The sequence below is a fragment of the Hypomesus nipponensis genome, chromosome 19, assembly GCF_054491055.1.
Source record: "Hypomesus nipponensis isolate SF chromosome 19, ASM5449105v1, whole genome shotgun sequence".
In the NCBI taxonomy this organism is placed as follows: Eukaryota; Metazoa; Chordata; class Actinopteri; order Osmeriformes; family Osmeridae; genus Hypomesus; species Hypomesus nipponensis.
Genome location: NC_140379.1, coordinates 7,984,944 through 8,266,865, shown reverse-complemented (window position 1 = coordinate 8,266,865; position 281,922 = coordinate 7,984,944). Strand labels below are relative to the sequence as shown.

The 281,922-nt window shown below is 45.6% G+C and overlaps 12 protein-coding genes and 2 pseudogenes across 24 annotated transcripts; 10 read left to right on the top strand and 4 right to left on the bottom strand.

The window, feature by feature from the left end:
• Positions 1–44,710: 44,710 nt before the first annotated feature.
• akap13a (A-kinase anchoring protein 13a) lies at positions 44,711–101,404 on the bottom strand. Of its 5 annotated transcripts, XM_084681895.1 has the most exons (39): positions 101,364–101,404; positions 101,177–101,231; positions 93,482–93,525; positions 90,194–90,347; positions 87,958–88,257; positions 84,506–84,689; positions 82,856–83,060; positions 80,428–82,582; positions 79,438–79,493; positions 70,906–70,999; positions 68,189–68,307; positions 66,363–66,715; positions 65,195–65,242; positions 64,804–64,866; positions 63,514–63,697; positions 63,223–63,325; positions 61,987–62,029; positions 61,757–61,868; positions 59,375–59,540; positions 58,147–58,214; positions 57,860–57,926; positions 57,484–57,634; positions 57,151–57,263; positions 56,577–56,723; positions 56,065–56,321; positions 55,572–55,697; positions 55,256–55,373; positions 53,939–54,190; positions 53,223–53,299; positions 51,840–52,021; positions 51,160–51,242; positions 50,843–51,028; positions 50,299–50,472; positions 50,118–50,188; positions 48,900–48,944; positions 48,736–48,786; positions 48,148–48,606; positions 47,260–47,566; positions 44,711–47,081 (listed from the first exon to the last, which is right to left on the bottom strand). In XM_084681895.1, exons 3-39 carry the CDS (start codon positions 93,512–93,514, stop codon positions 47,026–47,028), a joined length of 7,362 nt encoding a protein of 2,453 aa, XP_084538021.1. In that variant the 5' UTR covers positions 93,515–93,525; positions 101,177–101,231; positions 101,364–101,404; the 3' UTR covers positions 44,711–47,025. The 5 variants fall into 5 exon arrangements, with proteins under 5 accessions (XP_084538021.1, XP_084538019.1, XP_084538020.1 ...); XM_084681893.1 differs by lacking the exons at positions 101,177–101,231; positions 101,364–101,404 and adding an exon at positions 94,773–94,838; XM_084681894.1 differs by lacking the exons at positions 101,177–101,231; positions 101,364–101,404 and adding an exon at positions 94,773–94,838 and having other exon boundaries at positions 48,736–48,783.
• A 7,510-nt stretch (positions 101,405–108,914) lies between these two features.
• Positions 108,915–115,910, top strand: sv2ba (synaptic vesicle glycoprotein 2Ba). Of its 2 annotated transcripts, none has more exons than XM_084682178.1 (12): positions 108,915–109,410; positions 111,029–111,209; positions 111,922–112,073; positions 112,390–112,523; positions 112,914–113,003; positions 113,149–113,262; positions 113,400–113,488; positions 113,665–113,829; positions 113,938–114,071; positions 114,183–114,383; positions 114,579–114,738; positions 114,895–115,910. In XM_084682178.1, exons 1-12 carry the CDS (start codon positions 108,915–108,917, stop codon positions 115,076–115,078), a joined length of 2,100 nt encoding a protein of 699 aa, XP_084538304.1. In that variant the 3' UTR covers positions 115,079–115,910. The 2 variants fall into 2 exon arrangements, with proteins under 2 accessions (XP_084538304.1, XP_084538303.1); XM_084682177.1 differs by having other exon boundaries at positions 112,914–113,007; positions 113,153–113,262.
• Positions 115,911–119,178: 3,268 nt separating this feature from the next.
• LOC146246781 (mesogenin-1-like) lies at positions 119,179–121,461 on the top strand. Its single transcript, XM_084682819.1, has 2 exons — positions 119,179–119,715; positions 121,396–121,461. The coding sequence occupies exons 1-2, from the start codon at positions 119,179–119,181 to the stop codon at positions 121,459–121,461; spliced, it is 603 nt and encodes a 200-aa protein (XP_084538945.1).
• Positions 121,462–124,060: 2,599 nt separating this feature from the next.
• Positions 124,061–125,088, top strand: LOC146246780 (uncharacterized). Its single transcript, XM_084682818.1, has 2 exons — positions 124,061–124,807; positions 124,993–125,088. The coding sequence occupies exons 1-2, from the start codon at positions 124,061–124,063 to the stop codon at positions 125,086–125,088; spliced, it is 843 nt and encodes a 280-aa protein (XP_084538944.1).
• Positions 125,089–127,402: 2,314 nt separating this feature from the next.
• On the top strand, positions 127,403–128,887 carry LOC146246779 (UDP-glucuronosyltransferase 2A3 pseudogene; annotated as a pseudogene).
• A 2,091-nt stretch (positions 128,888–130,978) lies between these two features.
• On the top strand, positions 130,979–132,952 carry LOC146246778 (UDP-glucuronosyltransferase 2B13 pseudogene; annotated as a pseudogene). The gene is made up of 2 exons (XR_014732220.1): positions 130,979–131,026; positions 131,276–132,952. The product of XR_014732220.1 is annotated as a UDP-glucuronosyltransferase 2B13 pseudogene (transcript).
• Positions 132,953–133,975: 1,023 nt separating this feature from the next.
• Positions 133,976–134,917, bottom strand: LOC146246777 (calcium homeostasis modulator protein 6). The gene is made up of 2 exons (XM_084681824.1): positions 134,453–134,917; positions 133,976–134,125 (listed from the first exon to the last, which is right to left on the bottom strand). The coding sequence occupies exons 1-2, from the start codon at positions 134,915–134,917 to the stop codon at positions 133,976–133,978; spliced, it is 615 nt and encodes a 204-aa protein (XP_084537950.1).
• A 2,810-nt stretch (positions 134,918–137,727) lies between these two features.
• Positions 137,728–159,187, top strand: nptnb (neuroplastin b). Of its 3 annotated transcripts, XM_084681788.1 has the most exons (9): positions 137,728–138,102; positions 146,048–146,395; positions 150,456–150,648; positions 151,357–151,451; positions 154,280–154,413; positions 154,540–154,813; positions 157,779–157,800; positions 157,936–158,012; positions 158,120–159,187. In XM_084681788.1, the coding sequence occupies exons 1-8, from the start codon at positions 138,027–138,029 to the stop codon at positions 157,994–157,996; spliced, it is 1,203 nt and encodes a 400-aa protein (XP_084537914.1). In that variant the 5' UTR covers positions 137,728–138,026; the 3' UTR covers positions 157,997–158,012; positions 158,120–159,187. The 3 variants fall into 3 exon arrangements, with proteins under 3 accessions (XP_084537914.1, XP_084537913.1, XP_084537915.1); XM_084681787.1 differs by having other exon boundaries at positions 157,936–159,187; XM_084681789.1 differs by lacking the exon at positions 146,048–146,395 and having other exon boundaries at positions 157,936–159,187.
• On the bottom strand, positions 158,953–164,073 carry rec114 (REC114 meiotic recombination protein). Of its 2 annotated transcripts, XM_084681791.1 has the most exons (6): positions 163,844–164,073; positions 163,513–163,602; positions 161,529–161,612; positions 160,515–160,706; positions 159,708–159,782; positions 158,954–159,586 (listed from the first exon to the last, which is right to left on the bottom strand). In XM_084681791.1, the coding sequence occupies exons 1-6, from the start codon at positions 163,931–163,933 to the stop codon at positions 159,422–159,424; spliced, it is 696 nt and encodes a 231-aa protein (XP_084537917.1). In that variant the 5' UTR covers positions 163,934–164,073; the 3' UTR covers positions 158,954–159,421. The 2 variants fall into 2 exon arrangements, with proteins under 2 accessions (XP_084537918.1, XP_084537917.1); XM_084681792.1 differs by lacking the exon at positions 163,513–163,602 and having other exon boundaries at positions 158,953–159,586.
• Positions 164,074–164,090: 17 nt separating this feature from the next.
• On the top strand, positions 164,091–222,432 carry hcn4 (hyperpolarization activated cyclic nucleotide-gated potassium channel 4). Its single transcript, XM_084681786.1, has 10 exons — positions 164,091–164,230; positions 165,234–166,348; positions 184,486–184,909; positions 195,432–195,593; positions 198,023–198,241; positions 209,065–209,211; positions 209,641–209,881; positions 216,457–216,621; positions 220,109–221,480; positions 221,727–222,432. The coding sequence occupies exons 2-10, from the start codon at positions 165,675–165,677 to the stop codon at positions 222,430–222,432; spliced, it is 4,110 nt and encodes a 1,369-aa protein (XP_084537912.1). The 5' UTR covers positions 164,091–164,230; positions 165,234–165,674.
• A 19,562-nt stretch (positions 222,433–241,994) lies between these two features.
• On the top strand, positions 241,995–245,097 carry LOC146246773 (trans-1,2-dihydrobenzene-1,2-diol dehydrogenase-like). Its single transcript, XM_084682445.1, has 7 exons — positions 241,995–242,084; positions 242,261–242,372; positions 242,646–242,809; positions 243,027–243,279; positions 243,614–243,738; positions 243,958–244,108; positions 244,672–245,097. Exons 1-7 carry the CDS (start codon positions 241,995–241,997, stop codon positions 244,779–244,781), a joined length of 1,005 nt encoding a protein of 334 aa, XP_084538571.1. The 3' UTR covers positions 244,782–245,097.
• Positions 245,098–245,540: 443 nt separating this feature from the next.
• On the top strand, positions 245,541–250,019 carry dhdh.2 (dihydrodiol dehydrogenase, tandem duplicate 2). The gene is made up of 7 exons (XM_084683089.1): positions 245,541–245,770; positions 246,203–246,314; positions 246,426–246,589; positions 246,969–247,221; positions 248,464–248,588; positions 248,709–248,859; positions 249,828–250,019. The coding sequence occupies exons 1-7, from the start codon at positions 245,681–245,683 to the stop codon at positions 249,935–249,937; spliced, it is 1,005 nt and encodes a 334-aa protein (XP_084539215.1). The 5' UTR covers positions 245,541–245,680; the 3' UTR covers positions 249,938–250,019.
• A 1,141-nt stretch (positions 250,020–251,160) lies between these two features.
• Positions 251,161–263,165, bottom strand: pkma (pyruvate kinase M1/2a). 4 transcript variants are annotated; one of them, XM_084683086.1, is made up of 12 exons: positions 263,090–263,107; positions 260,445–260,537; positions 257,933–258,117; positions 257,674–257,765; positions 256,091–256,222; positions 255,708–255,894; positions 255,266–255,536; positions 255,016–255,166; positions 254,773–254,925; positions 252,416–252,582; positions 251,648–251,829; positions 251,161–251,537 (listed from the first exon to the last, which is right to left on the bottom strand). In XM_084683086.1, the coding sequence occupies exons 3-12, from the start codon at positions 258,087–258,089 to the stop codon at positions 251,431–251,433; spliced, it is 1,599 nt and encodes a 532-aa protein (XP_084539212.1). In that variant the 5' UTR covers positions 258,090–258,117; positions 260,445–260,537; positions 263,090–263,107; the 3' UTR covers positions 251,161–251,430. The 4 variants fall into 4 exon arrangements, with proteins under 4 accessions (XP_084539212.1, XP_084539211.1, XP_084539213.1 ...); XM_084683085.1 differs by lacking the exon at positions 260,445–260,537 and having other exon boundaries at positions 263,090–263,165; XM_084683087.1 differs by lacking the exons at positions 252,416–252,582; positions 263,090–263,107 and adding an exon at positions 253,022–253,188 and having other exon boundaries at positions 251,365–251,537; positions 260,445–260,869.
• A 4,565-nt stretch (positions 263,166–267,730) lies between these two features.
• parp6a (poly (ADP-ribose) polymerase family, member 6a) lies at positions 267,731–278,700 on the top strand. Its single transcript, XM_084682815.1, has 22 exons — positions 267,731–267,745; positions 268,760–268,837; positions 269,393–269,487; positions 269,643–269,703; positions 269,849–269,939; positions 270,070–270,136; positions 270,522–270,671; positions 270,808–270,958; positions 271,521–271,652; positions 272,023–272,118; positions 272,334–272,426; positions 272,578–272,703; positions 272,849–272,914; positions 273,054–273,121; positions 273,342–273,390; positions 273,554–273,666; positions 274,538–274,610; positions 275,936–276,005; positions 276,599–276,678; positions 276,815–276,878; positions 277,087–277,171; positions 277,290–278,700. Exons 1-22 carry the CDS (start codon positions 267,731–267,733, stop codon positions 277,390–277,392), a joined length of 1,926 nt encoding a protein of 641 aa, XP_084538941.1. The 3' UTR covers positions 277,393–278,700.
• The last annotated feature ends 3,222 nt before the right edge of the window (positions 278,701–281,922 follow it).

The window sequence follows — 281,922 nt, the reverse complement described above, 5'->3', positions numbered from 1 at the left end:
TCTGGATCTAGCTAGCAGGATATCAGATCTACAGTAACATCTGTTGGGGAAAAATTGCCTCAGTTTTCTTGTATGGTGGATATGTGATGGAAAGACTTCACAGAGTCATCAAAGGGGACAGGCTGGCTCAGATGGTTCTAAGCAGAAGAGCCACTGCAACATGTACATAGTGAAATACTTTATCCTGCTTATTAGAAAGAGAAAAGTATACAACCACTGTGGTAACCAACAGCTGAGAAATCTTCCCTTGTCTTTTGCTCAATTACCTGGTGGCCATATTTTTGCCCTTCTCCTCAAACACCCTAGCACATACTATGTCTATACTCTCAGTAGAACTCCCAGGCATTAATACTTTCCTGGTCTGATGATAATATTTAATTACATAGTAGGGCAAGGTGTTGGGGGAGATAGAATAAACAGATACAAATCAATGTTGGCCTTAAAGCACTTTGATAATGCAAGCATGTTAGTTAAGCATGAATTAGGATATTACCTATTGATAGAAAGATTGTAAGCTCCTGTATATGGATCCAGGAATCCTCAAATAAAGTTTTAGCTTTTAAGGTTTCCCATTATCTTCTCCCATTCGCTTTCAAGAAGAGATAGTTTTGTTGAGATTTGTTACGTTTTCTTATCCCCATGATCCTGATACTAATCCCTGTATGATAAGCACACATATCTCATCATTTAAGGGCTCCGTTGATGATGTCATGGGTGGCTGTAAAAAAGCTATAGATGCAAATCCATTCATTGCCATTGAGACATAGATGGTGGTCAAAAGGATCTTGCGGTTTCCCAGAATAGCATGGATGTGTGCAACTGCACACAATCCTCTGCCTCCAATGACAACAGATGTTAGGTGGCCATGAAAAGTGTTTTCAAATCTGCAGAATACAAAAACACCTCACCTCTCCTTCACAGCAGCACAGGAAGACTTCAGTCATGATAAACCCAAATGCAGGGAGAGAGATGAAAGGTAGGAGTGAATTGTCTGAGAAAACAATGATATCTAAGGTCCTCAGTGCAGATTTTTAAGCCGGGGACCCCCAGCTGAGAGTGAAAAGTGGAGCGGAGATGAAGACAGGTAAGCAGGTAAGCTTAGACAGGTTCTGTCGAATGACGGAGAAGAGGCAAGGATTGCGTAAAATAGGGCATAGAGTTCATACAGTGGGATCTTCACCTCAGTGAACTCAGAGTTCTCGCTGCTTTTACACTGGGTACTCTTGTATTTGCATTTTTTTTACATGTATAATGTGGACTTGCTGTTTGTGCTCTATATCCTGCTTGTGAATCCTTCAAAGAGCCTGGATGCAGATACAGTATGGGCTTATGGTAATCCACCACATGTTTGTCTGACATGTAAGCGGCCTCCCAGGTTCTCCTCACCACAGAAAATGTGGTTGTTGTATACAAACACTTTCTACTGTACCTACATAGCAGGGTGAAACAATATATGTGAAATGAAGTATAGAACCAGTTAGCAGAAAGCTAATGTGTATAACTGTGTTAAAATTGCAGTTTGTGAGGAAATACAGTAAGTGAGGAAAGTGACGCACATCCATTGAAGCCATAAATCTACAAAAACAGCTGTCTATACATGTCTGATATGAATCCAAAGCAGTCCTTACAACCCATATCCTCCCAGCACACATGTGGTGTTTATTTACAGAGGGCCTAACATCCTGCTACTTCAGATTTGAGAGAAAATTGCAGATTTGGAGAATTTATATAACAGAACAGTGAGCTTTGACGTAAATTGAATGACAAGAGTTTGATGAAGTATTCTTGGTTACAGGAAATGCAATTTTAAAGTCAGGGAAATACATGGTCCAATCACTAAATCAAATAATGTAAAACCATTCCCATCCCTGTCTGACTTTAAGGGTTCATATGTTGAATGATAAACATCAGATAGAAACCTTATTATAGTTGGAGAGAGGGTCTCATTGAATCAAGTGTTCCTTGAAGCTACAATAAGACAGCCTGTGCTTTATCTGACCAGTTTTTTTCTCTTTTTTGATGGCCTGCAGTTTCTAAAGACCAACCTACACCATAACAACCACATCATTGCAGTTTGGTAATAGGACATACAGATAAATAAAGACAATTCCTTGAGTCTCTATGTTTATAAAACAAAGGCATTTGGGTGAAACGAAGCAATGACATATATGCAATGACACATTGATGTATTTAAATGAGCAAGAATATGCAGACATACCATATCATCAATAAACTGTTCTCATTGCATGATGAATGGCATGTGTTCATATGAACATGCCTGGCACACACAGAACAGCTGATGGATAACTTCTTCTCATCTCAATGCATCTAATCGAACAGTTGACCTTTATAAATACTGCAAGTCAATACTCATTGCCTCAGTATACTGAGCTCTGAAGAATTTGATGGGTTTGTTGAATTGACAGCTCATGTTAAATTACTTGTCAACATTGAGACAGAACCCTAGCAATGCAAAAGGCCCTATACTCAAATCATTGTATTCATCTTGATCAAAATCCAAAAAATAGTGGGTACTCGTATAATTGGTTGCTTTGATCCTTGAACACTGCAGGGGGTTGCTAGAGAGCCAATCCATCTTTCAGATTCCCCCCAGGGGTCGTGATAAGAAGCCCCCCCCTCCTGGCAGCCTGTGGACCAAACCTTGGAGAAACACTCACCACAGGCCTCAGATTTTACACCAAACACCATATCACATACTCCCTGCAAGGCACAACACAACACACACAGCAATGGTGTTGAGGCGTTTTTGACCTGTCAGTACTTGGGGATTTTGTCCCACAAAAATTAAATTTTGCGGTAAAAGCACCTCTGTTAGGACAAGTCCTCAGGGACAAACCACCACTCAATTCAAAAATGTTCTGACCTTTGCATTGCACCATACCCCATCACCCCCAGCCAGCCAGGCATGTCCTCATTGACTTTATGAGAGACGACTTCTCCTTGTACTGTTGGAGCTGAGGTGGTGGAAGTAGATAAAAGATCAGACACACACGGCACGGAAACGTATTCACCCTGGTGCCAGTTAATTAGGATATCCCTTCCCAGGCAATCTGTTCTTGACATTTCATCTGTCTTTCTCCTGGAGAAGCACTAACATCCCCCCCCCCCCCACTCACACCTTCCATGAGGATGTTGAAGGAGAGTATCTTCACCTTGAAAAGGTGTTTTTATTCTTCTTATTATTATTATTATGATCATACTCCATTCATTGTTGACACAAAACTAGAAGAGTGTCAATACCAATGGTGAGTCAGCATGCTGTTTATAAAGCCTTTGACCTTTTCACATATCTGCATAGTTTTTTTCTTCTGGCTATATAACTTACATGACTTTATTGAGGATACACTATTGCAAAGTACACAGTAGCCTTGAAATTGTGACACTTCTACATCTTACTAAATGTATTTACTGGCAGCTCAAATTCTAGCAGTAATGCTAAGTCTCAATAAAGTATGTTGAAAGTACACACATCCTTAACTCAAGTAATAATTAAAGTAAAGAAGCATGGGTTCTGACATATACTTAAGTAAAACGTCATCATTACTACTACCTGTTTGTGTTTTACTAAAAAGTTGTAAGAAAAATTGTGAAGTACTGATACCAGAAAGATTATCTTACAGTAACAAAGTCTTTGTACTTTGTTACTTCCTACCTCTGAGAAAATTATAGTTTGCTCCAAAACACCATTCAGGTTTGTCTGACACTTAAAAGCCAGCAAGAACGTGTGTTAAAAGGGGAGAGAGGAGATTGTATAGAAACAGGCCCTGTCAGCTCCAGGGAGTGATCGTCCTCAGTGATAGATCTATTTAATGCACATTTTACAGCCAGCAATCCCCTGCTGAGGATTTCCTAGCAATCTGACAGGCAGGTTATGGGTAACCTGCTCGCAGAGAAAGGGAAAAATTACTGCTTCGAAATGGACTTCCACCCCAAAGCTCAAAGCAAAGCGGCACCATGTCTCACAGTCATGCATTTTTGGTGGTATGAAATATTGAACTTTTCCAACTTTTGAAAAGGTTCATGATATTTGATAAAATATGTATGAGGATTCTTTTGAAGGCACATTTCCAGAGTAAGGTCATTTTCACTGGTTACGTAACTCATGGTTATAATCTCAAATATATTTCGCCATATTTAGAAATAAGAGATGGATTATATGATTAAATGTTTACAAATGATATTATAATTACAATTCTTATTTTTAGTTTTCATTAGATTGGATAGTGTCATTGTTTAGCAATAATTAATTTAGAAATGACACCTTCTCAAACCTGCATGACTTTTTAATAGTCATATGACCCTGGCCTGGAAAGGTCATCCAATCAGTCTTTGGGTCCTTCCAGTCGATGCAGTCACACTGCATTAACCAGAAATTCATTACAAATGAACAACTGTACAGAGTGTGAATGCAGGTCAAGATGAGGCCTGACAAGTGACAATTAGATAAATGACCTTGACCAACAAGCAACTCAGGTAAGACAAGTATATGGTACAGTACAATGCACTTTCTATAAATTATTTTGAAAGAACTTAATTTAATTTTACAGTACTGTCCATGAGTGATTCCTCACTATCACTTAAGATACATGCGCATATTTGTGCATGCATCTGTATCTGTATGTGTGTTTGTTTCTGTGTATGTGTGTTTTTGTGTGTGTGTGTGTGAGCATGTACGTGTGCACACTTGTGTGGGGGTTGTGCAATCACTAATCTTGGGCATTTTCCATTAGCGTATTCCATTCTTGGCAACAACTCTGGGAATTCAAAAAATAAATGCATGAAGAATTTCAAAATCGGTGACAATATACTGTAGTAATGATTCAAATCCTAGTTTAACTTTTCCAACTAGTGTATCTCATCTCATTTGTTTCTCAGACATGGAGCAGAATTGATTTCCCTCCTCATACACTGAAATTGTACCTAAGAAAAACAAATTGTGAAGATCCTCTTAAGAGGATTTTAGCATCTGCGCTCATCTGATTTGGGATGCACAACACGTGTTTCTGCATTTATGAACATTGAGGATTTATAAATCACATTATTTTGATGATGCTTTCTTACCATTTATTTCAATGTGTTATTTTGTCTTTCATAGCCTCGTACAGATAAGCTTCATCAATAATGCAAAATCTTGATAAGTATTCAAAAAAGGGTCCATACAGACCTCAAATAACTTCAAAGAGGGCACCAAAATCTGTCTGGCTGGAATTAAGTATTAAGGTGTTCAAATAGACAAGTCACTATTTAGTAGAGATTTACCCCATACCAGTATCAGGAGAAATATACATACAAACAAGCATACAATACTTTTTTTGTACATCAGAAAGCATGCTATCCTATTCTGTAGCCTAAATAAATCAAAGTAAAACAATCTACACCACCTATATTTGGATTTTTTTTTAATAATGATGCACAAATGGGGGTTGCATAATATTACTGTACAATTGTGTAAATAACATAAAACTATAATAATAATAATAATGATCTTGCACACTCCAATCTGTGCTGTGTTGTGTAATCTAGTGCAGCAGTCCAAAATTGGAGCATGGAGGCGGAGTGGATATGGCTACGAAATAAAGACTCAGACTAATAAATATATATCAAAAACATTTTATTAGAGACATTGGGAAATAAAAGCCTGCTTCTCAGTGGGTAGACTAGCCCTCGGAACCACAGAGCCTTAGATGCTAATTTAATTTCATGTTTCGTTGGCAGTTTGAGCTTCCAATAGGAAACAGACGGAGACTTCCTACTTTGGAGCTCCTGTTCTGGGGAGCTCACGCTCCCCTGGCGTGGCGTGCATGGGACCAACTCCCAGCCCGCTCCTCTCCACTCCCAGAGAGTCCAGGGAAGTGCCACTCCATGTGGTGCTACTCTCCTGTGTGTTTTCCTTGCTGGCTGAAGGACACAGGCCCCCAAATGACTAATACCCTGAACAAGCACAGCACGGTCTGACCTAGAACTATGGGCTTTGCCAGATAGTGGGACAACTGAGCAATGCTTCAGGATGTCAGAAAGACTTTATCATGGCAGAATGAGGATGTGAGATGGCATGGCACATGTCTTCGTCGTTTTCTCTCCACATGGGGGCATTGTGAGTTGTCGTTGTGTGTCTGTTCACATTCAAATCAAGGAACTTCCTCATCATAGCATTAGAGGCTTCTGCTTCTTACATTGACAAGCTGTTATTTTTTTTTCTCCAAATGCAATGCAATGTTGATTTGCTAGCACATCCGTGACAGAGCTATTTGTTGAAACTGTCTAATGGTTTTAGCCTTAATGGATCCCCTGAGACAAATGTGAGGGGTGAGAGGCAAGAAACTATTGATGAATGTTGGTTATTATTGCTGATGAAAGCCTGTCAGGGACCGAATGTGAATTGAACAAATCCCCTGTTACATTCCATTAATATCGGTCACATGAGGACAGATGAGCTTTATTGGATTCGCATAATGGAATTCCTTCACAACTTCTTTAAATTTTTAAGACTGATCGGGACAATGTACATACTTTTCAATTACCCTTTCTGGCTTGTAACCACCAAACTAAAGGTTACTGTGAATGAAAGTGAAGTTCTGTGTAAAAAAAAGCCACCATAAAGGAGTCTGCACCTATTTTGAAATGTGTTGGCTGTTCCACATTTCAGTGATGAGTACTACCTGTATGCATTAGCAAAAGTGAGTCTCCACTGCTTTGACAGATAACTGTGACCAGTACTGAGGAAAAAAACAGCAGATGTGAAGTCCAAGAAGGTATGGATATTTTATTCATTACGATGCATAGTGTAAACCTGTGTACTGGATTTCCTTTTCAGTACATTCATTTTTAGCCAATACTGGTTTAATGTTTAATTGGATGAACCAACAATTTTATCTTAATAGGAATTTTATACATCTGAAACAGTAAGACTTCATAGTGTGAAATGAATAAAGCATAATGGTAGCTGAAAATAGGGACGGATACAAGCTTTTGGTGTAATGGGTTGGCTTAAGATATTAATAAAGACATAAATGTGCAATAAAAGTTTTTGAAACTTTAAGTGGTCCTGTGTAAGTACTTCAACATCAGTAATATTCATCCTGGATTGCAGTCCTGTTGAGTTGCCTATAGATGGTCGCTTAGTTACATAAATAGATTTTACAATTACAGAACATTACAACTTGTTAGAATATCCTTACGTCCAGTATAATATAGTCATTGTCGTACCTCATACAAGTACATGCTACCTATACAGCATGAGTGCCAAAACTGCATAATGAATATGCATTATGTACGGTCAACTAGTGAAAAAGAAAAGTTGTTAAGCAATTATCGCAGGGCCAACTAAGTGAGGTTCTTTGTGTGGTTCCAGACTGGCTGGCTTGGCTGGTAATAGCACAGTGATCTGATCCTTTAGAGAGTGGAAGCACAGTGATTCGAGTGAGACACTAATTAAGAAATGCAATGATGTGTGAACCGCTTCATGCCTGTAGCATTCAAATGAAGCCGATGCAACCTGTTTGGGACATCGACTTTCCCCAATATTTCACTCATCTCCCAAATGGGAGAATTTGATTATAATTGTAATGCAATTCATTTGTTTTGCAAGAGTACGTGTAGAACACTTTGCAACATTACACAACGTCAGCGCAACAACAGAGAATACTGATGTGGTGAAATGAGATTAAGGCTTCTTTTCTCTTTTAAAAATGATATTTAACAGTAGGGATAAGATATTCAGTGCGAAATTAAATGCAAGAATGATAACTGTGCAAAATTAGAGGACTGTTGAATGAACATTGTCTTTTGTACAGTTTTCAAGGACCTCTTGTTCTGTTAAGAATGGCTATCCCTATGGTGTGCCTACAGTCTTAGACATCACACATTATTATGCTTAGCGTGCATTCAGCAATACTAACAGCATCCTCAATGAAGCTCTGTCTGTGTTTGCAGGGTCCTTTATTGATTTGTGATGTAATTGTGGAAAGGTAGAAACCAAACGGACATGTTAGTACATGAAGGTTGTTTGACTATTTGATATATGTGTCTAGAATCACAGCCTGTGTTTTCAGGACTTCTTACAGAATGTAGCAATGGCCAGATTTTTTTTGCATGTATTATGAAGACTCCTGTGAGGCTAATTTAGTCATATACATTACCCATAATTAAATAGATGATGACACTTCTCAACTCTAACGGCATTTAAAAATAAGGATTTTGTTAATCACATTTTTCAACCTAATTAAAACATAATCACTCATCTCTTCTTTGTAAATATTCTGAGAGGACATTGAGATTATAACCAAGTTAGCCAGAGAAAATAACCTTAAAACTGCTACTCAAGAAATATGCCTTCAAAATAATTCCCATATATATTTAATCAAATATCATGAACCTGGCCAAAAGTTGAGATCTTCCATATTTCAACACACCAAAAATGCCTAGGTTATAGCCCAGCACACTCAAGGTATCCATTCACCCGAGTCTAACTCTAGGAGCATGTGTGTTTCCAAACATTTTAGAATAAAATTTTAGCAGAGGACGTGTTTATTATTAGGCATGTCAGTGCCTATAGCATTGTATCCTCCTCTGCTTTCCAAGGCTATGAGTCAGAAGATTCCCCGACCTTCCTCCACCTTCCTTCATTTTCTTTAATGCAATCAGAAAGCTAGAAAATTGATTAACTATTTCCTTTCTGTCAATAGGTACCCAGCTGGGCATCTACACAGATTGCCTACCAGCTGCTCAGGATCTAGTTACCTTCACATTTCAACAAATCTTCTAAACATGTAAAAACATGTTCCTGACATGGTACAATACACTATTATGAGAGTGGTGAGATTATGAAAGCTACAGTATTCTTCAGTGGTGGTCAGGACGGTAGTACAGTTTGAGACGGTAGCAGTGGACAGCAGACTAAGCCAGGCTGAGCTGCTAGCTATCAGTGAGGTCTTTCCTGGAGGAGCTGCTAAATGAGAATCCATTTCATCCTGTTGTTTACGCTGCCTTGGTCTGCAGAGAGGAGACTGAACAGGGATTTGAAGAGATATTTCTGTGTAATGTGGTGACCTGACTCTCTCTCTCTCTCTTCTCTCTTTTTCTCTCTCTGTTTCACTCTGTCTTCTTTTTATCTCTCTCCCTCTCTGTCTTTGTCTCTCTATCTGTCTCTTTCCTACAGTACAGCTGTCTTCTGTGCTGGCCCTCTGCCAGCAGAGCTGCAGTCCACACCACTGTCAAGCCAAAAGCTTGTTGCATGTGTGCATAAACATTGTGTTCCTCCTGGTTTCATTATGAAACAAGATGGCCTTGGGAGTTGAGGAGGGCTGTTTACACCACTTGAACTGTGACAGTAAATAAAGTCCTCAAAAAAAGTTAATAAACGTTATTTCGGTCGATTATTCCTCCACTTCAATAATACCAATTGGTATTGTATTTTATATTGTTGGAAAGCCTGAGTCACCTTTACAACGAGGTACAACTTGTAAGATTTGTGTATTCGTGCATTCATGGAATGAGCATTCGTGCATTCGTGGAACGAGCAACTCTCGTTTTCAGTTGCTTGGTGGATTGGAGGATTGCACTCTCCCACAGTAATAAGGAAAAAACACATAATGGCCATTTTTAAACTTAATTCATTTTACACTGTCAGGGACCTCAGTAGAGTGTGGAAGGTCCATACGCAGCCACAACAGCTTGGCACCTCCTCCTCATGCTGGTCACCAACCTGGTCACACACTGCTGTGGGATGGCATCCCATTCCTCAACCAGGATTTGTTGCAAGTCAGCCAACATGTTTGCTTTGGTCACTCTGGCTTGTACAGCACGCCCAAGCTGATCCCACTTGAAGCTCAAAACAAGAATGAATACCAACAGAAGAATATTGCAGGGGATTTTGGCACATTGTTTTGGGCCACTACCCACAAGGTTAGCTGTGTTGCTCATTCCATGAATTCACGATCCTTACAAGTTGTACCTCTTTGTAAAAGTGACTAATCAGGCTTTCCAACTATATAAAATACAATACCAATTGGTATTACTGAAGGGGAGGAGTAATCGACCGAAATAACGTTTCCGAACTTTTTTTGAGGAGTTTATAATCCCTGGGATGTTTCCTGTACAGTTTGTCATATTTATGTCATTCATTTTCCACACAGCTACCTGTGTTATTTTCTTGTCATAATTTTAGTAAAAATAAAATAACATATTATAATAATAATGTATTTAACCTCAATACGCTGTATCCAACTGGTCAATATGTCTGTCAATCAATGATTTAACTAATCAATTAGTCTATCTATCAATCAGCCACAGTATAGAGTGGACAGAAACATTAAGTTTCATTATGTTCAGTTAATGCACAGCAATACCCAGTGAATTATTCCCTGACAAATGCCAATTGCAGCTACATCACCTGGCCTGAAGCATAGGTCTGTAACTGAAAGAAATGACACATAACAGTGTCTTAGTGTTGCCAATGCATAAGTAAACTCCATAGGGTTTTCTGTTGGGGGACTTGTCAGGGGGGTGTGAGTTACAGGGTGAGGGGCAGGCTAAGCTGTAATTTAATAGCAACAGGAGTTGTGTTTACGCTTGTCAATCTGCTAGCTAGACCTCTGAAGAAGGATTTGACCTTCAGGCAGCCTGCTCTTGATTGACAGTCAACACAAAGCCCTGCCCAACTAATTAGATTAAAAAACATGGATCCGGAGGGATGAGGATGTGACCTGCACGTTGATCACTAGATGCCTCTCTCTCTCTCTCTCTCTCTCTCTCTCTCTCTCTCTCGCTCTCTCTCTCTCTCTCTCTCTCTCTATTACTAACCCTCTCTCTCTTCTTTTCATTCTCTCTCTCGCCCCTATCAGGGCTTCTTCAAATTCTTTCACATTCTCCCCATGAGTGTTTGTGTATATATAAGGGGGAGAGACATTTTCTTGTGTCAACTTAGAACTTAAAATGGTTCAGTTTGCCGTTCAACACTGTTCTTGCCAATGCATGATGGAGATGTCTTATAGGGATGTCAACAGGATATGACATCATGAAAGGGTGGGCATTGGAAAGGGCAAAAGCATCAATAACCTGAGTGGAGAGACCACTGACTGGGCAATCTGCGTAGCCAGTGTTGATGAAATGGATTACCATTTGACTCCCTCTCCTGCTCCTGTTCTAATTAAGCCATCTCTCAGTCCTCATTTGTTTGGCGAACTTAGCCAAAAGGACACCATGAGTCTCTTTCAGACAGATAATCATTAGCCCTTCAGACACACATAAGGTATCAAAGAAAAATATCAAATTAGCTTGTCACACATGTTCACTGGCATATAACAGATCTTTTAGGAGAATACATACAGAAACACGACTGGTTAATTCTATTCTTGCCTGTAGACTTAGTAATTTAAAGACATATATACATAAAAGTAAAGGCAACATTACAGTTGCATTAACTGCAGTACTGTGTAACTACATAGTGAGACCTATAGTAATAACATTGTACGAATATGAGCATTAAATGGTCTTAAGTCTTAGCAGTACAGGTTGTTTCGAAAATGTAAGAAGGCACAGTATGAGGCAGGGTGTAAGAAGTGAGTGGACGTTGAAAATGTACAGTTGAAGGTTGTGCTACCTCCTACATATCAAGTTTCACTTGATAATTACGTAATTACTATGGTGTTATTATTGGTATTGTTACTTAGTCAATAATGCAACCTTAATGTAAAGCGTTGCCAGTAAGTATCTCATATATGTTCTTTTGAAGTACAAAAAAATGCTAAAAGCAACCACAATGTGTGACGAATACCCACTGCCCATGCAAGAAACAGGAATAGCCCGAGTACTGTACAGACATATCTCACCTGTTAACCCTGGAGAGTATGTTGTGAAGCAGCCATCCTGGCAGACAGGCAGCGCGAGCAGAGAGAGGCACTCATCTGCCTGATTAACAACTTCAATCATTGTCTAGTTTAATTACAACAAACTCTATGGCTCCATTACTTTCCCCTATCTGTCCTCCATCCCGTCTCTCTCTCTAGGGGACACTGACATTGGAACAAAGCAGTGTGTTGTTTAGTCTCATCTGTAGGCCATTGGGTGGATCTATTTCCCAGAGGAATTTAATCAGCATTTGGTGGAAGAGGAGAGATACTGAGAGATCCAACAAAATAATACAAGTGTTTTATGTCGATGGCTTCCTTTGTAATTAACATTCCCCCTGGCAAAAGAACTTTGTCGTCTTCTGACATGAGAGTTTCTCTGTCTGGGATTGATCTGGTCCTACTTCATATCTCCAACAGGTGGTGAGAGTTTCTTTTAATCCGTTTTGACGTCATCCCTCCAACAAGAGGTGAATGTTTGGAAAATGACTCCTTATTATCCAATAAGGAGTAATTTTTCAAACAACAAATATATATATATATATATTTGACCTCAGACCTTGTTGTTAACACTTATTTAGCTGATAAAGTATCCTGTAATAACACTAACACCAGCCATGGCTGATAATTAATGTGAGTAAAATTATGGTTGTAGCAAATTACATTTGTAATATACAGATTAGACAGAGTCTCAAAGAAAATCATGACAGTGTTATGGCTCATAATGAAGTGCCCCAAGGTTTAACACCATGCTGTATGCCATTCTCATAATGGCAGAATGATAGCTGACAGCAAAGGGATGGCTGTCATTTATATTGGCAGAGCCCCAGCAGACCAATAGCTCTGAATATACAATACTGAATTCAGTGAACCAGTTATTCTCGCGAGTGCTCACTTTCTAACTTCCTAGCACTTTCACATCTTACTTTTCAAAGACCTACTTTTACATTGCTTCACTGTGGCAGTAATACTACAATCCTCACAGTCCCGCTTGGGGAATGTGCTTCACAGCTGAAAGTTCATGATACAGTCCAGCACCTAACTGTAGATTTAATACATTTATAATAAGGTATACATCAAAACACTGAGCTCTTTACAGGTCAGATTATTTATTGTTAGAGCAGCATAACCCACTCCTCAAGAGTGGGACAGCATGCTCAATAGGAATATGATTAATATTGTAAAACCAAAGTAATATCACGATTCATTAATAATTAGTAATATCATTACATCAAGTGTGTAACTATTTATATATAACAAAATATGGGACACTGATAGCAAAATGTGTGACAATTGTGTTATAAGGGTGATTTTTCGTACCTGACTAACACAATAAACAAAGTGCTTTGAACATGCCTAGAGATTGATCTGCACATTTGCATTCTTATTTTCAACCTGATGACTCCGATTATTACATTTGCTCATTTCTTTGCCAACTTAAATTTGATTTGGAAACAGGAGGAGAAAACTGGCTAAGAGCAGTTGCAAAGGCTAAACCAAATTAGAAATTGAGAATGTGATACAACTGCCTTTGGCAAAGCAACAATTAATGAACTCTGCAGAGTGAGTGTGTAGAGGCTGTTTCTCCCTCTGATCCCCAGCAATCTTCAGGGAGGAAACAAAATGGAGGCCTTTGCCATATTAAAGTGAAGACCAAGTAAAATGTCCTTGTCTGTCTCCATATGCTCCTATTTGTACCCAACGCTGTTAAAACATATTTTTTTGAGGATTTTAATATTCTTTACTATAGGATCATGTCACACATGGCCCCTTCTGAGTCCACCTGTCCTGGTCTCTCACTAAGTAATATGGGGGCATCGTCACTAAATGGTTTACTTTTTACTTAAAAAAATGTTGAAGCGCTGCTACAGTTTGCTCAAAACTTTTTAAGCTGCAGGTGTGCCATCGAAGATTCCTCTTCTCATTCACACAGAAGGCAGTTCTCAATGCAAAAGCTTGATTCAGCACCTGTGAAAGTAATGCAAGAATAAATAGGAAAGGAGGGGAAAGCCTGACACCAGACACACACTGAAATGGCTGGCGTAACATTTGAATACCTGAATTTCATACGGTCAGATCTCCTGACTCAGCTCTCAGGTCATTCTTTATCTGTCTCAAAAGCAGCGAATGTGGAGACAGCTGCGTCAGGGAGCGAGGCGCCGCACACAGTGCTCCACAGCAACACAAAAGGTTGAATACGCACCTCTTGCTCTGCTGCTTCCTCTCTAATGCACTCACTGGTCTTTTTGGCTTTCACGTTTCAAACGAGGACTGACAACTAAGAGTGGTCTGATTATTTGTGGTCCGTCTGCATTGATTTGGGGTTTAGAATGCATTGGATTGGCAACACAACATTGTGCATATTAAATGAAAGGGGATCTATCATGGACGCTTCCTTTAGCACCAAACAGGTATTTTGACAACTGCAGATGATCAACAGGGCCACCAGCTGGCCGCTTTGAGGCAATCAGAATCAAGGCCGAGGCTGTCTGGTAAACATGAGGTAAGGCACTCACCATGTTGATCTGTAGTGTTTAGTCCTTCGAGATTGACTGTAAATATTAATGGGAAAAAATGAAAATGTACAGCATTGCATCCACCTTTGCAATCACAGCTCAAAATTACCTCAATCTCTCTCGACAGCCAGCACCTTACGCGCTGGGAAAATTTCAATTGCAAAAATAACCTTTCTATACCACTGAATATTAGCTTGGAGAGGAAATGTGCTCATCAGAGCTTGAATGGCTCAGGACCATAGGGTATTTACTTTAGTCTAAATGCACTACCCAACCTCAAACAAGAAATTAAAATCAAGCCTGACAGCCTTCTTTTTACATTCTCACCATATTCCACTGGGTTTAAAGAACCCAGTTATTACAACTGAAGGGTGATGATTTAGTATTTCCCTCAGTATTAGCAGTTGTTTATGTCTCATTCTGTAATGTCACATCAGCTTCTAAAAACATTATATCTACATGGGATGAATGTCATGCGCTGTGCAGTATCAGTTGTGAAATGAGAATAGCAATATTTTTCTTCATGCATTTCCTTAAAGAAGAGGTCATGAACAAAGGGGTAAAGACGTCACTAAGACATGGCAATGTCTTGATATTCCAAATCAGTAGGTCTGCAGGAGACAAACTATCTTGTTTTTCAGCAACATTAGCTATGAAGAATGTATTCAGACTTCCAGATCCTAAGAACTGTACTGGTAGACACACAAAACCCAAACATAAAATGAGACTTCTTATTCTTATCATAATCTGTAAACTAACATAACTAAGACTGTATAATTTCTGCCAATGTATACTCATATAAGATTTATTAAGGCGGGGCTGTTTGATGTTGAATATGTGTTATTCTAGAAAACAGTCGAAGAAATCTGTTCTGATTGAAACGGTACATAGAAACAGAGCCTATGTTCTCAGTCTGGGGGATTAAAACACAATTCTTTCAGACTAAGACTCGGTGTGTATAAACTACATAGCCCTGAGGAGTACAACCCACGACACGATGTTCCCTGGAGAAACGTTTTTGTTCATGGGCTCATATTTGACATTCCCTACACTAAGAACTTTATGTCATGTCTTTTCATCAGTTATTAGGCCTTGATGAATATTGTATGAAAAGTAACCTCAGTGGCAAAGGATTGACCTTCACAGTGGCTCTGTTATACCGTTTGAAGTCCATCCTAGTCCCATGGGTTAGAGCCATGAGCGTAATGTGGTGGAAAACACTGGAGGGAACACTCAAAAAATATTGAACTGATGCTGTCTTCCTTTGAAACAGCCTGACTAAGAAAAACTGTGCAATCATGCCCTTTACTCCTGTAGTGTTCTCTCCCAGTCACCGTGGCTTTGTTCTTATTCTTAAAGGTACATCTGTTCAAAGAACTGTTCTGGAATACCATGGACAATGCCCATTTATAAACAAAAACATGAGAATACCAAGTCTCTGCTGCATTTTGAACAAGAATCACCTCCTAATAAGTAAATCAGCAGTAAATCCTGTTAAGTGTAAATTGGACAGTGTTAGGAAGCATGTTAAAGACCACATGTAATTTATTTTAATTTACTGTGCACACTGATCATTGTCCAGGCTTCTTCGATATCTAGAATGGAACGTATACTAACTTTTTAATCAAAGAAATGTAGCTTATTGCTCAATACACCTTAACCTTAACACACATGAGCCAAACATCTGTGTGGACCACCTGTCCTTGACTAACTTAATCTGTTTCTTAATGTTCTTAGAATAAGTTGGCAAACCTCCTGCCCTGGCCGTATGGCCATACAAGAGGCTGGAGACTACTGCCAATGTGGGCAGAAATAAGAGAGAAAACTGACATGTCACAGGAAATCTTTCAAATATGTGATATTAAATAGGGCCAAAGACAAGAGAAATATTGTATAATTGTCTTTGTGTCTGGATATACAGTATATTTTAGGCCCATTGCTGTTTCAATATAAGTGAAAGTGTGATTAGCATAAAAGTATAATTCAAATGGTGTGCCTGTCTTTTATGAAGGAAGAAAACATCTCATTAAGGACATATCAAAGCAGCCAAGTGTAAAATGAGAAGTTCAATACTATATGTGTTCAAACTTTTAGATTTTAGAAGTCTTACCCACCTTGTAATCACCATGTAAATTCATGGCCAAAAGGAATTTAGCGTTTCATTTACATAATGTATTAATTGAAAAGCTGAAATTTGTGTTAAAGTACATGTTTGATTGAGATCTTTAAACCACTCAATGGAATCCAGTGAGGAATCCAGAGTGACAGTATTAATCCAAATTAAATTTTAAAGAGGGAGATAAATATTTTTCACTGTCATCCAGTTGAGAGTCGAGTGTTAGGCAACACTACTGTATCACACTTGACAAGATATTGCATGGGCTGTCTCTAACACTCTTCTGACAGCTTGGACCAGGAGTTCCATAGGAGCCCCAACATGCTGGCAACATATCTGCTGTTTATGACTCAGGACCAAGGCAGTCTGTTTCATTGCTAATCAGAAACATTCTTAAACATGTCCGTCAGAGAATGTGTCTGTATAAATCCTTGAGAATAGCATTTGTCTGCCTCTATATAGACAAAACCAAACTACAATACCATTTTCAATTGCATGTATTAGGAAGGATTTCAGATTTGAAGTGAAAAGGGATATGTTTGCTTTTATTACCATGGTAATGAGCGAAGAGCAACAGAATCACAGACCATTGGACCTCTTAATGTCGATTAACAACTTTACAACATTCGAGGCTGGCAGTACGATCCAATAAAAGCCATATTTAATTCCATGTCAAGCATGACTAAATAGCTATTTCATTTCCCAACTCCAAAGCCCCATAAAGAAGAAAACATGTTGAACCTCAAGGCAGACTAGATTGGATTGGACTGTGGGGAAGCACGGTTCACGTTGGCCAAGGTCCTGGATCAAAAACGGAGCTGCGCGGCGTCTGTGAAGGCTTCTGGCCAAACACAGCCCAATCAGGCTCTGGTCCATCCACCCGGAAACTCAGGCACAAGCTGTTGAGCTCAAGAAAGCCCTGGCACATGGCTGGGCAGGATGGACCCACACTGCTCAGACTGGAGACTCAATCTGGGCGAGTGAAGATGAAATGATGTGAAATGTGTGAGAACAACCACTGGCCCTACTAGTGTGTTTATGTGCTGGTTTATGATTGTGACAGTGGGTTATGATGAGGCTATTTCCAGCGCATTTCTGAGTGGTTACCCATTGTCCATTACAGAAAGCCTTGCAGCTGATTAATTCATTGAACTAATGGTCGGGTTAGGGGTAGGGTTAGGTTTAGGGTTCATTTGTTTGATCTGTATGTTTCTTAAAGTTGACAACTAAAGAGTTGACAGAAGCATCATATATTGACCACAACTCATATCTCAGTCTCTGAAAGAAAACATACAGTATGCGCTTCACACAGCATAACACTTCTGTGACTCCTGTAACACAATGACTCTTCTATGACACTACAACATGTTTTTATCTAAAGCGTAAATTCTCCAGAGATCAAGCTCTGAAAGAGAATATTTTTCCAATGATCCTCAAAGCACAGCCTTTGATTACATCCTTCTAGAGCTAATGTTGCTCAATGCCATGCAATAAATCTCCTGATCTTTGAGAATCTGCTTTAGAGTGATTTTGAGTCACTATCAGAAGGTGGGCAATCAATAATGTGAGTGGCCCGATTGTCTCAAGGGAAGGGAGCCTGCGGGATTGCAGTACAGTGGCAGTTTTTAATTCAATCAGCCTCACAGCTCCAGGTACCTCCTATATAAAGGACTATCTCTTTGTCTTTCTATCACACCTTGCCCAGAGCCATGTTTGATGTGACCCTGCTTCTCTTAATAAAAAGAGACAGTTCGCATGACGTTTTGGCCATCTTAAAAAATGAAATATTTTTCGAAGAAAGAAAATCACATTGAACAGGGCAAGAGTTGGCACAGGTGGGACAACAGTGTTAGATGCAGGTTGCTGGATGCACACTGCACAGTGCCTGTGTGAGCACAGCTTGTTTTATTTTGGTCTAATTAAGTTGTGCACCAGGATATGGGTGTCATTGTGCAGGATGGTAATGATGTGTCACCTCCGCTGAGAGCAACGTGTGGAACTGATTGGCTCTGACACTTTACTCAGAATATAACCTTCAAGGCGGTATAGCGAGAGGGAAAATGTGGCCAGGTCCACTGAACTACAGTAAGCACATAAACATGGCATGCCTGACGAAACAAACATCACAGAAAACCTGAAATCTAGAAATAATTGACACTATGATTTTGATTATGCTACTTTTTTCTTTTTTTTACAGATAAACCAAAAAAAAAAGGTTTTATTTCTCATAATTCATCTGCCTTTTTATCGTTGTACTAAATAAAAGACGCACACCTTTTTAGTCAGAAACTAAGCAGCACCTAACAGCAATGAGCTGTCCATCTCCGCCCCTAAAATCCATCAAAAATAAAAGTACACGCCAGCCCTAGTGACACCCCAAAATGGAGGTAATGTTCTATCTGCACCTCCCTTGAAAAGCCTCCACTCCAGATTACAGGTGATTTGTCATCGTTGGCAGTCTCTTTGTACGTCATTCAGCATCCCTTTAGAGCCCTGTCTCGTTCCCTTGCTGACCCCCCAACCCATGCTCTGCTCCACTGAGCTGGAGTCATTTGCAGCTTCTCTGTGTGCCAGGTGCCCTCTCTCGCCCTACTCTATTTGCCTACACTTTCTCTGCACAGTTGGTCTCAAAGCAAAGCAGACAGAAAGCCACAGTGTACCTGGGACCAAGCATGTGTGAGTAGTGTAGCTAAGTCTGCAGCTAGCCCCTGGCTGTGTCGGTGCAGAGATATGTGAGAGCACGGTGACTTAAGGGAGCACCGCCTGACTGAGCATAAGAACAATTAGCTGGCATTGAGGAGGAAGGGAGTATCTCCGCCTGAATATGCATGTACATATTTAAAGCTCCCCGTTGAGTGGGATGTTCGCAACACAAAAAACTCTTGACTTTGTTTGCAACTCAGCGAACAATGAAGATAAGAAATATTACGATGGAGTAGCAAACTGTTAACATGTCCTAAAACCTGTTGTACATTCAGAGTGCAGTACAACACAAGGCCAAACATCTCCCTGCCATTCCTTAGTGCCTCTTGAGGTGCACAGTGATGTATTGGGAATGACACATACTTTCTCTATTTTCCTGGATTAAAGGGGGTTTCTTCATCCCTGTGCTGATGGTGCAGAACTTTTCACTGGTTCTCAGTTACAAAGGTCTCACTTACCCTTATCAGTGATCTCCACTCAGATAAGACCAGCTGCTGCTTGCTGGAGACAATGCAACGTAGGGTCAAAAAGGCAGCCTCGTCATATACCCTGGGGCACACACAGAGACATGCTCAGACAAGGCCTGGTGGTGACTGGACAACCCATCGTCTCCAACTGTCACTCAGGCTCAGAGAAGAGTGAAGCGACGCTCCCCTGCTCATCTGCCAGATTCTGTATGATCACTGCCAAGGGGTCCTCTGGACCTGTTTCTATGTTGGGAAATGAAACCATAGAAGAACACAATGAAGTAATTAGCATCGTGATATCCTGTCTCCTCTTGTTAATCAGAATGTTTTGATTGTGATCTGCCGGATAGAAGGCGGTTTCTACAAAGATTAAGGCTAATGAATCTTCTGATAACTCCCACATGTTCCAACTGCATACCATATTTTTCTTATTGTACTCCAAATACTGTCATTTACCAGTGTCATTCATAAAAATGATTGCGCACTGGCATAACGTGACTGACTATTGATTACGACACTGTAGAAGTAAAAAAGTTTGTGAACATTTTAGATTTAAGGATTGGGGTTTTGATCAATACAATTTTTATGTCAGTCATCAAATAGGACCCGGAATTAATTTTGAATGATCTCTTATATCTCACGTTACTCCTGGTTTGTCTGTTGTTTCTATTTATTGTTGTTTGCCTCATTAGATAATTTTGTACAGCACTTTGGTCGGAGTTGGCTGTTTTTAAATGTGCTTTATAAATAAACTGACTTGACTTGGATATCAAAGTACAGTTAAGTAAAACTCGTTGCAGAACAGTTGTCTCCTTTCGGTCCATCTGCTACTTTTTCACATTCGTTGTGAAACATCATTGCAGGCAAGAAGTAGACTCACTCTGTGTTGTCCCCGCCATATGTATTCCTCTAAGGAAAAGTGAGAAAGGACTATTAGAAGAATGTTTATTGATCATGCAATGTGACAAAAATGTGCAGGGACATACATGCATGAGTGTCTACAGATGAAAATTCCTTCTGTGCTCTCCCTTCCTGCAGTCCTTCCTCCAAGGGCAGCCTGGAACAGTGATCAGCCATGTCAAGGCCACCAGGAACAAAGTCCAAGTGCTAACTAGGGACATGGGCAGAAGAGAAACCTGTTGGTCGGGGGAAAACATGCAAACTCCACACAGTAAGGCCTTGGAGATAGACCATCTGAACACCGAACAGTAATATTACTTGGTATTCTAGAACCAGCCTTGTAACTCTATAACTGACAGAATCTCCAGCTTATATAATGCTGTGATATTCCTGCGCCTACTTCCTGCTCATATCAGTCCTTCCTTTTAACTTTTGTCAGGAGGGGTGAATTAATTATTTGAAGACATCCGGCCTGTCATTAATTTGAAGGAGACTGAAATGAGGAAAAGTCAGCTTTGCCCTCTATGCCCTGAATCTTGTGTGTCTAATTATGATGTCTACCTTTTTGGGTCATACCTGGTGTCACTGAACTGCACTTCAGCAATGCTAAGTGGTGCATTTAATGAGTTTTCTGCCACAGGTTCAAGTAAAAAATATGTATTGCCAGAGGCCGCTTGATATTATACATCAGAACTATCTGAAAAGGGGGTACTTTGGAAGCAGAGAAAGAGAAAGGAGACTCAAAGCACAGGAGAAAAATATGAGACATGTTTTGGTCGGCTGACATTTAAGACTTTTCATCTCAATGCCCACAAAGGGAGTAATTTCATTATTCAAATTTCAATTATCCTAACAAAAGCTGATGTTTATCACATCACTGACTCAAACTGTGAATAAAGACATCTCTTTGGCTCAGTTGCTTTATATTAAAATTGACTTCCTAGTTTTTGACCCAGAAATTGCTTTTAAATGGTTGCATGTACATCACGAGCGCACACAAGCGCACACACATACTCACACAAACACAAATAATCAAGTCTTGGGAGAAGAAAATTAGGTGGTTTCTATTCCTCTCTGGTTTAACTAAGACACATAAGACACTGAATTACTAATGTACATATTTGACCTATCAAGGCCTGCAGACTTCTCTAGGACCTCAGATGTTTAATTGGCATATGTCCTTCCTGCTGTGTCTGTACCACTGACTTCATCACCGAGAGTGGAAAAGCTACACAGGGGACATCTCAAAGCAGAGGAACGAGCTGCAGCACCATATCATCTGTAGATACAAACAGAAGGGTCAAATAAACACGGCTCCGTTCAGTTCTCCTTGGAGCTCTGAGTTTGAAAAGGGAATTTCAGAGCGTTTCACGGAGATGGGGTTGCAGTTAGCAGATAGACGTGGAGATAGAGTGGAAAACCCCGACGGCGGTGAAACATGGCGGGCTTGTCAAGCAATGTTTGTTGTGGCGGTTGGATTGGATTGCAGCCGAACGTGTCTTCATGAGACCTGATGACGCGCTATCTGTGGAAGAGAACACAGTGACAGGGATCCTCTACATATCCAAGGTGAACAAACACAAAGATCCTAAATACGTGGCTTTTGTTTATTTACTTGTCATAGTGGGATGCTGCTCAAATCTGATACTATAATATATTTATTAGAAGTGTAGCGTGAACACCAAGTAATTCAACGAGACAGTGCCAAGCCATCCAGTGAAACACCGACAGAGTCTGTGAGGTGTGACCGTAGCATGATCATTACATGACTAATGTCTCATTAGATACGTACGTTTCATGTACATGTACCACAAACATGTCAGTGCTACTTGGTTACCCATGCAGTGTACAGGCAAGTGGGAAAAAGGTAGCAGTGAAACATGCATGCCAAACAGATAAAATGTATGAACCATTATAGTAAGTGGAGGTAGAAAACAATTCTGATATGCAAGACATGAACTTTACTTGGTGGTACTGCTGAGTATATCAATAACAAGTGAGGTGCATCAGTACCCCTGGAGCCAAGTCAGCTGAGATTTGCCTAGCATTTAATTACTCATATGAAATCTGTAATTAGGACTGCGTTGAGAAATCACTTATTAAAAAGCAGAGAGAGAGGGATTGAGAGAAGGAGAGAAAGACACAGAGTCTCCTAGTTCACTGACAGAGATTGGCTTTATGATACAATGAATTCTCGACCCATCTAAATGCGGGGTGGTGTCTCTGAGGCGGCAGCATGGGCAGGTTGAGGCATACAAGAAAATGAACGTGTTTGTCTACGTGTAAGTGTGTATACATGACTACATCTGCCAATGTCTCCATATGTGTGTGTGTGTGTTGGAATGCGTGTGTGTGTGTGTGAGAGAGAGAATATACGTGTGGCACAGGGGGCTTGGTGCTCATCAGCACAGCTGCAGCAGCATGGCTGATAAGGGGCCATGGGAGAAGACACGCCACATGACTACAGGCAGACAGGCAGTGTGTTGTGCGTGTGTGGGCGTATTTGTGTGTGTGTGTCATAGAGAGAGAGGGATAGAAAGAGAGACAATGGGAGAGAGAGAGAGAGAGAGAGAGAGAGAGAGAGAGAGAGAGAGAGCGAGAGAGAGAGAGAGAGAGAGAGAGAGAGAGAGAGAGAGAGAGAGAGAGAGAGAGAGAGAAAATAGAGAACAGAGAGAAAAGAGAGAAAAGAAAGAAAGAGACCACATGTGTAAGCATAAGCACACACACTGTGTGCACGTTTTTTATGTGTTCACACATACTGTATGCGTTTGTAAGGGAAGGAGTGACAGTGAGAGAGAGAAAGAGAGACATAGATACAGAGAGAGAAAATAGGAAAATACATTTGACAGAAAGACAGAGAGAAAGATAGAGCGAGGGGTAGACAGATAGATGGAGGCACAGACACAGAAAGAGGAACAGAGTGAGAGAGAAACAGAGAGAGAGAGAAAGCGAGAGAGAGAGAGAGAGAGAGAGAGAGAGAGAGAGAGAGAGAGAGAGAGAGAGAGAGAGAGAAAGAGAAACAGGAACAGAAAGGGAGGTAGGGGGTGCATCGTTTCTGCTGTACTCCAACAAATGGGTAAGCAGCATTATGCTGCGCCTCTGCTGGAATGTGAGAGAACAGACAGGCTGACAGATAGGACTGTGAGCTGATCACTGGCCATAACCCCACATGGGATTTCCTGGGATATAACTTAATACCCTGGAACTCTCTGCTCCATCCCATGTTGGGCTGCTATGATTACCCAGCATTGATAGGGAAAAATAGCCCCTGTAGGCACAACATATTATAGACTTGATATTTTCAAGGACTGTTTACATTGAGACTGTACAGTAGGTCGCTCAGGAAATAAGTGTATTGTCTGGGATTTACATTCTGTACAGGGCTTTTTATTCTACAGTACAGTGTATTCTGCCCAAGGAAAACTGATTTACAGATAACAACATTGAGAATATAAGGGAAAACATTAGAAATGAATGGATTTTGCAGATAACAATCCCCATTCTGCTGCTTTCTGCCATCAATAATCATCACAACTGCAAAACATTACTGAATGTATGGAAGAAAACCAAAACACCTAGGCCTTTTGACCTTGAGGAACTCTGCTCTCTGTAAAACAGATCCACACTCATGGCATCCGGCTGAGAGGAACGAAAGTACATTTCAAATCTGTGCTCCATTAGGCCTGTACACTTATTTGTCAGTGTTTAACAATATTATGATCATTATAGAACAGCTTTCTATCAACAAATCCCAATTCCAACATTTAGTTAGGGACAAATTTGGTAACATCATTATAATAACATAAATGACTCCATGTGTGACCATTTGATAATGAACTTTTACCTCAGTATATGGCTCAGAAATACTGGTTGTGATCAATTGTGTGATACACTCTGAAGAGTGCTGGCTGGGGTGAAGGTTAGAGGTAATAAAGGTAAGCTGTTAATCGCTCCCACTTCTTCATCTGGGTAAGCTGTGCCGCCTGGGTCTTTAAAGGAGGCAGTCACCTGTGCCAGTGCCAGCCAATGGCCCGGCAGGGGGGGTTGGCAGCGGGCACTGCCAGACCAGCACGGATGATAAATAACAGCTGTTGTCCGACACACTAGGCCGTTTGTCATCTAAGTGTCCATTCTGATGCCAACAGGGAGTGCCACGACATGTCAATGTTGCATACAAGATGGTAGAGAATGGAACAGAATGTTTTTCCATATAGTTACTGTGAGCTCACCCTACTTCATACATCATTGCCCTTGCCCTTTTGTACGTTGTTCCTTCCGATCAATAGCAAGAAAGTTGCTTCTTTTCATAGCATTGTGAATGCTTCAGAAGATTAACTTGCCCGAGATTTAATGTATTTTTCTTTAATAATACTTTGCAAACCAGTTGATAAAAAGCTGAACGACTGACAGCTTATGATCGGGCCAGAAAAAACTATGCCCACGCTCGTCTCAAGGTATACTGTAAATCACTCTCGAATTTGTTGCCTTATTCTCTTCTTGACCATTTTTATATTTTATGAGCTCAATGATCCCTTTCATGACAGTAAAATAGAACACGGCCACTCAAGCACTTAAAGATAAGTCATGAACATTAATCTGAGCATTGCAATCATAAAATGCATCTGCACTAAAACGAACAAATTGCCGTGTTTTTTTCACGATTCCAGCATGCCTTAATTGTGAAGCTAGGTTGCCTTGGAACTTAGCAGTGAAAGCCAGCTTGTCCATTTAGGCTATACTCAACTGGCCCGTTGTCTTACGACATTTCTATGTACCGTACTCGTAGCCATCATTTATTGGTGGTATAGAAATGTCAACATTAATGGCACAATATAAACTGCAAAGAGAAAACATCTATTAGTTTACCTTTTTTTTCTGGAAGGCTACAATGCTCTTGTTTTTTTCTAAGCTTGAAGATGCTTGTTATACTTTACTCAGTGCACAGAGGTAAGATTATACCTCTCTTTGAGTTCCACCCATTGAATGTCACGATGACTTTTGGACTTGATGTTCAACACCTGCACTGGTTCTTTAGCCTTCAGTAAGAATGTGATTTTATGACAACGTGTTCTTAGATTGTGTTAAGCAGACAAAAAGGAGTGATGGCTGCCAGCTGATGATTTCCAGCTGAATGGTGGGCACTTTCACTTACACTGACTGATGGAGAGTTTAAAAAAGGAGTCAACAAGATATAAAGCCAGAAGACAGAAACAGCCCCAGACACCGTCTCCCTGTTGTCCCTATGGCCATCCAATCAGCAAGACTTCTCTTTACTGTTTTACTTCAATAAAGTGCCTTCAATGAATTTCATCAGCTACACAACTAACTAAACAACAAACCTATCATCCCCCCATCCCTTCCAAAAACACACACACACACACAAATGAAGGGCATTATTACTCTCTGACAACGGCCCATAGAATATTAATAGAATTCAATTTCGTACGAGATTGGACACAGTGATCCAGCACATTGACTCACTGCTGCGACACAGCGTGTGTTTATTAAGAGGCCAAGATGGCGGACGGACTGGCGTTCTAATCCCTACACTCAGAAGCAAGGGCAAAGGAAACTAGTCTGTGCCCACCAGGTTGTTAAGTACATGATCGTGGCAGAAACACTCAGTACTGTAGGTCTCTTGGGTTTAAGGAGCAAAAGTTCTGTAGAAACTAACGGAAGCTACATTACTTTCAGTTTGTCATGGAAACTCCGACTGTGTTTTTGGACCACGTAATGAAAGCACTGTTTCTGAGTGACCACCGTGCCACTACTCATACAGATACAGGACATCTCTTGGGTGTTTTCTTGGGTGAGTTTGTATTTTATTTTTTAGAAACACCTTGTGGAGCTGCTCAGATTCAGGAGTATTCTGACCAGCCCTGTTACCACAACATCAGTTGTACCACAACATCAGTTGTACCACAGCACCTGGGAGGCAGATGGGTGGAGGGTTTGTGAATTCAGACCAGCAGACTAGCAGAGTGTCCTAGGGTCAAGAGTCCGGGCACAGTGGGAGACACAGTACTGACTGGTTAGGCCAGAACACACCTTCTGGAACTGACTGGATCATTATGTTTATCTCAGGGAGTACAGATCACAGAGCAGGTTTTACTGGTTGTGGCTTGCTGAGATAAAAGGTAGCTTGTGATAGTGACATTAGAAGGTAGCATGCGATGTTAGAAGGTAGCTTGTGAAAGTGATATTAGAAGCTAGTGTTCCCTTGCAAGTGTTCCCTTGCAAACAGATGAATACAAATATAAAGGTACAACCTCTGGTGTGAAGTTCTTGGAATCAATAATTGTTAGGTCAAACGTAATACAGAGAATTGTGCTTTGCCATTCAGTTGTCCAGACATGTAAACTCACTGTCACCCTGAGTGATCACTAAGGATACTGTAAGGACAATCCTCTTGAACTTCAAATATCTCTTGGATCCAGAATACGATTGGATTGACTTGAGTTAAATTTACATTCACGCAAATGACTGGATCACATAAAAGGAAGTGCAAACATTTGTTTCATACTTTCATACATTTGCTCTTGGATTGCGTATCCTTTTACAATTTAATTAAAAGGGTATGTCTTTACATATTATTTTCATTTACCTTTTTGAGGCCTTTTTAACACCAACAGGTTTCTGAAGTTAACATGTTAGAATTATTTTTTAACAAATTGTTACAGTGGTACTTAATAATTAGGGGTTAGGGGAAAGTGGGAGAACCTTAAGTTCTGACATTACATGCAAGTTCATTGTGAGAACCTTCTTTGATTCCATCAAATATAATTTAACTAACAATTTCCACTGAAGCAATACTAACCAAAATGTTTTTATCAGATTAGTTTTAAGACCCTTTAAACCCCTTAGCTTGTAAGCTAAACATGAATGTATTGATACGTTATGCATTCTAACAGTATCAAACAAACCGTCATACTTTAAATAAACTATTTATTTAATACAGATAATATATATATATATATATATATATATATATATATATATATATATATATATATATATATATATATATATATATATATATATATATATATATATATATATATATGACAGCTGTAACTAGGGATGGGCGATATGGCCTAAAATCGATATTGCGATATACATTGCAGCCTTTTGCCATAACAATATATCACGATATATAAATTATAACAGAACCATTTCAGAACAGGTTACATAGACCCCAGTGTTTACCACACGGAAAATTTGTCATTCGTCATAATTTTAACAAGCAGCGTATTCGTTCAGCAGCATTTCCTTCTCTCACATACACACGCACAGTCAGAACGTCAGCACACGCTAGCAAAAACGATATGCAACGTCAGCGAGCGTTCAGCATTTGTAGGCTACCGCTACAAGTCTAGGAAAGTTGGTGACTTTTCGCTAGGTACCTACGAACATGTCTTTATCTGCTAAACAAGCTGGTTCCCCATCGTTCTTTTGGTGAGCAGCCTCACGAGCCCTACTTACCCGGCGTCATGGAGCCAACCAAATACTTTTTTTTGGTTAAAAAAGTTACGTTTAACGTTCTGTGTAACGACCCCCCCCCCCCCCCCTCCCGTAGTTTGCTGCTGCTCGTCGGACGGCTTAAATCCGAATCAAGTCCAAATAATGAATGTTGCATCGGTGGTTTTCACCAGCTTTCGCTTTCTGCCATAGCTACTCAAGATGATTAATACGATGATGCGTTGCAGCTCATGGCTCTAAATTTCACTGGTAGATTGCATCCTAAATGCGTTATCGCGACAGTGCGAAATAATTTAAATCTCAATCGTAGGCCAATTTTGTATCGTTTATATTGCATTTATATCGCCCATTCCTAGCTGTAACCTATGTACTGTAGAACAGGTGATGCAGGTGATGCCTGAGGAGAGCTGCCCCTGAGGAGTCATGCATCACTTAGGGTGTCATTGATTACCAGCCCAGCACTGCTCTGGTCTTCTGACAGCCCAATTGTCAGACGAGATCAGAGGGCTGTGGAAAGTGCGCCCGGTGCTGAATCCAACTATCACTCCTGAGTCACAGGCTACCGCAGTTTCTCCCTGACACAACCGGAGGCTGTCGATACAGCTCATTATTGACAGAAGGCTTGGAAGAGGAAGAGGGAGAAATAGGTTTTTGGTTCTCCGTCGAGACTTGTCTGTATTGACGGGTGGTAGTTATCTCCTCTCAAAATAAACAATCAGTCTCTCCTGGATTGAGACTGACTCTGTTTCCAAGCCACTAGACCGTTCCCCCTCCACTTGACTTGTACTGAAGAGACAAAGAGAGCAGCAGAGTCTATGGAGGCCTGACTCCATGCTTTCCTTTGGCACTGTACAATCACACACAAAGGATGGGCAGATGAGAGTGGGGCAGTCAGCTATTGATTAGCTTTAGCCATGAGCAGAGTGCAAGTAGAACAGGGTAGGTCTCAGAAGAACCAGGATCATGGGAGCAGTCTACACGCTTTGAACCAGAGCCATGTTGTGTCACAAGCGAATGAAGAGTTACGGTTGGTCTGTGTACCGCAGTATGAAAATTATGTCTTTGCGTACATGTTCCGTATAGGCTTTCAGCACTGTAAAGAAAAAAAAAGATGTGTGAAACTGTGGTTATCCCTTTTGGTCCCAAAGTGCATTTATCAAATTATAACCTCTGCCTTGAAATAAGATGGGAAGTATATGTGCCAGGGTACATATGGAGCAATTGACTGAAGGAGAAAGTGACTGATGGAAAAGGTGCAGAAGAGAGGAGCAGATAAAATGGAAGAGATAAATATCACATCTGCCCCAGGCATGGGATTTAATTTTCCTCTACGAGTATTTCTACTTGAGCTTGGAAAATTGATCATTTATATTCCAATCACAGGTGGAAAAGTGAAGATGGTAGTGTGTGCTCGTGTGTGTGTGTGTGTTTGTGTGTGTGTATGTGAGCACAGGAGACAGAGGGAAACCATGAGAGCGTATCTAAAGACACTATGCACAGCACCACAATCCATGCTGTGGACACAGTTGTTACACGGTGAAATGATTTACACTGACATGCCAAATAAGGAAACAAAACAAATATCACAGTAGCAGTGTAGTTCCTGTTTACGAGTGCATAGCAAAGAAAGACTGTCATCAAGACAAAAACTCTGCGATATGATGTGCAGCTTTGATGAGACACATGATTATTGGGATCCCTGATGAATGACAACCCTGTATTCCACATGTCACACTACCTTCACACAGCACTTCATCATGTCAGTCTTTGTCTGTCTGGGAGTGACAATCCCAAAATAATTGATTGATTAAAAGCTGAACAATTTTGAAATCTTTACAGAAACTTGTTCAAAGGAAAGGTGTTCAAACTATGATCGTCAGACAACTACTATTGCCTTTGTCCATTCTGTTTGTGCCAAGCTAGTTTATCTAGTCACACTTCAAGCAAGAAACTGGAGGTCTAACAACCCAATAAATAATACCATGGCCCTCTGGGTTTAAATCAAGGGTTGCTGGTTGTTTCTGAAACACCACAGACAAAGTCAGAAGTAGAATTCTGAATGTCAAAATAGTGTCATAGTCTTCACAGGTATGCAAAACATTGAGTCAAGTTGTATTATGTTGTATTACAGTATTTTGTGTTGTGCTACTGTGTGCAATGCTATGCCATGTAATGTTATGCTACTGTGTGCTATCACTATCTTCTGATAATGTCTTTGCATACAGGGCCTGATTATGCGGTAGCAGGGACTACAGCATTTATGAAACTGGTGCAAGCATGCAAGATTACGAAAACATCTTTGAGCTTCTCCTCGTAAGAGGAAAGGACTCTGCATAGTCTGATTAGAATTCAAGCAATGCCCTGGGCCTCAGACCCCAAGGGACGCTACTCCCGGGGAGCTCAGCTAATCAGAAGGCTTCATTCTAAATTGGACCTCCAGGGACAAACCTGCCCAAACAAACTGAAACATTAAGTGTGTTTCTCCCAACAAGGAACAACTCCGAAAAATACCCCCTCAAGTGCCATTGTGATTAGACTAGCTACCTTGGACTGATTTTATCCTCTCTCATCCTCATTTTCCATATATTTCTTCCCCCCTCCCCCTGTTTTTCTGCTCAGATCAAATGCCCTATCTTGTCAGAAAAAAGCAGACGAAACGGGAGAGTCTACAACAGTTTAACAAGCACAGTGTCCCTGATCAAATGCATATCATTACACTGATCCAAACAGGAATGTCTGCTTCCCCCAAAGCAGAGACCAGAGGACAAAAGAAGCTTCTGGCACAGTTGCCATAACCCTTCCCAGTAATGCAAAAAAAAAAAACAGTTTAATTAGCAACCAACGGGGAGGATGCCATCTCTAATTATAGAGGAATTTTGTGCCCCGCGAAAGCTCATAAAACTTTTGGATCATTAATTAATTTACAATGTCCGAAGGCAAGTTTGTGACTGTGGAGAATCTGGTGCGATATTGCAAGGAACAAATGAGATCAGGTGGAGAATACCACTGGGGGTAGGCTGTCTGGTCTTCTGCTTGTAAACTTGGTAAATAAACAGTTTTATTTGGTAATTAATTACTAATTCACGAAAAATAATCCTTTAAAATTTCACACACACACCCTCCTTTTTCCCCCTCCATAAACTTTTCATAAACATCGTCTACCTCAACAATTTGACTGAATTATCGGATATATCAATGCACTTATTTTTTAATAATGTCCGTTAAAACAGGTTACTAGAACATCATAGATCAGTTAGAAAAGACAAACATAATGATAAAATATATTCCCCAACTGTATGTCATGCTGAGACAGTATCTGGATCCGAACCCTGGACAGAGATAAAAGGCTCTGTAAGACATAATGGTGGTTGTGAAAACCTCTGTATTCTCAAAGCTAAGCGTGGGTGTCGGAGACCTCCGGAGCCCTTGATCATCAAAATGTGCCCTTTTTTGGGGAGTGTTGGGTGCAGTGTTTGTTCCCCAGAGTGTTAAAGGGGGAACCAGGTTTGATATGATAATTCCAGGGCTCCGCTCCCCCTGTACACCATATGCCTGGACTCTCTTGTGGGAGAGTGGGGCAGCTGGCTCCCCTCAGTATTAATCAGCCTGATGAAGAGGAGGGGAGCTAGGTGCTATGGCCTACCACCCCCCCCCCCCCCCCACACACACACCCCACACACTTACCCTCTCAACACCACACACACACACAACCGTGCCCAGGAACAGCTTGGTCAGCGTGCCCCTCCTCTCCCCCACTCCCCAGGCCTCTCACATCCATCATCATGGGCCTTTAGACAACAGCGCCTGGGACCATCCACACACTCACAGACACACTCACACACATTCTGGGGATACAGGAGACACAGTAGCAGCTGCCTGCTCCACAGTAGCAGTACAGGGTCCGCAGGGTCCTCCTCCTTTCATTTTAACCTGGTTCCAGTCTTCTACCAAAAAACATGCCAGAGCAAGACATGCTGCAACAACCCTCCCCATAGTTAGTTTATTTTTAGTGACCTATTGGTCATTAAAGTTTCTGAAAGTTAATGTGCCATGTCATGTTCACTGTGAACATGATGCTTGAGAAGAAACTAGGATCGTGTCTGTAAAAATGTCGAATGTTAGAATTCAGAGTTTGACTGACCATTAATTACCACACTTCTGGTAACCACAGGCCTTTGTGGTTTGGAGTACTGTGTAACAAGTAATTTGTCTGAAGTTTCAGTAGCTTGACTTCTAAAACATATTTCTGTAGATCAGTGTAAGCTGGTTCTCACTAACATCAATACCAAACCATTATCAGGTATGGCAGGTATACAGAAGCCAATATCACCTGTGTTTAAACTTCTGACAAGCCCGACTGTATGAGGAGGGTGAGTGACAGATCATGATGTGTGCACTTTAGGTGGGCATAGGACATTCCTTCAAAGGCCGACATTCCCCTGAGATGTCCCACCAGGGATGTCTCAGCCCCCCCCCCCCGTCTTACAGCTGAAACCAGGCACGTATAATCAATGCCACATAACAACATGATGAATGCAGCGACCCAGCGAGTCTCATGACAAAGCAAATAGTGAGACAGACAGGAGGAGTAAAACATTATTGGATTCTCATCCCCACCTCCTCTCACCCCACCCCCTTCCCAAACCCCCCTCCCCTCCTCCTCCCCACTGATAGGCTTCATAAACCTTCACTTCGATGTATTTTACTCAAAGCGGTTTTGAGTTTAATGGGAGCAATTTTACAATGTGGGGACACAAAGCCTGCAGCCATTGTGATAAAAGGATGAAGGGTTTCTGATATTAGTGTGATCTGTGTGGGGTTTTAGATTTGGGTAAAAAGTATTGTAATTGGATATGATCACTTTACTTTAAAGTAAATGACTGCTGGAACCTATGTACTGTAGCACTGCAGCGGACTTACAGATAGGGAAATTACACGTTTTCACTCATTGGTATTGAACGGTGATGCACAGGGATGTAGAGATGCCCATATTGGCTAGAATTTAATACTAAATATATAGCTCCAACCAGTAGAATCTCAGGGCTTCAAGCTATTTGACATATAATTAAAATGTGTCTTTGAATGACATGGCAGTAGGTTTTTGTTGTTTTTTTTAACACCAAAAATAAATGTCTTCAAATCTTGTGGCGAAAACATTCTCAGAGTCAGCCATGTTCGTGTGTGTTCAGGATTCCTATCAGGGACTGGACATGAAATATTAACCTTGTTTTTCCTCCTAATTGGCTCAGTGTCTTAGAGGCTGGAAGGTGAGGGCAAGAGGGCACTTTGAACAACAATAAAAAGTAAATGGTTTACAACAGTCCACATGAACTGGAAGTGTGGCATTCGAAAAGTTTTGGGGTTCAATGAAGTAAGAGGTTATGGTATCAATTACTAGAGAACACTCTCCATTACTTATATTAAAGAACCACCAGAGCTTTAAGGTAAGTAAATAATGTGAAGCATGCAATTGAAAGTTAAAATAACAATACTTTTTACTGACTACTTCTGTAAACTTTATTAATGTTGTTAATGTTAAGTCAACTCTCTTTTAGAGCCTTGTTATGGTCTAGGGTTAATACATGCAAACGAAGCCAAATTATATGTACATTCAAACACCTTGAATTTTAGAATGTTTTTCTATGAAGAAATGCACAAACCATACTAAGTTTGATGACCAGAAGCTCAGCCAGACACTGCCTGTCGCCCATCTTGAATTATTGTAGCAGGATAAGAGTGGGTCCTTTAATTAATGAGGGAGCTAAAATGTCTCAATGCCAACCATTTGTCTTACAAGTGATTACGTAGACTACAGGAGGAAGACAGTCTTGTAATATGTGCCTGCAAGGCATTTACAGGAAGTGCTGTTAGTCTGACGGTGTCAAGGCTAGTAAATAGCAGGATTCAGCAATATTGTATGTGTAGAATGGATCTCCAGACCGTGTTTCCTGCTTACCTATATATTACATTTTCCTGATACTTTTTGGAGTAACAGATCTCTCATTGGTTTCCTCTTTCTCTTTTTCTACAGCACTATTATTATGATACACAAGATGTATTAGATTTGATGGCTAGCAGCATTGTCTAGTAACAATAACAGAGACAAAAGGTGGGTCAGGTCAGGTGATGTATATCATTACCATCATATTCAATAAGGACACCCTAGAAGTCCAGAGACTACCAATCTATCTCTCTCTACAACAAAAATAAAAATAAGTAGTTGACAGTGTCAAAATAAAAGGAAATGTTCCTGCAATTTGAAAGTCCTTCACAAACAAAGCTGTAATACAGCTGACTGTAACCCTGGGAAATGGGAAATGTAGCACACAATTTTATGAGGTGGGAGGTTCGGTACTCAGTGACATAACATATTGTGTTTCCAATATACTCTGCTAAAATGAGAAAACCAAAAACAACTTGGCTAGCTCAACACAAACAGCTACTTTAGATTCTAACAAAACATTTACCGTATTTTCCGCACTATAAGGTGCTCCGGATTATAAGGCCCACTGTCAATGTGAATGGTCTATTTTCAAACATAACAGTCAGATAAGTCAGCCAGTCAAACTTAATTAAACGTGTTCACAATAACTCTCAACATTGTTCAAACGTTAATGAGCATATTTACAATAACTCCCGACCTTGTTCAGTTGTAACACGTAAAATACAACACAACACTCACTTTGTCAGTTCATTTCTCGTCCACAAATCCCTCAAATCCCTGTCTCTTGACAGGTGCCATTTTGGGGTCCTTTTACACACACACTGTAATATTATGGTGAAGCACAGTATGTATTACTCCGCGACGCTCCTGACTACGGTAGCCGTAATGCTGCAAGCGGTGTGGTTTGAGTTAAGTAAGCACAACCAGAATTAATCCATATATAAAGCACTCCGGATTATAAGGCCACTGTCTTTTTTTTAGAAAATTAAAGGTTTTTAAGTGCGCCTTATAGTCCGGAAATTACGGTAATATGGTGATTCTTTAGCAGGAGGTCACTTTATATTTGACCACCTTCTGTTTGTGATGGAGACATTCTGTTGACATGTTGCTCTCTCTACAGCAGAAACAGTGTTGAGTTGAGCACTGGCCACAAGTTGATGCTGATCCTTGTTGCAAGCAAACTGACCCAGATGTAACCCCTCCCCCTTTCACGCCCCGCTCTGTGATCTGATGCGGAACATTCCAGCATCTAGCGCCCTTCAGAGTAAATAACCTGCTAAGCCGTGGAACCCTGTGAACACATTCACCCCTGTGTCACAGTACTTTGAGCTGGCCTCGCTTGTTTTTCTGGGGGTTTTTCCAGGAGACCTTGCAGGTGGTGTGTGAGTCAGGTGAGTGACATAACTGTAGGTGTGTGTGTGTGACAGCACCTGGAATAGGGCCGCTGGTTAACCATCCAGGAGGCCTGGACGCAGTTTGCATGGTGCAGAACAAGGCTGCCACTTCTCCCCCTCCTTGAAGCCGGCGGATGGGAAATAGGAGCTGCCTGACTGCGACCGTCTGGCTTCCTCCCACCTCCCACCTCCTTCCAATCAGCAAGAAGTCAGAATGTCCCTGTTATTGATGCACACCAATGCACAGCCCCTGACGGGCTTCGACAGCATGAAAAGAGAAGCGACAGAAATAAATACATATGTAATGAGGAAAAAAGTGCTGCCAAATGGCTTGCCAATTTGTGTTTGTCAGGGGGTGAGCTGTGGCTGCATTGACTTATAGATCTTTAATAGGGCTGTTCTTAAGTAATGTTGAGCAGTTCACACAAAGCATGCACCTTCTGCCTACATAGACAGGCCCCCTCTAAAGGCAGTAGATTAGCAAATTGTGGCTCAATTTTATTCATTATCGAAAATAGTTTTTGTCAAAGAGAGACTTATCGTCAAGACACGTTTGCCGTCTTTACAGAGAAAATTACCAACCACTTAAGCATTCCAGCTTGTCAGGGTAAAATATAATCACTCTAAACTGACATGTTCCCCATTTGAGGATAGAACAAGGTCTAACTCACCAAGGTATGTGAGTCCCCATATGGAGAGTTGAACTCTGTTCCTGTGCTATTTTCCTATTGACATCCTTAACCTGAAAGTTATGAATCTACCTGTGGTGCACTTCAGATATGACGAATCGTAATGGAATTTCTATGTAATTACGTTACCTATTAACACCTCGCACCTCCAGCAACAATGCTGTCATAGGGTGATACCCCATGGATAAAACCAAGGTTTTCAACCACTCACTTATTAGACCATAAAGGTGCAAACACATTTTATTCAATTAGAGTACTCCAGCATTAGAACCACTTCAAGCTTCAAGTCTTTGGAGCTTCCTGCTCCCAGCCTAGGGGCTCTCTTTTCCAACAGGAAGGTCACTGTCCAGGAGTGTGGCGTATAACTCTCTGGCTTGTTTCAGCACTCTGCCTGTGGATACAGGGCTCAGGCAAGCCAGGCTTGTAAGCTAGTCAGGTGAGCTCTGGGGCAAGGTGAAGGTCGCCCATTAAAAATAGAACAAGTGTAAAATGTAAATATTGGTGCAGCAGCCCAGCAGCATTATCTACAAACCACCCCCAACAACAACTTCTCCTCTCCAAAGTAAATTATACATGTATGTACATAGTGCCATGATATATGTAACATGTAGAATTCTTAAAGTACGTGAATATATATTATATATATATATATTTTCCACTGTAAGGGGAGAAATACTGTACATCTCAGCTGCTTTAATTAAAACACAGTTAGAAGCTCACTCTTTGAACAACAAATCCTAGCCCGATCATCCAATTAAGTGCAAACCTAACTTTAATTCAATGTTTGTGGACTGAAATGACATGACACAGTCATCAAATTGTATGAAATATGCAGTAGCAGAACAAGTTTATCAGCTTCTTCCCATTGCAGTATGTTATGTCCCAAAGTCGGCATCTCTGTAATACTTTTGCAGTAATTGGCCTCACTGTCGCCAGTGTCTAAGACCACAGGAACTATTGGAAGACAAGGGAACAGGAAGTTCTGAAGCACTTGAACCTATTTCAGTCCAAGCCGTTAATATTCACAGTTGACAGAAGGTGCCACACAGAAACCACCAATGAGGGGTCGCCGGTGGGTTGCCAGGGTAACTGGGAGTGCAATCTCTGATTGACTCAACACATAGTCACTATGCAAACATTAGAAATATGTCAGAGCTCTATGTCCCTACAAATGATTAATGTTCACTAATCTGTCTACAGTCATTCAGACTTCAAAGTGTTTATATTCATCTGCGGGGGTGTTTGGGAGCAAACAGGCTTTTTTTCCCAGAGTAAATAGAGAGAGAAAAACACCATGTATTTGTAGGCTGCAGATAATTCCACACGCACATATACAGTATGTATGCATTATTCAAACACATTTGCACTTTCAACACTGCATAGCCTCCTCTCTGTCCTGAACTGGGACAGAGGCCTGGTGAACAACTGCATCAGCCAGGCCATTTTTGTTCCAGTGGAAAGAACCTCTTTTGTATCACGTTTAATCATGCACGCCCAGACACATACACACACACAGACACACAGCTTAAGAATTGATAATAATGTACTCCGTAAGTCATGCAGAACTGGGCACCCTGGCTTTCTGCCTACTACTTAAGAGGAAAAGGAGAATTATCAGATGTAGTCTGGTCCTCATCTACTGAAAGCTTTTGGTTTTCTAAATGCCTCCCCTATTATAAAAGGTTCTACAGTATGCAGTCACACCTGACTGACTGGCACAACATATTCAGAGCAGGCACCTCATACCAATGCAAGCATACAGTAATCTCTCCGTGGCAAACACCCATTATGTGTGTCCCCTAACCAACATGGTGCTCTCTATCCCAGTGATGCCAAACAGTGTTCTGTGTACGCAGTAGCGTACATGCTCTATGTATTGGCTGTAGCTCATGAGGATCTGAAACAGTGGACCAAGCTGTCTTCATTCATTTTTCCTTGCTGTCGCTGCTGGCAGCTGGCAGGGGCATCCTGGACACAGGGTGGACTCCCAAGCTGCCTCCCTCCATTCCTCTCTCGCAGCATGGCTCGGCCAAAAGAGGGAGCCAATGCCAGCCAGGCAGGAAGATGGGCGGCCTGGAAGGCAGACAAGCAGACAGACAGATAGATAGACAGACAGACAGACAGACAGACAGACAGACAGACAGACAGACAGACAAGCAAGTAGATAAACAGGCTAGTAAACAGACAAACAAAAAGACCTAAAGACAGAAGCACAGAAATACTAGCAAGCAGGCAGGCAAGACAGACACACAGGGCTTAGCACTGAGGGCTCTGCATGCCAGATCCATGCCATTGAAAAATTAATGGCTGCACAGGATTTTATCTGGCATTGGAATAGGACCTCATCTACAACCCAGGCCCCACGGCTAAATGGAGAAATGCATTAAGCTTAAAAGGAGAGAAGAAAGAAAGAAGGAAATAAAATAGAATTTGTTCCATCAGAAAGGGAAAAAGAAAAAAAGGGTTATTTTTCCAGCCTTGTTTTGTACGCCACCCTTAATATCAAAATTAACAAGGGACTTGTCTTGTGTTCTGGTCAGTGAGAAGCATAGAAAGCTCATCAAACTAACTCTGTTGATGAACAAGCGCACACAGCAGAATCAACTCAGCCGAAGACACTGCAATATGTCAGAAGTTCCATTCAAATTTAGACGTGCCGGGCTAAAATGATTGGCTCTTTAATTAATTGCATTATCATCAGCAAACACAATGATTTTTTCAGGCCAGTGAAAGCTCCTGAGAGAAGACAGATATGATGTGGCTGGGCCACTCCACTCAGCCACTGCAGTAAATCAACAGGCACACACACACACACACACTCACAAATGCACACGGACAACACACACACTCCCCATCTGTTACAAAGTCACAGTGCCCCCCACTGGCAAAGGTATGAATGCCACAGTGACAGAGCATTATCCAGCAGTGTCAGACAGGTGCAAAACCATGTGACAACTGGAGATAGTGTGTGTGAGTGTGTGTATATGGTGTGTGTGTGTGTGTGACAGAGAGAGAGAGAGAGAGAGAGAGAGAGAGAGAGAGAGATAGAGAGAGAGAGAGAGAGAGAGAGAGTAGAATGCTTACACAGATCTGTTACTTCCTTGTTCATAATGCGGTCTTTTTCTGTAGCTGCACTTATAGCTGCACTATCCCTCTTATTAAGCTCCTTGTGTATGCATGTTTAAAATGAGCTGACGGATGAGATACATAAATGACTATGGAATTTACACATGGAACAAATCGAACCATGCAAAGCATGTCTCAGTCGAAGAGACAGTAATACCTTAAGCCACAGCTGTAAAGTAAGCATAGATGATGACTGACTGTATAGTAAAGGCTGCAAAACACAGGCCAACAGTACTGTACATGTCAGACAAACAGGGACCAAGGGGACAATGTATCCCTGAAAGGCTATTGCTGCAGCTTCATACTTATTCTAGATGTTTCTGATGCAACTTGCTATGCATTGATTGCCCCCCACTGAAATTCCACCCCCCTGTGCACATGCACACACACGCATAGAAACACCACATCAATGTGATGGCTGCTGACATTTCACAATTCAGTACCCTCACTTCAAATGCGATTGTCATACTGATAGCTCCAGCATCCGATTGACAGAGGCAGTGTGTGTGTGGTTGAGTGTGTCTGCGGCCCTCTGATGAACACTCTGACAGTTGAAGGAGCATGGGACCCCGTGGCTTGTGCTGATGACTGCGCCGCTCCACATGTTGGCTCCTGTGTTGGCTCTTGCCCAGCACTGGAAAGAAAAACACACTGCTTCAATGATTACCAGCCAGTAACTTATCACTTACCGTGTCACAATGTATAAGCTCTCATATATCTCAAGTGGCCCAGAGTCCCAGCAATAGGTAAGACATTATGTATCACTATGGAGACAGTGGTTATGTTCACCCTCCTAGGACTGAGCTGGACAGGAGAGGAATGAGGAATATAGTCTTTTCTTTAATAGATTAATGCATTTTCAAAATGTCTCTAATGTTTGGCTATCTACAGCAAACGTAACATTTCCATTTCAATTTGACAGTCCATAGACAGGTGTTTTAATCTAATAGCCAAGTAGAACAAATATAATCACAATACGTTTTTAGTTTACATTCAATATCATCAACCATGTCCTCTGTTAGCTTTTAAAATGAACATTTTAACCTAATCATCATCCACTAACTAAGGTTAGCTGCAGTTCTTTTATCTTTATTTTCAGTTTTTTGAAAGGTGTTTTTAATGAAATGTTTGACCGAGACTTTAGATGTGCTACAATGAATACAGGTAAGCCAAGGCTAAGTCAAAATAAAATTCCCTACGTGAAATCAAAACATGCTGCAGCTGTGGAAGTGATCCTCAGAGTCGAATAGATAGAAGGAAAAGAAAGAGAGAGAAATTACCTTGACAAATGACTGGCAGCTGTACCATGCTCTTTGACAGCCTTTGTATTGATTACTGCGGAGGACTGAATCATAACTCCATTCTGATTGTTTGTCACCCCGACTTCAAGGAGTTTCTGCACCTGAGTTCCTTGTCTTCTTAAATCAGCGGAAATTTGTAGATAACAAATGACTTGCTGGTGTGGGAACATGGCAGTCCCAGCTGGGAGGAATAGCTTCTGTGATTAGACTCTCTCTGTATGTGTTTGTTGCTATCAGCAGGTTAGTATGGCCGCCATCCAGCTTCCCAGCAGTCAAGAGGGGAACAGAAGGTCTCACAGTCATCTGTTGCCATTTGTACAACCGGGCAATTAACTTCACCCGTTGACAAAACAAAGATTTCTTCAATGCAAACCTAAATAGAACTGATTTCTTTTTTAATAACCCCTCTGTCATGGTTTAAAGGACATTTGATTGATATTTAATTGGAGTTCAATGGGTCTCAGAGGCAATGGAAATCAAATAAAACACCCCCAGAAGCTTTAAAAAAAACAATGCTGCAGTGCAATAAAAATGACTCAGGGATCCATAATCTAGCATTGGCAGCCCATTATGTGTGAGTAAGGCTGAGCTCAACATGGCTGAATATGCTAGGCTAAGCTAGACTCTTTTCAAAGGTTGTGAGGCCTGATTGTGGTTCTAATTCTCACAAAAGTAGTCTAAAGACAGGGTTGTGGGTGAGGGGATGTGGGTGAAAACACCTGGATGGATAGGTCTTAAATGGCAATCCGTAAGGAATCCAGTAGAATATTTAGAGAGTGTACTTGTATGTTAATTGTAGGCAGCTTGCACCTTCACACACCTGACACAGTGTTGATATCCTTATTTACATGACAGGGGTTATGTCTGTCGTAGAATCTAAGCTAGATCAACATGCATGCTCAAGAGGAGCTCAGGTAAATTAGTGGAGTGCACGAGGATGTTCCACTGCTTTGTACCCCCCACTGTTACTGAACTCAATTAAACTCTACTGACCCATTTCCCTGGCAATGAGCTCCGGGAAGTTCTGATAAATGCAAGTTCATGCGTGCATTTGCCCAGAGGACTCTGGCTTGGAGCAACACTCTTAAATCAAAACTCTGAGGTAAGCACAATTTATGCAAATTCATTGATGCAAAATAAGTGGAGAGAGAGAAAGTGAGAGAGATCTATGTGTGCAGTGCTACTTCTTTGAAGAATTATAGTACAACATTTACACAGTATGTCACTATCAACTCCATGCAAAATGACACACTAAATCAATTGCTCTGTTCCACAAAACATGTTCTAGTTACAAACCCAATTAAGACAATAAGATGGAAGTCATAAGAGTGGAAAATATGTATGAATTTAAGACTTGCTGTTGTACTTCAAAGAGAATATCTTAGCGGATGGAGTTTAGCGCTACAGATCTGAGGACATGCACTGAGTCCATTAGAAGTCATTTTCTTAAACAGTGGGAGAGGCCCTGGGGACGATGGAGTCCAGAGCTTCCTGTAATCCGAGGAGACCAGACAACAAGAGGCACCGCTGAGGCAGAACCAGGAGAGTATTATCAGCGCTCCTTAACTGTTATAAACTGACACCAATTGCGGTGCATCGTCATCCCAGCGGACCTTGTTAGCTTCGTTTTAAAGGAGAAATGAGACCACTTCTGAGTCCTGCACTCTCCTTCTAGCCTGAAGTGGTGGCTTTATGTGACAGTGTGGTGGATTCAAAGATGTCTGCTAATTACAGGGGGGACACAGCTGATGGCTGGATAAAACGTACACGTGTAAAACCAAAAGAGCACATGGCACTCGCTTGTCTGGTGGGGGTGAAGCCCAGTCCTCCCATCACAGAAGCCCCAGCTGTTGTAAAAGATTCATGCAGATCTTGACAGCCTTAAAGCATCAGTCCAGTCTGAAAACTCAAAACTCTTATTACTAAAACCCTGGGATCCTTATGTTATGTAAACACAGTTGTGGACTGCTCAACTTTTACTTTGGGTGGCAGTATCCATGTATCCACTAATCAGACCCATGAAGAGACCATGTGGCATGTGATGTTTGACACAAGCAGATATCACACACATGCAACACCATTTATGTAGATCACATGTGGTGGAAAGCTAGCGTTCCAATGTAACTTGATCATTTCTGCAGCAATGCAGGTTGGTGCATGTGAATCAAACAACTACCTGAAAGGATGTTTTTCATCTGGGTGCATCTGGGTTCATCGGTTTAATTCATATTCTATCAGTCCACTACATGTGAATGAAACCAAAGAGACGTATTCCTCTTTATTGAGACGATTCAACGCCCAAATAAGATATTAAACATGCTGGTGAATGAGCTGTGCGCTGCCGAGACCTACGCTTGGTGTTTACCACACCTCAATAAGTGCCTGTGAGGTCATAAAGTGCTACTTACATGAGATCTGTCTTTCCCATCCAGATTGACCGTTTCCTTAGCAACAGGTTGCAGTGCTAGGCAACTGGCATCGGTGATCTCAAGACACCGAATAAACAGAGAGAAGAGAGACAGAGAGAGACAAGCCTCTTTGTAGAAGCGTGTGCGTTTGATTGCGTGTGTGTGTGTGTGCGTAGAAGTCCAGTCAACCATCATTGTTGTGGCCAGTAATAGAACAGCACCTGTAAATAGGGAGTGGGTTCTCTCACATGCATCTATTCCTGTGTGCATTCAGAGGCAGAACTAACTGTTTGATAAAAAACTGTTTTATCACTTGTCCTTATCAAGGAAGCTTTAGCTTACCATTGCATGTGAGGAGTTACTGCATTGTGGATGCACAGGTTGTTGTACTGTAAAGCATATGCAGTCAATAGAGATCAACCATCTGGGCAATAAAAAGAGAGAAATACCATGAAATTCCTTGAATCAATAGGAGTCTTCTGGTGCTGTCTGGTCTTGTGGTGCCTCTGCACTAGAACTACGGAGACAGGACATGAAGCAGATGGAGTTGACTCAGACTGTTGTGACAGTCCTGCAGGTCCTCGTCACTTCCGTGCACCTCCAAAGATCCCCTTTAATCATCATTAGTTTGTCTTTCTCTGTCCTTCTTCGTTCACCCCCCCCCCTTTCCTCTGTTCTCCCTAGCCTCTGTCCTTCCATCCCCTCCTTAAGTCTCCCACCCATCACTCCTCACCTGTCTTGTACTTCCCTCCCTCCCTCCCTCCCTCCCTCCCTCCCTCCCTCCCTCCCTCCCTCCCTCCCTCCCTCCCTCCCTCCCTCCCTCCCTCCCTCCCTCCCTCCCTCCCTCCCTCCCTCCCTCCCTCCCTCCCTCCCTCCCTCCCTCCCTCCCTCCCTCCCTCCCTCCCTCCCTCCCTCCCTCCCTCCCTCCCTCCCTCCCTCCCTTTGTCTTCTCTTTCCATACTCCCTCCTTTCTCTCAACCACCCCATCCTTCCTTCCACTGCCATGCATTCTCAATAGAGAATCTCTAAGAGCTATGCATCAAGTTCAACACAAATGTACCGAAGGCCTTGCACGCTCCACAGAGCATAATAACACTGTAGAGGAATAGTTGTTAGATGTACTGACCATGGCTTATTACCTCCATCTTGTGGATGTCTCCCTCTTCTTTTTCTTTCTCTATTTCTCCCTCCCTTTCTCGTTCCCTCTCGACACTAAATTGTCATTTTCAATCTCGTTTCCTCTTTCTCCCCACGCTGTTGTAGTTGTCGTCCAGCCCTGTGATGCTAGGGTTGGTGCGTCACTGTCATAGGCGAAGCCCCACTACGTTCACTCAGTGACAGGTTCAAACATCAAGAAGGGGCCCTGAGACAGACAAAACCACAGGTTTCTCCATGGTCAAGATACCGCTGACAAATAGGGAAGGAATCCAAAATCACATGTTTATGAAATTAGAATAAATCAATTGGAATGAAGGCGGCTTTGAGAACAGACAGCGTAAGATATCCCCTGGTTAGGCAAGGCAGGATCGATCGAAGATGATAAGTGGAAATGAAGAGGTGTCAGCCTGAATGGAGACAAAACGATACAGTATGGCCAGGCCCGTTAAAGGCAGACATAGTCATCTTCACATCAAGATCTGGAGCAGCTTGTTGCTCACAACCATGCTGAGGTGCACCAGTGCCTCAAGCCTCTCAGTTGACACGGATAATTGCTGCTTGTACAATCAAAATAGGTCCTGAGTGTCATTGTTATAGCATGAGTGCTTAAGAATTTGACCAGATATTGAAGATGACACTTAAGACATTATAGTTTTTTAATATGACAGAAATATGACTTTACATTGAACATCACCAAAAAGGCGGGGATCAAAGATAAATAAAGCCTCCTTACAAAATGCTGCAATAAATCACAAATCAAACATATAATTAATACTCTTACATTTGAATTTTCTTTACATAAGTAATATTTACATATTTGTTTTTGCCCTTTTTTTTACATTATTCCAAACGAAAACAAATCTGTACCTTTTCGTACAAACAATTCTTCATACTTCCAAAGCAGAGGTACAAAACCTATTCCATATCCTCCTGAGAAGATGCTGGGCCATGTTCTAGTGCATTTCATCATTATATTTAAGGCTACACAAGGTTCGTGGAAAGGGTTATCAAATATATATTCCTATCACTCTTGGGAAATGTATATGCTTGGCTTTAATCTCTTGATTGTCCCTTGTAGAGAGCGAGAGAGCTTGCTCTAATGAATGTGTTCTGCTTTGCCAGGCGGGCTTTCCTGTTTAAGCCATTAAGGATTGGTTTCATTTAATAACCAATTATGACTTCTGACAACATATCTGTTTCCTTTGCCAATTATAAACACCATAGGGACCACTGTAACTTTTTGATAGAAGGTGCGTGTCTCCATGCTTTTAACACTATCTACAAATGGCAATGACCCTGCATAAAAAATCCAAGAGAAACTGTCAATTTTGTACAGCATGAATCATTTGACAGCTACGGTACTCCATCCTTCTTCATGTTGGCTTGATGGTTCAGACTGAGACACAGCTCCAGTGCCTCCTAGTGGCCATGATGTGCCACAGCCTCAATTGACTGAAAAGGCCCAAAATGCGATTTGTTCATGTGTATTAGACAGGATTACACACCAGAAATGAACAAATAGTAAAGAAATGACATGAAGCAGCTCATTGACTCGCCCATACGCTTCTGGACTCAAATGGTATAATGACAGTCTGTAGTCCAAAAGAAGGATTCCAAACGTCAAATCTGGAGTTATTTCTTTCCCAAAAGCACTATAACTGAGTCAATACATATCGCAGTTAAATGATGCATTTGTGAAAGCATCATATCCGGGTTGGGTTATCATTTTAAAATTTTTTCCAGTAGACACCTGTCCAGCAGGTAGGAAATTCAAGCAGAACTGAAAGTAAAGTCCAATGGGGGTTTGGAGTCACGACTCAGCTTTTCTGATGAACTGTACAGTAACATGTACATTTGACCAACATCCAAATGAATGAGAGATTTGATATCTAGGATTTTCAACGGAAATCATCAAAATGATATGGAACCTTTGAGAAGACAATACGCTGAATTTCAACAAGTCTTATTTTTGTTATTTAAAAATACAAGTGAAGTACAACAAATCAATGGAGTGCTCAATAGCATTAAATGTACACAGAAATAATGTGCTGAAGTCCTACCCTAAATCCCTTGAAAACCAAAACATCTATGAATCTACATCATTAGCTGGCTTCAGTCATGCTTTTAAATGGTCTGAGTGAACCATTTCTATCCAATTTTTTCTGTCTACTCTACAGCCATGTGTTTTGTCAAAACACATACATTTAAAAGGACGTCCATTGGAGAACAGGAGTATGCTACATGTGAGGTTATATGCAGTTCAAACACAGGAGAGGGAGAGAGGATGTTTGCTAGTATTGTTCTTCTCACCCAGGGTAACAGATGACCACACCCAAGTCTGCTCAGGGACGATTGCCTTTCCCGCAAGTCTTCATCCTCATTGGCAGAATAATGCACTGAAACATTTCTAATGGACATGAGTAACCGGTCACCGCTCACAGGTGCCACCCATTGGCTGATATCTCCGACGGTACAGGGGGCATTGAATTAACTTGTTCATTTGGGGCATACGCTTCTTTTCAGTTCTGTGTGGAGGCCTCTCACTAGACCATCCTACCAGGCATCACGTTCGCGGCCTCTGATGTGATAGTGGTATCCATTAGGTTGAGGTTTTTTTCCATCAGGTAACAGTCAGGAAGGGCGAGGCGACAAGTTAAGGTAATTGCACATGGAGCTCATGATTCATTTTAGACATTCACATCCTTTTCCTGTTCTCCACAGGCATGTGAGTGGCGTCTGGGGATGTGTGTGTGTGTGTGTGTATGTGTTTGTGTGTAATTACTCAGAAGGGGTACATGTGTCTTTTGAGTGTGTGTGTGTGTGTTTATGTGTGAGGAGGTTGGGGCGTTGTATGGGCTGGGCACTTTGGCATCTTGGCCTTACATTCAGCTGGTGCAGTAGGTTGGAGAGTGTGTCATTGCATTGCTGTTGGGAAGCTGAGCACCAGAGGAGCCGTGTCAGCAGTAGAAGATGTCTCCCTCCAGGGCAGGCTCAGGCAGATGCTGGGAGGAGTCTGTGGAGAGAAGGGCCGTCGTGTTTATTGTCAGCTTTTCAACATTCTTCAAACCCCCTGACCCTGTGCTGTCTTGAGGAACTGTCGATGGCCACAGCGCAAAGGCTGATCCTTCATATCTTCACAAACTTTGCAAGCGTGTCTTCTTTCATGTATTCTGTGGGGGATCTGACCGTACCTGGAGCCTGAGCACTTGAACCCTTGCCTTTCTTCTTCTTCTTCTCTTTCTTATCCTTGGGTCTGGTCAGCTGCAGGAGCAGGTTGGGGATCTGGTTCTCCCCGGTCTGGCCCCCACCGCCCCTGACGGAGAACGGGTTGAGGGTCTTGGACTTGGGCTTGGCCTCCGGCTTGGAGAGAGAGTCCTTCCTGAGGGAGGAGGAGTACTCCAGCTCCCCGGACTCCCCCTGCTCCAGGGACAAACTGCTGCCCCCGGGGAACCAGAGGGAGTCCTCAGACGTGCTGGAGGGAGTCCGCTGCATGCGCCTCTGGTAGAGGAGGAGAGGGGGGGAAGTGGGAAGAGGAGAGGGCAGAGGGGGGGAACATGAGATGAGCGGGAGGACAGGAGTGAAGAAGCAGGCGGTGAGGTGGGGGAGAGGAGGAGAGCAGGGGGAAAAAAGATAAAAGGAGAGGGGAGGAGGAGAATGGAAGTAGAAGGGCCGGGTGAGAGGAGAGGATAGGAGGACAGGGCAGCAGGGGGTTAGCTTACAGGGAATGGTTAAAAGGTTCTGCCAGAAGTCTTTGTGGCCTTTGGTCACATTAAGAAGTGATTGGACTGGGGATTTCAATGAATCTGAATATAAGATGAGGTCTACATGTTTCATGGGGCTGTTTCAAGTAGATCTATAAGAGCCTGTGTACAGCATTAGTTTGTCAAAGTAATTCCAAACTCTGGTCAGTTCTATACTGCACTGAAGGATGTCACTCTCCTGACGAGTTGCAGAGAAGGTATAGATATCAAGGACGATCCATGTTGCATCGTTCTCCTTGACGCAGTGGACAGAGACCCTTCGGTGAAGTCCCTTAAATCCTTTGCCACATGGAGACCTTAGGAGGCATGCGGTCTCACCTCGGCCAGCCTGAGCTGCTCCATCCTCTCCATCTCTCTCTGGACCTGCTCCCTCTCTCGGTCCAGCTTCCTCTGGGCGTCCCTCAGCCTCTCCAGGTCCTTCTGGTACTCCTCCTTCCTCCCCAGCAGGTCCTGGCGCTCCTCGTCCAGCTCCCTGCGCCTCCTGCCCGTCTCCTCCTCCTGCACGTGGAGCAGCACCTCGCGGTCGGTCAGCTGCTGCTCCCGCTGCTCCCACTCCCTCTCGCGCCGCCTCTTCTCCTCGGCGTGGGCGGCCTGCTGCCGCTGCAGGGACGCCATCTCCTGCCGGTGCTTCTCCAGGCTGCGCTGCTTCTCCTGCTCGATCAGGGAGTTGGGCCGCGACGACGGCCGCGACGAGGACGAGGAGGCGGAGGAGGGGGGGCGGTCGGTGAGGGCCTGCCGCTGGTCCTCGATGAAGGTGTCTTGCTGAACCACGACCGCCTGAGGGGGGGGGGGGGGTGAACGGGCACGACCACACACAAGGTAAGGGTGAAGGCTTGACCGTACGTCCGACCAGTGCAGAAGTCTACGGGACTGGGTGTGGTTGGTGTGTGGAGCGCGGACGCATACCTGCAGCGTGTTCAGAAGGTCGTGGAGGTGCGTGACGCTCAGGAGGACCTGCTACAGGAGGACAGCACAGCGGTTGGCCAAGTGCATTCAAGTGTGAACGACAGTTTGAACCGTGGTAGCTTTGTGATGCTACCGTAAAGGGCTGGACAGAAAGAACACCTCACCTCACTGTTCTTCTTCAGGAGCAACAGCAGGTTAGCATTTCCTCCCTGTAGAGAGATCATACACACGCAAAGATGAGGCATTTGTTCAGGACAAGAGAGGGCTCTCGTAAAACGAGAGGGCACTGTATGTGTGTGAGTACGTCAGACAGTTTACAGTAGGTGTGTGTGTGTGTGAAAGCAAGGGTCTTCTGACGACCGGGACTGGGAATGCACAGCTCAGTCATTACGTGCATTTAGTGTCTCTCTCATTCCAGAGAGAGCGCCACCGTTCCTGTCTCTTAATGGAGCTCCTTTCATTTTCATCCTCTAACACAACTAATGGCCACCATTAGCTATGGGAGCTCGCAGGAAGAATCAAGCAGCTAATTCATTGGTGAGGGAGGATGAATTCATCTTAATGGCAGGGTTTCTGTACAGGGCTGCCAGTACTGCAGCCCCTACCTGTCTGACTCAGGGCAGACTGGATCAAACCTGAGTGTTCTTGTGTTATGGTGTCACCGTGTGTTTCAGTGCTTCAGTGTTTGAGTGTGTTTCAGTGCTTCAGTGTTTGAGTGTGTTTCAGTGCTTCAGTGTTTGAGTGTGTTTCAGTGCTTCAGTGTTTGAGTGTGTTTCAGTGCTTCAGTGTTTGAGTGTGTTTCAGTGCTTCAGTGTTTGAGTGTGTTTCAGTGCTTCAGTGTTTGAATGTGTTTCAGTGCTTCAGTGTTTGAGTGTGTTTCAGTGCTTCAGTGTTTGAGTGTGTTTCAGTGTTTCAGTGTTTGAGTGTGTTTCAGTGCTTCAGTGTTTGAGTGTGTTTCAGTGCTTCAGTGTTTGAGTGTGTTTCAGTGCTTCAGTGTTTGAGTGTGTTTCAGTGCTTCAGTGTTTGAGTGTGTTTCAGTGCTTCAGTGTTTGAGTGTGTTTCAGTGCTTCAGTGTTTGAGTGTGTTTCAGTGCTTCAGTGTTTGAGTGTGTTTCAGTGCTTCAGTGTTTGAGTGTGTTTCAGTGCTTCAGTGTTTGAGTGTGTTTCAGTGCTTCAGTGTTTGAGTGTGTTTCAGTGCTTCAGTGTTTGAGTGTGTTTCAGTGCTTCAGTGTTTGAGTGTGTTTCAGTGCTTCAGTGTTGTCCGGAGTGTTGCGGTATTTCAGTGGGCTGAAAAACGTTCCGGTGTGTTTCAGCAGTTTAGTGTGCTCCAGCGTGTCGCGGGAAAGGTCGAGACGTTTCTACGGTCACCACTAGGTGGCGTACCTTCTTCAAGACGCTGTCTGATTCAGTCCTGCGAAGGTCAGCGGTGTCCACTTCCTCTTCCTTGTCTCCGTCTGTCAGAGGAGAGACGCTCGTGAGAGGAGCTTTGAGACAGCAACACCCAGCACTGAGTTGACCCTGGTGGCTTTAGATGAGCTAAGGGTGGTGGTTTGGTGTGTCTTACTCTTGGAGATGTTCATCTGGTGGCTGTCGAAGCCACCGAAGGTTTCGGCCCGCCGGGGCAGACACACGGGGCCCACCCCCCCTGCTCCTGCAGCCTCTGGGCTCGCGGCCGCCTGCTGACCCACCGCCACGGCCCCCCCCAGGCTGCCGTTAACTAGCACCTGCAACGTCTCCACTGTCACACACACACACACACAGATAGACCAACACACCGAGATACAGACAGACACACACAGGCAAACAGGAAGGAACATACAGAAAAAAGAAAAAAAAGAGAGCCAGACAGCATGTCAGTAATCCAATCATCCTAACAATGTTACAGACAGTGTCCAGGACACAAACACCACAAGCGTATGAGCCACAGTTAAAGCAGTATCTCAGGCTGGTTATACGCGAAGGGGTTCTCATACTGGGGAAAAAAAAGCCTGGTACATTTCATTTCTACGATCAAATTAAATGTCATCAGAGTAAATGAAGAGTGTCCTGTTTCTCGGTGAAATCCATCTACAGTTAGTCTCCTATAGAGCCCTGGTGTGACCCCTCACCTTCGTGCAGAGCGTCCTTCATGATGGGCTCTCCCCTGGGCACGTCCTCGCTGCTGGCCCTGAACAGCACCCTGCCCCTGGAGCTCTGCTCCTCCACGGGGCTCCCGCACTCGCACATGTCCCTGAACACCTTCATCTTCTCCTCCAGCAGAGCCACGATCTGCTCATCCTTCTTCCTCAGCATGTCTGAAGGGGGGGGTGCGAGGGGGGTGGGGGGTGGGGGGGCATAGGAGGGTCATCGATCACTTATGGAACATTTGCTGTCGAGTACACAAGACAAGAAGACACAGAGCGACAGACACAGCATTGCTCCTCACCTCTCATCTCCTTGGCCTTGGTCTCCAGCTGCCTCTTGTCCTCCTCTGTCTCACTGGGGATGCCCTCGTCGTCATCCTTGTCCCTGAGGATCAGACCCAGCGGCGTTACACGTCTGTCACCTCAGCGCACACACACACACACGTCATGTTGTCACCCGCACTGCGGTCCCCCTCCAACCCTCCACACACGATACACAGCCGCTTCTCCATCACATCCTCTCAAAGCACACACTGTCGAAAGCCACCTTGTTCATCACAACATGACTCACAACCCATGGGCACTCCACAAACACACTGGTCCTCCTGGCGACACACAGACACCCCTGCACGTTCTCCCCAGTGTGCAGCTAAGACGGCCCTGCCCCCAGTGTCAGCCTGGCTGAGGAAGCTGGCAGTCCAGCACAGAACAGGATGTCTGAGGATGAAGTCAGGATGAGAGCAGTAAACACTTGACTGTCTCTTCCTGCTTGTTGCTCAGGGCCCAAAGTATAATCCTCTGTCTGAGCGGCCAGCTCCCTAAGCAGATAGAGCATTAGAGTATCCGCTAGAGAACATCCTCAGGTAGGCTAGTCTTAATCCTTCGACTGACGCCAGGGTCTGGGGATCAGGCTCTAAGGTGGGGGTGGATGGGTCCCGGCTTGGTGTAACTGCTGGGGGGGGAAAGAGAGGGGGAAACTCACATGGAGTGCATGGCGTCCTGGATGAGCTGCATCCAGGTGTTGCGCTCGTCCTTGGTGCTGGCCAGGACCTCCACCATCTCGGGCTTCTGGATGCCCGCCGTGATCAGGAAGAGACCTCGCTCCTCGTTGGCCACCTCGCGCACGATCAGCTTCTGGAGCGAGATGACGGTGGAGCGCTGATCCTGGAGGGAGAGGGAAGGAGGAAGGGAAGGAGGGGTTATGGAGGACGGAGAGGAGGGGAAAGAGGTGGGGCAGGGAAAGAGGGAGGAGATGGAGGTAGACAAAGGGAGGGTGTGAGGTTAGCATGAGAGGGAGAGTGGGAGAGGATTTATAGATGAGAGCGAAAAATGGATAATGTTATGATATATTTTTACAGCACTGTCCATCATTAAGCCAGTCACCCTCCTCCCCATGAACTCTACTTACATTGTTATGTACTGTATTATGTACAGTTTGTTTATGTAATGATGGAATCAATAGATGACGTCATACCGAAAATGCCCGCCTCAAATTGAAATGACGCAATCACATAATTTTTCCATAATCTTAGATCATTGGTCTAAATATAGCCTGCCCCCCAAAATGGGCCAATCCGTATCGACCACAGCTGACATGTTTCCGTGACAAAGCTGCTTATTACGCACCTCTGTTTCCATCCATGCTGTGTCTGCAGGAGAACCTAACCAACCCAGCCCAGAACCAAGCCATGAAAATGTAATTGGCGCAAGCATGGAAAAACCAGTGAAAACCTTGTATAACTGCAGGGTAGGATGCCAGTAGGCTGCCAAGAAGCCTGCGTAGCGGTGTCTTTTACAGCTTTATTGTAATCAGCTAGCCGCCGTCCGCGGCGGACTAGCCTTACGCAAGACCTTACTGCGCTAACCTAGCATACTGCTAGCCCATAGCATGTGTTCAGCTGCAACAGTTGGATAGGAAAATCTGACAGCCTCCACTCCCACTCTGCCACTGAATGGAGCCTTTATTACAGGGGAGAGGCGAAAGGTGGGAGGAGGGCGGCAGAGAGAGAGAAAGAGATAGTGAGGAAGCAAGAGACCGGCGGGGCAGAGGGAAGAGAAGGGAGGTAGAGAGAGAGAGAGAGAGAGAGAGAGAGAGAGAGAGAGAGAGAGAGAGAGAGAGAGAGAGAGAGAGAGAGAGAGAGAGAGAGAGAGAGAGAGAGAGAGAGAGAGAGAGAGAGAGAGAGAGAGAGAGAGAGAGAGAGAGAGAGAGAGAGAGAGAGAGAGAGAGAGAGAGAGAGAGAGAGAGAGAGAGAGAGGAGAGAGAGAGAGAGAGAGAGAGAGGGAGGGAGAGAGAAAGAGAGAGAGGGAAAGAAGGGATGTGGAGTCGACGAGGCAGAGATTGTAGGAGGGCAAATCAATAACATACGAGGGAGGCGAAGACGTATTTCTGGTCTTTCTCCTGGAGGAAGAGGAAGACGTCTGAGAGCAGCATGGCCTGGACATCTGGAGGGAGATAATGAAGCAGGAAGCAGGAGGTTAGAGGCTGGGGCCAAGGGAGGTGGAGGCTGGCTAAACACAACCAGACAGAGCTACAACACCACCTGAACATGACAGAGGCACAGGGAAAACAAATGCATGTCCATATTTAAGGCTTGACTTGTTCTTCTCATCTTGAATTTGGAATGATTTTGGCTTTCTATGATATGGCAACCTGGTCTCATGCTGTTTCGTACGCATAGGCACTAAAAGTAATGTACAATTAACGTATAAATAATGTATCCCTAACCCATGGGTAAATACGTTGTTTTGCTTTTTTTCTCAACAATTGTTCTCTTAAAAAGCATGGTTTAAAAAAAAATATTCAGTGTAGCACAGAAAGTGGGACAATCGTGCTCTGGGATACAATTCAAAAAATATATAATTCAAGTGCCTATGAGCACAAAACAGCTTGATACCGGGTTGTAAATGGTGCGCACACTCCAGTGTCTTGTTAAACACTAGAAAGACTAGAGAATGAATCAGAGTAAATATGAATGGGAGAGATGTTGAGTGAATATGAGCAAACAAGGATTTGAAAGGTTTTTAGAAGAAGGGAGAGAGATGTGTGTGTGCGTGTGTGTGCCCGACTGTGTGCGTCCTCACCCTTCAGTCGGCCCTGGGCGTTCTTCAGCTGCAGGGGCCCATCGTGGATCAGTCTCCGCCCCCTGACCAGATCCTCCCTGGCGAACATCTGGCCGCTCTTCATCCTCATGATGGACTTGCTGTCCGTGCGGCTGTACACCTCCTTGAGGCGCCGCTTCTTGTCGTGCTCGTTGACCTTGCTGTCCACCGCTGCCAACACCTCCTTCACCAGACGCAGGGCCTCCGTCAGGTCCTCGTGGTCCTGCTCTGCCTCTGGACGGGGGTGGTGAGAGGGCAGGTTAGCTGATGTACACTACTCTCTCTCTCTCTCTCTCTCTCTCTCTCTCTCTCTCTCTCTCTCTCTCTCACACACACACACACACACACATGTTTGTATTGCTGCTCCTGTGGGGACGATTCAGTCCCCTTCAGAAATCTTATTTTCCATAATCGTAACCCAAAAAACCTAACCTGAAACCTTACCCAAGCCCTTGAAACTATCCATAACTCCTAACCCCTAACCGATAATGCAATTCTAAAACATGATCCTAACATTAGACTTCTTGTGTGCCACCTAGAAACAGCGGCACACAAGAAAATGTCCTCCTAAGTGTTCCTTATTTGATTATTGTTGATGGGACTTCTGGTGACGAGCCCACACGCACGCACAGAAACAGGCCAGCAGCTGCACAGCTCAGGTAAAGAGGCTACATTACATTTTCCAAACCATGTAAATATATCCGACAGGGCATGAAAGAGACCTCAAAAATCACCTCTGGTGTAATCACAGCCCCCCCCCACCCCCCACCTCTCCATACACACACCCTGTGAAATCTGATTGCTGTTAATGTAAACACAAATGAGCCACTTCATGTGGCCAGCAGAGGTCTATCCATGGGACCGGTCTATTTACTGAAAAGCTGACTCCCTCCTTCCCTCCCCTCCTCCATCTCTCTCCATTTCCCCCCTTGTTCAAACAAAGAGGGCTGGTTCAGCCATGAGGTAGTGTAAGCCTCAGTAGTCAGCCTGCCGGGCCGGTTCTGGATACAAGCCCAGCTTTCCACCACAGATGGCAGCCAGTCGTGTGAGATTTCACATTAGAGTCATGTTGACTAGACTGGGGGGAGAGGGGGAATGATAGAAATAGGGAAAAGAGAAAGAGAGAAAACTTTTGAGCGAGTAAAAGGAGAGAGGAAGCAGGAGTGAATAAGAAGAAGAGGGAAAGAAGTAGACAGGGCTCAGAGGTCAGAGGTCAGGGAGGCTAACCCTAAAGCTAAACTAAAAGGTAAGACGCCGCGCTGCATGTGTGTGAAAGGTAAATGCTAAGGCTAGGCTAACCGTTTGTGTGCTGTAGTATCCTCTGCATCAGCACTGGGTACTTTGTTATCCTCTGGGTCACAAGCAAGATGCATTCTGGGATGCCTAACCGTCGCACAATGCTGCTGCTCATCTTTTTCTGAAAGACAAACAAACAAAGTCAGTTCCTAATCTTGGCAAATCTGCAACTTTTATACATTTGTACAAGCAGGACAGTCAACAGAGTTCTGGCAAAAACTGGACATTCTCCCTAGAAAAGTTAGGCTGTAGTAGAAGAAGTAGTGGTGTAACAGTATTAATCTAATATCTGTTCACACTGACACAACAAACAGCTAACCTTGATAAAGGCCTGGAAGCGTTTGTCTTTGGTTAGAAGCTCCTTGTAGAAGTTGACCGCCTCATTGTGGCGGCTGCAGAAACGTCCGTACACTCTCTTCATGCACTCGGCGTTGGACCCTGAGAACTGGACCGCACGGGAGACAAGTTCACTCCAAGCAGCCTTTGTCATACAGACAGACCACTAGAGCTATGAAAAGGATGGAAGACATGTCCTCTATCCTGTGGATGGACTCATTTATGACTCTTTTGTATGTTAATACTCCCTGTTTAAGGCTTACAGTAAATGCGTGGGTTTGAACCATGGCCAAAAGATTGAGCGTTAATTTGCTTTCAAATTTAAATGTGAAAGAAAGAGGGGAGCAGAACACAGGCTTAACATAGTCATACAGCAGGGAAGTGTCAATGGGTTTTGAAACACCATGCGTTTCATTTTTTTATTTTTTACATTTCCGTCCAAGCAGATGAACCGTCCAGCCGGCCCCTCGACTGACCTGGTTGACAAGGACGTCCCCTATCCTGTGGATGACAAAGCCCCCGGCGGTGGCCACGTCCTCCTGCTGGCTGTCCCTCTTCCTCTCCAGCAGGCGGCTGAAGAGCTGCGTGTGCAGGTCCAGCAGCTCGTCCAGCACGGGCAGCACCCTGTCCACCGTCTGGCCCTCCAGCTGCACCTCCTTCTGCAGGCCCTTGCTGTACACCTCCGACATGATGCGCAGGGTCCGCACGTGGTGCATCTCCGTCTGGAGCAGCTCTGGGAGGAGGGAGAGGAGGGCGTGAGATACGGAGGGGAACGGGGGTGTCGGACGGAATGAGATGGGAGGATGGGGAAAGGGAGTGAGTGTGGAGTGGAGTGTGACATGCAGTGAATGGTGTGTTTGAGTGTTTGTTTCACAACCCATCAGTATGTATCAGAACCAGGATGCTCCTCTATGACAGCGTGTCATGGGCTCGTCAGCACCACAGCACACCGACACGGTGGGTCCACGCGTGTGCACTTGGTCAGTACCATAGATGACGTCCTGCCTCTTGATGACGTCCTTCTTCAGCTGCTTCAGGAACTTCTCCTCCACCGTGAAGGTCCATGAGTCAGCCTCCAGCTCTTTCACGTCTGCCTCAAACTCCCCCATCAGTTGGCTGTCCATCATTTCCGTCCCTGACGCAAGCGCGCACGTAAATGCACACACACACGCACAGGCACGCACACACACACACACAAGCACACACACAGCTCAGTTCAGACATTGGGCAAATAATTCAGTTTTTGTGAGTGGATTTAAGCAGAGGCCGACCATGAAGGACACTTCCCCAAAAGACTGCCACTCAGTTCGCTCTCTGTTTTTGTTCTCCTATCAAGGACATGGACTGCCTTCTTATACACAGAGCCTGTCTGAGCACTCAGCTGGGATGCAGCTTCTCAGACAGCAAGGGGGTGGGGGGAGAGGGAAAGAAAGACGGAGAGGGATAGAGAAGAAAGTAAGGGATGTAAGAGAAACAGAGATAGAGGGATTGAGAGGGAGACAGAGAGTGCACAGTTCATTAAGCAACACCTGACAGCAGTGTAGCGGTGGAGCCCTACTGACCTTCATCTGTCAGGGACTCTGTGGACTCATTGACCAGGCTAGTCTTGTGCAGGGAGTCAGTTGACTGGGACAGGTACCGCCGGCCCTTGATAGGAATGTCATCAAACACCGGCCTGGTGTGGGTACAGAGAAGAGGGTGAATCAATATCATGATGTAGATAAATATGTAAGGTACGCATTACATTTGATAGATTATTTACAAAATGGTATATCGACTATATAAACACGAAACAGCCACACCTAACATCGATGTTTAATAACAACTCTTGTTTTCATCTGTGTGTCAGTGAGTAAGTGAGTGAGTGTGGGTGAGAGCTTGCGTGTGTGTGTTACCCAGCAATGTTGCTGATGGAGATGCTCTTGGACAGGTTGGTGCTGTTGAAGGGCATGATGCTGGTGTGCCTGCGTGAAGGGGGCACGACCAGCGTCGAGTTGTCCTCAGGAACCAAGATGGCCGACCGGGGCCGCTCCTTCATCCCAGTAGCTGAGACAGAACACACACGTCAGCCACAATAATCCACCTGGTGTCAAAAAGGAGACGCTCTAACTGACATATTTATAGATATTCTTAGTGTAGTGTCTTTGTTTAGTTTTTTAGTTTTTTGGGGGGCAACATGGCATGACTTTAACTCTAAAAAAGGTTGTTTCTGTCCCTCTCTGTCTTTGTATTGGGTTGAATTGGGTGATGCTTTGTTGAAATGCAGCTTACGTTTTGACCTCAGGATGACTACTGGGAGGGTGTTTGAGTCTGTTACTGCAAACTGCTGTTTGGGGAACTGGAAGAAAGCACAATAAACCACCAAAGTTTAGTTGATCAATTGAATGTAAAAGTATTCTTTCATTCTTTGTCACATAATGTCTATGTACATAAAGTTACCATTCATGGCATCAAGTACTTATACAACAGTTGTTCGAAGCAGCACCTTTCTGTGCAGTGCCTTGCTCCAGTATGGGCTATGCTGGTAAAATAACCCCACACTAGGATCCTTGCCTTACCTTCATTTTCACCTTTGCACAGCTGGGCAAGTTTTCCCTACAGCTCTTATGAACGTGGGTGTTACAGTCTGACGGAAGAAACAAACAACAAAAAGAAAAAAAGTCATGAATAAATAACAAGAAATGGAAAAAGAGAGAAGCCTAACATGTCTTATTGAGAACCATTTCAACAGAATAATAGGCCCCAGGGCCTGTCCTCTAAGATCTCTCTGTCTGCATAATGCAGTGGGAGTACAGATCTGGCCTCGCTCTTCTGAGCCAGCCAGAAAGGCCCCACCAAAGCCCAGGGAGTAACAAGAAGCAGGCCGTCAGCAGGCTGGGCGGGTGAGGGGGAATGCTGGTCTGGGTGATGCAATGCAGGGTAACACTGTTGACATGGAGGGCCATGCCAGGGTTCCATCTACCGCTACGCACACCTGGCTGCACTGTCAGACCAAATCCCGCACAGAAAAACCTGCCAAGTCACGTTGCTTTTGTGAGCTGTCTATTTAAATGACACGTTATAACTTCTTAAGCATCTTTACTCGGAATGAGAAAGTTCCCACATGATAACTTACAGGGGGGGGGGGAATGTTCTTTGACAGTTTGATCGTTTTTTATATCAAGCATTGTGCAGAAAAGTTTTCTGGATTCCCTAGTTTCCCCCATTAGATGAGATGTCTCTCTAAACGTTAGGTTTTCATTTCCATATAGTACATGTTATGACTTCTCTAAACAGCTCAATGACATCAATAAACTAAAAGGAGATCAATCTGTAAAAGCCTGCTTCTTTGACAAAAAACAAACATTTAAAACCAGATGAAAAATTGGACCCAAACATCCAAAATACTGAAAGCACCGCAGAAACGTCTAGATCTTGGCACACGATGTGAAACACATTGGATTTCAGAACAACAAGGGCTATTTTGCAAACGTCTGGCCTGTAGCAGAGTCAAAGCGGTAGTGAGAAGTTCTGGGATTCATTGCAGTAATAGTTTCCTCTTTTCTGTCTGTTTTGGGGGGCAGTTCCAGGACTTGTGCAACTGGCAGCATCCGCTTAGTGTTTCTGAGAAGCCCAGGGTAGGCGCTACAACCCTCCTTGCTGTCTGCTGTGAATGGTCTGAGTTAGCAGTCTGAAGCACTGACCAGACGCCATAGTCCCAAAGCTAGATTGACCACCTATGTTGTGAATGAGCTGCACCAAACTCAGTACAGGGTTAGTGGTTAATATGTTTGCAACTCTTCTTACTTGTGCAGAGGAAGGCTTCCTTGTTGTTAATAGTTTTGTTGCACTGCTGGCAGGGACCTCCCACATGCGCAGAGCTGACAGTGGTGAAGAGATGGCCATTCAACGTTCGTTTGTCTCTGTCTTTTGCCTCCCGCTCTTTATCTCTGCTCTTCTCTCGCTCTTTTTCCTACATGGGGTGGAGGGTGTGGGGACAAGAGTAATTAGAAACGGAGACAAGAACAGAGCCAATGTTGTAATGGAGCTTCAGTGTGTTGGGTAACTTCAGTGTCATTCATTTAAAGGGCGTTCTGGGTTTGTCCATAAAGTCTTGTCCAGGTTGGATTGTGATTGTATTAAGTGACATCACTTGATGTGAGTCCTACAATAAACTTGAAAGTCGCTATTTTAGAAAGCGCAAAAAATCCTGACACAGACAGTACAGTGGGGTGCAGAAAGAAGAAAAGAGTTTAGATTCTCATGGATTTAGATCATACTCCACCCAAACCCATAGGAAATGTCAAAGTGGAGTTTCCACATGTTCTTTTTTTTTTTTTACTGGAAGGCAAACATAGGCCCCTAAACCTAGCATGACCGCAACAGTCATACACATTAGTGCTTATTTATTTAAATGGCTTTACAGACACCATGATGTTGTTGTAACTACACCAAGACCACTAGGAGTTCATGTTCATTATGACGAGTTGGTACTGAACAATGCAACAATGATTTATAAGAACCGCACACACAAATAAACTAAAATGATTTAAACAAACCCTATTTTCAACTTGAACAATTCCTGGACAGGCAAGTTTAAGTATTTCCCAAAAATTACTAAACTCACTAATGGAAAAAACTGTCAACCATGGAAAATCTTCAGCAAGAATCTTGTTTTCATCCACACTTTATGATTCACAATATAATGAAGATGCTGGGGAATTCAGATCACTTACAAAGGCATAAACACAGGATTACAAAGTGGAAGAAGTGTGAAATAGAGAAGACATAAAAGGCAATGTTTCAGTCATACACAGAAGGGCCCACAGCACAGGAATGGACACAACAATCCCACTGGCCATAACTTGGCAAGCTAGTAAACACTTCAATCCTGCTACTTCTTGTCAAGCTAGTACACATATCAGCTTGTCTACCTCAAGTAAGCTAGTAAACACTTCAATCCTGCTACTTCTTGTCAAGCTAATACACATATCTGCTTGTCTACCTCAAGTAAGCTAGTAAACACTTCAATCCTGCTACTTCTTGTCAAGCTAGTACACATATCAGCTTGTCTACCTCAAGTAAGCTAGTAAACACTTCAATCCTGCTACTTCTTGTCAAGCTAGTACACATATCAGCTTGTCTACCTCAAGTAAGCTAGTAAACACTTCAATCCTGCTACTTCTTGTAAAGCTAATACACATATCTGCTTGTCTACCTCAAGTAAGCTAGTAAACACTTCAATCCTGCTACTTCTTGTCAAGCTAGTACACATATCAGCTTGTCTACCTCAAGTAAGCTAGTAAACACTTCAATCCTCCTACCTCTTGGGACTTGTTACCCCTAATCCTCACAGAGAGGCCATGGCTGTCCAGAAACCTCCGATACATCATGGATACATGTTCCAGCCACACACACCAGCACAGACTAGAGGCTGCTGCCACAGCACTGTTGCTCCCATTAGGGGAGGAAGACAGACAGGATGGGGAAGTAGCTGACTGTGTATAGGGGTGGGGGGTTATCATGGACCTCAACTATCCACCATTACACTGCGTACACAATCCCTCTTCAATGAATAACCCATTTTTTTATCTCTTTTTTTTTTTTTTTTTTTTGTGGTGTTGATCTAGGGAAAGGAAGTCATTTGTGTTTTTAAAAAGGCTGTAGAAAGGGAATCTGATTAGTTGGAGAAAAAAAGAGGATATTACTGCTTTCACTCTGAGTATAGACATATTTGATATGAGTGTCATTTTTTTTCTTCCTACATGCTTTTTTAAAATAACTTAATTTGGACAAATTAAGTGGTTGGAGGACATCTTTGCAAAGCTGTTGAGTTGTGTCTGAGTAAGTAAAAAGAGCAATAAATAAAAGCATTAAGTGGCCAGCTATCTTTTAAAGGGTTGTCACTTTAACCTTCTTAGCTAAAGTCATCAGAGAGAAGTCAGAAACCACAGTGTGTCTCATCTTCCTGTTTCTCTGCTTCCTGTAGCGAGTCCCTGCCACCTCACAACTCACACCTCTGCCAACACAGGCAGCTGCTCTTTTGGTGTCACTTCCTCCAACATGTATTCACTGCCTTGCCGCTGGGTGTTTTGAATGATAATGGGTTTTGTGTGCATACATATGTATGTGTGCATATGTATGCATGTGTATGTGAGCTGTAATACGTATGTGAGCGTGTGTACTCACCCTGGTCTTCTTGTACATCTTGCTCTTGAGGTAGCTGAAGGTGCGGCTCACCTTGGTCCCACTCTTCCCCTCTGTGTCACTTCTCAGAGGCCCTGGCTCCTCCTCAGAGATACTGAGACACACACACACACACATAGCTCTTAACAACAACCGTGACCAATGAGAGACACACACACACACACCTGATATACAGTATCGATACTAAGGGACAATAGTATCATTCACTCCACCTGTATGCCAGAGAGCCTGAGGTGCTGGAGAATGACCTCATATCTGGAAGGAAACAGGAGAAAAGACGATTAGCAGTGGCAAGATGAGTTCTTTAGCCGACATTATAATCAAGAAGAAAATATATACTCTTCTCTGGCATTTCTGAGGCCGATTCCATATTTCAGACTGAGAAGACAACTTTCACAGATGCCGCTTTTGGTTTCTCACTAGATCTACAGTACCTTCACGGTTCAAGATAAACACGCTGGAATGGAATAGTAGGAAAAAGACAAATACAGTATATTTCAATATGCCTGAATGATGCACTTTCCAAAAAATCACTAAGTATAATGCGGATCTGTTTGGTATCAACAACACTGAGCATCCACAGTCTTCCAGGAGAAATCTCCATCTCCTCTGCTGTTGAACTCTGCCCCAGTCTTCTGAGTTACACAAAATATGCAAAGGCATCATGCTGCCGCTTTCTCTGAGGTCGCAGATCCAAAAGAGGATAAGGGGACAAGAGTTGGCCCGGGTGTGTTGGTAGCAACACAGTCAAGGAGCCCCAAAACACTCCAGAAAGCATTTGAGTAGAAAGGCTAACCTCCTAGGTCAGATTGGAGAGGATGTGAGATTTTCAACACTGCCAAGTTTTCCGATTGCTGGGATATACAGTTGAGCTTGTGAATAGAGTATTACATGCTTGGTAAATAGCCCCAGCATGATTTATTATTCTCATCGTTCCAAGTCCCCCTGTGTTCTATGGGAAGGGTTCTAAGGTCCGTAGGTTCACCCCCCATCACTACGGAGGGGCTGGTCTACTGGGGAGCATCTGCAGTATACTTACTATAGTCTCCATCCTCCTCGTCCTCACTGGACGAAGAGTCCAGCGAAACAACAGATTTAGATTTGGGGAGGATAGGCGAGAGGTTGAAGGAGAAGGAGATTCTCCTCTTGCGGTGAATTCGGCGCACGGCTAGGGGGAGGTTCCAGAAAGCGGCAGGGAGAGACCAGAACATGCACTTTTCAAACCCACCGACTTTGGCTGAGCCACTTAGTAACCGTGGTTTATATTCCACAGGGAGAGATGGGGTGAAGATACTTTTGGGGAGTTTGGGTGGGAGGGGGGGGGGCGAGGCCACAAAAACTAGAAGGAATTGGCCATCACACAGCTACCAAGCAGTGAAACTTGTTAAGAGACTAAGCAGGGAGTTTATAGGAGAGGAGGAAAGGAGAGGAGGAAAGGAGACACTTACCATCCGTGTCTCTCTGGCTGATGGCTACCATGGAGACTGACTTGGTGAGGGGAAGGGTCATAGGGGGGCAGCTGTGCCTCAAGGGACGATACCTCCTTGTCTTCTGCAACAGAACAACAACCGACAACAACCGTAGAGGTCATTTTGTAGTAAACAAAAAGACAGACGGAAGTACACTGGTAATCCTTGGAACTGAATGGTGGCTTTTGTTGACCCTGCGATCGTTAGCACCAAAACGATTCTGTTTGTCATCACGTGATGGTGAGTTGTTGAGGGTCTGTGTTGAGGTACCTGTCCATCCGTGACAGTGCGCTCAGCCAGGTCAGACTCGTGTTCCTCTGTGAGGGACACCAGCGACCCAGCCCTCTCCTCGCTGTGCTGACGGACCACACCTCGCTGAGGCTCCAGGGTACTGAACTGCTTGGCGGAAGCGCTCCCATCATCCCTTTCTGCACTCAGGCCCTCCAGGCTGTAGCTAGGGGGGGGGGGAGGGAGTAGGTTCAAGGAACTGCAGTGTGATGTTTGTATAAATGAAGCTAACAGTATTATCCCTCCACCTCTCTCAGACAGACAGAGACACATGCATAGTTCCGCCTACAGTATGTTTAACCAGCTGAGAAATCAAAGTTTCTCAGGAGCAAACAAACTCCAACATCGACCTGTTTGCCTGTTTTCAGTATGCAAAACACCAGAGCACTGACTTGCTGGTCAAAGATAATTATATAGATTACACACTGATCAAGCCAGTACACTAAGGAGCACCTGGAGTATGTATGAGACTGGCCTCTCCGCATCCTCTATATTTTGTTCTCTAATCTCAACTCGTTATTTCTGATAGTCAACCAGCAGATTAGTAGAATGAAGTATGCTAAATGACAGTTAGAGATTAAATCTACTGGACAGCAGCTCATCAGGAACAGGGTATGAGGGTATGGTTGGAGAGTGCTGGTATAAAATATCCTCTTTAAAATGACATTTGTTTTTTGTTGGTAGTATTTTATGCAATATTTCTGGTATTATAATTCTACTTTAGTCTTAGCTCTAGTCTTGTATACATCTCAAATGATGGATCACTGATTCAATACATCTCAACAAAGAGAATAGTTGAAGCATATGATTAGCAGCACTTACCTGTCCGGTGGACCACTTATGTATATCACTATGTCAGTCATTTTTAAATGCTTTAGTACATTTAGGTAATTATCCCAAATACTCCTTTATTGTAGTCCACTCTGTTGTGCGTCTCAGAAACTCTCTAAACGCTTCCAGCTTTACCAGTTAATCAGTAAATATCTACAGTATAATTGACCATATCTATCAGTGTCTGATCAAAGCTGACTAGTCAGGCAAGCAAAGCAGAAACATGAACAACAATGAAGAAGCCACTCTCGTTCTTCCTCTCTCACACACACATGCAAACACATACACATGCACACATACAAACACACACACACAAAACTATGCAAATCTGAGAGCATGCAAAGTTTTGTGTCACATTCAAAGGGGTAGGTTCCACCATTACACAGGGCAGGGAACACCCAGACACACACACACACACACACAGACACACACACACAGTACCTTAGGCAACTAACCACATCCAGGCCAGGGCTGAGGGGGGCTTCAGGGGGGCACCAGCTCATACTGACAGGGCAGGGAAGCATGGGGATGGGGGAGATAGAGGGGAGATGGGAGGGGAGAAGGGGGAGAGGGGTGGAGGATGGAGGGGGAAGGATATAGACAAGATGGAGTTATTGGGATGGCTAATAAAATGGACTGAATGCGAAAGATAGCACGAAGCGTCGCTGTCTGTAGCAGTCACTTAGTGAGTATGAGGGACCAGTGTGGCTACACTAAGGTTGATGCCTACTACAGCTGGACACTAATACAACTGCTCGTGTCCTCGGTTTTAGAGAGAAATACATACAATGTTTTATATTATGCATCCAAACAGCAAACTTGGTTTTAATACCTTCTTCTATGAAATGTTGTCTTCCCCTCCCCGTGACTTCGTACAGTGCTGGAATGGAGGGATGAACATATAAAGAGAAGAAGGAGATGAGCGTGAGAAGCTTCACAGGGAGTTGAACACATGACAGGATGAGAGCCAGGATGACGTGATATAGACATTGTTGTCATGATCTCAACTCAAAACGGCTCACAGAATGATGGGATAACTATGAGGACATCTATGATCCAACGACACCTTCATTTAGAGGACATTTAGTGTTTTGTTTTCGAGGGACAAGTATAGACTTGTCATCCCGATATCTATAGGTTCACATGCAACTGGCAGCTTGTTTGATCGTCACAGCCGCATGACCAACATGCCCTACATGGAGCGGGCTGTAGGAAGTAGAGTCAACAAAAAAACAGAAGTTCCAGGGTGACTTTTCGTTTCCCTATCCAGGAGGAGTAGCTAGCAAACAGACAAAAGCTCCCCCCAGGGCCCTCTGCCTCAGCTTGGCTCACGACGAAGCGTCTCCGCCCACACATGACAAATGGAGACACAGCTGCTCACTGTAGGAGGAGAGGAGGAGGAGGAGGAGGAAGAGCCAGACCCCGGGGAGTGCTGGAGCTCTGTGTACACACACCAGCTAACTACCGCAACGGACTCTCTCGAACTCTGTGTTCAAACACAGACGTACGCTTTGAGGCCCTTCTAGAATGACATGGAAATGGTTCCATAAGTGCCTTTCTGAAACACAATTTGTATTCGACCTGTCACATCTTATTTACCAAGAGAAGAAGTTATCAGAAGAGTCTAGTCTCTTATCACAGATGTTGCCTGTGAACCAGGCTTAAGGCTGGATAGGAAATACACTAGTGTGGTCCAAAGGTTAACTCTCTGGGACTGACTCATCAAAACAATACATAAACAATACTTCCGGAGTGCCAGATGTCTATGATGAGAAAAGACTGTAGGCAAAAACTTTGTACAACTTTGTACATAATAACTTAGAGTATTCCCTGAATGGGACTGTCTCTAGACTGTTCAGAATATTCTCTTTGACTTCTCCTAAGTGGATAATATTGTCTGTTTACACATTTTCAGGTGTATCTCCTCAACAATTCACTATACCACTTGGGTAGGTTTTCTACCCTGTGTCCTTAGCTCTGAATGCCAGCCCCAACCTCACCTTCTCTGCTTCATGTCTGTCTCTCCAACTGCGTTCTTCCCTGGCCCCCAACTGTGGCGTCTGAAGGGAGAGAGGGACCGTATGCTGGGCCGCAGGATGCCCGAGCGCCGGGGTACTTCTGTCAACCTGTCCTTAGCCTCCTCCTCTGTCTCTCCTCCACCCCCTGCTCCTTCTCCGGCGTTAGCCCCAGGCTGGCTGCCCTCCTCTGGGCTCCAGCTGCTCCGCAGCCCCTGGCCTTCCACGCAGCTCTCTGGGCTGGAGCTGGTCGGGCCCACGCTGGCAGTGTCGTCTGTGGAGGAGCACGAGACGGACACCTCGCTGGTGCTGTCCCCACCGGTCACAGTGTCATCACCCTTAGGACCAAGGGCAGAGAAGGGTAAGTGCAAGGTCAAGGTCAGGGCTTCTGGTGAACTACTGTACTCCTCTTCCGTCAGAAGTAGTTTCTAGAATCCTCTCTTGGTGTAGAGTTTTAAGCAGTCATAAAACATATGCTCTTATACTGTTTAGAATATTAGGTTATTGTCTTTTTTGTCTACTTATCATACAGTATGTTTTTGTTGGTAACTTCCTGGATACCTTCATGTCGGATGAGTAGTCAATGGTCAGACAGCCAATAGGAACATAGCAAAGGTCAGGTCATGTGACATATGATCACATATCTTTTTTTATTCTTCCTTCTACAGAACTTCCTGCTTCCATAAACCTTTGATTTATACAACCGTACTGTTTTCTTTTATATATATATACATTAAGAACTCACTAGAAGCATTAAGAAATGTTGAAAAAATGTTGAAAACAAGATACATATTCACATTGTCTTTAAGTCTTTAAAGTGTGGTTTGTCATTGAACACACTCTCTCAGTCCACATGCCCACTCCTTCATTGGTTATTACACAAAAAAAAAATCCCCAGAAAAAATGTAATCTGATCTCATTTTAGAGTTGCAGGCAGAAGTGGTCATGTCCTCAGACAGGAAGTGAGGCAATGCTGTGTAAGATGAGGGAACGTCACCTTACTATGCAACTTAAGTGTGTGTGAGTGCTAAGTATTAGTTTTTGTGGTTTGGTATGAGGACAGAGTGTGGGAACCTGTGTGGGAAACAGATACACACACACATGCACATCAAGGCACAGTAAAGGCAATTTGCAGCTAATTTCTAGGTGTGAGGTTTAACCCAGGCCATTGTGCAGGGCAGCTGCTGCGTGTGAGAGAGCTGGAAGGAGCCAGAACAACACAGTGGTCCTCTTGTTTGGGTAGGGGATGAAAGCTCCTCATTCATGTGCTATAGAGATGACTTCCCCTGAGTATGAGTGTGTGTGTGTTTCTTTATGTGTGTGTGTGTGTGCATGTTTATTTCTATGCCTGTGTACGGGCGTATCGTAGGCATACATGTGTGAACGCCCATGCGTGATCATACAGTCTCTGTGTTTGTGCCATTTCTCAGCAGACTGGTGGGGGCTGGAATCAGGCCTGCCTGACTATCATGGTGAAATGTACAATCCCATGACCCCCTATAGGGAACCCCCTTGACACATTCCCCCAGCCCCTAAGCTGCACACTCATTCATTCACTGTTTCAAAACAAACTTCAAAGAGAAGTTGAAGAGGCTCTGCGGTACATACATCACCAACCCATTCACAAATACTAAATTAACCTCAGGCCGAAATCAATGAGTACAAAACAAACACGTTCATGGTCTCCTCCTCTGATAAAACATGAAATCGCTTTTGATACACGAACAACAAAGAATAAATGAATCCGCCGAAAAGAATGGATGGCCATGTTAGACAGATCAGATGTGTGGTTGGCGTCCAGATGACCTCACCTTCCTGAAGACGCAGTCCTCTCCGGCGTCTGTGCTGAGAAAGCTCTCGGTGTCACTGCCAGAGTCTCGGGGGCCGGAGGAGACGCTCACAGGGGGACACACGGGCGCCTGGGGACAGTCTGGGACACACAGGGACAATGAAACACAATCACGGTTAGAACTTAATAACTGGCCTTTTATGTGCATACTTAGTTGATGTTGAATTTCTCAATGCACTATAAATGCATCCACTGGTTACAGTTAAGGTAGGTTGTCCTATGTCGTGTTTTAATGTGCATAACTTTAAAGACTGCAGTGACAACACACCATTTTCACATTCCTGGTTCAAGGCTGACAGCCCACATAGTTCGGCAATGCATTATACAATCATAGTTGTGGTGAATAGTCAAAATACTGTACATGACAATGACATGCATCCTTGAGACTTTCAGTGTCCTTGATTAAACTTAAAGAGGAATAGCTAACTTCTCCACTGACAAATCCTGAACCTGCAGTTAATTTGGATGGGTGATATCACCCTTTAAGTTTGATGTTTTTCTTCGGTTTATTTTTCTTCTCATTTATCTGTTCTTGGAAATAGCAGAAAGCAGAAATGAGTACCCTACCCCTTCTTCCCACCCCCACCCCCACCCCATGTGACCCAGTGTAGATGGTGTGTGGCCGGGCCATGAATCTGTACTCTGGGGACTGTCAGCTGCTCTCTGACACAGCCAAGGGGACAGACAGGCAGGGGACAGACAAACAAGGGACTGTCTGTTCTGTCGGTCTGTCTTTTCCCACTGACTGGGAGGGTAGGTGTCTGATTAGCTACTGGTGTGGCTGGCCTGCTGGCTGAAGGAAGATCCAGCTATCCAACCACAGACACAGTTGGCTAACACACACAGAGGACCTTTTCTCAGGCTCTGCCCAATGACATCTGTGCAGGAAAACTGGCAAGGGAGTGTGAGCTTTGACAGCTGTCACACACAAACACACGCACAAACACACACACACAAACACAAACACACACTAACAGGTGTGAACAACCTCATTTAAATGAGTCTGAGTCATATAGTTAGTTCTCGGGAAAAAAGAGTAATTTATTTTTGAAGTTCTCCTACATCACTCCTAGGTACCTATGATGGTGAACAGGCTACATACACAGACAAATGGCATGTACATTGCTAACCCCCAAACAGCATGTGTTCTGTGACACATAACCTTCTTCCTTCCGCATTCCTACTAACCTTTGTGTGTCAAATTATCAATGTTAACTGCCCATGTTTAAAAGTCCAAGTCTTCTATGACAGTGTGAATGCACTGATGAAGATGGCAGGACTTTCAAAATAAACAGCACACCAGTATAATGGTCTCAGTTGAAGACTTTGCAGCCCTCACCTGCAGCAGCATCACAACATCACGGTTTACACCTGTTCTCCTCTACTCTCTCACACACGGCCGCACAATATGCTCTGTTTAGCTGTTTCAGCAGAGACATGGGGAGAGGGCGGTATTTAATGAGTAGTAGTAAACAGTCAGAGATAGTTAGAGGGAGATAGAAAGACAGATCTAGAGTTCTCTACTTCAGACTAGACAAGATCTCTACTTCAGACTAGACAAGATCTCTACTTCAGACTAGACAAGATCTCTACTTCAGACTAGACAAGATCTCTACTTCAGACTAGACAAGATCTCTACTTCAGACTAGACAAGATCTCTGCTTCAGACTAGACAAGATCTCTGCTTCAGAGAGGATCTAGCAGAGTCTCCCCAGCTGTAGCAGGTGAAGAAGCTTTAGATTGACTCAGACAGGCGGCTGTTGTCTGCCCCAGTCCCAGACCACAGCCCAGGCCCCAGTCCAGGCCCAGGCCCCTGTCCCTGTCCCAGCCCCAGCCCCAGACCACAGCCCCAGACCACAGCCCAGGCCCCTGCCCCAGCCCCCGTCCCAGACCTTAGCCGCAGCACAAACTTATTTTTCTATTACCTTGTTCTTTTGTCTATTGCACTCCCTTTCTCTTCCCCCTCTAACTCTTTTTCTTGTTCTCTCTTTCTTCCTCTCTCGCAAACAAAAAGTCCCATCTCTTTTGTAACTCCATCTCTTATCCCCCTCCCCCCTTCTTCTCTTTCTCTCACCCTCTCTCTCTCATTCTCTGCCTAGTGTTTTGGCAGGAGACTTCACCATGAATCGGGGGGGCTGGAGCGGTAGCCTGTTTCACACTGTTACAATAGCCGTCTTTGTTCTAGAGCCTTCTCTGTCCTTGTTCCATTGATCCATCAATCAACTTTTGATTGAGTCGCTAGAGGCTGAGGATGGAACTGGAAGGGGGAGAAACTGTCTTCCCTTCACTGCTCTTCTCCGGGTGTTGACACAGTAGACGGGCGAGATCGACGTGTGCATGTTCTCTTGATCTATCATTTCAATTTGGAGGAATAACATTGGTGAAGTTTGTACTATTTTTACATTTTATTTTTCACGCTGAGAAAATCCACCGAGTATTTTTTTTTCAAAATATGTCTACTTTTTTCCTCAGCTTTATTTCAAAGTGCCCGACCACCTACTTGACACAGTGCATCAAACAACAAGTCCCCGATCTGCCTCCCAATGCTGTCAATTTCAGTGAGTTTGTATCTACAGCAATCCAAATACATTTCAACATGCATACACTCCCCTTATAAATGAGAAGCCGATGCCTCTCTATACTGAGGTCTTGCTGCCGACAGTACACAGAAGTTCTTACCTGTGGAGAGGGTGCTGCCAGCGCTGACTGAGGCAGAGGCCTGCTCACAGGGACTCAGGGGGAGAGGGTAGGCTGCCTCCTTGTCTCTGTGGATCTGAGGGAGGAAAGAGGAAGAGATGAGCCTCAGACTCTGCCTCCTCCTTCATGTGACCGTCTGGCTCCCTCGGCCCAGAACCAAGAGGTCTGCCATGACGACGCCGCTCTCTAGTGACACGGGAGACCATTACAGTTCAGGCGGGGGGAGTCTGCTGTTAAAGTTACCGCTGATGGGTTTTACCTCTGTTGGTGGATCTGAACGTTTTCGTGAGTGTGTTTCGCACTTCCCTCGGCCCAGGCTACACACGTGACAACTGAACACACGCACACACAAACACGCATACACGCTCAAGCCAATCAAGCGCACACACACACACACACTACTCGCTCATCACAGCACAGAGATGTCTGTGGTAAGACAGGCGGTCGTTGTTCCTCTGATACACACTGACACAGACCGGGCGAAAACGCACACATATACACACTCACTCACACACACACACGGCATGGGGTTTAGCTTCCTCTGTGGTCTGTGTGTCTAAACATGCTGAGGGGCCGGAACAGCTGTGTGTGTTCGCAACAAGAAAGCCACATCGCCCCACCCCCCTCCTCCCCTCCCAGGCTGCATTGAAGCCTCAACAATCTGGTCAACACTGGGCTAAGGGTTTGAGTGACAAGCCTGACTGCTTTAAAGAGCCTGATAGGCCTGTCACAATGACTCTGTGGGGAATAAATGAATGAATGAGGTCCAATGAACTTGATAAACAGACATAGATAAACAGCGGCCAGTGAAGAACTTAAACTTTGAACTTTGTGCCATCCCGAACACAAGGCTCTGTTTAACAGCAGGCCGGCCAGCTACAAAGAGGAGTGTGCCTGAATAGAAACAGGAAGCTCTCGGATATACACACTCTCCACCTCCTTCACCTGAGAACAAGAGGAGAGAAAGATAAAACGACTTTATCGAAAACTTCTGGCATCAAGCGTACGGTGAATAATTACTAGGGAGAATATAAACACTGCCAACTGTCATTTAACCATGTAGCCTCTCGATGTAGTTTTGTAGACATAGGACTCCCAATACACTGAGCTATATGAATCTAAAACGATGTTGACCTGGGCTGGCTGGCTGTATGTTTACACAGACTCCTGTAGCCTATTGGCCAAATAAACTGTCTTTCCTGTTCAGATAGAGGAGAAGGCCAGAGGGAAGGAGAGGACGGGAGTTAATCACACTCTGGGCCTGCTTTGATGCCATTACAACTCTGTTGTGTAGCACGTGACAGGGGTTCCACAACCCCCCCCCCCCCACACAAGTAGCTTGTGTGTGTCCCATCCCCCCCACATCCACCCCACCCCCTGGGGCTGACTGTGTTGGCTGAGGCCCTGCACAGTTTTACACCAATTACTCAAACACTAGACTCTATTGATGGGGGTGGCCTGGCCTAGTCTGGCCTGGCCCGGCCCAGCCTGGATCTGCACTGAGCAGCCACTGTGAGGCCCCCCCAAAGCCGGGCTACACAGAGAACACTGCTCTCAGTTATCCTGCCCTGGCCTGGTTCGGCTTGCCTTGGCCTGGTCTAGCACACCGACCTGACATTCGGGAAACCCACCCACAGAAACACACACACACATGCATACAGACAGAACACACACACACATACACACAGACAGAAACACGTACACACAGACAGAACACACACACACATACAGAAACACATACACACACAGACAGAAACACACACATGCACACAGACAGAAATACACACACCCACACGGACAGAAATACACACAGTGTAAATATTTTATGTATGCAAAGAAGCAAATTTCACAGCATTATCAGGAGTGTTCATGCATACAGTGCAATTGCACTCGTTAATTCCTGACCACATGCAAACCAACCAAACCGACACGCACCAACTGCCCTCCTGTTTCCACAGAAGTGTTCAGATATCAAACTGTCAGAGGGACAGTAAACCCACTGATGACAGATGAGTTGGTCATGCAGGACACACACAAACACACACTACAAGACACATCCACATAACACACGCCAGCGCACAAACAAGAAAACAAGAACTGGAAATTGATCAATCAATAACCTTTGTACCTCACACTAAACTCAAACTGACCAATGTACTACAGAGAGCATAACATAATTCCCATCCCAAAACAATCATATCACTGTAATATACATACGAGATACAGAAAACATCTTTCCCTACTAAGTCGTCTAAGCTACTGTCTGCTGAGAGAGAAGGAGAATGGATGAGTTTGACCACGTTCTCGCACTTAGCCTCCCCGTCTGTCTCAACACTCCTACTGGGATTCCAACAGAGCACTGATGCTCAGCTTAACACACGCCATGTCTCCTTCTGGTTCAGACGGACAGGAGGGTTCTGTAGAGACCAGGCCTTGGACATGCATGTACAGTCAAGAAGAGAAGCTAGGCTGGTTAAAATAGTTTCCCGATCCAGACCTAGACCAAGCTCAAGCCCAGATCCAGGCCCAAACCGAGGACCAGGACCAAGCACATGCCCAGACCAAGCACCAGACCCAGACCCAGCACCAGCACCAGCACCAGACCCAGCACCAGACCCAGACCCAGCACCAGACCCAGACCCAGAACCAGACCCAGCACCAGACCCAGACCAAGCACCAGACCCAGACCCGGCACCAGAGCCATTACCAGGCCCAGCACCAGCCCCAGCACCAGACCCAGCACCAGCCCCAGCACCAGGCCCAGCACCAGCCCCAGCACCAGTCCCAGCCCCAGCACCAGGCCCAGCACCAGCCCCAGCCCCAGGCCCAGCACCAGCCCCAGCACCAGACCCAGCACCAGTCCCAGCACCAGCCCCGGCACCAGACCCAGCACCAGACCCAGCACCAGACCCAGCACCAGTCCCAGCACCAGGCCCAGCACCAGCCCCAGCACCAGGCCCAGATCCAGGCCCAGCACCAGACCCATTACCAGGCCCAGCACCAGGCCCAGCACCAGACCCAGCACCAGACCCAGCACCAGTCCCAGCACCAGACCCAGCACCAGGCCCAGACCCAGCCAGCAAGCAGCCTTTCCCTCTTCCCTGTGCACCCCTGAGGTTCCTGTGCATATTTGTAGAGCCCGGGGATCCACTGAAAAGGGAAGGAATGCCAGCGGGTTTGGTCGGAAGCAGAACATTCGAAAATGTTCCCAATAAAAACACATATGGTTTAAAAATAAAGAGGCCTGAGAGTTGTTTCTTGATAGCCGACCAGGATGACTCATGGCAAGGAGGGAGGGGGGGTGAGCAGTCCTTGGAACGTACCAACGGTCTGAGATGGTACAGACGACAAAAGCTTCAACAAAGGCCACTGGTAGATGAGACTGTGGCAACAAGCGACCAGCGAGGTGACTGAAGATTGCTTTAGCACACGTTATGATGGCTATAGGTGCTAGGAGGATGAGAAGGATAGCCACTGAGGTGATGTGCGTCTAACTGGTAGAACTGGTGGAGGAGGAGTAGGGATGGGGCTGTGGTGTGTAAGTGTGAGAATAGGGCTTTGAAAGGCGTGCTGTGTTATGAAGTCACTTGGCCCCTGGCCCATTTCCATCAGACTGGCCAGGCGGAGAGCCAAAGGAAACCGTTAGGAGTGGACAGAGAGAGAAAGAGAGAGAGACATGCTTTTTTCAATCTTCTCCCAGGCGCCACCAAAAACTCCTCCAGTCCTCGCCCTTTCTCTTCCTCCACCCTCGATGTGTCCTCTTCCGTGCATCATTCCTGAACTTTCTTTCTTGCCCCCCTCTCTCTTTGCCTCGCTCACTTTTTAAAACTCTCTCACAGACGGGATCACTCTCATTCTCTCCTCTCTCTCTCTCTCTCTCTCTCTCTCTCTCTCTCTCTCTCTCTCTCTCTCTCTCTCTCGGGTTAAGAGTTGTACAGTATAAAGACACAGCAGGACGAAATGAAGAAAAAGACATTCCGCTCAATTATGAAAAGTGGTGGTTGACTTTCTAGAACGCCCCTCGAGGAATGTCCATCCATTGAAAGCTTCATGGTACAGAACCCACTCACTGGAATCACAGACTCACCCCAGACAGATCAGTGAAAGACCCAAACGTGAGAGCACTCTCTCTCAATCATGCCTCCATTGTTGCTCACACCAAGCGAGTGTACATAGTTCAGAGGAGGGGCTCAGATTTCATCTTAGTCTCGTAGCGAAGCTGACACAAGGAGCAAGTATAGAACAGGGTACAGCATGGAGGTGTTGTCAGGAATTCTGTTTCTGAGGACTGATTCTGTCACACAGGGCTCTCAGGCTAGTCTGTTAGCGGATACAAGACCCAGAACACAACACTTGATATTATTTTTACCTCGCGATGCCTCACATACCCTAACCGCCCTCCGAGGTTCTCACCAATAGGAACAAAAAGGTTTCATGACTCCACTGCCCAAAACGAGGAAGAAGTCAAGAAGTCAAAAGAGAGGTGATCCTTCAGTTAGGCCAACTAACTATGATTTTATGGCCAACCCTTAAATGTAAATATCCATGCGCACACTGCAAGAGCCCAAAGCCCAGGATGTAGATGGGTCCTAGCTTTACGTTTAAGTCCTCAGCACACATCCAGTCACACCTTCCTCTTCCACCCAGAATTGTCCACTGTTCCTGACGAGGTTCCTGACAGTAGCTTGATGTTCTAACTGAAGAATAAAAAATGAATAATACAAAAAGAGTATTTTGCAAGTCTTACAGTCCTTAGAAAATAACACAATTATCGCTAAGAGGACCACCCAAAATGCCTGGAATTCTCAATACGGTTGACAACTGAATCGTTCATGTTTTTTCCATGTATAGAAGAATTCATAGATAACTCAATGACATTATCGGATATTGCGCAGACAAAGCCATATTCATAACTTCTTAATACAGGGCCATTCACAGCGCTTGTTAGTGGTAAATGAACGACATTACTTCTAGTGGTCTGTCTGTTCGTACTGCTAAGACATGAGATCCATACCTTAATCAGAACCACATCCAGGGCTTTCTCGCCCTTGTTACAAAGGCTGTACCTCCTCTTGTTTCGCTCGTACATCCTTACCCCAAGTTTACAGAGGTGGTAGGGCGCAAAAGAAGTGTAAAATCCACCATGTAAAAGTTGTGACAAGTCATAGAGTCCCTAGTGAAGCTGTGGAAAACTGAGAGAGAGACTACTAATCTTTCACATCTGTGTGGTGAACCAGCCCCTCTCACAGGCTCTGCCTTTCTCCCTCCCTCCCTCTTTCCCTCCCTCTCTCCCTCCATCCTCCCTCTCTCTGTCCCTCCTCCCCTGTCCCTTTCCTCTGTCCTCCTGACTGTTTTTCCCCATTTCACAGTTCTCTCTCTATTTCTATCCCTCTTTCCTGTCCCTTCTCTCTTTCTTTCTTTCTTTCTTTCTTTCTTTCTTTCTTTCTTTCTTTCTTTCTTTCTTTCTTTCTTTCTCTCTCTCTCTCTCTCTCTCTCTCTCTCTCTCTCTCTCTCTCTCTCTCTCTCTCTCTGTCTCTCTCTCTCTCTCTCTCTCTCTCTGTCTCTCTCTCTCTCTCTCTCTCTCTCTCTCTCTCTCTCTCTCTCTCTCTCTCTCTCTCTCTCACACTCTCTTTTTTTTCACACACACACACACACACACACACACACCCACACACACACACACACACACGCACACACTCTTTCTCAGTTTGGTGAATCACTACTATGAGCTCAGTTCCTGGCCAGCAGGAAAGTTCATCCACTGGGACTAAATGATAGCGCAGTTCGCCGGGTGACAGGGCTCTTTGTAATGGCTGTCCTTTGACAGCACTAACTCAATTACTGTGTTTCCTCCCGCCTGTCTGTACAGCGACCTGAAGCACGAGATCCATTGAGAGAAACTACACACACCAAAAATATGAAATAACACAAAACACGAAAGGGCTATCTTCATACCTTTAGGAGTTGTGCAAACGCCTGCTTCTCCAGTCGTGAAACTTCCCCCTTGACTGAGACCAACTGAGCTCTCCTGTGGGCTGGCCAGCTGATAAGACAGCAGTACTAGCTGAAGAGTCTCCTCAGCACATTTGCCACCAAAGAAAACAGACCCCCCCCCCCCCACACACACACACACACACACACACACACTTCTCCCCCGGTTCAGTTGGAGACCCTCCACCAGCAAACAGTTGTCTCTGAAGACACACTGCATCAAACTGTGAGGCCAAATGACCTGCAGCAGTCACCCTTCCTCACCAGTCCCAGGGTCAGATTGAACAACAACAAACCGGGAAGGTGAAAGAGTGTGAGGGCACCAGTGGAACAGCAGGTTATCCTGGCTGAGTTCTGACAAAGAAATAAAGCTGCCAGTGATTGGAGTGAAACACAAAGGTAAAACAGTGCTTCAATGAGAGTGTTTCTTAAGTGCTCAGGATTTATGACACGCTGTAGTGTACGAACTCAAGAAGGAGGAGGGTGTGCTTGTTCATATGTGCCACCTTCCCTGATCTCCTGAGGTGAAAGACATTAACCTTTTAACAACTTTCCAGGCAGCATTACTCCTTCTTTCCACATATTAAACACAGGGAAAACTAGAAAAGAGCAGGACCACATGTCCTGGAATTTTGACAAAGTGACAGACTGGCCCCGCTCAGTGTTCCCTTACTTGAATCCCTCCCTCCCCCCGCCCCCCCCCCTCTCTCTCTCTCTCTCTCTCTGTCTATCTCGCTCTCTCTCCCTCGCTCTCTTTCTTCCTCTCTCACGCACATGCACAAAGACTCACCGTTCACTTACAGAGACCCATCAGAAACATATGGTTTACACACACAAGCACATGCACACACACAGCCACATGGTTTCCTGTTTTCAGAGCTCCACCCCACCCCCTATGCCTTGACCTCTCCAAGAGTAAACACTTCCACATTTTCTTCAAGCTCACAAGCTAACGCTAACACTGCTCTCACTACCTACTCGCCATTCACCATATGTTAGCAAGATGCTAACTCATACACTTGATAGGTGCTTTCAGATACCAGACTAATATCATGTATTGTACAAAAAAGGGGAATTTGAGGCATTTGAACAAGACAGCTATCTTTCATCAACTTTAAAACTTGTGGAAGACAATTAAGCAACACTTTAAAGCATGGCAATAATTCATTATGAATGGACATTCACTATGAGCCAGGAATATCCACACTCTTCTCCTACTGGACTGAGAGACACCCATTTAGACTAAGTACTTGCTGAAATGACCTACAGTATTATTCACATTATTGATTGACTGAGAAATACAGACTCCACACTCTAGAGACACTCTCTTAGGTCCACTAAGGAACTATTCAGAGCTCCTCTGACACGTGATTTATGCTGAGTGGAACTCCCCTAACTGTAACCCTAGCCCTTGTATGATGAATTAGTGACACATGACCCCTGAACTCTGACGGCGAGGGTGACCATGGTGAACTGTAACCAGCCTTACCTGTAATCTGCCCTGTATGTAGCGTTGGAATAATACTGTAGAGCTATAAATCATAACCGTGTACCTTGAACCACCTATGATATTTCGTAAAACAAGGTAGGCATGGTTACACTCAACGGATGGAGGCTGCAGTGCAGCCTGAGCAAAGCTAACTGTGTTCTGGTTTCAGGAGTATAGAAGACTTCTGACAGGATTACATGTGCAATGGAACTTCCACAGAGCCATGAAGGACTGCGTCGCCCTCTATTGGTGAGACCTGGGCTTCCCTAAAACGGAGCAAGTCATGCGAGCTCCACATCTGGAATTCAGACGGCCGTCGTCAGGCACGGGCTGAACCACATCCCATTCTGCTGCAGCAGCAGTGGAGGAGGAGGCAGGCCCAGGAATGAGCAAGCCAAGGAGCATCGCCGCCGAGGAATCTGGAAGTCAGCAACTCTGGCGAAGCCCGGAGAGAGAGCCTCCTCCGGACGGGGCTTTGACACGAGGATCGTGCACACGTGTTCCCATGGCGCCCAGCCACAGCCGGCTCATCCCAAGGGCGGGCCGCCGAGGTGGACAAGTCAGTGCTCGGTAGGAACGGATCAGGAAGAATGAAGCCCCACACACAGGAAGGAGGCAGGGCATGATGAGTAGATGCCACCCACACCAACCCCTCGCCCAATCCCCTGTATGGCCTCATTGCGTTGGATTTATCCTGAGGTTCAGTAGGGGTTTCCAGCCCCCTCATTCCCCCCACACATTTGTCAATAGTTCCTACTAGATCATGCCCAGCAAAGCCATTGTGTTTCACATGGAAAGCATTCAGCAGTGGCCTTCGAGCTAACTGAGAGAAGATGTAGATAGGAGCTAATAAAGGAAATGCCAATCTTTGCTGTGAAGGAAAAATACATAGTATGGAAATGTTATGTGTTATGTTATGTGTTGGCAATGTTAAACTGGTTGTCTGTGACAAAGTGATTCCTGTGTAACGTTAAAATTGTTACAACAGGAACTACATTAATGTGTACGTCTTTTTACATTAGTAAAGAACTCACCAAGGAAATGTCTGCTTGTCCATCTACTGTTTCTTCAGTCACTGAAACATGCACACCTGATTTAACACACAAACACACACAGAGATTCAGTATAAATAAATGGATACGCTGTTTTTTCAAAAGAGCAAACCCACCCACATTCTGCTGTATGTTGTGAATAGAGGCAAAATAACTGTAAACTGATTCAACATAACTGTCCTTATGTAAGTGGCCATGTACTTGCAGTGAATGGAAAATCCCTACTAGAACAGTCTTTCAATACCAAGCACAGGAAGAACATTATCAGACAATAATCTATTTCTGTGACATTATGTAACTGCTGAGCATTTTTTTAACAATAGGTATTAAAATGGATGAAGCAGTCTTTTCTCATTAAAAAGAAAATGACAAAAACATGAATGACCTTTAAGAACAAACTCTGTTTTTCTGGACATCTGATGATATCACCTGTTGCTATGATACAGCCTTGGGCATAAACATATTGTGGGGCACATCAACACGCCCTATTCTTCCAATGACGCAGAACGCGGGGATTGACTTGACCTCTCCTTTTTTGCTGTGGCACCAACATAATTATTTCTGATTATGGAGGAATGATGAGAGTCAACGAGGCCAAGAGAACAGACAGAGCTTCTAAATGCTGAGAATGTTGGAGGAAGTGAAGCTTTACATATAAGCAAACTGCTTTCAGTTTGCGCTTACAGTCCTTTCAAAAGGCCCTGTTGTCGACTCATGTGGTTATGACTCCTGGCGTAGGTGTATGTGTCTGACTGTCAATCAGAGGGAGTTGCTGTCAAATTATGCCTGGCTTAAGCTCTCAAAGCACAGAAACTAACTGGATAACATGGAAAGATTTGTAACAGTCCCGGACACCCTGCCTTACACACTTTAATCTTAAAGAAAGGTATTGACAAATCTTTATTCGAATGAAACATTATAATAAAATTTACAAAACATATCCCAATGTTTTAATTGAAATACATTCCTCACCTTTAGGAGACGTTGGGTGAATTGATGCTTCTTCCACGTTCCCCGGTGCTCCATCCGCTCTCTGTGCTGTCATGTCTGGGAGAAAGTCTTCAGCAGAAGGCTCCTCAGGCCCCTGGTTCCCAGGGGGGGCAGGGCCTGCTCCAGGGACACCATCTGAATCTGAAGACACTGAACCAGGACCCAGATCCTGGATGATGTCATCGGAAGGGGAGATGTTGTCTGTAGGTGGCTGCCCCTCTGACGGCCCTGAATCTGCCGTGGTGTCGCAGGGTCCCCCAGCCACCACCATCGCTGAGTTGTCCCCGCCGTGTGGCCTTAGGTCCGGTGAAAGATCCTTCTCCCCGTCCGACGCCACCTCAGAACTGAAGCTGGTCCCTGTGGGTGGGGCCTCGTCGTCGATGGCAGGAGTTTCACAGCCTTCAGGGTCTGGGAGTCCAGAAATGTCCTCTTCCACGACCTTCAACCCCAATGGGATCTGCTCAGGAGGATCTGTGAGTTCCGGGTCGTTGACTTCAGAAAGTGAACACAGGCTCTCATTCACCTCCACTGGTTGGTCGATTGGCGCGGTAACCGAGGCTTCTGATTTCCTTTCTAGCGTGGGCTCTGGTGTCTTCTCAGCGTTCAATGGCTCTGTTATGTTGTGACCAGGGGGAGGTTGGGGTTTGGGTACTGTGCCAGAGAGCGTCACAGGGGCCTTTCCCAAGCCCATCCCCACACTGCTGCTCAGCTCCATAGGGATCCATGAGTCGCGTGTGTCCTCTTCACTTGCTTCCATTTTGGAAACATCAAAGTCTTCCTCCTGACCCTCCTCGCCAGTTATGTTTGAGTCCTCCGTCAGAGTGAAGATCTCCGTCAAAGAGCTGCTGACGGAGCGAAACGTGTCTTCATCGCTGGAGAGGTCGGGGACCGCTCCCAAGTCGGCTTCGGAAGTGGCCATTGTGAAAAGCAAATCACTGGAATTAGACACCTCATTCAGCTCCTCGTCAACAAGATCACAGCCGACGTTGGGTTCTGAGGCTCTTTCCTCAAGGTCAGTGGGTTCATTGGAAGGCAAATAAGAACCGTCAAGATCAGAAGATAGCTCCACCTCTTCATTTCTAAGCGGTCCAGCATAGTCATTAGCATAACCTATCTCATTCTCAGCATACTCCCCAGAATGGCGGTCCGTTCCCGGGCTTGTGTGATTGCTAACATCAGGGCGGTCGCCCCGCAGTTCCTGTGCAGGGTAATCCCCAACAGCTGTTTCCTGACTTTGTTCCAAGCTGTTTGTCTCAGATGGAGGTTCCTCGTCATGGGGGCCCTCTGTCGTGGGACAAGGAGACCCTGCGTCAGACGGAACCTCCTGCATGAGGTCACCAGTGAACACAGAGGGGGAAGGAGGGAGGCCCATAGAGGGGCTGGTAGAGTCTGGTAACCCTTTGTTCTCTGTTTTGTCCTTCTTTAAGTGAGGTTGAGCAGAGAGGTTCTGGTCGATTTCCATCTCCTTGTCTCCATAGCGCTCCCCTTCCTGGGAGCACTCCATATCAGTGTCGGAGCTTTCCGAGTTTTCCAGGGATTGCGTTTGCCCCATGGCTGTGGTTGTGGTGCTTCCACCGGGGGAAGATAAGTCTGAGTGTTTCTCTGCGTCCTTCTCAGCGGTCCTCTCCCCTCCTTCCTGGTTCGTCCCCTCTGCGGCCCCCGGGGTCCCACAGATTACAGTCCCCTCTGTATCGCTTTCCTCATGATGTTTTCCACAGGATGGTAATAGTTGGGATCCCACGGCAAGGCTCTCTCCCTCAGACTGGCTCTGCACACTGTCACCGCTACAGCTCACCCTCCCAGAGGCTTCTACGCCACCAGCCTCCTCCTCTCCTCCCTCTTTCTTTTCTTCCTCCTCTGCTTTGTCGTAATCTCGCGGGCTGTTAGGACCCAGACACACCCTGTCTCCACAGAGGCACTGGCCATCGTCAGGGGGGCACTCTGAGGTCGGAGTGGCGAGAGACGGACCCCTGTCGTTCCCCTCGCCGTTGTTTTCTTTCTCACACCCCTGGGCTCGTGTATCTGGGGAGGCTGGTTGCCGAGGTTGCTCCAAACAAGCTACCTCGGTCTCTAAGCCCTCACAGCATTCCTGGGCGGTGTGAAGTGACTCAGTCTGCAGCTGAAGAGAAGAAACTCCCTACATAGAACAAGAGAAAGGCACGAGACACATTAGTCAGCCTCCTGGCAGGAGGAGGTTGTTTGACTGTTATCACACGTTAACTCGGTTACGTAACGCGCCTGCCACGCTCCAAGGCTCACAAACGACGCTGGAGGTCAAAACACGAGGGCATCCGTCGCAAAGCAAACACACCGACTCCCATCGGCGTCAGTGCAGGCTAACACGTACCCTCCAAAGCAACGTGAGGAAAGTGGAGATAGCGTGCCAAGGGGCCAGGAGGGCAGGGCTCACCTTGGCGTGTAGCTGACATATGAGGTGCCGCAAAGGCTCCACGTCGATTTGGAGGTCTGTGGGGTGGAACCACGGGGCTGTGGCCACGGTCAGGGTGTGCGTGTCCAGGCTCGGGATGTTCCACACCACCTTGGTGTCCGTCCTTGTCGCTGGGCCCGGTGTGAAAGAGTCCGTCCCTCCGTCCGTCTCAGCTTTCGTTTCTGCCCTGTCCAAAAAACGAAATCACCTTGCTTACGGTAAGGACATGGAATCATTCACACGCAGGGTTTGTCACATGACCTCTCTTATCAATTGTGTTGGCCCGTTGTCATGACAACACTATAACTTTTATACTACTACAACAAAGTGACATCGCAACTCACCCTCGTCTGTTTCTGTCTGCCACAGTATTATAGAATCACTTTGAAAACACAAACCTCTATCAATTGTGAACACTTCATGTGTATGTTTAGTGATGACTACCGCATATAGCATGGAGAGCTGAAAGAAGTAGTGTGTGTTGTTTGCTTAACAGACAGTTCTAGAAGAGTGAGAACCTCCACAGCCGGATCCTGTTGTGTAATACTGGGCGGGGTGGCTGAGCAGGGAGAGCTGAGGTCACCAGCAACAAGAATGAGTTCACTTTTCATGAGTCAAGCCAAGAAGATGTACATAAATGGAGGAAAACAATATGAGCTGACTGGAGGGGAAATGGCCTTCACTGTGTTTACTAGAGAGAACACAGCAGCCAGGAGACATGGGGCTTTACAGGAGTGTCCTATCCCAGCAGAAAAAGGCCCACACCATCTCTGAACTGATGTCATGTTTCAGCTCATTTACTAACCAACGGATGGCTTGAATTTCACAGCTTAATGTTTAACTGCTTAAGAACAAGAGGAATGTGTTTTGTCTCTCCTGAGTCAAACAGATTGCCTTTTTTAGGGAGAAGCATCTGCATCATTTGTTTCTCCTAAAGCCTCACCTTCTATATGTCATGTTCAGTTTCTACTTTTGAAGAAGAGGCCTTAATAGAACTGATCAGAGAGAAGCATATTAGGTTTTGCTAGCAGTCAGTAGACTCTAAACAAGGCCTAGAGCATCTCTAAATGCTCGTTAAACACCCTTAAAACCAATTTAAGCTTAAAAGCTCCCATATCGGCCCCACAACTATGTGGACCACATCTAGAACTGAAACTGTATGCCATGCTGTGGCCTCGGGTTATGTTCTCAGAATATATCTATTGTCCCATGCCCGTCCCACAGCTTAAGAGCGCTGACAAACAAAAGTGGCACTGGTGTTATCCTCCGACACCACACTTGCTCTCTGCTGTATTGACATTTGTTGTTTGTTCAAGGAGAGCCATGTTTACAGAAAAGATGTGCGTCTGTGCTCTTCATCTGTTGAACAAAGTCAAAAATAATTTCAACAGGTCTGTGACAGGGGGATATACACCAGAGGCTTGACGTTGGAATCTTATTTTTCCAACATCACGACTCACAATTTGGACATGTTTACTATTCATTTCAAACCGACACAGGAAGTCCTCCTCAATGGCAAGCAAAGTAACCAAAACAACACACTGCAAATATCCCAAATAGTTTGGACTAAGGAACATACTTTGGTCTATCTTTGCAGCCCAGTCTCCTGTCAGCGAGGGTCTCTGTACTCACTGTGTGAGGAGCTCCTGCAGCTGGCTGTAGCCTCGCTGCTGGGCGATGCAGGCCGCCGTCAGCCCCTGCTTGTTGGTCAGGCCAAGGGCGTCCCGAGCTCCAGGCTGCAGCAGCAGGAATCCAGCCACCCTTCGGAGACCGCGGCGGGCTGCAAAGTGGAGAAGGGTCTCCTGGGGCTCTTGCTCTATCCCCGGGGAGGCAGGGGTGAGTGGAAGGGAGAGGAGGACGGGAAAGAGGGAGTGGAAGGGTGGGGGGTGAGGGAAAGAACAGAGAAAAACAAGAAACACGTGTCTGTCAGCTTCAAGTCACTTCAAAGGTCCTTCTCACACATCCGTGCGACCGTATAGCCTTGTCTTCCGATAGCAGGCATGCCACGGGCCCCTCCGGTGGAGCAATGCCATTGGGCTTATCCCTCACCTCTACAGTAGCCTCCGTAGCACACTGTAAATCAGGCCAGAGAGCTTTTACGATCCCTGCTGTTGTAAGAACAGCCTTAGTACATCTGAACAAGTTCAGCAGGTGGGCTCAGTGTGTGAGAGATCAGGCACCCTGAGTGACAGGCCACAGTGTTAGGTCATTCATCTCCTCCCCCTTTACACGCACAGTCGCACACCAGCATGCAAATGTGTAGATCTACAACACAGTAACACCCATGGCCATGCCCACAGGGACACAAACAAGCAGTCACACACACACACACACACACACACTATTGCATACACTATTGTATACAGAAGTCCAAACCTCATGCTGCCTCAAAACCCCTGCTAGTGTACTCAACATAACTGCAGCACAACAGGAGAGGTAAGATACTGGGCTCTGACCCAAGGCTGTATTTAGCCACCTCAAAGCCACAACCTCATTAACACTGATTAAATCTTTAAGAGCCTCCACCCCCCACCCCCCTTCCCAGTACTTTCTCTGGGACAGATTACCAGTAATTCTGGGGACTTTAAAGAGTTACACAGGCCTCTGACCTAGTCCTCTGTGGCCGTTCATAACACAACAAAACTGGAGGAAACTGTTATGTCCTGATATGAACCACGGTCTGATAGATTCTAAGGGTGGTGAGGAAGTTAATCTGGGGAAGTCAATCTGAAGCAAAAAGCAGTCTTGAGACACATTAAAAAGGCTGCTGAATGTTCCTTCTTTTTCTTTTGCACAAAGAAAGCGAAAGGTACATTGCCTACACTTCCCAGCAAACTCAACAAAGGCAAGAAGTGGCCGAGGACTTTTGAGGAGGATTAACAAATCACTCAGTAGATTGAGATCATTCATCACTCGCAGTCCATTTTGATTCAAACGTTTCACACTGTTGTTGCTTGTTGTGTTTCTGTGTGCCAGCAAAGCAGTTTCACTCCATTTACGACTGGCTAGTCAGTGCCTTCCTGGACCCTGGCAGTGGGGATGGGGCGATATCTAATTGCTCCAATTAAACGCTCCAGTTATCCATGTAGCCAACTGCTGGCTTTAGGGTCTGACCTCACTACCCGCCACCAGCTGTAGAAAATTCCAGACTACGGGTTTTCCATAACCAGCCATCGCTCACAAGCAAGAAATGAAAAGAATGTAATCTCTCTCACCAGAGAGGCCATGTGAAAAATACAGCTATTTCATAGAGTCACATAGCTGTCAATAGCTTCTAAGATGAAGCTGAAGCATCGCGCTGTATAAACATACTGACGAAGACAGGCTTCGGGCCCAACAGTGCTTTATTTGTGATGTGAAGGACAATTAAAATGAAATCACCTTCAAAAACTCTTCTCTTTAGATGTCAATCAATTCTGACATGTTTGACAGAGGTTTGCTGTGATCAAGCGCTTTCCAATCTCCAGCAGCAAAGCATGAAGTATTTCTGGGGCACAGCTGTAGCGTAACCTATCACAGTAAGGCCAGCTACACCATACAGTAGTTGACAAGTGATCCCAGGGCTACTGTGTGCATGACAGGGTCTGAGGGCTGTAAGGGTGTATGGTTGCCATCGCTGATCCTATTAGGCTATTGTTTTGGGCTATTGCCTGGGCTCAGTGCCACACATGGCCAATGTAATGCCCACAGATCAAAGCCCTATGCCACTTTCACTGAGCCGTTGCTACAAGCAAAACAAATCATTTTTTATCCCCTGAAATTGTTTGACTTAAATAGCTTTTTTCCAGGATTACCTCTTTACATTAAACACGTTATATTTGAAAGTAATTTCATTATTGTTTTTTTTACTATAGCAAGACACAAACATGAAAATAACATTGATTAATGTAAAAGACAGCCTTCCCTCAGCCCATTGCAGCTTCAATTATTGAGCTGATGGCTAGCTGTAATTATGTAGTGGAAGTCAGTGCAAGAGCAATTATATTTACATTAGCCACAGGGAGAGCAGCTCTCAACTCAACAAGCAAAATTACCAATGTGTTTATCATCAAAATCAAGTCCTTTAGCTCACATTGCGTGATAAAAGCCACTGAGTCAATGTGAAATTGGACCTGTACTTTCACCACTCGTTTCCTCTTTGTGTTGTATTTCTCACAGCACCCCACGTTTCCCTTATGGAACCTAAGGTACTGGTTTCACTCTCAGTCATGGTAAAGGCTGCAGTCACAAACACAATGGAGCGTCTCTGAATACACCTGTTTACACTTACCTCAGCCACACAAGGTCCTCAATCCCACCACCACATGATAGCTGGCAAGTTAGCTAACCCTAGCCTGCATGCTAATACAAGACATTTTTTATACAAGTCAAATATCTTAACTATAAAAAGTCGTTTAAAAAGTAGTTTTAAAAATAAGTTCAAAAGTAGTAGACTTCAGAGGCTAGTAGTGTGGACCTGAATGTCTTCTCCCACCCTGTCTGGTGAGAGGAAAACAGAACTATCAGTCGAGCTGAGAGCATGCCCTCACATTTATCAGTACCCACTACTTAGGTTCCACTCACCCCTCGATTACAGTCTAAAGTGCAAGAAAAGAGACAGTTAATTGGGCACAAATGTGTGTTTAAGAACGGCTGACATTGCGTTCCTGACTTCTACATGGCAACCGAATTGGAAAATCGTTAAGGAGGAAGGAGAAGAGGGAATGAGTGAAAGGAGGACAGCCAAGATCAACAGTACTGTGTCTGTAGCTCCATGCCTGGGGTCCTGGGTCTGGGGAGAAATCTGCAGCTTGCCTGACTGTTCCCCCCAGATAGTGTACTAGCCTTTGTATTATGCTTATTAACTTAATTGCTCAAGTCCAACTGAAACATGTTGCAGATGGTTGAACATGACATTGACCTGAAGCAGATTTACAGATAAATGGCTTTCTGATTAGGGAAACGGTATGCATTCACTGAGGAATATTCTTTAGATTAAAATGTTCATTGGGAACACAGACACACACAGGCACAGACACACACACATAGACATACACACACGCACAGACACACACACACACACACACACACACACACACACTCACCAGTGCTGCTGTTGAGTTTGTGTCCCAGTAAGCTCCACCCATGGGGCAGGGTGAGGTGATTCAGAGCCAATGCCAGGCTCTGGTCCAGCCTCTCACACTCTTGCAGTGGGATCAGACACTCGTCCAGCATCAGAGCCCCCTCCAGGCCATCTTGCCTCCCTGCTGTGCTCACCAGGAACTGGGCCATGTCAAAGGCCAGGTCCTGGAGGAAGCTGAAGGGGTGATGGGCCACCGTGATTGGGGACCCTCCGGGTCCGGCTGAGCACAGGGTGACCCGCACTGCCTCACAACAGTCATGGGCTGGGGGAGAGGCGGGGGGGAGGAGACATCCGCCAAGAGGTAGCAAATAAAACATTAGAATCAAAACACAGAAATCGTTACTATGGAAGACGTTCTTCCGGACATTTCTCCCTTTTTAAGTCTAAGGATATCAAGTTGGATGGAGAGAACACGCTGCTGCTGACAGTGTATGGTACAGAAATAATTGGCAGGCTTTGTCACGTTGTAGCCGTAAATAGGATGTCCTTTCCCTGTGAAAAAAAGGCTGTGTGGCTGAGCACATAATGTACAATGTATACTTTGGGTGCTCCTATTACCAGCAGCAGGACATAGCTTAGAGGGCAGACAGCCAGAGTTGCAGAACATGCTGAAGATATTGAATGCCACTCTGATGTGATGTCAGTAAAACATTTGCTAAACTAATACATCTGAAATAAAACTAGAAAAAAAGTAGGCAATTTACAAACTTTTTACACACTGTGCTCACGTCATACCCTGAAAATATGTTGTGGTCAAAGGAAAATAATGTTTTTGCAACCCCTATCCATAATACCACTAAGGGAAAGGCATAGGCATGGTTTAAGTCTCATTATGTACAATACACGGTTAGTGCTATTTGAGGCGATATCTCTCAGACTCTGTGGTCAAAGTAATGTGTGCATGCGCGAGCACAAACACACACTAACGACTCTGTGGTTACAAAGCATGTAGCCAGTAAAAGTGACAGCCAGTGTTCATTCCCCATAGCGGTTAGCTTCATAGCGGTTAGCTTAAATAGGGAGCTCTGGTCCAACCACGTCAGAGATGCCCTCTAGTAGAAAAAAAAACGTCATTCTAAACTGCTTGTTTGAGAGTAACCAAAGAGAAATTATAAGAATGACAACAATGTCACTTTTAGTGTTCCCTTCAGTTCCGCGACTGCATAGTGCCATGATAAATACAGAGGCACACTAGACAAAAGTACTCGTTTACATGAATGGACATGTAGGCTAACAATCCAGATCCCACAGTCTTAATCAGGTAAGGCCTCTGAAGTAACAGATCATGACTGCACAGAACAATGCCTTACAGATTAATAGCCTAGTGGAAGGGATAGGTCAATCAGGAAGCATGATTCAATCTCACCCTTCCTGTAAATCTTTAAAACCCCACACCAGTACGCTTTTAATGCCAACTATTGCAGAACTAACCTTGCATAACCAGGCCTAGCCTAGCTTACATACCTTAGGCCACAAGTTTAGCCTAACTAAGGCTACAGGTTCTGCCCTAACCCTAAAGTAAATCATTGATGCTAACAGCTAAGTGTTGGGGCTTGTTTAGTAGCATTCTCCGGAGACTGAGGGCGGATGGGGAACATTAACAAAGCATTGAAGCAGAGATAATCTGTCACCAGGAGGACAGACCCCCTGAGCGGCCTCCCTGCCTCACCTCTTCTTCCTGCTGTGACGGCTCCTAGCCAGCTGAGCCCTTAATAAGATAAGCAGGTAAACATGTTTTCAGACAACCAAGTGCTGCCATCTCTCTGCCTCTGGTGGGAACGGACCTGTTTCGGTGGCTAAATGTGATTTAATGTAGACCTATAATACACTTTAAGAAGAAAGATGAGGAATCAGGTTTCCAACACAAGGGAAATCGAATACATAGACAGGAGGGCCACCTTCTTCTTCCAGCAGGTGAGCACACAGACAAGTTTTGGCTCCAAAACGCTCATTCACAGTTGCGGTACAGTTGAACATTGACTGCAGGGGTTCCAGGGAGTACACCGACATCTTACAAACCTAATGGGGTCACCTAAAAAAAGCTTTGAATGGACAGAAAGTGACACTAACACCAGTCACAGTCACCTGGTGAGAATACAGGAGAGCCAGGAGAGGAACTCAGGCACTGCAGGTGGAGCTGTCACCCTGAATGCAACACAGCTAACAGACGGCTGCAAAGCATTGTGGGTCTGCCTTACCGGGACACAGTGCCTGCAGGGTGTCATGGCCGCTCCGCAGCGTGCTGGTTATGTGGCTCTGGGTGGTGCCAGCAAACAGCAGGTAGAACTCCACCCCCTCCACATCCCCTCGCTGCTCCTCCTCACATAACTGCACGGTAATCAGACACTTGCCCTGCGAGGATGGAGAGAAGAAGGAGGTGGGTAGAAAGAGTGAGCGGACAAGGGTGCGTGAGAAGAAAGAAAGAAAATAATGAGAAAGCATATAATGCCATGGTATGAGAAACAATGGCAAATAATTAAACTGCTGTTTTACTAGGAGATATCTTTAAAATGTGATTGAACCAATAAATTCCCTTTAAGGGTCAAGACACTGTGCTCAAGACATGATTGACTGGACCAATCAAACATTGCTGGGCCTGCAGGGAAACAGATAAGATAGGAAGGTACCCACTACATTTCCTGACCTAACCACCTTATTTATAGGCTGCGTGTTCATTGGTTAGATTGACAGCCCTCCGATAACAACTTTGGTTTAGCAGCCCTGCAACCATGTTATGGAGTACGGTAAGTTTACAACCTCCATCCGACGCATACTGCAGCAGGATATAAATACATTGTGTATCTTTCCTCTTCCTGTTGTTCTGTCTTTACATCTTTGGAAGATGAAAACCTGACGGCAGGAATTCAGAATGCTAAGAGCTGTCAAACAAAGTGATGCAACATCCCCCAACGAAAGGTGTGAATGGCGGGATAATGAGCAGGGCTAACAATGCCTTGTCATTCAACCTTCCATGTATCTCAGCTGAGCTTGGTTACGTCTATGCAGTTTGACATTGTCTTATACCAGGCATGTCAAGGTTTAATAATGCCACTCGCAGGTGGATTGAGCCACAGTGGCTGAAACAAGCCATCGTAAAATCAGCAACGTCATTTCCATTTAACTGAGTAGGACTGTGAGACAGTGAGGAGAAGCATCAACGCATAAATATATTTGCTGTGTTTGCTGCTTAGGAGCAAGCTGCGCAAAGCCTGAGGAAGTGTTAAATGGAGTTAATAGTGAGGGTCAAAGGTCATTCTTGGAGGATGGGGGCAGCCTTTTTCTTCCTCCTCTTGTAGTGCTGTCGCCTCAGGCCTCCTTCACACAGAGAGGGGATTACTGGCATGACAGCAGGGCCAGAGAGGGAAACTGACAGGCTTTGGACTTGGCTGCACTTGTTGTGCAAGCTGCTGCTGTCAAGGGACATGTGAGGGAGATGTTCGAACAACGCACTACTCCGAATCCCATGGGAGAAGAAAGGAACTCTGGATAAGTTTTGACGCATGGAACCTTTCTGGAGACCAGATTTGGGTTCTGAAGACTAAAACGACCCTGTTCCTAGAGAGCCACCTTCTTGTAGGCTGGAGCTGGTTAACCAGCTGAATCGGGCTAGTTACAAGTGGGGTCGTAACTAAGTGAAAGCCTGCAGGATGATAGCTGCAGGAGAACCCTGCGGTAAATGTGTGACTAGGATTAGAAGCATGCGGAGGACACTTGAGTCTGAGACTTCACTCACACTCCTGCAGTGATCAGGAAACATACAGCTTCTGCATCAAAATTGGATTCATTTCCACGTCACTAGTGAAGCAGTGGATGAGTGAGCAGATGATCACAGCTAGCTAATGGTACTGCAGGTACCATTTGGGAGTAATGTTGGCAAATCTGACACCTCCCTCACAGCATTAACATATTGTTCATGAATTAAACCTTCCAGAAGGTTGAGTTTCCTTATAATAGAATGACCTTTCTCAAAAGTACAAAAGACCTTTCTCAAAAGTACTTTAAGCCATTAAGATGATTCTGGAGGACTTTCTTCTGCAAAGTTTGTTTTATATTCAATGTTAGAACTCCTGAGAGTCAGAGGGGATTTCAGCTTGCAGTTTGGGTGTGCAGAGGAAAAGGAGAGATGTGAAACATCTGCTGGAGACAGGAAACGGCACACACACAACACAGCAGGCTGCAGGCTGTACCACACATCCCTGTTGCACAAAGTGCACACACACACACTCTCACTTAAACACGCGCAAACAAGTGCACAAACACACACAAACAAGCGCGCGCTCGCACATACAGAGACTATTCTGTAGCTGTGTGTTGATGAGTGGGCGAGCTCCATCACTCATCAGAGCTAATAGATGAGTGCTGGGACATGACCTTGGATCAGTTATACAATGAAAACAAAAAATACATTGTTTTGTCTTGAATATCTAAAATAGGAGCTTAAGGCACAAACACAGCAACAAATTATTGCAATGTTGTATTAATGTGTGCACTTAGCATATGAGAAGTATTCAAGGAAGCAATGCTAAAGGACTTCCATAATGCAAAAGAATTGCTATGATATTCATGTAGGCTCAGTCAGACTCATCACAGTGCCTTGTGCCTTGTTTAAAGATCTGAGTGAACTGTGCTGACCTGCTAATCATGGTGTGTTAACAGGGAAATAGGTGTCTTTGAAGCCACATCAAAGGAGCTCCTGGGTGGGGGCGTTCCCTGAGTTCTGCTCCTTGCTCAAGGATGGGCTTGTGGGTCTGCACTGAACTCCAAGCCTGTGTGCATGTGTGTGTGTGTGTGTGTTTGTGTGTGTGTGTGTGTGCGTCTGTGTGTGTGTGTCTACATGTGTAAGTGTGTGTGCCTGTGTGCGTGTGCTGCTTCTCCTCTCCTGACAAAGGGGTGTAACCAAGTCCAGTCATACATCACTCTCCTTCCCTTCCTCCTCTTCCGCCGTACGAAGGGTGCTGACAGCCTCACTAACTCAGCAGGGTCTAGGGAGATGCTCCACGCCCCCTGCAAAGAACCTTCCTTACAACTCCACCCCGCTCCCCTCCCCGCCCCCTCCCCGCCCCCTTCGCCTCCCACACACTGAACTGAACAGATTTGCATGATGAATCAGAGCACACATGTCCATGTCACCCAGAGGAGCCTGTGTTGCTGTACGTTTTGTAAATGCTGTATCAAATGCATGGGTGTACTTAATTGGTCGTATGCACTACAACAACAAAAAAACAATGGTTGTTTTTGAGAAACAATGAAGAATGTTTGAAATATTGCCCCCCCCCCCCACTTACCTCCTTCAAAGTTCTAGTTCTTGTGAGTATAATATCATAGTTATGTTCCTCAATATTATTGAATCACTCAATTCCTTCCTGTTCTTACTTTTTCCTTTGGTTCAAATACATGTGTTTGTCTTGTTACTATGTCTTACTACGTTCGTACATTACTATGTTCAAATGGATAGTTACTAATCAACAATTTGTATTAATACTTACATATAACGGAGCTTGTTGTGGAATAAGTTTCATGTCACTGGGCACTGGAAAGAAGGGAAAAAAAACTAATTAGTACAAATGAAATGGAATACAATTGTTTGCAATCTGTAGCAAAACAGTGCTATACATATCAGCTACATTGCTTAATCAAAGCTTCAGAAAGGTAGCCAAAACAACTATTGTGATCCTAGTTGTGTTGGGGACAACCAAGGACATCAGCTTGTTGACACCAGCAGGGGCAGTCCTACCTCTGGGCTAGCATGTGACAGCGCCACCAAGCCTCAGCAGGAGGTTAAGAGGCTATCAGCCCCATATCACGGACACACACTGGCCTCTGTCCTCTCTTCACACACACCACACACGTGTCCTCTGATGCTTTGACTACAGCAGCTTGGTAAAAAGCCAACTTCATAATGAACTTACAAGGCTTGCAGCTAAGGGCCACATACTAATATGACCCCACAAATAAAACTCCTCAGCCAGTCTTGGATACCAGGCCAACAATAGGGGTGTAAAACAAAAAGCTGTACCTTGGTGACCAGTAAACCTCTCACAATCTTGGCCTCACTTTAGTATATGAACTAGCGAGAGGCTGGGGTGTTTCAAGATGGTGCCTCCCCATTTGCAGATACAATTTTCTTTTGTCCGTTTTTTCCCCTGGCAGTTGGAAGTCCTTTTGGTAATCCCCAATAGTCATCAGCCCATTAATCATGAAAGCCACATTGCAAGGGTTAGCCTGGCTCCATGAGATCAGTAAATGTAACAAGGTCACTCGGAAGCCTCAACATGGGAAGTAACATGAATCCCTTAATTTGGACAATATTCTTTTACTTTTCTCCCAATAAATGGGCTAATGTTGGAATTAAGAGGATCAGTTAAGGGATAACCAGCTGGCTCTAATAATACCTGAAGATGTAATCCTCTTGCCTTAAAGCACTGCAGTCATTTCCTGAGTCTCAGTGATAACTGTCAGACATTATACTATAGTCTTACCAACCAGCCCTCATCTCCAGTGCCTCCCTACAGGTAGAAGCTTAACGTCCCAATGCCAACCACTTCACAGAGAAGGTTACCTTAGCATAGGGCGGATTAAAGTTGCATTGGGGAAGAAACTAATGCTGTTGTTTTTCATTTATTTTGCAAACCAGCAGCGGATGTTAGTTTTAGACATGGAAGGAAGTTAATTATTGTGACATCACCGGATGTAAATGTTACTCCATGAATTGTGTTAAACAGAAACATCTCTAAAATTACAACATCCTTCCAAAGCTTCCTCTTCAACGTGACTTACACATAAGACGGTTTGAACCGAGAAGGGCATCAAATATAGACTTCTTCCTAACTAAGACAGATGGTGTGTAGTCCTCAGAGACCTGACAACAATGGATCTGTTGTTAGCTTGGCACAAACTACATTGTCCAAATGAGTCCAGTACAAATCTAATGACGGAAATAAAAACACACATTGATTTGTTGTTTGCTATACATCTTTTGCCAACATTACTCCCAAATGCCAGATGTTGACACTACAACAGTTTGTGTCTCACCCCAAACTCCTCAACATTTCTCCCTTCTGTGAGGTCATAGCAGGTGAAACCCCACACTCTTTTTCTTTCTATAATCTCTCTCTACCAATCTGGCCATTACAACCTCACATCCTCTTTATTCGACCACTGGTCCAGAAACTCGAGAAATCACATCCTCTTAGCACAAGCCCACTGCCAGCAGACACCTGTTGACAGAGATTACACAAACCATTAACTCAGTCTCCAACACAGGGTCCCAGAAGCAGCCGTCCTTCTTTCTCCCTTTAGTCTCCATTACTGAGCAAATTGACTTTGAACTGCTTTTAAACTGTCCTTTCCGATCTGTAGCTTCACAGCAGGGTGGTGTGTGTGTGTATGTGTGTGTGTGTGTGTGTGTGTGGGGGGGGGGGGGGGGGTCCACGTTCAAGAGCACAAGCGTTACAAATGGAGCTGTAAATCAAGAGAAAAAAAGCTCTCTCAACACCCAAAACGTTACAGTAACAGGCCGAGACGGGGATCTGAACAGACCAGTGGTGGCCCTCATTGGTCCCACGGCTCTCCACATAGATAAACACTGCTGCTCATAAACCGGGCTATGTTCTAACCTAGCTTGCAAATAATGTATGTTTCCTATAGATCCTTGCATGATGAAAACATAGGTCTACAGTGTTTTCCCATTGACATCTCAATAACATCAAGGCGATAGGCTTTTAAGGTTTGAAAATCGAAATAAAACAGCTTCATTACACCATTGTAACATTGGAAGTCAACATCAATACCATATATAAGATTCAGGTTCCTGTAACATCACGCTTTGCTGAGAAGAAAAACAACGTTCTGCAGGGAGCAGCTACTAAGCTGAATGTCCATTCTACAGCAGGTTCTGACCTAGGCATCTGGACTGGAGAGCCCAGCAGCTCTGGGTGGACCCTGGGTCACTAAGGACAACCTGATGGCATTAACAGGACATAGCCTATCGGCCACTTCCTCAAGGAAAATCTCACTCAGAGCTAAGAGCTCAATCCTCTACCCATTAATAATTGACCATGGCTGTAGTTTTCCCGAAAAAAACACTTAACCAGGCCCTCTGAAAAACAATGTCTGTGTCCTTAGAATTTCCTATTTATCTGGTTAGTTTAATCACGTTAAATGTTATGTTGTACTAAAAAAGTGGACTGCAATACTCCACAGTCGTATACAGTCTATCAAAGTAGGACAAGAGAAGAGGTTGAGGGTTTGATTGGGTTAGGGTTAATTTCAAGGCCACATGCACCACCACTTCAAGGTCATGCATCAGGAACAAACATTGGTCATTAACTGACCTAAAGAATATGTCATTCTACATTCTTGTTTCGAGGACAATAATCCCTCGTCAGTCAGCACCAAAGCTTCATGCTGTGTGTTTCTGTGAGCCGATGAGTCACACTCAAGAGCACACAGGGACGCCCGATATAGAACTCAAGTGCTATCCTATACAAGGCACCCATAGTGACACCTGAGACAGAACAAAAGTCTCAGGGATGGGCAGTGTTTGCTTTTGCTTCACCTACAGAAGTGCACCTTTTCACCGTTGCCAGATTGCAATAAGACCCTGCAGTAATTGCTGTTGCTGCTTCTTGTCTTGGTAACTAAATATCTCTTTTGAGCACTCGCTGCCTTGTAGCCTCTGATCCGGCGCTTTTAGACAGGGTACATCCCTTCCTGGATTCCGACCAATCGGCTGCCACCATGATCTCTTTTTGCTCTGATCTCCATGCCAACCATACACAAAAACAACTCAGGGATATCTCTATCTTGAGATTGCCCTGGCATTCCGTGCTGAGGCCTTCTAATTGGAAAACAAGCCAGTTAAGAACACTCTGATGCTGGCCAGATAGGAGGCGGAATTAGAAGAAGTCTCGACTGTAATCACTAGTGAGAGCAGACTAGCAGGGCCATTTGAGAGCTTAATGACAAGTCACCCTGGGGTTTGGGGTTCAGCTGGACCGTGTCATGCCAGCAGTTCCCGGAAAGATAAAACCACCAACTGATTGATCACATAACTAAATGTACAAGTAGTAGGTGGCACAAAGGCATAAAAGTCCATTGCTCGGTCACAGCAATCTTATCTTATCAATCTGCTTCATGGGACATGTTCATTCTAGCACACAATCAGTACTCCGTTAGCAGTGCACTGACAAAGTCAAAGGATGGTGAATGAAAGAAGACAAAAAGCTTCAGCAAAGGGTTAAATCTGAGTGCAGGGGGTCTCTTGGGAGCCATGTTAGTCATGGGTGAGTGGTTGTACGGGGGTTGTGAAGGGGGGGGGGGGGGTGAAGGGCAGGGGCAGGGTGGAGGGGAGGGGCCTGACAGGGTTTGATGTTTAACTAGGGTTCATTTAACCTCCCTTGCTGTCCCTTATGGTTATCCACTGCCTACTGACCTTCCTCTGCCTTGTAGACCCAGTGACCACAACAGACCCAGTGACCACAACAGTGGGGTTCTACGATGCTAGCTTTTATCCTCTCATCTGTCTTTTACATTTATTTTAGACATGTTTGCCTGTATGTTTTTTCCATGTTCTTGATAAACATTGGGCTGAACAGTGGTGTAAATCTCCCGTCTTGGACAACAGTGTCACAGTTACTTTAACACCCTACGTCGAGGGCTATTTGGATAGTCATGGCTACTTGACTTAATAAAACAAGGCCACTGTCTGGGAGGACAGATATTAGACTATCGCGCCGAGGCAACCACACCACACCATACAAAAGTGGCCTCTGTACTGAAATACACACACAAACGTAGGTTGACAAGAAGGGGCAGGGGGATGAAAGGTCTCCTTAGTGCTGGGTGACAGTTATTACCCCCTACACTGAAACCCTATACCTGTGGGGCCAGATAGCACATTATGAGCTGTGCTGAGGGACAGCCTGTAATCAGCCCTGGGCCTTGATTGTCTCTTTGCTTTATGTCTCGCACTGTGGAACTCCCCAGTCCTCCATGTCAGGAAACCTTGACAGCTGCCTGTAAAATGTCTGAGGGACACAAAATAATCCTTGCTTCGGACCTTGGCACAAGGTTTGGTTTCTAGAGGGAAACATGTTCCTGGATAGCTGAAACTGGCTAATTCGGTTGAAGTAAGGTGATATCATTGTGGCTACCGACAACAGCTTAAGAATGGTGGATACTGTCGCAGTGATTGAGCAAACATAAGTGAGTTATGTAGACTGTAGCAAAAAAAGCTGTGGCTTTTTGACCTTTGCCCTTCTCTTCTGACAGCTCTGACTGTCTGACTTTTTGACACTGGACAAATCTGAACTCGGGGCAAAGTTTGGAACAGGAATCAATACGCAAAGCCTGCGATACTAAGTATTTTCTGTACTTTACTCAGAAAACAAGTTAGCTAATAGCCTGGTAGAAACGTAAAGACAAAATAGCAATGCAATTTAAGCGAGTTAAAATGCCAACCAAACAAAGAGAACCAAGGGAGCCCCCATTGTTTTAGCAGGGAAAGTGCTTGTTAGGCCCATATTGAGACTAAGCAGGGCTTTGCTTGAGAAGGACTCCTTAAGCTGTGAGAATCCTGAGAAGCCCAAACCTCAGTCCTACAGGAGGGCCAAATCAATCATGGACAACAGTTCTGTGTATACTAGCACTGTTTGTCTTTGGTAAATATGCACTCTGATGCCTATTTAAAAAAGGGAGAAGAAAACACTAGTAATTAAATGATACATATTATGGACAACAGGTATAAAGCCAACTCAACCCTTACTGAAAGAAACATCTTAACTAATACATTAAACTACTGTTAGCTCGTAAGTCGTCACCCCCAACAGTGTGGTCAACAAGCATGCCTAGTTCTGTAAATAAAGGGCATGTTTTGGTGGAAAGAGACAACTATCACAAACAACCCGTTAATTGTAAAAACTAAGCTATCAAGAGTTATATGTAATGGATGTGGGTAAGCCTAGCACTCTTAGATCAATAAAAGCATTGAGGTGGAACTTTGACCAAAGCCGTTCCTAAACAAGGAACAAAATCATTACAGCCTTTACATTCTATTTAGTTGAACATACCACAGACGTATCTTCACTGAAGTATAAATAGCACAACACAAAATTATCTTATTAACAACCTATTGATGTTGCTTGCTTGCTTGCTTGTGCAAACTGCTTGTTTGTTTTCTTCAGTAAATGGAGCATTTAAACCTTACCTTAAAGTTGACCTAGGAACTACTATTACTCCAACTATCCTTTGAAGGGGGTCCACATCAGTTAAAAACGGTAAAGTCCATGGATGGCACAGGTGTGTTCATACAGGTATCCTCGGTGCACAGCATGTTAGCTCTCACCACACTGATTACCTTCAGCTAATATGGCTTTGTGCTAGCACAAACCAAGAGCAGATAAAAGCCATGATGTCACTGAGGGTGGGGGGAGGGGGGAGGAGCAGGCCCTGGGTCAGGTGTCTGCAGTGAATGTCTGCTCCACCTTGCCACCTTCATTGTTCAACCTCCATTGAGGTGAATCTGGCTTTGTAGGGCTCCAATAACAACAGACACCTTTGACTTTTAATATCTACGAAGATAGTCTACAAAAAACAAGTGATGGAAAATAATATTTCACTCTGGTAAAGGCCTGTAGAAGCAGGGAATAGCAATCCTAGTACAGCCTATTAATTTTCTCAAACATGCCAGCTCATGCAGAAATGCAGTAGGGTGGTGCATAGCATTTGACTATACTTCTTGCAGACAACCTTATGGGACAGCTGGTATTTTGGAATGATGAGTATTGCCGCTGGGCTCATCATGGGGACTCCTGTGACTCTAATCTTAACAACAACAAATTCAAGGCTATTATTCACGTGGGAATAAAAAGGTTTATCAAAACGCGCGATGTGAGGATTCTTCACTGCAAACTGAAGCGTTAGGAGTCTACCTAATGGTCCTTTTCTACTGTAAATACACAGTAATTACAAGGCTCACGCACTGCTCATCCCCTGTACCGTTATTAAATGAGGGGTTAGGCATGATGAATTGACTCTTGTCAAGTTTGGGGCTGGGAGGCTCATGGTAATTTATGGTGCGTCACTGTAGCTCCCTTATTGTTAACTTACTAGTTACAGTAGATTACTCTCCTGAAGTAAATATAGATTAATTTCGAATGGTGATCTTAAAATTCACTATGGTGGGGGAAATAATCATAATTACATACACACACGCGCACACACACACACACCACAGGCCCTGATGATATTCCTGTTCACACAAGCAACTTTCTGGTGTCTGGCAACTTTTAAGAAAGTACAACGGTAGTACAGCGGTACTTAAGAAAGATTTGCTGGATCAGATGTTAGTTTATTTCCTGCAGGAATACATTTGTTTAACTTTATGCTCTTCTGGTTCTACCCATTGGCACTTATTTGTTTTTCACAATGTATGCTTCGTGTTTTGTCTACCCGCAATGTTTTTGGGGGTTCTTGTTCATTGACCTATGCACTTTTTGTAAACGCTCTTTCTTGTAAGTCGCTTTGGATAAAAGCATCTGCTAAATGAATACATGTAAATGTAACTTTTAAGAAATAGCCTAGGCCTAGTATTCATGGAAGATAAGCCTGGTAGCTTATATTGTTGTTGAAAGGCTCTTGTATCATGTAATGTGATTTTGATATACTCTGGGGCCACATACACCTGTTATTCTACTCTGGACTTGAAGATCCTCAGTTACCCTGGCCTACATTCCCTGGCAAATAAGTGCCTTGGAGATGGGGCATGTAACATTGTGAGATCAAGTGGAATTGAATGCAACTCTATGGTAGCCTAGTAGGCTACGTCTGTTCTCTCGCACACTTCAGTCTTACTGCGCACCGTGTTGTAACCGAGCCAGCATGCAGTCAAATAAAATGTATCGCTATGGCTTACACGAGAAGACAGGCACTTATGTATGCAACGCCACACTTTGAACTGTATCACCTTGGAAAACAGTTAGCAAAAACTCTAGGCTACAGTAGATTCGTTTCTTGCTGCAGATGCCGTGGCCACCGGCGAAACTTAAGCACAGCAGTGAGGAAAGGCGTTTTATGGATGTAAAATACAAATATAAAAGGATAAATGTAAATTAAAGTGATTAACTAAACTCAAAAGCTTAAGGACGACAAACATACAGGCTAACTAGGTATTTTACTCTTACCTCCAACTTCAGAACGTTAATGCGTGGACATCGTTTTTAGAAGCATTTTCTGTTTCTGACCGCAAGTCAAAATGGACTATTGTAAAAATTTACAAAAGAAATGTAGTCTATATACGTAGAAGGGGAAAAGTCTCACTTTGCGATAAACTCTACTCCAACTCCCTAAATGAATGAGCACAAGAGCTACCTTTATCTGAGTAGTCTGAGACGAAAAATCCACTTGTTGAAAGTTGTTACGCGTTTCCATGGACAACTAAAAGCGATGGGCGGGTCTTGAGAGATAAGTGTGTGCACTGAAGTGGAAAGGTGTTCAAATAGCTCCTATTCCATTGGCCCACTGAATACATATTAGTGCATGTTATCTATTCTTAAAATATAGAGTAGGCAATATTTACCCCAAACGAGGGGTAGAGACAGTTCAGGAGTGAGCCTAAACGTAGTGCACTTCAACCAAAACGTGAGTTTGGAATTTGGCTTCGCATCAAACAAATGGTGAAAGGAAGGGATTCAGCTGTGATATGATAGTGTATGTTATGTTATACCTTGTAGCCTACCTATATCAAAGCCTACCTTACTTTAACCTCAGCCACATCAGTCAATCTTGTGTGGTGTGTACGGGCCTCTAGTGGTAGACCTAAAGCAGCGCAACGAATGGGTTCGTGTCAATACGAATAATGACAAAGTTTGGCAACAGGATGGACGCTTGATGCTCCATTAAACATGCACGGAGTCAAATCTGTGGATCGTGAATGTATTTCAGGCAACTTGATTCTGTTTACTTTGTTGATGTAAATACATCACTCTGTTTTAGGCGATATAAACTGTTTTCTAAAGTGTAGAATTAGAGGCTCTAATTCATATGACTCTTAAGAGTCATACCCATGTAATGAGATTCACACCCCTAGCCCATTACTGTATAGATAGATGTTCGACCTATTGAATTATTAAACCATTTTAATTCTTATGGTTCAAAGACAAACAGTTTTGTGACTTTTCATCCGGCCTAAATTCGTCACTTAGTAATGACTCTGTATGTGAGGGAAATTCGATCTCCCCTATCTCCCCTTACAACACAAACCATTACTGAGGAGTTTAGGGTGGCATGATATGGGTGATTAACTGTTAAACCATTTGGGAGTGGAGCTGGATTCAAGCCTTACTGGCTCAGTAGAACCATTCAGCCATTTTAGCTACGCTTGCATGTGAGTCCACAGTGCCAGACAATAAATTACTGTTAATAATATGGGACTGGCCCTCGGGGGATGGTGCTAGCTGTGTTTGGAGGCAGCTGTGTTTCAGTCTGTAGCTGGCTGCCCTGCATCAGGCCACCATCCAAGTGAAGGCACTCTGTGTTTGCAGGACTTAGATTTTAACAAAGAAAATGTAGGTTGTAGAATCAGTTTTAGCCATTTTAAGCAAGATAAACAACCTACAATACAGTAGGGGTTTTATGGTTGACATTGCTCAATATTCTTCCTGAAAAGCTTCATCTTGGTTGGTTTGAAGGAAATATCAACGTAATGAAAGACAGCAGTGCATACTGACACACTCAGACACAACTGCTGCATGTGTGGTCCTTTACTTTACAGTGTATTCATATGCTCCTTAGCTCACAGTGTTACACAGAGTACTCGATACAGCATTAACAGAAACAATATTGTCACCAGACAAAGTGTTATTTGTAGTCAATTTACCTTAAAACCCAAGGAAAACCATATAGTGTTTGAAAAAGATCTGCTTTTGGGGGCAGGGAGGCATCACAATTCCCTTTTATTCTTCCAGGAAACAATTGAACTCTCTTTTTCCAACTTTGCAACCAATTCTCGGGTTAGATAAATAGGAAAGGGTACAGAAAAGAATCTCCACTCTATGGCATGCTGAGCTGCACTTAAACACATTTGTGATAGTCAGAGGAGGGGAAAACGTGGTGGGAATCTTAAGCCGTTCTCTGTATTCTAGCCCTGCTGTGGCCCTGCCAAGGAGACAGGGAAACAAGCATTACACAAAGAAGTACATTGCAGGCTTTGTCGCTCAACAAAAGAGGTTTTGTAAGTTGAAGGACCTGCTGGAGGAAGACAACAAGGGTGGGATAAACAAAGAGCGGACAGCCAAAAAACAAGCTGGGAAGGAAATATAGAGTGAAATAGAGAGGGGGAGAGGGTTTAGGGAGAAAAAGATTTGAGAGAGGTAGGGAGAGAGACAGAGTGAGAAGTAAGGAAATAGAGAAGGGAGGACAATAATTTAGCTCTGCTAAAACCGTAAGCTCCTGGCATTTGAAAAAGTTAATGTCCCAAAACACATACACACTCCAGTTGTACTGAGTTTCTATTAAACTCCTCACATAGCCCTACCACAAACAGCAATACAGTCACACAGGAATCATTAAAGACATGCCTTGGTAAATATTAGCTAAACAGGTACAGTATGATCTATGCTCCATTGATGTAGGATGCCATTTATACCAGTATAATTTCATGGTAGGCTGCTTTTGGTTACATATTACTGTACAGTGCTTGCGGGTGTTCCATTTCAATGCTTCAGCTTTTGTTTGCAGTAGTTCTGCAACAAATGTACTCACTAGATGGCGCTGTATTTACTGCTGCAAGTCAGGCAATGAATGATCCCATCATCATGGTTGGACACATATTCAACATTTACATTTTAGAGGTTACTATTGTAATGGTACTATCTCTTGAAATGTGCAATCATGTGTGCTGTGTTTCCTGTTCGATAGCCAGCCGAGACATTTTAAATGAATGGTTGTAGTTATCACATACACAAAAGATTGACATTTCAAAGTTGCTCCAAGGTGAACACTTTCAGAGGAATCTCCCAGTGTGTTTGTGTGTCTATCTGTGTGTCCAGCCAGAACAGTTTGTACGGCAAATCATTGCGTGTTTTTCCTACACTCTACGGATACTGCTGCACGCCAGTGGACAAGGCAGTCAGGTGACTTAAGCCTGGAGCGCATCACCAATCTGTTGAGAGGGATTTGAAAAGGTCGAAACAGCACTACCCCTCCCTTAACTCTGCATCCCACCTCCCTTTACTAAATCCCTGGGATTACTTCTCCAGATCTTTTCCTCTTTAATTAGGAGTAGACACTGGAGACGAGGCTCGCCGCAGTGGCAGCACATTAAAAATGTCCAATATGCACAAATCCGCAATTTACCCGTCTATAATCTATCTATAAAGTACCTACCTACCTGCCTACCTACCTCAATATGTCCAGTGTGCTACTGAACTAAATGGGAGAATAATGTTAAAAAAAGTATCCCTTTTTTTCCGTTCACCCAGAGCCTGCTGTTTCACAAATTTAAATTTTTGTACATCGTAGCAGACATCCCTAACCAGATCTGTTACTATTTTCTATGACTATCCTCACTAAGCTAACAAGCTGTTTTTGCAGACCCATCCCTGTGTACTCCCTCCCCCACGCCCCCCCTCCCCACAAACACACACACACATACACTTCTCTCAACCTGACTCGTGCAACTGGGCCACATGGAACAATAATCCTAAACATTTAAACTAGAGGATAAAGCCTAGCTGAGGGAAAAATTAAAGGAGAACTACACCCAAAACACCAACACATCTACTATGAACAGTGCTGGTCTTCTGACTATGTGTTAAGAAAGTGTTCAGATAGTACAGTAAGGTCAAGTTGTAGACGTCCAGAAGATATAATAAATCTCAGACTATCATAGGCCTCTATGTGATAAATAATTTGACCAGAGTCTGTGCAGAATAGGCTGACCCAGGAGCATCACATTCGCGTCTGGGATAACCGCGCGTGTGATTGAAGCATTCAAACCACATGACATGACGATTGGAGAAAGTAAAGGGCGGAGTTGGGGGAGGGGTAAATGGAGAGTGGTGAAGACAGAGACCGTGTAGGTCTAAATTTAGCCAATGGCTCGGCTAGGGTGGAGCTAATCCTCTTTGCACTCGAATTATCAGGCCTTTGGATTAGGGAGCTTTGCCTCTATGCAAGACATCTACTATCCACAATGATGTCCCGTAGCAGGGCAAACCAAGTCTCTCGGCTTGGAGTGGGGGTCTGGATTTCTGGAGTCTGGATTGACTTCCTTGAAATGACCACCACTGCCACCAACCTCCCCAATACATTCATTTGGTTGTTGATCACCCCAGCTCTCCAGCAATGGCTATGACACTTGAACAGATCAGACAATGCTTTGCTGGACCCTCAAAGGTGCCATAAAATACACAGTTATTTTTAGTTTACAGACAAATGGCAGACAAAACCGTAGACAAAGTGGTGTCCGGAAATGATGATGTAAAAGGTGCATCATATAATCTGTATATTGTAGTTCTCCAGACTGTTCCTTTGTGATGCTGTACCTTGTGGATTTTGCTATGACATCATCATTCCACCTTTATTTCCCTCCCTCCTGAGTTTTGTCTTTCATGCCAAAGCTGTGATCCTGGCTACAGTCAGTTACACTGAGCTGGTTTAAACCCCTGAGGGTCTTTCCACCCACACCCCACAATTGTTGATACTCCAACTCATTGTTAATCTCTGCAATTGAAACAAACACATCTGCCACACACCCAAATTAATGGTTGGTATTCTCTTTGGCCCTGCTTTATAAGCCTAAAGGATCGTACCATTTTGTCCAGTGGGGGTCAACCGGAAGCTTCTGGGGGATGAGCCAGGGGGGGATAGTGAGTTTGCAGCCTAATCCCCCACTCCCCACCCTCCCGCCCCAGTCTGCAGTGCGGCCGAATGCTAAAGTGACATGTAAGGGTTGCCATCGCTAAAGTCTCTGTATCTTTTTCAAACCTCTTTGGAATTTATTTTCTGACGTTCAAAACAGAAATTCCTAACACTGCGATGTCAAGTCTGGTAAGAATGTTGAATTTGAAATTGTAAATTTTAATTTAAAGAAAACATTCACATTTTAAAATCAAGTCAAATACTGTATGGGATTGTATTTAATTTAAATTAAATTAAATTACCTGAACGTTTAGATCCTGTAAAATTTTTGAATGTAGAAGATTGGAAAAAGAGTAGCTACAGTACTGATTCAGTAGTTTAACTTTCCATCTTAAAACTGTTTATCTCAACTTTGGAAAGGGTTCAATTGTACTTTTGTAAACCTGTTGGAATGGTCATTCCCGTAGAAATTAAGAAATTAAGAAATACTTTCCTGCAACTGTTCACAGAAAATAACTTGATTATAAAATGTGTTATTGAGGAAATCGTTACAATTGAAATTTAAACCCAATGGACTAAACACTTTTTGCTATATAATAATGGGATGTGTTTCTAAACTATTGCACCATTCAACAGAGAGAGCTGATTTCATTTATATTTCCTTAAAAAAATATGAATACTTCAGTAACTGAATAATCCGGTGGATAACACTTGAGTGGGTAATGTGGTCTGTTACCTGTAACAGTCAGTAGTTACCACAGCTGTGTTGGTTACAATGGTGTGATGGGTTGTCTGGGGCTCCCGGTTCCTCAGTGCAGATGTCATGAAACGTTTGTGCGGGTACATTATGCGAAGGATTCCCCTTTGACCTCTCTAGGCCATCACGAGCCTGAGCTGACAGCCAATCATTTTAAAGTTGATGTTTAGGCATATGATATGACCATTGTAGTAATTGAAACTGTCTGGTTCTTTCAAACCTGCGGCAATTTTATTTTGGCAAATTCACATTCGTAAAGCCTTTTCAGTGTTTAACGTCAGATGTGTTGGTGTGGAAGTGATTCCGACCCAAAGACTCAAGTGTGTTGGGCTCCCTTCTGTTGCTAGCTTTTCCATTTTGAAAGTCCAACTTCAGTATTTGCTCGGTATAGAAAGAGGCAAACATGCCCTTCATGTGTGCCCTCAATTTGTCTCACTGTGATGATGTCACACTGCCCTCTTCTTATCCACCTTCAGTTTAAAAACATCAAAAGCAATATTCTATACATTGTTTAATTGTTCCATGTACCAACTTAAGCTTTACCGCTTGTTGTCTTGTTTGCCATTTCAGCTTTTTCTACTTTTTGAAGGTCTTACAGCCCCAATTGCATATTCACCTCTAATTCACTTCCTAGTTCATCCCCTGTTCATAAAACAACCAGATCCACAAGGGATCAAAAACAGTGGATGATGTGACTGATAAAGATAGAGAGAGAGAGAGCGGTAGAGACGTTAGTTATGTAAAGACCAGCTGGCCAACCATCAGGCAGTGAGGCCTGCAGCAGGACACTGAAGGTGAACACTAATGCGGCCATAGAAAGTCCCTCCAAGCCTAAAGTACCTCTCTACTCATTTAATTTAGTTGTGGGGATTTTCAGTCCATCACCAACCATTCATTCTGCAAAAATAACTGACTTGAACACACAGGAATGCAAACACTGGGCGTCCTGCTAACATTTAAGGACCTCAGTTCACTGTATAATATTTTTTTAATACGGTGAATTAAATTGACTTGAATACATCTCAGATAAGTAGAACAGCAGAATCCAACATTTCTGCTAGAGCTCAACCTGATCTGGTTAACATCTCTCTGTCACCTCTGCTGATTTCATTGGGAGAGAATCACCCAAAGCTTGCAGAAGTAGACACAGGGCACAATTACATTTCTGCAGTCTTAAGCTGGATTAAATTGCAGCTCTCATCTGTCATGACAACAGAGAATTGTAACTGGTATAAAGGATCCTCACAGGAAGTCTACTGTGGTCTGTTCCAGTCCGGCCTCACCACTCTCCATCCATGAAATTTAAATGAGAATTAAACAAATAATAGACCAGGCAGTGAAAAACATAGAGAAAGAAAGAGAACATGCAATCAGTACGTTACACTCAACAAGGACATTACCATGGCAACAACTACATATGAAACAGGTGAAGCAACCACTTAACCCTATACTGTGGCCACAGCATTCACAGTAATGTACATTAGCACATTAGGTGGCCAAAGACTAGCATAATCTCCGTCAGGATTACAGATTGTACTCAGCGTTTGTGTGCACTACCGGGATACAGAAAGTGTACAACAGGTCTTCAGGAAGTATAAACCTGTGGTTGGAACTTTGCATAAAAAATACACTTTTTTAGCTACATAGGTAAGTTTCTAAAACTGACAGTACTGTGTCCAGCGCCGGTATTCTGGTTAAGGTTGGTTCCCGTATGAAGTTTTTTCAGTTCCCTTATAAGGAAGCTGACTTGGGTCCATGTGTGTCACTATTTTGAGGATCAAAATGGCATCAAAGTCCCAGGAAGAAGAAGATCTGCATAGGGCAGTTAGTACTTCTGAGAGTTAAGGATAATCCTTTTCTGAGGGAGTCGCCCTGCAAACACGGAACACATACAACAACCCTACAATAGCTATATTTGGTGTCACATCGATTCCCAGTTTTGATTAAATATTTTGACATTTTAACACACCAAACAGATACTGTATGATGTTGATATATCAGTTGGGGATCTTGTCAAAGTGTCTGAAACTTTTGTGTTCTTCCTTTCAGGTTCAGCATGTGGCCTTGTGCAGACATACACCAGAGGAGGTAGAACTGTTTCAACACAGTTGTTAAGGCCTTACATAGCATCAGAACTTGACAGCATAACGTCATTGTTCAAAGGCGCAACCACGTACCCCCTAACTGGAATACTCCAATTATTACCGCTGAGTTGACTGCCAAGGATTATGCCAATCTAGCCAACAGGAAGTCCACCAGCATACAACGGTGACAGTGCTAACACTCTCCCTCCATCTGCAACCATGGACGACCCGTATCAGAACAATGTCAACCAGCAGGGGACTGACATCGGCAGTGAGAACCAGTACCCCACATACGGCGAGGGGGGAGGGCAGGAGGGCAGTGGCTACCCCTACCAGACAGACTACCCTCCACAGGAGGAGGACGCTGCCAGCGATGCCACCGAGGGCCACGATGAGGGCCAAGACGAGCCGATGTACGAAGGAGAGTACCAGGGAATCCCTCACCCGGATGAGATCAAGGAAGCCCGGCGGGCAGCGAGGGCCGAGGCCAGGAAGAAGGCCCGCATGGCGGCTGAGGGCGACGATGAGGAGGACCTCCCGGAGCAGTATGAGAATATCATGGAGGACTGTGGGCACGGCCGGTTCCAGTGGACCCTGTTTGCCGTGCTGGGCATGGCGCTGATGGCTGATGGCGTGGATGGCTTTGTGGTGGGCTTTGTCCTGCCCAGTGCAGAGAAGGACATGTGCATAACGAACGCCAACAAGGGCATGCTGGGTAAGATGAGAAGTGGGGCCAATGCAAATGTAAATACTTACTCAGGAATTAAGCCATTCTGACTGGTATTAAGTACAGTGTATACATTAAGTTGTGTGGCTCTTTAAGGAGTGATTCATCAAAAGATTCAACAGAAAAAAATTCCCAATTGATAAGCTGGTGTACAGAAAATATTTACAAAAATACACAGAATATCCAGTTATTTTCCTTCACTGAAAATTATGTGATGCATGGAAATTGTAGAATGAGAAACCCCAGAGCTCCATCTCACCTTAAAGTTCATGTGAAGATGATGTGGCAGCTTTTTAACATTCATCCAATCTCCCTCATTTCCCTAACTGCCTTCCAGGGGTGATCATTGACACTGATTGATGGTGAACCTGCAGGTGAACTCCCAGAGACATTGCTAAAGCTCTGATATTAACCTGCTACAACTGTTCAAAGACGGGGTGCTTTGCATCGTGGGCCGTGTAGCTGTCAGTTAGCCAGTAGGGGGGCCTTCTGCCTCATCAGACCCTGAGGACGCCTCAGGGCTGTCTAAAATTGAATTTACTTTATCTGCTGGCATAAATGGGATGGGTTGTGCAGTGGGTGGCCTGAAGTTTACAATGTTCTGCCACGCACTTTTGTATGGTTTCCTTTGCTGCTATTGATGTGTCAGTCCCCATCTTCATAGGCAACTAGCCCTTAAAAGTATGGCGAGCTCAAAAGAGGATGAGTCGAATGTCTTAAAATCAAAAATGACCCATGCGCACGAAATAAATTGACCTCCCATTTTATTGATAACCATTATGCAGCAACCAGAATTAGAGGTGACACCTCCAGCTGTGCCATTCACAGAGCCTCAGCTGGGGTGCCATTGGCCCCTGGACGTAGCATCAGCTGCTACTGTGCTTTACAAGGACAGGGGGTTGGGAGTAATCCTGCAGAAAGGTGCACACTATCTCCACACGTGTCCCATAAGCTGCTTACCCCCTCCGTAATTAGGCGTGTGTAGTAAAAACACAATCTAGGCTGAGAGGGCTGTAGAGACCACAGAAGAGCTGAGCTATCACTGATGGTCGTGAAACTGATGAGCTCTGATAACATGCAGTATATGGGCCATGTCGTATGAATTCTCATTATACTATAAGAGGCATCACAGCCCATCCTTTCAATTGACTACAATATTCCATGGTTAAAGTCAAATTATGTAACTTTGGCTTTGTTCAGCTTCTCTCAGTCTCTCTCTCTCTCTCTCTCTCTCTCTCTCTCTCTCTCTCTCTCTCTCATCCTTCTCTTATGGGAAACAACGGTGGGATTTCTTCCTCATGCAAACTTGACCCTTTGTCTGACCGTTTAATGAACAATTGGACAAACTGAGCCCCCTTGTGGAAAAGATTGCACCTACTAGCTGCTTGGTTTATCTTGAACGTCAGTACCAATACAGACCTAGTTAACCATCAGGATTCACTCAAAACAGGCCCAGAATTGTACAATGAATTATACTTAAAAGAAAAAAAATGTGTCTTTGTTCTTTTATGAGGGCTTTGATTTGAACTGAAAGGGGTTACATGTTCACAATATAAAAAAACTAAAAAAACTAAACTCCCCTCATGTGTTTTTGTTTGTCTGGCAGGTTTGCTTGTGTACGTAGGGATGATGGTGGGGGCCTTTGTGTGGGGTGGCCTGTCGGACAAGATGGGACGCAGAAAGTGTCTGATCTACGTCCTGACGATAGATGTGGTCTTCTCCTTCCTGTCCTGCTTTGCCCAAGGCTACGGTTCCTTCCTCTTCTTCAGGTTCTGGTCTGGCTTCGGGTGAGTCACACTTCAAGTGAAGTTTCAGAAAACATATTGTTTTCCAAATGTCATCCTGAAAATCAATTTGCATTCACAAGAGCAAGACACACAATAGAAGAGACACAGCTTGGTCTTGAAAGGGGCCAGATTCCCCTGTGCTCCAGTAACACCAGGACAGTGGTAAACACTTATCAAGGTCACCAATGCAACAAGACGGAAAGAAAAAAAAAGAGGTGGAAAACTATGACAGACAAAAAGAAAACCTAGGTCTTCGGGAACTGTAGAGGAAATTTCCTGTCACCGGCTGAAAGGAAGTCACACGTGTTCTCACGTACTGTGGGTCAGCCATGTTACATTCTCACCTCGTTAACAAACTCAGGCCAAAACCCACTTCTTTTTCAGGATTATTGCAGGCCTGAGCTGTTCAGTGCATGCTTGTGGCCAAGACCACTTAAGTCTTAACACCAGCCAAGCCCTGAAACTTCAATTCCCGGTTCCTGAATTAGAACATTCAGCCTTTGTGTGTTAAGAACATTGATGAGTCCCACGTCAGTAATAAAAGCACATCTGCAGACAAGCTGTTCTCATTTGAGTTGCACCGAACCTCCCAGAACCGCAAGGTCAAAGAGAAATCACACCCTGTTTCTTTGTGCACATGTTCTATTCACATCAGGCAATGTTGAATAGGTTTTCAGAATTCCAGAGTTCAGATGTTGTTTTTCTCCTGCAGGATTGGAGGCTCCATCCCCATCGTGTACACCTACTACTCTGAGTTCCTGCAGATGGACAAGCGTGGGGAGCACCTGAGCTGGCTCTGCATGTTCTGGATGCTGGGGGGGCTGTACGCCTCCTTCACAGCCTGGGGCATCATCCCCCACTATGGTAGGAGTCCCTAAAATAGGGGGATGAGGAGGAGAAGGATGAGATTGATGATTACAATTGTGAAGATGATGAAAGTGATTATGAAAAGGGTGACCAATTTCAAGAGTGACCAACTCTAAACCAGCCGGTAATTTTTGTTGTTGTGTGTTTCCCTTCAACAATCCTTCAAAACAACAATCCACATGAACCAAGACTAGATTTGAATGCCATTTCCTTGTTGATGAAGCTCTTGGACATTTTGATGGGGTTACCGGTAGTGTGGACCAGAGGGCTTAGGGGAAATGAAGACCCTGTGTTGTGTTGTGCTGCACTGCAGGCTGGGGCTTCAGCATGGGGAGTGAGTTCCAGGTCCACACCTGGCGGGTGTTTATCCTGGTGTGCATATTCCCTGCCCTGGCGGCGCTCGTCGGGCTCATTTTCATGCCAGAGAGCCCTCGCTTCCTCCTTGAGGTGAGCGCACTGGAGACCAGGGTCTTGATGAAGCTGTTTATTGTGCTTAAAAGGCATAATGCAATGTCTGAGCATGTGTTTGTTGGAGCACGTGTTTGTTAGTGTACTGTATGTTTTCTGCTTTGTGTGTGTGTGTGTGTGTATGTACAGTGTATATAATTCTGAAGGCATCAGGTGCCTACTGTTGAAAACTGATGAGTCATCATCAGTCACTGGGCCTGTTCCTTCTGTAAATAACACCAGAATCACACAGGCATGCTATCTGACAAGGGCTTGTAAACCTGGGACATAAACACTCCACACAACCAATACATGGTCCTGTATATCACAGCCCAGCGTGGCTGGATGCAGTACTGCGATGCTGACAGCTTGCACCTGTGTTTCTGGCAGAGCGCCAGACACGATGAGGCCTGGATGATCCTCAGGCAGGTCCACGACACCAACTGGAAGGCCAAGGGAGAGCCTGAGAGGGTGTTTACAGTGAGTTAACACTCACACTGTACACAACAACAGCTTGTAAAATAGATTACTTTGAACATGATAAACTTGTGTCTGAAATTGTTTTTTCCTATTTCCCTCAGACCTGTAGTTGAATCTCAGCCTAATGTTGCCGACATGTTTACAGGTAGCCAGTATTAAGACTCCTCAGACCCAGGAGGACGAGTTCATAGAGATCCAAAGTGACACCGGCACTGCCTTCCAGCGCTGGACTGTCCGGCACACGACCATGCTCAAACAGGTGGGCCAATCACAGCATGCCAGGAAGTAAAATGGAGACGTGTTGGGTATCATTGTATGCCATGGATGTGTGATCCTTCATGAGGATACATTTGCAGTCAGGATGAATGCGTCATGCTTTTGTGTTTCCAATCGCAGGTCATGCAGAATGTGACGTCACTCGCAGCACCAGAACTGAGACTGCAGGGACTGTTCTTGGCCATTGTCTGGTTCACCCTGGCCTTCAGGTGAGGATTACCACAGATGTGGCACAGAAGATACACAGGACATCTGGATGTCTGGATGAATGATTAAATGCATGAATTAACCCTCACTAACACAGTAGATCAATCAGCCCCCGCCTAAATGACCTGGGAATGGTAATCTGCTGTGAGGCTAACAGTGGTTCTGCTATTTGTCTCAGCTACCATGGCCTGTCTGTGTGGTTCCCCGACATGATCAAGTACATGCAGTACGAAGAATATGAGTCCAAGGTCAAGCTCTTCCACAGAGAACGAGTGGAACGATTTCACTTCAACTTTTCGCTGGTCAACCAGATCCACAAAGAAGGAGAATACATCCATGACAGGTAAGTCAGGGTTACATACAATTCTTTTCAACATATTTCTTAAGATATTTCTACAATAAGATTTCAGACCATTCACTTACGGTAAACTGCTGTGATGTTTCATTTTAGGTTCATGAACATAGAAATCAAGTCTGTGAAATTTGAAGATTCCCTATTTGAGAATTGCATCTTTGAAGACATCAAGTCAACTAATACTTTTTTTGAGAACTGCACCATAAAGAATACCATGTTCTACAACACAGGTACAGGATTTTGTGTAGAAGGATTCTGTAAATCTGCAATATTTATGACTGTCCACCTGAGATCATATTTTTTGGGGTTGATTGTTGTCTTTTTTCCTGTGCAATGTGCAGATCTTTGGCAAGAGAAGTTTAAAGACTGTCGACTGGAAAACACAACATTCCTTCATCCGAAGAAGGGCTGCCATCTGAACTTTCAGGAGGAGAACGATATTGTCGTCTACATGGTCAGCTTCCTGGGCAGCCTGGCAGTGTTGCCTGGCAACATCATATCTGCCCTCTTCATGGACAAGATAGGAAGGATCAAAATTATAGGTGAGCAAGGAAGAAAATTTAAGAAGTTTTGAGACAAAAGGTCTGTCGGAACTGGAGAGGTGCTCAAGAATTTCGGGAGATTATGTTGTTAGGATACGGTTTTGTCTCAATCTCTTCAGTGTATCATTACCCCTCTTTTTCAATATCTGTCACTCTCTTTGTCACTTTCTCTCTCTTTCTTCCCTCTCTTCACAGGGTTCTCTATGCTAGCGTCCTCTGGATGCTCATTCCTTTTGTTGTTAAGCTTCAGCCCGGGGGCAGTTATATGTTGGCAGTGCCTCTTCTATGGAACCAGTGTGGCAGCTTGGAATGGCCTGGAGGTCATCTCAGTTGAGCTCTACCCCTCGGCTAAAAGGTAACTCTCAACAAAACCAATCTTCTGTTGTAGAATCATAATGAGCATAAAACTCTTCCTCGTAACTGTAAAAGATTTGGTGTAGAGTTTTCATGAACTTGTGAAAGGAGCATTGTCTGACCATAATTGTCTGTCTGTTTGTCTGTCTGTCTGCAGAGGGACAGCATTCGGTGTCCTAAATGCTCTATGCAAATTTGCCGCCATTATTGGCAGTTTCATCTTTGCCTCCTTCATTGGCATCACCAAGATCATCCCCATCTTCCTGGCTTTCGCTGCCCTAGTCTGCGGTGGCCTCCTTGCTCTCAAGCTACCCGAGACTCGGGAGAAAATTCTTTCTTGAAAAGCCAAAACTTCCAAAGCCTACTGAGCCAAAACAAGCGCTTTGTAAATATAGTTTAACTGTGATCAATTTGGGAGAAAGACATAATCCTTGTAAAAGAGGATGTATATTGCATGGAATTTCTGTTTGGTACATCTTCCCACCCCATACCCCCAAAAGGTCCTTTCACCTGTGGGTTCATACATTTTTTGTTCAGCCTAAAACCTTGTCCAACAACATGGAGAACATGTTCACCCTTTATTTGGTATGTCCTATGCATGTGGAATTAAATTTAAGGAATATAAGGTGACATGATCTTTATCATACTTGAAGAGTATTAGAGACAGTTTTACCATGTTGTGCTTTGATTAAAACTGCATTATTTTCTGAAGACTGTTTGAAGGATCTGGAAATGACAAAGGTTTCAATGTTTTACAACTTTATAGCATTCTGAACCAATTTTCATGGTATCTGTTTTTCCATTGAATCAACGTTTGTTTGGTAGTTTAATTACAGTAAGACGTTTCTGTGCTATGTTCTGTCATCTAGTTAGGTGTTTGAATTTCCACATTAATTCTATTTTTCTAGAGACCAATTGTCTGTTCTCAGCTTGTCATGTCACTGAAAGTCACTTCTGCTCATCAGTATCAGCTCAACACTTTTTATGTTCTATTTAATACATTTTGAACATTGATAGCGCAAATAAAATGTCAATGTAAGTCATAGGCTTGATACATCTGTTGATGTATCAATATCTGTTGTCTTGTTTTGATTCTATGCCATAGAATCAGTTCTGTAACTGTAAAGCTGTGTATTAGATGTTGATTTGTTTAATCAGTCTTTTCTGTCAAACCTTGCCATGATAAGGAATTGTATTGTTTTTTCTAAAATAATTTCAAACTGTGATTTTAGACATTTTGATATCATGCGCTATTTTTGAAGCTTCTTTAACTGAAATGCTGCATTTACAACAACGTAAACAACATGTATCAAGATTTCTAAGGAACACATGACTTGATTGAGCTGTGTGTGTGTGTGAGTGGTTAAGATCCCACAGAAAGGTTTTATTTACTATATATTTTAGTTTTACTACCAAAGTTGTAATCGTTGTTGTACATAGACCCGTGTATATTAGTTAACATGCTGCAACATCCTCTTGTGTGTATAATATTGTACATGTCAAAGGCACACTTTTCACAGCAATCTTTATTTCTTTATTTCTATAGCTAACAGTTGGCACCTAATGTGGACCTTTTATGTGGCTGTATTCTTGGGAGTTAGCCTTACCCCTGACATAACCCTGACAAGGAAGACATAACCTCTAAGCACCACTCATCTGTAAACACAATCTGATTTAAAGGAAACACAAATGAAGGGTCAGCGTTTAGATTTTAGTGGACCTAGAGTTATGGAGTCAGAAGGCTTGTTTGTTATCTTCATTTCACAAATGAAATTGTGATACAAGAATGGACCTTTACTTTTTTTGTTTTGTTCTGTGATGGATAAAAAATAAAGAAAATGTGATTACATGACAACTGTGATTTCTTTTATTTCATGTTATTGTAGAAAACGCACAGAAACATTCACACTCGTTTTTGTTGAAGTAACCCTGATCGATCTCCTCTTGAACTCGACATCTAAATGATCTCACAGCACAAAATCACAATCAATCTTTTACAAAATCAGCATGGTCAATATCTTTTGACATAAGATACTTTATTGATATACCGGTTTCTCATATTAGAGCGGTGAAAATTTGTTTGACTCTCTTCAATGTGCTCTGTTCCCATGAGTTGGGAAGATGAATTTGAGGGGGCACTTGTAAAAACATGGCAGCACACAAGTGTGAGCGAGTGACACTAGTAGGAGGATTGTGTTGACTCTAGCGAGGGTGTGAAAGAGAGCCCGCTAATCCGTTTACCAGTAGTACTTGCCTGGGAGCACGTGTGAAATAGTAGAATGAAGTGAGAATGGGATGCTACTCTTTCTCATGAACTCCATGCCTTAGAGTAGAAAGTGGCACTACATTTAGATAGTTAGGACAGTCAAAATGTACATTTTAAATGACTTTTGGGAATGCAATATACCAAGTTTTTTGATTGGTTTAATCATATCTGGTCGTCAACAACAAAGAATTCTAGGAGTGATTTTTGGGGAAGCACCTTCTTGATTCATTTAACTTTTAAATAATTTAAACAGTAACTTCCTTAACAATGTAATCTTCAAGTAAAACATGTCCTCAAAAATACCGTAAAGAATGATCAGAATCACAATGGTTTTTTTCACCATGAAAGTTCACACAGACAAGGAATTTACTGTGGCAGGAAGGTGCATACATGATGTCAGTCTTTCAACAATGAGACACAATTTACATCATGCCTGTATTTTACCCTGCTCTCTACCATGTCCTCCAGTCTATCATCAAGCAGCTTGTTATGTTTCACACCCAGGGTGGAGAATGTTTCACTCCCCACACCTCGTGGTTCTCACAGGAATCCACTGGGCAAGCATTTCAGCTCCAGACAATACCAAGGTAACAGACCCTCACAACAACAGGTGACTATTTGAAAACAGCAGTTATAAATTTGAAACAAACAAACAAAAAATGGTACATTGTGTGAACACGTCATGACAGTCAGGTGTGATTGTAGGCAAATTAATCGTATCCATCATTGATGCCATTTATAGATGAGGGGAGGATGGGGATTTGAGTAGGAGATGGAGACAAGGAGATGGGTGCCAGACCCAGACCCTCCCGGGTTGTGGTTAGCTGAAGGTGCCAAACTCCCGCACAGTCTCTCACAGTTCATGTGGCATGCAGGGTGGGCGCCAGTTTACTCAGGGTCATCTCTGTACCACAGGGTCACACAGAGGTTCCACACTCAATCCTAAATACTTGTGCTTGTAAGGTGTATTGTTCTTGTTTTAAATACTACACAAACTATAAATGCTCTTAAAAAATGTACCATACAAGCTAAGGAATTCAAAGATACATTTTCATTCAGGTTTGTTATTGTGAAAGCAAACCACTCCTAAAAATGAAGTGATCTATATTTTAAATAATTTAATGTGTAAAATATATCATGAGATATTACGCAACAAAGAAAAATCAGCTTTGTGTTCTGGTTGTTTGGACTATATGTACACAGTTTAGTTATAAGAACTGATGCAATTGAAAAATTGAATCACTGATACCCTGTTGTTTCTCTGATCCGGCACTTGGGTGAGGTGAAGGGGTCACAACACAACATGGTGGTCAGAGGTCTATTCCTACATGAGAGTGGGAGACAGAAAGTAGGAGGCAGAGAGAAAAGAGAGAGATGGAGTGGAGGTGACATTGTTTTCAGAACCACTCTTCTTCTCCTGTCTCACAGCCCATGTGTGAAGTCACACCTCTGACTGGTGGCTTTAAACCCACTGTGCCCAAGCCACTGTGTTCCCCCCAGTGGCAAATCATAATGGCATCTAGCACCTCAAGTGTAATTGGGTAATAGAGGTTATTATACTTCATTAAGCATCATTAGGACTCCCTGTACTTAGGCCTTGAAATACTGCTGCAGCCTCACCAGGTCTCCTTGACAGGTTGCCTGGTAACAGGGTCATATTTTGTGGCTTTGATTTTAAACTGGGACAAAAACTTCCATATTGTTTGCATCTATTCAGATGAGATGTGCCTGTTTGATCAAATACAAATACAAAAACTGCTTGAAATATGAGACAAGACCACATCCTTGGGCATCTGACTATATCTCTGAGCAACAGTGGATCAAAGCCGGTCACAAATTCCCCCAAAATGTGCAAAGTAGATTAAGACAGCAGCAGAAATGAAGTAAAGAAGCAAAACTGTTTATTGTTTTGGGCAGGGGTCAGAACTCACACTTCCACTGCTGCGAGAGAGGCAAAGAGAGAGAGAGGAGGGGGGGGGGAGGGGAGAGGGGAGCCAGTCAGCACAGTGGGGCAGCTTTTGACAGGGAGAGACAGTGATGGCTTGGGAGAGGCTGCAGAGGTGTCACTTCACACGTCCGAGTCCCAGCCTCGCTCGGACATATAAACCAGAGAGGACTGAGCAGCACAGCACTCACCAGAGCCACACAGACCACGTCTCCACTCTCGCTGACAACATGGACACCTCCTCTGTGCCTCTACACAACTACAGCCTCCAGCAGTACCAGTGGAGCTGCCCCAGCTCTGACTCTGACATCTACAGCATCTCATCCCCAGAGACCGCGTCCCCTGTGCCCTCCATGGACTACAGCCTTTCCCCTGGCTACTACCAGCCCTCTCACCCCTCCACTGCCCCTAGGGCCAAGACTGGAGTCTCAGAGAAGCCCCAGTCCTCATCATGCTCTCCCACAGGACCTGGGAGGAAGACGGCTAGATCCAAGACCCGTGTGAGGAGCAAGCAGAGGGAGAGTGCCAGTGAGAAGGAGAAGCTGAGAATGAGGGATCTGACCAAAGCCCTCCACCATCTCAGGAGCTACCTGCCCGCCTCAGTGGTCCCAGCAGGACAGACCCTGACCAAGATTGAGACCCTGCGGCTCACCATCCGCTACATCTCCTTCCTATCCGACCAACTGGGCCTCAGTGAGGATGTGGGGGACAGCTCTGCATGTGAGACCACCCCAAAGATCCTGGGATACTTCCAGTGCAACTCTATGGTGGGGAAGTGGACACAGGGACAGAGCCAGAAGCAATACCATGCTCAGTGTTCCACACAGAGCCAGCCTGGGTCACAGGAGCATTCTGGGGAGTGTAGTTCTGGAACAGACCTGGATCAATTCAGTGGACAGTACACAGGGATTATGCAAGGGGATCTCTTCAACTCAAGTATAGAGTCTTTTCTGCAGTCTCCACAGACAACACAGACCACACCACCTTCATGCCAGGTATGTATTTGTGTGGATAATTGTAAAATACTTTCATTCAACTTACAATTTTAACAAATAAAACACTGATTGTCACTTTCATGACATGTGTTCTATGCATAGTAATTTATTAATCTTCTCCCTTTCCACAGATGTATGGTAAACACTTCTGCAGTCAACTGGTCCCTGATGAGTTCTGGGGTTGAAATTCTACAGGCTCATTACCAGTGGATCTAATGAAGTACAACCTTCATGGGATAAAGGACAACAGTGCCTAGTAATACTATAATCATAGTACTGTACCAAAATACTGCCTCATTTGGACTGAAGTAATTTATTTCTCTAATATAATGTTATTTATTCAGTTATATGAAATGTTCCATGTAAATACTGTAATATATATCAATCTTTTTATACTCATATTTATAATTAAAGGAATATTTAAAAAAAAACTTACCTTGTACTGTTTGGATGGAGTTTATTATTGCGTTAAGAATGAAATTATGTTTTATTTTTGCCAACAAGGCAGCCCATATGGACCGCCTAAGTCGTCAGTAAAAAATAAGTTTGGTTCCCTCTACTGGTCATGGAATCCCTGATATGCCGCCTTCACCGTGTGCAATGAGGGTGCCAAGTAGTCAACAATTTTACAGGAAAAACTTCTATCATCAGTTTCAAGTTTCAAGTGTTATTGTCAGGTGCACAGAACAACACAAGGTCAGACTGGGCACTGAAATTATTGGGACAAGACAACGCAAGCAACTTAGCATAACATAACATATAAGTACTAAGAACATAGATTACATATGTGATAAGCTCAAATAAAATAGAATAAAATAATAGTGATAAACATCCTAATATACAAAACAAGTATGCAATATACAATAATAAACATTATGCACTAATACACAAAATGACCTATACAAACGTTATAGACCTATACTAACCTAAAACAAGACCTACAATAGCATAAGACAAGTGAAGTACAAGTTAGTGTAATAGTGGAATATTGAGCTGAACGTGTGTAAAGTGTGTAAAGTGACTAGAGAGAAATGTATCAATGTAACAATGTAAAGTGACCAGTGAGAAATGTATCAATGTCCATATCAATGTCCATTCAGAAGCCTGATGACCCTTGGATAGTAATCTATGATGACATTTCTAGGTTTGCTCAAAGTAAAAGGCAACATATGTTTGAACTGAAACTGTTTGAACTGAAAGTCAACAGACTATGGCTGATAATGACAGTTAGAGGGTGAGAGTTCAGAAGAAGAAGCTGTATCAGCATGACAGTATATGTTACCTGTTACACATACCCTAGTATGAAGATAACAATGTTAAATGATTGAAACAGAACCTTACCGACCTTTGAACACAATGGTAGAATGTTCAATGATACAAACTCAACCAACGCAACATCAGCATGTGGACAGGTCAAGCACGAACTGCTGTGGGACTCTCTCCCCCTCTCAGATCAAAAGGTGCGATCAGATGAAGATCAAGCTGACCTTGAGCATCTTTGTTAATGAACCCACGTAAATAAAGGATGGGTCATTGGCGCCGCTGTGTCTAGACCAAGACAACTTCTCACAGCATTTTCTCCACCCCCACCTCCCGCTAATAGCTCTCTGATAACAGTGGAATGAAGTTTAGCATGCAAACAGAAACTTAGATCTGCATATCAAGAGAATATGGCAGAGTCAAGGTGTTCTCTTTGCCACATAGCTGTAGTACTTTTGAAGTGTTAATAGCCGGATCAATACACAACCTAATCAATTCCCTGAGCCCTTTCATTATGGTAAAACTGCTCTTTGAGGGAAGGACATGTTGATTTGTGTAATGATCACATACAAGCAAACAAAGAGATGGCTAATTTGGTTAGATAAGTGAGGATGAAGAAGCTTAAGTCCCCTCAGAACTTGTGATCAGAAGAAAGAATGTTTAAGACTTGAGCTGGTGAAAGCGTATCGGAAATAATAATAAGAAGTCATTCAAACAAAACAATGCTATTATTGCTGCTACACTCAATCATCTCAGGTTTTTACTAACATGCTCATGTTCTCTTCTTGCTCCAATTTCATTTTAAGTAGCATCAAAACCCACACCACCTGACTCAGTAACATGTGCAATATACATATACATATTATGAATACATACGTATGAGTGCATTGTGTACCTACACTTTGTAGGGCTGTTGGTTTATTTTTAATCGTTTGTTTTGGGGGGGGGGCAGATAAAAAGTATTTTGTTGTATTTTCAATTTATGTGATAAAAAATTTAACTTGAAATAAAAACTGTTTAGACTCAATAACCACACATCTTTGAAGTGGTTACAGATCCAAATCACTTGCCAGTCTTTTTTCCATATGCTGTAAATAGTTATGCTATTTAAATAGTTAATTTATCCCCACATTCTGTTTCGGAACTTACGGTCAAAATAAGTCTATGGTTTTGCTTAACATTATTGAGGCAAAAAAAAAGATAGTAAAAAAAAAAGATAGTTAGTCATACTTACAAAAAGACCAACAATAAATGCACTAGAATGTGACCAAAAATCTTCTGCATATATATGGGTTGTATCGTTAAAAGCCATGCTCCATTAAAAAGGGGGTTATTGTGGGAATTGTTTCTCTCTCTCCAGATGACACCTGTCAAGGCTGCCATCGTGTCACCTCACACGCCACAACCCGAGAGTGAGGGAGGGAGAAAGAAAGAGAGGCCAAATGAATCTATTAAGATTTTTTTTATCCGCAGTGTCCTTTAACATTTTTCCAAATAATGATATTCTACTGTCACATTAAATCGGTCATGATCCATGAATGAGATTTTAAAACATTAAGGTTAAGGTGTTCACATGAGGCCAGCCATGTGTGACTGCTTCACACAGTTGAGCTCTGATCAAGACCAGGAGTCGAATATGACACGGTAGACTGCGGGAATGTTCTCCAGGTACTGGTTCCACCATCCTGCTGCCCCCCACCTCTGACAGCACAGTGGGGGCTCTTATGACAACTATAACATAAAATAATGTGTTCAACAGTAAATGTTGTGGTCAGTCAGTTTCATTCATGCTGTCACAAATAAAGAGCTTTGTATTCTACTAGATTTTTCTCTGTAATTGCAACTAAATTGTTTCAATTTGAGTTTAAAATCTAATTTATTTTGTTTTAAACCAATTGTAAAAATTTCTGTTCTTATCAGAGCACATGCAGCTCATCTAAACATGATTGACATGGCCTTCCTGCATTCTTACTTCCGGTAGTATGAGATGAACATTATCATGACTGATCATCACATTTTTCCTTTGCAAGATTAAGGACTGGGACAGGACTGGTATCATTACCCTGTGGATTAGTGCAACACATCTCTCTAGTCTGCACTCAGATTGACAAGACAGCAGTCAGGATCCGGGCTCCTGTCCAAACAGTGAAGAGGTGTGAACCTCTTACACATTACAGCTGGCACACTTATCTGTTTTGGGGAAGGGGGGCTCAGACAGAACAGGAAATCTGGAGGATCTACTGATGAGAGCTGGATGCTAAATCTCACTTAAATCTAAGGTGATAAATGTCCAGTGATTTGAAATGAGCTCTTATGAATCTAATTCACTGAGATAATGAAAGTAATTCAAGCTTATCCAACTTGATATGCAGGCTTACAAGCTTAACCCACATAATAACACACACTTTGTCAAAGTCCTGAAGGGGAATATCTGGGGCCAGATTTTATTGACCACAGTATCTGTCATTGAAAACAATGTATTGCTATGCAGCACCTAGTTATATAATAATATGCAGGGTTGAGAAGCTTCTCTTGTTTGACAGTTGGGTAGAAGCCACCGGCCTTTAGGGCTGTAGTGTGAATAAGTCTAATTTATTTTCCAAGCTGAAGCTACCAGTCACACCTTGTCCATGAGCTGTGCTCTTTCCCATGGTCCCCCCTCCCTGGGTGTCATCTCTGCCCCAAGATCTTCCCAAGCCCAGAAGTGGCTGGCAGAGGTGCAACTTCGCACCTCGCATCTCATATATGGGGCAGGCTCCCCAGTCCTCCTCACTACCTTCAGTCTGCCTTTACAGAGACACAAAACAGAACAGCTTTATTTCACTTCTCCAGAAAGCCTCCAGCTCCTACAACAGCCATGGACATGTCCACCTCCTGCTCTCCAATGCAGCTCCAGGATGCCAGTTCTCTCTTTTTCGACTGTCAGGACTTGCTGAAGCAGGCCTACGATCCCAGCTCAGATCCGGGCTACTTCAGCTGCTGCAGCAGCCTGTCGCCCACCTCCTCCGTGGACTCCTTCTGCTTCTCTCCCACCTCTCTCTCCTATGGAGCCAACAGACAGGAGCCGCTGAACTGCTTCATCTACAGTAGCCCAGTCTCTGAGGTCAAGGAAAAGCCCCAAACCTCGCCCATCCAGGAAGCTTGCACCAGGAAGCCCCGGTCCAGGTACCCAGGAAAAAAGCGCCAGACGGCTAGTGAGAGAGAGAAGCTGAGAATGAGGGATCTGACCAAAGCCCTCCACCATCTCAGGAGCTACCTGCCCGCCTCAGTGGTCCCAGCAGGACAGACCCTGACCAAGATTGAGACCCTGCGGCTCACCATCCGCTACATCTCCTTCCTATCGGCCCAGCTGGGCCTCAGTGAGGATGGCCTCTGTCAGGGGAACACTGGAGCTGGGACCCAGACCCAGACCCAGACCCAGAACCTGAGCCAGACCCAGAACCTGAGCCAGACCCAGAACCTGAGCCTGGGACAGAGTCATTCTGCCTCTGGTTACATCGCACAGGAACCCTGCTATGATGCTATGGAAGCAGTGGATGAGATCTTCTCCAACCAGCAGAGCTCCACTACTCCTCACTTCTCCACTCTTCCACAATCTTGTCAGGTAAGTTCAGAAACATCCAATCTCCAGTCAAAATACATTTAAACATTCTTTGTTGTTGCCTTAAATATGGGAGATAAATATATACAAATATATATCTATTGTGTACATTGTCATTAGCTTGTATACCACTTGTAGGTAAGATTATGTCAGACAGCTCACCATCCATGTTCTCTATCTTTTCTCAGATTCCCACAAATGTGTACTATTCACAAACCACAGCTCAGGACCACTGGGCAGCACAGCAACAGCAGCAGCAACTCATCTTCTCTGGACACTGCTAAATATCAACAGACTCTCAAACAGCACCAAGCCTCACAGAGGAAAGACACAATTAACTTTTATGCGGAATTTTGTACAGAATTAACTTATTGATGCTTTTGTATTGTTATTATAATTGTAACTTATTGGATTCACTTCATGAAGGGAGAATAAAACAATCCTTATTTTAAAATAATTGCTTGAGTATTGACAAGTTTTATTGGAACTGAAACAGTTTGAAACAATACATTAATCACATTTTACAAAGTTTAGCTTGCGCACTGACAAAGCCTGTTGAAGTAACTGACTCTGTCAGTCTTTACTCCTACCCTAGGCACAGTTGAGAAGGATACAGGGACATAACATAAACATCCAGTCTGCCATGATGACTCTAAAGTGCTTAACAGAACCATCACATCAAGGCTAAAGACCCTGAGGAAAGACCCCCACTGGGTTAGCTGTCAGCTGGGCCGGCCAGAGGGCTAATCGTCACTTAGGGGACTTTTCATGTCTGTGCTCAGTAAACATTGTCTTTGCTTAAAGCACAGCAGGACACCCATACTGATACACATTTGTCCCCACACACAAGTCCCCAATGCAGCAACGTAATCATGTCAAGATGCAGTTTGCTGTCATACTATCTTTATCATGCCAAACTCATTCTTTTGCACCATTCTGGCAGTTTAAGCCTCTTTAAAAACATTAGCTTGACGTGATAGAATGTCAGTCATTGTGAGAGGGCCTGCATTGAGGGAAAGCCTACATTCTGAGATACGTGAACTTCGGCAGTTGTTTCTTGAGGAAGTATCGTTAACTGAGTGTCAGGCTGGGAGAGGAGATCCACAGAAAAGGTGATGTAACAGCTGCCAGATGAGAACAGCATGACCTACTCATACACACGATGACTTCAATTATTTTACAGTAAAACCTCTAAGAGTGCAAGGATCCAAACACGTGACAGTTGACTGACGATGTGTGTTCTGATCTTTAATCCTGGCATGTGAACCAATATACATTTGTGAGTTTCATTTGATTTATCTTTAGGTTTTTTTAATTGTCCGATATTTCAGCTGCTCTCAGAGCCCTAATTCTCAGATAGAGAGGTCTATAACACAAGTGACAAGTAACACACTGTGGTGAATAACACCCACATCCACTTCCATTCCACAGGAAGCAATTAAGTGGTATAGTATGTTGTATGTCACATCATTGCTTCCTGTCTCATTGTAGTGGATAACAGAATGCAACCTTTTTAGTCAAGGTTGCAAATAACTGGAATCTGTGGAAAACAGAAATAACATGTTGGTGCCATCTGTCTCGAAGCGGTGGAACATAATGAAAAAGGACCCCCCCAAAAAAACTAATGAATGGACTTTGCGGGGAGACTAAGAAATAGTGCAATTCTAATTTCAGTTTAGAAACTTGACTCAGGAGTTGATACTATACAATAGGCAAAAGCAACAAAAAAGTCCAAACATGTCTGTGGCCATCCTACTTACAGAGAGTGGGTGTGTATGTTCAAATATTCTGATTAAACGTGATCATATTTTGTGCATTTTGTGTAAGGGTGTATGACCATGAATTGTTGTCTATCTACTTCAAAAATATATGCTGGAAGATGATAGATGCATACATAAACTGGCAAATGAATTAGTCCAGTGAGTTTTCTTGTCCACATACAGTCTCTTACCTTGTTCAGTCTTATCATGTTTACCATGTCACTGTTGCATCCCCTTAACCTTTCGCCTTGTTTTATATTGGTTATGCTATCAGTTATTAGCTTGACAAAGCCAACCCTGTCTGAAAGTCCTTTCTTTGTAAGAAAGAAGCTGTAAAGTTCATTACCAGTCCATAAAAAGGCACAGAAGAACACTTGAACATAAGTAGCCGGAGTAGCCGAACACATTCTGTAAGTAAAACCATATTTAGCTCTCTCAACCAATTCTGAGCAATGACAATATCAGGTTGTATATACAGTAGGAGCAATACAGAGTACAGACTACTCATGTGTTCAAATTCCTTTCCCTGTTCTCTGTATTTATAGTGAAAGTAGTCTTTTAAAACTGAAACCGGTGCAGACACCTCATTGACCATTGTGGAAAGTTGGATTACCAGGTACACAACTCTACCAGCATAACTACCAATTTATAATCAAAATTCCTTGTACCTGTCTTATTTTGAAATCATCAGTGTGCCATTAAAATGAATAACATCTGCATTCACTTTCACTTCTCTCACCAAGACATGCATCGGGTTCAGTCATTCTCCACCATCCTCCTGTTCTTCTCTCTATCTGCTGTCCATGGTGGGAAAGTGCTGGTTTTCCCAGTGGATGGCAGTCACTGGCTGAATATGAAAGTTATCATTGAAGAGCTCCATTCAAGGGGCCACACCGTTTCAGTTGTGCGGCCATCCGACAGCTGGTATATCAAGGAAACCTCTCCTTTTTACACGTCAATTACCCTCGATATAGCAGGGGGATTTGACGAGGACTTTATCAGCACATTTGTCTCTCAGTTGCTGGAGATCCAGAGAGGAGGGAGATCCGGCTGGGCTCGTTTAAAGCTGGAAATGGAAACAATGGAGAAGACTCAGGAGATGCTTGAGAAAACGTCAAACATGGTCTCACACATATTGGAGAACCAAGAGCTAATGCAGTCTCTGAGAGATGCTGAGTACAATCTTTTTCTGACCGACCCAGCCATGGGAGGTGGAGTCTTCCTGGCTCACTCCTTGGGTTTACCGCTGGTGTTCAATGTGAGATGGACTATTAAGGGGGAGGGGCACTGGGCTATAGCTCCCTCTCCCCTCTCATATATCCCCATGACGGGCACAGAGTTGTCAGATAACATGAGTTTCCTCCAGAGGGTTCTTAATGTACTGGCTTATGGCATGTATGAATTACAGGCTGCCGTGTACGTGAAACCAATTTTTTCTGATTTAGCACAGCGCTTCTTTGGTCCTGACGTAGACTACTTTTCACTGTTTCAAGCTGCTGACCTGTGGCTCATGAGAGTTGACTTTGTGTTTGAGTTCCCTCGTCCCACCATGCCGAATGTTATCTACATGGGAGGGTTCCAGTGTAAACCTTCCAAACCCCTTCCTCAAGATCTGGAGGAGTTTGTTCAGAGTTCTGGAGAACATGGAGTCATTGTCATGTCTCTGGGGACTTTAGTTGGAGAGCTCCCTCAAGATTTAGCTGATGAAATAGCAGCTGCTTTTTCTCAGCTGCCCCAGAAGGTGATCTGGAGGTACAAGGGCCGCAGGCCAGCTACCCTGGGCAACAACACCTTAATAGTGGACTGGATGCCACAGAATGACCTACTAGGGAACCCCCAGATAAAGGTATTTGTGGCTCATGGAGGAACCAATGGAGTTCAAGAGGCTCTGTACCACGGGGTTCCAATATTGGGACTCCCACTGATTTTTGATCAGCATGACAATCTGATGAGAATTGAAGCAAGAGGAGCGGGAAAGATTGTTGACATTTACACCATGGACAGAGAAATCTTCCTCCAAGGCCTACAGGAAGTGCTGCATGAGCCTTCCTATAGGCTGAATATGCAGAGACTCTCCAGGCTCCACAGGGACCAGCCAATGAAACCCCTGGATAGCGCCCTCTTCTGGATTGAGTTTGTCATGAGACACAAAGGTGCTTCTCACCTTCGTACAGAGTCCTATAAAATGCCCTGGTATGTCTACCACTCAATAGATGTAATGGCGTTCTTACTCACCATTGGAATCATAAGTATGTTGATTTTTGCTGCAGTATTGAGGTCTTGCTTCAGGATGTGTTTAAAGAGAAAAATAAAACAGGAGTAACTGCGAAAGGTGTGTGTTTTTGATTAATGCAATTGTCATACCAACACAACAAAAATATTTTCATATGATTATTTGAATATTCGGTCAATTAATATGTAGATTTTGCATTATTTGATTTGCATATTATTATTTACATTTACATCTATTCATTTAGCAGACCCTTTTATCCAAAGCGACTTCCAAGAGAGAGCTTTACAAAGTGCATAGGTCACTGATAATAACAACAAGATAGCCCCAAAAACATTGTGAGTAGCCAAAACATGAAGCACATATTGTGAACAACTAAAATAAGTGCCAAAGGGACAAACCATAAGCGCATGTAGTTAAGCAAGTTACAATTAAATAACATGAACCGCTATAAGTGCTAGTGTACCTGTAGAAAAACAAGCAACAATAAAAACAATATATCAATATAACACATACAATATATCACAGCGAGTACAACATTTTTTATCAGTTACCACTAACCACAAGAGCAACAAGTCTCTGAGCAAGAGTCATTGTGATCCTTGAGGAAACTAACATCGGGTCAAGCAAACCATTCCTAAGTACCGTTCTACTCCCGGAACAAGTGCGTCTTGAGCCTTTTCTTGAAGGTGGAGAGACAGTCAGTGTCTCTGATGGAGGTGGGGAGTTGATTCCACCACTGGGGGGCCAGACAGGAGAAAAATAATTTGTATAATATTTTTGTATTTTATTTTAAGGGGCAACATTTTCACATTTGCAATTTTGGTTGTCTCATGATGTCTGCATGACTTGACTCCATCTTCACCTCCGACTGCAAGCCTGTGTATGAATCTAATTCCATCAGCAAGTTTGCGGACGACACTACGGTGATTGGTCTCATCAGCAACAACGATGAGACTGCCTATAGGGAGGAAATCCAGCGCCTGGCCACATGGTGCACCGAAAATGACCTGCTCCTCAACACCACTAAAACAAAGGAGCTCATCGTGGACTTCAGGAAAAAGTCTGGAGGCACGCACAACACCATCCACATCAATGGAATGGCTGTTGAGCGTGTCTCCAGTTACAAGTTCCTGGGGACCCACATCTCAGTGGACATGTCGTGGACGACCAACACCTCCAGCCTGGTCAAGAAGGCTCACCAGCTCCTCTTCTTCCTGAGGACACTGAGGAAGAATCAGCTCTCCTCGGCGATCATGGTGAACTTCTATCGCTGCGCAATAGGAAGCCTCCTGACCAACTGTGTCGCAGTGTGATATGGGAGCTGCTCTGTTGCGGAGCGCAAGGCATTGCAGCGGGTGGTGAAAACTGCCTAGCGCATTATAGGGACTCCACTACCTGCCATCAAGCACATCCAGACGAACGCTGTCTGCATGGAGCTCGTAGCATCCTCCAGGACTCCTCTCACCCAGCCTACACACTGTTTTCTCCACTGCCCTCCGGCAGGCGTTTCAGGTGCCTCCGGACCAGGGCCAGCAGACTAAAGAACAGTTTTTTCCCCAGAGCCGTTTCTTTACTGAACTCGAACCCCTGTTGATCCACTCCCCTCATATACAGCTAACTCTCCTCTTCTACCTCACATCTGCCGTCACTCTGTTATTTGCACTACTGGAATGTCATTTTGCACTACTGTCTGTTTATTACAGTAACAATTGTTTACTTATGAATCTTGCACTACATTACCTTAACTGGATTATGCTCATTTGCACTGCCGACTTTTATTTACAGTACCAACTGTTTACATTTGCATTTTGCACCGTACTTCTAACTGTAATATGCAATCACTTTCCACTGCACTTTTACACTTTTTTAGAATAGCTTCTGTCCATACTTTATTGCACTACACTGTATATCCTGCACTTGCTGCTATTGCACTTCTGGTTAGACCAAAACTACATTTTGTTGCCTTGTAATTGTACTTGTGTAATGACAATAAAGTTGAATCTAATCTAATCTAATGTCTCACCAACTTATTTCAGTAAAGACCTGAACCATTAGATAGAGAATATGAGCCCTGTGTCTTTAAAAGACAGACAAGGTCTGTGTACAAGGTCTGTGTATGAGTACTTTGAACTACACACTGACAAGGCGTGAGTCCTATTCATTTCACAACACAAAGTCAAACGTCAGTTGACAGGAACTTCAAATAAATCGAAGTGGACTCATGAGTAGGTAATGTAATGTACAATTATTATCTAAACTAAATTATATTACCCTGATTGTTACTGGTCTAGAACATGTTGTGCATTCAGATGTTGATCATACTTTCAAAGAAATTCAAAGTTTAGCTATTGTCTCATTGTTTTAAGATTTCAAAATAATCACGTTGGCTCCTACTGTCCTAATATTTTCTAAAATTAATAATAAATGAACAAATCACTAAACCAACTTGCAGTACACTCAATCAACCATACCCTGCAGTATCTCTATTATCCTTTGTAGATAGTTGAAGGATGTCATTCCACCTACGATGTGCAATCGGCTGTGTCACTGTGATCAGCCTCATGGTCTCCTGGTCTGCCTGCCATGGTGGAAAAGTTCTGGTAGTTCCTCTGGAGGGGAGTCACTGGGTCAACATGGACATCTTTATCAAGGCCCTGCACTCTCAGGGCCATAATGTCACAGTGGTTCGGACCTCCAGAAGCTGGTACATCAAAGAGGAATCTGTACACTACAACTCGATTACTGTACCAGTTGAGGATGGATTTGACGAAGATTTTATTAAACCCATCCTTAATAAAATAATCGCTATAGAGAGAGGTCAAAGTTCCATGTTGAATTTCTTAAGCATGCAGTTGGAGGCCTTTAGTTTTATGTCTAAGGTCCCTGCTATGGTGTGTGACATGGTGACCAACATGTTTAACAACGAGGATTTGATGGCCACTCTGAAAGAGACCCAGTATGACCTCGTCCTAACTGACCCAGGGTGGGGAGGAGGTATCCTGCTGGCTCGCTATCTCCAGCTACCCCTGGTCTACAATGTTCGCTGGGTAACCAGTGGAGAAGGTCATTTAGCCATCTCACCTTCCCCCTTATCTTACGTTCCGATAACAGGCAGTGGAAACTCTGACAAAATGACCTTTACTGAAAGAGTAAAAAATTTGCTTTTTTATGTGCTAGTGCAAACTCAACACAAATTCCTAATTCAGCCATATTACCAAGCTGTTTGTGATAAGTATTTAGACGGTGCAGATTACAACGAGCTACTCCGAGGAGCTGACCTGTGGCTCATGAGAGTTGACTTTGTGTTTGAGTTCCCTCGTCCCACCATGCCTAATGTTATCTACATGGGAGGGTTCCAGTGTAAACCTGCCAAGCCCCTTCCTCAAGATCTGGAGGAGTTTGTTCAGAGTTCTGGAGAACATGGAGTCATTATCATGTCTTTAGGGACTTTTGTTGGAGAGCTCCCTCAAGATTTAGCTGATGAAATAGCAGCTGCTTTTTCTCAGCTGCCCCAGAAGGTGATCTGGAGGTACAAGGGCCGCAGGCCAGCTACCCTGGGCAACAACACCTTAATAGTGGACTGGATGCCACAGAATGACCTACTAGGGAACCCCCAGATAAAGGTATTTGTGGCTCATGGAGGAACCAATGGAGTTCAAGAGGCTCTGTACCACGGGGTTCCTGTTGTGGGTCTACCTTTGTTTTTTGACCAATATGACAACCTGCTTCGTCTAAAGGAGAGAGGAGCAGCAAAGCTGTTATCCATGGCCACTGTGGACAAAGACAATAACTTTCTACGGGCCCTACAGGAAGTGCTGCATGAGCCTTCCTACAGGCTGAATATGCAGAGACTCTCCAGGCTCCACAGGGACCAGCCAATGAAACCCCTGGATAGCGCCCTCTTCTGGATTGAGTTTGTCATGAGACACAAAGGTGCTTATCACCTTCGTACAGAGTCCTATAAAATGCCCTGGTATGTCTACCACTCAATAGATGTAATGGCGTTCTTACTCACTATTGGAATCATAAGTATGTTGATTTTTGCTGCAGCATTGAGGTCTTGCTTTAGGATGTGTTTAAAGCAAAAAGTTAAATATGAGTAATTGTAAAAGGGCTTTTGTGTTGTTGTAAAAAAAGAATCTGTTGGATAATAAATGTATAATAAATAAATATATAACATATAACGTATATAAATAAAGTATTATTTGTAACGTCAGATTTCATGTTTTCTTGAAAGTATTCAAGAAGTCAATTGTGCAGTAAATTGCAAGTGTTATGTAAGTCAATTGTTAACATGTTGACACCATTGTACATAATTCTGCACTTTTTAATAAAATAAATAATTTCTTTATTACAAAAAGGCATTACACAAACAAATTATGCTATGTCCATCAAATTCGTTATTCACTATAATTTTTGCCAGCTAAAACCTAAATGCTCACTCTCAAAAACTGAAGAAAAAAATGTTTAAGGTTCCTTCTCTTGCCTCCTGAACATTTGTCAGATCATCTTAATGTAAGCGGCCCGCTCGTCTGGGCTAAGTCTTGGCAGGTGTCAAGAAAAATCTGGGTAGGCGTCTCAATTAGAGGAGAGTGCCAGTCACAAAAGGCTTGCTGCTGAGCCAGGCAAAAAAAGGAGGCCAGTTTAAGAAGCATATGGATATGAAACTATACAGAACCTCTTCTGCAACATGATTCATCGACATGACACCTGGATCTAGATCTGGTACAAATCCACAAATATTTTACAGAAATAATTAGAAATGCATTAAAAAGAGGCTTCAATGGTAAAAGTAAAATACATCAAAGCGTTATAACATTTCTCTCCAGGCAACCCTGTGATTCTTTAACATTTCAAAACAATACAATATATAAAAAGAAACAAAGAAACAGAAAGAATTCAGAGTACACTTATTTACAAGGAGTACTATGTAATTCCTATAGATCGTGTAAAAAGTGTCCACACACCAATAAGACCAGGGACAAGACATGTTCTTGTGTTGATAGCTGGAGCCAAGGCCAAGGCAGGTCTGATGAAGGCTACGTTCGACAGAAACGTCACCATATTTTCTATTTTGAATACATTGTAGCCATTTTGGGCACTGAGATATTGTGAAGTCTCTGAGATACCTTTGTGAGAACCAGAGGCAGGAAGGTGTGGGAGGTGTCTCTCCTTTCACTACGTCCGGGTCCGTAAAGAGCTCACCGTGAGCATCCTGAGCTCCGCTACGTTGCTCTCCTGCTGCTCTGCTTCCTGGTGACAGCTCTCTCTGACCACATACACTACCAGTCCCACACAGATGAATATGAGCAGAAATATACCTATAACCTGGGATGTGTAGGGCAGAGGAGAAACACAGAGCATTAGACGGCGACCGTCGATATGAGACGGAAAAGTTTGTCTAGATCAGTGCAACGCAAGTCAGCTCATTGTTAAACTCATTGTGTGTACAACACACACAAAAAACAATGACATGACCTTCTCTCAAAGAGGGCATTGCAACAGGCACTGTAGTGTGTTTAATCTGCTTCAGTAAGACAAAAGAGGCATCCTTACAGCCCCCGCTCTCATCCCCTAGCTTCCTCCTGCTCTCACAACAAATGGGGGGAAAACACATGACTCAACACAAGACCATGCTGTCGATCTGTAACTCACCTGAGACACGACAAAAAGCTGCTGTGAGCGCAGCATGAGTTCTTGCGGTGGGACGTCTCCCTCGCTAGTTGGCTCGCACCATTTCTGCGGCGCCGCTTTGTCAACGAGGACAAATCTCCCCTTCCAGTCTGTCATTGCACATGCAAAGTACTGGCCGTCTAGGAACAACAAGATCAGCCAAACGATTGCAGGAACAAAGCTGGATAGGGACACCGATTTCCTGCACCAAGTGTCACACCTGCACCCCTGGATGATCAGCATGAGAGTGAAGGCCATGACGGCAGGAATGATGAAGAAGGCTGAGGAAAACACTCCGTTCCATGTAGGATTACAAGGACACTCAAACTCGAGCTCCACCAACTTCTCCAGTCCCATGAGGATAAAGCCGAAAGCCACATTTGACGCCAGTGGGCTGTTGCTAAGTTCATTTTTCAGTCTGGTAAGCCATTGTTGTCTACTTTCCATACTAGTTAAAACAAAAAAGGAGAGAAGAGGTAAAAAGCCCTATGGAGGGAGCACCGTTGTGAACACATTGGCAACAGACAAGTGGTGCGTAATTAACTCATCCTGGGGTAAAGTTTTCGCCCCCGGGCAAAAGGCCACACTTCCTCTCTGATTGGTTTTGAAGGACGGAGGGTGTGTCATTTGCTCTGACCTTTCTCCAACTGATTGGCTGGCGTGTACTTTCAGGTGGGGTTACATTTAAACGTATTCTTCCATGGACAAACTGGAGGGAGGGGAGTAAAGTGGAGGGAAGTCAACTTTGTCCTGCTATTGGGTGAGGTGACAAGTCATTTACAGTAATCATTCAATGCAAAAAATCCCACAGTGCAGTGGATCTTTTGGGCATAGTAGCAGTTACTAAAATACTGTAAAAATCACCCGATGGCAACAATATTGCCAGACATTCAAAACATGGACAGGGCTGAGCTGGAATGAGTTATACTCACTCACAAAACTGATGCAGTTTTTGGGGGATTCTAAGCCTTTGACGTGATTCCACACCCAATATACAGAGAGCAAAAAAATGCTCCCCCCCAAAAATCTATTTTAATAATAATTAATCACATCAACAACAAACTGTTTCCAAAGGCAAACACACAGTCCCAAATGAATAGTAGATATTGACAGCAGTCTAAAGCATGTACTTCAATCCCTGCCAAATAACAAAGAACTTGTCTTAACCCTCGTGTTGTCTTAACATTCTGTACCCCCCCTTGTCCTAAGGGTCAAAAATGACCCACCTTCACCAAACCCCTAAAATAAAGCAGCTTTATTGAATTTTAAACTCCTAATCTATTTTGCATGAAGAAACAACCTGTACTTCATCACAACATTTGTGAATATGCAGGTTTTGCCTCTTCACATTGCAGAAAGACTACATTTAATCAGTGGACAACTATTCGTTTTTATTACAGCAGACCTGTCATAACTGTTTTCATTACTAAAGTAGAGGTGTATTATTACTTAATGCTCCAGGTTGTATTATTCCCCATGTTCTTCTTCAGATACCTCCTCTTCTAAATCATTGTACTCTTGATACCTTCTGGACATCTGAAAATATCAGATCTACAACCTGTAGATCTGAGAGCTGAGACCCTAACCCTGTTGGGCACTGAAATATGCAGTCATGGCTTCAGCAAAGAATACTGGGGGTACTGTCATATGCAGCCTCTGACTGCATTCCCCATTAGTAAACAATGCTTTGAAGACATTTTTATTTAGTCTGATATTTGGTTTAGTTTGTCTGAAATTGTTTTTATTTTGTCTGTGAGCTTGAGTCATGTAGGGAGGGGAGATGCTGCACCTGCACACGGAAGTTTTAGCTTTGTCTGAGTTCAATCAGTAGCACAAATAATGTAATTATCTTATTGTATGTGTGTGAATGTATGTGTGTGTGTGTGTGTATGTGTCAAAAAAAAAAAAAAATTGTGGTGTGTATAATGGTTTTTAACTGGCGGGTCAAAAATGACCCCTAAGACAATCTTTGTACCCTAGTGGTGTACAGCTTTCATGGAAATGTGAACAAAGACAATGTTTCACTTTATCTAATGTTGGGGTCATTCTAGGAAAAGTCATACATTTTCAGGTTCAAAAAAATAACATTTAGGGTGTTTTCTCTGCTGATAAACATAGTGACGGGTCATTTTTGACCCCTAAGACAACACAAGGGTTAAGAATTTCAGTGCCCAGTCTGACCTTGTGTTGTTCTGTGTACCTGACAAATAAAGTACTTGAACTTGACTTGAACTTGAAATAAATAATAGCTGTGGAGTATGTTCAACAAATAAGTGACATTTAAAATGACTTTGAACAAAAGGTATTAAAATGTTGAAATTGGTTAGTCATCAGAAGTGCTGGACGACATAATCAAAATGATAACAAAACGTCCCAGTGTTGAGTATTTTTGGTGCTCACTTCATGCAGTGTTTGTCAGGCTGATGGATTGACCAATACCATTATCAGCCACATGAGGTCCCTAATGTAACATAAAAAGCACAAAGCTCGATAAACACGACATTCCTGGAGGCCATGTTGGGGTCTTTTTAGCGTCTGAAAGAGAATTCTTAGTAAATGCTGCTTGTTTGCTGTGATAGCACCTTTAACAGACAACTGAGCTCCTAAAGCAAGAGCTCTCCCTCTGCTAAATAAAGAAGGATGGACAGGCTCCTGGAATGCGCCATGAGATTTGGGGAAAATAAAGAATGATAATGACTTGTGGAGTTATAGATAAAACGGGGTTGAGGGCATTCTTGATCAGTCGTAATGTTCAGACGCAAACCACTATTTATGTACATTTATTTCATATTATTACAATGTAATAACAGTATTGGTCTTGCCAGCATAATCTACTGACTCAATATTCAATAAAATTTGTGTAATTAGAACAATGGATGGGTATGTTTCGGTTTGTGCAAAATCTTTCATTTTACATGTAAAGAATAGGGGGAACCCCTACAATTTACTTGCATTATCAACTCTGTGCGTTAGTGCGTATGTGCGTGCGTGCCTGCGTGAGAGCACTGACTGTGGTGTAGCCTCCGATACATTTGAGGTGCGACTCTATCTAAAATCATGTTAGAGCTGGCTGTTATTTGCCACGACAGTTGTCTTTTCATACATAATTAGCGGCTGCAGGGGTGCACCTGTCTTCACTTGCTACGTGTTTCTTTTATTTGCGCACATTTATTTTCTACACAGGCCTCGGTTCGCTTAGCGTCAGTGCGCATCGTTCTGCGCATATCTGATCCCTCAGAACTACATCCGTGGACGCTCTTTCTCCCTGACATCGAAAGACCTTTCCTCCGCAATCCAATGAAGGAGTCGTATCAGCCAATGGTCCTACATCGGCATCCCTGAGCCGCTGACTGGACCCGGACCAAACCCGTCGTGTCTTTAGAACGTCTTTTATTTTTAAGGAGGACGTTTTTCGCCTTCATTGACCATTAGAAAGAACTCCGCGCTTCCAATCTGCTATGTATGTTTAGACAATATCTCTGTAAATCCCGCGATCAACATATCTCCTCCCATATTCGTCCTGCCCAAACCTGGGTACTCCCATCGAACCCTAAGAATGCATCCCAACGCAGTCATGCTGGCGGTGGTCCTTTTTGGAAACTTGATGTTGCAATATGTCTCATCTCAGAACGGTAAGAATCAAGATCTGTCCATAATTGTATAAGCGATCGAAGTTAGGAGCACAGTCACTTGTCGTTTCAAGAAAACACTTGACACTCGGAGACATGGCTCGAAAGATAGGAAGATAGGGCGTCTTTGACAATTCACCATATCAGATTGTATGGGGCATGGCGCATTTACGCATCGCAAACAATGTTTTAACAAATCTGTTTATATAACTCGGATCGTCTCAGTATTTTGAGTGTTCATATTTTCCGTGACCATTTTCCAATCCTGGCTTTTAGTGTGGGGGAGTGAAACGTAACTGATTGAGCGCCTCTAAAAACACAATAGTGGTTCCCTATGACGTTTTAACTTATTCTAATGAAACGACACGTTCGGCTTTGTTATTGTCGCAGCTGAGTATTTGGTGGATTCATTGGATTGTATTTGTCTGCACATAATGCTATTTATAGACGTGAGTGCATCCCTTACTATTTAATACTCATACCTCGGTGTCTCCTGTTGTCTCAGGTTGTGCCGTTTACACTATGTTGCTGGGAAAGCAGACAGACTAACTGAGACAGGTAGTTAAAGAAGCTGTCAAACGAGAAACACTACTGGTGTGTGTGTGCATATGTGTGTGTGTGTGCGTGCGCGCGCGCGCGCGCGAGCGAATGCGCGCAGGTGTGTGTGTATGCGATAGAGGCAAACTGCTAATATTTAGGCATTTAAATACAATCTTCCCTACTCCAAAAATACATCGTTCGTTTTCAGGGCCTATTTAGGCTGATCTCTTTAGTTGTCTCAGTGGAGTGAAAATTCTATTACATAACGCAGTCATAGAAAACGCAAGATAAGCTGTAGCTATCACGTCAAGTCATAAAGTGTTGTTATCCAAATGTAATAGGATTCTGAAGTGATTCCACTTTTTACTCAAGTTAATGACACAGGTGTACCATAACTGTGTGTATACCCTCACTTCACACAAAACCTGTTAAAAACTGGCATCCACACACACATCTGAAGAATGATGTGTTAGTGTACATGCGCATTTAGGAATTAATGATGCCTTCTATCTCTGATAGAAGCATAATTGCATGGGAAAATGCATTTAGTCTCCCATCCTAGTGTGTGACAATCACCCTTGCTATCCTGAGACAGTATTTCCCTGTCATCACCTAGTACTCAACACAGCACTCGTTCTACCAGAGCAATCAACATCAATTGACCAATATAGGACACTGGCAACATTGTAAAACATTATCAGTCGAATTGAACTCTACACTCATACTGTAGCACACACTGGTCCCATGGTGGAAGTGATGCCCCTGCATAGGCGGATATGCTTTGAAGGGCTGGAAAGTCAAATGCCAAGGTAAGCTCTTCTCCATTGTTGGCTGGAGCCAAAGTGGGGGGCATCCAGTAGCCTGGCGTGTGCCCCCTCATGTGCCCACTGGCTGGGGGGGGGGGCTCCAAACACACAGGGCTGTGCTGAAGCTCCCTGGAGGTACTGGGAGACAGATTGGTGCCACCCTGCCAGACTTTTTGTCTGGAAAGCCCAGCCTGACAATGGAGAGGATAACAGCAGTAAAAATGGTTCTATCTCTAAAGGGAGAGTCAATGGATTTCAAAAACGGTCAAACCTAGTGATAGGGGGCCAGTAATTGTTTTACTTTTCATTATTAGATATGACATAAATGGCATTGACCGTGATGCAGCCAGATACCTGCTTTATTATAGTGTTGATGTGTTTGACAGGGCTTATCCATATGGCCCACTATCGGTAGTAAACACACTGTACACCTCCTCCCCTCCTCCCCTCCTCCCTCCTCCCCTCCTCCCCCCAGCACATAGCGCTGATTCAGTGTGAATAGCGGCAGCTCTTTTGATTTCATCAGCGATATTTCTGACGAGATGACGAGGAGACAATGGTGCTCAGAGTGTGAGATGTAATCAAGGCGTGTGTGAAGCGGAGGAGCCGTTCTCCTTCCCCTGCGCTGGGGATGGAGGTTAGAGTGTGTGTGTGGGCGGGTAGGAAGGTGAGGAGATGGGGATGGGGGGGGGATGGGACGTGCGGTAGATGGCTGGATTCAGCAACAAATATCTGAAGGACTGTAAATAGCGAGGGTCCGCTGTGGCCGCTCGGCCAGGTTCTATTTATAGCGTGGAGACACGGCGTGCGGCGAACTGTGGCTTTAACGCTCCTTTTGTGAAAGTGAATCCATTAACTCTTAATGGAGAGCATCCTTGGGCCTGGTGGCGCGGCCTCTCTGGAAGCTAGACAACTATTCAGGCTCCCCCCGTGAACGGGCTGGGTTCTTTATGCATGAGAGGTACAGTATGAGGGGGCTTAACCTGGGGAAACTAACCACGGATGTGGGTGGGGGGTGATAGGGGAGGGAGGTGGGGGGGTGCTGCAACGGGCATTATCTCACGCATCCTCCCATCTGAATGAGCCATTTACTGTACCAGCTGATCTGGTAGGAGTTGAACGCTCTCTCTGTCATAATAGCACTTGCTGTTGGAGTGGATTTGCCTCTGAATGTAGATCATTAGAAGGGTGATGATGAGCTCCCGGTTTGCCGGTGGCAACGCAAGCATGACTGGAGCGCCCAAAAACTACAGCTGCCTTTAAAAATCGAAACAATAGATGCTGATTTTATCCGGAAAAATGACCGAGTTGTTCTTTTACAGTAGAGTGTCTCATGGTGGCTGAATTGTTATGAATGCATTCTTCAAGATGAACCACCATCACAGCTGTACTAGGCCAACGTTATCAATAGAGACCTACAGCATAGCATGTAAAAAAACACCACCCTCTCTGAATGAATCTACCGTTCAATCAATACACCGTGACTCCATAATACAGGATGGGGAAACTGCACGGCCATTACTTGTATTACTGTCTGTGTTGTGTGTAAAGGATATATCTGAGAGACCGGAAAAATATGCTGTCGGACTGAAGCCAGCTCCTCCACTGAGTCATGCTAGCCTACTGTGAAACAAGAGACATGCTGCACTGGTGAAGGCAGCATCCCATAGTTAGCACTGGCATACTGGCACGAGCAGGCGGGATGCTGGTACCCACACAGACAACCACTTTCAGTAATACTAGAGTACATCCTTACCCTAAGGATTTGGTTTTTGGATCACCATCTGCAACATACAGCTTCATAGTCATCTTTTGCGTTATGTTATAGGCATACTGCATTTGATTTGGGGTATAGAGTGTAGTGCGAGTGAGATTGTTATTCTCATGGCATAGGAGGATTGTGTGGGTGGTGCTTTATGTGTGGATGTCGTCGGAGCAGGCAGCCGGAGCAGTGGCTTCCCTCATTTGAGAATTGTCATATGCTGTCCTCGTGACGGGGTTGACTGTCAGCCCTGTGGTCCAGTTAAACGCTGCTGCTACTGCACAGACAAAGCCCTAGTGGGGGGACACTGTGACCTCTGACAGGGTTAATCAGGGAGAGATGTGTGCTGGTAGTGTGTGTGTGTGTGTGTGTGTGTGTGTGTTGGAGGGGTAGGATTAGCGTACTACAGCTAGGGATGGTTGAGAGGAGGGGGGTTCAAGGGGGGGGGGGTTTGGGATTTAAATCTCATTAAATAGCTGTGACTCTGACGGTCCATCGTGTTTACACTTGGATGGCAGAGGTCACCTAGTCTCCTCGCTGGAGCTAGCGGTTTTCTGTGCTTGGAGCTAACCACTGGTTTGAGAGTAACATAAAAGGATGTTACATGTAGGAGTCTATACTGTAGGAGTCTATTGTAGGAGTATAGTGTGGGAGTCTACTGTAGGAGTCTACTGTAGGAGTCTACTGTGGGTTTACTGTTGATTTGTTCAAATCCACTCGCACATTTATTGAGATGCACAATCATTCAACCCACACCGATGAATCATTTACTACTGCCTTGGTTTGTGAATTTCTTGGCTCCCAGCCAAGTATTACACCTTTCACAAAGAAAGGATTGGTTCTTCCAGGATGCACACTTACCATATGGATGCATCCCTTACATAACCTTAACTGTGCTGTATATAATTGTCATTTAAATATTATACATATTTGTAAGATTTTTATGTTACAAATATCGGATTTTAGTTGTGGCAGAGGCTGTGAATCCTAAGCCACATGTTCTTTCCCAATGCGAAGCTACTGTAATGAAAAGTGTGTACGCGTGCAAGAGATTCTAGACCAAACAGGAATAAATGCCCAGCAAGTAACTAGTGCAGTGGCCCCTGAGGTTTTTCTTTCAAGCTGTCTGTATGTATGTATGTGTGTGTGTGTGTGTGTGTGTGTGTGTGTGTGTGTGTGTGTGTGTGTGTGTGTGTGTGCGTGTGTTTGTATGTGGGATTGGAGACTTGGAGGCAGGTTGTAGGCGACTGACTCACACACACAAGCACGCGCACACACAGGCTGGCTGTGGCATGGTGCAGGGCTCAGTCCTCAGGGGATTCCTCCCCCACCTCACTCTGTAGGGCGCACATGTGACAGCGTGGAGTCCTCCAGTGTGGCATCATGAAGAACCACAACACATGCTTTAGCAGCGCAGGTGTCATACAACGTATAGTCTGTACAGACACACACACACGCACACACACAATTACAGACTATACGTTGTATGACACCTGAGCTGCTAAAGCATGTGTTGTGGTTCTTCATGATGCCACACTGGAGGACTCCATGCTGTAGGGTTGTAGGTATACCAGGGTGCAAATTACGGGGGGGTTTGGAGGGTCTGACCCCCATAATTAAGACTTGGACCCCCACAAAAGAAGTAAAAACAACAGGTCAATGGTTCGATACACCCCCTGGAGAAGAAGTTGACCGCCCCAATTGTAATTGTATAATTAGCACTCTGAGGTACACTGCCATGTGGTGTGTCATCACATTTTAACAATGCCCCCCTCCAAGAATGTTCCCCATCCAAACCCCTGTGAAAGACTGGGTCTATAAAACAGAGTGGATCTTTCTCAGTCCAGTTCTTTGATCTCTCTGCCGATGCACCAGGAGGTGGCAGATTTAGCCATGTGGGCGGGCAAACTCAGGTTCCCCCTTCTGGGGGGGGGGGGGGGGTTGTGTGGGTGGGTGATGGGGAGCTTGATGGGCCCAGATGTTCCCAGTGAAAGACACAAACACTAATTACTCTGCACATCTCTGGGCTCCAGGCGAGGAGAGAGGAGAAGACTGGTGAAGTGAGGCCTGACATTCTATGAGCCATCTCCTGGCACAAAGACAGGATTGAACCACCCTCTGAAGATAGGATAGTCTGACCCTCACAGAGGAAGTAAAAGAAGGCACTTGCTTTAACATATTTTAAGTAGAATATTATTTTCTAGTAACCTTTAACAGGAATGTTCTTTTAAAAGGGTAATTTCTCGTAAGGATAGCAGGTGTGGATTGAACCAAAACCTTTTATCTGGTTTGAATATTTTTTATTAGCAGCACTTGTCTGTTTTGATCACCACATGTGTATCGTTTTGTAAATGGATGTTTTGCTGGAAGGTGCTAGCAGCTAGCGCATTGGTCTCCAGAGGAGCACATAGTATGCTGTGTTGATGCTGTGTAAACAGTAACCCTCATAACTCAAGAGGATATGAGTGTCTTCTTCAAGCTGGCTTGTTTGAACGGACAGAAAAAAAACAAAATAAAATGACATTAACAGCTTTGTAACACCCAAGTATAAAAGAATCAAGACTGGCTACAGTTTATTTTTCAGACGTTATAGTACACTGAAATGCAAACATCAAAATCATATTTAGATGTTTGCATCATATATATTATTTATAACATCGCTTTAATTGCTACCATCTTGAGTAGCAGGTGTCGTAATTCCTGTAGAACCCCCACCATAATTATCCCACCACAAGAACCAGTACCACCACTACAAGCCTATTTTCTGATGATACATTGCAGGTCAGCAGGTTTGGCAGGTTGGGGGAGGCCAGGCCTGTTGTGGAAATATACACTGAGGTGTCAGAAGAATCCCAAGAAAATTGTATACAATTATTTTGTTTATACCTGCGGGCGGCACACTAAATTCAGATTAATCTGTTCATGTGGGTTTTAATTTAATTAATTGTGTGTGTGTCTTCATTTCTATTTGTCCCATTAAGAAACCATATGAATTCTAGCCTCTCCACTTGCCTTCAGTGTAAGCAGACCAGAGTTGGGATTTCAGGGGCATAGTCTTCCCTGTCCCTGATTCATCCAGGGACACGTGGTGTGGAACAGCAAGGTTGCACAGTACGACCCGTGTTCCGGGTCACCTGGCATTAGCTGAGGTTCATTATGACTATGTGATGGGGGTCTATGGCCATGTGGAGTGGGGGGAGATGACCACTGATGTGGATGGCTAGCATGATTCAGGTAATGAGAGGACGATCACACACAGCCGGGCGCTCAGCCCGATGATGATGATACATTGACCTTTAAGTCTAGCTCAGCCGCGACTGACCTCCTTTCTGAGGATGCCGGAGAGAGAAGACACACAGATGCAGTTTGTCTGTTAGAGTCTTACATTCATGTGTGAGGCTGTTTCTTCTTACCCCCAAATGAGTTTGGACTCTTTTTCTCAGACAGAGATGGCCTTGTTTAGCGCCTTGTTACAGTGAGCGGCGCGTCCCTTATGGTGCATTTCATCTTCAAAGAAGGAGAGTGAGACAGTCAGACAGACAGAGATGGAGAGATAAAGACAGATGAAGAAAGTGTCTCAGCTGCTAATTGCTCACAATATCCTATCCTCTTTCTTCTTTGCATTTACATGTAGTCATTTAGCAGACGCTCTATTCCAGAGAGACTTACAGTAAGTACAGGGACATTCTCCCCAAGGCAAGTAGGGTGGAGTGCCTTACCCAAGGACACAACTTCATTTTGCACGTTTGGGAATCGAACCGGCAACCTTTTGATTACCAGCCCGATTCCCTAACCGCTCAGCCACCTGACTCCCACTCTTTGACACCAAGAACCCAACCCTCGCTCCTCAGCTTGAAGCAAAAGGTCCTGGAGGATCTTGGTACTGCATATTCCAATTTGGTATCTGGCTCGTTCCAGAGATATTAATCTAATAAACAATCTAAAACTCTCTGCGCCAATATTTGTTTTCTGTACTGGAATGTGGCTCAAACTACTAGCTTTTTCATACAATCATTTTTGCTGATTTTTAAGTTTGAAACCAATCCAAAATGGGTAAACTAGCACTGTAAACTGTTGTCTTTTCGGCACAGTATAGTTACATTGTTGGTACATTCTTAATCTGTAAACAGGGAATGTTAGGAATGTATCTATAACGTCCAAAACAGGCTGTGACATTCAGTAGCTCTGTAAGACCTTAGGGAATGTTACAAATGTACATTTCTTGAACTTAATTTTGTTAGCTGGGAATAAGATATTCATTCTTGCAACTTAGGAACCATTATCTATTCCATTTTGAGCTTGAAATTCTGCGAAAACAATGTAGAACTTTCTCAGGAAGAAGAAAACAACATTGCAGTCCTGAAGAAGAACGTTGAATGTAGCTTTGAAAGGTTAGACCTATTGATGGAACAATTATGCTTAAAGTGTGGTGGGATGGCAAAGGTCAGTGGGACTTTCTCTCTGCGTGGTGTCACGGGTTTGGACTAGTGTTTTTTTGACCTCGGCTGAAGGTCATGTGTTCTTAAGTGGGGCCGGGGGACTGATAAAGAGCCAAATTAACAACATTGGGTTTCGAGGGCCATTAACCTGTTTCTCATCTAATCTGTTAACTTTTTTATTCTGCCTTTTCTTAAAGTCAACAATTCTTCCACCCATTTATGCTTTGTCTTTAGCTTCTTCTTGTTTTTCTTTAACCATCCTCTTTTTCTTTTCCTTGTCCCCTGATCCCTTTAATTACGTCTTTTTGCCTTTCCTTGGCCTCTCCATCCTCCCTCCACTCTAACCCCTCTTCTACCCCCTCTCCTTCCCCTTGCCACCCCAAAACACTTTTCCTCTCCAGCTGGGTTTGTGAAATCGCCCATGTCTGAGACAAAGCTCACAGGGGACACCTTTGAGCTGTACTGCGATGTGGTCGGTAACCCCACCCCGGAGATCCAGTGGTGGTATGCCGAGATCAACCGCGTCGACTCCTTCAAGCAGCTGTGGGAAGGCGCTCGCAAGCGTCGCGTGTCCATCAACACAGCCTATGGTGCCAACGGCGTGAGCGTGCTGGGCATCACGCGCCTCACATTGGAGGACTCTGGGACCTACGAGTGCCGGGCCAGCAACGACCCCCGGCGCAACGACCTGCGCCAAAACCCCGCCATCACCTGGATCCGTGCCCAGGCCACCATTACCGTGCTGCAGAGTGAGTGGTCTATGTCCTGTAGTAACTAGATGGTGACACAAACTTACAGTCCCCGCACCCCGACCTCGCTCCGTAAATATCCCTGTCGTGCGTGAACCCAGCTCTACCAAAGCTGTCACTGTGGCCAGACAGAAGTCAAATAAAACACCAACCACTTTCTTGTTAATTGTCCGTTTTCAAGACAGTTTGGTTTACAATGTTCTTTCTGTTGGGAGGAAGTTATACTTTTCTTTCCTCTCACAATCTCATGTGTGATTGCTGCCTTTTTGTGTTTTTTGATTCTATCATTTTGATTTGGATAAGTAGTTCCTCAGTGTTTCTTGTCCTGTCCCCAGCAGAGTTAGAGGATTCTCTGAGTACAGTACGCTGCCTGCCTGTCCAGAACTTCCTCTGAATGCCTTGTTGTACCCTAGATGACTACAAACCCAGAACCACCCCCACCCTAGTCTCTGTCTACCTACCCCCTCTCTCTTTCTACACTACCATTTATAACCGGTTTGATTTGTGATTGATGTTTGTTATCAGTTGTTATGTTTTTCCCCATTTCTGTTGAACTTCTGTCGCGTTGAGTGGGTGGTTTTATTTACTTCAAAGCCTGACATATTACGCCCTGTCTGTGGCTCATAGCCTAGGCCTTGCGGCGCTTTGAAGTCGTGCCGCTTTTTTTGTGCATCTCATTCTGGGGAAGAGAGGGCTGATGGGAAACGTAAGAAGACACAAGGAAGGAGACAACCAGGTATACAGAGTACCCCCTGAGTTAAACTCATGTCAAAGTAAATATCAGTTATGGTCTTCATATTTGTATGGGGTACTCCACTGAAGGATCAGGCCCAGTAATGGTCCTCGGTGTCTTTGTCCTCTTGGAGGTTTCCTTTGTGCAGCAGAGTCTCACTGTCTCTCGGACCTGCGTACTGTAGTACCTTGTGCCTTCTTAGCCAAGTTTTAAGTGTTTGACTGTGAATCAGTAATGACATTATATCCTGGTACTCCCCTCCGTCTTCCTCTGCTGTATGCATCCAAACATTTCGATCACACTGAATGTCAACTGGACTCTGCTCATTTGGGCACGCTTGATCACTCTGCCCATTGGAGCACAGGGATGTGTGGAATGCAGCTCCTCCCAGGCAGCTTCTCTGTAAGGCTTAGGGGAGCCTGCTCCTGCGCATTAGCTACTGATCTGTCTGTCGTACTCCCTTGTTCACCGTGCTTTCCCAAGCACTATCAAATGGCATGTGTTGGCTGTACAATGCTCCACACTGCATAATCTGCGCTTAAGCACATATCACTTCAAGAGCTGCTCAAGCAGTAACTCAAACTCTTCAAGACAAGTCAATGTACACTTCCTGTACCCTACATTTCCCCCCTAATATCAAGCAGTTCAATTAGCATCATGCATTAAAACCACCCACAAAAATGTGTGCTGACCTCTTGTCATATTACATATTCTGTCATTACTGAGCATTATTGTTCTTCTTATATACATGTAATATGTCTGTGTCATTACATGTATATAACAGGCTATACATTCTGCACTGTTAGAAGCGTCTGTGTATAGTTTGTACATGAGGAATGCGATCTAGTATGTGCTATGTCTTGTTTTAGCTTTCTTGCTCGTTTAAGTTTGTGACCGTGAATAGATCTACTCCTGGTTTGATTCACAGGCATTTAATCATGTGCAGGCTGAAGAATTGTTTAATTGCTTTGCAACTGACTGACACTTCCCACATGGTATTTCTAGGAAATCTTCCTTGCCCCCGTAAACCGCAGGCCTAACACCCACCTAGCTACACACAGCCCCAGTGACGGTTTTCTTATGTGCCCTCCCCCACCTCAGTTAAAGAAGCTGTTCACTTTAATGTGAGCTGAAGAATGATTGGCTTAGCGCTTACGCTTCTGTGGCCAAACATCCTCTTTATGCCAGCACGATGGAGCAATTACTGTCTCAGTGCTTAAGAGGGGTTCATGTAGGTCAGTCAGGGATGTACTATAATGTGATGATAGGTGGTTACAGTGTCTGTGATCCGATGACTTTACTATCCCAAATACAGCCGTGGCCAAGTGTGTCACAACTCACAAGTGTGCGCATGACAAAGCTTCATTGATTTTTGTCCTCCTTTAAGCAGGTGTCCTACAAATGACCTTCTGTGGTAAAGCTCCTGGGGACCACTGTGCCTTATTTGTCTGATGCTCTTTTCTACAAATTGTTTCTGTCCATATTCTCGGGATACTCCCAATATGTGGGCCAACTGGTCTGCCTAGTAAAGAGAGAGAGAGGGAGGACAAGAGAGAGGGTGAGAGAGAGATAAAGAGAGGTTAAGAGAGAGAAAGAAAGAGAGAGAGATCCCTTTGGCTATTGGGTATACAGAACTGCAGGAGAAGGTGCCATGAATGCTAATAGAAGCCACTCGCCAAGCCCTAGTGACCCTCCCTCTCTCCCATCCCCCTCCCACTCTCCCTATCCTTTACTACGCTGTAGTAGTGGCAGTAGCAACAGCCAATAGGAAGATGCTTACGCTCCTCCTCCCTGCTCCTCCCCTCTGGGGTTCTATGGTTGCCATGGCTGCCCCGCCCTGGAGGGGGAGGGTTGGAGGAGCTTCCTCTGTACTACTCCAGGCAGTGAGGAGAGGTAAAGCATGGGGAGGAAAGGAGAGAAAGAGAGAGAGAGAGAGAGAGAGAGAGAGAGAGAGAGAGAGAGAGAGAGAGAGAGAGAGAGAGAGAGAGAGAGAGAGAGAGAGAGAGAGAGAGAGAGAGAGAGAGAGAGAGAGAGAGATGGGGGTGAAATATACTTCCTGCCTGTGCTATGGTGACACATCCTGCCTCCCTGAATGTCCTTGAGATGGACCCTCCCTGACAGTGTTAAATAGCACACTAGGTCACACCAGGTTACAAGTGGAGGCAAGCTAGGTGTGAGGTTGGAAAGGTTAGAGTCGAGGCAGCAGTAGATGTGTATATTCTGAAATATTTGGTGTATTCTTTTAACAGTTACTGATATTTTCAAATAATTTTAACAGGTTCAATAATTTTTATAGATTCATCTCCATTATGTTTATACAATCCCAATATGCTTTTCATTAAGGTATAGTCCAGTATTGTACGAGTGCTTGTATTGTACAATATTTTGTTGTGCTTAAATCATAATGATGTTAAACATGTTATTTCTGTCTATATGCCTGAGGTCAAACGTTACAGGCAAATACTACAGTGGTAGCTGTGTGCTTCGTTATAAAACACATATGCTTTGATGTTGTTTATCGCCTTAAACCTCCTTATTGCCATGACTCACATAAGCCTTTCACGCCGATACGATTATCTATCATCTCTGACCTACGCAGATAGCTCTATAACTAGAGCTAGAAATCTCCATTATCCATGGCTTGAATAAAGTGGCACACTTCATGTATGACATATCTCGTTAGCATTTTCAGTCACATCAGATTTTTTTGCTAACCTAAATTAAAGACTAATTTACCCAATGATAAAATAATATTTTGGTTAAGCAAATAGTTTTTCAATTTGAGTGATATATGAGCTGTAGAAATTTTGAGTTTTCGCATGTGTTCTAATGGATTTGATGTCTTCAAATGTTCAGAGACTGAGTGTCCTACAACTAAGCAGCCCTGGGCCTTCCTCCTCTAAAACCTTCTTTCCCCATGTTGAAAATGTGTTCTCCCGTGTGTCACTCCAAAAACGAGAAGGTGGGTATGTAAGTGCATGGGACTGGAGAGAATAAAATCTAACATTATCTACATACTTAATGTATATGATATTTATATCTGCCAGAAAACATGAACAGGGTCAAATCAAGGACATAGTAGTAAATATTGAATGGATAGAAGACTTACAGCATGCTTTGCTATGGAATTCATCCAACTTGTGGGTGTATGCACTGCTCTGTGTGTGTCTCCCTGTGTGTGTGTGTGTGTGTGTGTGTGTATGTTGTCTTCTCCTTATGCCCTCTCCCTCCCACACAGGTCCCCCACAGCTAAGCTCTCTTGGGAAGAGTTTAGCTAAATGTTGAGCCCCAGTTCTGTGATAAGGGGTGGCTGTCTCTCTGTTTCAGAGCCAAAGATAAATTCATCCGACCAGATCGTCTTGACCCCCACGCCTCATGGCACCCCCTCCACCTCCGCCATTCCTGTCACTGTGTTGTGTAACTTGACCAACGCCCACAACACCCACAACGAGAGCTTCTGGATGAAAAACGGTGTTGAGATTGCGGATACGAGGAGCAAGGCGAAAAACACAGAGTACAGGTGAGACAGCAGCTGAGAGAGAACTCCCGAACCAAAGCTGATCATTTGCCCCGAGCGCTACAGTCAACATGACTCAATGGTAAAATTTGCTAAAGTGCTACTGTGTGCATGTCAGTGGACATCAACCTTGAATTGAGACAAACCTTCAACCGGAACCTCACTTCTAACCCAAAGATGGAAATAATAGACATGTTCCCAGGGCCCATGGTAAAAACAGTCCTGGCACACCCAGTACCGACACACACACACACACTCGTTTTAACAGCTCCAGTCCTCACAGGGCCCAGCCATCAGAGCGAGCACCCAGCCAGCATCCGCCACCCCCGTAGACGTCCCTCAGCCTCTCCCCAGCCACATGATGAGACCGCCGGGCAACTTCCTGTCACATTACATCAGCACACCGCTAATGTCTGACCCCAGCGAGTAGCCCCTGCCGCTGCCACTGCGCCCTCGCATCTCAGCCTCAGAACCCTCAGCCTTGTCTCATGAAATACAACTGAGCGCCAAACGTTTGTTTCTGGGCGGTCGGAGGCCTGTTGCACTGACGCACATTGAGACAGACAGGCATTATCGTTGATGCATTCCAGTTATCATTTTTCACTTGTTAATCGACCTTGTCACTCTATGGGACCAATGGTAGTGAATGTATTCTGCAGTGTTTGAAATTCATGAGTTGCAGGGTAACAAAAATCTGGTGATTTGTTGCAGGATCAAAAAACCAAGGGCAGATGATGCCGGGGAGTACATGTGTGTTTATACGTTTGAATTGGCGCCAAACGCCAACGCAACCATTGAAGTGAAAGGTAAGACCCTACCTACATCCAAATTCACTTTGTATTGAAATCACAATCTCGAGACATGGCCATCAAAATGTTACTGTGCATTAAACTTCTCTAAAGAGCTTCAGGTTAAACACTTTCTATATTACCCCGCATGGCACATTTCCCCATAAACCAAGATAAAGCTGCCTTATGAATGATAGAGCAGCTACAATGAACGGTTTGCGTGCAGCGAGCCGTATCTCCGAGCAGGCAACAGTGAGATGTTTATTCAGCCTGTGCTGTGGAGATGACAGGGTGCCAGGGGGCCATCTGTAGGCGGCTGTCACTCTAGGATGCCACACAGAGGAAAGGCCAGACCGCTCAGCCACACACACACACACACACCTCACATACAGTAGTAACCTAGAGGCTAGACCCCACGGTAACAGAAAGCTATTAATAATAATGCCAGTCATAGCCTTGCAACTGAAAGTATTTCGATTTTGTTTCGTCAATTACCAATGACTTTAATAGGGGTTGTGTGTTAAGTACAATTTCCATCATTTTAACTGTACTTGTTCAATACACATCATATGATAGGACAGTAATTAATTATTCTCAGAATATTCAGTCAGCATAATGCAATTACATCCACTTGGCAGATGGAAATATATAAGATAATATAATTGCATATTTAAAAGCACATATTAATATTCATTGATGTGTAAGAAATTGTGGACTAACAGAGAATCCACCACACTGGTTAGATGAGAGTTGACAGTTCAGCCTACGATGGGGAGTTCTCACTTAGAGGACAGACTTGTGAAACCCTGTTAGAGAGGAGCTTGCCTGTGCGTAGTGTTTAAGCCAATTTGTTATGGCAATGCTGCGGTGCATACTGAGTATGCCCCGCCTGTTTTGCCATGTCTGTCTTAAGCGCTGCCTGGTTGCGTAACGTGGGTGATGACCGCGTGTGCTTTGCTTCCGCTAGTCAGGATATAACAGACCTCATCTTCAGTCAAACTGCAGCTTGCTGGCCTTGGGCTGGCAGGGCGGTCGGCTGTGGCTCCTCTAGTCACCATGCATGCCTTCACACAGTAACTGACAAAGGCTGAATATATATAAGATGTTGAGTTACCTTTGGTATGATGGAAATAGGGATCTTTTTTTTAATATCTTGATAGACATCCTATTGCATGGTTTTCTATGTTGTGTGATTTACTATGCTTTCAGTGGTCTACCTCGTAGTCTGTCTGCGCAACGATGCATATTGCACATATTTGAGAAAGTACCCACCCGCCCTTGCCCTGGTTTTTAAAGGTCATTCAGCTCTAGTATGGAGGAGGGGTACCTGGTCCACCACCATGAGGCCTAGTACAGGAGTCCAGGCCAGCCTTGCTCTATGCTCCTGGCAGCAGTGCCCCTAGTACAGGAGTCCAGGCCAGCCTTGCTCTATGCTCCTGGCAGCAGTGCCCTGAGTTCCCTCCAGCTACAGTGTCCTTGGCACACCCATCCCTCCAGCACACGGCTCAGAGGCAACAGATGGAGGCTTGTGTGTTGCTGTGGGATTAAGGCTCAGAATCCGGTCCCTCCATTTCTAATGGCAGGAGTTTATTGTCCATGATGATAAGCTGCCGCCCTGAGAATTTTTTTTGGACCTTCAGATTTGCGTTTTTGCATTTATTCTACATGGGTTAACCCTAGAATATGAATGCAATGAAATGGTTATAGATGCTGGGAGATGGAGATTTGTTAAATTTTTGTCCTCATTTTTAGACCAATATTTTATCATGTACTGTAATTCTTAAATCCATAAAACGTCACATTTTTGTCAAATGCTCAGCAAACCCAGTGACTAAGAATGAGATCAAAATAAAAAAAATGACTGTAATTATTGCATGCAATATGAGCAGTCTCCCCCCTCAAATCTTTCTGACTTTGAGAATGAGATATATTTCCATTTATATATGTTCCATCAGTAGCATAGTGGGATCAGTAATCTCTGACGGTCAGGAGTGTGAAATGGAGGCCTGTGCCTGTTTTGGCGCCACTCAGAGGGCAATCTGTGTGCTGTCAGTCAGAAGCATCGTACTGTGTCGGGGATCAGGCAGAGATAAACGTTGGCCCCTCCCACCTTCAGAGAGCACGTGTGCACCATAATTAGAGTTGAGTGATGTCACAGGGGGCTCAGGCCACTCCTGCCCTATCATCCACGCGCAGCAGAAAACGTTCACTCCAGGCCTCCCTCGGATCCTGCTTAATTGCATGGAAGGAATTACCTTAATTTTCAGGATTAGCGTAAGGCTGTTGCAGTTATCTCTACACTGCAGACGAGTTAAACGGAGGATTTTGTCTGAAACCAGTTGAGTTTCACCTTTTGAGAAAGTGTTGTGATTGCAAACGCTCGCCTTTGAATCCTCCAGCTGGATGACTCGGCGTGACGTGCATTCAGACCTCAGCGTCTGGAACTAAACCCCAACGAAACACAAGCTTTATCTTCATAACAGCTTGGCTATCGAGTAAAACAGCTCAATTTGTCTCCCCTAGTAATCACTAAGATGATTTGCACTCATTCTGGTCCATCTCCAGGGAAGTCAGTGCCCAGCAGCTAAATTACATAACCATCTCCCCAAATCCATAATTATATCAGCACACACTTTCATGTACATCTTAGATATTACTTACCCTATCTAACAAAGGTCCCTTAAGCCTCTTCATGTCATCTAATATGATGTACTGATGTAGTATTTGAGGAAGCTGAGGAGAAATTATGCCTGAGGCCAAAATGCATGCCTTTGCGTTGTATTTATTAGATTCCAAACCATATTTGACCCTGTGAGAATTCCCTGGATTTCACTCTGTTTTTCCAGCTCCGCCAGACATCACAGGCCACAAGAGGAGTGAGAACAAAAATGAAGGGGAGAGTGCTCTGTTGTACTGTAAGTCTGTAGGTTACCCCCACCCAGTCTGGACGTGGCTCAAACTCGATGGAAGCGCTTATGTGGTAAGTGTCCACTTTTTCACACTGTCAACATTTATATCCCCATCTGCATTACATGTGCACACTGTGATTTATGCGTGGAATGCAATAATATTGCTGAACTGATAAATAAAGCTTATCTTTTTCTAGGACCTTGACAACTCATCTGGCAGATTTTTCGTCACTAACAAGGACAACTACACAGAGCTGAATATAATCAACTTGGACATCAGTACGGACCCCGGTGAATACCGGTGCAATGCCACCAATGTCATTGGCACCACGGCCGTGTCCTCCATCGTGCGGGTTCGCAGTCACCTAGCACCACTCTGGCCTTTCCTGGGCGTGCTTGCAGAGATCCTCATCCTGGTGGTGATCATTGTGGTGTATGAGAAACGCAAGAGACCAGATGAAGTTATGGATGGTAAGACAACCTCTCATTAGCTAAGATGAGTGATGCACCAGTACTACTGAAAGCTTTCAATGAATTAGTGGAAAAGGGTTTTAAAGTCTTACTTTTTCAAGTAATTGACATGTACAAAACCTGTATGCCAATGGTATGGACCACATTAGTATCAGCTGGGGCACAAACATGGAATTCAAACAGGGATCAACACCCCTGAAAATACTGTCTCTTGGAAAAAGAGGTCTCCAAATCAGGACTGGAATACCAAGTCAGGTATCTGATTAAGGGCCGGAAAGTAAGGTCAACAGTCATGGAAAATGGATTCAATCACAATGTATCCCGCAGACATTTACACTGTTGCTAGCGAACATGATGTGAATATTCATTAGTTTAACTCTGCTGCGTTGGCAGTGGAGACTTGTGGTGAATCATTGACCTCTATGGTGGGATATACTCCCTCGACATTCGACCAGCGTGGAACGAGGGGGAGGAGACATTGCCACATATTAGATGCATGCTAATATGACCTTTCTAGGATCACGTTAGGAAATCAAGAGGGGGTCCACAGCTAACCTTTCAGGGTTTGCTATTGCTGTGCCACATTAATGACTATGACAAGGGACCATTTTGTCTCCTAGTTCAAAACAATAATGGATTAGTTTGAGATCTTATTTTAGCCAAAAGGCATGTCTGTGCGAGGTGTTTGTTGTAAAAGGCACTTGTCTGTAAATCTGTAGTGAAATATAGTAAATAGTAAAGTAACTGAATATAATTGAATTCACTTCAAAAGTGAATTAACTTTATATGAAAATGTAAAGAGTAGCCATGTACTGTAGTTGTAAAAACAGTGTACAAATCAAGAAGAGTTCACAATATCATAAGGGCTGTTTGCTCCAGTGGATTTAGCACCTAAGCCAGCAAATTGGGCGTAACATATGCATTTTACTTTTCACTATTATTTCTCCCCCCTCCTCTTTCCAATTGGGAACGTTGTCTGTATGGGTGGTAAGTGAGACATTATGTATGCTTTTAGAGAATGTTTCGTATCAGCTTTTATCCGTTCCTACTACAACCCATTCAGACCTCGATGTCAGGACGCGGTCTCTCTGATGCCCAATAGTTTGGCTTCATTTAGTAACTCATGTTAAAAGTGACATTCATCACTCACATTCTTTTCCATGTGAATGGCCTATGCAGTTTTGCACGATTTGCACGAGTATCTGAACTCACGACTCACAAAAACAAAAAAGGCCTGTAAAAACATTGCAATTGTACTGCCCTCAAGATGTCATTACTTTTAGTCTTAGTATCTTTATCAAAAACAAAATAATTCTTTTCCATTGTGATAGAAAATAAAAATGACTATTTAAGCTTAACATGTTAAACATTGTCTGAATTGGATAGCCGGTATAACATGCACGCCACTGCCTAAAACATCACAGTGCATCCCACAAGGGATGTCTAAAATACACACACAGGGAAAGAGGAGAAGGATTAAGGTAGATTACATTTTCACATGTCATTCAAATCAGAAGTGAGGACTCAGTGCACACTCAACCATCCTCACGCTGCCTCTCTGATCCCATCTGGTCTTCTCATGGGTTTGACGTACATTATGAAGTTGATGGAGGAATTGTGGTTGAACGCTCATAAGGATTTTAACTTTAGAGCTCTGGACCAATGTTTTACATTTTGGCCATGAAATACTTTCCTTTTTTACTGTGCATGTGACTATTTGAAAATTGATAGGTGAGGTAGCAACTAATAAAACAACGATTGAATAGTATATTAAATTGCGTCAAACACTGCTCAACACAGAAAGGCAATGGGCTTCAATTTGCAGAAATGATTATTAGGCTGCTGGTTCTCAGTAATCTGTGCACTGCATAAGTGTTTGTTGTGTGTTGTCATGACCCTTAAGCACGGAGTGTGCTCATCATTGTTTTTGCCTGACTAGATAACTGTTCACTCAGGGGGTGGCCGAGATCTCAGGTGGTAGTGCAGGAGTGAAGCGGAGGGCCCGTAACAGGGGGTGCACTGACAGATGTGCCCCTGCTGAACCCAAATTTCTACCAGCCATGCTGTCTTGTCTCCCACTGTGACCTCCATACCTGCTCCATTTAAATGCTGGGGAATGCTGTTGCTCTCAGAGGCCATATACAGGCTGCATGCAATGGAAATTATCATTGTGTGCATACTGACCTGTTTGCTCATTGACATGTATGACAAAAAATGCACGCCACCTTCGCACCTTTTAAACAACAGAATGAGCTAACCAATAGACTTTCAATAGATCAATAGTCTTTGCATAGTCGTCATAACATTCTCTAAAACTGCACGCTGTGTACATTTTACTTTTTTTTTTTACTTGGTTAAATTACTAACTTCTTACTCACTAATTGTACTAAGAATTTTACAAAGCCGTTTGTATTCTGGCATTGTTATACAACAGTTATATGTATTAGGAAAGCACTGCCTGTGCGTAGACTGTAATGTATACTGTCCAGAATAGAAATATTATATAAAAGTATAATAGATGAAGTCTGTAAGTCACTACCCTAAAGCAGAAGACCCAAATGTTGAATTTCAAAAGATGTATGAAACATTTTGAATAATAACTCAGCATAAACTCAGAATACAAAGTGCTACAGTATGATAATATATGATTGCTTTGAGTATGCTTCTAAATCCACCAAATGGTTTGGACAAGATAACTACCATATCCTGCAAACAAAAAAACATGCAATGGAACCTCACTATGCATACCGTAAAAGCTATTCCACAAAATAACTCCTACATAAAACACATTCTTTTCCATGTGATAGCACGTAACAGTTCAACAATCAATGCAAACATTGAATGGTGAAAATGCACAGCTGGATTGTGCTTGATTTGTACTGTATGCTACTTTATATGTTGTAATGTATCTAATGTCATATTTTCCGTTTTAACACTTGTCCCATGTTCTCTCCCTGTACTGTAGATGATGAACCAGCTGGACCAATGTAAGTGTCTGGCAATTAAGTATTTTGTGTAATGGAAATGTACAGTAAAATATAAGAAAAATGTACAGTCATCATAATGCATAAACTGTTTATTTATCCTATAATCACAAAAGAATTGTTTGCTTTTTAAACCAGGAAAACAAATTCAACAAACAACCACAAAGACAAAAATGTTCGCCAGAGGAATTTAAAATAAGATGCTAATTGCTGTGGTGAGTATTGTGATCCAGTTTAGAGATCTAAGACAGTCTACAGAGAGTTATATGACTGTATGTATGTATAATAATACATACACCTTCCTTGTTATTTCCATACACAGATGAGATGACTAACTGCATATCTTGACCATATGAAGGTATCAGAGGAAGGAGCACCTGGCAATTTCTAATGAAGCACATATTTCTCCTCTTGTGACGAGAAACAATAATATCAGCACAACACTGGCAGAAACGAACAAAATGGCTGTCTTAAGCATGCCTTGTTCAGTCTTACAAGAAGATTCCTGGGAGAAGATGACTAAATCCACCATGAAGGTGTACACATTTTTTTAAGTGTGCTGTTGATGTCTTTTATTAATTTTACCATGTCCTCAAAGAGGTGATCCTTTTTGTATTACATATCATGTAAAATGCATGCAAGATTATTACGCAATAGGATGCTCAGAATAGACCTTTCTGTTGTTTTCCCTCATGTTCGTGTGGCTTTTTGCGTCAAGATGAATTATGTTTTTTAATGAAATCGTCCTAAATGAAAAATACTGTTATATTCTTGAAGAACTTTGTACAGACCATCGTCATTTAACTATGTTTGAATTTTTTGTGAGGGGGAGTCCACTCTTAACAGAACTTTTATGATGAAGCAAGGGCTTCGATGACTGGCAGTATTTAGTTGAGAATGATAACAAAATTTACTACTATGTATCAAACTAGTTAAATAAAATGGCAATTAAGTGTTTTCTTTTTTCCAGAGTAAATTAGGTGTCTTGTATATGTTGCGGTATGAGTGTTCAAATGATAGCAAATCTGTAAAAAAAAATATATAATAATATCAATTTTATATTTCCCAAATTATCTAATTCATTTTTATTCATTTATTTTCTGAAATTGTACAGCATGGCTATTATCCTATGCAATATGTATTCATATAGATATATTGAAGGCAGTTTGTTTTTTCTCAGTCAAGCTTTAATATTGTGGGATCACTTGGAAGCTGGTATAGCAAAATGCACTGCTGTAGCTGCATGAATCCTCTCTATCAATACAGTGTATCCATGTGTGTTGCAGTGCAAATGGACCTACATTAGGGTGGGAATGGAGGAGCTACGTATATAGCCACGATTAAACATATGAGACCAATAATTTTTTCAGAATAAAAAAAGCTCCAAAAATCAGTCTTGCTTCTTTTGGTTTTCAAAAAAAAATAAATCCTTATCTTGTTTATTACAATATATCTGAGCAATCCTAAAAGTTCCTCCTACACCTTGGTGATTACTATGTGTGAACATTCACAGAATCACTAGCAAGGAAAACAATACAACCCCCCATTGCCCTCCCACACACATAGAACATGCTACCATGTGTATTGAGCCGAGCGATCTCCCTCTGGCTGTTGTTGGCCTTCTTCAGTCCTGGAGCAATCTCCTGAGCTCTCCCTCCACATCCTCCACAAAGGCAGGGAAGCTGGGGTCAAGCAGGCTGAGGCGCAAGAAAGGCTCAATTTCCCCGTGTGGCAGGACACAGTGGTTGTACAGCGAGGGCAGAGACAGACCGCACTCTCCCAGGAAGTGCTAAGGCATCACAGGTTGTTAACTGTCACCACATCTAAACTGCAATGCAGTCTGCACATAATGAGCTTTATACAAACTGTCTCATTCAATTTCCAGTCAAATACATATCTGCATTTTATACCTGGGTTAGATGCTTGACAGACAGTGACCCCTGGGTGACTTCAGGCCCAAGTCCCATCGTTCCTCCTGCCAGGGTCTGTTGGCACATGGTTTAACTGAAGGCTAGTGACTTTAGAGGGAAATGCTTTTCAGAGGTTAAGAAACTAATCAATAGTACCATTAATAATTAAAAGATTTCCACCATCACAGACCTTTCATCTTCACAGCGAGCCCTTTCAGTGAGTGTGTGGCGTTTACTCAGACTTGTGTTCTTAATGTATTCTTTTATTCATTTAGCGGACACTTTAATCCAAAGTGATGTTAAGTACAGGTGTAATTTGAACTTTCAACCTTTTAATCTCTAACCACTAAGATGTAACCATCCCTCATTTTTCTCATTTATTTGTGCTAAGGTGAAAGATTAATCTCATCCTGTGTATTACTCCACATCTTATTGTAATTAGGCCTAATGTATAATTCATCAAAGGGCCTGTGTGGTTGCAATGCCACCTCTGTACTGATGCGGATGACACGGCTGTATATAGCACCATCTAGTGAAGACCTATAGGACACTCTTCAGTTAAACCATTTTATGTCAAGCTTATATGAGCTAATCTTAGCAAGAATAAAGGTTATAGTATTGTATTGACTCCTGCACTGAGATAATACATTTCATAATTATTTCATTTGTAAACTGATTAAAGTGGGTAAATATGAAATATTGATATTATACACCCAACACAATATTCCTAGAATAAAAGGTTAGGAGCATCAGCTTCAGTTTGATTGAGTCATTTTTCGAGAACTCCTGTGTGGCAGATGGGGCTACCTGTTGATGAAGAGTGGTGGTCTCTGTGGGGGTTTGATTGGGAGCTGGGGAGTAACTGAGTGGAGGTGGAGCCCCCCCTTGTGAACTGACGGGCAGGTACTCCTTCAGTCTGAGCACTGCACTCCTACACTCCTCCAGTGACTCAGCTCTGCAGCTCCCACTAAACTGCATCCTCATCAGACGACTCTCCCCCTGCGTGTCAACACACAGGTGCAGGTACAAACACACACACAAGTGAAGACACACGTGTTCACACACACACACACACACACGCACACACACACAAACGCACACACCTCAGAATGTGCCATAACCCCAAATATATCCCCTTTTCTCTGCAGATGTATGCCTGACCTCCAGACCCCAAAGCATGAAATCCTGCTTACTTTACAACACATCAGAGTAGGTCCTACAACACTTAGTCAGGCCAGGCTATGTATCTCACTTCAGACGGTCCCTTGGCAGGAAACGGGTGGAACATTGTTCACAGCTGGCGATAGGTGCCCAGACTGTTCAGAATTCATGTCAGGCTCCGATCCACTTAATCTAGGCCATTTAATTACCAATTACACTGTTGTCTCAGCACATCCATCCTGCCAAAAAAAGCCACAGAGCCACACTCTTGGCTGTGTGCAATCTTGGGAAACAATACTGCAACACCACAGGGTGTGCTGTTGTGATTAAGTCACTGTTTCTAGCATTTCCTTATCCATGAACAGAAAAGAGAAAAGGTGGAGCTGGAAAAAAGTATACATCTTTTCTAAAAAGGTTACCGTGACCAATACACCTACTTCAATGCTTTTGATGCATTGGTAAACTCCATATTGTTTGTAGCAAAGTCTGTTCATACTGGGTGTGGCACAATACGGGTAATGAACATAACAATAACAAACATATTTAGGTTATTTATAGTAAGGTCCATCACAGAGAGCTTATTATTATTAGTTGAGCATTTTTTTGTTTTACAAAAACATATATGACAAAGAAATGTGTTAAATATTTCACAACTCTCACCTTTACAGTCACACGGAATAACAGTGTGTCAGATTTTTGTTGTACTTTGAGGAAGCTTGGGGAATTAAGTAAAGAGAGTCCCTCCTAAAAGTAAACACAGACAAAGAGGTTATTCTGGCAGCAAGTACTATAAAGCATGAGTAAAATAGACCATTGGGACTCGTGTAAAACGTAGGAGAGAACCAAACTGCCGATTGGAGAGGGTTTCATCTGAAGAAAATAGTCCTGAAATTACATAATGAAGTCTGCAGAGGGCTCTGTTTCCTCAGGAACAAAATTAAACCTTGGCACCAAGCACAACATTAATCAGCACTTCTGCAGAGAGGCAGTGGTCAATCTCAAAAATTTGAATACAGTTCCTTTGCTTAAGATCATTATGTGTGTAGCTATTTTAATGAGGGTGATTTTCCCATGGACTCTTTGTTTTTCATGAAAAAAGTAGACAGGCTCTTGCATGAATCAGCATGTTTGCATTTGAATGGAGTTTTGAACTGTTGTTGGTTCACTAAGTATACAGAACCAATATTTTCACAAATGATGTTCAAGCTATAATGAAGTCATTATAAACATACTCCTCTGTATGTCATTTAATCATTTTTGTGTTTGTTAATTTTGTCATGATAAACAACCAAAAAAGGCAGGAGGAGTTACATAAGGTGCATAAGACCAACAGAAGGATTTCTAGATAATACCTAAACCAGCCAGCAGTAGTTATTTTCACAAGCATCTATTTGGCCTATTGTATTACTACAACAGTGATGTCCTTGACCTTGGTTTTACAGTAACACAAGTGGTGTATGGGATTTTATTGGTAATATTTAAGATACAATATTACAATAACAAATCAATCCAATATGCACATTAAATAAGGTTGCCACTTTAAATGAATCTCAAGCTGCAGATCACTGAATGAAATTACTTTGCACCAACTCTGTTACATAAACATTGCATTTTGTAACGGTGCTTCAAGATTCAGAACAGCTTAGAATATCCCTCATCGCTGAGATATTAGGAGAGGATTAGACAGACAGAACTTTTCATAGAAGCAAATGATCATATCAAGAATTGCATGACATTTGTTTAACAAGTTGGCACACTCTCTCTTGCACGCTGCAAGTCATTTCCTGATGCTTGTTTGGGGTTAGGCTTTCTATAGCCTATTCCTCCTCTTCTATCCAAATTCTCAGAGAATCCCCCCATTATGTCTTCGGAGCAGGAACATGACTGCCCTGCTCTCCACCAGCACCTATACAGCTGCATTTTTATAAGTATGATTTAAATGCGTTAACAGTTCAGGGATATTTCCCCTAAGGAGCGGACGTCCCACCAGCCAACAGCTAGTACAGGGGTAGGCAACCCTGGTCCTAGAGAGCCGCTGTCCTGCATGTATTAGATGTTTCCCTGCTCCAGCACACCTGATTCAAATGAATGGTCATTACCCGGCTTCCACAGAGCTTGATAACGACCCATTCATTTGAATCAGGTGTGCTGGAGCAGGGAAACATCTAAAACATGCAGGACAGCGGCTCTCTCGGACCAGGGTTGACTACCCCTGAGCTAGTAGAAAAGACAGTGCTCAGGAGCATTAATATTGTATGGCGACAATCTATCAGCGGCTGCTATCCTATCAAGTCAAAGCACTTCACACTCTGACTTGATTAAGGTTGTTGTCTGGGCAGGTTCCCTGGCTTTACAGTACAGCTGTGCCCACTCCTCTCGTTCAATGTGGCATGGTAGATGGAACAACAGGTGTGGTCACACATCAGCAACTCATCCTGGCCTTTGTGAGGAGATACCTGACTAACGTTAGCGTCTATTCCACATGCCTAGAACTCAATTCCAACACACAGGGATACTCTGACTCTACTGGCATCTTTCTCACAAGAAACACTTGCATTTACTTGTTAGATTATCAGATAGATTATGGCATAGACCAACCTGTCTAAATGTGCCTTATTGCCATTGTGCTACTGCATTTCCTTACCAAAAGCTCTTGTCCCTGTGAAACCAGCATGTGTCCAGATTCCACAATAGTAAGGATCAACTCATCTGCACCTTCATTTGACTCGAACATCTTTGGAGCATACCAGTTAAAATAATTATTATTTTATGATTTACCTCTTCTTTCACACACTTTAAAAGTTGTTGTTCGCTAATTGACACATAATGAGAGAAGATATACAGGCTAGACTATCTTAGCCACTTAGCACAGTAGCTTTATAGGCCTAATGTACAGAACAGAAGCTAGCTAGCAATTTCAAAAGACTACAGTGGGCTAGCATTAGTGTTGGACTTTGATGTTAACTCAGACTTGCCTTCCAAGGATTTTTACAGATGTCTTTGGATCCGGGCAAAAAACGTCCAAAGCGTTTGAGCTTCCATGTAGATTTCTGAGCCGTAGCCATCAAATAAGCAATCAAAAATTGCGGTGTCACTTGATATTAGCTGTTGATTTACCTTTTTTTTCAAAGCCCGGGAATGAGAGGAAACATTTTGGGGCGCGAGGGCTAGTGATTGGCTAGGCTACTTCATCTCTGCTATAAACCTCATCAGTTAATTGCAAGAAAAACAACCATGGGTTAAGTACGAAATGAGAGGGGCTTTCACTTTTAATTTTTTGCTAGTTACAACATATTTTCCTGATGTTGTCTAACACATCAGTAGGGCTTGATATATAGGCCTTTTTTAAGAGTGAATATCAGGTAGGCTAATCTTAAATTAAACGTCGTTTTTAGATGAAATGTTTGGGGCCCCGGGACCCCAAAAGCCTCTTAGGAAATTTCGAACCCTAGATAGGCTACACTTTTTGATACTGGGTTGTGTTACTAGGCTATGTTGCGACCATGGATGGTCGACCCCATAGCTGATTTAACGAACTGCACTAACTTCTTATGCTGTAGCAAACATCACAGACAAGCTGTTTCAGGCTAGCTGAAATCCAAATTTCAGTTCAGGGACAGGTTTCAGCAACAGTGTTGTCAAATATAATTATTTCCCTCGGTGTTGTTTCTGAAATTAAAGAGGCTAAGATTGAGGGAAAACAGTGAATCACGTTTCATTCATTAGGCCATCCTTTTTGTGTGTAGTAGCAGCGGTCTCATTGATTTAAAAAAACACATTTTTTGATTGCCCATCGGAATCATGCAGTTACAATTGAACACATCTTGTTCTTCCACCTTAACTAGGCTCGTTCCATTTTAATGAAATCCATTCAACGCCACAAACCTGTTTGATTTGTCAAAGTCTCATGATAAATCAGCAGCTGCGTGGTTGTGAATTGGAGCACGGGTGCACAATTACAATTAGCCTATCTCTGTAGCAGATGCCGCACGTAGCCTACCACCTATTATATGCTATCAAATTATATGCTTTGACAAACTGTGAGACATTGCATAAATATCCTGGACACGTGTGCAGCATGGGCTTTAAATACAACAAGACTGTGAGGTTATAGTGCTAACTTGAAAGGCCGCGCACGTTTTAAGAATGGGAAGGAGAGCTTTACCCCTTTAACCAAAGGTGGGCTGAGCTTATTTGCTTTCTCGCTTCTATGGCAACCCAATAGATCAGCATCATGAATATGCACAATGTTGCCAAAATGCACGGGACTATAGATCGGTGATGTCAGCGGTCCTTGGAAATGTGCCCGATGTCTTCTACATAATTTCTTGGTGTTTGTTGTTTGTTTGTTGTTATTATTGGCAGTGTGAATCTGGGAAAAAGAGCATCCCCCTCGACGTTCATGACCTCTTCGTCTCTTTTCGCCGCCCGTCGGCACGTCTCTCACATCATGTCATGCAAAGGTGTCTTCAACCTGTTTTCGCCACTTTTGCGCACAACGTTGGAGCCTAGCAGTGGCTAACAAGAGTGTTATGCTAAAGCGGACTGTCAAAGCTCTGCGAGGGGGCATATGCAAACTGTCAGGTAGGCAAGAGAGGAGCTTCGTCCTGTCTGTGCACCACGGCAAAGGCAGCAGTGTCATGTGCATCTGTGTGAGGCTTCCAGGGTCTCAGATTAGCTCCAGACTCTTCGTTCTCACTTACAGATAGGGAGCTCTAGTGCTTCGTGGCAATCGTTTTTGACTAAAACAAGCCGATTCCGGACGTCTGTTTTATTGAAATTGGTTAATTCAGTCTCAATGTCATAATGGACAGGTTGCACTCCTCCATGCGTAAAAGGCTCTACAGTTTGCCACAGCATATTGGCCAGAGAGCGTCAATCATGGGCGAAGGAGAAGACGGCGACAAGGACACCCGGAGAAAGAGTATAAGGATGAAACCTTTACCATCGCCGACCTCCGGAGGAAGCTGCAAAGGCATCGGGGAGACCAAAAGTGGGGACTCGGTGATCATGGAGACGGACATTGGGAGACCGATAAAGACCAGCTCAAACGGAGATTGTAGGAGATTTCGAGGCAGCCTCTCCTCCATCACCAGTCGGCATGTGCACGACCCAGACTCAGCGGAAGAGAGGCGTCTCATCACCGAGGGAGATGTCACCCCTAGCGAGGAGAGCCCCCCTGGAGCTATTGGCGGCGGGGCGGACCAAGGTGCGCAAGGCACCAGCGTTGGTGGTGCCCAGCATGGTTCCACCGATCAGCAATCAGGATTCATAAAGTTGGATGGCATTGACCAAATTCTGCCGGACGACGAGAGATTGTACCAGGCTGGATTCATACACAGGCAGCTTGGGGCAATGCTGCAGCCGGGGGTCAACAAGTTCTCCCTTAGGATGTTTGGGAGTGAAAAGGCGGTGGAGCGGGAGCAAGAGCGGGTTAAATCCGCTGGATTTTGGATAATTCACCCTTACAGTGATTTCAGGTAATCTACTCACTGCGCGCAAACCGGGCATTAGAGCGTCTGCGCTGATCAAGTGGCATCATACTTTGATACAGGCACTTACCTACATGCCAAAGCTGCTGTTTTTCTTCTTGTCTTGATAGTCTCATTATCTCAGGATCATGCGTAATGCATATCATAATTATACAGAATAATACACACGCCCAATACTATTGTGTTCAATACTTCCAGTAGCCTACATCCATGGTTAAACGCAGTAGCCTTTCATCTTAAACGAACGTTTAAGTGAGTGGGCACATTTTTGGTACTATTGTTAGTATTTAAAAATACTAAATGAAGTATTATTTGTTTTCAACAATTCTTATGTGATATTATAAAACAGTATAAAAAAGTATCAGGTCAACTTAAATAATGATTTATTGAAACAAGACAAACAACAGATAATCAGATGTGACAAGGTTGTATTTTATAGGGCACTCATTATAGTCAGATGATATACTGAAACAGTTCCACTTGTTTCTCATGTTCAGGCCTTTTGGGATGTTTCACCTTATAAAATACATAAATACAAGTGCACTAGTCCTGGCCTTTTTTTCCTTTGACAAGGATTGTGGTCTGGCTGCTAAATGTGATCATGGATCCGCATATACATGTAATAGAAGACGTAATGATGTAACAAGACTTCAGTATTCAATATTTATTTCTGCCAGGGTGTTATTGTTTCAGTTTTGACAATGTGGTGTCTGATACAAATTCTTCCCCATGTCGTCTTGTAAACACTCTCAATGAGTTATGACAGGAAGGAATATTTAGGAACCTTAATGCCATAGCTACTCAGAATCAGAATCAGAAAGGGATTTATTCGCCATGAAAGTTTGCACAGACAAGGAATTTGCTTTGGCTGGAAGGTGTATACAATAAACATATAGGAATCTTAAATTTAGATATATGGTCTAACTATACTAAGGATACAATACTCTTCCACTTTGTCCAAGAATTCTCCTTTCTTTTGACTTTTTGTCCTCCGTTGTTCCCTATGAACTGAATCTGTAGAAGCTATTTGGCAGTCCATTAGCACTCTCTCTCTCTTGGTATCTCTCATAGTCTCTCTTTCTCCATCTCTCTCTGTCTTTTTCCCTGCATGCAGCCTCCTTGCTCTTGTTATTAATTAGGCATTGCCCTTGAATGTGTCATTGGCCATGCCCATCTGATGCATCTATGGCAGGGCTCCAGACTGCGACCAAATGGTCGCATTTTGCGACCAGTTTTTGAGACAGTGCGAGCATTTTTTACAAGCATTCGCGCATGTGCAACCTACACATTTTGAATTCATTGGGTGTGCACAATGCCAGCACACGTGAGCAACAACGAATAGATACAACGTTCTAGTAGTAAGACAGCGATATCAGCTTTCCTTCTGCATTAGTACCGTAGCTAGGAAAGTTTTGGCTATTTTTCGCTAGGTACCTTTAAACCTAGCTAAAAGTATTGGAAAGTTTAGGATATTTTTCGCTTGGTTCCTACGAACATGTCTTAATCTGCCAGACAAGTGGGTGCCCCTTCGTTCTTTTGGTGAGCAGTTTCACGAGCCCTTCTTACCCGGCGTCATGGAGCCGAGCAGCTAAATACTTATTTAGCACTAACGTTGCTACTGTATCCCTGCCTGTGTTTGAGCTGTTGCGCTGTTATACTCGGCAAGTATCGTGTTGTGGTGACGGAGGACTGATCAAAAAGTGCATCATACATTTAAGTCATTTAGCTAAGACTTGCATGTACAGTACGTAATGTCACATTAAATAATGTATTTCAACTCAAACTTATATGGTGCGTTGCAGGGGCGATTCTAGGATCAGACCTTTAGGGGTGCTCAGCCCCCAGGAAGAGATGTGCCATGAATACAGTGCCTTGCAAAACGTGCTAAACGTAAATCCCCTTGCTAATATAAATCCTAATTTCACTGGATAACAATGAATACATTTATGTATTATTATGCAAAATATTGAATGAAAAAACTAAGGATGTCCCTTTCTTCATGAACTACCAGCATCAAATGATAATAAACAATGTATTTAAATTGCCACTGAATTGTACCCTGTCCAGTTACATTAATGCAGGTCAATATAAGGTGTGCCCTTTAATTTTCCTCTTGCGCTCCTAAAATTTTCAGTCAGGGGCTACTGTGCTCCTAGTAAAAAAAGTTAGTCTGGAGCCCTGATCTATGGGTCTGGATTGCTCAGCAGTATGGAGATCCGTGTCCATTATGGATGCTCCCATGAGTGGCTACAGGCCATATGTCTCCCAGAGCCCCTTGCCCCCCCCCCCCTCCCCCAATACAACCACCACATATTCACAGATTTTTACCACTCTTCTCCCAAATATTCCCATCTCCATGAGCTAAACATTGTAATTTTAAAGGAATTCATATTTATTTATTTTGAAGTTGAACTGACTATTCATATAAAGGTTATTAACTGTCTTTTGTTGTGCTCTGAATTGCCATATGATGTCTACTTGGATTCAGGAAAGTAGGCAGCTTTACACCATTATTTTGCATTATTTTGAATGTTCAGCTCACAAAACAAGCAAATTGAAGAATCTATAACATGTACCTATTTTTTATTACATTATTTTATGAAAATACAATATCATAACCGCATAGTTGTATTTTGACACACAATAGCAGAACCCTAATTGCTCAACAGATATTTCCCCTGGCCTTCACATTGAATATAGTCTAATATTTGTCTTTAGATTTCCTACATTGGTAGAATTCAATCATACCTCAGTCGTCAACCGTCATATAAGCAGGGCTCATGGCATAGTGATGCTCAAGAAACAGAAGCAGGTGTGTCAAGCTTAGAAGGACAGGTCTGTCCACTTTGTGCTGGCTAGGCTTGGGCAGACAGAGGGAGGGAGATAAAAAGAGCGAGTGAAGCTGCCTTGAGGACTAGGACTGTGCGGGGATACATCGAGATGGGCTCAGTAAAAAGGCAAAATACTTAAAAACACTCTGTCCTTATATAGCTGTTGTTCTTTTTAGGACTCACACATATGCACATCCTCTTATACACACAAACACACACACGCACACACAGACAAGGCTCCTTTGCATCATACGATGGTGTGTATGTCTTCGTTGTCCACAATAGGTTGCTGTTGCCCGGAAAACCAGTGAGACAACACTGCTTGTGTGTTGCACCATGGGTTAGTCTGTACACATGTGTGTGTGTCTATAATCGCTTGACTGCATCTCTGTATATGTGTTTTTTAAGAGTAAAAAATAGTCATTTTCTAGAAACAGGCCTATTACTTTGTTTAGTTTCAACGCATGTCAAAGAGACACTGCATCCTTCTCCCTCTCTGTTTTCTCGTTGCACCAATATGTTTGATAACAGGAACAGTGATGATAATTTTTTTGGTGAGGATTATTGGTATTCAGCTAGTGCTAGATAACAGATGCTGCAATAAATTATATGTTACCCCTCTCCTACCACAATGACCATCAGCTCCTTTTCCCAATGTCAACTCATACTGCTTGAACCACAATTGGCCCCTTTTGTCCTTCCATCTTTTCCTCCTCTAACACCTTAGTCACTCGTCGGTCTCTTTCACCCGTTCAAGCCTGTTAGCCTCTCACGTTGCATCCTCTCCACTCCTCCCCATGTGGAAGCAAACCCGTTACATGGGGTCGTCATGCTGGACACTTCCATCATGTTTCTCCCCTGCTATCAATCTCTGCTAGGACTTCCCTCCCTCGGGCCTTGCTGAACATGTCCTCTGGTCTGGTTGTCTTGCCAAGTGGCATCTGATTCAGGTCAAGCGCGTACATGCTCTGGGTGTGTGGGAGGGTATTACAATGTAACACTCTTGTAATTATCTTAGTAGAAAAAAAGTTTTGGTGCAAAAAGCATTTGGCTCTCGGTGTTAATGTAGGACACTTCTGTCACTTGAGAAGAGGTAAAACCACCCTGACTTTGGCAGGTTAGTTAGTTCGGTAGTATTGTCTAATCTTCATGTCTGACACCTTGACTTTCAAACTAGCTCTTAGTATTGAACCAGTGTTTGTCATCAATTAGGCCTAGTCCAATTGAAGGACAACAATCAGTTGAAGAAGGAAGCAGTCTAAAAACACTTTAAATCAATAAACTTAAAAGAGGAATTCTTCAAAGCACATGAAACTTTGTTCTAGATATATGAAAATTATACATGCATAAATACATTTTGGCCTAGTTATCTTAATTATATCCACGACTCCATTTGAACCCAATGTCCCAATACTCACTAAAGATACATTTTCTTAAAATCCTAATGATAGATTGAGTTATTATATTTAACTCATGGATACACACTGAATATCCATGTCCATTTAAATCCATAAAAATAATTTGACATGACGTTATAAGTAAGTTTGATATTAGATCCCAGCAAGAGCTGTGCAATACTGACAAAGTATTGTATAACTATTGCAATGGACTCATATTAGTTTGCGTAGAAAGTGAGTGTTTTTTTGTTGTTGGGGTAAATTAAACGAAGCCACTTAGAGGCGTGTGATTAAAATCGAAGGCAATAAGTGAAAAGATGTCTGAAGTGAAAGTATGTAAGAAGATGAAGGAGGACCTTTAAATGGGCATGGCCGGAGACGAGCTTCTGTGATTAAACGTTTTATTTCCTTTCCTCTGCATCAAAGCCATGGTGTTTAATATTGACATTGCGAGTACAAATTAAAGTGTCACTAGGAGTCACACAGTCATGACTAGTGTAATTCAGTGATATTTCCTCTTGTCAAGAATTGTATAACGTTGAGACGGGAGAGGAGGAGCACTTCTTCAGAGGGGAAAAGAGGGATTAAAAATTGCATCATAATCCAATCTCTAGGCTCATTTCCAGATCCAAAGCCTTACAGCCTTGTTCACTTCTGAGCATGGATCTTCCTGTGGGAAAGACGTGTGCTTAGCCTGTTTGCAGGCATGTCAGTCAGTCAGCCAGCCAGCAAGTCATTCAGCCTTTCAGTCAAGCAAGTCAGCAGGTCAGCTAGTGAATCCAGTCAGTCAGCCAGCCAGCCAGCCAGCCAGGCCACCAGTTATCTTATCATCAAGACAACCCTTCAGCTAGCCAGTCAACTGGCTAGCCAGTATTTTAGTAAGTAGGTCTACCAACCAGCCAGCCAGTTTTTAGTCACACCACCAAGCATGCAAGGCCAGATGTAATTGATGTGTGATCTGTATGGGCTGGAACAGTGAGAGATTGGACAAGGTTAATGACAGGTGATGCAGCATGGGCAGCAAAACGATGTTCACAAATCTTCAAGTACCTTTTAATTATCTAGTGATTCGGCGCTTGGAGGACACATCTGAGGTTGTTCTTTATTCCACCACATCCCCAAGGTGGAGCGAGAATTGAAAATACATTTAACATTTCAACTTGTCTTTGTAGAAAAAAAGGTTAAATTAAACGCTGTTGTTCTTCAGGAAATTCTCCTGCCAACACAATCAGAAAGGGAGGTGAGACTACCCTGCTTGAGTCTGTCAATGAGCTTCGATCTCTCAAACAGGAGAATCACTCTTCCTTCAAATTCTGTCAACCTCTCCAACCTTTGATAACCAGCGTAGTCTCCCAAAAGACACTCACCTCAGCAGTAGGAAAAAGGCCTTTCTAAAAAGACATATTTTGCCCCCCCCCCCTCTCCCCCTATACCTTTCCAGGGGAATACATTAAACAAAAGTAGAGCAGTTCAGGAGATAAAAAGCACATGAGCTTTTATCTAATTCAATGGACAAAGTAGGACTTTTATTCGGAATTCTAATGGACTTTGTGCTTGGTGCATAGCACAGTTCCTGCTAGTTAAGCTTGCTTCAGGCCCCACTGATAAGAGGCCTAGCATATTCATCCTATGGATTCCCTGTATGTGATACGGATGACATGATATATTTTTTCTTAAACCTATGCTGTATACAGTACGTGTGGTGGTGACAATGTCTCAAGTCGGAAAATGCAGCATTTAGAGGTTACAGGCCACTGATGAAATAAAGAAGGCATTAGCTACCTGGCTCTTTATTTATGTTCCAGAGTTTGCTGCATTTGCCAATGGAATTTTGAAAACGGTTGTTGACTACAACGTAGATGACTATTGGGTGAGTTATTTAATGTACAGTGACAATGCACAGTTGATTTTAGTCTGTTAACATTTGTGACAGGCTAGAATTTTCCTGTCAGAAAACTGCCGTTGGATGACAAACCACCCAGGACCCTACTGCGCACTTTAGAAGTGTCCCTCATCTAGGCCAAACACACACTGCCGACTGGACTAGCTCTTCACATCTCGGGTATGGTGGGAGGAGTAGCAGATTCGATGACAGTGTTCACTGTCTTTTCAGTCAGCTTGATTACAGTTGATTCGAGGGTGCGTTTTCGTATTGATTTGTTTGGGTCTCACGGGACCTGTAGCTTGACATTGGTTGATTTATTGAAAACGAGCCGGCGGTGATGGAGCAGGTCTATAGATGCGATGTGCAGGGGGGTGGGGGGTGTTGTCTAAGCCTACCTCCTACCCCTGTGTCTGCCCCTGGTCCTGTCTCTTACTCTGCTATACTCTTCCAATCTCAGAAGCACCCCGCCTCCAGAATCATGCTGCTTTTAGGTTGTTGCTCTCTGTTAAATGAATCAGCTTTTAAATTAGTGGAGGTAAAGCAGAGGATTACCAGGTGCTCCGGCCGAGGCCTTGGAAGTGGGGTAATCAGAAGTGGGGCTGTCGTGCATATCCACCAGCATTACAGCCTCACAGCATAAGAGATTATTACAGTACAATTTATTTAATGGAGGGAGGCTAGGGATGGCCGAGGGTGGTTTGTAAAGTGTGGAGGCGGGGCTGGGGTAAGGTGGGTGGGGCTGGGGTATGGGTGCTGGTGGGGATGTAGAGTGATTGAAATGTGCCATGTAACCTCCGCACACTTACGTGGGGCAGCTTTAAACCTCTGCATGCAGAAATTTATGCAGCTAGTGGATGGATGTCTTATGTGTCAGTTTTTTTTTTTTTACCTGGTAATGCAATTTAGCTTCTGACTATTTTACAGAACAACATGTTAACCTGGGCACAGGGATGGTAATCTGTGAGGAGTTGAGATTAAATTGAGTGATAGGAAATATACATTTACTAAATGGGGAAAGAGCCGGCTTCGGACAGCTCCCAGATATGGCTGTCGGCTGATGTACTGTACGACATTATGGGAGTATCTTTCAATTTTTTTTTGTCACCTGGCAAACGCAAACCTTGTATGCCCTTCCAGACTGTCCTCCACAACATCAATTTATAATCTCTCCAGGTGGAAACACAACCCCGGTCACAATACACATCCATTCTCACATTTTTTTTTCATCCCATTTTTCATACCTTCTTCTGTATCAAATGTGTTTGTTTGTTTTTACCAATAGACAACTATGATCATTGTGTGTCGGGTCAGCGGTAAATATGTCAGTTTCAGTTATCACAGGAGGATGAGAATAAAAAAATGGCCTTTCTCCACCCAAATTCATCAACCGTCAGTGCAGCCTGGGGTCTGGGCTCCAGCCTCTGTTGTGACATTTAGGTGACCTAGAGCTCTGTGGGCCTTCTGCAGACTGATGCACATACCCTCGCCTGGCCTCTGACACAGACCCAGGGAAACAGTGAATAATAAAATGAAACGATAAATAAACCATGGGCAACTGACCTTCCCATCGGATTTACTGCTCAGAATACATGTTTAAGCAGAACATGTGGCAACAAATTACATTAAAAGCACATTAACCACCATGTGTTGTTACAGGTATTGCTATGTGGATACATAGTAGATGATTAAACCCTAATGTAAAGTGTTGCTGACTGTCTTTTTCTGTTTTTCCAAAAGGAATTATTAGTAGCATTGGAATTATAGCTGCCTTTGTGATGCTGTTAATCTGGGGATATGGTGGCTGTCTTGTGAAAGAGAGGCCTTTCAGAACAGGGATTAAACTCAACTGATTCCTAATCTTGAGTTTCACCTCAGCACTATATTTTTATCTGGAGCTTGACAGGCGCTCAGAGTCAGTTGAAAAGCTAATTGTAGTCATGGTGGAAAATAGTCTTTGTTGTGAAATAGATTTATTTACCTATTTGTTATCTCAGTGAGATAGCCTATGTACAAAAGGTTAGATTCCTTTGAGTGTCTGATGGGAAATTAGTCTGCAGAGTCACAAACCACATCCACCCTCTCGGTAGGAAGTTTAGTTCCCGTCGGTCTCCTTGAGGTACAGTGAAAGATGACTCCCATCGTATTTTCTCAAGAAACACACAACTTACATTACTGTTGTAAATATCCAGCCACGGAGAATGCTTGGATGCCAGGCCTGGCCAGGAACCAGCCCCCCTCCCTTCCTCCCCATGGTCTGCATCAGGAGTAGGGAGACGTCTCTGCACACAGTGGGGCTCCCTCTTCGGTCCCAGAAGAGGTCCAGCTGCTTGCACAATAAAGAGCCCTGTCTGTGTGGCTGCCATGATTCACGGCAAGTACTTCCCCGGAATCAATCTGTTTGGCTTTCTTTCGCAACACGCTGGGCTTCTTGATGGCAAATGACTGGAATAAGGGAAATACAGTGGTTGGGAGAGGGATCATTTATTTAAAAAAAGAAAAATTCTACTCCTCTCCAATCAGGAGACTTCCCATTTCTACTTACAAATCCATCTCTGAGGACTGGTTGTCCTTTCTCCCCCTTTAGCTCAGTAATTGTCATTCAGATCAATTTTGCTGCACATTTACTTAACCTTTATCCCAGGACATAGGTCAGGTCTTGCACATGACCCCGGAAAATTTTACTTGTGTCTTTCCACAAGATATTGTACACATACCAATACAGTGTTTGAATGAGTTTAAGTCAATTGCTGTCCTTATTTAGCACCTACACTAAAGAAATAAACAAGATAAATCTGTTCCTATTTGGTTTAACTGACAGATAAGCCTCTGGTTTTGCCTTCTCTTGTGCCAGAGCAAAAACCAGATCAGCTCTGCATCCTGTCCTATTTTATTTTTTTTTCTTCTTCATTTTGTTTTTTTGTGTCTTTAAAAAAAAATGTTTTCCATAAACTGCTTTTAAGAGGCATTCATTTTGGTTGCGCTTTGTGCCCTCCCTTCCCCATGTCTTTTTTTTGTAGGGATGTTGGGGTCGCTGAAATGGTCTGTGAGCATCGGGGGCTCAGTGTGTGAGAGGAGACGGTAGATTAAGTGTTCCTTTATCCTCTGGGTAGAATACAAGGATAGATTTTTCCTCTCACTTTTTTCTCCGTCCTTCTCCCTTTCTCGTTCTCCCCTCAACCTTCCTCTCTCACAATCATTTGTTTCACACGCTCTCGTTTTCTCTTCTTCTCTTTCCTTTTCTCACCCTCGCTGTCTCTCTCTTTACCCCCCTCTCCCTCTCCATCCTCTCCTGTATCTCTACCTGTCACATATTCTCTCTCTCTCTCTCACTGACCCTGGATCAACATTTTGAGGATGGATAGAAAGCTTTTCATTCTCTCTGCTCCATTTGCTGATGACATCACCTGGTTGGAACAGATAATGGCAGGTCCAGGGCTGGTGAGGACAGGGGGGCGGGTGGGTTAGGTAGTACACTGGGACTGGGACCGGCTAATATAGGCATTACATTAGGTTAGCTCTCTCCGTCTGGTAAGAGACAGGCTCTCTCACTCTCTCATTCCTCTCCAACTGTACGTGTATGGTTGTGTGTGAGTGTGTCCGTGCTTGCATGTGTGCAATATGTGTGCTTGCATGTGTGCGCGTCATGTATAAAAGGGGGTCACTGGGCTGTGTTCTCTCTCACACACTCACCGGCTGCCTGATATGAGACCCTAGAAATGATACTAAGGGCCTCCTGGCAGATAACAAGGCATCATGATAAAACATGGATGCAATTAGGGTTGAAATGGCAGGAAGATACTGGTGCAAGTGGTGGTACTGATGGAGACACACTGACTGGAGAGCTTCCTGTACTTTCCTCTCGAGTAGATGTGTGCTCGTGTTTGTCTTTGTATCTGAATGGTTCTGATTGTGCGTATGTTTTGATTGTGTGTAAGTGAATGCATATATGTATTTTATTTATTTTACTTTTCTGACTGTGTGTGTGTGTGTGTGTTTGTTTGGCACACACAAGTCTTCTAATTTCCTCCCCCACCCCAACTGGTATGGAGGGCAGACTTAGTTGCTGACTATGGAGTATCCTTGCGGAGTCTTTAATTCCCCCAGAGCGCGGAGCTAACGGGCTGTGCTCTGTGGAGCAGTGAAGGACTCAGCGGGCCAGGGGGACAAGGACAGTGTGCCTCCCCACTGGTGGCGCCAGCAGCACCTCCACAGGAGACCAAAAGAAACGTGCCAGGAAGCCTTCTGATGGGGAGAAGATTCACTCTCCCGATGTTGCACTCCTCGCCGTCTTCTCTCTGTCTCTGCTTCTGTAACGCTTTTCTTGTCTCTTTCTGTAATTGTTTTTTTTTTACTTCTACCCCTGCCCCTCTTGTCTTCTGTACTTCTGCCTCTTTTCGTCCTCTTCTCACTTCTGCCCCTCTTCGGTTTTCCTCTTCTCTCTCCCTCTGTCTTTCTCCTTCTCTTTGTCCTACACCCTCTCCTCCATTTCTTCCCAAAAGCTATCTTTACTTGTACTGTTAATTTTGTGAATCTGCTGTCTGATTAGTAATAAGTTGTCTTTAAAGAAATACTTCAGTGGAGATTTTTAAGATAAGCAGAGATTTGAGAGGATAGGGTTAGGGTTTAAAAAAAGTTGATATAGTCTTGGCAGCAATTGTTATATTTCACTGTTGATTGGATTGATGCAACGGTAGAAACGGTGAATTCATGAGTGGAGAATCATTTGTGTTAAGCAGGTCTGGATTCATCTGGGACTGTGAGATAGTGGGACTTCTATAACGGAGCTATCATGCCAAGCTCACATTTAACTTTTATAGTTTACATACTGTATGTTATGTCACTGGAACTTTCCCAGTTTACACATGCAAATGTACTTGGTCTCCTAGCTATAGAGAATGAACAGTGACACAGATCTAAAGTCACTTTCTAATGTGAGCTGTGATATGCGACTGCATTAGACAACACAGCGAGAGTCACAGTCTGGGGTCAAACATGTGTCTGGTAGCCTTTACCGACAGTTACCTAAGATAGCCCTCCAGACGGTAGCCTTAGCTAACCCTAACTCTAAATTTCAGACAGTCCAGCCCTGAACAGATGTGGGTCCAGCTCTTTTTAGCTCTCCTTTGTTGAATAACACAACACTATTCTGGGCTGGTTCATCTAAATGGAAATCACGACCTCAGTCCCCACCTACCCATAGTCCATATGTATTATACATGTATCTGTGTATGGAACGGCTATTGATACAGGTGTTAAAAATGAAAAAGCTTTTTCAAAAAAGGGTTACAGTTTGGGTTAGTATTAGGTTATGGGTCATTTCTGTAGAAGGTCAGACGCAAACAACCGCATTATTAGTTTGGCACAATAAAATGCTGGTAAGAAATGTGCATTAATATTGTAGACCCTGAATATTGTAGACGAAGTACTGCTGTACTCCCTGGCAACATGCCAACATGGGTTCTATCTTCTTCCACCCCAGCTGCCTGCGTCTTGTAATCTTACTAATAGGGCCATTTCTGTGTGCGGTGTTAGGTAAAGGGCTATTCTTTTCAAGAGATTTTCTCTTACGACGAGCTCCCCATGTCGGTATTTAGTCAATCCCTCCGTTTTTTTCTCATCCAAAGGTTGAAGAGATTTGCTTTTTTTTACTCCTTTCTTTCCCTCTCTCTCTCCCTCTCTCTCTCTTTCTCTCTGTCTCTCTCCGTTTCTCTCTGATGAAATCTTCTTATGATAGCACTGGTGCTGGAGCCTGATAAAACATTGTGCCTCCCCCTAAGTATAGCCACCTGAGTAGCCTTTGGTGGGTGATGTGCTTGCGGCGCACCTGCCGGTCGTGCTTAGCAAAGTCACCGTCGCCATGGTAGTTCATCTGAGCAGGTGTCAACAAAAATAGGATTAACCCTTTTTAACCTGATTTCCTCTTCCTGGACACTTTCATTCTCCTCAGGGTAGTCTCTAACCAGTCAGCAAACCTGCCTCCCCACTCCAAGGAGACAGATGGAATGTGTGTGTCTGTATGCATTTGTGCATGTTTGCTTGTGTGTGCGTATGTTTATGCGTGTGTGTATATGCATTTACATGTGTGTGTGTGTGTGTGTATTTGCGTGTGTGTGTGCTTCTGTGTTTGTTTGTACACTGCACAGGACACTTTGACTTGTCATAGCTCATTGTGTTCAGCCTAATGTTCATCTAGATAGTGTTTCTCCTCAAGGCAGGTTTGGTTTGGAGAAAATTAATGTCCGTGTCTTGGATGTAGGAGACTTACATGTTCTTCTCCTACATACAGCCCCCAACAACTGTCAAGCATGGCCCTTGGGCTAATGGGTTCCACCAGCTGCACACTCAAGAGTACATTACATTTACATGTAAACATGCCATCCTGTGTCATCCCACACCATACACCATCTTCAAACTGTGCAGTACGCTTGATTCACCCACACACATGTTCTTACAGATACAAACACACACGCACGCACACACACAAACACACACACACACACACACACACACATACAGTACACAACAGACACATACAGACACACAAACTCACCAATGCGTACTGTAAAGTGTCCCTTACAGTACAGTGGTGGCACCCCTGAGGCAGGGAGAGACAGGTAGATGTTTCAGTGGTCAAATGGAAGCAGACAGCTTGTTGTCTTTGGGTCTAATAGGACATGAGCCAGTACCTTGGGACAGATGGTCTATCAGCACTTCAGAGGGAAGATCCCTCCTCACACATCCCAAAACAACCCTGCTGACGGAGGAGAGAGGGAGGCTGGGAGAGGAGGAGTGGGGGTGAAGAAAAGGGTGGAGAAAGAGATGAGAAAGAGACACTTAGGGACAGAGAGAGGTAGGGAGGGGGGGGAGTCGCAGAGAGAGTGAAATAAACTAACGAAATAGAGAGAAAAACCACACACTAAACAAGGAAATGAATAATTCACGGGGGGAACTGCTTTTCATAGATAAAAATAGATCAACTTCAATCATTCAATCAGCCAGAATCACATTTACAGTGTGCTTCCAGTGTTGTAGCTGGATCAACCGTGGGTCTCGGGGAGGAGAGGGAACACACAGTGTTGTGCTGTCCTCATTCAGTCAGCGGTATGCAGACGGAAGGGGAAGCCATCCGCCCTGTGTGCCAGCACATGACATGACAGACGACCTACCGGGTTGCCATGCCATCACTCTCCTGGCGTGCTCGCCAACAGGTAGAGACGGCGACCCGCGGACAGTGCTTCTACAAAGATACATGAATCCATGTACCCTAACGGACACACACACATATGCACACTCTTAAATACACACACAAACACCTACACATCGATGAACAGACACACACAAACACATGCATTGCTCTAGTGACTTCCCGTACACCTTATTAACATGACGGATTTGTGTATGGTATGTCTGTGTTGATGTGTTTGCACTGTGCACACAAGCGTGTGTGTTTGTCCACCTCTGAACTTGTGTGGTAATGGAGTCTGAGGTTGTGAGAGTGACCAAGGGAGGGGTGGGGTGGGGGGGGGGGGACCCTCAGGTGGCCACAGACGGGGAATGGGGGAGTGTGAGAGAGGCTTATCTTGTAGCCAGAGGCACTCTGAGGGTGAAAACATGTAGCTGGTGTCCCTGGTCAGCCCTCTGGGAGGCTGTGCTCCAATGGCTGGCTGTCTCCCTGGCTCTTCCTGGCTCTCCCTGGCGCTCTCTCTCTCTGTCTCCCTGGCTCTCTGTCTCTCTGTTTCTCTGTCTCTCCAGACAAACAGGCAGGGAAATGTCAGGACTCCAGTCATGACAGTGAGATGTCCTCAGCATTGGAGTCACTCAGGTGTGAGGCGGCGTTTCTGGGGTCACCTCTCTTTCTCTCTCTTTCTGTTCCTCTCTCATTCTCTCTCATTCTCTCTCTCTCTCTCTCTCTCTCTCTCTCTCTCTCTCTCTCTCTCTCTCTCTTTCTGTTCCACTCACTCTCTCTCTCTGTCTCTCTCTCTCTCTCTCTCTCTCTCCGTCTCTCTCTCTCTCCGTTTCCCACTCTTTATGTCTTTCCGTTATTCTCTCTCTCTCTCTCTCTCTCTCTCTCTCTCTCTCTCTTTTTCTGTTCCTCTCTCTCTATCCTTCTCTATCCATCCCAATCCCCACCCCACTTTTCCTCTATCCCCAACCGCTTCTATCTCCCTTATCTCCCCCACCCTCCCATGCTCTGCAGCTGTGGCTGACCTCTCAGCATTGATATCAGCATGAAGGACGCTGCCTTTTGTTTTATAAAGAAAAAGCTATCAATCCATAAGTCAGCGGGTTAGAGACAGACGGAGAGAGAGAGAGAGAGAGAGAGAGAGAGAGAGAGAGAGAGAGAGAGAGAGAGAGAGAGAGAGAGAGAGAGAGAAATGAAACAGACAAATGAAGAGAGGGGACAAAAGAGTGAGACCGAAATAGAGAGAAAGAGAGAGAGGGATTTGGTGCCTATGCAGTGTTGGTTCAGCAGTACTTCTTTATTCATTCTCTCTCCCTCTCTCTCTCTCTTTATCTCTCTCTCAATCTCTCTTCCCTTCTCTATCTGTATTTATAGAACGGTGTTCCTCTATGTCAGAATCCCAATGCATAATAAAACACAGTAAATGGATCCCTGCTATGTATAGGTGGGCTGACCTCCATTAGAAGGCAATAGGAACGAGTGGAAAGGATAAATCACACACACCTCCACACACACACACACACACACACATTGTTTGTGTGTCTCTCTCTCCCTCTCACTTAAAAAAATGTACATATGAACACAAATACATAATAAAAAGGTCAAACACGCCATCTTTGTAGAACATCTTATGAGGCAGATAAGGGAACTTTAAAGATGGAGAGTGTTTCCTCTGTATGTCCTTTGTCAGCCCCCTTTGAGTAGCCAATCCCTTCACAGACTGACACCCCCCCTCACACACACACGTCGTCTTTCCTTCACCATCCCCATTCACTCTCCCCTGCTTCCACTTTGTAGCCCCCATCTTCCCCTCCCCCTCTCTCTCTCTCTCTCTCTCTCTCTCTCTCTCTCTTTCTCTTCCTCTCTCTCTCTCTCTTTTCATCTCTCTCTTTCTCTTTCTCTCTCTCTCTCTCTCTCTCTTTCTCTTCCTCTCTCTCTCTCTCTTTTCATCTCTCTCTCACTCACTCTTTCTCCCCCCAAGTGGTCTGTACTGTGCCAGCTGGGCCTCTCCATCACACGCTGCCTGTTTTTCATGACGGCCTAGTTTCACCTCCCTGCCGTGTCCTCAGAGGTGACGGAGGTGCAGAAGGGTGGGGTGAGCCCAAACAGGTGTCGATGCAGACAGAGGTGCAAAAGGGTGGGGTGAGCCCAAACAGGTGTCGATGCAGACAGAGGTGCAGAAGGGTGGGGTGAGCCCAAACAGGTGTCGATGGAGACAGAGGTGCAGAAGGGTGGGGTGAGCCCAAACAGGTGTCGATGCAGACAGAGGTGCAGAAGGGTGGGGTGAGCCCAAACAGGTGTCGATGGAGACAGAGGTGCAGAAGGGTGGGGTGAGCCCAAACAGGTGTCGATGCAGACAGAGGTGCAAAAGGGTGGGGTGAGCCCAAACAGGTGTCGATGCAGACAGAGGTGCAGAAGGGTGGGGTGAGCCCAAACAGGTGTCGATGGAGACAGAGGTGCAGAAGGGTGGGGTGAGCCCAAACAGGTGTCGATGCAGACAGAGGTGCAAAAGGGTGGGGTGAGCCCAAACAGGTGTCGATGCAGACAGAGGTGCAGAAGGGTGGGGTGAGCCCAAACAGGTGTCGATGGAGACAGAGGTGCAGAAGGGTGGGGTGAGCCCAAACAGGTGTCGATGCAGACAGAGGTGCAAAAGGGTGGGGTGAGCCCAAACAGGTGTCGATGCAGACAGAGGTGCAGAAGGGTGGGGTGTGCTCAAACAGGTGTCGATGCAGACAGAGGTGCAAAAGGGTGGGGTGAGCCCAAACAGGTGTCGATGCAGACAGAGGTGCAGAAGGGTGGGGTGAGCCCAAACAGGTGTCGATGCAGACAGAGGTGCAGAAGGGTGGGGTGAGCCCAAACAGGTGTCGATGGAGACAGAGGTGCAGAAGGGTGGGGTGAGCCCAAACAGGTGTCGATGCAGACAGAGGTGCAAAAGGGTGGGGTGAGCCCAAACAGGTGTCGATGCAGACAGAGGTGCAGAAGGGTGGGGTGTGCCCAAACAGGTGTCGATGCAGACAGAGGTGCAAAAGGGTGGGGTGAGCCCAAACAGGTGTCGATGCAGACAGAGGTGCAAAAGGGTGGGGTGAGCCCAAACAGGTGTCGATGCAGACAGAGGTGCAGAAGGGTGGGGTGAGTCCAAACAGGTGTCGATGCAGACAGAGGTGCAGAAGGGTGGGGTGAGCTCAAACAGGTGTCGATGCAGACAGAGGTGCAGAAGGGTGGGGTGAGCCCAAACAGGTGTCGATGCAGACAGAAAGGGTGATATTAGCTCATGGAAATATCACACGCATACACACATACACACCTCACGGAGAAGCAGCACTGGCTCTTCTCCCCTTTCACACGGTGTTTTGTGCTCGTAATGTCAACCAGAATGCTCGTCTGACACCGGTAATGCTTGGAAAAGGGAGAAATGCGAAGAGCAAATGTCATTATCTGTGTTCACGTTCCTTCTCCTTTGAAGTTTCTTCGTGTCCTCCTGGGCTTTAAGTCTGAACATGAGCAAACACAGTGGCAGGAGTGTCTTTCTAAATATAACTGCGCTTGACAAGAGACTGAAACAGTGGATACCCTTTTACTTTGAAGAATTCCAATTACTGTCACTGTGTCGTGTGTGTGTGTCTGTGTGCGTCTGTGTGTGTGTGACAGAGCAAGGTGGTGTGTGTGTTTGACACACTGGTGTATGTGGGTGTGTGTATGGTATTTGTAAACCGTAATCCCCACACAATGCTGCTCAAGTGTCTTAGACAGCTGTGTGTGTAATTTCCCTGTAATTAGGGTTTATTCGAAGTAATGTAATGTGTCCTCCGACATCACGCTCACTCACAGGCAGACCAGCCACCACCGCCAACATCAACACAGGGAATAGCATCCTTTTCATTTGTTTCGGCCCCTCCGTTTTAAATTGGTTCTGCCGTAAGATGAATTTTTATGGGCCAGCAAAACTTGAGTAGTTAAATCATTCGGGCCCAGAAGAGTGGTCCACAATGCAAGGCCCTCTCCCTCGATCCCATCTATAGAGCACCAAGGATATATCATCCTTTATACAACAAAACCAATCTGGATTCAATTACAAGGCAGCCAGAGAGTGCAATTTATAACCAAAGTCCCAGACTGGCAAGATGGAGGAGGTCACGCCACACTTTGTAATCAACAGTTAACCCTCATTGACCTTTTAAACAGGCTGGCCACAGGCAACAGTTGTGATTTACAGTGCAGCACAAATACATTTACAATTCAGGACAAATAGTTTTCATCAGGTTGTGTTTGTGTGTGTGGAGCATTTCTCTTTCATGAAGGACTGAGTCATACAATAGTCAACTAGAACACAGACCCATAATAGAGTCACCAGTATTACAAATGGACACAGCTCTGTAAACTAATGACTCATTTGTAGGTTGGATTGTGTGATTCCACAGACATATACTGGGGTCTTTCACTTAAGTGAGGGTTTATGGTATGGAAACTTGAGTTAAGTGTGTAATATGATAATGAGAACATTTAAGTTTTACCGAAGTTTTTTTTTTGACTTGTAAGGTAATATGAGTTGAAGAACAACCATCAGACACAAAACAGAATTATCCTACGCTTGTGTACAGACATGTTGGGTGTTTGTGCAGCTCTTTCCTTCAGGATGTTTACAACAGTACAATTTTACCACAATCTGACTCTCACTCAGACTCTTATTCACACTCTGACTCGCATTCACACTCTGAATCTCACTCTGACTCACTTTGACTCCGATTCACACACTGACTCTCCCTCCGACTCTCCCTCTGACTCTGGTCGACTCAGGTTGTGACTTTGACTCTGTGTGTGTTCCCGTCCAGGTTCTACTGGGACCTGACCATGCTGCTGCTGATGGTGGGGAACCTGATCATCATCCCCGTGGGCATCACCTTCTTCAAGGACGAGCACACGCCTCCCTGGATCGTCTTCAACGTGGTCTCCGACACCTTCTTCCTCATGGACCTGGTCCTCAACTTCCGCACGGGCATCGTGAAGGAGGACAACACGGAGATCATCCTGGACCCGCAGCAGATCAAGATCAAGTACCTGAGGAGCTGGTTTGTGGTGGACTTCATCTCCTCCATCCCCGTCGACTACATCTTCCTCATCGTGGAGACGCGCATCGACTCGGACTTCTACAAGACGGCGAGGGCGCTGCGGATCGTCCGCTTCACCAAGATCCTCAGCCTGCTGCGGCTGCTCCGCCTCTCCAGGCTCATACGCTACATCCACCAATGGGAGGAGGTACAGCAACATCCAGTTCATTTAAGTGTTTGCATGCATTAACATAACCGTGATATTACTGATGATTGGTCACCAGTTCATTACGATAGTGTCAACCCTATCCCCATAGGCTTATATGGCAATTCAAAACAAGTCAGAAAACATGACACCAGCATATATACCACATTTTAAGCACATAATGCACTAGTGTAAGAAACAACTGATACAAAGCAATAGTAGTATATTTGTTGTGTTTTATGCCTGGCTGGGACTGTACTGTCCTAAGGCTGGACTGGTCGTACCGCTGGGCACTATGTGTGCTCTAAAATGAACAGTAAGCTCTGCAGTGGGCAGTCAAGAATTTCAGAGGCAGAAATTGGGCAATAACTATTCATGCACAGAGAGAGAGGCGGGGGGGGGGGGGAGATAGCGAGCTATAGATAAAGCTGGGGGATGGAGAGATAGAGAGGTAGTAAGAGAAAGAGAGAGAAAGAGACACAGAGAGAGGACGAGGAGAGAGACAAAGGGAACGAGAGAGCAAGGGGGAGGGAGAACGGCAGAGACGGCAATCGAACTAACAGCCACTCAGAGCACCGCACCATCAAACCATGCTGCATCGACGCCTCTTCCTATAGCCGGTTGGGCTGCATCCAGGCTGCTGCACGGGAGCTTGCAGCGTCCTGGGGAGATAAGAGTGTTTACTGGGCTCCACACCCCTGCTACCTTCCCTGGTGAAGGGAGAGCTGTGTCTGATTGGGGATGACTGCCTGAAGAGGCTGCTTGCTCGCTCGAGCTTCCCCACCACATCCGTGATGAGGCCTGGGATGCTGATTACTGCTCTGTGTGTGTTTTCATGGTGTGTGCGTGTGGGTGTGTGTGCGTTAGCGTGTCTGTCACTGAACGACTGTGTCTTGATGTGTGCGATGCATGCACGTGTGTGTGTGTTTGTGAGTGCTGTCTACCCCGGCAGGGGAGGTCTCAGAGCCCAGAGAAACGCTGGTGGAGTACAGGCATGATTATAATTACGGCTGGTAATTAGAAATGTTCCCATGTCCCCCTCTCGGGTGGATCCTCCAGCCCCTCTCCCAGAGGTAGGAGGTGGGAAGTAGAGAATGTCTCTGCCAGCCTGATACACCACCACTCCCCCCCCACACCCCCTACCCCCCACTGCCCCAACACGCCCCACCTCCACAAGATGACGTGGATAACCGCACCTCCCTCACACCCTCCCTCCACACACACACACACACACACACACACACACAGTGAGATGGGGTTCCCTACCTGAAGTCACCTCTAGGGGTTCATGTGGTCTCTGCACATTGTAGCAACCCAGGGGACTTGAAAGCCAGATTCACAATGACAATAGGAGACTCACCCCCCTATTTTGACAATCTGAAACGCAAGTATCAAAACGCAAAGGACAAGTAACTTTGTGGGCGGGACTCCGCCGCTGTTACTATTATACCAGCGTGATAAATGACTTTGCGCCTGGTGCAAATCTAAAATGGGTTGGTCTGAAGGAGCTACATTAGGCCTACTAATGGGTGTGGTTTGGGCGTAACGTGCAATAAACCAATTAGAGCGTCATCTCACATTCCCTTTAGGAGCAGCTTGTTCCACGGCGGATTGTTATTATAACGGTGGATTTGCCTGGCGCACGCCAGAAGCAGTTCACAGCCCAGGAGACCGACGTTCTCGTCAGGACCGTAAAAGATAGAAAAATGACATTGTATGTAAAAAGAAAGGCAGAGCAGTTTTCTCATAGCACTAAATTGCCCGCTCATGCTGCTCATTAATTTTTTTTCATATATATATATATATATATTTTTTTATTGTTTAGTTCTTAGAATTAGTTTAACTATTGTACTTTTTTTTTTTTACAATTTAAGACCGGTAGGCCTTATATGTTTATTGTTTGCGCCTTCCTGCCACAGTAAATTATGTGTTTGTGTAACATAGGCTACATGGCGAATAAACCGAAATCTGATTCTGATCATGGAGATGGGAGATGAAACCCACCCAAATTAGCTTTGGTTAAACAGGCGTGGGAGGAAATTGCCACAATTGTTACAAATCAAGTTCACATACAGAGATTTCTCATGAAAATATTTGTATAATCATTGAAGAAACACACCATAAATCAAAACAATGTAATGTAGCTTTGCAGAAAGACCCTGGCCTCGCCAGCAGTGTGCACCGACCAAGCTTGCGCCCTTAAAATAGCATCTGAATATTACGCCATTGACTTTAGACCACGTTTTTCCTGGTCAGTGGCGGAATTGTTTTTCGGAAACTGCAAAATAGCACCAGGGAACGTTTGCGCCGGGACACGCCTCCTTTTTCGCTGAACCTCCCACAGGAGCGCAAAGTCATTTCGACGTGCGTCTGTGGAGGGAAAAGTCGGCTTTGCGTCGAGTGAAAACTAGGAATGACACTAGTCAATTGCGCTGGGTGCAAGATAGGGCCCACAGAGACAGTTTGCTTTAACATAAAGTGTCCTTTAAAAGCTTATGCCAGGGAAAGGGTAGTGGGACAAACTAACTCAGGATTTTTCCCGTCTGTGGTCTGTCAGCCTTCATGCAGTGTTGTCCTATGGGGGGTTTAGAGCAGCGCGAGAGGTCAGACCTTTTTCCAGCCAATCTCCTTACTGAACAAAACTCCTGCAGTGTTGCCTCTCTGGTCCTTTGTTCCTCACTCCCCTCCCATGTGGCCTTGGGCTGGCTCCCTTAATGCCTTCCCCTGATCACCTGATGGGCTGCAGGTGTGACCAGTGCCATGTGCCAAGTGGCTGCAGCACTTGAACAGCCAGATAGACTCCCTCTATCACCTCCCCCAATCTGAACCTGTGGACCCGCCCCCTGTGCCGGATTGGCTGGTCTGTTTCCCCCTGGTTTTCTACAATATATACTTTTCTTCCAGTCATACCACCACACATGAAATGGGTATTGTAAAGGCATTCTTACCTTCATTTCAAATAGTGAATAATGCTATACTCTCTCTTTCTTCCTCTATTGTTGTGCCCACCCACGCACAAAAGCAGACACACTCATACTGACACTCACACTGATGCACACACACACACACGTACACACGCACACACAAAGTCTCTCTTATCCCATGTGGGTGTGGTCACCTGAGACCTGGGTTTTGCATGGACAATAGGAATGACTTTGAATAGATGCCACACAAACCACAACAAACCACACCGGAGACCTTGAGGCATTAAATCCTCTCCTCAAAATGGCAACCCAGTTCAGGAAGCATACATCTGCATACATCACAGCAGCAGTGCACACGGCAGGCATCTCCTTCCTGTCATTTCAGAGGTAGGACAAAAGCTCAAATTGGAGAGAATTCTCTTTTACTGCCCCCCCCCCCCACACTCACACACACCCCTCCCACGCAAACACTCACCTATGTGTGTGTGTTCGGTAAGTTCTGAGGAGTGAGAGATGGGAGGATGCTAGACGGTCACAGCGTTGGCGCCATTTGCATGTGTGAGTGCGAGCGTGTGTGAGTGCAAGCCTGTGTGTGTGTAAGTGCGAGCGTGTGTGTGTGTGTGTGAACGCGCGTGTGTGTGTGTACTGATCGGCACTGGTTAGGCAGGCAGAGCGAAAGGCCAGCTTTGCCTCGCTGGGGGAGGCCTGCAGACGCAGCCCTGCAGAAATGTCATCTGTCATCTCGGAATAACTTGTCGCAGAGATCTCACCACCTGAGTGACTTTTAGACTTTTTCCGTTGACAACTACATTTCAAATTACACAGTGTTTTTTTGTTGTTGTTTTTTTTCACACCGCCATTCAAGGTGTTGTTGAGGCGGCCCGACAGGCTATCTCTAATGAAATTCCTGAGTTCAGAGTTGAGCATCCTGGTGTTAGTTGAGGCAATACAGAGCCATATAAAATAACTACTGTTATAACTATATCAATAACTATTTGTTTATGCCGATCGAATAGAGAATGGCTCTCGCTCACTGCCTTGCCTTGCATATTAAAACCAGTGCTCTGTTTTACAGTGATGTGACCTTCGTCAGGCCTCACAGACCTGAAGGCTGAGAATAAAGAGGAACAGTGGACTCTGTGGTCCAAGTAGCAAAGCATAGCACACCCCTGCAGTGACGATGCTGGATCATGCTGCAGAGCAACATGCCATTGGACATGCTGCTCTGTCAGAGAGGGCGTTGATGATGGTGGTGGGGGGAGCAAAGTTGCTGGGAGGTGTGTGTGTGTTTGGGGGGGCTGTATGTGATGCCCAGAGCGACTGAGTGAAGAATCCGTGTTCCCACCTTCACAGGGCGCATAAGCTAAATGCTTTCCTTTAGGCCAGGCTCCTAGTCCCGGCCACACAACCCCAACAGCAGCCCAGACAGCCCGCCTCTGAAGACTCCCTCAAGCACATATCAGCGGTTAAGCGTCGCCCTCATTCTGTTGCCCAAATGTAGAGTGGAACATTTCAAAAGATATTCTAAAGTGTAACATACCTTTGTGACACAACGGACTGCGGCGACCCATATGACGAGACAGAAGCGATGCCCGAGCCACTGTGTTTACCAGTGAGATAACGACCACGCTGAGTGCATCCCTACTGGCGTGAGTGTGTGCGTGTGTGCGCGTGTCAATGCTAGCCCTGTCACAGATAATGACATTCTAAGTGGTGTGCAGATATCCATCAAAGGCATAGAGAGAGGGAGGAGGCGGGGACAAGCAGAGGGGGGAGGAGGAGGTGAAGAAGGAAGCGGAAGGGAGGGAGGGGAGACAGGGTCTACTATGAGGCGTCTCTCCTGTCGACCCCCGTCTCCCTGACAGCCAAGCTCCTCTCATTGTCATATTTCATTGGGATAAAAATAAAGACCCAGGCCGGATATGCTTCTCATAGGACTTGTCTCCTGCCATCAGAGAACCAGTGACTTGAATTAAATTAGTCAGCATGTTATTAAATCAAACTCAAAACGATTCACTAATGACTATGCCCCAAAAGGACCTCCCCCCCTTCACGCACGCACGCACACACGCACACACACACACACACACACACACACACACACACACACACACACACACATACACACAGATACCACCTCCACTTCCTATTTCAGATGCCATCGTCACTGTCACATGTAGTGATTGGACAAAGCAGTGCAGTCAGCACGGAGGACAAGGCACTGTGAAGACTAGGCTAGGCTACCGCAAGAAAAATAACCACCCAAAATACAGCAGCTAGACAGCGTCTAGACCATATTTGCCTTAGCGCGTAGCTATAATTTCCTTACAGGAGAAGACACTTCAAGAGAGGTCAACTCTCATAGCATCAGTGGGTGGATAACTGCGGTATGCCAGGCAATTATATAGCTTTGTGAACAGAGTGTTAGAAGCTGTGGGCCCAATACCATCTGTGTTTGTTAATGGTGTCGCAGGCAGGGAGTCCCTCTCTGTTAATAAAGGCATCTGGGATGGGGAAGATGTATGGTGTCGTTGCCCAGCAAGCTGAGAGCACCATGCAGAACGGAGGGTGTGTGTGTGTGTTAGGTGTGTATATAAAGGGATGTGTGAGATGGGGGGGCGGTGGGGGGGGGTTGCGAGCAAATACTCCACAAAAGAAATCCCCGGACGCTTGGATGAGCGCTAGCAACGTGCAAGACGTTAGCCCCCGCAGGCCTTCCGCCTTTCATTTCCACCCAATAAATTGTGGCAAATTATATAAATAAAGCATAAAAAAACAACCAATCAGACCCCCATGTTGGCGACCCGCTACCTTGGCCAAGGACTGCTCTTTCAGAGATAAGAAAGCCAAGAAGAATGGGTTTAATGGGGTATTATTGAGTGCACAATGAGGCTTGCCGGCAACACTGACAGCTCCTCAAAAATGTGAATGCTCCTTGTATGATATTAATACCCACCGCAGGGAGCCTTTAAAGGAGTATTACAACCAAACGTGTAATCCTGCTCACACCCCTTTCGTTGCTGCTCGGTAGGGGTCTAAGTGGGAGGGAAGCCCTGGTTTTTGCCCCCCTCCCATGCCCCCATGTCGGGTTTAGATGGGTCATGGAACCCCCCCCACACACACACACACAGGTACTTTTTAATCTCCATCTGTTCTATAGCCAGTACTTGTGTATGTGGGTGGGTTTGAGTGAGTGCATAAGTGAAGTTGTCTTGACACCCATTAACCCCCCTCCCATCTTTGTGTTTTAGTATTGCTCATGTTGACCCCATTGTGAGAGACACTGAGGAGTCCCATGGGCTGAACTAAAATCATAAAAGAGGGGGTTTGAGGGTGCGCAGAGCGTTGTGAAAAGAGGCATCAGTGAAAACAATGTGAGTGAATGATTCGTCTTGGATTTGGCGGCGACACTTCACGCCAAGCATTCATCATCATTAGGGAGGGAGACAGGAAACACCAGATGCCTGAGCCTAGCGCTTCCTCTGCTGTGTCTGGACTGCCTCTTCCTCCATTCTGGGACACATGCAGCTATTCTCTCACCTGGACCTTGTGCTCCTCCCTCCATCTGTCTGCCATGACTTGGCAGCTGCCTCCCCGACTTCCTGTCTGTCCTAGATAGCTTCCTGTCACACACTGATGTCCCCACATTGCTCAGATGGCCTCACATCGTTCCTCACCTAGCATGTTGTTTCTTGACGTTAGTTTCCTTTTACAGCCTGACTTTGTTTCGCTTTAAATTTGTATACATTTATTTTCTGTTCATTTTCCAGTTTAAGGCGAACAGAAATCATGAATTTTCATGAGGTCCATGCTGCAAAGATAAAAAAGATAGATTGGTATAAGCCTTAGTGAATTGCATTACACTTCCAAAACAGGTCAATAACTTAATATCTCATGCACACAGTTTTTGGCTTAATAGCTTGTCTATTAATACTATGCAGGTGAATGAGCTTTATTTAAAGTGTAACCCATGAACGGGTAACCCAACGTGTGTGCGTGTGTGTGTGAATGAAACACACATGCACGCATACACTCACACACACACACACACACACACACACTCTAGCACACTCAAGCACACACACGCACTTATAGCAGTGCTGAGGTTATCCTTCCTGTCATTGTGAGAGACCCTGCCCTTAAGATACCTTTGTGGAGTGTCTGTGTGCCTCTATCAATCATTGGCCTGTTGTTTACTGTGATAGTAATGGTGTCAAGATCACTGCATGGTCCTATCAATTAAAAGCAGGAGACTGGAAATCCATCATCCTTAATGCAATGCGGTGTGCTCTGCAATGCAGTGGGCCCAGCAATGCGTGTGAGTGTGTGTATGTGTTATTCAAATTAGATTATCCTCACTGGCCAACTGCATTCCAGCATTTAGAGATCTTCTGTGAGAAAGGAAAAAAAAAACAGAGAGAGCGAATTCTAAGGAGAATCCTGGAGTCGGAGGAAGAGAGAGATGCATTCCTCAGCTCCAAAATAATGACCCTTTAATAACCCTGTATCAGAACAGACTTTTCCCATTTAGCTGGAGCGGTTTGGGGTAATTGAAAGACAGTCCTCTCTTCCTCAGCAGGAGTTGATTTGAATTGACTGTGAGGCTGAGAGGGGAGATAGGGACGTCTCTCCTCCCTCAGCCGCAGTGTTTGAAAGCTGCTCCAGCTCAAGGTGGAGATTTGCATGGCATTATTCAGGATAGGGCACTCCCAACCAACACTGAGAGAAGTTCAGGAAGCTGATTGGGGCCATAATTTTTTGGCAGGGCTTACAGCCTTAAGGACTGGTTTTGGACATGACCTTTTAATTATTTTCTGACTTTGGGACATTGCTTCATTTACTTAAACTAAGTCATATGAGTTCCCTCTTTGAGTGTCCCTGTGTTTTGCTGTGGATGAGTCTTACTAATGGAGTTTCTCTACAATGTCTTAACCACCAGAAACAAAATTGTCTTTTATTATAAATCTTTGTTTTCACATAGCTTGTCAAAGATTAGTTTGCCTTGTGCGTTTAGCCCGAGGGCCAAGTGGAATATTAGCATGTTAATTACATAAAAAACACTCATGGGGAATGTAAACTGATAATTAATTCAAATTTTGCACTCAGACACTGTGAGCTGTATGTTCTGTATATTTTATACCTCAATCCATTTTTAATCAGGAGAAAATTGCCACATTTGAATGCATCACCTATCAGGCTATCGCTGAGCAAAGCCAAGCCCTGCACCCTGGGTAAGATAACGCTTACCCTCTGCTGCCTCTGAAATACAATTTCACAAATTGAGGAAGAAATATCAATCTCAATGTGCATGGAGACAGTATGGGACCCTTCATGATTTATTCATTGAGCCACAGAGTGATTTTACAGCTCTTTAATGTTATGGAATGTCATTTAGTTCCGGGTGGAAGAGTCAACATCACAAGCTATTGGCTCGTATTAGATAACACATACCTTATTGTGTCTGAAGGGGGAAAATGGAGGCTTCTTAAAAACAAATATCGCTCGCCGGCGTTGAGCGCAGCTGTGGGGAGGGAGGAGGAGAGGAGGAGGAGAGGGGACACGAGTGGCCGTGTAGATTGAGTGAGGAAGGCGCAGCCGGGCGAATGACTTGGCACAGATGATGTAAATGTGCCTCGGGCGAAAGAGGCTCTGAACAAGAGACAGGGGAGTACAAGAGAGATGGAAAAAGAGAAAGGAGAGACAGAAAGTAGTAAAGAGAGAAAAATAGCACAAGGAGATTGACTCTGAATCCAGAACAAAGTATTGGTCCTGGGCATGCTTTTGGCACCCTCCTAACAAGACAGAGTGGATGTTACTAGGTGACACTGTGACTGATTGTCCCTGTGACTAGGTGACCCTGTGACTGGGTGACACTGTGACTGGGTGACACTGTGACTGATTGTCCCTGTGACTGGGTGACCCTGTGACTGGGTGACACTGTGACTGGGTGACACTGTGATTGAGTGACACTGTGACTGGGTGACACTGTGACTGGGTGAAACTGATTGAGTGACACTGTGACTGGGTGACACTGTGACTGGGTGACACTGTGATTGAGTGACACTGTGACTGGGTGACACTGTGACTGAGTGACATTGTGACTGGGTGACACTGTGACTGGGTGACACTGTGATTGGGTGACATTGTGACTGGGTGACACTGTGATTGAGTGGCACTGCAGCACCCACACCGATGTGCCAGAGACATCAGAAGGATGGCAGCTAACAGAGGTGTTTCTGCCAGTCTGTCACCATGCCCTTCTACACACACAACCAAACACACGCACACAAACACACACACAAACACACACAAAGACACTCAGAAACGTCCAACAGTCAAATGAACAAGCACAATTCTTTTGTAGGTAATGCTGATTACTGTATGTCAGGAAGGAGAGTCTGACTGAAGGTGTGTGAGAGAGAGAGAGAGAGAGAGAGAGAGAGAGAGAGAGAGAGAGAGTGTGTGTGAGAGAGAGAGTGAGTGTGTTGTTATCGCGGTGATGCAAATAGTGTGCGTAGGTGTGGGTTCTGTGTGTATGGCCTGTCTGTCTATCCTCCTGTTCTCTCCATGGCTGAACAACAAAAGGGGAGAGATGGAATATCCCTCTCAGAACCATAAGCTTTTAAACTGGGCTGAGTGGCTTTTAATAAGGAGGAGAGCAGTTAACAGTGCACACCGTGCCACTCAATGGGATTAAGTGGCTTTAAATTGTTGAGGCCATTAAAAATTCACACCAGCAAAGACATCCTTCAGCTTCTTATGAGTATATTTATCATTAGGATTAACAAACCCCACCGCCCCTTACTCACACACGCGTGTAAATAAACACATACACACACCCACACACATACACACAGAGTCAAGCCAAGGCTCTTATCCTTTTACCATTATTGTTGTTATCTAAGTGGTTGCTTACAGTGATTCAGTGTTAAATCTTTCTGATAGATAAAGCTGATGTCCCAGGTGCCCCTTGTCCCCTCCCCCACCCCTCTCCACTTAGCTTTGCACGACTTGATCAAACCCAGACCCATTGGCAACATCTGCATGGAGGCATGGCTATTGCGTAACATGCCACATCGGTTCCATACCAGTCCAGACCCCTACAGCATGCTGAGAACATGGTGGCCTGGAACAAAGCTGAGATTAAACTCAGACAGACTCAGCGCAGTTACAACTGCAGCGCTGCAAAGCCTCCTTGACCTTGTTCCTCCAGCTGGAGAGTGGAGATGGAGAGTTCAGGGAACAAGGTGAGAGGTGGGTCTTTGGGGAAATTCTCTTTCTTTGAAAGCAGAGAGCAGTTAAAAGGTTTGGTCAGTCTATGTGTCGGTGTGTCTGATTCTAACGGGACCTGAGAATTGGAGTCCTCTTCTGACTCTTGGCTCTGAACCAGCGTCGATTTGAACATGCTGCGCCGACGGCCCCTCCTCACACAACACTGTGTTTCTGTCACAGAAACAGACTTTGGGTGATGTTCTATAACATGACTGTGGGTAGAAGACTGTTATTTCTAGCTGAAATAACCTGCCGGAGTGATCGATTTGTACTCGTATGTATATTATAAATTTACAACATCATGACCAAGTTGTGTGCTTCTTCCTCAGATATTCCACATGACCTATGACCTGGCCAGTGCCATGGTGAGGATCGTCAACCTGATTGGTATGATGCTGCTGCTGTGTCACTGGGATGGCTGTCTGCAGTTCTTGGTGCCCATGCTGCAAGACTTCCCTGCTGACTGCTGGGTGTCTAAAAACAAGATGGTGGTACGTGGTCCTCTCTGTGCATGTGTCTGTTTGTCTCTCTCTCTCTCTCTCTCTCTCTCTCTCTCTCTCTCTCTCTCTCTCTCTCTCTCTCTCTCTCTCTCTCTCTCTCTCTCATCTCTCTCTCTCTCTCTCTCTCTCTCTCACACTCTCTCGCACTCTCTCTCTCTCTCTCTCTCTCTCTGTCTGAATCAGATTACTCCTCTCCTCTGTCTTATCTCATCTCCCTGATGCTGTAATTACTGTACTAAGCCCACAAGCATCATGGGAGAAAGGGCCGTTTGCATTCCTCTCAGCCAAATCAAATAAGTTTCATTCCTTTTATTCCCATAGTCCACCCTTGCCACTTCCTTTTTGTGTTTTCTTTATTTATTCAATTTTCCGTCTTTTTCTATTCTGAGCCTCCAGGCGTCCTATTGATCTTCTAAATTTTGAGGGTGAAAGTTGCCGGGACCTCACATGAAATAAAGTTTTCTGCAAAAGACAAAGAACCTTAGCCTCTGTCCACACCTCCAACATCCCCCCTTTACACACACACACATGCGCATGCACAACACAAACCACACCACCTCCTTCTCCAATGATGGTCAAGTGTTAACATCTTCTCAAGTGAGCTCTCATGCCCTGTATTACAGTCATTCCAGCACAGTGTTAGTGGGGGCCGTCGCGATTGGAGCCCCAGGGAGAGGGGGTGGGCCGCCCCTGCAATGGAGTTCTCTCTGAGGCCCAGTCTGTCTGAAGTGGGACCCTGAATCCCCAGTGGAGGTGGGGTGGTCGGTGGAGGACAGTAGACAGTGTCCTGACTTGATTCAAGGAGGCAGACTCTTTTTGAGCTATAGAAAAAAGGAAGGAGGAGAAAGAGATATTGAGAGAAAGAAAGAGCTGATTTATTATTCCTAGGATTTGTTGGCTGAGCTCATGGCAACTTGCAACCCTCAAAGAGGATTATTGGTGGATTTTTGAAAATTCTGTCCCTGACACACACAAACACTCTTGCACATGAACAAGCACCAGAACACAAGCACAGACACAAATAAACAAGCACCAAAACACAAGCCCAGGCACTCTTAAGATACACACAAGCAAGCACACACACAATCACATTCAATTCGAATGAGACCTTTAAAGACAGCAGCCAGTGATAGCATCTTCCAAGGACCTGTGCCATGGTTCCCCCTGTGCTGTGCCAATTTGATGGGTCAGACAACCCTACTGCAGATACACAACCCTACACTGCTGCAAGGACCACACGTATGCCTATACACGGATACACGCATACATCAATTCCACTAAGTTTAGACCCCGTGCTGCATGTAGCATGTATAACGCAGGGGGTAAGCCACTGGTTGGCCTGGGTAGGCACAGGCCTACCTAATATGTTCTAAGGCCACAAAATGAAAGTATCTCCAAAAAATTATGCACTGGGTGCACATCGCAAAGTAAATAAGTAAAAAAAAACTGAAAAGATGCCTATCCGTATTTTTCTAGGCCTACCCAAAAATATTTTTCTGGCTACGCCCCTGGTATAACATTATCATCAGAATGCACTTTGTTTTGCTCTGGCCCCAGTAAACATTGATCAATTAATCCCATTACTTAGTGAAATGCACCCTACCAAATATATGTTGCATGGCATTCCAGCACCCTCTGGGACTGACTATCTCTCTGACAGACAGTTAGCTACTGTAGACAGACACACAGTCTGACCGCCTTTTTAATATTGTCAGGTACACAAAGATGGTGTTCTCTAGCTTGTACGCTTCCGTCACGCTCTGCTGGATCACTCCCCCCGTCAGGAACCCTCAGAGCTGGCGTGTTGTCTCTCCTCGTACAGTATCCTCGTCCCGTCCTCTTATCTTTTTACCTTTTTTCTTTTTTAGGGGAACACTAATAACGTTGTTATCTCTTCAGGTACCCCCCACCCATCGAACCCCCATTCCACTACCCCATCCTCACCCCCCACCCCCACCCCTGTGAGTGGAAATGAGTTTGAAAGCAATTTGGACCTGTCACCTCAGGTGAGGCCTGATATTGATTTGGCGTGGACGACCACAGGGATACAAAGGGAAGGGGGCAATTTATCCACAAACGAGAAAACTCTCATTTTTCTAAATAGCTGCCCTATTTTTTTGACTTGCAGGCCTCTTGTGCCAGGTACTGCCTATCCACTCAATCATCCACTGGTTCTTTCTCTCTCTCTCTTGCCCTCTATCGCTTTCTCTCTCAAGATTCTGTCTGATTGTCATCAGCGTGCTTAAGAGGATCCAGTCCAGATGAGTGTCGTTACACGTGTTGTGATTCGTGCTAGCTATATGGAACTCGAGCTAGGATCTCTAGGATATCTACAATAAGCATACCCACCTCTTTATGTTTCTCTCTCGCCTCACTCACCCCTCTCCACCTCTCCCCCTCTCTTTGCCTCTCTCTCCCAGAACGATACTTGGGGACAGCAGTACTCGTACGCCCTCTTCAAAGCCATGAGCCACATGCTGTGTATTGGGTACGGCATGTATCCTCCGGTGGGCATGACTGACGTGTGGCTCACCATTCTCAGCATGATAGTGGGCGCCACTTGCTACGCCATGTTTGTGGGGCATGCCACGGCGCTCATCCAATCACTGGACTCTTCCCGGAGACAGTACCAGGAGAAGGTGAGTCAAAATGGCTGCTGAACAGAGGGGGGAACCTCTCTTCTCCTTTTCGCTGCTCTTCTCGCCTTTCTAAGCTGCTCTGTATGTGTGTGTGTTTGGCTGAGTGTCCTGGAGCTGTGTGGTCGTGGGAGAGACTGGCCCCTGCCCTCGGGGTGCCCCTGGGCCCCTCCGGCCCCCTCCGAACCCGGGCCCCTGCCTCCTGGCTCCGCGTGGAAAGGCACTGGCAGCTGGTCAGGACGTTCCCAGGCCTGCTCTGCGATGCCCTGTCTCTTGGTGTGCCCATTGTGGGTGATAATGAGCTGAGCGTCCAGGCTGCCACATGGCCTACCGTCTGTGGTCTGAGAAACAGAGGGAGGGATGCATGGACGGAAGGACGGATGGAGGGAGGGAGGGTGGAGACCCTGTGGAGAGGGACCGAGGGCGAGAGAGGCTGGAAATAGACTCCCACCCAGAGATGGAGATTGAGACGGGAATGGGGAGGGCGGGGGGAGACTGGAGCGAGAGAAGAGAAAGATGGAGAAAGAGAGGAGAGGGATAGAGGGGGTAATGGAAGACAGGTGGAGAGAGGCTGCTGTAGATCAGCTGCTCTGCGCCAGTCCTCCTCCAGAGAGCCTGTGCGCGTGTGTGTGTGTATGTTTCAGGCCCAGTCTGTCTGTTTGTTGACACGCCACACGCTTGCGAGTGTGTGTCCCGACAAAGCTAGGCAGGGAGAGCGAGGCGGGAGAACAATGTGGCCGGTGAGAAATGAAAAAAGAGGGATGAAAAAGAAATACAAAGGAGGAAAAAGGTCCAAGTGAGAAGGGAAGTAGAAGTGACTGTATGACTATTGGTGCAAGTGCTTGCTTGAGTTGCTGTTTAACTTGTGGGAGAGCAGACTGCCTCTCATCCCAGTGCACACCTGGCCCCCAGCCCACAGTCTAGTGTGCTTCGAGGTAAACCACAGCTGAGAAGCTGAACAGCTGTCCCTCCTCCAATCAGAACGCACGCCAGTGGCGTCTGGGGTCCCGACACCCTCCCCGGGCCATACCCTTCTCTGCCACCCTCCCTGGGCCCTGCCCTGCCACCCTCCCTGGGCCCTGCCCTGCCACCCTCCCTGGGCCATGCCCTGCCACCCTCCCTGGGCCCTGCCCTGCCACCCTCCCTGGGCCCTGCCCTGCCACCCTCCCTGGGCCCTGCCCTACCACCCTCCCTGGGCCCTGCCCTGCCACCCTCCCTGGGCCCTGCCCTGCCACCCTCCCTGGGCCCTGCCCTGCCACCCTCCCTGGGCCATGCCCTGTTACCCTCCCAAGGCCATGCCCTGTTACCCTCCCAAGGCCATGCCCTGCCCTGCCACTTTCCTGTGGTCCCTGTCTCTCCATGCCTTGAAGCCTTTGAAACAAAACACAACCTCTCTCTTCTTATTTCCTTTTCCCACTCTCTCTCTATCTCCGACTCTCCCACACACACACACTTACACACACTCACATGAATGGATAGATTCCAATTAATATTTAAGTGTGTTGGTTTTCTCTCTCTCTCTCTCTCTCTCTCTCTCTCTCTCTCTCTCTCTCTCTCTCTCTCTCTCTCTCTCTCTCTCTCTCTCTCTCTCTCTCTCTCTCTCTCTCTCTCTCTCTCATAAGTACTTCAATGATTCTTGGTCCAGTCTGGAGCTAGCTAGCTTTAAATACCTCCACCAACTCAAACAAGGACTGGACTGATACTAGACAGTTCCTCTCCTTGACTCCTCTCCAGAAAGTTGATTCAGCCTGGATGCAGTTGCCAGTTTTGTCTTTTCATGGGATGGTTCATTGGGATTGATCCTCTCAGCACGACGAGTCTCTTCTCTCATGGAGGATGTTCTGAACTTAGCTGCATGTGAAGAGCAGTGTTCTACTCGGCCTTTGTTACGTGCCAGCCTCCCTCAGGGGACTATATTTTCTCTCTCACACAAATCCCACACATATGCACCTTGTTCTCTCTCTCACACAGTCCATTCACATGTACCTTGTTCGCTCTCTATATCTCTTCTCTGCAGAGCGTATTAGTATATCGCACAAACTATCCCCCCCCACCCGCCCGGTCTAACAGCAAACCCAACCCTACCACCATAACTAACACATTTTCTGCTGGAAACCCTGCACTCAGACATGACACAAATGACAACGATGATGCGGACAGGGCAGAGGGAGAGAGCAGAGGGAGAGAGCAGAGGGAGAGAGCAGAGGGAGAGAGCAGAGGGAGAGAGCAGAGGGAGAGAGCAGAGGGAGAGAGCAGAGGGAGAGAGCAGGGAACCGAGTAGCAACATGCCACATTTATCTGCCCCCTTAACTCCTCTTTCCCGCGGGCTCAGATGAGCTCAGCCCCCTGCTACTTCATTTGCCGGAAATGAGCCGTGAAGCTAGCAAGCTAGCTGCAGCTACAGCCTGGGTATGTTGATGTGGCTAAACAGGGTGGGGAAGGAAAGGAGGGATGGAGGTGTGCAAGGGGCCGTCTGGCAGAGTGGCAGGATGACAGTGTGGAGGTGACATACGGGTGACAGTTTACTGTAACTTGGACGCAAAACAGACTGAGTCGATCCCCTCTGGACAGAGATGGAGAGATGATGAAAGAATAGAGAGAGAAAGCGTGAGAGACTGAGAGACAGAGAGAGATAGAAATTCTGTGAAGAAAGTTAAGAAGCCTGCGCAGCGGGGAGAAAAGGGAGGAGGGAGAGAAAAAAAAATGTTTGCAGTGCTCACAAAGACGGCACAAAAATGATCATCAGAAAGCCTGAGCCTAATCGGCTGTGAATGGAGAATTCTATTACAATGTGGCTCCGTGTGATAAACGCTCAGCCTGTCAGAAGCTGGCGAGGGGCCTTCAGCGAGCTCTTAAAGGAAGTGAGGATCTGTGATCGTTGTACCACAGACTGGAGAGGCGAGCAGACGTCCTCTAAATACAGACGTCTTTGAACCGTGACCCAGGGTGAGATGCCAGAGATCCAGGACGTTTGTTTGACCCTCTGTTAGGATCATTTCTTTATTAAGTAATGCACTGAGTCGTCGGATTCAAAGACAGTACATTTTATGCTTGCCGGCGAGGAGACAAAATCTAATTGCAATACAAAGTTTGACCATATTATTCACTCAACACAGATAAGGTTAAACACATTTATCGCACCTCTAGTATGATAATGGTCCGCCTAGGTCAGTTTGTTTACGTAAGCCTAGTGTTATCTATAGGTCATGTGGGGTGGGGGTTCTGTACTAGAAAGAAATGCTAAGCTAATTAAACATTCTGTATAAGAACTAGTTTTGAACTAGGTTGGGAAGTGATTTGTGCAAATATATGGTTGTATTTATCATCTGAGCAATATTTCAAAAGCTAATTGTTCCGGTAGAGAGGGCAACAAGCGTGCGTGTTAAAGGAGAGACGCTACATCCCTCTCTCTGACCTGATTCTTTCATTACGTCGTTGTGACAACCGACGTTTTCAGCATTGCCCGCGGGGGCTATGTGTGGTTCTATACCTACCAGGTGCTGGGTCACACTCTGTGTATCCTTAAGCAACCCCCCCACCTACCAGCACACACCACACACACACACACACACACACACACACACCACTCCCAACACAGATGAAACGTGTGTAAGATTATACCAGGCCTCACTCCTCCTCATCTGTTCCATTTTCCTCACTCCCCCCCCCCCCCACACACACAAACACACAGCAACTCAGTGTTACTGTTGCACGTGTCTGCAGTACAGTAGCTGAAGGTGTGTGTTGGAGGAGAGATCCACCTATTTCCCTGGTGGATTCCTCCATCTTGTTCCCAAGCAAGTTAAGACCTGCATCGCACAAAGAGAATTATATCTCCCCAGATTGGGTGCACAGAGGATGTACAGCTGTGTGTCTGCCTGCCTGCCTCCATGCCTACCTCTCAGCTAACCTGCCTCCCAGTCTGCCTCCTCGCCTGCCTCCCAGTCTGCCTCCCAGTCTGCCTCAATACTTGTCTCGCTGCCTGCCCGCCTCTCAGCCCGCCTCTTAGCCTGCCTCCATGCCTGCCTCCCTCCATGCTTGCCATATTAAACTACTGTGATTTGGTGGACTAAAAGAAAAACAAACGCATCTGTCATTTGAAATTACATCTACACATCTCTGCATTGCGGTTTTGGCAGCGCATGCCTTACTGTCCGACTCAACTGGAAGTAGCCACAATGTGACCATGGGAACAACCGGCCACGCCAAAGCCTGGGATGGGCGGAGCAAATGTCGCTGTTGCAAATGGTGTTCCAGCTAGTTTTAGCTTGGCACGCATTCTGTATGTATGTGTGTGTTGTGTGTTTACTGAGTGTTGCAGGCGGTGCTGAGTGATGAAACTGCCAAAGGGGGGGTGGTGGAGGGGCTTGTTGGTAAAGCCGCATGTTGTGACATGCCAGCCCCCAAATGGCTTCAGCGAATGACACACACACATGCACACAATTGCTAGCACACACACACACACTAATCTCTAATTAACACTTGGCAGTTAAGCAGTGGCTCTTTGGGGAATGATTAATGCCCCCCTTCCCCCCCCACTTCCCCCCCAAACACACACACACCAACCTGATTGCCCCTTGGCGGTAATACTTTTGGGACCCTTCCCGTCGTCCCTTTCATCACCAAAACCCACATCATTGTTCTTCCCCATGTATTCACCCTGCTCAGGCGATCTGCTCTCGTCCCTCGCTCATTCAGAGAGAGAGAGCAGCTTCTTGCAGTAGTGCTGTTTGGGGAGTTGAAGAGGACAGTTGAGTGCTTCCCTTACTATCAAGCCAGGCACAGAGAGCGCTCTGCTGTGGACAAGTTGATCTGCTTTAGACTTTCTGGCCTCCTCCTAGCCTCCCTCGTCAGAGCTGGAAGCTCTTCTCATTACCCAAGGGCTCGACTGATGGCGTTAATCTGAAGGGTGTTAGATTCCCTTTTTTGCCTTCTGTAGCTCTCTCTCTCTCTCTCTCACACTTTCTCTCTCTCTCTCTTTCTCTCCCTTTCTCTCTTTTTCTCTCTCTCTTCTCTCCCTCCTCTCTCTCTCTCTCTCTCCTCTCTCTCGCTTTAGCTGCTGAGTCAATGCTCTCCCCCCCCCCCGGCTCACAGAGCCCCCACATTACAACACGTTTGATCACTTAGCTGTAGCCTATGTCATGTCAAATTGCAGTTTCAACAGAGATGTATCGGGTGTTGGATCAGGTGGTTGCTTGGAAGTTCACTTCCTTCTTTTTCTTTGTTGTGGCCTGTTTTGATTGGCTGGACATGGAATGGTCAAGGGTGCTTTTTCCGGGGAAAAACTGCCGAGTGAGCGTGGCGTACTTGATTAGTATGAGTGGCATCTTAGAAAAGGACACACCCTTATTGTTCAGGATCCCAAGCCAGTGGAGCCAGTTGCAGAGCTTATCCTTCCTCACAGCCTGTTTCACAGTGACAATCGAGACAACAGGGACCACAGTCATCCATGGCTGTCAGTGCTGAAGCCTCATAGCCCACCTTCTCACCACAATGAGGGGAACATCCCCTGGTGAGTTGGGAAACCCTCTCCAGCAACACACACACAGACTGACACACACACACCTACACACACAGACTGACACACAGGCACACAGACGCACAAACACATAGAATTTCAATATAAGTCATAATTGGTGTTCATCCATGATCTGAATTTGGGTCAAATGTATTATTATGTGATCGTGTACATCCTTCGTGTGACAGGTGCAATTTCGAAGGCTTTATTTATCAACATGTGTATCACAAATCCTGCCAACAGAAGGAGAGAGAGAGAGAGGATAGAGAGAGAAAGAGAGAGAGAGAGAGAGAGAGAGAGAGAGAGAGAGAGAGAGGAAGAAACATGAAGAGGAGAGAGGGTAGGGAAAATAAATGTTTAAGAATTATAATTAAGTGGCTGACATCTCTTCTGGAAAATAAATTATTCATGTTTTATTTGGTTAAAAAATGTGCATCCTCTAGGAGAGTAAAAGAGGAGGGAGGCAGGGAAAGGGAAGGGGGGATGGATGAGGAGAATATAACTGGAGGGATTGGCGACCATAAGAGAGAGGGCTTGAGATAGAGAAAAATTAGCCTGGCAGCCAGCCCAATTTATCCCCGCCCACAAAAAAATGTGGTGGGGAAGTTGGGTCTGGAGGGGCTCGTATTGGGGACAAACTATATAAAACCAGGATCTGGGTGGACCAATGAAATTGCCAGGGCGGGCTTTATACGATGATGGACAGATGATCGACAGTAACGTAATCAACAACGTCACGAAAGAGCGCTTGGGTTGAATTTGTTTTCAACAAACAACATATTACGTTGCTCTGATTGGTTGTAGATCTATCCAATTGAGTGAAGAGGCATTTGTTTTACGAGTTCGATTGAAACACGCCCCATAGTCACAGCCCAACAGAGAGTTATCAGACTCATATTCTGACTAGAATTATGAGTATGACAACGTCAGGCTGGAGAAAAATACAGTTGCAAAAAAAAAAACGACACCAAAACACAGCAGTGTGGTTACTCTGTGGAGGGAGAGAAGTATAGAGAAAAGGGGAGGAGGGAGAGAGAGAGTGATTCAGAGGTGAGAAGAGCATCACCTAAATAAAGCGTGGCTTCAGACACCAGGGGGCTGTGGTGAGGCGGCCTGGGGGGGGGGGGGGGGTGAAGAGGAGGGCTCATGGGTCATGGTCCCCCCTACCAGCACTCTAACATGCTAGAGCTAAACTGATTGTGATCAGAGCAACCAACACTATCAGCCTTGCTAATTCTGTCCCCCACCATTCACCGCAGTGCTGTTGTAGCCAGGCAGGGCCTGTAGCAGTGCTCTTCCTTAATGCTGGACGAGAATACCTTACAGTAATATCCTGTCACTGGAGAGGATGTTATCAGCCAATCACATCATCAGGAGAGACCGTCCCCTCTGTTTGTGTAGCGCTGTGTGCCGGTACTACAGCTCCTTCACTCTGGTCTCAGCCTTCATTGAGAAAACAAGAAATCTTTCGAGTGAGGCTCTAATAGTGACAACAGTAAACAGCCGAGCATTATCTTCAAAGCTTGCCGATTGTTCACTTAGGCTTATGGACTTCCGTGCAAAGGAGGAATCTCATTGTAACTCGAAACCAAGCTGGGGATAACTGGACAGATCATGCAGAGGCTGTGTTTCTGGGGTCAGGCAGGGAAGGGCTGTTTGAAGATCGGTTTGAAGGCCAGCTGTATGTTACAAGTAAATGGCCCATAGCTCTAGACATCATGAACTCTGTGCTCAAGGTTAAACCACACTATTTTACATGTTCACCTCATTGGCAGTCTCTCCATAAATCATGCCTATAATTTACACCGTTATTCAATGAAGATTTCATTCCAAAAGCAATGTCAAGATTTCTAAGCTTGAGTGATTTCGAGTTGAATGCGGGTTTGTTGACAACTTAATCAAATACCAACGGAAATGGATATTGATTTTATGTTGATATTATGTTTACAGTCAGGACTCTGCCCGTCAGGCTAATACTTTATGTGTCACATGAGGCGGAGTGTGTGTGCGTGTGCGTGTGTGTGTGTGTGTGTGTGTGCGTGTGTGTGCGTGTGTGTGCGTGTGCGTGCGTGCGTGTGTGCGTGTGCGTGCGTGTGTGTGTGTGTGTGAATGTGTGTGTGTGTGCGTGTGTGTGTGTGTGTGTGCGCGCGTGCGTGTGTGTGTGTGCGTGTGCGTGTGCGTGCGTGCGTGCGTGTGTGTGTGTGTGTGGTGTTCAGCCAATGAGGTGGGAGACAGAGGTGTTTCTGTGAAAGAGCTCATCTTCTGGAAAGGAAGAACAGTGGCTCATTCTGTGATTCTTCCTCAAATCAGTAAATGTATGCCAAGGGATTTCATTTGAATAGACTTCTTAATAACAGATTCAAATGCTTAGCACATGGCAAGGGCTTATAATTCTTCTCCCAGATGCCTTGGGAATGAACATCTTTACAATCTTTATTTTTTTTCCGGCTCACTCTTTCTTTTCGGAGTCCTCTTAATTACTTTTGTAGATTCGCCATTGATTTCCATCAAAGATCTTGCCATTATTAATCCTAGCTTTTTTTTTTTATGAATATGCATCATGCAGGACAATGTGTGAATCAAAGTGTCCTGCACAGTACCTTAATACAGCGAGGACAGATGGAGGGAAGAAGGGGGCCATGAGGTCTATAATCAATCCCTGCCCGTGCAGGAACATGTATGTGCGTGTTTGCGTCCTGAATAGGTCTTGGGTCGGGTTCAGACATAAATATGCGGCCTGAACCATACTCTCATCCCCACCTCCGCTATGCTCTGTCATTCTGGGATGAAGGGATGGAGGAGGTTCAGGGGCCTGCTCTGAGACAGATGGACAGAGGCTGGGCTAATTCCGGAGGAGGAGCGGGATAGAGGCAGAGAAAGAAAAGGCTGGAGGTCAGAACTGTCACTTCTGAAAGAAGGGAGCGTGAGAGGAAGAGGGCGACGGGGGAAGGAGGAGGACACAGACCGAGGCAGAAGGAGATGGAAGAAGGAGACTGAGATGAAGAAGGGAGTGTGTGTGCGCGGCTGCGTGTGGGGCGTGTGTGTGTAAATGGAAGCGAGAGGGTGAGTTAGTGAGAAAGAGAGGGGGATAAGGAGCTGCCAAGGGCCTACCTGGCCAGAGGGGTTATATATATGACGTGGCCACATCCCTCTGCCAATCCATCCTCCTGACTCCATCTAGATCCTCTTTCTAGATCCTTCCTTCTACCCTCCTCCCTATCTCCTCCTCCCACCCCCCCCCCCACCCCACCGCTTGCCTTGACGTGTGTGCTTGCGTCAGCAGCAGCAGCAGCAGTGTTCGCGTGCTCTCGTATTGAGTGACCCTCTCCGACTGGACAGGCCCTCCTCCAGCGCGAGCGTGTGGGTGCGCGCGCGAGTGTGTGCGCGCGCGCGAGTGAGTGTGTGTGTGTGCGCGTGCATGCGCGTGTGTGTGTGCGTACGAGTCGAAGGGCCCCCAGGCTTTCCTGCAGGCACCTCATCACAGTGTTGTGGCCCTCAGGGATGCAGCCAGTTCCCAGTCTCATTAGAGCCTTCACCCCAGGAGGAGCAGGTCTCCAAGTGCGTCCGTGGCTGCAGACCAAAGACAAGGCGCGCGCGTGTGTGTGTGCGTGCGTGTGATTCCGTGTGCGGTGGCTGTAGTCTCTCTTCCTTTCTGTTCGTACACCCCCCCCCCTCCCCCCTCCCTTGCTCATTATGACAGAGATGAATCTCAGGTGAACCCTCCCTTTCACTTTTGTGTCATCCTGAACATATAATTGGCCTAAATGATGAGCTCTTTAAAACACAATGACCCATGGCCAGATAGGGAAGAAGACGTTTGAGGTCAACGATCTGTTAGAATATGCATGTGTGCAGCCTGGGTCAGCCATGATCAAAGTGTGACCCACCAGGGCCGGAGCCTCTGCCTCAGTTAGTATGCATTCTGGGTGTGGGGCGTCGTGTGTTTGGGACGTCACATGTGTTCTATGTGTAAATGCAGCTTCTATGTGCTTTGATCTGTCTCAAGGTTTTTAGAATCACACAGCCTGATCTCATTCACACACACACACGCGCATGCACGAACACACACACACAGACACACGCATGCACAAACACACACACACACACACACACAGACACACGCATGCACAAACACACACACACACGCACCCACACACAGACACACGCATGCACAAACACACACACACACACACGCACCCACACACAGACACACGCATGCACAAACACACACACACACGCACCCACAGATGCGGCCACCCCATCACACCTCCATGGTGTAGATCGGGCTGTTCTATCAAGCCTTTGTAAAGTCTTGTAATAGTAGACATCAAGCTCAGACGCCACAGGGCTTTTGTTGGAACACCTTGATCGCACTACTACACACATGCATACGCACAGCCCACACACAGCACACACAGCACACACACAATCAGCATCACTAGCATCATGTATTGACATTTTTGTCATTCATCTCCTTCTCTGTTGTTTCCTTGTTGGCTCTGTTCTCTCTCTCGCTCTCTTTCTCTGTTTCTGTCGTTCCCACTCTTTCTCTCTGTCTCTCTCTCCTCCTGTCTTTCCCACTCTGTCTCTCTCTCCTCCTGTCTTTCCCACTCTGTCTCTCTCTCCTCCTGTCTTTCCCACTCTGTCTCTCTCTCCTCCTGTCTTTCCCACTCTGTCTCTCTCTCCTCCTGTCTTTCCCACTCTGTCTCTCTCTCCTCCTGTCTTTCCCACTCTGTCTCTCTCTCCTCCTGTCTTTCCCACTCTGTATCTCTCTTACTCTCTCTCTGTCCAGCTTTCATGCTCTGTCTCTATTTCACTCTCTGGCGCTCCCTCTCCGTTTCTCACGCCCTCTCCATCTTTCCCCTCGCCGTTTGCAGACAGGGTGTTTAGAGGTGTGCTCAGAATGTGCTCCCTCATCCTGGATCCCCCAGTGGAGTCCTTCATTAAAACTTTGGTGAATGTGCCCCTATTAGGAAACTTTTCTTCTTCTCTCCTTCTTCCATCTTCTCTTTCTCTCGAGCTTTTTGTCTTTCTACCTGCTGAACCAGTCAACCCGAATGATTAGGTTTGAATTATTCAGTCTAAATGATTCATTTAAAACGAACATTTTCAATCCCTTGATACTTCATTGTGATTTGTGATTTGATTTAGAGTGTTTTTCTGTGCTGTTGATTTGCTGTGTCACATTTATAACCAACCATTTGACTCCTGTGCCCTGTCTTTTTTAGTGTGACTCAATGATCTTCGACAAGGCTTGCCTGAGATAACCTTGTTTTGTCTCTCTGTGTGTGCCCATGTGTCCCTGCAGTACAAACAGGTGGAGCAGTACATGTCCTTCCACAAGTTGCCTGCAGACATGAGGCAGAGGATCCACGACTACTATGAGCACCGCTATCAAGGCAAAATGTTTGACGAGGAGAGCATTCTGGGAGAGCTCAATGAACCGCTACGAGAAGTAAGTGTGTGTGTGTGTGTGTTTGTGTGCAATTTGGGGGCAGGTGTGCATGTGTATGTACTGTAATGGGGTGTGGGTTTTGTGTGTTTGAATATGTTGGCATGTGTTGGCGAGTGTATATGTGTGTGTTTGCATTACCTAAGCCCTTAGCACCTGCTCCCCTCTCTCTCTCTCTCTCTCTCTCCCTCTCTCTTTCCATCTCTCCCTCACCCTCTGCCATCCCCTCTCTCTCTCTCTCTCTCTCTCTCTCTCTCTCTCTCTCTCTCTCTCTCTCTCTCTCTCTCTCTCTCCCTATCCCCCCTCTCTCTCTTTCTCTCTCACTCTCTCTTTTTCCATCTCTCCCTCGCCTTCTCCACCCCAACCACCCCATCTCTCTTGCTCTCTTACTCTCTCACACACTCACCCTCGTTTTTGGGGGGGCCTTTCTAGGAAATCATTAATTTCAACTGCCGGAAGCTGGTGGCATCTATGCCGCTGTTCGCCAACGCTGACCCCAACTTTGTGACCTCCATGCTGACCAAGCTTCGCTTCGAGGTGTTCCAGCCGGGAGATTACATCATCCGGGAGGGCACTATTGGCAAGAAGATGTACTTCATCCAACATGGCGTGGTCAGTGTGCTGACCAAGGGCAACAAGGAGACCAAGCTCTCTGACGGCTCCTACTTCGGGGGTAAGAGAGAGATGGCCAGTCCAGGCAAAAGGTCACACACACACACACACAAGCATGCATGTGGTTGTATAATATATGGTCAGAGTTACTGTATACACACAAACACACACACACACACTGCTTTGAAGCTTAAACCTTTTCAGCTTTAATATTCATAATGGTGACCTGAAAAAACACACAGAAGAATGAGTCTGTTCCGAGCCGAGGCTGGGTCTGTGTCTGTGTCTGGGTCCGAGGCTGGGTCTGTGTCTGTGTCTGGGTCCGAGGCTGGGTCTGTGTCTGTGTCTGGGTCCGAGGCTGGGTCTGTGTCTGTGTCTGGGTCCGAGGCTGGGTCTGTGTCTGTGTCTGTGTCTGGGTCCGAGGCTGGGTCTGTGTCTGTGTCTGGGTCCGGGTCCGAGGCTGGGTCTGTGTTCACATGAGCAAATGTTATTGCGGTCGTATTTTACACCAACAAACACACACAAGCAACACGCACACGCGCAGATATCTGCTCGTACGGAAACATGCGTACACACAGCCTCTCTCTGCTGGTTTGGGGAGTGTTCATCATTCCTCAGTGTTTGTTGGTCCTCCATGTTTTATGCATCCCGGCGCTCTCCTCCTATCACGTAACCCTGCTCCATTCCAAGCAGGCAGCCGGCCCGGGGGCAGATAGCCACGCTCCACATGTACAGTACATGTCGGGAGAAAAGACCTGAAGGTCACAAGCATAAAACGCTTCCAGCTCAAGCACAAAGGATAGACTAAAACTGTATTTACACATGCATAATCCCAGCACATCCTGCCTGCACATTCACCCTTTTCACGTAGAGGGTCAAGCCCTCTACCTACTTCTTTCGAGAGGGTGTGTGTGTGTAGGTGTGTGTGTGAGGCGCCTAGTCACCCGTACTGAGCCCAGGTGGTGTAAACTGAAGGGAGTGATCGTGGCCACGGCTGATGGGGTATCATTGAGACGCCGCACTCTGAGTAATGAGGGACGCACAAGCATTTAACAGCACATGACCTGCCTGTGGAAGTTTAATTACGCTGTCGCACCCCCCCCCCCCCCCACACACACACACACACATGCCCCCGTGTGCGCAGATGCACGGTTACGCGTACACACGTTATCACATAGGCACCCAGTATGTGCATACACACGCGTGCCAACACGCACGCACACAGCCCTCCTGCAGCAGCAGGGCCAGCTCAGTGCCCTTTCTCTGGGGGCCGCTGGGAAAAGAATGGAAAGATGGCAAGCAATCTATCTCCGCCCATGCCAAGATTAATCAACATTTCACACAACGGGCCCCCTGCTCGGTTACTCATCCTCCTGCTCTCCCTGGAAAGACCGAGGCAGAGGAAGGACGGAGGACGACACGGAGGGAGACGAGGCAGAGGAAGGACAGAGGAAGACACGGAGGGAGAAGAGGCAGAGGAAGACACAGAGGGAGCCGAGGCAGAGGAAGGACAGAGGAAGACACAGAGGGAGAAGAGGCAGAGGAAGGACAGAGGAAGACACGGAGGGAGACGAGGCAGAGGAAGGACAGGGGAAGACACAGAGGGAGCCGAGGCAGAGGAAGGACAGAGGAAGACACAGAGGGAGAAGAGGCAGAGGAAGACACGGGGGGAGACGAGGCAGAGGAAGGACAGGGGAAGACACGGAGGGAGACGAGGCAGAGGGGAGGAAGATATGAGGACAGACGGGGGGAGGGAAAGGGGAAGTAAAGGGAGAGAGGGAAGAAAGGGGATGCACTGAGGAGAGGATGGCCTCGCGTATCATTGTTGTCATTCTCTTCCTGATTAAACATTTATTTGGTTGTGCAAATGGGATAAAGAGCCCACACGCTATTACTAAATGCACCATGTTTTGGAAGGGAACAAGTTGCATTAATTTAACACCCTGGATCTGCTGTCATTATCCACCCCTCCCCCCACCCATGTCCCTTGCCAACGCGAAAAGGCTTTGTGGGTTTACTGTTTTATCTGTTAGATATTCCTGCCATCATCTCTGCTCTGGGAGGAAGAGGAGGATGAGATGGAAGAAGGAGGGGGAGGGAGGGGGAAACAGAGGAATAGAAAGAAGAGGAAGGAGGAAGGATAATCCAAGCCCATCACCACAGGGAAATCTGACAGTTGTTGCCAAACATGAGCTAGTCATTCATGAAATGAATTAATGTAACACACACACACACACACGCATACACACACAGAGGAGACACATGTCAGGCAGGCACGTGTGGACTCAGCGTGTTTTAGCGAGCAGGAAGTTAACCACAATGAGCATCACACACACACATACCTTGGAGTGCACATCATTATTTGCATGCAAGTGTGTGTTTGTGTGACCACTTTTTCTGCATTGGAAGGGTAGTTTGGCCTGCCACTGTCTGCATATTGACAGCCGTGTGCATAGACAGTGCTCCTTCTCAGTGCAATGGACATGATTCACGTGCTTCAACTCCCAGTGCTCTCTTCCCGATGGCTAGCTGTTGTGCACACTCACTGTGGAGATCCTGGAGTTAGGATATCATGTGACATGTTCTGGACAAGAGCGTTTGGCACAAAGCAATCTGGAGGGAGCAGAAATCCAATGTGACTGGAATATTCTGTCCGGGAGCCACAGAGGCTCTGCATGGGAGGTCCACCAGAACCCCTGCTCCCCTACCCCAACACACACGCTCACACTCACACACAAACTAAAATACACACTCACATATACACAGTAGCATAAAACAGACCCAGACACTCCCCTTTGGCCAAACATACACGCACACACACAATACACTCAGAAATACACACGCAGAAAAAAAGGGTCCTTATCCAGTACAAGGCCCCCCTCAGGTGGTGGTATCAGGGCAGGATCTCCAGGCAGCCCGGTACTCTCTGGTGCAAGCTGTGTATTGTGCCATAATAGGTCAGCCTTTGTAGCCTGCTGTAATTGCTGCTGTATGACTTGGTTTGGTCCTGCTCTCTCTCTCTCTCTCTCTCTCTCTCTCTCTCTCTCTCTCTACCCCCTCCCTCCATCTCTCTCTCCTACTCTCTGTCTGTCTGTCTCTCTCTCTCTTGCCTCTCTTCCATTTCTGTTTCCCTCTCTCTCCGTGACCTTACTGTAGAAGGAGAAGTCCATCACAGCCGCTTATCAAAGAATCAAAGACCTGCTCTGTGATAGGTGATTGGGAGCTCAGACAGTTCACTCCTGCCTTCAAGTGAACTGAGACTGGAGAAGAAGAAAGAGAGAGCGAGGGAGGGAGAGAGAGAGAGAGAGAGAGAGAGAGAGAGAGAGAGAGAGAGAGAGAGAGAGAGAGAGAGAGAGAGAGAGAGAGGGAGGGAGAGACAGAAAGTGAGAGAAAGAATGAGTTGAGGAGAGGCATGGGAGATGTCAAAAGAGAGACAGAGACAGGGAGAGAGGAAAGAGAGAGAGAAGAGGAAACAAAAGAGGAAACAAAAAGGCGGAGAAGAAGCGAGAGATTGAGAGAGGGTGAGAGAGAGGGAGAGAGAGAGGTAGACAGAGAGACAAAGGGGCAGAGAGAGGTATAGAGAGGGTGCAGGATAGAGTGTGCAGCAGGAAATCTCCAGTGTTATCTGGCGGCTCCACTCCTGCTAAGGTCCTCTCCGAAGAAACTGCTCTTAATCTCTAGTCCATGTCCAGTCCGAGGCTCTCTCTCTCCATCTCTCCCCCTCCTTGTGTGTGTGCGTGCATGTGTGTGTGAAGTGGTAAGTCACAAAAGCGAAACAGTGAGGGGCTTATCTGAGTCACTTAGAGCAGCTGGCACCAGGGATGGCATCTGGATTAGCACCAAAGGCTGGCATTGGTTCAGTCTAGGTAATCCTCTCCAGTGTTGGAGGGTCTGCAGGGCGAGGGTGAAAGCGAGGCTCCTTCTGTGCAGTCCAATACAGTGTATTTGTCAGGTTGAGTTTGGGAGCGGGGTCTGGGACAGTGGGACATCTGTACCGCATGCAGTTCTGTGGCTGGGGGTCTCCATTGCCGTAGCTATGGACTGGGACAGGGAGGAGAGGTAACCAGAAGTGACGTGACACCAGCTATGGTGATAGCTACACCAGACTCTGCCTGACCCGAGCCTGTGCATGGTAAACAAATTGTGTGTGTGTGTGTGTGTTATGCTAATGTAGCGTGGATGGAGCGTGGTGTGTCATAGGGAATCAGGCTGCCCTGTGCGGATGTTGTAAAGGTTAGCGAATGTCCTCTCCCAAGTCTGGGGGCGGTGTGTGTGTGTGTGCGTGTCTGGCGTTCGTGTGATGTGTGTGGGGGTGTGTGTGTGTGTGTGAGGGAGGGAGGATAGAGATGTAAACCGACAGCTGAGCTCAGTCCAGGTGAGCTTCCACAGTCCAGACTGCAGGACACAGATACTTCTCTCTCACACACACACACGTTTGCACATGCTGTATACCCACACACACACACGAAACACACTCATTAAGAACTGCTCAGGTCACATGGCCCCCAGTGCTCCAACGTGGACCAGGCATGTGACATCCAGGCAAGGTCATGCCTCCTTCGTCATCATGTTTTCCTCATCCTCCATTCACATCCAATTTTAATTGGGAGCCATTCATTTTTAACGACCGCCTCTGTCATTAGGCGGGACTCTTCCACATGACACTCGTAAGCACTCCACGACCGCAACGCAAATCAATTCCCTTCCTCCTTCTGTGTCCCTGAGTTTGCTTTTAAACAGGATTACCAGATGCAGTGGTGGGACCGGCTTGGGCCCAGGGGATAAAACACACTACTGCTACAGACACACACAGAGGCCTGACAGCCTAAGCCTGTTTGGTGTGATTACATGCGGTATTGTGTGTGTGTTTGTGTGTACTGGAGAGGGAGGGGGGTACTGCGCCAGTCCCTACTGTCCCAGTAGACCTGAGGAAAGAGGTTAGTGTCACTGTAAATACTGTACATCCTTCTAAAGGAATATGGGGACTTTGAATAGCATGGTCTAGTCTTCAGCAGTACTACCATGCGACTTACAGCTGGTTTAGGCACCCCTGTAGACTGTGAGCAGAATCAATTAGAAGTCTATTAAAATGAAGCCCTTAGGGGAATGTTCCAGGCAATGAGAAGTGGAGTTTTACATGATCGAGCTGTTTCCCATTTGGCAGCTGATGTTGAAGGGATCATGTACAGCACTGTACACTCCGACATGGCCCCTCGACGGTACCGCACCGACCCATGGACGCACTCACACGATCGCTTTCTCTCAGGAGCACGTGCCATATCTTTGGCTACTTTCCAATCCCTCTGGTTGGGATTAGGCTGGTGCCTTGGTCCAGTGTGTCTGATCTGTCGTATCTGGTTCAGTGTATCTGGTCCTGTGTATCTGGTTCAGTGTATCTGGTCCTGTGTATCTGGTTCAGTGTATCTGGTCCTGTGTATCTGGTTCAGTGTATCTGGTCTGGTGTGTCTGGTCTAGTGTGTCTGGTCTAGTGTGTCTGGTCTGGTGTGTCTGGTCCAGTGTGTCTGGTCTGGTGTGTCTGGTCTGGTGTGTACATGCAAGACAATTAGACAATAAAGGAGGAGACAGAGTGACAGAGAGATAGAGAGACAGAAAGACAGAGGTAGAGAAACACAGGCCGTGAGATGGAAAGAAAGAGAATGACAGGAACAGCTGTAATGGGATATGAGATGTTGAGCTAAATTCCCTCAGCAGTTGATCTGATGGAAGCAGAGTTCTGGATAAACGTAATGCGGTGAGCACACTCTGTATGGAGTGACGCAATTCTGTAGGAGAATTGAAAGCGGGAGTGCGAATGAGTAGGTAAATGGCTTTCTGTGAAAGACTGAGAGGGACAGCCAGCACTGAGTGTGTGTGTGTGGGGGGGGGGGGGGGGTCCGGAGATGAAAGAAAGAGGCAGACAGCGCAGCTGGGAATGTATGTGATCGTGACAGGGGAGCACACGAATGGCCTCTCTCTCCTTTTCCCTCTCTATCCTTCTCTCTCTCTTTCCCTCTTTGTCGTGCACTTTCGACACCTCTCACTGTCTTTCTCCATCCACCACCTATCTCTCTATCTCCTTCTCTCACACGCACGACGTTGGGCCCGTGTTCTACAGAACCAGAGCTCTACAGCCCAGCAGCCTGTTACTAAATGGAGCATTATTGTGCTGATCCGGCACAGTGCAGAGATGAGGGCTGGCACAGCTCTAAGCTGGGGAAATGGCTTCAGCTGTGGATTACAACAAAAAAGAAATAGCCACAGGAGAAAAAATATATATTTTGGGGGGTTTGTTTCAAAGTTCATTTTCATTTATCAGGGTTGTACAGTAACAGCTTCAATAGGATGAAAAACCAAAACACACACAGAGTTTGGTGTTCAGAGTGTTCCAAAGACCATAGTGACCATGAGGTCTTTATTTAGTATGAATGTACCAGCTTCTGGGTTCAGGATAATAACATCATTGTTCTAGTTTTGTTCAAGTATATTGTATTTACAGAAGCTGCTGCTCTGACTAGTCCCCTGAGAGTAATACAGTCCATTGAACTGAATACAATTACCGTAAGCTGACCTAAACTGAAATATACTAAACTGAACTGCTTTGACCATGTGACCTGTGTTCACTCCTTGTGTGTCCAGAGATCTGTTTGCTGACGCGAGGTCGTAGGACGGCCAGTGTGAGGGCAGACACTTACTGCCGTCTGTATTCGCTGTCTGTGGACAACTTCAACGAGGTTCTGGAGGAGTACCCCATGATGAGGCGGGCCTTCGAGACCGTGGCCCTGGATAGGCTGGACCGCATTGGTACGTTTGGTTTATTTGATTGGCCTGGGTGGAAAGGAAACAATTACTGTTGATCAATGTCTTGAGGGAAAATGTTGGCATGTGAACAGTAAGTGTCTGTGTATTTACAGTATGTGTGGTGTGTGTGGGTGTGTGCATGTGGGGACTGCTCAGGGTCAGTGAAGCCTGTGGACAGATGTGTCACATTAGCTCAGTCCACACTGCTCCTCCCATGTTACAACACACACATCTGGCATCGAAGGCACTGCCAATGGGGCAGGCCCAGAGGACAGGGGGGCAATCTCTCACTCTCTCTCCCTCCCTCTCTGTCTCTCTCTCCCTCTCTGTCTCTCTCTCCCTCTCTGTCTCTCTCTCCCTCTCTGTCTCTCTCTCCCTCTCTGTCTCTCCCTCCCTCTCTGTCTCTCTCTCCCTCTCTGTCTCTCTCTCCCTCTCTGTCTCTCTCTTTCCATCCGATCTCTCTTTTCAGTCATTGTCATCATCATCTTATAGGCTTATCCAGTCATCCAGGAACACAGCCTTAGAGAGAGAAATAGAACTAAAGCCTGTTAGAGAGAGGTGGGGCAGAAAGACAAAGACAGAGACAAAACCCCTGTTACTGTAACAGATGGACAGAGAGACAGGCAGAAAGACAGACAGACAGACAGACACAGAGAGAGAGAGAAAGAGAGAGACAGGCAGACACAGACAGACAGACAGACAGGCAGAGAGAGAGACAGGGAGAGAGACAGACAGACAGAGAGCGAGTGACAGAGGGAAGGGGGGGGGGGGGTATCCCTATTTACACAGAAAGAGAACCATGCCAAACTTGAAGTGCAGAAACAACATGGCCCGAACCTACCTCCCTCACCATTCATCTCTGTTGGGTAAATCACTTGCCTGAGACAGTGAATGAGGCTATTTGAGTCATAAGCTAACCTTCCCAGCAATGAGTCACCAAGTGGAGTGGAGCAACATACAGTTCAGTAGTGACAGGAGTCAAAACAGGGTTCAGGGAAATCCATGCTGGATCGTCATGAGACAGGGCTGATGGTATAGATCTTTAACCAACCCTCACTTGTCTCATGAAGGTCACCTGACGACACCTCACTTACATATACAAATCCAAACATGGAGTTGACCTTTCCCAGCATGCTTCTCCTTGTTCCGTGCGTCTCTGTGGATTGAGACCGAAGGGCCTCTTTTCAACCTGTGAACGCAGCTCTCTGTCCATGGGAGTTGTTCTCTATGAGCCAGAGCAAAATGGCTGCAGGGGCCAGTTGGTTGAAAAGGGACGGTTTGAAGTGATGTGGTTGGTAGATGAATGTCACATCCACAACACACACAAAGCACAAGGACAGATAGATATCAGACAATACATTTAAAATAATGTAACTGCAAATAATGTGCAATGTTTTTTTCAAAGCAAATTTCAAAGTTGTAAAACAGAGGTTACACGCACACAAAAAAAGTACACACACATTGGAATCACATACTGTACACAGGCTCAATGCAGCACTTAGCACTCTCTGTTCCTCCCTTCCTGACTAACTAATAGATGGAAGCCATTGCTTCCTGTGTGTGTATCCGAGTGTGTGCGTATTTCAATGTGTATTGTGTGTGCGTGTGTTTGTTTGTGTGTATAAATGGTGCTCACCTCTCCCCACACCTTCCAGGTAATGAAGTCATCCAAACAGCTCTGCTTCTCTCATTAATTCATGTCTTAATAGACCCCGAGCAATCTGACCAGAACTGAGGCTGGTGGGCTGGGGGGGGGGGGGGGGTGAGAGCTGCTGGGCGGTCATGTTGGACTGAGAGACACGCACAGGCTAATACACGCATACACACACACACAATACTCACACACCCTCTCACAAAGACAGTCACACACAGACACAACACACACAGGTCATCGTTCACCTCACATATGAGGGCTGCGAGAGATTGATCTGCCTCTAATTGCGCTTACAGTAGCGAGCCTCTAAGGCGACGCCATTCACTGGCAGCGTGTGGCGGGGATCCAATCGCCAGGGCAACAGAGGTGCATATTAACCTCTTGGTTGCCGCCTGGCTCATGAAGGAATGATTGATGGATTATCAGTTTGGAGTTGAGGCTGTTTATTAACAGAAAAGCTCCCCTCTCCTCCGCCTGCCTGCCTGCCTGCCTTCTCGGGACCCACTCCATTAGTGTGGCTGGGACCTTGTGCCTGCCCTTGACCCACCCTATCCCCCTTCCTCACTCCTGGTTGGCCTCCCACTCTGTGATTGCACCACCCCCCTCCTCCCCCCCTCTCGCTCGGTCAGTGTAACATGTGTAAGGAGAGGTCCACCTCTGTATCCATGGTCCTGCTGGACCTGCTGTTTGTTCTTCCTCTGGCCTCTTACCTACCTCTCCACAGTAAGAGCTGCTCAAACAGACACACATACACATTCACACACACAATATACGTACACGCTCATACACACACCATATGCGTAGAGACACATACACCATAAACACACACACACAAACACACAAACATAATGCGTACACACATAAATGCACACTGGCACCAAACGCACAAATACATGCACACACGTACACACCATATATACACATTGACTGATTATGTATATATGCACACTCATATAGCAAATGCACACACACATATACCCCTTGGACGTAAACACATACACAATACGTACACACAGACACACACACACACCTACACACACACACAAGCAGACACGAACACAGCTCTCACACACATATTCGGACACACACGCACACACACCCTGCTGGAGCTATCATGGCTTCCAATCCCTTCATGTTAGTCCCCTCTGTGCTTCGCTTCTCTCTCTCGCCTCCCTCTCTTCCCTTCACCCGCCCCTCTCATCCTCCTTCATCCCCTCTCTCTCTCTCTCTCTCTCTCTCTCTCTCTCTCTCTCTCTCTCTCTCTCTCTCTCTCTCTCTCTCTCTCTCTCTCTCTCTCTCTCTCTCTCTCTCTCTCTCTCTCTCTCTCTCTCTCTCTCTCTCTCTCTCTCTCTCTCTATCCCTCCTCCAGACCCCAGCCGGGGTTTATCCTCTCTTCTTCAAGCTGTCCTTGGTGGTGGCTGCTGTTAGCTAGTGCTGCCGTGTGTGGAAGAGGAATCAAAGGGGTGTCTGGGAGTGTGGCCTGATCACAGTGTGCTCTCCTGCTCCTTAATATTCACTACAGCAGCCGCAGGCCACCGCTCGCTTTGTTGCCTAAATGTGACACTTATTCACTGTATCAAAAACTCACAATCGCAGTCAAGTTTTCTCCCGTGTACAAAGGGAGAAGGAGGATGTGATTCCTGGTGCTCAAGAGAGGGCTGCACTGATCATCTGAGATGTGGATTTAGAACAATTCGGGGTTAGGAGTGTGTGTTGGCTGATCTGAACATGCAATGCTTGCAAACTTAGCCTGGTTTTGTTGTCAGATGCAGTGTGCAAACTGATCCTGAACTAACAATGTGTGTGTGTGTGTGTGTATCTCTGACAATCTTCCAGGCAAAAAGAACTCCATTCTCCAGCACAAGGTCCAGCATGACCTCAGTTCAGGTGTGCTCAACTACCAGGAGAATGAGATCATCCAGCAGATCGTCCAGCACGACCGGGACATGGCCACCTGCGCCCACCTCTTCCAGAACATCCCACCCCCCGCACCGCCCTCGCCCACGCCTGTCATCTGGGCCCCGCTCATCCAGGCACCCCTCCAAGCCGCAGCTGCCACCACTTCGGTCGCCATCGCCCTGACCCACCACCCCCACCTGCCCCCCACCATCTTCCGCCCCCCTGTCTCCCTCCTGGGCTTGAAGGACCCCCCTGGCAGGCTGAAGAAGTTCCATACGGTGGTGCCCACCTCCACAAACTCCGCAGGCCCAGGCTCAGCCGGGGACTCACCTACGAGTACCCCCACGAAACTGCACTCTGGGGTGGACACGCCACTGCTGGCCTCCTTTAGGGCCCATCACATGACTTCAGGTTCTGGAATAGCTAGCTCCAGCTCCAGCCAACAGGCCTCAACCAGTGGAGCACACTCTGGGTCTGTCAGGGCCGGGGCCTCTGGGGCCTTCCCCTTTGGACCCTTCTCCTCTTCAGACTCCCCTTCCTCGAGCCTGGCCCAGCTCCATCCCCAGCCCCAGCAGCAGCATCCCCTCCCCTGTGGCACCCCCCCTCTCTCCAACCTCTTCCTGCCACAGGGGGCAACTGGCGGGGTGGCAGGGGGAGCCACAGGGGGGGCTACCGGGTGGTCGTCTGGGAGAGCCAGTGGCGGGGCAGAAGGAGGGGTGTGTGAGGGGGCAGCTGAAGGTTGGGCATCAGAGGGCTACGCAACAGGAGGGGCAACTGGGGGGCATGTACGGGGGGCAACTGGGACAACTGGGACTTCAATGACAGGGGTGATGGTGGAACACATAGCTAGAGGATTAGGAGTAGGTGCTTCAGCTGGGGAAATGGGAGGGGCTTCAGGTGGGGCAGTGGGAGGGGCCATAGGAGGGGCTTCAGGTGGGGCAGTGGGAGGAGCCATAGGAGGGGCTTCAGGTGGGGCAGTGGGAGGAGCCATAGGAGGGGCTTCAGGTGGGGCAGTGGGAGGAGCCATAGGAGGGGCTTCAGGTGGGGCAGTGGGAGGAGCCATAGGAGGGGCTTCAGGTGGGGCAGTGGGAGGAGCCATAGGAGGGGCTTCAGGTGGGGCAGTGGGAGGAGCCATAGGAGGGGCTTCAGGTGGTTCCAGCCCTTTGGCCAGCCAGCTGCTCCATAGCCAGTCCCTCACTAAGCCTTCTCAGGTTGGCCCCCTACATCAATTTTCAGGGGGAGGCAGGACGTCTAGTGGCCTCAACCTATTCCACACCCCCCCTCCAGGCTCACCGTCTCCCAGTAGAGGCCAGCTTCCTCTGCAGACCTCCCAGCCTTCCCAGTCCTCTCAGTCCTCCCAGTTCTCAAAGACAACCCACTCCTCCCAGCCCCTCCAGTCCTCCCTGCCTCACCAGTCCTCCTCCCTGCCCCCCCACTCCTCCCAGCCCCTTCAGTCCTCCCTACCCCCCCACTCCTCCCTGCCCCACCAGTCCTCCCTGCCCCCCCACTCTTCCCTGCCCCCCCAGTCCTCCCAGCCCCCCCAGTCCTCCCAATCGCCTCTTCCCCTCCAACCTACTGAGGGCTCTCCATCTTCCCTGGGCCAGTTCACCCTAGCCGGCCTTCAGGCCGGCCTCCAGTCCAGCCTCCAGAGAGGCCTACAGCCCCAGCTGTCCCTGGAGAGGTCTGCCTTGGCCTCGTTGGCCCAGTACGGCTCAGCCAATGCCTCCCCCTGCTACACCCCCCTGGGCCCCAGCCCCACGGTCCAGAGCCCTGTGAGCAGCAGGACTTTCCACTACAGCGACCCGAACAGCGCGTCTGGCTCCCACAGCTCCCTGTTCCTGCCCCAGACCCCCTCCTTCCCCACCCAGCCTACAAGCCAACCCCAGGCCGGAGGCAGGGAGTCTCCTCTGGGCCGCTTCTCTGAGGATATGAAACTCCTGTCCAGCTCCCACCCGTCCCTGCCCTCCCTGCCCCAGGAAATGGGCCTGGCTCTGGGCCACTCCTCCCCTCCTCGCCCCCTGTCATCCATGGAGCCTGGATACTGCCCCTCCCCCTTCTCCTCGCCCAACCTGGTACCCAAACCTTGTAGCTCGGTGCCAGGGCACATGACTCCGCCCGTCCAAGTGTCCCCAGGGCACCCGCACCACCAGGGGCAAACCCTGCCCCCCATCGCCTCCCCAGCCCTCCCTCCCAGGAGAGGGTCGGGAAACCACCCCTCTGAACTGGAACCTGTGCGCGCCAAACTGCCCTCCAACTTGTGAGGTTTAATCACACCCTCCGACCCTTGACTGATAAACACAGACAAACAATCTACCATCATGACCTTTGACCTTCGTTTCTGTCCTTCCCTTTTGGCCTCACTGTATTTTCCTCCTCGTTTTTCAAGATCTTAATATTACTGTGATTTAACCAAGATAAAAGATATAACCCTTAACCAGGTCCATTAGAGCTTAAGTACTTCATTTGTTTCTTGCTTTGTCCTCTTCTCTTTTATATTTAAACATCGTATATACATAGAGATATATTTAAACTGTATGTGTTGATATCAAGGGATAGGAGGGTGTGAAATTATATTCTTAGAAGCGGAAGGACATTTCATTCTTTCTAACTATGCCAAATTCATCTGAAAGGGGTTTGGTAAGCTGACAGTGGAGTAAAAAAAACGGACGACAGTAGTATTTTTTCTGCAGGAACCTATGCACTAACACCTGCATGTATAGATGCTTTTTTGTGTGTTTCAAAAAAAAGAAAAAAAAAAAAAAAACGGAATCTACCTTTATAGCTAAAAAAGAATACGTTTTACTTACCTTCCCATACAGGGGTCCCATGTTGCTGATGGCTGACCCTGAAATGTATCTTATTAGATTGTACTTAATTATCCTCTGTATAGACTTTGAAAAAACCTTCCGAGGTGAAGAAGAGATTAGGAAACCAAAAAGACTTTTCCTCTGGAGCAATCAGCCCATCTCCTCTTTGACCTGGGTGTCATCCAACTTTTTACTATTTTATTTGAACCATTTATCGTAGTAATATAAAGAGGAGGGGTGGGGGAGGGGTGAGGAGGGGGACATGGGCTCTTCATGTCAGTACTGAGACATCTTGACAAGTTAGTGACTGGCTTTCTCTCCCTCAGCCCCACTCCTAACAAACTCACTTTGTCTTCCAAGCTCATGTTGCCGATGCTTTTTTTGGTGATGCGAAGCAGAACAACGCCCTTCAAATTGTTGGGTTGGACAGTAGGTGTGTGTGTGTGTGTGTGTGTGTGTGTGGTGCGTGTGTGTGGTGTGTGTGTGTGTGTATATGTGTGTGTGTGTGTGTGTATGTACAGGATATGTGTATTTGTGTGAGAGTGTGCAATGTTGGAAAAGCTCAATGCAAAGCAAGAAATCTTGCCTGAATGACCAAGAGGAATTTAGCCTTTTCACAAAAACCCCACCAAGATCTTCCGCAGTCCCGGCTTGTTCACAGTCCTGCCCATGATATCCTCCAGTACCCTGTGCACAGTCCTGCCTGTGATATCCTCCAGTACCCTGTGCACAGTCCTGCCTGTGATATCCTCCAGGACCCTGTGCACAGTCCTGCCTGTGATATCCTCCAGGACCCTGTGCACAGTCCTGCCTGTGATATCCTCCAGGACCCTGTGCACAGTCCTGCCTGTGATATCCTCCAGGACCCTGTGCACAGTCCTGCCTGTGATATCCTCCAGGACCCTGTGCACAGTCCTGCCTGTGATATCCTCCAGGACCCTGTGCACAGTCCTGCCTGTGATATCCTCCAGGACCCTGTGCACAGTCCTGCCTGTGATATCCTCCAGGACCCTGTGCACAGTCCTGCCTGTGATATCCTCCAGTACCCTGTGCACAGTCCTGCCTGTGATATCCTCCAGGACCCTGTGCACAGTCCTGCCTGTGATATCCTCCAGGACCCTGTGCACAGTCCTGCCTGTGATATCCTCCAGGACCCTGTGCACAGTCCTGCCTGTGATATCCTCCAGGACCCTGTGCACAGTCCTGCCTGTGATATCCTCCAGGACCCTGTGCACAGTCCTGCATGTGATATCCTCTAGGACGCTCTCCAGCCCAACGCCAGCACACAGTACACTTCACTCACTAGTTATCCCAGAGCCCACACACACACACACAGGCACACACACACACACACTCCGGAGACAAACAATGTAGCAAATGCACAGGAATCACCCAGGTGGACATATGCTTTGAGATCTATAACGGTGTAAACGTGTTACAGAGCTGCTTCAGACCAGTAAATAATCCACACTGTGTGTAACGTGTGCATCACAACCCACAGCTGCTATAAGGTCAACACAGACATTCACTCTCTAATTGAATGCCAGTGTTGAGTTGAACATGAATGTATGCACTTTGGTAGTTGTCCTATGTTTGGGGTTTGTACACTGGTACTATATGGTGAGATGCAAAAGACAGTTTCAGCAGACAGCTGTTTTCATGATGAGACTACTAACGCATGTAAGTTGCTGAGAGGAGTTCTGTGGTGGAGTGGTAACATGTTTTATGATAGTACTTTAGAAACAGAATATAACATAGCCCTGACCAAAACAGCTGCCATGAGGTCACGGACTGTAAGATCCTGACTGTCCTGCTGCTTCATGTGTGTGTGTGTGTGTGTGTGTGTATGGGTATGTGTCTGTGTGTGTGTATGCTAGTCCAAATATTCACAGAGAAGGTCTGAGTTAATAAAGACAGAGAGAAAAGCATGGCTTCCTCCAAGCCTCTCTACTCAACCTCCACGTCCTGATATAATAAGACAGCCCCATGACCCCTGACCCCTGAACCTTGACCCCAGTAGGCCAGATGTGTGTACAGTGCCCACACTCTCTGCTCATTACAGCCCCAGCCGCCCTGTAACAAGAAAACACACACAAACACTCCAACACATAACAACACACACATACAAGTACACACAGAAGTACACATCCACACACAAAAATGCATGAACACGCGAAAAACATGCTTTTCACCACCATACGTTGAACACAAATCATGACATCAATAAAGCTATCCCTGTTGTAGTTTTGCCATTCATTCCTTTGATACATTTTGTCACGACAGACTCAAATTTGATAAATGTAGTCCAAAAATAGTATAGTGGGATAGCTTTAAATAAAATCCCATTCATACATGACTGAATTGATGTCTGAAGTTTAGACAGTCTTGTCATAGGGGTGAACATAAGACTTACAAGAAACACCAAAGCAATTCTGTGAAGCAGCTTATCTACTGGAGGTAACAGTCTCTTATTTGAAGATAACACATGGCTTCATCTTCTGTTTAGCAGTGTCAACATGTGGAGAAGCCAGTTTATGTAATAACCTCTCAGTGTCTTCCTCTCTCTTCTTCTCCCTCTCTCTATCTCTCTGTCTCTCTCTCGGTCTGTGTTTGTTGTTTCTGTTTAACACCTTGTCTCAGTCTGTGGCAGGAAGCTATCTAAAAGGCTCTGAAATATTTATTCCCTATTGGTGTCTGCCTGACATGAGGCACCTGCCACCCTGACAGGAGGACTTTGGGAGCTTGGCGTCAACCCTGAACACCTTGAAGGGGGGGGAGGGGGAGGGTTGCAAAGGGGTCTCAGGGAGAGAGGGATGGGGATAGAGGGAGGAGGAAGGAAGGAAGGAAGGAAGGAAGGAAGGAAGGAAGGAAGGAAGGAAGGAAGGAAAGAAGGAAGGAAGGAAGGAAGGAAGGAAGGAAGGAAGGAAGGAAGGAAGGAAGGAAGGAAGGAAGGAAGGAAGGAAGGAAGGAAGGAAGGAAGGAAGGAAGGAAGGAGGGAAGGAAGGAAGAGCTGACAGAGAGTGTAGTCTGGGTGACATGACAGACAGTAAACACAGGCAAAGTGCTTCAGCGATGGAGTATTGATGTCTGCTTTACAGTGACTCTGTTTTAAGCCCACAACATCCAGCTCGCTAGTGCTGCTCAAACAATGCGAACAGACTACCCTGGCTGTCACACGCGTCATACCACAAAACCTAGACTCGCAGACGTTTTTTTTCCCATCTTCCTTTCCTCTCTTCCCCTTTAATATATATGACCTTATTAAGTCGTGGAGTCATAGAATAAGACTTGTTCGGAGACGGGTTGAGACTTAAACGCTGCGTTGAATGCGAGGAGACGCTGATGCATTGAGGGAGTGATGGTTTTGGACAGGCAGCCGGGGGGGGGGGGGGGCTGACAGCCAGGCAGCAGCTCAGGGGGTCCTCAGCCTGCCGAGGTGCTCTTGTCTGGGGGGACGTTGAGGGTGTGACATCCCCCAGTGATTGTATGTTCCTGGGTTAGCTGGCGTAGGTTTTTTGTTTTGTTTTTGGGGGGGTGCATCTGAGGTGACGCCTGGGTCGACGGGAGGCGGGCCTGTGGCCTGCGTTTCTCGGTGCATGCGCTCCCACGTGTCCCTGTGTCTCGCCGTCTACCGGAGTGTGTGGGGGGGTGTCTTCCTGCCTAAACGGTGTGTGTGTGAGCGTGCTCAAGCCTCCCAGGGTCGATGTCTGAGAGCAGTGGGTGGTTGAGGGGGTGGGGGCAGGGGGGTGGAGGGGGAGGCATGCACCCACTTTAAGAGAGACAGACATTGATCGATTAGCAGGGCAGGACTGACCCCCGACACCACTTGACCATTAACAGAGATAAGGAGGTGCTCGGCCTATCAATCAATGTAGGCTGTAGTCTGTCCCTGTCACTCAGGGTGCCGTCACATCCCAATCTGCATGGCTTTCCCCTCACACACACACACACACACGTATTTAGTATTCCCATTTGAGGGTATTTGGTATTTCTAACAACTCAGGCTCTTTCCCACTTTAGAATGTGCAATGCAGATGTATTTTAAGAATGCCAAGTAGGAATTTGAAAGCAGACGGGGAGAGTGTGTGTCCTCTGAAAGAACTGAATTCCACTGAATACAGTGAGTCCCTCTGGAGGCTGTGGAGCGTAGAGGCAGGGCTGTCCGAAGGCCTCCTGTCATGGGAAGGTTAGCTGTTTGATAAGGAAAGAGACCGGCTACAGAGCTCCACTGGAAGGGCATAACAAAGGCAAGATGTGCTGCAAGTTTAGCATGTTGTTGGATGAAGTGTTTCCTCCTCGCTCATCCATAGCTGCCTCCACTGACCAGCGGGAGCGTGAAATGGACCAATACAACTCTTTCCATCCCTTATAACCTCCCTCCTCCCCCTCCCTTCCCCTGGTGCCTTCCATTCCCTTTTTGTGACTGTTTCTGTGAGACGCGACAGATTCTGTTTGTGTTGGGGCATCTCTCAATTGGACCTAATCTGGGCCTTCCTCTCGCCCCTTTGAGGGGAACACGCTTCGCTGGGAATGCGGTTTGGTTGAAGCACCCAAGCTCACTGTAATGAAATCAGTTGTGGTGATTGAGGATTAGATGTACCAGCGGCAACACTGAACCTGCAATTTCTGTGGTAGAGAAAGAGAGAGACAGGGAGGGATGGAGGGAGACAGAGAGACAGGGAGACAGGGAGACAGAGAGACAGGGAGACAGGGAGACAGAGAGACAGGGAGACAGGGAGACAGAGAGACAGGGAGACAGGGAGACAGGGAGACAGGGAGGGAGGGAGGGAGGGAGGGAGGGAGGGAGGGAGGGAGGGAGGGAGGGAGGGAGGGAGGGAGGGAGGGAGGGAGGGAGGGAGGGAGGGAGGGAGGGAGGGAGGGAGGGAGGGAGGGAGGGAGGGAGGGAGGGAGGGAGGGAGGGAGGGAGGGAGGGAGGGAGGGAGGGAGGGAGGGAGTAAGATAGAGAGACAGAGAGACACAGAGAGAGAGAGAGAGAGAGAGAGAGAGAGAGAGACTGTCTTTACAGGTACAATCATGACTCACTCATACTCACTAAGTCATTCTCAACCTTCAGCAAACTAACCGTTTGCTCAAGGAGACATCGGGGTCTGGCACAGCTCAACAACAACAACAAACAAAAGCTCCAACAGTGCTGCGCATTCAGACCTTGTACGGTATCTGACCTCTTTTTGCAAGTCTCCAGTCGAATGAGATAACATGATAATGATGTGAGCTGAGCTCCTGTGTGTGTTGTAGTGGGCACCGTGAAGGCAACCAGGATGTGGCCCAGTTTAGCTGGGTGGTATGTGAATGTGTGTGTGTGTGTGTGTGTGTGAGTGAGTGAGTGAGTGTGTTAGGTGTGTGTAATCTGTGTGTGGTGAGCGAGGCTAATGCCAAACCTATCGATGGATGAAACACATGAGCGTGCAATTCAGAAGCGCATCACCTAGCAACACAGATGTGAAATGGGTGTTAGCTAAGCTTGCGTGCTGGGTAGCCAAGACTCCACAGAACTCCTCACTTGCCTCAAAGAGAAAAGCATAAAGTCACACAGACAGGCATACAGTCACACAGACAGGCATACAGTCACACAGACAGGCATATAGTCACACAGACAGGCATATAGTCACACAGACAAGCAAACAGGCAGTTAGAAAGACAAGACAGAAATAAAATAAGAAGGGCATAATATATCAAGTGACGAGGGCTCACAGTTGGCTTCAATTAGATTTCTTGTTTTTGCTAACTATGAAAATGTCACAGTCTGATGCTAGAAACATAATATCATGATGTATATTTACAGATTTATATATTTCCATAGGACCTATTTATATTTCTGTATTTATTTTAGATTCTTAAGCGGTCATCACCATTACTGGATGAAGATAAGCAATGTTCCACCACCAAAAGTGTGTGTGTGTATAGATAAATACTATGTGTTACCTTTTTGAGTTTTTCTAAAAAAAAAGTAAACATGTTTGTTTGCAGTGTATAATCTCTGGTTGGTTCTACTGTGCACAAGTGGAAACATGATGACATCACCTTCAGTCCCAGTGAAGGTTTTTCCGTTTGTTCCCATTTTATCCTGTTTTTGTAAACCGCAGAGACTGATGGTACTACTCAGATCCCCTCTCTACTGCCCCCACAGACCCCCTCTCTACTGCCCCCTCAGACCCCCTCTCTACTGCCCCCACAGACCCCCTCTCTACTGCCCCCTCAGACCCCCTCTCTACTGCCCCCTCAGACCCCCTCTCTACTGCCCCCACAGACCCCCTCTCTACTGCCCCCTCAGACCCCCTCTCTACTGCCCCCTCAGACCCCCTCTCTACTGCCCCCACAGACCCCCTCTCTACTGCCCCCACAGACCCCCTCTCGGACTGGGACAGGATTTTTGACTGCTTTGCTATCAATCAATGGATCAACCGATCAATATTTTTTTTTTGTTTAAAAGGGAACTTTTGGAAAATAGCAATAAGGGAGCTGTACAGGTATGATGTGACTGTCTGACTGGCTGGCTGGCCAGCTAGCTGACTGGCAGACTGGCCGGCTGGCTGGCTGTTTCTTAGGGGGACTTTGTGCTCACGGTTTAATGCAGAACTACACCAGGCTTGGTGTGGCTAGCAATGGCACTGTCCTTAGCTAACCGTATGGTCAAGAGTGTCAAGTGAACAAGCAAACCAATGGATTGTTGATAAGCACACATACTGGATAATATCAAAAAGGTATAGAATAAAATATAAGAACACCTGTTTTATGAGTTTTATTTTATTTGTGTTTGTTTGCACTTATACAACTCTCCCCTGTTTTGTTTGTCACTGTCTTGCTGACTCTCTCTCTCTCTCTCTCTCTCTCTCTCTCTCTCTCTCTCTCTCTCTCTCTCTCTCTCTCTCTCTCTCTCTCTCTCTCTCTCTCTCTCTCTCTCTCTCTCTCTATCTCTCGAACACACACACACACACACACACTACTACCCCCATGCACACATCCCCTACTGTACACACACTGACACACCCTACCTCTACACATGTACTCATTGCCACACACAAGTTTCCCTCCACCCACGTACACACACCCCAGTTCCCACACACACACACACACACACACACACACATGTGCGTCTCCTCAGAAGACAGCCTATCAAAAGAGGGACTGTCTAACTCCTTGCTCTGTGAGCACTCAGCCATCTGCTCCATTAGAATTCCCCCTTGAGGTAACCTTCCCTTCCCTGAGAGCGCCTCATTGGAAGCGAAGGCCTTTGTTTTAGATTGTCTATAGTAATTACCCAGAACCCTCCTCTGGTGACGTCTGCCAGCTGAGAGGTAAGACTGCCGAGAGCCTTGTATGGATGCCTGCAGACACCGCGACGCCACGGTGAGAAATGAAACAAAACACTCCAAAAGGAAACACGGATGAGACGCCGACGGTGGAGCTAGAGGGTGTCACGTGAGAGGGAGACAGCCCCTGTCTGGGGCATGTGTGTGTTTGTGTGTGTGTGAACGGGAGCAGCAGAGGGACGTCTTGGCTTCCTCGTGGCCTCTGTCCCCATCTCTGTGCTGTCATGAAGCAAGCGAGGACAAGCGTAAGGACGTCTTCTGCAGCTACTGGGATAAGCTGCTCCCATCCTCCTAGGGTCAAACTCTACAGTAATTAATCCTACTCATGGCCCTGTGAGTCCGGGGCTGCAGGGGCTGTGTATGCCAGTGTGTGTGTGCCAGTGTGTGTGTGTGTGTGTGTGTGTGTGCCAGTGTGTGTGTGTCTGTTTTCTTTCCTTCTTTCGTACCCATTTTAGCTCGCTCTCTCGTTCTCTCTCTCTCCTTAGCACTCATTCTCTCCAGACCTCCCTCCTTCCCTCCCTCACTTCTACTCTCAATAGAACATTTTGCTGGTCGCGGAGAGGTCACGGACTTGCACATAAATTAAAATGTTTTCATGGTGGCATTTCAGAGAACATGTGGGATTAGAGTGGATCTCCACCAGCTCGTGAATGAACCTTGAACAGCCTGCTGGTGGAGGAGCGGCCTCCCACCCCTCCACTGGATCAAAAGCAGCTTCGCCTCCCAAATGCACACGAGCGCCACAAAAGTTGTGTATTATAAGTTAAACACACTTTTCTTTTTCCCCATCTTAAAAAAAAACAGTGAAACCTGGCTTTGGAAAGAAGAGCATTGGAGGATTTTCCCCCAGTCTTTTTCATATCATGCAGGTCTGCCCTCATATTTGTTGGCAGGCCCTGGCAGAGAGCACTTACAAACACACACACAGTAACTACAGCACATCCGTATTAGTGCATTTCCCTCTCCAAAATCCCACCATCAAAGCCTTTTGACATTCTGCCAGCATGTTCGCAAATACTGTAGAAATGCCAACTTAGCACAGCTCCAGCTTTTGATTTGCAGGACTGAAACTTTGTGTGTATGGACGTGTGTGTCTGAAGTGAGTGTGTGTGTGTGTCTTCTGAGTATTACTGTAGGCTCATGGCAGCACAGTGATGACCACGGGCTGCCAACCTGGCCCCTGCTTATGTGACCCCCCCCCCCCCCCCCCAACCCCCAGAAACCAGTTTGAGTGAGCCATAAACCGCCTGTCCTATTTAGACACAGCAGTACAGACTGGACATAACTGGACTATTTATGAGTCAACATTAAAGTGGAGGCCTTTGGCGTTCTAGAGCTCTGGGAATCAGGCAATATTTCACAAAAAGCATTAGGAAGGTTTGTTGTAACTCATATAACTCATGTAATCTTTATGTTAGGCTAGCTAGCTGGATAGCAAGCAATGCCGTAACTCATAATCTCTATGGTAGGCTAGCTAGCTGTGTTGTGAGCCTGGTCATCAGGGGTCAGTATTAGAACGTAGGGACTGAATGGGTTTGAGAGAGTGTGTGGTTTTTCTTCATCAGGATTCCTTGTAGCCATAGCACTGTCTCATGCACCATTACAGAGGTGACGTGTTGCCTGAAGCTAAGCTACCCCCCTCCGCCGTCCTCCGCCGTCCTCGCACTCCCTTAGGAAATGACAGTGCTACTCAAATCATTACCCTCGCGTACGCTCCCCCTCCTCAGTGTGTGTTTATGAGGGAGCCTATACAGACTTCCATGGTCGTCTTTATGCCCCAGTTATGCTAACTGTACCGTTGCTAGTTAGCATTTAACCTTTGTGCCACAGTAATGCTAATGCCAAAGCATCTCCAGGATGGTGCTGCCATTTAAATTCATTGCAATTGGCCAGATATTTTTAGCTTTGCTTCAACCAGTGGTTAGTGCATTGACCTATTTAATTGAGAATGCAGATAATAAAACACATTTCTTGAATTGGTTTCAAAAAACTGCTCTTGTTTACATCCATGGCATTTAGTTAAGCTGTTATTCACCACTGTTGTGTAAACTAGGACAACTAAATGAAATAAATGGAAAGGAACTCTGTTATATCCTGTTTGCCAAGAATCATTCTCCTCCACAACTCCTCTTCTTCTTCCTTCTCCTTCTATTCCTCTCACCAACATTGGCATTGTGGGGAAGAAAGAAAAATTCCCCCCTACTACCCAACAACGACCCAACCCATGGGTCTTTGAGACTTCCCTCTCCATCCCTCCGCAATTGTTTCCTTATTTCCACCCATTAATACTGGAAGTGGTAGAGAGTGTCAGGGCAAAAGTACTCTCTCTAAAATTGTACTTAATCCAAAAGGTAACTGACATGGGCACGAACAGACAATAGTATGACAGACCGGGTTGAACATATACATGTATGACTGTATAATAGTGCACTAGGCTCACCACACATTCCCTATCTCTCTCACTCCTTCCTCTCTCTCGTTTTCCTTTCTTGTGTCTCAACATTAAGGGTGAAATGACGGAACACAGGCCTCCATCCCCCTGTGTGTTGATCATAGTAACAGGGGTGGTTTTGTCCGGCCCGCCATGGCACTGCAGGAACCATATTATTAGGTGCATTATTCGTTGGCAGCAGGAGTATGTGGAAGAGGATCGTGGAGGCGCGCAGCGTTGCGTACCGATGTACCAAAAGGTTTTGCTCGCATTAACTGTGGAATTCCTTTCTAGCAAATCAAACCCAAAATACGTTGTTGGTTTGGGCTAAGCCCCGAATGTGTACAAAGCCTGGCTCCGCGCCTGATTAACACTCGGATCGATAAGCAGTCTAAAAAATGGTAGCAATATAAAAAATAATAAGATTCCTTTCCGTAATCATGATACCCCCCCAGAAATGTTCACTGCACCCCAAGTCAAAGCAGGCTGCATCCGTGCCAGCTAACATCACAAACCTCACAAAAGAGAAACAGTTCCAGCCATCATATTAGGGGTGAGTTAATTAAATGTGTGAACAAATATAGCAGGCGCATTTTTAAGTTGATAATTCTGTACACCTCCGAATGATTTTATAAATATCCAAATGGCCCTTTGCAGAAAAAAGGTTCCCCACCCCTGTGTAACACATGCTCTTGAGCCTCCTAAAGGCCATCTTCCTCCCAGAGGCCAGCCCTTTCCTTGAAAGCCAGCCACTTCGCTCCTCCACAGAGATTGAAGAGGCAGCAGACCTGGAAAATATGCCACACTCACTATTGGATGAACCAGTCCTAATAGCCAGTCATGATGTCACTGAGCACGAGCAGTACGTGGCCTGGGAAGGCCTCTGTTCCTGGAATATTTCTCTAAAGCGGCACCTACGCCCCACTCCTGAGAGAGAGAGAGAGAGAGAGAGAGAGAGAGAGAGAGAGAGAGAGAAAGAGAGAGACAGAGAGAGACAGAGAGAGAGAGCAGCTGGTCGTGTTTCCCAGGATCCCCCCAGCCAGCTCCCAGGAGGAGCGTCTCAGTGCGCCTCAGGATAAGGTGGCCAATCTGCTGTGCACACAGGCAACAGTTTCCATCTCACCGAGTTCATCAGCACGCTGGGGGAGAAGAGGAGCAGAAAGGGGGAGGGGGGGAGAGGACACATTCATCACAATCACCACAGCAACACGTTGAAGAGAGAGAGAGAGAGATGGAAAGCCACAGGCGTGTGCACGTGGAGAGACAAGGGTCGTCCCATGAGCACGGAGGGCTTCCGAAGCTCCCATTTGTGTGCTTCAGTACACGTATGACTGTGTCTCTCTCTCCGGATATGCATGCGTGTGTGTGTTTGTCATCATGCGATGCAGCATGGCTTGCCTCCTCGTGAATGTGCCATACTACCATAAAAAACATGCCTATTATATAACTGGCATGCTCTATGATGTGAACAAATCCATCTAGATTCTCCTGATCCCGTAAGTGAATGATTTATCCACAGAACCTTATCTTTCCATGACCTCGCATCGAGCCAAATTAATCTTTTTAGCCTTCATTAAGAAAAAACACATATATAAATCTAATTTCATCCCAGTCAGAGGAGCCAGGAGAGGAAAGCCTGAATCAAATGACCATCCAGCGTGTGCATCCAGAGCAGACCTTAATGACATGTGTGCTGGGCCTGTCCATGGTGCTGAACAATTACGGTTGTTTGAAGCGCCGTCATTGACTCCCATAATCATGGTTTTTCATAGCACCCTGTGTCACCCCTCAGCCTCCAGCCTGTGTAGGCTAGGAAGCCGGGGTGATGGAGTTTCGCCCCACTTGAAGCCATGTTTGAATCTCAAGGCCGTACTTTGTGGGTATTAAAAAAAATTAAAATAAACCTCAAGTCCCCATTAACTTAATCCACAGAGGTCACATACTTCGCGAACACGGTGACTAGAAGAGAAGGAACCAATATCTAGGAGTAATGTGTGTGAGTGTGTGCACAAGTGACATCAAATGACACATTAGCTCCTGATGTCACAGATATGGATACAGAGATGGAGAACCACTCACATGCAGCTCTACAGGGCTTTCATTGTTCTAACACCGTCTGGCATCTTGTCGTGTTATGTCAGAGAGCTCACATGGCTCTCCATGTTCTGTTTGTCAGTCTTCTGGCCTATCGGCTTGGATCGACTGTGACATCATTAGGACTAAAGAGTCAGAGACAATTACTGGGAGGTGGAAGCCCAGATAGAATGAGGGAGGGGGCGAGGGAAGTTAGATGGGAGTGGGGGGGTTGCCTGCTGTGCCGTGGTGCTTGTTGGTGAGACGATTGTCAGTGAAATGATTTCTGTACTCTCAGCTGACACCGACAGCGTTCACAGTAATTCTCCGATCGTGACTGTCGATGCCCCTGGAGTCAGAAATAGAACCAGACCATAGCAGAAGAAGAGAAGAGAGAGAGGGAGAAATAGAGAGAGAGAGAGAGAGAGAGAGAGAGAGAGACCAGGAGTGTGCTGGACAAAGAGAGAGGGACGGTAGAGGGAGGGATAAGGAAGGAGGAAGAGGAGAAGGGGGGAAGCTAGGGATGTTGAGTGAAATTAATTAAGTCTAACATAATGACGGTACAAAAAAATATATTAATGTATGTAACTATTGACGGACTTTTTTATCGACCGAGGCGAGTACTCAAAAGGCTTGGGCTGCAAAGAGCACTTAGTTTCAATTGATCTGTGTACACAAAAAATGCTTCACAATAACATGGGTTCATATGGAAAAGGTGCCATCAGGGAAGAATACAGCAGGTTTTGCTATAGCCTCCAGTCAAACCATGGTACATGGTAACAATGTAAATATAGAAGAATGATCATTTGCATACAAGATAGGTGACTTCCAGTACTCTGGAGAACACATTCTCAGCTGCCTTTGATGTTGCTACTTTGTGTGTTTGTGGTGGGATTTTCTTAGTTTGATATGTTCACAACATGTGTTTAACCACTGTGTGAAGGTCCCTGCACACACAACCATACACACAAACATATGCACCCAGCCTAAGAGTCCTCTAGAGTAAAGGATAAAGAGCACAGGGGAGAGACAAAGAGAGACAAAGATGTTGCGAGAGAGGAAGAGAAAGAGATGGATGGAGTGAGAGAGGAAGAGAGGAGGGAGAGGGATGGTGATGGGAAAAGGTCAGTGGGGGAACTGTGGTGCAAGGCGAAGGATAATTAAGAGATATCTCGAGAGGGTGAGGTAATTAGAAGCAAGAGGGAGAGAGGCATGGGTACAGAATGAGAGTGAGATAGTGAGAGAGAGAGAGAGAGAGACAGAGAGACAGAGAGAGAGAGGGAGTGTGAGAATGAGGAAGAGTCGTAGATGAGGCGGTGTATTTGAACACTCAGTCCTGCCTGCTTCTAATCCTGGCCCAGCCGTTGGGATTAAGAGGAAGCTGTTAAAGTCTGAATATTTCATGACTGCTATGAGTCAACCACAAAGGAATCCAGATCATTATTGCACATCTCCTTTTGTTTCATTGTCTTGAAAGAAATGTTTTGGTTTCAAGAGCTGAGTACACCCGTGTTGGTTTCCTGCCCGCTCCGCATCCCTTGGATGCACTATCTTCAACAGACCTTGTCCTTTTGAAGTGTTTTGAAGTGTACAAGCTTTCACGACCCCTGAATTAGATCTGTAACATATAGTATTTGCAGTAGCTGTTGGTGTGTATAAAATGGAGCAGATGCAAATTTGTTCCATTTAGATGAATAATGGCTATAAATCCATCTGATTGCTTGTGATTATTTCCATTTGGCTGTATCAAGCCTGCTCCTGCCTCTCCCTGGCTCTGCTCATGGTACAGTGGACACGCTGGTTTGCTTCGTAAGACAGCGTGACTAACTAACTGTGTCCAATCACAGCAGGCAGAGCTAGGGTGGGGAAAGTGACCCAGGCTGCTCTGCTCAGGGAGTCGCTGAACGATTTTTATAATTTCCGCATAAAACACACCCATCTCGTACTGGTAGAGATGCTCTGGAAGCAGCATCCACTCTTTAATCCCCTACCACAACTCCACTACTGAGAGCAGAGAATTGGTTTTCCCTGATTTTTATTTATCTTAGACGGCAGTTAGTTGGGCTCAGGCTTCCATTACTCTCTCTCTCTCTGTCGATCTCTCTCCTACTCTAACTCTCTCTCCTCAGCTCTCTAAATCTCTTTCACTCTCTCTCGCTCAGACTTTCTCTTTCTCTCCCCTCTTTTCTCTCAACTGTGCTCTGGGTGACCTGACTTCCTCATCCACCCTTTATCTTTCGCCGTCTTCACCGTGTGAAGCCCTGAACTATTCTGACTGAGCACTGTGGACTGTGGAGAGAAAGAGAGAGAAGGCTGAATCCCCAGAACCGTTTTGTAATGACGCATCCGTGCCCAGTTTTCCTCCAGACCCGTTTCCAAGCTTTTAGCATGTCAATACAGCCTCTATCACCATCACTCATCATTAGAACGAGACCAGATGCATACGGTGCCACTCACTGAGCAGCAATAAATCCGTGATCATTCCAACACCTTATTTGGGCGCGGACGTGGTGTGAGAGACAGGTCACAGAGGTTGATCTGCAGGTGCAACATGGCTTTCCAGAGCCTGCTGTGCTGTCAGTGGTGTAGTCAGGCATGACACACACACACACACACACGGGCACACATTTCTATGAATACCAATGCCCAAACACACACTTTGCAGAAGTCACACACCCTTAAATGTATGCACCCTGCACACTCACAAACAAGCAACACGCATACACCCACTATGGCTGTGCAGACATTACTATCAGGCTCTGTATCAACCGGTCAGACAGAGAGACAGGCCGGCAGTGTGTGGGCTGCTTGGTGTCTGCCTCTTCTCCAGCAAGGGGCTTGATGATGATGAGGAGCTGGGGAGTGGCAGGAAGGGGGATGATGTTGTTGCCCCCCCTCCGTCGACCCCCCCCCCAGTCGTCGTCGTCGTCCCCTCCTCGCCATTTGCCTTCCCGACGGTTCTGGAACCAGCTTTGTAATGGCCATCCTCCCAGCTGATACAGGGCTTTATCAGCTGGGTGATAGAGGCTCAGCATGGGGCTGGGCATGTTGGCCATGGACTGTGTCTGTGCTCACCATCACTCCAAGCCGGAGGCACACGAAGGCCCTTGTCTGGAGATACCACTGTCTCCATGGCACAGTTGCTGTTCTTTTATCAGTGATTATCAGCGTGTAGTGTATGCATGTCTGCGCGCACACCTATCAAACCCCCGCCTGAGACAGACTGAGACAGACAGAGACAGGACAGCTTTCCTGGCCACCTATCAGCCTGCAATCGTCCCCTGAAGATACAGAAAACAAACTAAACACACACTTATCTACTTAACGAAAGAATACAGGGATTCACTCTTCAGGGGAACACAAAATGACCAGTGACACAAAACAAGCATGTGATCACATCATATCTTTCCATTAGGGAAGGAGAGAGAGGAACTGGCATCTCCCCCTCTAACCTAGAAAACATCTATCCCCTATTACTGTACTAATGCTCTACTCTCTGCTTCGCAATTTGAACACAGTCTGTGTGTATATGTGTCAGAGAGGGGGGGGGGGGGGGGTCTGAGTGGGTGTGTGTGTACATACTTCCATTACCTGACTCCTACACCTGATTCAGTTTTTCTAGATACTCTGTCCTACTCCAAACTGTCCTAGACCTTTCTGTCCTTCACCAGACTGTCCTACTCCAAACTGTCCTAGACCTTTCTGTCCTACTCCAGACTGTCCTACACCTGACTGTCCTACACCAGACTGTCCTACTCCAGACTGTCCTACTCCAGACTGTCCTACACCAGACTGTCCTACTCCAGACTGTCCTACTCCAGACTGTCCTACTCCAGACTGTCCTACACCAGACTGTCCTACTCCAGACTGTCCTACTCCAGACTGTCCTACACCAGACTGTCCTACTCCAGACTGTCCTACACCAGACTGTCCTACACCAGACTGTCCTACTCCAGACTGTCCTACACCAGACTGTCCTACACCAGACTGTCCTACACCTGACTGTTGTAGTGTAGACTCTATCCTGCTCCAGACTTTGTGCTACAATAGACTGCTCTGCTGTCCCACATCGTTTTTTTAGAGAGAAAAAAACCCTGAGTCTCAGTACATCCTGTTCCATTGACAAAATGACTTATGGCTCCCTAGAACACTTTCCTCTTCCCCCACGTTCATCAAGCTCACTGCCCCCCCCCCCACACCTTTACCCCCCCTCCCCCTCTCTCCTGCCTCTCCACTCTTAAAATCACCCCGCCTGCCCCTCCTGGCACTCGCCGCGCCTGTCACCCCTCCTCCGCAACGACCTTGAGAGGCAGCCGAAGGAGAGATGGAGACTCCTTTAATACAGCAGTACAGTCCCTCCCTCCCTCCCTCCTCCCATCCTGCCCCAAACACGCACACTCGCACACTCGCAGGCAAGCACGGATCCATCTCACGTCTGAGGATCTGCTTCTTCCAGGCATAAAGAGAGACAGAACAACGGGCAGCACACACTCATTAATCAGAACGGGGCCGTGTGGCCTCTCACTCGCACCTTTTGATTTCACATGAAGCCGGGTCTGGAGATGAAACGAGGAACAGGGTGGTGTGGCGGAGATGAAGAGCAGCCACGGCCGCCCTCAAAGGAAGAGGACCCTGTCATCCTGACGGCAGTGAGACGAGGACGAGGACGCCAGACAGGGCGCTAAACAGACCTGTCCGTCTCATCATCCACCTTCACACATGACAGTAACATCTCCATCCCCCTCCCCCCCACACACACACACCATGCCAGAACCCTCCTTACTTGCCCAAACCACGTGCACAACCCGTGTTGGTTATGTACGTGAGCCAGGGATGTACGTCAAAGATAGAACAAACCTGCTCCACCCCCAACGCCACACAACCCTCTCCCGCTCCCATCCCATCCCTCTCCTCCCTCGCCCAACCCCATTCCTGCCTCTCCAAGCTATTTGTGACAAAGGACACGCAGTCTGAGTTGATGCATGAAATTTTAATCAAATAAGCAGTCAGCAAGCAGTGACAGGAATGGAAGGCAGTCGGCCCAGCCGTGCTGGATTAACGAAGCTTGGCCTTCAGCATGTCAACTTCTTGAATGACTGGTCACATCAGCATTCAACTTCCTGGAGACGTTTTTATACTGTACGTCTGCCTCTCCTCCTTGCAGGGCTGAGGACACCCACCCTCCCTCCCTCCCTCCCTCCATCACTCCTGGTTGGATCTGAGAGAGTGATTACGTTTTCAAGTTGCGTCCTCCTCATGACCTTGGGCTCATGCAAGAGATTCAACAAGCCACAGCAAAGAAAGTCGAACATTTGAATTCCCTTTGATGAGCAGTGGTGTGATCCCTGACTCCTGGTGGGATGATGTGGGGCTGCGTGGGCCTCACTGCCAAGCTCCACGACCAAGCTGATGCCATCAGTAGCTGGTCAGGAACATCTCTCACTCACCAGGGACTCGTTCGCTCTCTCTCTTTCTCTGTTTCTTTTTTAGCTCCAACTTCGGTCCGGTGACAGACCCAATCATCCCCTGCCACACCTCTCTCCCACACCCAGTAAAACACCTTCCCCTCTTCGCTCTCCCTCCAGGTCAGTCCATCAGTGGTTGCATCACTGTGTGAACCTTGCCGAGCACATTCCCCTGAGCGCTTAACTTTAGTATAAAAAAAAAAAATGAAAAGTGTACAAATTCACCCAAGGAGGAGATGGGCATTCCCATGGTAACCAGGTCCTGTGGTAGAGCCAGGGAGATTAGGCCAAGCCCGATGCCATTTGCATACAAATTGCCCAGCTGGTACCTTGTCGTTATGACAACGGCACACAGCTCCCAGAATGCCTTTGGAAGTGAGACACAAAAGCTAAGCAGCCGGCAGCAGAGTCATTGATAAAATTCCTGCTCTCTTTCACAATGACAATTGTTTGCTGACAGCATGTTCTCATTTGAATCCAATCACCACCTACCTTGGTGGATAGGAGCAGAAGACAGAGAACACGGTTTGTTGCTGTATGTTACGTATGTCACAATACCTGGAGAAGTCTATTGATATCTATTCTGCTCAGAATGGTATGCACCTCTTGAAATTGTCAGAAATAGTCAATAATACCTCAAATTGATACAATAAAATTTTACAGAACCTCAAATATACTTACAACAATTTAGCTTTAATAGGAGTTGTGTGTCATTAAATTGAATGGACTAATAGAACTTGACAATGACCTGTGTATTGTTTGGTTTCCATGAATTTGACATAAAACAAAAGATTTGGTTGGCACTTCATCCCTGTCAGCCAACCACTCCTCACACATAATGGAACGCATTACAACAATCAGCGAACCCCTCACTGCTGACCGTGTACAACACTGACAACACAGTGCCCTCTAGTGTTTCCCTCCAGTAATGAGTTTACACAACAGCCTGGCTGGATAAGTGGATCATATTTAGCCCAAGGGCAGGGCAGCTGTCTCTTTTCCACAGTCATCCTGGCTCAGCGTATTGACCAGCTAAATGGCCGGGCAGTGAGCTCCTGTGGGAGCTTGTGAACCCTGTTGTATCTACCTTGCCCAGCGCTCCCTGTGGGGCTCCTGTTTAATCATTGGCTTCTGTGCTCCTGTCAAGCCATCACAGGCTAATCAATGCCTCCCAGAGAGAAACAAAGCAGCCCCGGCCTTCGCTGACCTCCCTGGTTCTACCAGACTGATTATGGGAGAGCAAGGTGAGCCTCTACACATTAAACCCAGCGTTTCCTCTGCGAGCGCTGCCGCTGCTGCCGGAGGGAGCCCCACTGCCACTGTGCGTGTTACAGATTGTCAGGGACCAGCCGGTACCAACCGCTTTCTCCCGGTTTCCCAGACATGGATCAGCGGCAGAGACAGTGTCTGAGCAAGTGTGTGTGTGTGTGTGTGTGTGTGCGCGTGTGCATGCATTTGTGCTGCTTATGTGCATTTGCATTTGTGTGTTTGGAACCCATTCAGGAGGTGTGTGTGTTCGGGGTGGGAGTTCCTTTTGTGTATAAATGCAGCAGCATAGCCATTGAGTGGCTAGAGGCTCTAAGGCTCTGAGACGCAAAGTGGAGCGGTTGTGCTGTTACCCATCGTCACCTGACTCTCCCCAGGCCACTTCATCCGAGCCCCTTGGTCCTACCCTGTCTCCTTCCTCCTTCTCCTTTCAGCTGACATCCCGACAACATGGCGACGCGCTGGGGACTCTGCGGTGCGGGGAAGATAAGTCACGACTTCAGCGTGGCCTTGAAGACACTCCCACCTGGAGACCACCAGGTACGCCAACCAAACACACGCTCTCCGTCTTCATCATCATGTCAGCAGTGTGTGTGTGTTTATGGGACAGGAGATTGGGGGGGGGGGGTCCTCCTACCTCAGCAGGTCTCCCTGGTCCCTGACAGCTAGAGGTTCAGAAAGAATACCTGTTCGCTTTTTCCATCCTCCTGGTTTAGATAGCAGCTGTTGCGGCGAGGGATCTGGAGCGAGCGCAGGAGTTTGCCAGGAAGCACAGCGTCCCCAAGGCATACGGTAGCTACGAGGAGCTGGCCGGCGACCCAGAGATCGGTGGGTTGGCTCAGAAGTAGGGCCTGACCGTGCATTTACCTCTGTACGGCTTCACTTCGAATCTGAGATCATAATCACCTAATAATCACATAAGCATGATGTTCAATTGTAGCCTGCCATCTTGAATTCAAAGCTACAAATGAAAGCCCATTTCTGACAAACTCATGTATTTGAATGCTCCTATGTTGGGGGTGGGTTATTAATAACAGACGAGCAGAGTCTGCTTCACATGTGCCCTGACACCCTCTGTGCCCCCTTCCCCCTGCCCTGCAGACGTGGTGTATGTCGGGGTTCTGCACACGGTGCACTGGAGGGTGGGCCTGCTCTTCCTCCAGGCTGGGAAGAACGTGCTGTGTGAGAAGCCCTTCGCCATGAACTCCAGCCAGGTCAAGGACCTCATCGCTGCCTCTGAGAGGAGCCACGTTTTCCTGATGGAGGTACAATGGGCAGATGTGCAGAAGATCCGTTTGCTCTGTATTGGTCATGAAATTCAATCTCAAGCACACTGACCACACGATTACTGTCAACAAACAACTTCTATGAATGTCACACTATACATTCTTGAAGTCGGAGATGTTCAACCTAATAGAGGAGGGCTGTGTCGGCTCTCAGAGGAGGGAATGTACAGTCAGTGTGGTGTGTGTTCCCCTCCAGGCCATCTGGTCGCGCTGTTTCCCTGTTCACGCGGAAGTGCGCCGGCTCCTGGCAGAGAAGGCAGTGGGGGAGGTGAAGCTGGTGAAGGCTTACTTCGGTTCCCCTCAGCTCCACATCCCTCGCTCTGTGGAGAAGGAGCTAGGGGGAGGAGCCCTGCTGGACATTGGAGTCTACTGCCTGCAGTTTGTTCTGATGGTATTTAACGGCGAGAGGCCAGAGTCCATCCATGCCCACGGCGTCCTGCTCGAATCAGGTACCTCCCATCCAAATAGGAGATCCAAGCATGAATAAAGATTGGCTGAGATTGTTCCAGGAGGTAAAAAAATATTCCTTAGTAGTAGAAAGTTTTGAAAAAAAAACTGCTTCAAAAGGTTTAAAAATATTTTGGACAAAAGGTTTTTAAATTATTATTATTTTTTACATCTGGACATGATAGTTGTGGTCAGAATATGTCATTGATTTCTCTTTATTTATTTTATACTGGAAGGAAAGCCATTGAGTCTGGGTATTTAGGTGAATTAGGATAATTTGTGTTGGTGTTGGTGTTGATACTTACTCCCTGTTGATGAGTGGTTCTTGTCCGTCAGGAGTGGATGAGTCCATGGTGGTGGTCCTGAAGTTCTCCAGGAACAGGATGGCCTTCTGTGTCTTCTCCATCGCTGTGGCGCTCCCCAACGATGCGACCATCAGTGGCACAGAGGGCACCATTAAGGTAGGAGGGGTTGAGAGTAGAATCAGCAATGTGAATGAAACAGGAGACATGAAAAATCTATCTGTAGGAGGAACTTCCGGACCCATATTGTTGACATTTAATTTGTTTTACACTGGCGGGCCAACACTGGTGTTGTTCCAGAAGGTTACCAGAGAGCAGAGAAACTCTCATCTGTTTCATATTCGGGGCTCATACAGATCTTTTGATTGTGAACAACAGGTTCTGGGCCCCATGCACTGTCCCACCACCTTAGTTGTGGATGGGAAGGAGACCCAGTTCCCCCTGCCGGAACCTTCTATGCCTCTCAACTTCACCAACAGCACTGGACTGCGGTACGAAGCTGAGGAGGTCCGTCAATGCCTCCTCAAGGGTAAGCACTTTTGGGTGCAGGGCTCTGCACTGGTGCGTCAGGTAGTTTCAAATGTTGTGTTTGAAGGAAATGATTTTTGTACAGTTTTTCTTTGGAAAATGTTGTCATTGTATTTAACTAAATGCTTTTAAAAGATGTACAGACAAATGCTAGATGTCGGCTCACAAGGTCACTTTAAGGTGAAGTACGTTTTTTCATAGAGTCAATAATTGGAATGTTCATGGCAAGCACGTAAAGAGCTGTTTGCTGTATCCTACAATAGCAAAGAACATTTTGAACCAAGAACATTGTGAAAGCGACCGTACACTAACCTCAGGTTAACACTAAAACATCAGTGAACCAATGACAGGCTTTGTGAGCTTTCCAGTGTGTGACCAGTCTGTACAGTAGCCTGATGACTAATCTATCTAAACAGTATTAACATGCTTCACAATCCTACACTTAAAAATAGTACTGGCTGAAGTATGTGACCCTGCTGTAGAAACACCACTATTAGTTTTGGTAACAATGCATTGTTTGTTAACCCCCCCCCCCCTCCTCCTCCTCCTTCTACCCCTTCCCAGGACTGAAAGAGAGCCCCAGGATGACCCACTCAGACTCCACCCTGCTGACAGAGATTATGGATAAGGCCAGAAAACAAGTAGGCGTGGTCTTCAACGAGGACAGTCAATAACCATCTCCATAACCTTAACCAGCATGGCAGTCAATCTTGAATCTTAGAAAGCTGGAGCAGAGATGTTCTCTGCTTGTATCAATAGAAGTAATGACACCTGATGTAGCCTGGCAAACCAACTTGACTTTTTCATCTTATGTTCTGATTCAGTGAAAGGTGGCCATAGAGATTAGCCCGGTTTGGTTGAACTAAAATGATCTGATTGTGGCTTTCACTAAACCCCTGGACCCACAGGAGACTAAGACTAGGAGGCCGGTCTTGGTGTACACTGTGTGATAATCAAATTAAATGTCACTGTGAAAGAGAGTGTGATTGATGGGATCAAATAAAGTTCATTGATTGTCGTGGTGTTGCTCATTTCATAAGCTGACATATTCCTCCAGGGGGACTGGTACTCTGTGTGCGCGAGTGTGTGTGTGTGTGTGTGTGTGTGTGTGTGTGTGTGTGTGGGTGGGTGTGTGTGTCTTAAAATAGAACAGATTTTAATCTCAAATGTTCTATCATACTTTGTCTGACCACCACAGAGGTCGAGTGACATGTTCTGAGCAAAAATAGTCCGTGCTGTCTGGTCTCTCCAAGGTTACAGAGATGGAAAAGGAGGACTGATGAGTCAGCACCGGAGGGGCTCGGTTATCTGTGTATTTGTGACATCAGGCTACATTTAGCTACAGACAGTATTCTACATCGCTAGTTGCTACTAACCGAATGTGACACACTGTTTAAAAAAAACTAAACAACAACAACCCTGGGGAACTCTTGAAATTGGCGTGCTGCTATTTATGATGTGCGAATATGCGTATTGTAGCATCTCGGTGAATTACAATGTTTACCAAAACAGTGTCTCCATCTTGTGGTTGCAGAGAAAGCTACTGTCAGTCAGTTTCTCATACTAGTCCAACATGGCAACACGGTGGGGAATATGTAGCGCTGGGAAAATTAGTCACGATTTTACCGTGGCTCTGAAAACACTCCCACCCGGAGATCACCAGGTAGCCTACCCAAACCAGTGAAATGTCGACAGTAATCAAATCTTTTGTTTCAAATTACATTTCTACATTTCGCTACGGTTTTTATTAGACTAGACCACAAACGTGGTGCTAGCTAACTTATAGTCAGGTTTAGCTTACAGTAGCCGTACTAGCTATGTCTGATCCGCCCACTTTCCAAGCTTTAAAGAAAGCTTACACCATTCGGCAGCCTAGTCAGCTATAGAAACTCTGTATTTGATTGTTGACTATGTTATTATATGCTAATCCATTCGGCCATATTAGTTTACTACCACCAATTGTATATAGTTCAACATGTTGTGGACTAGATTTAGCACGCTGTAGTCTACTGTGTACCGTAAATGATAGAAGGTGTGCGCATTACACACATTGGTTTCCAACTGCACAATTTTAAATAATGTAACTGTATCTCAGATTGTTGCTGTGGCAGCTCGTAAACTGAAGGACGCACAGGAATTTGCCAAGAAGCACAGCATCCCCAGGGCCTATGGCAGCTATGATGAGCTGGCCAAGGATCCAGAAATTGGTCTGTCCTTTTCATCAATGTCCTATTTGGTAACCCATTGACTCTGCTAGTTGGTGTTATACCTTCCTCCTCTCCTCCCCATCCTCTGTGTGTGTGTATGCATGTGTGTAGATGTGGTCTATGTCGGAGTCATCCATCCCTACCACCTGAAGGTCAGCCAGATTTTCATGGAGGCCCAGAAGAATGTTCTGTGTGAGAAGCCCCTGGCTATGAACAGCAGGGAGGTGCAGCAGATGGTGGCCTCTGCCAGGAGGAACAACGTGTTCCTCATGGAGGTGAGGATGGACGGAGCATGTCGCCCCCTTTGAATTTGGTCCATTTAGATTAATGGTTGATTATCCATTTATTACAGCTTGTAATCCTCAGAGTAATCTGACTGGGATCTTTCATTCAGATTGAATCCCATAATTATGGATAATTACATTAGTGTGATGACTTCAAATGCCTTTGGGCAGGAATAGGTGGTGTGTGTGTGTGTCTGTCTATTTTCCCCATGTCTGTGAATGTGCTGTCTTCTTCATGTGGTAGTAGTGTGTCTTACTGCAGTTGTATTCTGAGCTTTGTCTCTCTGCCGTGCCTTGTGTGTGTGTCTAACCTGAGTGTTCTCTATCCACCTTGTCTTTTCTATGTGTGTGTGTCTCCTGCTCTCCCCAGGCTGTGTGGAGCCGTTTCTTCCCTGCCTCTCTGGAGATCCGACGTGTGCTGGCGCAGGAGGAGCTGGGCGATGTGAAGGTGGTGAGGGTGGACTTCGGGGCGGCCCTCATGCACATACCCCGGGCAGTGGAGAAGGAGCTGGGCGGGGGGGCCCTACTGGACATAGGCATTTACTGCTTGCAGTTCATCACTATGGTGTTTGGAGGGGAGAGGCCCGAGAGCATCCAGGCCACCGGCGTCTGCCTGGACACAGGTAGAGGAGGGCGAGGGGAGAGTGGGGCTGCAGCATGTCTGCCTGGACACAGGTAGAGGAGGGCAAGGGGAGAGTGGAGGTGCAGCATGTCTGCCTGGACACAGGTAGAGGAGGGCTAGGGGAGAGTGGAGGTGCAGCATGTCTGCCTGGACACAGGTAGAGGAGGGCTAGGGGAGAGTGGAGGTGCAGCATGTCTGCCTGGACACAGGTAGAGGAGGGCAAGGGGAGAGTGGGGGTGCAGCATGTTTGCCTGGACACAGGTAGAGGAGGGCAAGGGGAGAGTGGAGGTGCAGCATGTCTGCCTGGACACAGGTAGAGGAGGGCAAGGAGAGAGTGGAGGTGCAGCATGTCTGCCTGGACACAGGTAGAGGAGGGCAAGGGGAGAGTGGAGGTGCAGCATGTCTGCCTGGACACAGGTAGAGGAGGGCAAGGGGAGAGTGGAGGTGCAGCATGTCTGCCTGGACACTGGTAGAGGAGGGCTAGGGGAGAGTGGGGGTGCAGCATTGGGGAACACGTTGTCCAATGCTGGAGTATAGTCAAGGGTACTGAGATGGGTACAGTAGGACTTGTACCCAGTTATATTTTGATAAACTCACAGTATATATCCCCCTCTGGACCATTATACATACTGCTGTTGTGGTACACACTTGCTATATACATTGGACCAGTAGCACTGCAGTAAGCCAAATGAAACATGGGAATCGGTTGCTGGGTTTATTTTGGCTCTTCAAAATAGTGGTGAGTGTGGAGACTGGTTCAGGACTGGTGCTACCTTGATATTAATCTGGGATCAGGGTGTTACAGATTGCCATCGTTTCACTTTCAGCCTCCTCCCTGTAACCTTCTAACTTCTAGTTTACAATAGTAAGCTTGTAAATGTGCACCAGTCATTAAGAACAATATGACATGTTTGGTTTCAATATGGCGTGGCCTCATCGTAAACTCTGACATTGTTTAACCAAGGACACTCATGACAGCCCTGCTCAGATAAGGCTTCACCTGTCACCTCCTTTATCTGCTTTAGGGCTACTAAGTTTTGCTTCTCTCCTGATAGTAAGTGCAGTTATCTTCCCAGATATCAAAACTCACCCTACTACTAGAAATGTATAATTCGAGATCACCCAGTCATTCAACAACATCATTTGTTGGATGGATGGATTCTTTGTTAGGTAGAGATAAAACTGGTCGATGCCCGTGGTGTTCTCCATGATCATGGGTGTGTGTATGTGTGTGTGTTTGCAGGTGTAGATGAGAGCATGGTGGTGACCCTGAAGTTCTCCAGGAGCAGACTGGCAGTCTTCACCTGCTCTGTAGCAGTGGACCTGCCCAACGATGCCCTCATCGTGGGCACCAAAGGAACTGTTAAGGTACTGATACAATACAAGTACAGATGGAACGTATACGTCATATCCGTTAATCATAAGTAGCAGTAGAAGTGCCATGATTTAGGTCACACATAGGCATGTACAGTATGTTAATGTGTCTAGGTTCCTGCTCATATGTGGTGCCCAACATCGCTGGTGGTGAACGGGAAGGAGACCCAGTACCCCGTGCCAGAGCCCTACCTGCCCCTCAACTTCCTCAACAGCACGGGCATGCGCTACGAAGCGGAGGAGGTCCGCCAGTGCCTGCTCAAAGGTACTGTGACAGTACCCTCATGTCCTGAACATGTTTTTTTTTTTGTGTACTGCTATCTAACCTATTGCCAAACCTCTTCCGAAGGCACTATAGATACAGTATATACACATACAGTATATACACATACAGTATAACCCGACTACAGCATCCAGACTACTTTTAGTTTTCCCTCTTTTATTTGTAGATTAAGTATTTTGTATTGGCAACCCACCTGTTTGTAATTTAATTTCTGTTCACATTTAATCTTTTATTTATCTTGTTGGCCGCAACCATGTATTTTCCCCTTGGGGATCAATGAAGTACCTATTACCACTGCTAATTCTATATTGTGTGCAGCTGCATCTTTCCTCCACCAGGTGGCAGCTCTGATATATCCTGAACACTGCACATCTCACATACCTCATAGAATTCTTCCTCTATTTACATAGAAACCGAGCCTGGCTTCCAGCCCGACTTCTCCCCGCCCACAACAAAAATTTGGTCGGGAATTTGGGTCTGGAGGGGCTCGTATTGGGGACAAACTATATAAAACCAGGATCTGGGTGGACCAATGAAATTGCCAGGGCGGGCTTTATACAATGATGGACAGATGATCAACAGTAACGTAATCAACGTCACGAAATAGCGCTTGGGTTGAATTCTTTCAACAAACAACATATTACGTTGCTATGATTGGTTATAGGTCTATCCAATTGAGCGAAGAGGCATTTGTTTTACGAGTTTGGTTGAAACACGCCCCATAGTCACAGCCCAACGGAGAGTTATCAGACTCATATTCTGACTAGAATTATGAGTATGGCAACGTCAGGCTAATAGAAACCCTGTTTGAAACGTCAAATTTGTCTTTTCATGTTCCCGTGCTTGAGGAAAGCTCTGAAGAGTATCTACTGTGTGATCTCACTCAAACTGTCGTTTGTCACTGTGCATTGGTTATCTACTGTGTGCATGTGTGTGCATTTCCCCTGCAGGTCTGAAGGAGAGCCCAGGGATGACCCACTCAGACTCGCTGCTATTGGTTGAGGTGATGGACGAGGCCCGCCGGCAGGTGGGCGTGGTGTACAGCCAGGACCAACTGTAACCACCCCCACTCCTGCTAATCCCAAACCCTAAACTTCTGAACATCCCTTATTCAATAAAATAATTCCATCGATATAGAAAAATGTCTTGACTGCCATTTAACATGACAATTTTCATATTCCTTGGACCAACATGGCCCTTTATTGAATCAGTAAGATAATGTTGCCCCTAGCATGGATTGTATAGTACATACTAATGTGAGAGTCATGTAAACAGTTGGTCTCTCCTAAAATACAACTTTATTAACATTGAACAGAAACAGTATACAGAAGGGTGCTCATATGCTTTTATTGATAGAAGTTCAGTCATCGGTACACCAGATTGCAATATTACCCAGAACACACCTTATATCTTACACCTTGCCTGGCAACCCAATCAGAGAAGCAGGGGGCAATCAGACACACACACACAAACACACAGCTTGGCCACCGATAGACAGGAGCAAGAGAGTGGGTGGAGGAGGGAGAAGTGGGTGGGGCAGGGTGGAGGGGGCAGGGCTATGGGTACAACCACACCTTTAGAATCATCCAGCCCCTCCCAGTTCCCTTTACTCCCATGAAAATGCTGCTTTCAAAGAGATCATACACTTTACGGAACCATGTAGACTTTCCCCAACACACACAGTGGTTCTGAAGTGCCAACATTGAGACGCGACCCCCCGATGCAAAAGAAATGGCGTGGGCTTGTCTGAACACTCTCACAAAACAAGCAAAAAACACAAAGTAACTGTCGACAAAACTAACACGGGGATCCAACACTAGCATTTCTCCGTGGCTAAACAAAATAGAAGTAGTATTGGATGCCCGCAATCAATTCACTGCACCTTTCACAAAAAAAAGTCAAGTACATATATAATACAGAATGTAACATTGTCTACAGTAGATTGGGAGTGCAACAGTTAATACATGTGCCAGGGAGAGCAGGACTACAGACAAACACACAGCACTAACACGGAGCTGGCTTTGGGACAGGGCTTAGTCAAGGATCGCTCCTAGGACCGCAGCCCTCTGTTTAAGGTTGCTTCTAGATTGTTCTCTTCATAGACAACAAGGGGGAGGGAGTGTGTTTCGTGAACACTTTCTCTACAAGTTATAGTGAATCAGACTATTTAAGGGCTTGGCTGTCCTGAGCCTGCACCATGGTGAACCACCAGGACACGCAGGTAGAGTCGTCAGGCAGCTGGGCTTTGTCAGATGTTGAAGGTGTATTTTTTTTTTTTTTTCTGTTGGTTTTTGATAGTGATTAAATACCGATGTTTTTTCCTGATCATTTTTTGGGAGGCCTACCTAACAGCTACCATCACCGCCAATCAAGAGCCACAATCAACACCAACACTACCGCTGGTGTCGATGGGGAGGAGAGGGTGCAGGCGCTGCCTTTCTACCTCGGCGTCTCAGCTGAGGGGGATGAATGAGCCCTGGGAGGAGGGGAGGACTGTGGGGTGGGGGGGGCTGTGAGGGGGGGGAGGAGAAGGACAGTGGTGGTGGAGGTGATCTAGGGCACCAGGACCACGCGCATGGTGTTGGTGTAACCAGAGCCTGGGCGCCAGCCGGTCAGAACGATGACCACCTCTCCCTTCTTGAAGAAGCCTCGGGCCTTGCCTGGACAAGGAACAAAACAGGACCAATCAGATGCAGACAGGTGGAAGCTCCCGCCCAGGACCCGAACGTTGGTGTGCACGCAGGCCTGATGAAGAGGATGAGAGCCTCACCCATATCCATGGCGAAGTTGACGCGCATGTCCACGTCCTCGGCCCACACGTCGTGGGCGGGCTTGTTGTAGAGGACGGGGAAGATGCCCCGGTACAGGTGGGCCTGGCGGGCCGTCTGCCCGTTACGAGTCACGGCGATGATGGGAGCGCGGGGGCGGTACCGGGAGATCAGGTGGGCGGACCTACACACAGACACGGAGCACGGGTCAGTTCTGACGTGGTTCTGACGTGTGGATGAACACCCTTGCTGCCTTTTGATGGAGCCTTGTGATTACAGGTGACGACAAAAAAACTCAATGAGGGTTTAAAAACGATGTCAAACTGTCCCGCCCACAGAGGGTCAGATGGTGTGCGAAGTGGAGCAGAACATGGAAGACTCCAGTGGGTTTGCAAGAAGCCAGCTTGCCTACAGGTCCAGTTCTGAAGGCTAGCGTCATGTTAATAACAAGACTTCTTGAAACATACCGAACATCCTTTGTGTAAACAGATTGTAACATACAACAGCTGTACAAGAAACACACTCGCACACACGACAACTGCAACAAGCCCCCAAATACTTCTAAGACCACTGCATTTCCCACACGCGCACACACAAACAACCAAACACACAATCAAGGGACGTGGGGACATTCTCCACCATGCAAATCACGCGAGTGGGAGAAGGGGCGGAGCGACGTCGGTCAAGGGGATGACCGGAGACTCGGAGACTGTGCTTGGTGACGGCCTTACCTGCTGGTCTCTCTTCCTCCCCTCTCCAAGCCATCTTACCTGCCGGTCTTTGTCAGAGTGATGAGGGCACTGGCACAGCACTTGAAGGAAGCCTCCACGGCGCCCACGGCGACGGCCTCGGAGGGGTCATGAGTCAGTCGGGAGGAGCGGCGCAGCGCCTCAAACAGCTGCCTGTGGAAGGTGGCCGCCTCCGCCTCTCTGGCGATCTGGATTTGTGTGCATGTGTGTGAGGCGCCACCAGTGAGTGGGGGGGGGGGTGAAGTCAAAAGGGGAAGGTCCACACTTACACACACCACCCATACACACACACACACACACACACACACACACACACCTGAGAGGAAGAGCAAACACCGAGCCTGGCTAGCCTGCTTCCCATGCCATTTGGAGGAGTAGTGGCAAACCTGCCAGACTAACTCAGCCTGAGCAGTTCAGTCCAGATCCCCCCCCCCCCCCAGATGTAGACCTACTAGATCCTATCACACCACCAGAGAGCTCCCGATGGCTGGGACCAGAAGCAGGTGTAGGTGTTTGCTGCAGCCGTCTCAGGTGCTTCCTGTCTGTCCCTCCCTACGCTGTCTGGATCCCCCCCCCACCCTCCCGCCCCCCCCAGCCTGGCCGCAGCTCCGTCCTCCTGGTGCCTACCTGCCAGACCCTGTGAGCACAATGAATGCAGAGGACAAGATCTTAAAGGAGGCCTCCACGGCACCAATGGCGATTGCCTCGGCCGGGTCGGTGGAGTGCGGGGTGACGCGGCGCAGGTTCTCGAACACCTGCCGGTGGAACATGGCCGCCTCGGCCTCGCGGGCGATCTGCCCCGCAGGCCCGGACGAGGAGGAGGAGAAGGAGGACAAGATGCACCACAAAGACCCACAGACAGATGAGAAGGAGACAGGAAGGCAAGAGGGGAAAAGGGAGAGGATAGTGGAGGAGGAGGAAAAGGGAGGAAGAGATGGAGGAAAGAAAGTGGACAGGGGTTTATTTAGTATAGTTAGTGTGACAAAAACAAAACATACGTTAAAACAAACCCAAAAAGGCTCCCCCCCCCCCCCCCCCCCCAATCATAGCCAATCCATTAAGCCATGACTGCAATAACACAACACAATACAGCCCTTGTTAAACTCAGTAACCTACATTCCAAAATGTCTCCCTCGTCATTCGGGCAACTCAACAGCTGGAATGTCATTCTCTAAACTGACTGGAGTTGATTCAAACTAGATGGCTGCCAAAGCTGGTTTTCCAAACAGAGCAGGTCGCTGGAGCCAGTCTGAGTTCAAACATGCACATCTCGCATCCAGAGGTGAAAAGCAGGCCAGGTAAAAAGTTCTCAATAATAATAATAATAATAATAATAAAGAACAGATGTTCCATTGCCAAATCCATGGTTGTATAAAAAAAAGTTTTGAAATAGTAAGTAAATGCAAGTCATGCAAGTCCAATCCAAGACATCCAAAGTGTGACCCAAGGGTCAGGTGAGAAGGTACACACACACACACGACAGAAGGTGTACACAGGTCCACACAGAAGACAGTGGCTGGGTGAAGGCAGGTTAGAGGGAGTCAGTAGGCTGCAGTGACGGATGTTAGTCCACATGGAGGACAGAAAAGGTGTGAGCGTAAGTCAAACCACGGTGCGGTTTGTCTTCAACACACTGGGAAGAACACCAGAGGGCAACACAGTGCAACAAAGGCCATTTTCTGAAAATGTGTTATGCAATTCTCTGTGTTTGCTGCATGCTCGAGGCAGGATGCTACGAGACTCTCCCAAATGGAGACAGAAACCGAGGCAGGATGCTGCGAGACTCTCCCAAAGGGAGACAGAAACAGAGGCAGGAGAGCGAGGCAAGCGGGAGGACAGCAGAGGTTAGCCTGCTAGCCATACGCGGCCTGAGGAGGGAGAAAGGAGGCTGGAGTGGCGAGGTCATTCATCCCTGCTCCTAGCTCCAGGTCAGATCGGTTACAGCCATGAGCTTCTGCTGATACCCAGACCATCATTTAGAAAACCCTTTATCACATCGACTCAATTAGAAAACCCTTTATCACATCGACTCAATTAGAAAACCCTTTATCACATCGACTCAATGAGCTTTTGCTGACCCTGACCAACACACAAGGATGAGCAATTACAAAAACACAACAGAACAGTTACATGAATGGTGGATGATCACACAGTGTAACAACCAGCAGCCCCACAGCTCAGGTTAGGACCGTCATTCTGCTTGTGGAGCTGAGGTCAAGACTAGAGGTCACGTGAGGGCCACTATAGGGCCTTTACCTACAATACTAGGACCTAACCAACCTAGAACTGTTCCCACACTTTCCATTGAAATACTAGATCCAGTATATACACACACAAGACCAGTGGTGGTGCAGATGCAAGCTCTCTCGTGGTCTCACCATGTGCTGTGTGCGCACGGCCTCCAGGGGATAGTCTCCCTTGGCGGTCTCTCCGCTCAGCATGATGCAGTCGGCCCCGTCCAGCACGGCGTTGGCCACGTCGCTGCCCTCGGCACGCGTGGGCCGGGGCTTCTTGATCATGCTCTCCAACATCTGTGGATGGAGGGATTCCCACGTGTTAGACAAAGACACAGAGCAGCCCCGATTCAAACGGCCCCGACGCGGCAACGGCGGCGAGCTGACCTGTGTGGCGCAGGTGATTGGCTTGCCGGCTCTGTTGCAGCGGCCAATCATCATTTTCTGGGCCAGGAAGACCTTCTCTGTGGGGATCTCGATTCCCAAGTCGCCACGGGCAACCATGATGCCATCGCTGGCCTCCATGATCTCATCAAACCTGAATTATGGGATGGGGAGAAGGAAGGAATCAGACGTGTGAAACGAAGCCATGCACACACACACTCTCTAGCGCCCCTCTCTCCACCCCCGTCCTTACCTGCGCACGCCCTCGTGGTTCTCCAGCTTGCTGATGATCTTGATGTCTTTGCCCTTCTCCCCCAGCACGGCGCGCACCGCGTGCACGTCGGCCGCCTTGCGGATGAAGGAGGCGAACACCATGTCCACGCCCTGCTCCACGCCAAACTGCAGGTCGGAGATGTCCTTCTCGGAGACGGCCGGCAGGTCCACGGCCGCGCCCGGCAGGTTGACGCCCTTCTTGCTGCCCAGGGTGCCGCCGTTCTCAATCTCACACATGAGGAAGTCAGAGCCTGGACCGTCATGGCGAGGAGCAGGAGGAGAACGTTAACGTTAACCATCACTCAATTTGACCCATCAAAGTAGAGGCTCAGACATGACTAACAGAAGATGGATCGCTTCATCAGCCCCTGGAAAAGGACAGGAAGGAAGGAGGCAGGTATGGTCCCAGCAGCAGCACTCACCGATCTCTTTGACCTGGAGAGACATGAGGCCGTCGTCGATGTAGATCTTGCTGCCGTGCTCCACCACGTTGGTGATGTTCTTGTAGTCCAGCCACAGGGTCTCGTCATCACAGTTCTCCTGGTAGGCGTCGTCCAGGGTCAGCTTGATCATGTGACCCTTCTTCAGCTCCACCTCCGCTTCGCCGCTCTGGGGACGGGCAGGGGGGGAGGGAGGGAATGTGGAAGAGAGGGGGTTTAGAAGCACAGATCACAATCAAACAGATCAAAAGAACAACAAAGGCCAGGCCTAAAAAAGGCAGATAGAGATTGTTGCCGACAAATGTTGTGTGGTGGTGTTTAGGGAAACCATCAGCCGGGGAAGGCCAGCTCCTGGGCAGACGTACCCCCTTGATGAGTCCTGTCCTGATCTCGGGGCCCTTGGTGTCCAGGGCGATGGCCACGGGCCGGTAGTGGATGCTGCCGGGCTCAAAGCTCTCGCAGGCTTCGCGCACGTTCTTGATGGTCTGACTGTGGTACTGGGGGAGGGGAGGGCAGCACACCTCAGTGACACACACACACACACACGCTACCAGGGTAGTCTGCAGGAGCTCCCACTAACAGAGACATGGCTAGGGTCAGGATAACAGTTAACCCCCTACTGTCTTTTGTAGTCCAACTCAAGGGTGGATGGGGTGAGCAAGGACAACATGCATGGATGTGCTAAGCCCCTGTTGGGATGCTTGGCCTGCCTGTGGGCACTGTGTGTGTGTGTGTGTGTGTGTGTGTGGGAAGTCACGCGCTGTGCTATCATCAGCTGGTATTGATTACTTAAGAGGTCAAACGGGAGATAAGGTGCAGTCACACCTGGTGACAGTCGTAAACTTGTGGGACGTGTGTTTAGACAACCATGTCTGGGTCAATCCAACACTTACACTATGCTAAAATGCGGCAAATCAGTCCGTTCAAGGATTATATAATTAAACTAAACAGAAATGACTTGCATATAGAAGGTCACATGGAAAGAAAGACACTGAACGAGTGTATGCATCTGCTATTTGGCATGGATCAATAACATCTTTAAGGAGTAAAATCTAAACAGGCTAGACAGTCTTAACCGTAAACTAGAGTAAACGCCCTGAGGTGAGATAAGATCTGGTGTACAGGAGTCAACCTGTGCATCTACATAACACTCTGAAACGTTGGAAATTCCTAGGCAGTGGGCAAAAGTTCACTGGAGAGATAGCAGTCTTTAAGACGGAGGATTTTTTTTTTTGTTGCTAGCTATGTGAACACTATCGAGCGGAGTCCCTGGAGATTGTTGCCACACAAAGAATACCTGGAAGAGCACACTTAAGCATGTAAGCAGAATGGTATGCAAACATTAAGAGCCAGGTAATCAGGGTTTTACTGCACTATAATGTGGCAACAGCTTCAAATGCAACATTTTGGATGGCTTCCGAGAGATGTGCAATGGACAACTTCTCAGTATTCTTTTATAGGCAACCACCTAGTATGTTGTTGGCTTCCTAGAATATAGAAGAAAATGAGGGTGAGCTCAGTGTGTCCTCCCACTGGATGGGTGTGTATGTGTGTGTGTGAGGCAGTGGGACTCCTGTTTGTCTGTCAAATAAAGCCAGGGGAAGAAGGAACTGTATTTATAGAGGCCCACAAGCTAAACCCAGCCTAGATCAGGTTACCTCTTCACCCTTCAAATATGAGGGGCCCTCAACTGACTGCCATCTCTCCTCTGCACACCCTGGATGGCCACCCTGGATGGCACTCAGGCTAACCCAGTCACCTTCTGATAGCACGGGCCTATTGACATGAAACCTTCCATTGAACTGAAACGAGTAGGCGGATGAGATTGTGGAGTGGTAATAAACCCTGGGTGATCCAATGCTGTGGGTCGTGTGACGGATCAGAGGGTTCACAGGGCTGGGGGTGTGTGTGTGTGTGTGTGTGTGTGTGTGTGTGTGTGTGGGCCCACCTCGTGGGAGCCATGGGAGAAGTTCATACGAGCGATGTTCATTCCAGACTTGATCATCTCCTTGAGCATGTCCACAGAGCGGGAGGCTGGTCCTGTGGGGGAGGGGGAGGGCAGAGAGCGGGCTGGGTTAGCACCAGTGGTCAAGACAATATTGAAACAAACTTGGCTGTGTACTGTATGTATGCGGTGTGAGTGTGTGTCATGGTATGTGCACCAGTTGACGAGTGTGTATGTCGGGGTGTGTGTGTGTGCTACTGACCGATGGTGCAGATGATGCCAGTGTTGCGAGCGGTGGTGGGCTCAGAGTCGATGTCCAGCAGGCACATGTGCTCCAGGAAGGTGTCGGCCATGGCAGCGCCGAGCTGCTGCGTCTGGATGAAGGCGGAGCCCATGTCGAGAGACTTGGTCTGAGGCATGCTGGGAAGTGGTGCAGCTGGGTAGGTCCTGGAGGGAGAGGAGGAGGAAGAGGCCGGTGAGAAGGAGGAATCAAAAGCGGAGGAGGATGGAAGGATAAGGGGGATGAGAGACAACAGGTAATCAACCAGAGAATCTGACCGTATGTCACTGGCATTCAAGGACAACGCATCAACCGATTGGATTCCCAGAATTCTGCATCACATGCACTAGATGGCAGCGCTGGCCACAGATGAGGATGCCAGCTAGCCAGCAGGGTGCCTAGTGATCCATCCACACCCATCTACATCAAAATCACATTGTTGCACAAGCAACCACATTGCACAAAAACACCATCTTGAAGCAATGACTGAAATTGTCGATTCTTCCTGTGCAGAAAAGAGAAAACAGGAAGTCGTCTCTCGTAAAGTAGAGTGCATGCTTCTACATGATCTACTTGGAGTCAAACAATAACAACCGAGACCTTGGAGCACAATACAGCGACGTGTTGAGACAGTTCTATTCCATAATCCTGTATGATAAAAGGGACGTACAACAGAAGCAGCCTACAGCTGCAGCGCCCTGAACTGCTAGGAAGGCATTGTACATTCTGTTCCACCACCTCCTCATCCATCCCAATGCATCACCCATGGCAACAGGGCCACACAGCCCACCACAGTCTCATCACATCCTCCACACCAACGATACATCCCATCAAAGGAGGGACATAGTACAGTTTATATAGTAATGACGCACAAGAGACATTGCCCCTGGTTTCCTGTGTGAAATCTGTCATAACAAGATGTATGACGGGCTTGAACAAACAGTCAGTGAGGTGGGTCCGTTTGTTTAAGGTGCAGCTGCACCCCACAGGGTGGAGTGGAGCTATGCGCTACATCATGAGAGGGGCTACTTGTGGCCGTGTCCTGTCTAGGTTACATAATACAGTAGCAGTGGGATGTTAGGCCAGGATTGCTAACTATGACTACCTGGATGAGGGGAGATCTAGAGAGACACGCACACACACACTTCTATAATTCTACTGCCAATATTTCAGACCCATGAAGATCTCATGTTATGCACCCAAGCTAGCTCTGCCCGTCACATACAAAGGAAGTAAATGCAGGACGACAGGAATACCAGGCTGCCCAGTTACGACCAATAGGCTCATTCAGCAACAGCTCAGTGGAGGGATGGCTCTCTCTGTCTCTCTCCCCCAGTCCCTCTCTCTCTCTCTCTCTCTCACAGTCCCTCTCCCTCCCTCTCTCTCTCACAGTCCCTCTCCCTCCCTCTCTCTCACAGTCCGTCTACCTCCCTCTCCCTCACAGTCTGCCCAGAGCTGTACGTGAGAACACTCACATCTTGCCGTTCCACTGTGGGCATGCTCTTCCCTCACGTAACCACCCCCCCCCCCCCTCCCCCCTAACTCCTCCATTTTAAAAAGCAAAGCTGTTACAGGCCTGTTTGTATTAACTGGTCATCCACAGTCACGAGTTGAATCTTGTGTTCAAGATGCAAAAACATGCAATAAATCCTCCAAGGTTCCATGCTGAGAATGCCTTTACTACTCATCACAGCCTTCCACTTTAAAAGTTCATGTCCTCTGCAATCAAACATGAAAGGTTTATTATTATTGCAGCCACATGAGGGAGCGAGTCCTGATATGACCCGAACGTGTTACTTGAGGAAAGCCCCTCCCCAGCCCTCCCTCCCCCCCAGCCCTCCCTCCCCCCCCCCCCCCCTGAGCTATAAACACCCCAGAGATGATGGCCATGCAACAGGTGCGCCCGTTTGAGGACCAGGGGGGGTCCCTGCCAGCTCGGTCTCATTGCCTAACAGCATGCGATGCATCCACATGCTATGCTGGAGGTTGATCTGGGCTAGCCAGATGCTAGTCATGAGAAGGGCAGGCTACCAGCAGTGATAATAAACCTGCGTCACAGCCAAGGCCAACTTTAGCTCTTACCGCTGTCTTAATCTGCAATCCGCTGCAATCCCTTTACCGACAAACACTGCCTTTCACTGCAACTGTATATGCTCGCTCTTCCTCTACTGCATCTTCTTAGTGTTATTCCTGACTATTACCTTCACCACCACACACATACTACCATCCTCCTCTTCACTCTGTGGCCTACTAATGCTCCCCAATACCTTTTACCAGGCCCACACCACAATGCCGTCTGAATAAACTGGGTGGCCAGAAGCTGCCAGGTGGCAGTGACACGACATCCTACTCCCAGCCGCCATGACAGTGCGGTGCGCTAATCCGACACCGCTGACCGAGAGTAGCCCCCGTCTCACTTGTCTCAGTCTCCCCTGGCCTACGACGCCCATTCAAGTCCTCTCGACCTTGACGACGTCCGGTTCTGCGTACGTACCACCGGGGGGTCTTCCACTTCCTCCTGGGGATGAAGAGGCAGGTGACGGCCACAGACCTCCAGAGGAACCCCAGGGTGGGAGGGGAAGAGCCTCTGGTCCCACAAAGCACACCGGCAGTAGCCGCAGCAGAAGAAGAAAAGGCAGGAGCAGAAGACAGAGAAAAGGAGAAAGAAGAGGAAGCTGTAGCAGAGAGAGCAGCAGTGCTATGTTGACAGGCATGGACTCCTGCTTGGGTGAGCCGAGCGCCTACGCAGGACCCCACCGAGGGCTCAGCAGGACTAAATCCTCTTCCCCTTATCGGGGATGAACGGCACGCAGAGCCAGGCCCGTGTCCGCTGAACAGGCCTGATGTCCTGACGCCACGGAAATACATGACGTGTAGAGAGCCGACGGTGGAGGACCACGGCACACCACAAGCATGCTCTGACACATGTAGGTCATACGAACGGTCATAAGCACCCCCAGCTTCCGCATAGATGACGTGGGGCTATGGCTAATTATACCCTAGACAGTGTGTAGGGGCCGAGGATGCCAGATGCCATAACACACGGCGTAGCCAACATGCGTGGGGGTGTACCGTGGTTGTGTTGTTAACCATAAGTCACGTTAACTATATGGGTGTTGGCAGGTGAGACTAGCGCAGGACGACTTTGCTGCATACTCGGCACAGCTGGGCCCACGTCACGGCAGGCCGCATAGCGTTACTCAGCAGACTGCTCGGCCCACTGGGGCATGTGTGAGAGACCTGCCCTGCATTACAGCTGCAGTTTTAGCCCCAAACTATCACGGCAAGTCAGGGCCATGAGCATGCACAGTCATATCACTGTGTGGGAGTTTGACCTCTTCAGTCTCTTGTTCAACATGGTTATCGTTAACCTACATTGTTTTCCCAAGCCAACCCATAATAAGGGGAAGTCTTGGCAGTTGGAGTATGAAAATGAGTCAGAGGTCATCTTTCCCCCTATGGGGTGTAAGGTGTCTTTTCAGAAAGGCTTTAGTTACACAAAAGCAAACACAATGACAGCAGCATGGTGAGGAGAGGCAGCGCAATTATTCAAACGTTCAGTTTCACTATACTGCTGGATTACCGCAAACGTTCAGTCTACTGCAGGATTTTGAAACTACAGAATGTTCCGGCAGGAAACAAGACAATGGTGACAACATACTGGAAGATGACTCAAGACATTGTGAATTCTAAAATGGGTTTGCTCACAAGTACTGCATTAACTCACTATCAAATAGGCCCAGTTTATACCCTACACTGACAAAATCCACGACATTACACAGGAGGTGCGCCATCTCTTTTTTCTACACAAATAGGCCTATTCTACACTCCGACTAAAATAGCAGCAAGCTAGGCTCTCTCGATACCATGACCCTACTAATGCCTAAAGCCCTGTGCCTGGCTGGCTTCTATTTCCTCCTGCGTGGGGCTCTAGTGCAGAAGCAGCCATTACGCAACAGCCTCTCCATACTTGTATGATAGCCTGAACTGAGGAATACCGACCTAATGCGCCATCTACCATCAATAAGCCACTTATCAGTCTGCTGGCTAAACAATAAGCTCCACAATTTGGAATCAAGATAAGTTGAACATGTTTTCCAGTGCTTTCAATTAGCCTTGGTTTGAAACGAATTTGAACGATTAGTGGAATATTATGGGAAAACGATATTACCACACTAGATGATGTGATTAGATAAACAGATAGAATCGGTGTGTTTCGTTGACAGTCAATATAGAATGGGGATTCTGAGACAGGAAGCTGCACTGGAATTCAGCTGCAGTGTCATCAGGGTCAGTGGCTTCGGTTGGGGAGACGCCGCTGCAGCATGTACCTGCCGAAGACCGATCTGGGTACTAATTACTCCGGAACATGCGCAAAACATTTTGTTGGGCGAAAATGGTGCCGTCCGTGTGTATACAAGCCATATGCCTTGCATATTCAAACGCACAATCCACAAATGTAATTTGTTCAGGATAATATATGCATTCAAATCGTTCCAATTTGCAGTGCGAAGAACCCTGTATGTGCTTGTTGGTTTGCATCGTACAGTTAGTTTAATGCGCCTCAAGTCACGTTTTCCAGTCTGCGTCATCTTTTAACAAACCCCAGACATCACGAGCAAAAAACTGGCCAATGGAATGCCATGTACATCACGCAACCACACCCACCATGGGAGACAGCAGGAAGAAGTGGTTGTCTAGCTAGGCTAGTGATAACTTCATACTTGAAAAGCCATGCAACCATAGTTTTAATTACCGACTAACCAAACAATTTAGTGATTCGGTCCTGTTCTTCAAACACAGAAATATAAATACTAACGTAGTTTCCCATCAAATCCCCTCTTATATTTCCTGTATCAAACCCAAATTATAACGTAGTCAGCTTGTGAACGATTTTTTGTCCGTCAATATAGCTAGCTCTAGCTGTACAGTAACTCCGTAGATTGCTCGGTTCAAACTACTTAACTAGCTAACTATTAGTCATTTCGCTTACAATAAGCTGGATAAACAGATGAAACACTTCTGAACTTGAAGCACAATGGTATCAGCTTGAAATATACCACTGCTGAATGCTCAATATGTAAGCAAAATACCTTGTTCTTTCCATTACCAAGCTACAGCTCTCGTGATGATACTCACCTTGTCTCGTTGAACAACTGCTAGGACTGGTGATGCACGACTGTACATCCAGCAGCTCAAGGTGATCTCACTAACTTACCGGAACTACTTTTGTAGGATACATATCCATCCGAGACACGACCCCAAAAAAATAGGTCGCCAAGAACAATATCACGATCTTATTGTTTGAGGAAGCGTACAATTATTATTATTCTTTTAAATCATTTCTAGCACGTTTTAGGGTTTATTTATTAGATGTATGTATTTGAGAATTTCTAAAGACTCGTATGAAAGGGAAGGTTACATTGCAAACGTGGGGTAATTTCTGTATTCACCAGAACCAATCAGAATACTTGAAAGCATCTCTGGAGCATGGGGCCGACATGTGATCAAAGGATGCGGTAGAATTCTTAAACAATTGACGAATAGATTTCTACGGGTTGAAATAACTCAGCTTTTCAACAAAGTGCAATATAATAAGGTTCCATCATGACTAATTAGTGTTATGACGTTGGAACATATAATAAATGAGTCAACTGAGACGCAGAAAGATGCACGTAAGTCCTTCGTGGCGCGGTGCTTCATGGGATGCATCGTATAACATCCACTTGTACTGAAAACTAACACCTTTGAAGAAATAAATAACTTGTCTACCTGGTCTATATTAGTCATGCTTGTTAGCCCACCAAAACAAACGAATGTAGCATATTCAGAGCATTGAATGTCATAAATGACCATAACTGTGATTTTCAAATGTTCAAATATTTTCTCCTTATAACCAGTCGATTTTTAAGCAATAATAAAGTTTCTTATTAAGCAATAATCTCTTTTAAGGGCTCGGAAAATTTTAAATATGCAATAATCAAGTTAGGCTGGTAAGTAGCTACTCGGTAGTCGAACGGTGAAATCAGAGGATGGTCAATGGCGCCCTCGAGTGTCTATATGGGATAATTACTGTAAGGGCAGCATTGACAGAACAGTTTGGAAATAATATTTTGCTCAGATCAACCAATTATATTTAATGCTGATCTCTATTAATTTAATATAATGGTAAACAATTAGGACTATTTAATATCGAATCAATTAAAGGCATTATTTCACAAGTCACTATTTCGACATCTGTTTTTGTACAAGACAATGCTAATTACTGCTAACTATAATTCTCAGTAACAGATTCATGTATTAATTTTATGAGGATTTATCTTATTTATTTAAATGTATCCAAAGTTATTTTATTCAAAGTTTCATCCAAAATAACATTCAAATATTCTATGCAATGCATGGTGTCAACCAGCATGACTAATTCTGCTGATTGTCATAATCAGCTCTGTTCAAGGGAGCTGATGGACTCAACCCTTCACACAGACACACATAAGGGCACCATGCATCTCAAACATCTCAAATCAGCTCTGTCCTAACTTCCCATTTGCATTTGCACTTACAGAAAAACCTTCAAAGTGATAACCCGCCATAGATGTAATGCCCCAAACCTCCCAATTCTAAGTGCTTATAGTTGATATCCCCCCCACGCCCATACAACCACACACCCGGTGCTGTATTCATATCTCTCCCTGTCACCTCCCTCCCTCCCCCGGCTGGGCCTCTCACCTATTCTCTACGGTGTTTCTGCTGCTGCTGCCACTGCCCATGTTGGCGTTTCACTGGCACTGCCAAGCTGTGCTGGTGTCCTCTGCAGAGCTCTGCTGCCTCAGACCAATAGACACACCTGCCCAGGTGAGGGACAGCCCTGCAATCCAATCACCCTAGCTTCAAGCCATGCCCCTGGTTGTCACACTGTGTTAATGCGTCCTAACCCCCCCCCCCCCCCCCCACACACACACACACACACACCCACACACATACACACTTTCTTCTCTCCCTTCATCCTTTAGCTAGTTAGCCATGAGGGACAGTATGATACACCCTTGTTATATCCTCAGCCAAATCCCCATTGATGCACACCTGCGGGATTAACCACTGTCCTGCTATAAATAACCGGATGTGACACAAGTGGTATGCTGTAACTGTGTGATAATAAATTGCTCTTAGAAATGTGTGTGTCATCTTTGAATGTCCATCTCAATCCTAGAAACACTTCCATTTGTGTTGCCATGGTGCAAAGGGACATGCTCTGCTTGCTAGAATTGTGTGGATATCACAAAAATGGCAACGCCCACTGTATCCATCAAGTCTCTCAATCCTCCGTGGCTCTCTTTTGTAAAGGCACCAGTCCACACTCCGTCCAACGCTCTACAGCTGACCTGACACAATCATACTGGTGTGGCACAGATGGTTTATTAAAACAGGAGCACTGAATTTGTCCTCAGGGTGGGAATCTCCACCAGGGTCACTGCCATATGTCTGGCCTTTGGAAAACCTGCCTTAACACTATAGAGAAGGTCTTCTACCGTGAACCGACACAGCCCAGCAATGTACAGGGAGTTCTCTTTCCTGTGTCTAATCTGCCCAGCCCACAGCTCACTGCTTACTGGGAGCTAACCAGGGTAAACACAGATTAACACAGTAGCGTATCCCCTAATGGTCCTCGAGATAGTTATGTTTCGTTGCCTTATGTCATCCTTGAATGGATCTCAGAACATAAAGTGATTGGGTTGGGCACTGAATCCTCTACCAAGCTGCAGCCAATCCAGGCATGACATATAAAAAATCTGGAAGGGAGGAACGTTTGGAGTTTCTCAACAGGGTCTTTTAGACCCTTTAATCTCTAACCTTACCCTTCACTATGGATTGTTTTCTGTGTCAGATAAACTATGTAACAATGTATTAAAGACAAATTCATATTTAAAATGTAATCAAATGTGTTAATATAATATAATGTCCCATAATATCTAAGAGGTTAATATGATGTAAATGAATAAATGTAAATATCATACAGATGTATCTATAATACATGTTGCACATACATTTTACACAGACCAACATAAAAAAACACGCCCTCACATGCACACAAATGAAAAGAACTGCCATTTTACTCTCTTTTTCCCTCTCCCTCATCCCCCTCAGCAGCAATGCAGTCAGCTGCAGATCACATGACCATCTTCTGGCTCTGACTGAGCATGCTCGGCCCCCTCAGTGTTGTCAGGCAAAAACTAAGACAGCAGCAGCAGCAGCAGAGACAGAGATCTGCAATAGATAAACACACAGACAGACTGGCACAGAGAGCACCCAGACAGCACAGCGGCACACTCCAAAGAAGAGACCAAAAGCATCAGCAAAATGGAGGATCCTGACATGAACATCTCTCATTGCTGCTTATAATGGCTTTACTTTAGGTTCTAATAATTTTTTTGATTGGAGAGGGGGTGATAGCTTAACTAGAAAAAAAAAAAAAACAGGTGTTCCCTTTAAGAGGGGGAAGGAGCCGGAACAAGGACCAAGGACAGCGTCTTCTCTCCTCTCTCTTTCCCTCTCTCCCCTCCATCTCTCGACTAGGTAAGTGTGCGGCGGGGGGTGGGGGAGGGGTAAAATCACTCTGCATCGCTGTGGCTTTGTGGGCTTGTGTGTAAATTCAGTTGAGAGGAAGGTGGGGGGGGGGTCTCCGGGGGATGGTTTGTCTGCATCTCTCCATTGGTATGTACGGTGACAGAGGTGAGGGGGCGTCGGGGACATGACAGGGTCAGCAGGACAGGAGGAGGAGGAGGGAGAGAGCGGAGGTCATTGTGAAAGAGGTGTGTATGTGCGTGTGTGAGGGTGGAGGGGCAGGTGATGTATTCAACGCTGCCCAAAAACTCAAATGAAGCAGGTGATTGTTTAGCAGGGATTAAATTAACTGGAAATCCCACGAAATAACGAGTTGGATGCCAGTACCTACATCAACAACAGGAAAAGCTAGATGACATGTACACAGTAATGTCTGGGGCTGGGATCTTCGCATTTAGAGCCAGAGGTCTGCTGAAACAAAATGGCTCAGTTCAGGAGAGAGAGGCGCTTGATGCTCACAGCCCAGGCAGCGAAATGAAAGAGAGAGAGAGAGAGAGAGAGAGAGAGAGAGAGAGAGAGAGAGAGAGAGAGAGAGAGAGAGAGAGAGAGAGAGAGAGAGAGAGAGAGAGAGAGAGAGAGAAGAAGAAGAAGAAGAAGAAGAAGAAGAAGAAGAAGGGAGGGAGTGAGAGGAGAACGGAGGGAGAAATAAATACATTTCTTTTTTTTTCATTGACTCATAAATCTGGCAGACACCATCACTGGTGTATTGACAGACATAGGAAATGTATCTGTATGTGTGTGTATGTGTGCTTGCATATGTGTGTCTACTAATGTCTGTGCGTCTTCTGCATCGTAGACTTCACACCCTCTCTGATCCACTAGAATAACTCGGCAATAGTTTCACCAAGGTTTCCTAAAATAAGACTGCAGACTAGCTACTGAAATAATGACATCCCAATGATACAGTTGTCTGCCGCCTCATCCGAGGAAGGGTCTGCTTCAGTGTAGCAGCTGGAACTGGGCTTGTTCTAGAGAAGTAACGAGGTCACACCTGACTCCATCACACACTGACCTCACCCCTGGGACCTGCCTCAGGTTTCCCACTGTTTAACCCCTATTTAAACAGGAAGTCTTTTTGATGCCAAGATGATTCCTTTGCAGAGTTCTAATATAGGATGATACAACACTAACACATCCCAATTGTATGATTGCTGGAAAATCATGGATGTGGACACAGTATGGGCCAGGTCACTTCTTCCTTGCTGGAAAAGTTGCTCTAACATTTTGCTCCAAGATAAACATAGATTTTCTTGCAGAAATGTGTAAATCCCTCTTCACAGCCTTTCACTTCTCTCTCTCTCTCTCTCTCTCTCTCTCTCTCTCTCTCTCTCCCCCTCCTTCCGTGGTGATTAATGAAACAGTGACAGAAGGCAGAGATGGCTGTTGCTAGGATACATGGCAAGGTGGAGTGCAGATGATTAAAAGAAAGCAGGCAAAGGAGGCCACCATTACTGAGTGCTGAAGACAAGATTACATTGCCCTTTCACTGATTCTCAGCTTTGTGAGAGGAATGTGAGATGGCTCATCACTCGTCATGTCACTCTCGTTTCTAGGGTTTAGGTCCCATCACTGCTGAGGACGTGTAAGTGAACTGACCAGCGGAAGGATTCCTTTTTGACCCTCTGCCTACCGGACGCCTAGCTGGTATGGATGGGAGTCCGGAGAGGCCTTACCTTGTCTGAGAGAGCCTTATGAAAAACAGACACAATGGTAAGACTACAAAAGGAAGCTATGTAACCTGTTGTTATAGACTACAAAACCCAGTGGTCTCATTAGTGTATTTGCCTTGGTAGATTTAGCTATAACCAGACTGTAGGAAACATGATAGATACTGTTACAATATCTTTGCCATGCGGATGCGATTGAGCGTTGTTGTAAATCATGGTTGCAGTTAGACTGATCTCGATACTCATTGGTTGTCACACTGCAGATTATTCTTTTACAATTTATTTACTGATCTATCATTTTATAGTTGTAATATTTCTTAATCCTGACCATGGGTATATATTCCCCCCTTTTGGCAAGCTGTGAGCATGCTTCTCTCAGATAGAGGGAGAGGGAAGGGGTAATATAGGAAGGGAGGATGTAAGATGAAGGGATGCTAAAAAGGGCTTGGTCTGCTTCCTTCTGATGTAGGCCATAATGGCCTTTTGAATGTGTGTGTGTGTGTGTGTGTGTGTGTATCTTCAGGACATCAAAGGCCAGTGCTGGACGGATGAGGAGTCTGACGGAGAGAATGAGTCAGAGCAGTTCCTTTATGGGATTCAGGTACTGCACACACACATACACAAACACACATTCACACACACACACACACACATAATGTACAAATTCACTTACACATACATGAATAAACACACACTCATGCTGATGCATACATGCATAAACACACCCAGACAACTTTTGAGAATTCCTGTTCAAACAAGTTCTGGTGATCATCAATGAGGACAAGAGCAGTAAAATCCTCCAATATGCAGTCTTATCACATACTATCTACTGCAAAGATGGAACACAAAAGCTTAATCTTTCAATCAACCTTTTATATGGACGTTTCTCTCATGCTTGAGGAGAAAATCCAGTCCAGAATTAAAAATGATTTCCCAGTGGCAATAGATAATCTAAACACAAAATAATATCCAATGCCTGTCGGTCTGTCTGTCTGTCTGTCTGTCTGTCTGTCTGTCTGTCTGTGTGTGTGTGTGTGTGTGTGTCTGTCTTTCTGTCTGTCTGTCTGTCTGTCTGTCTGTCTGTGTGTGTGTCTGTCTGTCTGTCTGTCTGTCTGTCTGTCTGTCTGTGTCTTTCTGTGTTCTTATCTGTCTGCAGGGGAGCTGTGCCGCTGATCTGTACCGTCACCCTCAGCTGGATGCAGACATCGAGGCGGTGAAGGATATCTACACTGACAGCGCTGTGTCTGTCAGGTAATCCACTGGTCCTGCCTTATTGACTCTCACCAGGAACTACTCTGATCTTGGACTTGACTCTGCAGAAAGACTCAATTAACTAGATATAATATTTGATCTTATTAAATCTAAATAAATACATCTGTATAATCTGGTATTTTTCCTCCCAACAGAGAGTATGGAACCATCGATGATGTGGATATTGATCTGCAGATCAATATCAGTTTTCTAGATGTGAGCTAAGGATGTCATCCATTTTCCTCTTTACTGTAATATCAAATCTGGCTTTGTAGAAACTTTCTATAGGATTGTATCTTAGCAATATACTGCATGTACTAGATATAAATACAGTTGATCATCTTGTGTTTATATGTTCCAGGAGGAAGTTGCCACAGCCTGGAAGGTCATCAGAACAGAGCCTATCATTCTGAGACTGCGCTTCTCTCTCTCTCAGTACCTAGATGGACCTGGTGAGTAATATCCATATGAGTGTTTTTTTTGAATGTGTGTGAGTGTGTGCCTGTCTGTGTACATCTGCACCTACTTGTGCCTATGAATGTGTGTGTGTGTTGCATAATAATCTGAGTCATTTGTTCTCAGAGCCATCAGTGGAGGTGTTCCAGCCCTCCAACAAAGAGGGCTTCAGTCTGGGCCTGCAGCTTAAGAAGTGAGTCCTGCGCACATCATCATCATCATCATCATCATCATCATCATCATCATCATCATCATCATCATCATCATCATCACCATATTACGAGCCAATGTTCTCAACCTTCAGAACAACAAAACAATCCCTTTGTCCACTAAAAGGGCTTAATTTATCGGTTTCTGCAGTTAAATGACTTCCTGTCTGTGTAGATCGGTTAATGCCAGATGCATGCCGTTCTTCCTGCTTATATGATATTTCAGTTCTGTTGCATTTCAGGTATTGATCATTCCTAATTACTTTCTGTGATTGCAATCCCCCACTTACCCCTTGACTTACTGTGTGTGTGCGTGTGTGTGTGCGTGTGTGTGTGTGTGTCTGCCTGCATGTGTGTGTGTGTTCCCAGGATCCTCAGCACGTTCACGGCTCAGCAGTGGAAGCACCTTAGTAATGAGTTCTTGAAGGCCCAGCAGGAGAAGAGACACAGCTGGTTCAAGGCTGGAGGGACCATCAAGAAGTTCAGAGCTGGACTCAGCATCTTCTCCCCCATCCCCAAGTAAGACTGCTACTGCTTCTGACCGCTTCTGACCGCTTCTGACCGCTTCTGACCGCTTGGGACACAATGATAAAGCTTTGCCACATACAGTATGTCATGACACGTCCATTACACGTTTGTCTGTGTGTGTGTCCAGGTCCCCTAGTTTCCCTCTGATCCAGGACACGGTTCTAAAGGGGAAGTTAAGTGTCCCGGAGCTGAGGGTGACCCGACTGATGAACCGCTCCATTTCCTGCACCATGAAGAACCCCAAGGGAGAACTGTTCAGCTACCCCCCCAACAGCCAGGTCGGAACCCCTAAACACACACACACATACACTCACACACAACATAACCATACATAAACACTACATGTCCTGCTGGTCAATATGCATATCACAGTCCCCTACATAAACACAGCTGTTATTTACACTAGACTAACATTACAATATTGCATAATTGGATAACAATTGCATTCTTCAGTAGTCAATAACTGTTTTCTCAATGGAATTGTTAACAAACTGCACAAAACTGGGCTTAAATGTAACTTTCCCCTTCCCTTTCACAACACACCAGCTAATGTTCCTTCCTTCCTTCCTTCCTTCCTTCCTTCCTTCCTTCCTTCCTTCCTTCCTTCCTTCCTTCCTTCCTTCCTTCCTTCCTTCCTTCCTTCCTTCCTTCCTTCCTTCCTTCCTTCCTTCCTTCCTTCCTTCCTTCCTTCCTTCCTTCCTTCCCTGCCAATTTCCTTTCTTATCTCTCTTTTTTTCTTACTTATTCCCCTCCTATCCGAGCCTCTTCCAGACCCCTCCCCCTCCCCGAACCATGGTGTGTGCCGTTTCCCATAATGCTTTGTCTTCATTGACCCATCAGACTGTGGCTGTTCCGGCGGCCAGGGCTCCAGCGCAGATTACCACGCGGCAGCTGATTGAATTGTTTTTCTCATCCCAGGCGGGCGGACACTGCAAGAACATCCCTACCTTGGAGTATGGCTTCTTAGTACAGGTACGAGCTTCCAGGACATAGAGCCACCCCCTCTTTGCACAACTCCCACACACACTGACAGGCCTTTAAAACAGAGCATCCTCTGATGGACCTTCGAAAGGCAATTTGAAACATTGTCATGTTCTAATGTGGATGCAAGCAAGACAGAAACAAGACAAATATATTACTAACACTACTAGAAAGTTAGTATACCAGCCAATTAATGTACCAGTCACTTCATGCACTGTACCAGTCAGCTAAATGATAGCCAGGCTATATGTGTGTATTTGTGTCAGAGGAAGCAGTGATGGTGAGGCCAAGTGTGTGTGTTTGTGTCAGATGAAGCAGTGATGGTGAGGCCAAGTGTGTGTGTGTGTTTGTGTCCTCACAGATCATGAAGTACTCGGAGCAGAGGATCCCTACTCTCAATGAATACTGTGTTGTCTGCGATGAGCAGCACGTCTTTCAGAATGGATCCATGTTGAAGGTACAGGAGAAAGACTGTGTGGTCCTCCGTAAGAAATGATACCTGAGTCCATATTACATCTGAAATGACACATAGATCAAAATATAGATAACGTAGGTTGTAAATGCTTGAATACAAACATACATAAACGTAGGTTGTTTTGTATGAACAATGTGTTCTCAATGATTGTTTCCGTGTTTCACTGCCTGTCTGTGTGTGTGTCTGCGTGCTTGTAGCCTGCTGTATGCACTCGGGAGCTGTGTGTGTTCTCCTTCTACACCCTGGGAGTGATGTCAGGGGCCGCTGAGGAGGTGGCCACTGGAGCAGAGGTCATTACAAGCTACACACACACACGCACCCCCACACACACACACACACACACACACACACACACAGACACACACACGTGCACAAATACCCACGTCCACGTAGACACACAATCATGGGACTCTCCGTTTGTTTTTCATAATGATGTTTCAGGTGGTGGACCTGTTAGTGGCGATGTGCAGAGCAGCTCTGGAGTCCCCCAGGAAGAGCATCATATTTGAACCTTACCCTTCTGTCGTGGACCCCAATGACCCCAAGACTTTGGCCTTCAACCCCAAGGTGCTGATCACCCCTCTACACATGCAGCACGGTTATAAAGATGCGACATGCGGGTTTATGGGTGTTAATCCATTGTGTCTCTGTGTCACCCCACCCCTTCTCCCCTGTCCCCTGGCTGTGTGTCTCCCCCTCTCTCTGGTCACAGAAGAAGAACTATGAGAGACTGCAGAAGGCACTGGACAGTGTGATGTCCATCAGGGAGATGACCCAGGTACAGAGGGGAAGGGGGGGTGTTGAGGAGGGGGAAGGAAGTACAGAGTAGGGAGGGATGCCCAATGAAATCAAACATTGAACATTGAATGCGCTCAAAACTGACATGAGCATAAAGCGTGTGTATTTATGTATTTCAGGGCTCTTATCTGGAGATTAAAAAACAGATGGACAAGCTGGATCCTCTGGCCCACCCTCTACTGCAGTGGTTAGTAGTGTTGATAACTCAAAACACCTTTGTCGAATATCTGAATTGCTTAAGAACTCTAGACAAGTATAATGTCAGCTTTATGCTGTAACATGCAATGCTAAGTACTGTCTGGTGCTACAAATCCCATGTTCATGTCTGAATCTACTCACTTGTCTTTCTTCCCTCTCTATCTCCCTCCCACCATCTCTATATTTCTCCATTCATCTCTGTTCTCCAGGATCATATCCAGCAATCGGTCTCATATTGTCAAACTGCCTCTGAGTAGGGTACGGTGATCAACATCTTCCAGTTTATTATCTTCATGGTAGCTAGCACTGGGATGTCATAGCTCCCATGTAGTTTGGGAGTAGCTCCATGACATGTCATATTGATATTGTCTCTGGCACTCTGTCTTTGTCTGTCTGTCTCTCGTTTGCTCTCTCCCTCCAGCAACTTAAGTTCATGCACACGTCCCACCAGTTCCTGCTCCTCAGCAGTCCTCCAGCCAAGGAGGCGCGCTTCCGCACCGCCAAAAAACTTTACGGCAGCACCTTCGCCTTCCAGTGAGTGCCCTGCTTCCCCCTCATCCCTCCCTTTACTTCAGCCTTCCAAAACCTGCCTCGCTCTGATTCCTTTCATCTCCCCCTGTCCAGCCCTGCCTCCACTGCCTTCCACCCCCCCTCCCCTCCATCCACCTCCCTTGCCTCCCTGTGCGTCAAAGCAAACCAATCTAGCTCAGTCCCTCCGGGAACACAGCTCTATTCAACAGCCACTCTACTGAACACAGCCTAAGAATAACAGCAGTCTGTTTTGACCCCCTCTGTGTTTTTATTTTAAGAGACGTGAAACAGTCCAATTTGATATTTCCTCTGGGGCTGGCAGTCATGTAACACCGGGGTTTTGAAAGTAAAAGGGTTAGGGTTCAAGATACACATACTTTGTTGATTCTGTATTTAAACATCAAACATTCTAAATGTGAATTATTTGGGGTGATAGATGTAGTCTTCAGAGTGTTGGGGTGGTTGCAGAGGCCAGCATGAAAAGCTATCAGTGACCAGGATGTGACCAGGATAGAAATGCAGCATGTTTGTGTGGTTGGAGCCGCCACAAAGCTCTGGCCGCACATTAGAAGCTTTGTTTGATGAAGTGTTTTGTATTCACACAGCTCTCTCTCTCTCTCTCTCTCTCTTTCTTTCTTTCTCTCTCTCTTTCTTTCTTTCTTTCTTTCTTTCTTTCTTTCTTTCTTTCTTTCTTTCTTTCTTTCTTTCTTTCTTTCTTTCTTTCTTTCTTTCTTTCTCTCTCTCTCTCTCTCTCTCTCTCTCTCTCTCTCTCTCTCTCCCTCCCTCCCTCCCTCCCTCCTTCCCTGCCTGCCTGCCTCCCTCCCTCCCTCCCTCCCTCCCCCCCCCTCTCTCTCTCTCTCTGCGCCTGCTCTAGTGGTTCCCATATAGAGAACTGGCACTCCGTTCTGAGAAATGGACTAGTCAATGCCTCTTACACCAAACTGCAGGTACGTCCGCTCCAGCAGTTTGCTGGTTTAAGACGCATCTTCCCTTGGACAGCAGCTCCTGCCTGTCCGTCACATGGGGCAGGTCCCCTGGCTGTCCAGCTGATCCATTTTTGACAGCAATGGTTGCCAGATTCACTTGTACTGGCCCCCTTATATGGGCAAGGCCCACCGGTCACTTCCTCCCCAGCCAATGTCAGCAGCTTCCTGTTTTCCTGCTCTGACAGCAGCGGATGGCACGCCCCTTCCTGTACTGAGAGGGAGGGGGCTGTGGTGTGCGCTGGGGGCTGAGGGGTCACCAGAGGGCTTTGCCAGAGGCCTGGGGTTAACCGCTGGGAGCACTACATTAGGTAGACTATGGGTAGGACAGGCTTCTTCAACTAGAGCTGGCTGGATGGAGATCCACACTGGTGTGAATGTGGTGAGGTTCACATGGAAGGTTAGTGAACAGTACTTAGATCATGAGTATCCAGGATATCAGACCTGGCATTTTAAGCTGCTGTGTTCTGCATTGAAAATGGTTGGCGTTTGTGTGTGTTGAATCACGTGTCACACTGTATGTGTGTGTCAGCTGCTGTTTTGTAAAGAAACGTTTTTAAAGCAAGCGTGAGTCGGACTTGATTGTGCTTGGTTGTTGTCTGACTCTTTAGCTCACATCTTCAATCTTTCTCTTTATTCTATCTTCTTTCTTCTTCATTTTTCATCTTCTCGGGATTTCTTTGTTTGCGTTTTCTGTGGTTGAGTCTGTCTTCCTTGGTCGTCACACCAATGCCTGGTGTGTTTCTGTGTCTGTTCTGGTCACATTCAGACAAATCATCTTATTACATTTGTATCATTATATTTCTTTCAAAGCTGAAATGTTTTGAATTGTCATCCCTCACTTTGACCAATCCTTTTTATGGATGTTCAGTCCATTCGAGAAAGACATAAAGAAAAGACTTGTTCCATACGTACCTTCTCTTTTCTGGAGCTGGGACTCAAATTTCTCTCTCTCCCCTGCCCACATGGAATACCTGAAATGTCAATATCCTGTCTGTCATCATCTTCAACGGCAATAGGCGTACTTCCTATTCATCACGGAGAATCATGGAAATGACAGCTCTTAACAAGATCCGCATCCAACATCTTGTATTGACATTTCACAATGTGAAAGGGGTGTGCGTGTGTTAGCCTTGAGTGAGTCTTTGGAGAGTCTGTGTATGTCCGCGTGTCTGCGATAGTGTGCGCGTGTCTTTAAAGAATGTGTGTGTGTGTGTGTGCGTGTCTGTGAGTGTGCGTCTCGCCCGCTGGGCTTCCTGTGATTCTGCCCCTGCTCTCTCCAATCCCAGCTGCATGGTGCAGCATATGGCAAGGGCATCTATCTGAGCCCCATCTCCAGCATCTCCTTTGGATACTCAGGTAGGCACCCACCCACCCTCCTCCCCTCTTTTCCGTACTCTCTCTTTATCTCTCTCTTTATCTCTCTTTATCTCTCTTTATCTCTCTTTATCTCTCTTTATCTCTCTTTATCTCTCTCTCTCTCTCTCTCTCTCTCTCTCTCTCTCTCTCTCTCTCTCTCTCTCTCTCTCTCTGGTGCCCCCTGCCGTCCACAGTGCTGCCTGTCTAACTCTGTGTTCAACATCGCCCGTGTCACTGGCTTCATCTGTGGTTCGCCCCTGTGCTCTGCTGTCCTGAGCTGTCTCCACTCTGTGTGTGTGTGGGGGGGGGGGAGGGGGGAGGGAGGGGGGTCCTCTTGTCTGGCTATTTATGTTCCATCGCATATCACACACGTTGTTGGCTATGTGCATGGTCTGTGTCCAAATGCAATGGACATGCAGTCATTGGTCATCGTTCCATGAGGTAACTGATCCCTCCCCCCCTCCATCTTGCCCCTAAACTCCAGGGAAGAGTTTTACATCGCATCAGTGCATGGTACTGGCAAGACGGGCGTGGCCAGATTCACTGCTCTACTTTATTTACAAGTGTGTATGTTTGTGCTTGTATGTGTGCAGGGATGGGGAAAGGACAACACCGTATGCCCACCAAAGATGAGCTGGTGCAACGCTACAATAGAATGAACACTATTCCTCAGGTACCATACTTGCTGAATTGTTCACAGGACTCGCTCGCTAATGAGCCTTTGACGAGTAACAATACAGTGACTCATCAAGAATCATTATGTTTGATGATTCCCTGCAACTGACTCATCATGCTGACTCATTCCACAGAGCCGACCCATTCAGTCAAGGTTTCTCCAGAGCCGGAATCTGAACTGCATTGCCCTGTGTGAAGGTCAGTTCACGATGATATTTCATATCTTTTGTCTGTAGGTTATGTTCCTGGGTATTTTATTCAGTGAGAGAAAGATGCTGCATCCAAAGAAGGTGCTTGTGAAGGATGTTGTTGTTAGCGAAAGCCCTACTTGATTTGACTAAGCTTTATGAAGACCCACAAAGCGAGAGAGGCCAGACTGACCCCCTGACCTTTAACCCTTCCTCAGTGATCACATCAAAGGACCTCCAGAAACACGGCAACATCTGGGTGTGTCCCGTGTCCGACCACGTCTGCACTCGCTTCTTCTTTGTGTGAGTGTCCTTAGCCCTTTCGACCTAAACGTGTCTCTCCGCTGTTGGACTGGCTGGCATGGATGTGGACCCACTGAACCCTGAGCCTGACCCTGCTCCCTGACCCCTTTTGTTGCAGCTATGAGGACGGCCAGGTGGGCGATGCCAACATCAATACGCAGGAGCCCAAAGTGCAGAAGGAGATCATGAGAGTGATTGGAACCCAGATCTACTCAAGCTAATGGAGGCCCTAATGCAGACAGTCAGACAGGGGAAGAGCCGTGGTCACCATATCTAGTCACTTTGGCTGTCCCTCTCTCTCTCTCTCTCGCTCTCTCTCTCTCTCTCTCTCTCTCTCCCTCTCTCTCTGTCCTGTTTTGTGTCTTTATATTCTTATCTTCTTAATTTCTTCAAAAAGAAAAGATTGAACAGAACGGGGACGTCAGAGTGGACGGTCTCACATCAACACACACACGCCTACGTCTACACACAAACACACACACACACAACTGCTCAAGCACACGTATGTCAATATGTGTGCACGCACAGATAATACACACACACACACACAGACAGACACCAACACGCACGTCCCTTTCAGACGCCGCTCTTTCATTTCCGCCGGGGTCACCTCCAGTCTCCTGCCGTCTCCGTCCCCTCTCCTCTATCCGTTGAATCTGTGGAGCCTCTCCCGTGTTCACACGCCCCCTTGTTGTGGACGTCTAGACAGTGAGAAAGGAACGGCTCCCGACGCTTATTAATGCTCTCCCTTCATTATCAGTGATGGATTTACATACATGCAGAGAGCCAGCTCTCTGTGTTGTGTGCGCTAAGGCACTATCTCCCAGCGATCTGTTGATTTCCTTTTCTGTGATGAATGGCAGGGAGGGGTTTTTCTGCCGGGGTTAGTGTCCTGCAGCACAGGGCCCGTGTCTGCAGGGAGCAGCATGAACCACACCTCAGAGGGCCAGGATCAATCCCACTCACACACTTACTGGTACTGAAGTGCTTCTCATCGTTATGGTTTTATCTTGGGGGAGTGACGTACCCTGTGCAGAAGAGACCCTGTTTATCGATTAGTTGTCTGTACATGTATGTGTGGCTTTGTATTACTCTGAACATTGTTAGATTGTACTGGAACATTGCACTTCTTCAGCGTCCTGTCCAACTGGGAGAGAAACGCACCTCAGAATATCCTGGCACCTTCAAACGTATAGATAGTAAGGGAAGTAGAGAGGTGGAGTTAGAGCTCAGTAGAAAAAATCAATACTTGATGTCCTTCATGCTAAATGTCTTCTTTAGGACATACCTGTGTACTGTAAACTGCTTTTCTGGGTTTAAATTTCACAAATGGCGACTGATGTTGAAACATTCTGTTGACGTTTTGTTGTAAATAAGGAGCAAAGGGAAAGGAGATGTTCAGCTGGGAGACAGAGGTGCACATTCCTGTTATGTTGTTGGAATGAGAGAGACCACCTTATGAAGCCTTTTGATTCTCGGAATCTTCCCTTTGATTCTGTAGGCCTTTGATGATGCCTATTGCCCCTACCCCCCCCCCCCTCCCTTTCCTCCCCAGGACCCTAGATGTGCACCTTCTCTTGTCACCCTATGTATTGTGTATCTTCACGAACAACTGATAACATGCTATGATGATCATAATGATGATCGTAATGGTAACAGTGACGAGGATGTTGACAACGATGATGACGACGATGATGGAAAGAGCGAATAAAGTTACATTTTGCACAATTTTAGATCCTGTTTTCATCCGTCCTGTTTTCTATACTGTTTGTATGGGGGTGATTTGAAATGTGAGAATTGACATTGTATGGAGGCATGATGTCAAAATGTTTTTGACACCAGGGGGCAGTGTAACACTTTGTGACAGACACCAGCATGCTACTCTCCACGGTACTAACAGTACTGTTGGGGTAGTAGTAGTGTGATATGAGAAAAAAACATGTTTTTCAGGTTTTATTTGCTGATAGGAAATACACATTGCTATTATTCACCAATAATACTTGCTTAAGAACACTAAACGACACTCAAACAAACACACCACATAGAGAGAGAGAAAGAGAGAGAGAGAAAGAGAGAGGAAAAAAGAGACTTATTTCACCGCTGTCGAATCCAAATCCTTTAAAACAGAGATGGAGAATGCCACACGGAATCTCTCCTCCAACCTCACCACTCTACCCTGCTTCATAGCATAGCTCTGATGGCTGTTTTGGCTCCACAACGGCTTCCTCGGGATCTCAAGTGGCAAATGTGGAAGTGAAGAGCACATTTGCAGGGAAGCACTTGTGGATAGGTGCTCGAAAGCCACTTCATGAGTGTATTAGTGGTATTGAGGAATCCTCCCTTTCAGAGTGACTCATTGGCTTGGCATTGTAGCAGTGTGCATCTTCCTCTGAGGGACTGGATGATCCACATGTGACATTATGATCTTTCACTCACAGCCTCCATGTTGGGTCCATGTTGGGTCCGGTTCTGGCTGCTAGCACATGCTGCAGGAAAACTTGCTGGGGGTAGGTCAGTCCAACCTAGCTGCTGGAACAGCAGAAAGCCTAACTCAGCCTGGTCCAACAAGCATTTCTGCTGGTACTCACACTCTCAACAGACAGCCTAGCCTCATCTAGTTGACTGTTCTAGAACACCAAGGAAGTCCAGCTTAGCATCAAGCTGGTGTTATACTGTAACTGAACACTGGGGGGAGCTCTGGTACTGCTCACCTGTTCATCCCTCTCTCTATCTATCCACAAAACTTTACCTACCTACCAGTATGACACACACACACACACACACACACACACACATACATTTGAACACAAATACACAAACTCACACACACATGCACGCCCCCCCCCCCCCCACACACACACACACACACATTCACACTAACACTTGTGTAGTCAGATATAACTGCTGTGACTGGGCAGGGCAGCAGGTCATTGGAGGTGTCTGGCCCTCTCGTCCCTCTCCTCTCTACCCCTCCACCTCTGTAATCAGCGTGACCAGCAGATTCCCGCACAAAAGGAGCAATTAAGGGGAGTTGTTTAATCACCAGCACTGGTATTGAGCTGGGGGGCTTGTTAGCTTTCAGCTCCAGCCTTATGTCTGCGTCGGCGGCAGACGCGAGTGACAGAGAAGGTCAGGGGCGCACCGGGGTCCCCTCCAGAGTGACACTGTGTTCTGCTGCTCAGACTGTCTGTCTGTCTGGAACACAGCTCTGTCTGTCTGTCTGTCTGTCTGTCTGTCTGTCTGTCTGGAACACAGCTCTGTCTGTCTATGTCTGTCTCTCTGTCTGTCTGGAACACAACTATGTCTGTATGGAACACCGCTCTGCCTATCTATGTGATGAAAGATGTTACAGAAACACAGGGAGACGGTGGTAAAGAAAGGAAGAGAGAGCGAGAAAGCTAAAGGGAATGTAGAGGAATTGAGAAATAAAGGGTGAGAAAAGAGAGAAATAAAGGGTGAGAGAGACAGGGAGAGAGCACACACCAGCTCTCCTCATAAAGCCAACAGCTGTGTGGGTAATGTTTTGTGACACGGAGCCTCTCAGAGCCCTTCTGTTTCCCAGGGAGCCAGGGAGACGCCATATTCTGTCGTCACAAATGGCTCTGTCATTCGCCCCCTAAGTCTTAATTATCACTCCCAGTTTTTGGCCAGGTTTAGGCGGAGGCGTATGGATCCTTATGCATGCTGTATAATTCCACTCCGCAATTTACAAGTGGCGTTTATTTCAATGGCCTCCACCGTGACTCCTCTTTATCAAGAAGAGACGAGAGCAACAGAAGACTTCCCCCTTCCCCCATAATGTTCATCTCCCCCTCCCTCTTCCTCATGTTCTCCCCGTCCCCCGCCTCTCTCTCTCTCATTCTCTCTCCCACTCTATCTCTTTCCCTCTCTCTCTCCCTTTCTCTATCTCTGTCCTCCCTCTCTCTCTCTCTTTATTGTCCTTTCCACGGTGATATCTCTATCTGTTCTCTCTCTCTTTCGATTTTTCCAATCATCTATCTGCTTTTATTTGTTCTTGTATGTGTTAATATAATTCTGTTTGGTTCAGATAAATTAGACAACATATTCCCTATCTTGCTTCAAGCAGAGAGGGTGAAACTGAAAGAAGAAACTCTCTCTCTCTCCACTCCGTAATTCATTTTGGATTAATTTTCCTGTCTTCTGAGACAATCCTAATTCTTGATTATTTCCACTTCACAGGCTTGATGACATCCAGACACCATGCCCACTCTGCATGCCTCACACCCAGTCAACACTCTTTCTCTCCCCCCAAACCAACATGCTATCCCCCCATAACCAGGTCTTTCTCTCTCTCTCCTCCTAACACATTCCTGTCTGTCAGTCTACATAATGTGTGTGTGTGTGTGGATGGGTGTGCCTATGTGTGCTTGTGTGTGCATGTGTGTGCTTGCAAGCACCACCTCATGTGTGTATCCACAAGGGACACATAAGAATGGCCATACATTGCCATTAAGGTGCCACTCAAAAAAAGAACAACTATTTTTCAGTTTCTTTTTTTCTATTACATGGTGCTTTGCAGTATATCATTCTCTCTCCATCACAACATTCACTTGTCAATTCCTGTGTTATTAGAGTCTGTCCAATGACAGATGGACATGCTGGCTGGTGCTCTAGCCTGTCTCCCCCCTCCGTCTCTCTCTTTCACTCTCCCCCTTTCTATACCTCTTTCTTTCACTTGCCTTCATTTTTAGCATTTTACTTTTCTCACTGTGTGACATTCCCTTGTTCTA

Excerpts from the sequence above, each read along its gene's own strand:
- akap13a (XM_084681893.1), bottom strand. Across the intron at positions 68,308-70,905 it reads TGGCAGCACCCTCTCCACAG|ACTGTCCCCAGGCGCCCGTG; the intron begins GTAAGAACTTCT and ends TGTGTGTCCCAG. Across the intron at positions 62,030-63,222 it reads CAGCCAGAGAGACACGGATG|ATATGAGGTCATTCTCCAGC; the intron begins GTAAGTGTCTCC and ends GTTTCCTTCCAG.
- sv2ba (XM_084682178.1), top strand. The coding sequence starts at position 108,915 with ATGGACGACCCGTATCAGAACAATGTCAACCAGCAGGGGACTGACATC. Across the intron at positions 109,411-111,028 it reads CGCCAACAAGGGCATGCTGG|GTTTGCTTGTGTACGTAGGG; the intron begins GTAAGATGAGAA and ends TTTGTCTGGCAG. Across the intron at positions 114,072-114,182 it reads TACCATGTTCTACAACACAG|ATCTTTGGCAAGAGAAGTTT; the intron begins GTACAGGATTTT and ends TGCAATGTGCAG.
- LOC146246781 (XM_084682819.1), top strand. The coding sequence starts at position 119,179 with ATGGACACCTCCTCTGTGCCTCTACACAACTACAGCCTCCAGCAGTAC. Across the intron at positions 119,716-121,395 it reads ACTTCCAGTGCAACTCTATG|ATCAAAAGGTGCGATCAGAT; the intron begins GTGGGGAAGTGG and ends TCCCCCTCTCAG.
- LOC146246780 (XM_084682818.1), top strand. The coding sequence starts at position 124,061 with ATGGACATGTCCACCTCCTGCTCTCCAATGCAGCTCCAGGATGCCAGT. Across the intron at positions 124,808-124,992 it reads CTCTTCCACAATCTTGTCAG|ATTCCCACAAATGTGTACTA; the intron begins GTAAGTTCAGAA and ends ATCTTTTCTCAG.
- LOC146246777 (XM_084681824.1), bottom strand. The coding sequence starts at position 134,917 with ATGGAAAGTAGACAACAATGGCTTACCAGACTGAAAAATGAACTTAGC. Across the intron at positions 134,126-134,452 it reads AGCTTTTTGTCGTGTCTCAG|GTTATAGGTATATTTCTGCT; the intron begins GTGAGTTACAGA and ends TACACATCCCAG.
- nptnb (XM_084681788.1), top strand. The coding sequence starts at position 138,027 with ATGCATCCCAACGCAGTCATGCTGGCGGTGGTCCTTTTTGGAAACTTG. Across the intron at positions 146,396-150,455 it reads CACCATTACCGTGCTGCAGA|AGCCAAAGATAAATTCATCC; the intron begins GTGAGTGGTCTA and ends TCTCTGTTTCAG. Across the intron at positions 150,649-151,356 it reads GCGAAAAACACAGAGTACAG|GATCAAAAAACCAAGGGCAG; the intron begins GTGAGACAGCAG and ends GATTTGTTGCAG.
- rec114 (XM_084681791.1), bottom strand. The coding sequence starts at position 163,933 with ATGGCTACGGCTCAGAAATCTACATGGAAGCTCAAACGCTTTGGACGT. Across the intron at positions 161,613-163,512 it reads CACAGGGACAAGAGCTTTTG|GAGGGACTCTCTTTACTTAA; the intron begins GTAAGGAAATGC and ends GTTTACTTTTAG. Across the intron at positions 159,587-159,707 it reads CTGTCAAGCATCTAACCCAG|CACTTCCTGGGAGAGTGCGG; the intron begins GTATAAAATGCA and ends GTGATGCCTTAG.
- hcn4 (XM_084681786.1), top strand. The coding sequence starts at position 165,675 with ATGGACAGGTTGCACTCCTCCATGCGTAAAAGGCTCTACAGTTTGCCA. Across the intron at positions 209,882-216,456 it reads TGACGGCTCCTACTTCGGGG|AGATCTGTTTGCTGACGCGA; the intron begins GTAAGAGAGAGA and ends TTGTGTGTCCAG. Across the intron at positions 221,481-221,726 it reads TCACCGTCTCCCAGTAGAGG|GCCTCTTCCCCTCCAACCTA; the intron begins CCAGCTTCCTCT and ends GTCCTCCCAATC.
- LOC146246773 (XM_084682445.1), top strand. The coding sequence starts at position 241,995 with ATGGCGACGCGCTGGGGACTCTGCGGTGCGGGGAAGATAAGTCACGAC. Across the intron at positions 243,280-243,613 it reads CGGCGTCCTGCTCGAATCAG|GAGTGGATGAGTCCATGGTG; the intron begins GTACCTCCCATC and ends CTTGTCCGTCAG. Across the intron at positions 243,739-243,957 it reads GCACAGAGGGCACCATTAAG|GTTCTGGGCCCCATGCACTG; the intron begins GTAGGAGGGGTT and ends TGTGAACAACAG.
- dhdh.2 (XM_084683089.1), top strand. The coding sequence starts at position 245,681 with ATGGCAACACGGTGGGGAATATGTAGCGCTGGGAAAATTAGTCACGAT. Across the intron at positions 247,222-248,463 it reads CGGCGTCTGCCTGGACACAG|GTGTAGATGAGAGCATGGTG; the intron begins GTAGAGGAGGGC and ends GTGTGTTTGCAG. Across the intron at positions 248,589-248,708 it reads GCACCAAAGGAACTGTTAAG|GTTCCTGCTCATATGTGGTG; the intron begins GTACTGATACAA and ends TAATGTGTCTAG.
- pkma (XM_084683087.1), bottom strand. The coding sequence starts at position 260,818 with ATGTATTTCCGTGGCGTCAGGACATCAGGCCTGTTCAGCGGACACGGG. Across the intron at positions 255,537-255,707 it reads TCTCCAGGTCAAAGAGATCG|GCTCTGACTTCCTCATGTGT; the intron begins GTGAGTGCTGCT and ends ATGACGGTCCAG. Across the intron at positions 254,926-255,015 it reads CAATCACCTGCGCCACACAG|ATGTTGGAGAGCATGATCAA; the intron begins GTCAGCTCGCCG and ends CTCCATCCACAG.
- parp6a (XM_084682815.1), top strand. Across the intron at positions 272,119-272,333 it reads AGAATGGATCCATGTTGAAG|CCTGCTGTATGCACTCGGGA; the intron begins GTACAGGAGAAA and ends GCGTGCTTGTAG. Across the intron at positions 274,611-275,935 it reads CCTCTTACACCAAACTGCAG|CTGCATGGTGCAGCATATGG; the intron begins GTACGTCCGCTC and ends CTCCAATCCCAG.